The sequence below is a fragment of the Apiospora aurea genome (assembly GCF_038362705.1).
Source record: "Apiospora aurea strain CBS 24483 chromosome Unknown utg000001l_segment0_segment0, whole genome shotgun sequence".
In the NCBI taxonomy this organism is placed as follows: domain Eukaryota; kingdom Fungi; phylum Ascomycota; class Sordariomycetes; order Amphisphaeriales; family Apiosporaceae; genus Apiospora; species Apiospora aurea.
In genome coordinates this window covers 4,506,699-4,741,489 of record NW_027117388.1, presented here as the reverse complement: position 1 = coordinate 4,741,489, position 234,791 = coordinate 4,506,699, and the positions used below count along the sequence as shown (strand labels likewise).

Here is a 234,791-nt window from a genome sequence, read left to right as displayed (position 1 = left end):
TTATAGTTATAAAAGTATTACGTATTAAAGTTTAATTATATTAAAATTAAATTAAGGTGCGTCGCTAAGTAATATACGTCGCGTAGTGATAAACCACGTTATACCTTTTATATTAAATAAGAATCGAAAGAAGGTTATAAGTTTATAATTAGTAAAGATAGTTAATACTGGGTTTATATAGTAAAAAAATCGGCGGTATTTCTTAATAAATTTTACGATACCGAATAATTCCCTTTTATAGGTCTTATACTTTTATTAAGTCTTAAAAAATAGGAAGGAATTATATAAGATCGGGCGGGGGACTTTTTTTATAATTTATTCGAGAAAGTATCCGGTGGTTTATCTTAATATATTAACGTATATCCGGGTAGGTTAGGTCGGATTATACCTATATATATTAATAACGAACGAGTACTTTTTCCTTAAAACGTTAAAAGCTAGGGCTTTTACGAGTCCCTACTACTATTTAACGTTTTCGGTTAAGCGGGTAAGGGGCCGGGGAAAACTCAGCATAATTCTTAATAAACCTCTTAGTAAGCCTTATAGCGCCTAGGAACGAGCGTACTCTAATAATATCTTTAAGGATTAGCTATTCTTTTAACCGTTTCGACCGGGTTTAAATAATATACGTATAATTTTATATTTTATAAATAACTCTAAGTGCCTCTAGTTCTTTTATACCTATCTCGTATTTCCTAAAGAATAGTTTTAAAAGGGACTACGAAATTTTTAAAAGGAAGTTATTTTTAATAAAGTCTATTAATTTATCGACCGTCTTTCCCCGGGTAATAAAATTATTAATATATATTAGCAAGCGTTATATTAAGTCCGGGCTATTTTTAAGTGGTGCTAGGAAAGAAGATTCGGGGAATAGTTTAAGTATAAGTCCGAAGGTAATGTTTATTATTTCATAGGAGTGTCCTGCGGACTGGGTTCCTTGGGGTATTCGAGTCGATTACAGTTAGGGAAAACTAGGAATTTTAAAAGCTAGGATATATTTATAGTTAGGATATACCGAGATTGCCTAGTATCTATATTTAAAATTAAATTTCGTAAACGCTCCGATTTACGGGCGGGAGAGCTAATTATAGATATTTGCTAATAGGGGAAAGTTTATTCTAAGAAGGTCTTTTTTAACCTTTTTATAGTTAATAGTTATCCTTAGTTTTTTATTATATATTATTTAAGAGGTCTTATCTTCCCGGTCCTTTAATATTAAAACGGGCTATATATTCTAATCCGATATTCCTTCGTTTACCGTTAATATAGGCTCGTATATTCTATATTATATTATTTTAGTCGTGATTTTATTTAGTTAATACTTTTAAGGATTTATTTAGTATTTCCTCTTAAATTTATTCTATAACTTAACTTTAAGACGTAACCGAACCTTATGAACGTAAAGGTCGATAAGGGTGTGTATGTCCGCGATATATATTATATCGTAGTCCCGGTATATATACTATATTCGTATATACCTTATACGTTTATATTTCGAAATGAGGGGACCTAGCCTCGGATTAAACTTAAGGAACTAGGAAACCACTTTTTATCGGATATTTTTTCCTGGTTTATTATAGTACGCCGGGTAACACGGCGGTTTATTAAGAATTAATGGTTTATATACGAGGAGGAGTTTTATATATATTATTTTTATCTCGTTAAGAGTTCCCTTTTTCGCTAGTTATAATCTAGTTAAGTTTTAAAGCTTTAAGTGAAATAATTCTCGATAAAGAGTATATTATCTTATAGGCTTCTTTATTAAATAATATAGCTATAAGTTTAAGTGTATAAGTAAACGTTTAATTATAAATTAGCTAAATAGATCCGGGATTATTATTTATAGATACTAACCTAGTATTTATAATGACCGTATTAAGAGTTATGCCCCTTACGAAAGTGTTAGGATTATTATTCTTACTTTCTTAATTATTCCTTATTATAACCGTTATGCTTAACTAAGACGTTAAGAATAGCCTAGGAGATTTAAGATTTCTAGCCTCGTTTTTTAATTGCTTAGAGATATATTTTTTATAGTTATATCGAGGATTATAACCTGCTTAAATAGTTTAGGACCGATTACTTATTTTTTTAATTATTTATTAATATATTTTCTATAACTATATTAAGAGTTAACGCTTATTTAAATAGTTTAGGACCGATTATCTATTCTTCCCGATTATTTATTAGTGTATTTTCCTTAACCGTATTAAGAGTTAACGCCTTCCTTATATCTTCTTAACGAAAAGGCTTTAACTATAGTAATTTTATGATTTACCGAGGTCTCCCGGGGTAATTTAATTTTCCGACTCGTTGTTTAACTTTTTATCGGATTTATCTTTATTAGATTTATTATTAGAGCTAGGTTTATATTTTAAGTGCTCCGGATTTAAGATTCTTAGAACGAGAGATAGCTTATAATTTAAGTTTAATATTATAGGTGGTTCGCGGATAATAGTTTAGTGCTAATCTTCTTCCTTGTTTTTAATAATTATATAGTTCTCTCGAATAAAAAATTAAGTATTAACGTCGTAGAGTTATAATAAGCTAAATAGAAGGAGAGTGGTATCCTTTCCTTTTAGAGGCTAAACGAGGGCTTATATAGTTCTCTTAATTTATTCTATATCGACGTTGAAAATTATAAATTTAGTAATAATATCTATTCTTTTTAAAGAGTTTATTATCCCGAGTCCCTTAAATAGATTAATATTACGTAGGGGTTATTTATATATTTCGATTTAATTAATTAAGGATAAGGCGATGATGTTTACCTCGTTTCCTTAATTAATATATTTACTATCCTATTCTAATATAATAGTAATTATCTCTTTATTTTTTTAAAATGTTACGATTAGGGATAAGCGGAAGGTCTTTCTATATATAGAGTAAAGGATTTCTATGCCCTCCGTTATTCTCCTTTATTTCCGTATAGCTTTTTTAGACTAATAAGTAATAAGGTATTAAAAGTTTCTAGTAAAGTTTAGATTAATTTAAGAGAGTTACTTAAGCGTTAAGCTAATATTTACGCCTTTTAAAAGATTACTATAATTAAACGGGCTTTATTAGTTCCGGGACTTAATAGGATTTAAAGGTTTAAGTGGTGTATTCGTAGTCCTGGATTTTCTAGGTTTCTTACTTTTAAGAGCCTTCTCCTTCCCTTTATTTTAGTTCTATACGTCCTCTTGGTTTTTATTTAATAATAAGGATATAAGAATAATACCTTTATCGCCTATCTTTCGCTTTTTCTTAGTGTGTTAATCTAGGAGGTTAAATATATATAATTTTATTATTAATATCTTAGCCTTAAGTTCCTTAGTTATAAATATATCTAAGTTTTATAAGTTTAAGCAGTTTATTAATGCGCTATATAAGGAGACGTTAATAACGGGTTCGTCTTTTATAGTAAATTTATAATAGAGCTGGGCTAATTTAGATATAATTTTTAATTCTAAGAGATAGGGGTTAGATTTATATTTCCGGGCTAGTGCTATTATTACTTAGAAATATAATTATTTTTATTATTATAACTATTTTACCTTAGGGGTATCGTATATTGTAATATTATAACCTAGCTTATTATAACGAAAGTATACTCTTTATCCTTTCTCTATAATTTTATTTCTATTAATATATAAGTTTTTAAATATAATACGATTAGGGATCTTAAGCTTTTTAGTGGGGAAGTTAGCGTTCGTTATAGGCTATATAGTTTTTTTAAGTTATTAATTTATTTTTAATTTCCCGGGTATTCTTTAATAATATATTCCTCGGTTTTATATTAAAAGTAGACTATCCTAGACCGTTTTTATCCTTAAGTCGAAGGGGTTAAAAAAGTATAAGTGTTAATATTATATTATTAAGCGTTATTTAAAGAGGATAAAAAAACGAGTAAAGGGTTTATATATAGTTTTAAGAGAATTAAAGATTATATAATTAATATTAAGAACTTATTTATTATATATATTAATTATATAGGAATTAATAGGTTATTTATAGTTTAAGTTAATATATTTATTAAAAGTGTCCTATTCTCGGTTAAAACGAAAAGTGGGCATTAGCGTAGTTTAAGAAGTTTAAGGGAGGGCTTACGTTAAAAACTGCTTAATTATACGATATATTGTTTTTTTTAAGGCTTACTCGATAAGGTTTATATAGTATCGTTTTGCTTTTAATTTAGTTACTTTATCCTTATCCTTTAAAATATATTAGGTTTCTTAAATAATCTCGTAGTATCTGCTAAGGGTATTAGCTAGCCTTACTCTCTAGCCGACGGTAGCTTCCTTAAGTTTATATTCTCGAAGTCTATTAATAAATTTAGAGATTATTCCTTTAAAGAGGGTTACCTCGGTTAAAGATATTCCCTTAAAGTTTTTAAGGCGATCTTATACTTTTACCTTTTTAAGAGCGTTTAAGATTTAAGAATAGTATTAAGTTAAGGGTTTATTCTATTTTTACTTAAACTAAGTTAAGTTTTTATCCCGAGTAATCTTAACGTTTATATAGCGTGCCGGGAATTTATCAGTAAGGGTTTATTTAATAAATTCTAGATTTTTTTAAGTAGCTATTAATTTAGTAGCTTTATTTAAAGTAGCTTAAATTCTTTATTTTAAATTTAAGAAAGTTACCGCCTTTTTCGAGTATTATATATTAATTACCCGGATGACTTAGCTAGCGAAAAGCTTTAATAGTTCGTGTTCGGTTAATTTAAACTATTAATGTAATTTGTTTAACTATTTTATAGTAAACTCGTTTCCCTTAAAGATAAAGACGAGACTAAGGTTAGGAAACTTCTTAATTTTTAAACCTATAGTGGAAAAATTATTAAAGGGTTTAAGAAGTGAAAAGTTTTAGGGTTAATAGTTTTCCTAAGGGGGTTTTATTAATTAAAGATAAGTTTTAATTTAATAAAAATAAATTAAGGAGAATAGATTTAAGTTAAAACGTAAAGCTAACGATTTTAATACTATCGAGGCTAAGCTTTAAGGAATAAAGCTAATTAATTATAAAATTTTAAATTATTTAATTAAAATGGGCACTACGCGATTCCGGGTTATAAAAGTTTTTTAAATAGATTAGTATAGTTTTCTTAAAAAGAACTTCCGGATTCCTAATAAAGATCGATTAGAATAATATTTACGTAAACTTAAGAATAAGCGATGTTTAAAGGAACGGGAGGAAGAAGTTAAACTAAGCGATCGTTAATAGTTTAATAGATTTAATACGGGGCTAATTATAATAAACGTAGTAAGCGAGTTATTTATAAAAGGGTTAAGGAAAGTATAATTTACCCCGTTAATTAATATCGTTATTTCTCTTTTTATTTAACTTTTATATACGTTAATTCGCTTATTAATGTCACTTAAAAGAGGAAATTCCGAGGTTATTTTAAGAAGGAATGTTTTTAAAGTCTTTAATATTATCGAGCTATAAAAAAGAGCGAGGGGCCCCTTTTTAGAGTTATTAAACGCTTTAAACTTTTTAATAACGTAAATAAGGGTAATAATAATCGTATTAAAGATATTATTAATAGTTTTATTTAACGGCTATAATTATACGCTTAGTAATTAATAATTATTCTCCGAAATAAACAAGAAACGAATGTATAATAATAATAAATATATACCGAGTGTACGGTTCGGCTACTTTTAAATTAAAACGGAATCCTAGTCTCGCGTTAATTTAACGCTTAAAGTATATATACCTTTATAATTTAAATCGGGTCGCTTTTCCCTTAGCTTCTTAAAATATATATTCGTTTTTCTCGTACTAATAATGCGAAGGGTTTAATCGGCCTTATACTAAGCATTAAATAAAGATATATACGTTAATTAATAGAAATTAAAATGATATAAAAACCACGGAGAGAGTGCGTTTATCACGCCTAAAACTAAAGCAGTTATAGGGGCCCATATCCCCTAAGGGAGAGGGGGTGGGGGCTCCCAATCAGGTCCTCCTGCTCCAGCATCTTACGGGTTTGAGTTTGATTCGTTTGTTTCTACGTATTCTGGGCCAGAACGGCATCTTACGTTCCGTGCCCAGCTGGCACTCAACTCGACCATGACGTTCTGGGGCTTTCGACGATACCCCTGCCGTTGGCCAGGCAGAACGGCGGCCACCATTCCAAATCCCTTTCGCAAACCTACAATTGAACATCCCCATTGAACGTGATGAGGACGCGACAGAGAGCAAATCCCAGCTAATCGAGCCAAATCCTTCAGAGCCGCCAGCACACCTTCTGCGACGCACGCTCTATGATCGTAAACATATCCATGCATAAACGAAAGGAAGGCAACGCTTGCTCGCTCGCTCATTCAGCAGGTGGCCATTCAAAACAACCTGGGAACGCAACTCCACGCCGTTCAGCAGACGGCCCGGCCCGGGTTCAATCACCCTCGTCATCAGACAGCCAATGTTTGCTAACGCTTGAAGGGTCTGCAATGCGAACTTCGTGGCAGCCATTTCCGGGTTTCGATGTACCGCAATGCACCACAACGGCTTTTTCAGGCGCGTAAGACAGTTCGCTTCCATCCGTACTGGTCTCGTACTCGTCTGGGGCCATGAAGTAATCCTTGGGGGCATCATCGACACTGCTATGACCAACCGAGGTTTGGTCGATTGATGTGTCATCAACTGCGGCTTCTTCGACCGGGACCGGGGATTGTGAGTGGATATCGAGGTGTCCCGGCTGCTTCGAGTCACCCATCCACACGACTTCGATGATCGATAAAGCCGAGTGCAGCGGTGTGGTGACCGATTGGAGCCTGAAGCGCGGATCGGCCTTGGCAAAGAGCGACGCCCAGTCGTCGTATGTGCGTTCCTTGGCGTTTGCACACGATTGCATATGCGTATCGCATGCTCTATTATGAAGGTTAGCTAAGTACCTAGTACCAGCACCTTGACACGTGTGTGGACTTACCGTGCAAATTGCTCCTGGACGTGATCACATGCTTTTGGGGCCGCCAAGCAGCGTTCGTTGAAGATGAGGCGCGCGCCGGGCTTGAGGGCCGGGATCTGGTTGCGAAGGATCATCTCGGCATAGCTGTCGGGCCAGTCGTGCAGCACGCACCGCCATACGTAGACGTCGGCGTCCTTGACGACCTGTTCGGTGAAGAAGCTATATGACTGGAAACTCAGACGGCCGCTGTATTCAGGAGGGACGGCCTTCTCGCCCTGGGCCGCCACCTCGGGCAGGTCCTCAATGATGGCTGTCTCAATGCCGGGGTATTTATCGAGCATAGCCTTGCCCAAATCGCCCATGCCACCTCCGACGTCCACGACGACCTTGGGGCAGTTGCTTTCCCACCCGAGATTGTCGACGGTATACGGTGGCTCCATGCCGGGCACTTTCATGCTCCATGCAATGGCCTTGGCGAACCTCTCCATACGTGCAGGCTGATCGCTGACGATACCGAAGAGGTCTTTCTCACCATTGCCATTGTGCGCAAGGGAAAACGGGCTTTTGGTGGGGTCGTCGCAGGCCGGGTACTTCTCCATGCTCTCGGCCATCTTCAGGGCAGCTGGTGCAATCTCCTCCGTGGCCATGCCAAGCCAGTCATGGAGAGTTGTTGTGGCTAGAGCTAGTGAGGCCGCATTATGTTGAATGAGGCCTGCTGGAGTCTCGTGGAAGATACGGAGCGATATCGCGGCACGTACCCGCCGACGCGTTGACGACTCGCTTACTCCACAACGGGAGGCGAGGTCGGCATATGAGATGGCTTCGCCGAGGGGTACATGCTTTGCGATTTCGAACTTGTATAACGCGTGTAGGGTGGCAGTGTGTGCAGGCTAAAGGTTATGGTTTAGCATGGAAATCCTAAACAAGTGAAGAGGATGTGAGGTGCGAGTGGTCTGGAGAGCAAGGCGACCTCTACTTGACATCCGTCGGATGCTTACCATGAGGAATGACAGGAAGAAGACATGGCCGGCAGGGCCAATGATCAGAGCGCGGAGCTCGTCCAGGGCTTCTAGGAGCTTGACACGGCTCGTTTCGACGACGGGGGTGAACGGGCCGCTGAAGTGGTCGGCGCCAACGTCGAAGGAGGGCTGAGGGATGCCTTCATCATCGTATGCATCGTATATGCGGTTCGTACACGACGAGATGACATGAGCAAGCTCGGGGAGCGAACGGCTCGACGCCATGACTGGAGCGAGGAGAGGCAGTATTTGGTGTAGTTGTAGCAGGCGTTCGGCGGATACACAATCGTGTGGCGTTCGGGGCAGAGGCGAAAAAAGAAGGGCAAGGGACAAGAGGAAACCACACAGGCAAGCGGCAAACCGATTTATGGGGAGCACTCAGGTAAGTAGTGACAAAGTCCTACGAGTTCGTGTGCCATGTGGCATTTTGGACCCCGATGTTGAAAGGTGTTGCACTCGTGTTCGGCAGGTGCCTTCCTTCGGTTTGCCCTCGTCGACCGCACTCAGTCGTCGTCACTAAGCTGAAACCGGTCAGCTGATTTTTTTTCCCTTCTCTATTCAATATTTGCCTCTGCCCTCCTCCTCGCATCGTTGCCCAACTCGGGTTCCTGGCGATAGGGCTTGCATTTATACCCTCCACAAGGAGGAGGCTGCATCGAATGGTTAGGATGGGCAAAGTCGGCTCCGCGAGTGCTCCGCTTGACCACCATGCAGACATATCACACTTATCTCTTCAGAGACACATATAACAAAACGCACATAGACGTCCAACAAGCAGGAAATGCAGTTGCCTGCCTATAAGCCCTACCTACTTCCTTGGCAGGGCCCGGGGGCTGCCGCATTAGCTGCCATCTATATATACATGTACATACATGAACGAACGCCAATCCTTTTGGGGGTGTACCTAGGCACTATCCACTACACCGGTTCGCAATGATGATTGCAGGTTTGCTACGCCCAATCCTTCGGCGTTTCCATGCCTGGGCCGCCTCATTGGCCGCTAGCGGGGGTTGGTGGCGTTCCGCGCTACCGTAATCACGTATATGTCAGGAAATCCTGTCATCCATGGTAGGTAAGCTGAAACTTGGGGTTGTCTCGGTCTTTTCTCTAGGTATCTAGGTAGGTAGGTAGGTAGGTAGGTAGGTAGGTAGGTAGGTAGGTACGGCTGGCTTACCACCACCCTGTCACCTCCCCATCACGTCAGCAATTGGTCAGGCCCGCCTCACGTGGAGGAGACGGTCCCGTGTGGGAGGTCTAGCGGGCGGGGACCCCCCCCCCCAAATACCATCAATCAAAATCCCCATTGGGAAAGAAGGAGGGAGGGAAGAAAAGGGACGGCTCGACAATTGGGATGCCATGAATGTGTCGGAAGAGGGTCCCGGGCGGCCGTCCATCTCATCAACCCACGCCGATTACCGACCCATGCGACGGAAAGTAGTGGGAGAGTGGGGAATAAAAGAAGGGATGTAATCACACCTTCTGGAAAAGAGCTCCGGGATCACCAACTGATGCGCGGTCCTGGCCTGCAAGTGGTGGCCGATCGATAAGCGAAGGATCTTGTGCGACCCCGCGAAGCGACATACGACAAAATTCCGCTGCTGTTACTTTTTCTTCTTCTTCGCAATAACAGGTAAACAGGCTGCCACTGCGCGCCACACGCGACAATATTTCATGCACGACTGCGACATATGCCTTCTCTGCAGGCGGGAGGGCTTGACACTCTGCATCGATGATGGCTCCGATGCTGCATGTCGTCAACGCCATGCAAGGAATACTCCATATGTGACGGCTAAGGATTGTGACTTGTCAATTGGAATGACAGCCTTGGAAGTCTCGCGGTTCATGATGATCTATAAAGCTGGAAAGTCGCCGTGCCTGAATCATCACAGCTCCTTGTTCATCGAGGACGCCCTTTCCGATACATGCGGATTCCTGACCTTACCGTATGATTTGGGCCCCGAGACGTCACCGAAAGCCTCCCCGCGGAAGCTGGCCGTGAATGCACTGGTTCTAGATTTCAAATCGATCTTGGGGGTCGTGTTGCACGATGACGCGGGGCACCAAGCCCCGACAGGGCTGAATCGTTGTGTGACTCCATCTTGTTTTCGTCTTCGCCGTATGCAAAGCATCACAAAAATGGCCAAGGTGGGCATCATGAATACCACCCTACGCTGCACTACGATTTCTGCTTTCACACCGCTCCTATATAATGGACACTCAGTTCGAATATTGCCTGAGGGACGGCCTCCGGTTGGACCACCCAGTCAAAACCTTGATTAGCATCGCATTGCATGAACAATCTCAGCTGGTGTGCAGCATCGGATCATGAAAATTGAGATCGCTGTGCCTTTCCGACAACTACCCCTGTGATCACGGGAGACCGCATGCATATTTGTTTCGGGTCCCTACAGCGTCACAGTCGCACCCCCCTGAGATACAGATCTTTGGCAGGAACAAAACCAAGGAACACTTCATATTGACCTCGCATTCTGGTAATTGACTAAACCAAAGCCCAACTCCAAATTAATTCCCCCCCAAAACCAGCCATAGACCATCAACATAATATGTAGTTGCTTTACCCCCGGAGCTGAAAAATCAAAGTCGGGAGGAGAGACGCAGCTCGCCCGGCGCGTGATAGTCAGGCACCTTCATTTCCAACGCCTCCCCTGAGTAGCCGAGGTCTTCAGCCACGAGCATGGCGCACTTTTCGCCAATGAGAAGAGCGGTCGAGTACCTGCAATATCGTAGAGTCAGCAAGATGTATCTATATCTACATGTGACAAATATAAGTAATTGACGAGAGGGGAAGGAATGGCGTACGTGTTGCATCCGACATTGTCGGGGCAGATACTGAGGTCGGCCACCTTCAGGCCCTTGACGTCGTGCACATTGAGGCGCTCGTCTAGCACTCCGTGCTTGACGATGCTGTTTCCCTCCTTCGGGGCCATGGAGCACGTCTGCAAGTGGAAAAACACAGTTAGCCATACTACTACCCCTGAATGCGCTTTGCGATGATACTTACTCCCAGGCTGTGCCAAGTTGACTCGACATGACGCTTGACCCACTCCTCGACGGCCTTGATATCCTCGCTGCTATACTTGAGCTCATCGCGAACATGCGCCTTGTTGCTGTTCAAAATGTCCTTCTCCGGCCGCTTCTCCGCCTCCGGCAGGTAATTGCTCCAGCTGCCGTGCTGCAGTCCGGCGCTGAGATTGCCCGGAAGCGCGTAGCGCCGCGTCACATCCAGATCCATGTCGTGCGTGCGCGCGGGGCTGTCGTACCGGAAGAAGGGGTGCATGTTCTGGACCTCGCCCGCGTACGCGTCCATGCGCCGCGCCGTCTCGCGCGACTTGATGTAGCCCCAGACCATAGGTGCCATGTCGCGCTCGTCGTTCATGAAGCCCGTGTCGAAGTCGGGGGAGGCGTAGGGGTCGGCGGATTTGATGTGGGTGGAGCCGCGGGAGAAGGGGTACTCGAGGAAGTGGAACATCTATAAATTGCGCGCATTTTATAGTTAGTATGACCCTTTATCGACAAGATGGTTGTATCAATGAAAGGCAAAGGGGGAAACGTAGGAGTGCGTTTGTATTCGTTGGGCTGATTTGTCATGGCCCGGCATCTAATCGACGTCGGATCATGAACCGGCCCCTCGACCCCTTGGGCCCGCTAGAAACACCAACGGTTTATCGTGCAAATTTCAGGTTTGAGCGTGACCCAAGGGAGGCATTGTATATGCCGAGATGATCTTACCGTGAAGAAGTTGCCAGGAGGCCTGTGGCGATGGTTAGTATTATTTTCCAGCCATATGAGGATTAAAGCAAACCTACATGAGCATATGGTCGCCGAACCAACCAGCAATGACCGAATAGTGCATGACCGGCTTGTCAGGCTTGTTCTTGAAGTAAGACTCCCACCCATCTTTGAAGTGGGGCGTCGGCCATGATGACATCTCCTTGAGCTCCTCCTTTGTCGGTCGAATCTTGACCCCGGCGTCGATGCCGTTGGTGGCCAGAGGGCCGGTCCCCTTTAGGGCCCACTCGTCGTAAACTCCTAGATTGGGCGTTAGTACGACGGACATGATAACTTATTTCTTGAAGCTTGGGTTTGGGCTTCAGTTGGGCTGGGTTAAGTCTCAAGTTTCGACGTACTCTTCTGCACCTCGGGTACGCCCCGGACGAAATCATCGAAGCTCTCGACTTCGGGTTTGGCGCGGAAGACGGAGAAGGTCAGGTAGTGGTCTTGGAAGTTAAGACCGACACCTGGAAGGTTAACCTTGGGTTCGACACCGGCGGCTTTGAGCTTCTTGGGGTCACCTAGTAATCACTGTAAGCTCACAGCAAGAAATATTGCTACTTTCGAGGCTCACCAATGCCGGATCTCTGGAGGATCAATGGCGATGAGAGGGTACCTCCTGATACCACGATCTGTTTGCGCGCCCTGAAGGTCCGGGTCTTCAACTGGTTCGGTGCCAGGGGCTTGGTTGGACTGCAATTTGTTTGGTCCTGTGAGCTGAGAAAGAAATTGGCAATGGAAAGTACTTACACCGTCTGGACAGCGACTGCGCGGCCATTCTCGATGATGACCTTGTCGACTTTGGTGTTACATGCCAAGTAAAGGTTCGAGTGGACCGCCCTGGTCGAATGGACGTAGGCGTGGGCGCTATCGCTTCGTCGACCAGTCTATATGCCCGTTAGGTAGGCACAGATATTTCCGTTTCTCGTGGCTTTTGATACTTACGTCGCGGTTGATCCACTTCAACCAATGCTCAGCGCCGTGGCCGGTTGATAGATCTTGCAGGTCGTCCACGGTAGGAATGTCTTGAGACTCGGCTGCCCGGAGGAAGTCGTCCTTGATGGGATAGGTGCTACCAATAGTTGGCTGAGATTCCTCAGGACTGCGTGTCAGAGTTGTGTTGACTTACTAGTTCCCAAATGATACCTTGATGGGCCCCTCGAAGCCGTGGACATCCCTATGTCTGTCGGTCAGCTTTGCCTCATGAGGAACTAGTGGGTTTGGAGTTACTGACTTGTTATGAGATGCGCGCTGGTAAGTCTCGTGCTTCTTCATGAGCGGGAGCAGATCCTTCGTCTTCCATCCCTCTGCTTGGAAGTCGTCATAGTCGGAGGCCGACGCGCGTGTGTACATCTGCCAGTTGTGAGATAATATTCATCGCATGGTGTGGAGGGAACTTACCAAGAAGTTGATCGACGATCCACCTCCAAGGATGTGCGCGCAAGGAACGACGGCCTTGCGTCCGGCGAGCCATGGTGATGGTCGGGACTCGTAGAACGACGCCGTCTTCGAGTCCAGCTTCATGTTCTTGGGATAGATGCCTGGTCGGTACACCCATGGGTTGTTCAGGTTGCTTTCCCCGGCCTCGATCAGGAGAACCTTGAGGTTGTGGTCCAGATTAGCCAGCCTAGCAGGTCAGTATCTCAAGAAGCAAGATACGTTGCTCAATGGGGGCGGTTACCTTCCGGCCACCACACAACCACAACTGCCTCCGCCGCACACGATAATATCAAACTCTTCGGGAAGCGTGCCCATCTTCGTGACCAATATGCTGATGGGTTTGGGGGTAGTTGTATAAAGGAGTACAGGTGATAGTGTACGACGCGACGTTGAGATTGGGTACAATGAAAACCAGGTGTCCTCATGTGGTGCAAAGGTGCGCGGTGCGGTCTATATATGTGGTGAGTAGGCCGACTGGTACATGACCCAAACCTTTGCGTCCTATGTGCAAAGAAACAGTACCCCGCGTAGTAGCGCAGAGATCAACACACTCAGCATCATGCGTAACCCACGTTACTCTTTCTCCGCACTTCGGGGCTTCACCCAGTCACAGCCATGGTCTGTTACCTCGTGATCTGGCAGAAGTACTGGAGCCGGCTTGCGCATGGTGGTACTGGCCTCACCTCGAGGGAGGGCACCAATAGGGTAACAGCACATAGGCGAAGTCGTGGAAGAAGACGCATGGTCTCCTCGCGTCGAGATATATCAGGTTAGCCGGCGCCAATGAGAGGGGTGGTGGAAAAGACCATTCGAGATGCCGGCATGCGCGGGGTGTGTACTGCTAGGACCGTCTCCCAATCATCGTCGGCTTGTCCGGGTACGGGACTGTGGAAACCAAAGCCGGACTCAGGCAGGCGATGATGCAGACTAATCATCATCCACACGACACATGGCGCCATTTGCGGCTGGCGATCTCGGTACCGTAACTCTAATGGATATCTGTGATGGAAGAAGATGTGCTGACGGCTTGGTGAGCCTGATAAAAGAAGCAAGGTCATGTACTTAAGTAATGTACCTACCAGGAAGACACCACCTCGACCAAAACGAATGCAGCACGATAAGAAGACACAACGGCGCCCAGCAACCCCAACTTCCAAGACAATCTGCTAGCGGGAATCCTGGACGATGTTGGCCCAGGGTCTCCACAATCTTGCGTCGTCCATGTTATACGACTGGACGGGAACCAGAGGCGTGTTGGCCGTGGTTCACACCATCCCCGACAGCGTTGCGCCTGTACTAGTGTATTGCGGGGGTGGAGTCCGCCATGCAGGCCGGTGAAAGGGCGACAAGGGGTCGACCGGATATCAGCATTGAACCGCAGCAAGGGGGAAAGCGACAAGGCAGAGTATGTCGTTTGGTCTGCGGCGAAATGAGGCCGCCCTTCAGCCTGCATTTTGACAGGCAAACAGGCATCAGCCGAGATGTCAGACAGAGATCGATGGCGGCGGGAACAGCGGTTGCTCTACCTATTCTCCGCAAACCAAGTTTCGCCGAGACTTGGTTCCCCCAGAAGTCATCTCCATCAGTCTAGGGCGCAGATCTTGGGCTGCATGGGAAAAGTTGGGGAAAAGCTGGGGCAACGCTATCATCGTGTCCCTTTGACTGGAACTTCCCGGGTCTCAAATGCCGAGTTGGCCTACGCGTCATGGACCCAACGCGCATCCTTTCACGAACCGTTCTCGTCATATTATATGCCGGATCTTCGCCAAAGGCCGGGGTTGGTTATCCATCCCCAGTTTGCAGGGGGTGGGAGAAAGAAGATCATGAAAAGCCAACCCGAAGCCAAGAGTAAGCAGCAGCAGTTAAGCCCGAACCAAACCCGAGCCAATGCCCAGCCTTCGCACACACCCACACTCTCGGGAATTTGGAGACCAAATCTTCGCCCGGATATTGTGCCAACAGCATGGATGTTTGTGAAACGGTCTGACGGGCCCCCGGCATCTCGCCAGGCTATTCGCGGTTGTTGATGTACGGCGTCTGCAGTTGGAGGGATAGATATACACTGCATAAACCGGAACCTATAAGGATGATGGCCGAATCCTCCGTCGTACTCCAGCCGGGACATAAAAATCACCGATGAAAGAGTGGGGGCAACGTTCAAAAATCGGGAGGGAAGGAGCAGAGTTGCAAACGAGATATCTGGTTTATTTACTGTGATGTCGTTTTATGTACATGAAAGAAGAAAAGGCCGCCCTGGAAGTCCAGAAGCACCTTCGTGGTGAAAAAGAAAGTAGGCATGCTTCCAGCCTGCCTGCGTATGCTGCAAAGTCTCCTTCGGGAGCATAACCGCTGCAATGAAACCCGATCGACCCCTGCCATGCAGGCTAACGACACTTTGACGCATGTACTTGTCGGGTAGAATCAAATGGCATGCAAGCGATGCGGTACCATCAGTGGTACCTGCTTAATTGAGGCCAGTAACGACATAGTTGTAGTTGCAGTAGCCAACAGACTCGGCTTTGACGTCGACGCTACCCTGTCCTTTCATGAGGATCTTGTTGTTGTTGGCAGTGTCGATGACTTCGAAGTACTGGGGCCCCGTGGCCAGGCCGGGCTCGCTGCCGTAGTTCAGACCGGGCTGCAGGGCGACCTTGCGGATCAGCTGGCCGCCGCTCCAGATCTGCAGACGCAGGTTCTCGAGGCCGTAGTCTGCCGCGACAACGGCCCAGTTGACGGCATCCTGGGCGGCGCCGGAGCCGCTGGGTCGGCCCTCGGGGTCCGACTGGCACGACGCGCCCTTCTTGATGGCGCGGTACCACATGGAGCCGACGAGCTGCTTGTTGATGGGCGGGCGCATGCCGCTGGCTTTGAGGCCGTTGTTGAAGGCGTAGATGAAGGACGTGAAGACGGGCTGCCAGGCCACATGACTGTAGTTGCCGTTGTTGGCGTACTCGTACATGGTATCGAAGATCCCTTCCATGCGCAGCGTGCCGATGTAATGTGACTCGCCGCCATCGTTCCAGGTGATGATTTCGACGTAGTCGGCGCGGTCGCCCATGTCGAGGATCTCCGTCATGCGCTGCGGCATGTTGACCTCGCCGGGCCGGTACCAGTGCTGACCGGTCCAGTGCTTGTACTGCAGTGTCGAGAGCGGCATCATGTAAGCCTTCTTCTTGGCGTGCGCGGCCTTGAGCACATTCTCGTCCTGCACTGACGATACGTTGGAGGGGGTGTTGCTGTTCCGGGGCCACGCCGTCTCCCAGCTGAAGACTCCGTCGACTGACTTGCCCCAGTCGTTCATCCAAGTGCTCGGGTTGTCGAAGTAGTTCGGGGTATCGTCGAAGTTGGGCACGAAGTAGAACTTGGTCTGACCGAAGGAGCCCAAGAAGCTGGCCCAGTAGTTGGCGTCGGTCCCCTGCGCGCTGAAGGTGCTCAGGAAGGGCAACTGGTTTGGCCCGGCCCGGTAGTATGCATCGTGCCCCGCATACTGCTTGAGCAGGTCGCTGTAATAATAAGCGTCCTCGTGCTGGGCGAGGTCCAAGCTGAAGAAGAGCTTGAACTGGTTGTCCTTGGCGGCTTTGAAGAGCTGGCTCGTGGCGTCGGTCGCCCAGTCGGCGGTGACATTGCCGATGTTTAGAGCGAAAGCGGCAATGCCCATATTTTTCGCATCGATGACATCTTGGACTGCGTGATTGGTATCAGCCCACAGTGTTTGGACCTAACGAGATTATCAGTTTCTGTCACAACAGAACGAGGGAGCCAACGACAGACCATATAATGAGCGAAAACATCACGGGCAGCAGCCAGGTGAACCAATGCGGCTACCGCAGGTACAAAGGCTCCCTTGCGCATGTTGGAAGTTGAATAGAAGGAAGTCGAAGAAGTGACAATTGCAAGAGTAGAGCAGTGGGCAAGTAAAGATCATGTTTGAGACGGAACATTGGCTACTATATACTCGACGATGGAGGTCGTTGCTGACAAGGAAATACGGGGCCAATACACAGCATAGTAAGCACAATGCCATGCATAGCGCGGCGGCCCGGACGGGATGCAGCGATCATCTGGTCGGTGCTTGGAGGAATGACTGTCAACTCGGCGTGAGTGGCGCGGAGCTCGGCCTCGAAGTGCATTAGCCTCAAGTTTCAGGGGTCAAGTTGTAATGAACCAGTAAGCCGCATGACCCGCTCACTTTGCTTTTGTGCCTTTGGGGGCTTTCTGTGGCAGGACGGCCCATTCTTGGACGATGAGCTCCGAATGGGAAATCGAAACAGGAAGGTGAACGTCAATGTTTGTTGGATTGAGTGCCTGGAATCATTCGGTTTGGGTCAGACGACTGACATGTGTTGTCCAATAGGCAGTCACGTTGCGTCTACTGGAAGTTGCCACTTAACGTGCTTACTACAGTATTACCTTCCGTATCTTATGACCTTCTAATTCTAAGTAATTTTCTGCACACTGCCAAAACTTGCACATCCATCTTTTCTGCTTTACCAAGGTTGTATGTGGCATCTTGTTTTAAGATAGACCGTAGCGGCGCCTGCTCTGCCCCGTTTGTAATCACTAGACCCATCTGTCTAGCCTAGTGATGACAATGGAGTGATATTTCATACAAGGTCAACGGTGTTCCTCCGAATACTCTCCTCCAAACTCGTCCAGCCATTCTTGCCCGTGCCACGAAGCAGTTCCTCCGCACGCTTGCGGAGCACGACATCACTTAGGTCTCTCTCGCCTTGAAAATCGGCGGGGAAGCTGCGGTCGGGATACATCTTGCGCAAAATGGCCAAGATTCCGTCGCCATTAACAGGCTCCGCAAAGGCAAAGATGCGTTCGGATACGACAGTCGGGTTGATAGTGGCGGCGACGTGGAGCAGCGCAACATCTTGGATATCAACAAAGTATTCTAACCCAAGAGGCTTACAATTAGCTTGCTTGCTTGCTTGCTCGTTGCCACACGAACGTTGATGTCAGACGCCCAGATGAGCTTCAGAGTAGCTGTGGTGTCCATGACTTACGTGCAGGCAGACCCGCCAACAGCGCAGGGTTCCCTCGGAAGAGTTCTGCCAGCATCCCAGACGTAGAAGGATGTCCCTGGTGAACTGGGTCCAAACTGGCGCCGAAGGTGATGTTTGGCAGCACTGCGTTCAGCACGAATCCAGGCTTCTTTTCGCGCATGAACTTCCAGGCTGCCTGTTCGCCAAGCGTCTTGCTAGCTGCGTAGACGAGGTACCCTCGCTCGGGCTCGTAAGGAGGATCACGGTACGCAATAGGCACGACCTCGTCATTCCAAGTGTCCGCAGTGACGGTGAGTGGTGTGTTGGGCTTGGGGATCAAGGCCGCGGCTGACGAGGAAGTCAGCACGAACCGCTTGACGCTGGGCTCGGAAGCCGCTGCCGTCAGCGCGTTGACGGTACTGGCAATAGTTCCCGGTATCACATTGTGAGGGTTCGGATCCATGCTGGGATTGGTGGCTGTGTGAATGGCCGCCGACACCCCTTTATAGCAGTATAAAAACGTGTTAGCCTTCCTCTTGCTTCTGGTATATCGCCGGGCATGCGGAGGGTTGCTTTATTGGGTACGCACCTTTGATGACTTGATCATATGCCCCATCTGCTTCTATGTCTGGGACCGTAACGAGCTCGAAGATGCCATGTCCATACTTGGTGTCAAATAGTTCACCAAGCCAAGCATGTTGAGAGGATCGCGGGTGGTCCCACGCACCCTATAGCCGGCACAGAGGAACGCATCGGCAATGTTGGATGCAATGAAGCCATTTACGCCAGTTACGAGGACTATTGAGCCTCTGGGGGGCTACAGTGTTATCGAATGAAGTCATGGCCAAAAGAGAGTTTAGGCACGTTTTGGAGACACCTGTATAGGGGTATGAGCAACCAGCAGAACGGGGCGATAAATATGATCGACACTCGACTGTCTCAATAGATGTGTGTACTTATATACGGCAGAGAAGCCCAGTTTGTAATCCATCTTGCTTCCGGACCCTTTCCTGGTAAACGAATCCCAACTTTTAATTGTAAGCCTGCTGAGAAATCCATTTGATCATGAGACGAGCGCCTGATTATACAGCAGCGATCCACTAAAACCTCACCAACTTTCCGTTTTCGTACTCCGAAACTCCGACTCCGTTTGAGCAATAGTTTCCGGTACATCCGCACAATATCACTTTAATGGCGAAAGCGCCGCCTCTTTCTCTCATTATTGGTCATCTTCTGCGGAAGCTGGCCAGTTATGGTTTTTGGACTGGTTGTTGTGGCACCTTCATGCGGGACTTCACTGCATCAAGACGTAAACGCGATGGCAATTCGAAGGGGGAACAACGGGAAACCACACGTGCTTGACAACCTAAACAAATCGCAATGGAACATCAAGAGACCGTTCATCCCTCGTTGTGCTCCTAGTTGTCTACCGGGGAAAAACCAAACCGTACGCCGCTCGCGTAAAACAGCATCGGTCATCGGTAAGAACGCACCGCGTTTGTATTCACATTAGGTACGTATGCTTACCTAAAGTACTGAAAGCAACTTCAAACAATCGGTCACGGACATGGTCTCATAAGCCTTGAACAGATCCATGTGAGCAGGTGCGACCTACTAGTACACACTTTATTTGAGTAGCCACGGCTAAAAGGCCTCTCACGTGATCTCGCGTAGCTTTGGCGATTTGGCGATACCAACCTCACTTCTTTGTTCATTGATCCCAACCACAATCATTACCACGACCTCAGTCCTCCTCCAACCGCCCTCGTGGCAATCAGATCGAAATGGCACGTCAAAAGAAGCCTGCGAGAAGCATCGCGAAGGCGGAAGAGCGCGCGTACAAGGGCGACAACGAGTCCCAGGATTCGCAACTCGTTATGCAAAACATGCATTCGCTATATGGCATTGGTCAGGTACGTCGATTGGTGGAGCTTGCCATGATCGGCTTCCAGGATTGCTGACAAGGATTTAGCTCAGTTCATCACCATTGCGCTCAACCGACCCCTTCAGTTCATACCAAGGTATGTTTGCTCATCCCTTCTTCAGGGCTTGTGGCCGTCCGTCCGATCCAGCTTTGCAAACATCTCAAGGAGTTTTATTACAGCGCTGACTGTCCAGCCGGTAAATCAGATCACTACCAGAGACCGGTAAGCTTGTCGTGCGCCCACATGTTTAGCGACCTTTGGCGGCTTGGCAGACCTCAACCCTGCCTAGCTTGCCAGCCTAACTCCAGGCAACGATGTCACTGATAATGGTCTTTTTTTTTTTTTTTTTGGGAGCAGACCACGCCCGCAGCGAACGCGTCCATCGTATCCACGTCGCGTCCCCAACCGCCACCACCAGTCACTCGTGCGACCGTGATTGCGACAGAGGCACCCCTTTCTTCCGAACGACGGCAATCCACCACAACAACCAATCAACGGCAATTCAGATCTGCGATTGGTTCCAATACTCTCGCAGATGATCATGCCTCACTACCGAAGCTGCGACCAACGCCGGCACTGAAGAAAACAATGGAGGACGGCAGTCAATCACCCACGCAGTCCAATGAGGGCCGGAGCTATGAACAATATCGAGAGATCCGAGGAGAAGCCTTTGCTTCTCAACTGAAGCCCGCAGATTCTGGCGATCGCTATGAATCACAACGATCCCGTCCCGACAGCGACCACGAGCATGCGACGCTACACGAAGACGAAACAGGCGCCGTGAATTTCGACTTGGGTCAATTTGGACCAGCCGCAGCCAGTCATGCGCACAACCTAAATGATGCCGAGACCGATTCCGGCTCTGATGACGAGGAACGCGATCGCTATTCTTCAGTTGCTCCCGTACCGCAGCCCCGCCGGAGCTCTGGTTTTCTGCCACCCCCATTCGTTCGCAACTCCTCCACCGGGATGCCACCTCCAGAGACGCCAGCACTAGCGACAAGACTCTACCACGCCGGCGGTACTACCGAGCCATTGATGCCAAGTTCGCAGCTTTTTGCCAATACCCAATTCACCTCGGCCATAAAGAAGGTCGCATCTCCAACGTCTTCAAGGCCCTCGCCAGAACTCAACCCAAACACCATCTCGCCGAATCCACAATTAATATCCTCTCCTCTGCGCGAACGTGGGCTCCGGACCTCCCAATTACAGGTCGAAACTTCCAGTCCATATGTCCCCCCACCGTCATCTGGACCCGTACCCACGACCCAAGACCCGTACGATGCTCCCCAGTCGCCCTATTCGAAGCCCCAGAGGATCAGATCTGTGCCAGAGCCTATTCGAGACTACATTCCCTCGCGGAGCTCGCCCGCTGAGTGTCAAACCTCGGTAGGGATTCTCGATGAGTTCGGTGCGGCAAATTCTGACTCTGATATGGATCAGGAGATACGAAAAAGACGTCAACGCCGAGCGAAGCGCAAGCAAGAAGAGGCCACACGGTCCCTCAAGGCTATTCCAATTTCTCGTACTGCTTCCAGGTCTGAGGAACTGATTGAGGTACCATCTACAAACCGAAGGAAACTCGGGTCGCGCTCAGCTGATCAGTTAACGTATGAGGATATCGGCGAGGCACACGAGACGGTCGCAGATTCTCAGGATGCCGCTACCAAGAATACGGAAGCCCCCAAAGATACGGCATCGCAGAAGAACGGAGCTCTGAACTCTGCAGCTCAAGAGACGGGTATTTCTTGTTCGGATATACCTCTGCTCCCAAGGGTGCAGCCTATCAACATACATGGCAGCCGAGACCTCATTCCAGAGACGAGCCCTGCTGGCACAGCGGCAGCCGAACCCAAGGGTCCTAGCCCACCTATATTATCCAACGTGCCAACCGAAGCCGCATCAACACCGCCGTTGCCTCCGCCGAAGAGACTCAAAAGATCCGAGGATGAAGAGACCGACGAGATTGTTATGAGCGACCCTGGTGACCAAACCAAACCTATGGGCTCTTCTCCAATACCCAGCACGGCGCCGCTTCCCTCCTCTCAGTCCTCTCAATCTTCGCGCCGTTCTGATCGGCTCCAGAACGTCGCAACCCCACAACCTGTCCTTTCGTCCAGTGCGCCGAACTTGGTCGATCCTGGTACGAGATCGTCGACGTTAACGACACTCAGTGCCACCCCGAATGTTTCGTCGAGTACAACTCCGAACACCGAAGATGAAGAAGGCGGCGAAGAGCCACCAAAAAACAATCCTTCATCGCCAGCCGCAGCCAAGGTTCAACGCCAGTCTCGGCCACGGTCGGCTATGAAGACTTACAGTCCAGCACGCCAACGTACCCAACGTGATCGTGCCAGAAAGGAGCCTAGCAGACTTGCTCGCCAATCATCGGTATCTACTGATGAGCTCGCTCGGCCCTCGCCATCGCCAGCCTCTATTGCTGGTCAGACACGGGGCTCGAGGTCGTTTAGGGCTGCCAAAGACGCAAGTCTACAATTCCCGTCTGGGATTTTCAGTGGTATGATTTTCGTGACGACAATCGGTTCATCCGACAACGACAAGAAGAAGAAGACCGAGGCCCAGAAGAGAGAAGAGGCCGAAAAGGAGGAGAAGAAGGAGAAGGTAGAAGCTCTGATACGAAAGGGCGGCGGTCACATCATGAATGCTGGATTCCATGACCTGTTTGAAGATCAATCATCCGTCGTTCCCGAAGCTTCGTCTAGGATATCAGGAAGTTGTCTTAGCCTGACTCAAGAAGCAGCCAATGCCGGATTCACTGCTTTGATCACAGACAACTGTTCGCGCAAGGCCAAGTATATGCAGGCTCTTGCACTGGGCTTGCCGTGTTTGTCCTGGAACTGGATATCAGCTTGCAATGCCAAGGGCTCTCTTGTGGACTGGCTGCCTTACATGCTGTGTGCTGGGCCGAGTACTGTCCTCGATGGCGCCTTCAAGTCACGCGATCTACCAGGGTACGAAGCATCTTCTGCGAAGCTATCCGAGACAATCAGTCAACGACCAAAGCTTCTTAGCGAGATGAGCGTTCTCCTCGTGGTCAAGAAGACCAAGACTCAGAAGCACGAAAAACGATGCACATTTTACGCCTTCCTTGCCCATGTTTTAGGGGCAAACCTTGAGCGTGTCAATACTCCCACGGAGGCCGGAGATCTGTTACGAGAAAGAGATGAAGCCGGAAGCCCATTCGACTGGGTTTATCCCGACGGCGATGACACCATATTCAGTGTGTTGACTAATGGCCCACCCACACAAGTCAGTAATACCAAGAAAAGAAAGAGACAGAGCACAACGAACAGCGGCTCCTTTGGAACGCCGCTTCGGAACATGCCTAGAATCCTCACAGATGAGCTGATCGTTCAGAGCCTGATCCTAGGACGGCTCGTCGAGGAAAGAGAGATGCAGTAGCTCTTGCATTTGACAAGGCGTCGGATGGTTGTACAGATATGAGGGTTACAGAGAAGACTTTACACGGTTGGCTGCTTGATTCGCCCGGCGTTGAGGATCATACTGCGAGATACTCCAGGCTTGATAGCGGCTCTATAATCTACTAGGAGTCGGCTTTGTAGGTTGCGATGAGACCGAGCTTGTACGAATGTATTACGCGACAGGGAAAAGAAGTATTACGAGTTATTTGCTACATAATGGAACCGATCACATGGAACATGGTTATCCCATTTCACAGTTGTTACCTATTGGCATGGCCTCTCCGGCGTTTCAGGGGTAAATGGACATGCTATTTACTGGAGAGGCGCTCTCGCTGATATCAGGTGTTGGAGGGACGGGTCGTTGTCGGTGTGGTTCACCGCACTTGCAGGCTTCAATGGCGTTGGTGACCGTGGGTGAGTGAGTAAAGGTAGTCATAAGTAGAGGGCTGTCTTGTATCGTTGTTCTCCTTGGAAGGGTCGGAGAAGGATGATGCTCCGTCTATCGTTTTCAATTTGGGAACGATGGCCCTTTTACTCAAGCTCTCTTTTGCCTCAGGTCTTTGCCGAGACTCTAGGACTTACTCTGAGCTACAGGAAGGGGTTCTCCATCTCCCTTGTGAAGCCTTTTGCGGCACTATTCTTTGCGCTCATAACAACCACCTGCATATGGAGTTACGGAAAGGCGTTCTCACATCTTACTGTCACAAAATACGAAGGTATCTTATAGCTTTGTGATGACCTTGGCTAATCCAGTGCATTAGGCAAGCACGCAGCCTGGTCCTCCAGTCAGCTCTATCAAGTTTCCACAGCATTACCCCCTTGGCCTCTTGGTCAGATATTGAGTTTACCCATATTGGTCCATTCGTGGAACTTATCCTTTCATCGCCAGCTCATCAGTCCAGGGATGTCTCAACGCAAACCTCGGGCGGTTCAAGATGAGAATTTCTAGTTAATTCAAACAACATCATATCCTGTATGGCCCTACATTCAGTACTCACACACTCTGTTCCATGTCAGGTCTAATTCTGTGTACGGTTATCAGTTGTTAAATTGCTTTCGAATCCTTTCTATAAGATGCAACCCCCTCTGGCTGACCCCCCCCCTCACTGACCCCTCCTAATTTCAAATGATTCTAGAGCCCCTAAGCAACAATAATAATATATAAAGGGGTTAAATCTTACTCGTTTCCTAATTAAAGTAGATTAATCTCTTCCTCTTTTTTTCCTCTTTTTACCACTATTAATATAACTAAAGAAGTATATATTACGTAAGCGGTTTAGGCCGTACTGGCCGGCGAAACCATTAACCGTGCGGCTAAAGACTATAACGTTAATAGGGGCACCCTTCGCAACCGAATTAAAGAGAACCCTAGTAAAAAAAGAAGTATAAGGCTTTATAATTATTCACCCCTGCCGAAGAGACCTTTTTAGTTAAATAGGCCCTTTTTTAAGCTAGCCTAAGTTACGCATTAACGTACCGGCTATTTCGTATATACGTTTAGCGTATCCTCTTTATAAAAAAGTCGATTACCTTATTAGTAAACGATAGGTGCACCGTTTTTTAAAACGTTATTCGGCCTTTAAGACTATACGTGTTAAAGTAATAAATTTCCGGCGTTTCGTATATATATTAAACGGGGCTATACGAAAATTTTTTAATCGATTTAATACTATTATTATTAATAGTATACCCCCTCGATTTAAATTTAACGCCGATAAAGTAAGAATTACGATAATAATAAGGAAAGGTATTATAATAATTAGACTTGCCGCTTATAAATCGTTAATACGTAATAACGTCGCTAACCGTGAGTAGGTAATTATTTTAAAGTATATTAGTATTTTTAGAAAGTTTCTACCTCTTTTAATTATTTTTAAAGGCTAATCGGTATAGTAATAGTAATTCCCTTAAGATAACGATAAGGTTAACTGCCCCTATAAAAACTAAGCTTTTAAAGCTTCCCCTAAAAAGTAAACTTTTAACCTTATTGCTTTAAAGTGGCTAAAAAAAATGTTTATCCCTTTTACTTAGCTTAATAACCCCGAGTAATAAAAGTTATTAATTTTAAACGACTATGGTAATTATATTAACGAGGACTTTATATTAACGACCTTAAAAGTTAAGGTCTAACTCTTTTATCTGCCACTATATAATAACTATATTCTCTAGCCTTTAAATATTAATTATTTTAGGGTGTTAAAAAGGAGGTTCTAAATAGAGCTCGATTTAGCGTACGCTATTATTAATAATAGCTACGTTAAGAAGGGAAACTTTCTTCGCGTTTAAGATAAAGCTCGAAAGGTTGCTTTTACCCCTAGTATTATTATTAGTGGTTAGTTAATATTAGGGCTTTGGCCGATTAATATAAATAAGCCGATAAATAATAGGCTTAAAAAAGCTGTTATATTTCGAACTATCGACGACGTTAATAAAGCCGAGGATACACGCCGGCCTATTTAAAAGGGGCTAGGGTAAGTAGTAATATTTAAAACTAGCCGGTAAGTTAAAGATTTAACGATAGCGGTGCTTAATAAAGAGGTGATATACTCTAATGCTATTAAAAGGTAGCTGTGAACGAAGTTCGGTAAGAGTATTAATAATTTAACGGCCCGGATCGGCCGGTTAAAGCAAGAAAAAGCCGGTCTAAAGGTAGATCTAGAGAAAACAAGAGTTTAAAAAAAGAGAAAGGTCGACGAGGACCCTAATAAAAGCTTTGTTTATATATTAAATATCAGGGAAGTTTAAAGGGATGTTCGGGAAGGTCGGCCAAAAAAAAGGCCGAAAAGGGGCGCCGGTAAGGTAGTGGAAATTAATGCAAATCGAGCTGGTAATAAGGGTGATTTTATTATAGTGCGCACGAGCCGAAACAGACCTTAAAATGCAGTATATGTTACTTAATTGACCTATCTATTAATGTTGTTGTTAATTTTTATATTTATTTTAGGGGGGTCAGTGAGAGGGGGGGTCAGCTAGAGGGGGTTGCATCTTACCACCAAAAGGCTATCTACTAACTTCAAGTGTTTCTTACTTTCCACTGTCCTCGTTGAAAAAGAAATAGGGGCAACTGGTTGAGATCCACCCATCTACGGCGCCACGGAAGGTGGCTAGGTGTTATAAGAAGATTGTTTTTGAATAGTTTGATTGTGAATCCAGCTTGGAGGTTATCTAAGGAAACACACATATCGGGACCCTGGCTCCCTGATAAGTTTTCGTAACTGGCCAGTTCTGTTCAGTGATGGATTCGTTTGCTATCATTGGCTTGTGACCATATCTTTTAATCCTTTAACCAAGCGTGTCCGTCACAATAATGGGCACGATATGCGAACATGAGGCTGTCACCAGTGGTCGTACATATATTGCTTAAAAACCAACCAAAGTGACAGTCATATTTCCCATGAAGACGATTCACTCTGTAAACGTGTCCTGAGAGACAGACATTTGTGCAAACTAGGTAAAGCACAGCCCTTAAAGACATAGACGGGGAAGGTATGGCTGCACGTAGTACTATAAACGAAGCCCCTGAGGAGTACTACTCCAGGATTAACCATCAATGACACCGTATTCGCGTCTTGTTTGATGAATACCATGCAGGTTACATACATTATTTGCTCTTCTTTTTACTTCTAGTATATTTGCAGTTCATCAGAGGCGAGTCTCCTTCCCAGCTTCTGTAGCATCAAAATGCGAGGCATTCTATTATACGAACACTTGGGGGCACGAGGGTGCCAGTTGCTCCCAGCCTTTCGCAACATCGCCACTAGTATACGGTAAGTCACCTTCGGGATGCTTTCTTTCCTACATATCCCACAGGTTTGCCACGCCGATCTATCGTGGAGCTGCCCGTATTCCCTCCGGAGGCATCCGGTTTCTCCCTGTGAGAGCGACAGTAACGTCGCGAGTCAAGCTACGACGATCACCAGTCCTTCCTACATCTACATGGACGACCAAGGAATTTTCCGAGTTGCCAGCACGTAACCTCGGGCTTAGTCATAATGACCGCACAGGCGGGTTTTTGTCGCGCTGAGGCCGGGAGCCGCAGGGAGACGCGCGGGTCTTTCTCCATTCGTCTCCGTCGTCACCATTTCTGCGGTGAGAGCGTGTCTCCTGAACCGCCAACGCATTCGTTCTCCTGAAGGAGTCAACACGTTCACAAATCAAGTAACAGGTTACAATACGTTTTTGACCGAGTGGAGGGTGTGAATCGAGTCCGAAAAGTTGGTTGACCCGCCTGGGATGCCAAGTTTCGCGTGCCTTGCAGCGTTGCACTTAGGCCAGGGACCGAGGTGCAAACGGACTGGCTAGGCTGGACAGTAATGCAGTTTCGCTCCGTGGATCATGGGAGCTAGTTGGTGGTTGATCGCTCGCTCGCTTGTTCTGCATTGCAGCAGTGCACTATCTCCAGCTTCTCCTCTAGTAGTAGCCCGTTCAATTGGCGCGCGTTGGTGAAACTCGAGGCGGCAGAGTTGTGCTTGGTGGCAGAGCTCCGGGCAGCCGAGGGAACATTGTTCCAGTTCGGTCGTCTAGGACGTCATCCCGCTCTTTAGTTTTTCGGGTGGGTTTCCTTGTCGCGACCTTGTCTACTACTAGTGTCTCTATAACATCGCGGTGTTATTAACATTGCGCCATTCGCAGCGGTATGCCAGCACAGTCAACACAGTACCCGAATTGGGTGGGGTGGTTCTTCGTCGGTGCGGTGGAGTAGGCGAAGCGGCGACCGATAAACAGGAATGGAATCGAAGGGGGAGAGAGAAAAGAGACATGGATGGATGACCGGATGACAGAGTGGAGAGGAGAGAGACGATGGCGAAGAGAGTGAAGAAGCGACTCGCGACCGCAAGACAAGACACGACAAGACACGACACGACGAGACGAGACGACGAGAAACGAGAGACGGGGAAAGTGGAAAGTTTCATTCTCCCTGTCATATCAATCAGTCAATCAATCCGATGCTGCTGTCCGTCCTGCTGCACGCACGGGGAGGAGGCAGCGGGCAGCACGTGGGCGAACCCCAGGCTATCAAGAGGGCAGACGGGCAGACAGGTAGACAAGGCAGCCTTGCATCAATTTCTCCTATTTGCCTGTCAATGAAAGGTTAGGAGATTGTGTGAGGATGGATCTGGCTGGCATTGGACGTTGAGCATGCCCGCAATCCCGTTCCATTTTACGGGAGGACCAGATCAATTGATCATCCCCAGCCCGCGCGATTCTTGCATGGGACGTACGATGTAAGCCAGTGCTCGAACGAGACGGATGCGGGGCAACCACCCACGGCCCCGTAGTAGTAGTAGTAGTAGTAGTAGGCCATGGGCACGCTCTCTCTCTCTCTCTCTCTCTCCCCTCCCTCTCTATCTCTGTCTCGGCCTTCTCACTAGAGTAAAGTGCAATCTCTCCGGTGCTACACACCCAACGGCCGCCATCGTGAAATATACCGCAAATGGGACCTTGAAGGATGTGCTCGTGCGGGAAGAAAAAGAGCCAAGAGGTTGATAAGTGCCCGGCTCTTTTTGACCCTGCCCGCCCGCGACAAGGCTGCATGCCAATAGTTCAATGTTCGCTAGCAGTCATGTACCTAAGCTACATAACATGGTTAGGGCATTACAGCAGCCACACTGCGGGCAGCAGGTTGTTATGGTAGCAGCAATACCACACTGGAAGCAAACCTTTTGACCGACCACCTGGCCATGGCGCTGGCCCCCGGTGAGAAAGAGGACGATGTGAGGGAGTGAGTGCATGGCAGCATGGTGCGCTGCAACCATTGTCTGACCACAACTCCAACTCTCCAGCGCTGATCTCTGGGCATCCGCGCGGGAGCAGGGCGTTTCAAGGGTGATATGTTGCGGTTATGCGCGTAAGCCCAGTCGGGGATAGTCACCCTGCCGCTACTGCTGCTGCCGATGCTGGGGCTACACACACACACACACACACACACACACACACACACACACACACGCACGCACGCACGCACATACGATAAGAGCATCTCCCCCGTCCGTCGTAAGGATACTTTGGATGGTACAGTAAGTACTTGCAGGTGTAGCAGAAAAACCTGGCGTGATGTTGGCGGAAAGTTGGAGTGGATGTCTGACATTTTTGCTGGGCCGTTTTGGGAGAAATAAGCTGTGGTCCGGCACCACCTTGCTCGGCAGGCGTGTGCCCAGCTACGTGGTAGGAGGCAAAAGAAACGACCCCCTAGTCAAGTACCGATTTTCACGCTAATGATACCAACTATGCTGTTTTTGGTGCGTTTTTTTGCCGATCGCTATCATACCCCTGATCGCACACACCTCATCGGCGCTGACCTCGTCGGCGCCCCCTTTTGATCGATTCCAGCTGTTTTTGGTGTTGTTTTTGGTGATGTTTCTGCCAATTAGCTACACCCACACACTTACACCTACACTTACCAACGCTCAACAACATAGTTCAACAACTCACGAAAGAGCATCGGCACCGTATTTATACCTTATTTCACGATGCTGAAGATTGGTTGATGGAACTGTTATCTACGATGCCGCAAGGGTGTCAGGATGTGATCAATGCTGATGGGTATCACACGAAATGGTGATGTATCTTCTAATTCCACAGATGTTATCAATGCGAACTGGTGTTTTTGATCGATACAGCTGGTGATGCTCCGAAAATGCCTTATTTTGGTGGTAAAATCGGCCAAATCGGATATGGTTAGTCTTGGTTGATCAAAGGGTGTGCACTGGCCAAGTACACGGTGGATAGGCACTTATTTACCCATCATACTATGTAGCCCAGGCTGCCAGCGCCGGCAGGTACTGTGTCATATGCGCCCCTCGATAAGTATTATATGCGTCCTCGTCATTAAACCATCCATCCAAAACCAAAGTTTGGTAACGGTTTTACTCGTGGTTCAAGCACAGGTTTTGAGGCCTGTAATGACGTGCGCAACACCAGCTGCAGACGACGACGACGACGACGACAACAACAACAACAACAACAACAACAACAAGGAGACTCGAAGGAAACAGGTTGTCAGACCGTCGACTGTAACGTACATGACATCGGATGAGACAATGCGACCAGCTCCTGTCTTGGGGCGGTATTCCCACTTGGTACGTGTAGGCCGGAAGAGGCATTGCATGAACATCCTGCAATGTCTTTCTCGACCATCCCAGCATGCATCAGTCGAGGGTGAGTGATGATGTTGTTTTCATGCAGTTGCGTTGATGGAGGTTGCTGACGGCTTATCTCAGTCAACCTACCTACCATCTATGTAGGTGTCTCTCCAATGGCTGTGCCGGCGGCTGGCAGGCTGGCGAACACGGATAATAGGCCTTCTAGGTTGAGGGCATCCACAAAAAAGCAGGTGCACTATGTACCCGGCCGTCCAATCGCAGGGCCAGGATCCGGATGCGGTAATGGATAAGCCACGAGGGGAGCTGAAAAGATGGCCGAATCCAACCAGATACCGATGAGCTTCCACAATCATTCTCCGCTTGGCTGCATTTTGCATGCATGCGGTGCTGCATGTATCGTGACCGGCAGGGTTGATTACTGAGGCGGTCTCGACTCCGGAGCCCCAGAAACCCGCACGCCCATCCGCCGTGCTGCTGCACTGCAAGCATCCCTCGACAGCACCTAGTCTAGGTAGGGTATGTAGTTGGGTAGGTAGCATCCATCCACCACGCCGGCGCCTCTCGACTATTGAAGTTTCCATGGCATGTCGGACGGTTCGCCTTCCTGTTCTATTTTCTCTCTCGGATTGCAATGAACGCGGGAATGAGTTCATCAGCCCAGTGTGGGTAGGGAGCTAATTAAGGGCCAGGGGCACATTGTTCATGGGCGCGGGCGCGGGGTCCGCTCTTGGCCCGGCCGAAGATGGCCATTCTCTGGCCTTTGCGCACAAGTCTCGACATCATACCTTGGCTCGTCGACCTGAAAAAAAGAAACACAAAAGCTAGCAGGACGTCACGACGTTTCACTCGGCCCCAGTCCCAGCTAGTTGTCAGCTAATGCCCGTCGTCCACATGCTCCGACCGCCATGGGCTGTGCATAGCAAAGGAGGAACGGACCTGTGCAAGCAATATACGTGACGGCGGCGTCTCTGAGTAAAGCCCGTCGCCGTGTTTCCTTTTGACTCGACGGGAGAACCAGCCAATGCATAGCCGAGTACCCGTATCATGTAAACATGAACAAAACCCACCAGCGAGGATTGGGGGGGGGTTAGCCTGCGCTACATCTCGCCTAGACTGCTAGACACTTGTAGACTGGCATGGCAGGCTGGTCGAGCTGGCTAGCAGGACAGATGTGCGTAAATTCAGCCAGCCAGGGTTTTCCGGTCGAGAGCTTGCTTGCATATCTGAGCCAGCCTGATAACGCGACGACGCCAGTGTCAGCATGAGTATGGATGTTTCGTCAAATCGGGATTCCCATCTTGACCACATTCCCATAGCTGCACTGTTTCTCTCGCGCTAACTGGCAAGTGGAGGCAGAGTAACCCAGGCCAGAGCAGTAAGTACCTACCTGGTATGTAAGTAGCACGCATTCGAAAGTAGTTGCCAAGTACTCCGTGTATCATCGTCTCGCCGCACACCCCGGTCCTCGAAGTCTATTCGCTTGCCATAGGTTTATCACATCACCACTCGACCAGAAGGCCCGCGAAAGGAAAAGGCAGTGAGTGATGCTCTGTGTCTTCGCCTCCTCTTCCTCCTCATCTTTTCCCGTCCCGCACGCTTCGGCAGGCGGCACCATTGATGAACCTCTTCGCATTCTCGGGCCCGGCTCTCTGACCTAAACGAGTTATCAGATCGGTGCTCGGGTCAGTTGGTTTTTGGTACAGGCAGACACGAGGTGGATACCTCTTGCGCAAAGGGAGAAACGGGCTGTAGAAAAAAAGGCTGAAGGCCAGTAGCCAGTCGCACCACGACCACTCGGCATCTCCGCCCAATACAGCCACAGCCACAGCCCATCCCACCGCCTCCGTCTCAACACATGCCTCATAAATTCGTATTCTCCACCACGGTGTGAGGTGAAACGCCCAGAGAGCGGGAAGAGGGAGGACTGAGGCCGCGGGCAAAGAGATCTACGTCAGATCCAGGGTCCTCCGTGCCTCGCCGTCAGCTAACCGTTCCCTGCTGAACCCTTCATTACTGTTGCTGGGGAGCTGGATTTGACCTCCGAGACGCGACCCAGCAGCACCCCGCTGCCAGCTTGCCAGTTTGCTGCAAAACGTCACGATAACATCGAGATTAACTATTTCGGATTGCCGAAGCTTGACTGTCGAACGACAATTACATCAGCCACACCATACTAGATCGAATGCCTTGATTGGCCCGACTGTGACGACCGGCGTCTGGTCTTTGTCAATCCTGTTTTCATTTTTTTTCTTCTGGCTTGCTTTGGGCGAGGCGTCTTACGCTTCATACAAACACAACACCTAAGCTTGAGGAAGATTGGCCGGCATGAACGGCACGCCGCACGACGGGAGCTTTTTGCCGTATCATACACAGATGCGCGCATACCTCAGATAGATAGAGATACATAGCTTATTCTGTCGGTGACCATCGGTATGCCTGCACTGTGACATTCTCGAATCCCCAAGCGGCTGCAGGGCGGAGGATCCTACAGAAAGAAAAGTTTCTGTCCGTGGGATACCCCAGCTCGGAATGGATTGTCGCCTAGACTCGTAGAGACCTGGACTGTGACTGGCCCGGGCTGTCTCACTGTCCGTTTTGGTAAGTGCTGCCATCCCGGCCCACGAATGGGGGATTTGGGGAGGCGAAGGTTTGCAGGAGGATCATTAGCAGCAACGCCGGCTGGAAGGCCTCCCAAGCTACCGGCGCAGTCCTTCACGCAGCGACTGGGCAGTCCTGCGGGCACTTGAGGATATTACCGGGGCCCATGTAGCTATTTTCCTCGTTGCTGGCTGGCTGGGAAAAAAAACCACTACTATTGTTGGAGACGAGCAGCTCGTTCCCCCACTCGAAAGAAGGCAAGAGAAAAAGCGAAGAAAAGCATCTTTGGCCACTAAGAGGGAATGTACCTCGAGCTAGGCCAGCAGCTAGAGCTAGCTGTACGAGGGAATTGATTGCAGTTCCAGTTCCAGTTCTGCGTCGATTCGACGCTTGTTGCCTCTTGGCCGCTCCCCACTCCGGCGCCTGTCAGCCCACTAACCGCTATCAATTCCAGGTCTCCGTGCCCATTTCATCGGCTGTATGTATCTCATCACACAACAGAGAGGGCGAGGAACGTGGGCTGCTGCTGGTGTTTGGTGGGTGCCCTCCGGCAGGGCTCTCCCCAGTATATCTTCTACTGGGAGGGCACTGTACTGTACGAATAGATACACCGAGCCCCGGTTCCAAGCCAATCCCAGCACCAAGACCAGGGCCAGGACCAGCCAGGAAGGACAAGGGCGACAAGCGCGACAAGGGCCCCATCAACTTGCCATGCAACGTTGATTTCCATCTTTCCTCCCTCTCAGCATGCGCTGTGTGTGCGCTGTGCGCTTGCTTTGGGCGTGGCATTGCATCCACCCACAAAGCAAAAGGCCCAAGTCAAATACAAGACATATCACCACCACCACCACCGGCTGACTTGCTGTTACTCGACTGTTTCCTCTCTCTCTTTACCTAACCTACACCTATCCCTCCTCCTCTGTACGCCGGCCTGTTTGCTGCTGCGACTCGTGATCAACCCAGCAGCATCGCCGTCGTCAATCACACCCATTGCGGCCCTGCCACCTCACACTCGCACACACACTAAGCCCAGTGAATAGTGCGAATCACCAATTCAATCGATTGACTGAGACCGGTCCACTGTTTCTAATTGTCCCGACCCGTCGACCAAACCATTGATCGTCCAGTACAAGTACACCACCGTACGTGCCAGCCAGGAGCAACTTTGTTGGTGGGCATTTCCGTCAGCCCAAGCCCAAGCTGCCCAGCCCAGCACCGCAAGACCATTTCCCATTTCGCGGGCCAATTTCCCATGCCTGCACTTTCCCCTCAACGGAGAGTACGAGACAAAAAGGATTTCTGAGCTGAGAGCGACCGACCTCGCAGCCCGCAGACGCTTCTACCAAATCCCTCGCAGGTCCCTTTTCCGGCGAGCCGCTCCTAGTGTACCAAATACCACCCGAGAGAGGGAGCGAGAGCGAGACAAGACACACGCCTTTGTTCTCGCCCGAGCACTTGCGCCAGCCGAGGGGCTAACCACATCCTTCCCAAACAATAAATATACACCCCCCTCGCACATTCCAATCCCCACGTCACTGCGATGTTAGGGGAGCGGAGGAGACCTCTGGACCCGTCTCCTCAAATCTACGGCCATTCTCGCACCAGAACAGTTTCTTCCTCTGTATTTCCACCCCAAATACAAGCTCCCACACCAATGCATCTACAACAACCACCGGCCGGCATGGGCCACAGCCGTCGCTCGCCCTCCGTCAACACCTTCAGCACCGTCTCTAGCAATCCCCCTCCTCCCGCTTTTCGCACCTCCCCCACGAGCGATCTGCCGCGTCGGAGCACCTCGTCTCGATCCGGCACCGGCCAGCCCACCAGCTACGTTACCCTCCTGCGCAAGCAAAAGGCCACCGTCTGGTGCGATCGCTCGCAGTACGAAGACCCCCGCCTGCAGGCCCAACAGCGCGCCGCCAAGCAGCGAGCGAACAAGGAAGTCACCAGCGTCATCAGCCATGGCCGCACCTCGACGGGCATGAGCAGCACCGCCAAGGTCGCTGCAAAGATCCGCCACCACGGCAAGCCCGGCGTCGTCGGCTACACCCCCCGAGAACAACTACATTGGCGTTGGCGGCGTGCCCATGCGTCTGAGTGCTACCGAGGTCGAGGGCGAGGACAGCGACGAAGAGGACCTGGCTGCACAGCGCTTGCATCACCGTAGGACGGGGAGCAGCGGTCGCAGCAGCACCAACAGCGGTCGTCGCGGTAATGCCGCCTATCGCTCTTCCAGCGGTATGGCGTCCCAGAGCGGCAGGAAATGGAGCCCCAGCGATACGCCGGAACGACCTGGCAGCTTAGCAGAGGAGCAGCCAGAATACCAGGTGGGCGATGATGCTATAGAACTGGGTCGTACCCAAAGCACACGCAGTGGTAGCAGTGCCGAGAAGGCCGATGCGCTACCTGAGCTCAAGGCGCCCAGCGCCGCCAAGCTGGCCAGCAACAGCCTACTAAACGCCGCCCTCACGAGAGAGAAGAGCGTTAAGAATCCCGAAGAACTGAGGAGACGCGGAAGCGTGGACGACCGAAAGATGACCCTCACCTCCGGTCGCTTGTACATTGCCAACCCCGATTAATGTTAATGTCGTCTTTTTTACTAACGTGCCCCTTCGTTCTGGGGGCATACCGATGAGGAAGAGGGGGATATATCACAACAGCATACACGGTCGTTTTGACATGGGAATTTTTCTTTTGAACAACAACTACGGAGTTCTGACTACAAAAAGCCCGCGCCTACCATGATACCAAGATGACGGTAGCGCGCCGAGGCTGGTTTGGAGGTTTTTCATCATTGCATTGCGAGGCGCACAACACGGTCGTTTCAATGGATTTTTCACACACGAAGGAGGAGAGGTAAACTGGTTAGGCGAAAGACCAGTGCCACACGGTCGCTGATGAGAGCATTCCGGGCTCGCTCGTTTTCTTTTGCCCGCCTCGGCCATGTACTACTTGGTACTGCTGGATCGATGGAGAGAGGTTTGCCAATGAGACAACAGACTCATGGTTGTAGGGATATGATGATGATGATGCTACAGGCGGCTGCTGGATAGCTGGTAGCGTCTTTAAACTATCAATCAAACTCGCGAGTCTTCTCTCGCGGTCTATCGCTCACACTTCTTCTTCTTCTTCTTTTTATCCAACCTTTGCCTTCAAATGTGACCATGTTCTTCATAATTCAGTATCAAGAATCTCTAATTGGTTTATTCAATTGCCAGTAATGACTACACAGCGCAGCGCCCACGCTTATTCGGCAAGCACTTTGCCTAGCTCCCGGTTTCCTCCTGTGTCCTGAGCTACTTATATACTGCCAATTTCATTGATGACGTCGAGCACAACGGGAGATCGGCAAGTATGGTCACAGCTAGCTAGAGAAGGAGAGGTTATTGAGACCTAGCCAATAAGGGGCTAGCTGACCAAGGCGACTGTTTACCTGAGCTTCGGTGTCACCAACTGTTCGAAGGATGCAGGGCCAAATGTGTTACTGCTACTGCCTGAATCCGTGACTGGTATCAGGGATATGCCCCCCGAGGCATGCTCGGTTTCTTTGCAGGCTTGGTTTTCCTCTTCTCCCATACTCCTCCCTTCTAGGTACTCTTAACGCCACACGTGCTTTTCGTGGTCGGGCCCTTTTGTGGCCGGTGTGGGAGGGAAGGATTCAGGAGAGAGAGGCTGGGACAAGAGGCTTGAAGTCATGCTTGATCTAAGGAGGTTCGCCCGATTCATACGGGTGGGGAGAAGGTAGATATGGCGACATGAGTCATGAAGAGACATATGCAGCTACTTTACAAGTATGTACCAGCCTGCTTTACCGTGCTTGACGGCCCTTGCCCTGACTCTCAATTGATGTACTTGGTTCGATAATAGCATGTTCCCTATTTAGGCATGGGTGACGGCTTGTCACTTGCTAATATGGCTATTTGCGCAGATCGATGACCGATATGGTTGGTTGGCCTGCTCAGGGGCGGCACAAGCGAACGAATAACGTGGCAATCGTGATCTGCGAGACTCCGAGTTGGATCGGGAGGCACTGACCTGGAGCGAAATCCTTGACTAAAGGCCGTTTCGCCGGATCTGGAAACTTCGGGGCAGTGATGACAAGCTTAACAGAGGCGCAGGTGACATGCCATGTGACACAGTTACGTTACTGGAAGTCCTCCCATGCGGCTGCACCAGGGAACAAAAAGAGCCAGTGGTGGAATGACCCTACGCCTTGCAGCATAGATGGCAGTTCCAGCGAAGGAGACCTGAAAAGGGCCTCCCTCTCCTTCTGGGATTCCATCATTGGCATGGGCTGCGGCAGAGGCTTTTGCTAGGGGGCTTTTCATGGATTTCCCGATCGGATCAGAGACGATCCTGTGGGCACCGAGTCAGACGAACGGACCTCGGCCCAACCACTAGAATACAACTAGAGATCTTTCGAAGCTTGCTGTTCGTTGTTTCTTCTTTCTTCTTTCGCTTAGCGACAAGCCCGGAAGGGGAAGGGGGGTGTTTGTCTAGTCATTGTCTCTCCAAGTAATTGAGCCAATCAGAAGAACTAGAAATGGCCGGCTTTATTTCTTTTTTTTCTTTCTTGCTTTCGACGACCTCCTTGCCCCTCTTTGTCTGGACCCCCACGTACGGCCCAGAACTCTGTTCTCCAAGATTAGAACCGGGCTTGTCTCAGAGTCGGAGAGCCCGGGAGGGAGAGGGAAGTGAGACGGGGCGGGATTTTAGGGTTTCCGTCTCTCATGCCATCTACAAGCCCGCGGATGGACCGTGTGGCGACCGCACCGACGACGCCACGCATTGTACTGTCGCTATGTAGCTCCCCTACTGCTACCATCATCGTCACTCCTAAGTTATAGTTCGGAGAGAGGCAGCATTGGTTCAACGGTTTCGTCCGAGCTTGATTTCATGATTGAAGACACCCAGCCACACGCAGAAGACTAACACCGGTTTATTCCTAATCTGACAGATTAGAAGCATCAAGCCTCGTGATTAAGGAGACAGGCAGGGGGCTGGTGGCTGGCGTTGATATGCAACTGGTGTCATAGTGTCATACATATGCATAATGAGAGTTCAATCAAATATATAGATGTAGGGTCAAGGAAGGTCACAGCACAGAACGTATTTACACGTGCGAATGCCTAGTCAGTGAGGTTCAATTAAAAGGGGTAGATAAATGACACAATGGGAATGTTGACTATGCCTTGATGTTTCAACTAGATTGTACATCTGCCCCTTGTGAACCTTGGCGATGGCCCCTTGGTCCCTCAGACTGCCCCTCTCGCCGAGAGTTACTGTGAAGCCCACTCACATTGGTGTTGCATTTTCTATGCTAGAGCTTGTATATCAATGGCTGACAACATGCACAACAGCTATGTGCTACATGTTAGGCTTATGTATCACTATTGATATGAAGAGGAGCTAACGCCCAACGATGAGGGTGTAGGGTAGAGATCAAATCCAGGTCAGTCATAGGGAGTATCCCTTACGACTGATACATCGACCATAACCGGAAGTCCTGAAAGAGCCATGATTCTGATACCCAGTTCTGGAGGCTGGGTTGGTGGGCATTTACCAATCCCTGACGGGTATTCTTTTCTTCTGCAGTTGTCGTCCAATGGCCAAGGAGATCATGTTTGGACAGAATATCGCCGAACTTGACGTCAACCCGGGTGATTGTGGCCGGTAGAGAGACAATGCCGGTATCATATTGCACGGGGAGCGTTAAGCCTGATATCCGGCAATGTCTTACAGCGAAACACGAGCTAATTGCCGACTGATGCATTCGCTGTTGTGAACCATCATTCCTGGCGTGTGACTGCTCTCGAAAGCAGCGCGAGGCAGCCGATAAGCGAGGGGCTGCATATCAGATTGCTACCGTGGGGGTTAGTCCTCCGACATTTCACCTTTGCCCAAGCAACCAGGCCGTTTCGGTCTGTATCCTGGACCACAGCCGTTTAGCTCTGGATCGAGCCCGATAAATCGTCGACCCAAAGAGTTTCTAGGATGACATGGTGTTCCGGAGCTAGAGCAGGTTGTCACACCCGGTTGCCTCCTGTCTTTCTCTTGTGTGGCCGAGGACGGCTCTGTAATATAGCCGGTTCCTACCTTTTGTTTCAATCTCTTGTTTTGTCGCGCCTATGTCTCCGAATCATATATACCATTTCAAGACCGTATGAGCCATGCATGAAAGCGAGGCACTGGAACCGCTCCGCAAGCCCGAACCCATCCCGCCCGAGGTTATGCGTCAGCATGACTACTCCGGTTCAACCCATGCCTTTCCGGGGCCGTACAATTCGGCATACTACGGACCAGCAGACGCCATCTCGCGTGCCGACTATGCAACCTTGTCTTCAGCCTCTCATGTTGGTGGCCAGCATCCACTACACGATGATAGCCACAGGAGCGTTTGCGGCATCAAACGATCGACATTCATCTTCTCCCTGGTATTGAGTTTCATCGTCATCGGTGCAGCCGTTGGCGGTGCCGCGGGAGGGTCCTTGGCAGTACAGTACGTGTGGTTTTCCCGAATTACAGACACCAATAGAAAAAGACACGAGACCGCCGGTTTGTTTTCCCTCTGGAGACTGACTTTTGAGCTTTTGTTCTTTCGGTTAGGAGGGCGTCCGCATGTCCTTCCAACAGCCCAGAAGCTTCCGGCGGCTCTGCGACATCGCCGTATCTCAGCATACCCACATCCGATGTTTCCGTTGCGCTCGACTGCCAAAAGCTCAACGGCAGCACCCAAGCCGTGGTCATCGGGGACGAAACCCGCTCATTCAAGCTGGCCTGCGGCCGGGACTACCACAGCCCCCAGTCCCAAGACCTCATGGGCCTGACATCGTATACCATGGAGGCTTGCTTACGCGCATGTGTGGCCTACAATCTCGCATGGAACTCGTCCGAGTGCGTGGCGGCCGTGTTCATTGCTGGTAAGTCCTGGCCCGTCTTCTGCTTGGGCCATGCACAGATATACCGACTAACCTGTGACCGCCTGCCCTTCCACTGTAGATGTCTCCTACGCCACCGACACGTATGGTGGAAACTGTTGGATCAAGAATGCAACCAAAGGCAGCGCAGAAGCGACGCAGCGCTATACCTCAGCCATACTCGAATAGTGGGCTATATGAGAATAAGGCCAACTTATCTTGGTAGAGCGCCGCAAGATAAATGTGATATTGAATACTAGCTAAGTGAGCTTTAAGAATTACCCCTGAACGGTGGAGCGCGCATGACATAAGTAATGTCACCTGTTTGCAATGCATTACAAGACACTTCAAGTGACGTCGCCTATAGCTATATCATTGTAACTTCTGACCAAAGACACAAATGAACCTGAGCCCTGACCGGAAACAATTTTTGCAGCCTCCAAAGCTAGCCCTTCTTCACAGCGATTTCAAAAGCATGAGCCGTATAGTTATTCGTCTGAGAAACGGGAATGATCACCGACCCGGACGAGTACTGGTACGTCTTGACCCCCTTGTAGGCGGGCGGGCCCGTGACGGCGAACGCGTTCGACCCCTGAAACTCCCAGGACTCGACGTCGACCGACCCGGACGCATCAGCGTAACCCGCGGCCGCGAGCCCCTCGACCTGCACCTTCCACTGCCCGGAGCGGACCTTGGGCCCTGCCAGCACGCGGACGCGGTCCTCGCCGAGCGTAGCGTAGGCGTCGAACCGACCATCCTCGGACCCCGTGGTACCGACGCGCACTCCTGTCATGTTGCGCGCGTAGTAGCGGTAGACGTGGTACCCGGGCGCGGCAGCGTAGTCGGACGCCCCGTAGTCGCGCGGGTTCCGGGACTTGGTCAGCAAGTTGGCGAACAGGTCGTGCAGCGTGGTGCCGCCCTGCCAGTTGCCCAGCAGGCCGATCCAGTCGAAGCGCTCGAGGCGGCTGATCCACCAGGCGTAGCCCGAGGGGATCATCTCGTTGAAGGCGGCGTACTCGTTGATGCTGACCTGGCGCTCGGGCAGGCCGTGCTGCCGCAGCAGCGCGCCGAGCGACTGATTCGTGTACTGCGGGTCGTTGTCCTGGGCGTTGAGGTCGCCCTCGAGGTGGTACGAGTACTGGTCCGGCACGGTCCCGGCGTCGGCGATGGCTTGGAGCCACGAGGTCCACCACTTGTTGCTGCTCATGGGGCGCCAGGCGAGACTTGGGCCCGTGATGGGGACGTTTGCGAAGCGGGAGTCGGCACTGGTTTGATGTTAGCACATTCAGAGATGGGGAATGGGGGACGAGTAAGGCTCACCGGAGGATCTTATGGGTTCGGATGTAGAGATCGATCCAACGCTGCGTGTCACGCTTCCAAAATACCCTAACTTGCGTTAGTGGATGGCTTAGGCGTGTTGGTGAGATACTCACTCTATGTCTGGCTCGTTCCTACAATGGACATCAGTCGGATTGCCACTCTCTTGTTGATCTTTCACTCACCAGATATCCCACACAAGCCCCTCGAGGGCGTTGTTTGAAGCCAGGTCCTCCATCAGGGCCTTCACGAAAGCCTCGTAGGGCTGCCAGTTTCCATTGTCACCCGGCCAGTAGCTCGACGAGTTCAACGAGTCGGTGCCCCAGATATCGTGCGGGTAGATGATACACTCGGCCCCGACTTTGCGCATGCTGCGGTAGTTGGACAGTGTCGACTGCAGTCGGCCTTGGTACTCCGTCCGGCCCCAATTCCAGCCCCTCTTCGGCGCGCCGTACTGCGCGCCGCCAGTGCGGCCCCATCGGAAGCCGATGTCTTCGTACCTAGTGCATTACTTTAGTCGATGTCCTTAGATGTGTGGATGACTGTGATCAAACACTTACCAGTGCTGGGCAACCTGGTCCTCATTGTCAGGAATGCCGTAGATAAAGCCCGAGGCCCAGTGCTTCGGACTACCCCTTGTAGCAGCGAGGTCTTCGACAGCTGTGTTAGAGTCTCGAGGCAGCACGCTTCCAGCGATGGCGCATGTGGCTAGCGTCGTCAATGAGAGAATGAGTTGCATGTTGGGCGAGGTTCAGGGGCCGGTATATAGAGGCGTGATGGTCAACACTTGGATGGCTAGACGATCTACTCGGTCAGCTCGGTCACACCTTTATATAACATGTACATCTTGCATGTGCATTTCCGTTTGTCGGTACCCTCTCTATGCCGACGCAATAAGAGGGGGTCTTATAAGGCTTGATGGTGGAGCGCAACGACATCTTCCGGAAGCATGCAGTAAACGTCGGAGAAAAGCACTGCAGGGTAGCATGATGTCACGCCAGGGGAGAGAACAGCCGCCACGGGGTACGATCCAGTGTAACATGAGGCATTGGCCCCCGGGCTGCAGAGACTCAGGATTGGCGGGATTCCCTGTCTCCGAACGGAAACGGTCTTGACCCCAGATTTCTTCCCCGCCGGAGCGGCAGCTCGTCGCTTAAAGCGGGCGTGTCTGTTAGCAGTATGCCAGTCCCGCCGGATGGTGACTTCACCGGAAGGCTGTTGCTATAGTATGGTGGTCACGTGTGCCAGTGCCAGTCGTAGGTATTCCTACATGCCCGTCGCTCAATGGCAAAGTACATGCATGCACATGAACCTATCGGGTAATATCGACGCTGAATGTTCTGTTCTTGCTAGAAGACTAGGTATCGAATTGGGGTTGGAAAAGGAACGTGGCACTGTTTCGTAACAACCAACGTGAGGGGTATATCAAAAAGACAGCCTCAAATGTGCCCTTGGAATCTGGCATTAACAGCAGGAGTCTAATGCCAAGTTATGTACATACATGTAGGTACAGGGGGATGCTCGACAGTAAGCACTGAAGTGTTTAGGCGTCACTTTGGGGCGCGTTAGTGGGGAATCTTGGTTTTGGCCCCCAAAGGTCGGGACCGGGTTTGGTGATCCAAACCCCGAGGTCAGATCTCTTATTCCCGAGCTTTTCTCGGCATTGCCCAGGACAACTTCAACCCCCCGAGATGTTGCCAATAATCTATAGATCTTCTTTCGCTCTAGTATCACCAAGTACTTCTCACTGCTGGCTAACTCGAGAGGCACCATGACCGACCCCGAAGTGCCGGAGATTGTTGAATGTCCTGCGCGCAGAACCCGCCGCCGCTCACCCAGTACGCCATGTTCTTATCCCCTTTTCCCTTTCAAGCAGTTTGGATCCAACCCATTTCGGAACACTGACTCGATACCGCACAGAGAGCTGCGAGCAATGTAGAAAAAGGAAGCTTCGATGCGACCGTGGGCTGCCGTGCCGGCCCTGCAAACGCTCGAGGGGTGCACTTCAATGCTCCTACTCTCCAAACACCACAAGAGATGCAGCATCGTCGTCCGAGGCTCCGCGACGGGCGTCCCAGTATGCGAGTAACTCGGAAGGCCAGGCGGACGTCGCCATTGTCTTGGATTCCCTGAAGTTCGGAAGAGAGCAATTTCATTCGGCGGGCTACCACCCGCCTGGCGCGGGAGACCAGGCCAAGAACAACAACGCCAACAACAGCTCTTCCGACTTGTTCCCGCGGCCGCAGATCCGCGTCGGGACGCTAGAGACCGACAAGACTCGCTTGTTCGGCCGGGCCCATTGGGTGCATGCACTTGCACAGGTAATGGACGCTCAATCACCATCCATCACTTCTTTCACTGCTGACGTTGCTCGTAGTTCAACCTTATAGAGAAGCTGCAGTTCCTGGGCCCGACTGCTCTAAACGGGCTACAAGAAGGGATGGCAAGTTTGTGTAGGGAAGTCGCGTCACGAAGGAGCTCCCTCAAGCACCATCGCACGTTAGAGCTGAATGAGCCACTACCCGGCCTGGCCGGTACCTTGCCGCCCAAGGCCACATGCGATCAGCTACTATCCAACTACTGGCGTTTCTTCGAGCCCATTTTCCGAGTCTTGCACAGGGACGCGTTCGATGAAGAGTATGATAGTTACTGGGCCGGGAGCACCAAGCCTAGCACAGGCTTCATATTGAAGCTTTCCATGGTGCTTGGCTTGGGTGCCGTGGTTCACCAAGACCTGGCGGAGTCCGGACGCATTCGCGGCCTCGCCAAGAGTTGGCTGTATGCCGTGCAGTGGTGGCTTATGGGCCCGATGGAGAAGACGGCACGGTGCCTCGATGGCGTGCAGACTTTCTGTCTGGCTGTGCTCCTCCGCCAAGCCAGCTCTTTGGGCGGTGCAACGTCGATATCGACAGACTCGATGATGAAGCTTGCCATGTCCATGGGCTTGCACCTGGACCCCGATGGCTTCTCGGTGTACGGCCCCTTTGAGCGAGAATTGCGGCGCCGAATCTGGCACACAGTCCTCGAGCTCACTGTCATGACTTCGCTGGATACCACTCTTCCGCTCCTGATCACACCGGACGATTATAACTGCCGCCCACCTCTAAACCTGAGTGACGCCAAGTTCGGGCCAAACTCGGAAGAAATGCCCCAGGCTCGTTCTTCTGTATCAGGATTCACCGACTCGTCAACCCAACTCCTGCTTCAGAAGTCACTCGTGCGTCGTCTGTATGCTGTGCGCAGGATGAACGGCATCCAGAAGCCGCTGTCTTACGAGGAAACCATCGAGCTGGGGAAGGAACTGAAAATGCAGTGTCGCGATATCGCATCGTTCTTTTACTCGAGGATGTCGGGCACTGAGGACTGCGATGATCGTGACGCCTGTGAGTTTCATCGAAAGTTCCTGGATAGCTACCTACGGCGGTACATCTTGTTTCTGCATCGACCATTCGGGATCCAGGCAAGGAAGGACCCCCGGTACCACCTCGCCAGGAAAACCTGCCTCGAGTGCTGCCAGATCGTCTCGTCTCATGCGGCCGGGCTGATTTTGCCCCAGAAGGTCACCGACGAGTTCTGTCTCATGGCAATCAGGGGAAGCGGCCTGTTCAAGGGACCGCTGAGCCAGGACGTCGTCATCCATCTGGGCCTCGAGGTCGTCACCCAGCTCGAGGAGGAAAGAGGCTTGCGGATACCGGGCGAACCGGCCACCCCGACTTCTTGTGCCGATCCTCTAATCCAGATGTCGCAGGCGGGCCGACAGCCCCTAATCGATACGCTCAGGCACATTCTCGGCCAGCTGCGCCAGATCATCGCGCTGGGACAGCCGAGCTGCAAGCGATATTTATTGCTGTCGGCCGCCATGGTCCACATCAAAGAGCTCGAGGCCGGTTCCTCAAATCCGCTTCCGGCAGCCCTGTCGCAGCTGACGGAGTGTCTTCAGGACTGCTCGGAGCTGCTTCGCTTGGCCTCGGCGGACTATTCCCAGCCAGTCACGGATTCCGACCCGGCGTGGTCAGACGAGGTCAGCCCAGATTGGTCGGACACCCTTGGGCTATTCGGGTTCGATTTCGATCTACTCGTAGGCTGAAAGCTCTCTTTCGGACTTTACACTCATCACCACTTTCTGACGCTTTCAGGATTGCAATATGGCCTCGGCCAATCTGTAGCCACAGATTGAACCCCGCCTACACGTATCGAGGACGGAAAGTATTGAACGAAGTATAACATTTGGTATCATATTGTGTTGTGCTAAAGAAGCAAATAAAATAAAAAGAAGAAAACTAATGCGCGCCTACAATGGCCGCCGTCGTTCCGGAACCTTGCCTCCGCCTCACCCGATCCCAGGCCCTGATGGCGGTGATGACGGCCATGACGGCCCAGCGCTCGCCGAGGGCACCGATCAGGCCGCTTCCGACGAACGAGAAGTAGAGCTCCTTCTTGGTGAGGTTGGTCCACTCGAAGTGGGCGACGGCCTCGTTGGTGGAGAGGCGGGCTAGCTGCCAGCCGGTGCGCATGCCGACGTGCTGCCACTCGAACTTCTCGCGCTGGCCCCCGACCTCAATGGTGAAGTCGTAGCTAGGGTAGGGGAAGTCGTCGCCCGAGGTGGTCACGTGCTCCTTGACAGTCTCGCCGCTGCTGTGGTCGCCGTCGTCGGGAGGGCCGGGCAGCTTGATGGTGGCGCTGTCGCCGCCGATCAGGGATCCGCGCTTGGCGGTTGCGAGGGGCGGGTCCGTCTCGTTGAGGCCACTGTGCAGCTCGACGTCCGGGCCCGTCCAGCCGGCGTGGAAGGAGACGGCGTACAGGGGCGGCTTGGTCTCGGTCTCGCCCAGCATGTAGTGGCGGCCCGTGGGGCTGATGCTGTAGACGACAAAGGAGGGGGGAAAGGGGTGCGGGGTTCCAGGGTGCTGCGGCTCTGGCGACGATGCGGGAGGGTATTCTTCTTGCCGCGGCGAGGACGGTGCCGTTCGCTCGGATGATTTCCTGAGGAGACCCATGTTGGTTTTGGTTTGCTTGCTTATCTGTTGCTGTGCTGCTTATCTTGGGTGACGAGTTTGAATATGGTCGGGCTGGATTTGGTCCACAGAACTACCCATCGCTGTTTTACTCGAGGAAAGTCGGCGACGCGCTTCTGAACTGCGTAGATGTAGATGCAAAGGCAAATGTAGTCGTGCGATGCAGCAGCCTCTGTTAATTTCGCGAACGTGTACTTATTAAAAGCAGAAACAGCAATGACTGCAGACTGCCCTTGGCCAATCCGACGTCAGGGTGCAGCGCGTAGGGAGGGTTTTGGTTGGTTCGTGTCCCCCCGTTCCTGTGTGGCACTTCAAAATGGCGATGATGCCCAGCGGGCCCCATAAACAGCCCAGATCAACAACCGATCATCATCAAATCTGAGAAAAATTTGACCAGAGTGCGCCCGGGAATGACTCGCAGGGGACCTATGAATACGACCGAGAATGCGCATCCGGGAGTGGGATCGCCTATCGCCAAGAATTATATCCGAATTCCATTTTCGTCCCCATTGTTCTTTGTCGCTATTTATATATTCTATATATATGTGTATATATATATTGCTGAAGGATTGGCAAAAACCGAGGAGAGGGTTTGCATCTGATGCCGAGCCGACGTAGAAGCCTTCTGGGCTTTCTCTCTGTTCTTGCTGGGAGGGCTTCTGCTGCTTCTGGCTAGCAAACCCCTCTGTAGGATAGCTCCACAGTCCGACTCGCTCCCAATGATCAATCTCAGGCATAACTACGAGTGCACTTACTAAGATCGCACTTGTACGTTGCTGCCCTACACCTACACCTACACCTACACTCTGGGCACGAGTCCAGTATATACTTACATAGCCAAAGATTCCCATAAGGGGAGCGACGTGGCAAGGCGTAAATGCCGCTTTCAGGAGTTTAGGAGGTCGACCCAGCGCCTGGCTGAAGCCCATTTTCAGCAGCCAACAAGCCTAACCGGCGGCCCCACTGGCCGAAATTGCAATTGGGCTCTGAACTCTGAACTAGCGGTGCAACGGTTCTTGTCCGGTGCGACTTCACGGCCGACACCCGTCCGAAGCATTTCGGGCCTTTCGCATCGTCACTGCTACCAGTTTCATCCTTTCCATCACCTCGTTTCCATTATGGTGTAACAGAATCTCCCTGGAACCTGTCTATCTACTGACAATCACTACCGCATTCTTGGAGATGGATATCAACGTTGACGACGTTTCGGTGGGTGGCATTCAGGCCAGGTCTGTAACCGGCTCCAACAGCACGCGTGCTCGTATTGTCGTCGGCCGCCTCCTGGTCTGGCTTTAGTCTACCGTCGGCATTCCCCTGGATCGACCATTTGTCGTCATCCTCTCCCGCGACGCCGATCTACTTTTCTTTGCATTGGCTGCTGCTGCTGCTTTCGTTATCACCCGACCAGCTCCTGTGTTCCCTGTGCTGCGAGATGGCGTGAGCGTCGACAAAAGCCCGTTCACACTCGCACTCGCACTCGCACACGAAGCTGTACGGGGTCTCGTCGCCTTTTTGACCGGTCGGCTCCGGCGTGGTGCAGGAAGGGCCGGCATGAAACATGCCGTTGTGCAGCCCGAGGTCGTCCTCGTCGTTTAGCTGGATCCCGTGTAGCGTGTAGCGTGTAGCGTGTAGCGTGTAGCGTGTAGCGTGTAGCGTGTAGCGTGCAGTGTGCAGCGTTACTTGCACAGCTCGAGGCGCGCCATCTTCTTGTGGAGTTCCTCGAGCGTGCTGTTGTGCTGGAGGTGCATGCTGCCGAGGCGCTCCCGGTACCGCTCGAGCTGCTGCATCTTCTCTTGGTGCAGCTTCTCCATGCTGATCCTGATGTTGGCGCGCTCGCGCTCGAGCCGCTTGAGCTCGGCCCGGGAATAGGCTTCCTGCTGTCAGAGGTATTCTTGTATCTCCTTGTCGCGGTCCACAATGGCGTCCTGCATACTCGACTTGTAGTCTTCTATCTCCTTGAGCACCTCGGTGTCGCTGCGGTCCATGTTGTCGAAGCCGGGTGTGTCGATCAGGTAGGATTGTCACGTAAGACCCAAAGACGCGACACCCGAAAGCCCTGCACCTGCTGCGTATACTACTGGATGTTGTGGCCGATGTTGACCTGCTCGTCGGTGCAGTACGAGATAAGTGCTTTTCCCCACGCCCATCATCCCCATGACGGCGATGAAGATGCCATCTCCTGTATCCCCCCTTCTTCGAAGAGCCCCTTCCTCCCGAACGAAGCGCCATAATTGTCGGTGGTGGCTTCGGGGTGTAATTATCAGGCTGGGGTTCTCGAACGCTGAAGGCCCAGGGACTTATCTTGATGTGAGGACAAAAGAGCACTTCGAGGTGTGACGCTCAAGCATCGACAAGTCAGACATGGTTGGGTAATAGGTGAGACAAGTCTTTTCGGACGGGCTCAATCTCTGCTTTAACAAAATATACTAGATAGGGAGTTGAGTACAGCTCTCAAGGACAGTATATTCATTATGTGTTTCACAAATTGGCTCTGATCCAGAAGAATTCAAAAATAGTTTTTATACCTCGAAGTGACTCCTGATGTCGACACCGACAAGTCGGTGACTTCCTGGCTTGGTCGGGATAGGCTGGACAATGGCCGGGGTAGGTCCACAGGCAACATTCACTGTTACTGTTTAATTTTCACTTCTTCTGATGAGTTACATGCACACCACGAGGACAATAATTTAGGATCTGCCCTACTTGCCATTGCCAGTAGTATTGAGTGATCAAGGGGTACCCTTGGTATCACCCCTTCGTCCCTATCATTGTTCAACCCAGCATGATAGAACTCTTTGTCATGACAACTTTGTAATGTGCGAGCAGAGGCTATGGTATTCATTCTCATTGTTAGCCGTTGTTGTACTTAACGATAGAAATATATATTCCGGGCGGATGCAGTAACTGGCGTCGATACTACCGTCCCTTAATAACGAACTGAACCATCAAGATCCCACATCTGATTTCATCCCCACCCATTGCAACAACGCATCATGGTCAACTACCTCGTATCCTCCCACCGACCGGACCTCACCAAAGCCGTCATCATCGGAACAGCAGCGGCCGAGAAAATAGTCGAACCTTACAAAGTCATCAAGTGGCAGATCGGAAGCAAGTATAAGTACTGGCACACCCTCGGAGAAGACAATAACAACAACGAAAGCAAAGATCTGGACCGACCCTGCTTCTGTGGGCAGTACTTCGTGCACTGGGCCTGCGAGCACTGGATCAAGCTGCCCGTTCGATGCGGGAAGAGTGTCTCCCCAACCACTGGTAACCCTGTGATCTGCAAACGGAGAGGCAAGGCCACCCAGGAGGTAGTTATGGATCATATATCCTGCGTCGAGGAGTGCGATGATTGCACGGCTTTCATTAAGGATGCTAATGAGGCCTTTGATGAACTCGAGAGGGAGGCCCGTTGCGTGAAGAGGGAGCCCTCGCCCAGTTGAGGTCTTCGCAAGCCACAGGTAAGTGAGCCAACTCTGCTGATAGCAGTGGCATAATCAGTTTAGAATAGGACCAAGCTCATGAGTAAAATGGCTTCTGTTGATGTAAGCTCGTAATCCTTTTGTGGTGAACTCAATATGATACAAGACCACTGGAAGCAACCACGACCTTTTGATCCGTGAAAGTACATATCGCCAAGAAACATCACCAATAATTATTGTCCTTTGATCATATGTGGCATCGTATCTGTATTCATTTGCTTTTACAAAGCATGGGGCATACTTGAAAGCATTGGAAACTCTTTGTTTATACCGAAAACATGAGATTGGCGACTTTACGTTGCCTCGAGAGTAATTATATGAGGTGGACTTTTACAACCAGTAATTCTGAGATGATTGCTTCTCTTGGCTTTAAGACTGTGGCAGGATGAGAGACCTGACGGAAACGGTGTCAAAGTGATAGTCACAATGCTTTCTGGAATTATTCTGTCGGTATGATCACCCTCTCATGACAATCATGACCTTGAGGTCCTATCCTGGTCTAGGAGACATAGGTAGGTATGCTGTCCGTCATTCTGAAGTTCATTCTAGCTACGCAAAACCCTGATAAGGGGGAGTACCAAGTTCTTCCAACAACTATGCATGCTTCCTTCGGAACCTGAAAGGACGAGCCCGAGCAGACCCATTGCTCGATGCAGTTCTAGTTGTCAAGGAGCTGGGGCTCGATGACGGAGATGGTTCGACTGGTGTGGCTGGTGGCGTAGCCATGATTCCTGGCTCCGTCGAGGATGCTGGACTTGCAGGCGTTGGTGATGAGGATGCCGGTGTCACTGGCTCCCCAGATGCTGAACTGGTGGTACCTGTGTTCTGTGGCGGTGCTGGTTTGCCCATGATTGATGCATAGTGAGCTGCGACACTGTCAGGGAACTTGATGAGGTCCTTCTCCTCCCACTGGACCGTCACTTGGTCGTGTTCGATCCATACGTCAGAGAGCGTCGTGTAGATGTCGGCCGTCGAGATGTTCGGGTCCAGCAGGAAGGGCATGGGTGTGGTGACAGACGATGTGCAGATCCACCGCGGATCAAGCTCAGCCGTCGAGAAGCCGCTGTTTCACAGGAGTGAGCATTTTATCACCGCAGCAAACTTGACGCGGGAGAGAATCAATGTACACACCTTTGGCAGCAGGCGCCAGCCCATCTTGTCTTATCGCCATCAACAAGTGATGTGGAGGAGACGATGCTCATCTGCTTCGGACACACGCCAGGACTGAATGTTGGATAGGTGTTTGTGTACTGCGGAGGATTGCACTTGGTGAAGGACGGATCAACCCAGCCGCTGCTGGGCGGGTTGATGCTGGTGCCGCCGATGGGCGTAGGCGATGCAATGAAGACGGCGAAGCGGTCGGCGCATCCTGGCGGTGGTGTAAAGACCGTCGTCAGAGCTGCCACGGCGTCGGTCGGGATGCCCGCCATGGTGGTTGGTGATGTTGTTGTCTGAGACGTGGTAGGTGGGTGAGGATACAAGTGTCATTGTTTTTTTAAAACCAGTACGATACACGAAGATGGGGGACATGCAACCTAGTTGACGCGTCCCCAGAAGTGTAGGTACGACTTTGCGGGTTTTTGGCAGGCGCCAACCAACATGAACGTCGCACTCCCTGTGGTGGCTGGGCAACGCGACTGCCTTTTTATCACACAAGTCGAGTGAAACATCGAGAGGCCGAAGCAGATCCCTTGATTCATCGTACACTGACTACTTACAGATTGATCAAAGCTCTTATTCACGGTGAAGTAGTTACAATTTGCCGCCTTCCCTTATGCGCGTGTAGGCATAGTGCCAACCTTCACGCTTCATGTCCTCTCGAACCTTGTAGTTCTCTTCACCAATCCTCAGGACATCCTTATCCAGTTCAACGATGTTCATGCCCTCGGCGCGACCCATCCGGCCGACCGAGCCCACATGCGGGAGAGCCAGTTGGCTGAGGCCGGCAAAGTTGGTCTGCTCCCCCTTTTCGGCTGGCCCCCCAGCGTTGACGAATATGACGGCGCACGTGTTCTCGAATGCGCGCGTGACGACCGCGCTGTTCAGGAACTCGGCCTCGCCATTGTTATTGAGGTTCCAGCCTTCATCGTTGACATCTTTCATGGTCCAGAACGACGGCACGCAGATGATCTCGGCGCCGTCCGAGACGAGCTCCCGGAAGGCCTCGGGAAATGCTAGATCCCAACAGGCGACCATGCCTACGCGGCCCAGTGGCGTGTCAAAAGCCCCGTGCGGCTCGTGCGCCGACGAGACCAGGTGGTGACGCTCGGGATGCCAGAGGTTCTTCTTCTGGTATCTCCCTACGACAGCGCCGTCGGAAGAGATGAAATAGGCCACGTTGAGCATGGACGGGCCCTCGCTCGACGTGCTTTTGTCGTCGCCGGCGTGGACTTCGACGATCGTGCCGGGCACGATGCAGATGCCGAGCTCCTTGGCCAGCGCCTGGTACTTGTCCAGGTACTGCATGGACTCTATGCACGACTGCCGGAACTGGGGGTTGTCGGGCACCCATGATGTCAAGTGGTACTCGGGCAGCACGGCCAAGTGACTGCCCTGCTTTGCCGCATCCTTGATGAAGGACGACGCCGCAGCGAAGTTCTCAGCGGGAGCGACGGGCTTTGCGAGACGTTAGCAATGCAATACGTTGGTAGACTCACTCAAGAAGCCTGGGTGACGTCAGATGGCCCCGAAGCTCCTGAACACCCCGAGCTTCCTCATGGATATCGCAGCCATACCTGGGGATGAAGCTGAATGAGAGCGACTTTATATACAGGTGCCATGATGAGGAAGGGACATGTATAAGAGATAAGATGAGATTGCACAAGTCTTGGCGTTCATATGTCAAGCCTCCGTCTCATTTGATATCCAATTGCCAGATGGCGCAATGAGGGGTCTCGATTGTGGAATGGTTGGTGGGGCACCGACACCCGACACGATGGGGGGAACGCGGGGTGCGGCCAGAATGCGGCTGGCCCGGCTCTCGGTACCGAGCAGCCGCGAAGGGGCTCTTATCCATCAATGCATGTACATGTCAATGGCATGAGAAAAACAAGGTGGTTCGCTGGACCATTCGACTCCCGCTCGGTTCTGGCATGGTCGCCATACGACCTGCCACGGCTTGCTATGTAGAGAATCGTAGACAAGGAAGTCATTTTCCTTCAGTAACAGGCAGGTCTCCGTACATACATGGGTTTCGCCTTCTCCCCTCCTCCAGACCGTTGAGAGACTAGCACAGGCTGGCAGGTCTACCTACCTACCGTTGCTGGAAACACCGAAGAAATGCCCTCCAGCGGGTGTTAAGTCGGCATGGCATTGTAATTTGTAAGGTGTATGCAATGCTGCATGTATCAACAGCGCAGGCGGGCGGCAGTCGGTGCATCAGATTATCTAGATCCGATGGACCCCTGGATTGATCCAGCATCCAGCGCCGAAAAAGTGCATTGGTCAGCGACGAAACTCGCAAAAGTCGCAAAACTGCCCCCGGGCCAGGCTCTTTTAGGTTAAGCTCCAATTGCGTGATTCCGGCCATGGGCATTTGCGACGGCGTTATTCAACCGTTGTCCACAAATAACTTTTCGAGCCTCGACGAAAGAATGGCATGTCATCCATTCACGGGGGACTGCGATGGCGCAATCGCCCTCGGTCGTAAAAAGAATGGCCGTCTTCGGCCGCGACTTACTTATGGGTAGGTTTCCTTGATCTGTTTTTCTTTCCTGCTGACTCCGTGACCTTGTCTTCTTCTCTCGCATCGATACTCGACCGTTTCAAGTATCGCAGTCACGGTTGCGCCTCACAAAAGTCCAAGACTTGCGCCCGTTTGAAGACCTGGCACTTCAGACGTTTTCCGGAAGTACACCTGCCGTGTTTCTATTCATTCGTTTCTCCTGTCGTTGATTTTTGTCCTTGCCTGAAAAAAAACAGTAGCCCTGCGAGTGAACTACACTTCCCCGGAAATCGCCAGCATGCAGTTGAAGCAGCAGGAGAGCGGTGCCTCTACCGACCGCCTCCCTACCAATGACAAGATGGACCAACGTAACGAGTTCAACAAGCAGTCCTCCAGCCTCCCCTTTGGCCAGCCTGTCGCCCTCTCCTCGATCTCGGGCCCCTACCTATGTGACCAGCCAGCTGCTCGTACAGCAGATCGCATACAAGCTCTCCGACAAGATCTTCTCCTACTCGCCCGAGACCTTCGACCTCGACGTCGCTGTCAAGAGCTGGAGCGAGAACAACGACCAGAACATCCATGGCTACAACACCAGCGTCGTGCCCCTCCAAACCCGTACCGGCGCCGGCGCATTTGCCCTTGGCTACATCTTCTCAAAGGATTTTGACTTGAGCAAGCGCCACATCCCCCAGACTCTGTTGGCGCCGTCCCTGAGTCTGCGCAACTTGCGCTCGTCTCTCGACCAGCTGGCTCTGCTGTATGGCGTTGCCAGCCCCTTCGTCGCCCACATTGCTGCTGCAGATTACTCCAGCAACAGCGGGCTTGTCCCCGAGTATGGGTCCGCAATGCAGTTGGCTGAGGAGCTTGGCCTTGGTCTGGTCTCCAGCTCTTCCGCATACGAGGCACAGCACATGTCGCTGTTTGCTACTTTGATGGCTAAGGTCATCCCTACACTTCACATCTACGACGGCGTCCGCACTTCCCGTGAGACCACCCGCGTCATCGACGTTCTGAGCGAGACCGGCGTTTCCACGATTTACAACGCCGTGGCGGCAGCAGCTGATGCCTTGAACCAACGCCTTGACTCGGCCGGCAAGGTTGTTGAGCTGCTTAACTCATTCAATGGCGAACTCGGTACCGACTACGAGCTTTTCGAATACAGCGGCCACAAGGAGGCCGAGACGGTTGTCGTTGTTTTCGGCAGCGTCGAGTCCCAGCTGGCCAAGCAGGTAGTCCAGGATCTCTCGGACAAGGGCTTCAAGATTGGCGCCGTGAGCGTCCGAGTCTACCGACCTTTTGTTGAAGAGGCATTCCTCAAGGTTCTTCCGGCTTCAGCCAGCGGTATCATCGTCCTTGGCCAGGTGCACGACGCGTCGGCTGTTTCCGATGCCTCCGTCCAGTCTACTCTTTACTCCGATGTCTTCACCTCTGTCTCTTTCACTGACAAGTGGGCATCCGCCCCTACTGTGATTGATGCCAAGTATGCCGCAGCGGACGCTTTCACGCCTTCTTCCTTCACTGCGTCCATCCTCAAGGCAATCGGCAAAGATGCGCCGGCCGAGAAGACGCAGCTTCCACAACTGCAGAGCGTTGCTCAGTACGTCTTCTGGGATGTGGATGACTCTGTCTCTCTGAACGCACCCATGGTTGTTGGCAACTTGCTCTCCCGGGATTCTAGCCATAACGTCTTTGTCAACGAGACTCATGACAACCTGCTTCAGGGAGGCGTTGTTCGAACCGATCTGAGGTCGTCTAAGAAGTCTATCGACGCCCCATACGCTATCGAAGAGGCTGATGTTGTCTTCGTTGGCGACGAGAAGCTGCTTAAGGAGGTTGCTACTTCTCAGACTGTCAAGTCTGGTGGCAAGCTAGTACTCAAGCTGCCGAACTTCAAGGACGAAGATGTCGAGAAGCGAGTCCCGGAGGCCGTTCGTAAGGATATCCAAGCTAGAGGCATAGAGCTTCATATCCTGGATTCGGCTCCTTCGACCGCTTTCGAGCATGACAAGAACTTCGCCAGACTGCTTGTAGACCTCGCTTTCCTCCGCGTGGCTCGACCTGATCTCAAGCCTGAGACCCTGCAGCAATTGGCTACCCAGGAGGGCAACAGCGTCGCTGTGCAGGAGTGTACTGACGCTCTGGACAAATGCCTCGTCAAGCTCGAGGTCCCCGAGACATGGGCCGAGACCAGCAGCGAGGCATCCGCTCCTCTTCCCGCTACTTCGAAATCCAGCAGCTTCGTTCCTTTCGAGAAGCAGGATGTGGAACAAGACATCCAAACCAGCACCTGGATTTCCGCTGCAAAGGGTCTCCTGTTTAAAGAGGCTTACGGAACCGAGATTAGCCTGCGACCTGAGCAGACGGTCAAGACTTACACCATCTCTGTCAAGGAGAACCGTAGACTGACTCCCTCGACATATGACCGCAACATTTTCCACATCGAGTTTGATCTGGGCGACTCTGGCCTTACCTACAAGATTGGCGAGGCACTCGGAATTCATGCCGATAACGACCCGGAATTGGTGCAGGAATTCATCGAATCATATGGTCTGAATGGCGACGAGCTTGTACAGGTCCCCGGGCGTGATGGCGACTTTATGGAGACCCGCACCGTGTTCCAGTCACTGATGCAGAACATCGACATCTTCGGAAAGCCACCCAAGCGGTTCTACGAATCTCTGGCCGAGTTTGCTAGCGATGAGATGGAGAAGAAGAAGTTGCAGGCACTTGGTTCTTCGGATGGCGCTGATGAGTTCAAGAAGCGCAACGAGGTCGACACCCTGACATATGCCGACATCTTGGAAGAGTTCCGCTCTGCCCGTCTCAGCTTCACCGACATGGTCCGCCTTGTTGGCCCTCTTAAGCGTCGTGAATACTCTATCGCCTCTGCACAGGCGGTCACCCCCAACGCGGTTGCACTCATGATCGTCGTGGTCAACTGGGTCGACACCAAGGGACGCGACCGATATGGCCAGGCGACCCGTTACTTGAGCCGCCTCCCGGCCGGCAGCACTATCACCGCATCTGTCAAGCCTTCTGTCATGAAGCTGCCTACTCGCGATGATGCGCCGCTTATCATGGCTGGTCTCGGTACTGGTCTGGCTCCCTTCCGCGCCTTTGTCCAGTACCGCGCCATGCAGAAGGCCCAGGGCAAGGAGATCGGTGAGATCCTCCTCTACCTCGGATCCCGTCACCAGCGTGAAGAGTACCTCTACGGTGAGGAGTGGGAGGCCTACGTCGATGCCGGCGTCATCACGCTCCTGGGTGCTGCTTTCTCGCGTGACCAACCGCAGAAGATCTACATCCAGGACAGGATGCGGCAAACCATCAACAACATTGTCAAGGCGTACATCACCAATGAGGGCTCGTTCTACCTCTGCGGCCCGACGTGGCCTGTGCCTGACGTGACCGAAGTCCTGCAGGAGGCGATTGAGACCGAGGCCCGCACCAGCGGCAAGAAGGTCGACTCGAAGAAGGAGATTGACAGGCTCAAGGAGGAGGGCCGTTACGTGCTGGAAGTTTACTAGACTTGATTTTTTTTTAAGCGAGCTATATCTAGACCGATCCATTTCCTCAAATACACCCGACTATTATTGAGCGCCCTTTGTCCGATAGCATCCCGGATAATTCGTCTTTCTGTGATTATGTCTTTGTTCGTCAGTTGCTCACATTAGCTTGGGACATTCTTTGACATTGCTCCCTCGTTCGAGCGGGTTCGAACCCTTGCAGTAACGGTCCTTTGTTGGAGGCAACTTGGGCCACTGAAGACTGCCTTGTTCCCGCATTCCTGCATTCCTGCAGCAGATTAGGAGAGGCACCGCGACAGTTGACATTTACTAAATTCAAATGTCGCATAGAGTTGCAGTGGATTTTGAATATGGCTCCAGGGAGAGGTGCCGCCAATCTTAAAGAAATCATCGCTCGTCTGTCGAGTGGCGAGGCAGTCAACGAGCGTAATAAAGCGACGGTTGATGACGGTGGGAGTGCTGGCGAGGTAGGTAGACACGAGAATACATGAGCATTTGGTGGACTTCCGGCGCAGGTTGACTGACATGTCGCAACAGCAAGCAGAGCCGGTCGACGATCCTCTTTCTCCGAAGAAACCACGGCAAAATACTACCATTGCCAATACCGGAAAAGACCCATTGGCAGGCGATGATGACATCCAAAGCAGTACAGGTCAATCCAAGCATTCTCAGGAGACAGTGGAGAAGGAAAAGGTGCCTTCTAATAAGGTACGTAAGGCGGTTCTTGGGACAGCAACAAGCCGAGTGGAGCACGACGAGGCAGTATCCCTGAACCTTTGCTCAGATATCAGAACAGAAACAAGAGGCGGTCCATTCCCCATCGCCGGTCAAATCGCAACAGAGAACTACCAAGAAGAAGGGCACAGCTCATCTACCCGGCGAGTCTTCGAGCTCCAAGGCTGCGCCTCCATCCATATCCCTCTCCCAAACTGGCAGATCAGCGAAGAACGGAGGAAACGACGGGAATGATGGCGATGCTGTCTCTTTATCGTCATCATCGTCCCCGAGGCGTCTGGGCCCCCGCAGCTGGATCGTCCGCTGCACCGAGATCAACGACCTCGCCGCCGCTGACCTCTCGCGCCTCTGCGCGCTCAAGGGCCAGGTCCGGGAGCTGCTCTCCCTGTCGAGCCAGCTCGTGCCCTCGACGCGCCGCTGGAGGAACCGGGTCTCGACGGCTCCGGCAGAGGCCGGCGAATACGACTTTGAGTACAATGAGAGGCTCCAGCGGCTGGCGGCCGAGCCCGACGTACTCGTCGACGAGCTGCGGATCCTGCAGAGGGCGCTCGGAACCACCCTGCCGGCGACGCGCCGCGTTTCGGTTTCGTTCGACTTGGATACCGCCGTCGCAAAGGCGACGAATACAGCAGGCGCGAGTGTGAACGGGAACGGGAATGGAAATTCTTCGAGTGCGGCCACCACGAGCACGAGCACGAGCACGAGCACGAGAAGCAGCATCAGCACGGGGACGTATGAGGAACTCGAAGGGCTGCGGACCCGGTGGGCGGCGCTCTCGAAGCGCGTTATTGCCTTGACATCGCACCTCGACAAGATCGTCAAGGCCGCGGCCGAGGCGTGTCGCAAGTCGCGCGCGCATCCCGGGAGGCCGGTCTTGGTGGCCAGGCTGAAGCAGCTGGTGGCCGAGGCGCAGCCGGGGACGATCTATAAGCCGTACGAGGAGGTGGGCCCCAGCCAGGTGATTGATGAGATGTATCCGCAGGGCCGGCCGGAGGCGGAGGTGATGTCAGACGATAGCTTGTGGGAGCAGCAGCAGCAGCAGAATGCGGCTGCATTGATCATGGCGGCGGCGGCGAAGGCACTCTGGGCAGTGCCTATGTGGACGGGTTTTCGGAGTGTGCGTCAGCAAGTGGCTTGGATCCCGCGCATGCTCTTCTTCTCCCCGGCGCTTGTGTATCTGAGGATATATCTGATTGCGCTACTGGTGGCGCTGCCGTTGTCGTTCTACTACTTTGAGGCGCCACCGGAAATATGGTAATGGATTCCAAACCCAGTTCAATCACTTCCAAGCTGGAGACGGTGACAATGATTTCACGACCTGTATGGACTTTGCGTGCAATACTGCCGCATCGTAGAGGGGCAATGACTTGCGTGCATATCGCGGAGAAGACAGACCGAGAGCTGTCCCGCAATCTCTATCTAGACTTCCGACAAAATGAGGCTCTCTACGCCATTTCTTCCAACTTCGACCAACATGGCGCGAGATTAGGGAATTCCCTTGACATACCGACCGACACTACACACACCGCGCTTATCTCTCTCGTCTGCCAGTTGCGGGGGTAGGCATCGCGACCGATCTGGCCAGGGTTGTTAACAGGTTGTTGCACCGCTAAAACGTGTTAGCGAATCCAGCAGCGCGAAGTAGCTTGGGCTGTCGCATTTCCCGATTGGCCGCGCCCGTTCCGATTCTCACCTCTCTCAGACACCCACGGGACGGCGCTTACTTCCTTATCTGCCTGGCTCACACACACCGTTTTCGCCCGATATGACCTTGCTGGAATGAACGAAGACGTCGCATGCTCTCTTGGTGTTGAGCCGTGCTGAGCGTTGCGCCACTGGTGCATTTGACTTTCTCGCTTTCTTCTCGCGCCTCGCTCCCAAGGCACTTACTTACTCATGGAGACACTGTCAGTCGGAGGCGCAGTTCTCCTGGGGCTTTTTGTGGCGTATGCAGTATGGTCGTACAATAGCACTGCGAGCAAAAGGGCATGTTTGCTTCTTCCCTGCCGGTCGACGAACACATGTCCACTCGAAGGATGCGGCTAACGTCTGGTCACCAGATACCTGGCGTCCATGGGATGGGCTATGGCCATGCGCCTTTCTTTGCGTCCTGGCGCGGTGCCTTCAAGTTCCTGCTGAGGCCGCGACACTACCTCTTGAAGGGCTACCAGAAATACAAACACAAATCTGGCTACTTCAAGATTGCCACGCTAAGGGAGGAGTACATACTCGTGTCGGACAAGGCCAAGATCTCCGAGGTGGGCGACATCAAGCAACTTGCTCGTCCCTTGTTTGTGCAGACACATGTACTGACCTTGTCCACCAAGTTGCTCGCAGCTCCTGCCGACGTACTCAGCTTTCTCGACATAAGTGCGGATGTATGTTGCCAAACCCCTCTACGTCACGGATGCCACCCCCTGATCATGCATCTAGGAGATCCAGTCGAAATGGACTTTGGGAAATACCTCACCGTGGCATCTGGGTCTCATATCTGGCAAACTTACCCAGAATCTCGGGACCCTGACCCCTGGTCTTGTCAAGGAGATCAACGTTGCTCTCGACAAGTATATAGGATCCCCACGAGGTGATTTGCTACCCGCACACGGTCTCTTCGTCCTCAGCATGCTAAACTCTGTAACAGACTTCAGCCCTATCGCGCTTCACAGTGTGATGCATAAAGTCGTCGCCCAAGCCGTCAGTTATGCTTTTGTCGGGCATCCGTTGTGTAAGTGGTATATGTCCCTAGCCCAAACTGCACTCTCCTCATTTTGTTATCGCAGGCAGGGACGAAGTATATCTAGGCAACGTACGAGCTTTCACCAGGGCCGTTCATATTTCAGCCGAGTTGATCAGACCATTTCCTGATTCCTGGAAATCGTATGTGCCCCCCCCATAGCCCCCTTTTCCAGTGTACAGGACATGAATATTATGTCTATATGTGGAATGCATCTTCATCTCATGAAGTCGCTCCGTACGAAGACTCACCACTTGCCAGCTACCTGATCCGTCTCACAACTGCATGGAGACGACGGAAGTTTGCCGAGGAGGTGATGCACGGCGCCGTCCTCGCAAGACTCCGCAAGATTTACAAAACAAAGGAGGCCAAGCCAGTGGATCTCCTCCAATGGCTGGCGGAGACTGCACCCAGTCGTGAACGGAATGTTACAACAACCGTGGAGCGGATCATGGGAATGAACCTGGCAGCTATGCAGGGCACAAGCTCTGTAAGAATTGTTCCGCATCCATGACGGATGGGGAGGAGACAATGCAAATCACTAACTGAAGCTACGAGATTTAGATCTTGCCTGGCGCTGTGGTACAGCTTGCTCTTGCGCCAGATTTGTATACACCAACACTCCGGCAGGAGATCCTAACGCATCGTGAAAACGGCATCACGACGCACAAAACGGTGCTCAATGCAACCAAACTTGACAGCTTTATAAGAGAGGCTAGCAGGATGAATCCTACATCTATGAGTTTGTGCCCCCTTTTTCCGCCAACCTGCCGTTGGTCCATCCTCTCCCCGGCTAATGGCGTTTGGCTCTGCTACTATTTCCCACTAACCGCTTCATGGGAACAGTCGGCCTTATGCGTCTTGCTCGAAAGGACTTTCGCTTCCGGGATGGCACAACTATCCCTAAAGGCACTCGCATGGGCGTCCCGACTGTGGCCATCCACCAGGATGCAACTTTCTACCCCAAACCTGACTTCTTTGATGGATTTCGGTTCAGCAAGCTGCTCGAGGAAGACCCCAACGACAATTCAAAGTATGGAGCTGCCAGTACCGGATTGGAATATCTTACCTTTGGACATGGGAAGCATGTCTGGTATGTTCACAAATTTCCTTCCAGCGCAGATTTCCAGCCATCGTATAGTACCCTGAAGCCATGGCTGTCAGTGGGCTATTGCACCCAGTCACTAACAAGTTCTTGGGCAGCCCTGGCCGTTTCTTCGCCACGGATCTCATGAAACTTATTCTGGCCGTTCTCATAATGCGATATGACATCAAGCTGCCGCCGACGGCGAAGCCCCACAAGCGATATTTCGGTATGCACGAGATACCTAATTCCAATCTGCGCGTCTTGGTCAAGGCTACTGGCAACCGATGATCACTTTGAAGAATTCTATCTCAGCACGAAGCGTGGGGCGTTGTGGCAATCATGGGGTTTCAAAGACATGGAAAGCCCTCCTTCCTGGCCAAATCCTTCAGGGGCGATTAGTTGGCCTTTGGTGTTGACAAATTCATTCAAGGTGGCTTCAGCCTTTAATACTTGCGGAGGATTGCAATCCGACTTGCATACACCGGTGTGGGCAATGACGAGCTATCCCCTTAATGGCGACAACGCTGCCCTTGGTATGCTATCAGAAGTACTTATCGCAAGTAATCGATTGGCCTAATCGTTTATTGATTAGGTGGTACTTAGTCGCCATTATTATAAGTATTATACTGCTAGTTGAATAAACATTATACTACGGCACTGATTATTCCCTAGGTAATCACAGGACGACACGATATGGCGGGGGCAGCGTTGTCGCCATCAAGGGGATAAATGTGCAAATTCCTATAAGTCAACCCCGAAGTCCGATGTACTATTCAGGGGTACGTTACCCAAAGCACCAGTCTTCGACACTTGGTCGGAGCTCCAACCAAAGAGCATATTCAGATTGGTTCGTACAGCCTGATGTAATTACGCAAAAGTGCGTTCCCGTTGTTTTCTGAGGCCGCTTTTGAATTTGGATCCCACAGTTCGGCTATTGGAAAACTGGCCGGAGTTAATCACCCCGGGCCGGTGATACGGAATCTGGAGGATGCATACCTCGGCTTAAAATTAAGCCAGCTAACCGGCCCTAAGTAAGGTCCGAGAGATGTCCCCGAGACCGAGAGATTCTCTGCAGAATACCACGGATTACAAATTCGACCGACTCCCCCTGAAAGCATGATGCCATAGGGTGGGACTGGGACGGACTTTGCTGGCGCCGAGTCCGTAGGGCTGCTTCAGTAGCGGACTCGTGGTAGTCACAGGGGACTGCGTATTTAACAGAGCCGTTGACCTTACCTGTCCCATATAAAGGGAGCCTCGCTGTTGAGTCTTGATCTTCCACAATCCAGTCTCCGTCAAAGTTGACCAACAGGTAACAATGACCTCATCCCCCCATTCGTAAACACCCTACACACACACATATACACCAGCACAGCGCCGTCCCAACACGCCATGCGTGTCTTCGTCACAGGCTCCACCGGCTTCGTCGGCACCGCCGTCGTCAACGAGCTCCTAGCAGCCAACCACACCGTCGTCGGCCTCACGCGCAGCGACGCCGGCGTGGCCCAACTCCAAGCCCACCCCCGCGCCGAGGACGGATCCGTCGAGGCCGTGTGTGGGACCCTCGAGGACCTGGACCTGCTCCGGCACACCGCGGCCCGCTGCGACGCCGTGCTGCACCTGGCCTACAACCACGACGACTTCTCCAAGTACGCCGAAGCGTGCGCGACGGACCGCGCCGCCATCGCCGCCATGGCCTCGGCCCTCGAGGGCACCGACAAGCCGCTCGTCGTCACGTCGGGCACCGGCCTGCTGACGGAGGGCGCCGGCCCGGTCGGCAGCGTCGTGGGCACCGAGGACGACGAGCCCGACGCCGCGCACCCCTGGTCCGTCCTGCGCGGCCAGGCCGAGAAGCTGTGCAAGGACCTCGCCGACAACAAGGACAAGAGCAAGGCGGTGCGCGCCATGGTGGTCCGCCTCCCGCCCACCACGCACGGCCCCGGCTCCTCGGGCTTCATGGCCGTGCTGGTGGCCACGGCGCTGCGCCAGGGCGCCGCCGCCTACGTGGGCGATGGACAGAACGCCTGGTGCGCGTGCCACCGTGACGACGCCGCCCGGCTGTACCGGCTGGCCATGGAGAAGGGGCGCGCAGGGGCCGTCTACCACGCCGTGGCCGAGGAAGCCGTGCCTCTCAAGGACCTCGCGGCCGCCATTGGGACCCGGTTGGACCTGCCTGTCGTCAGCATTAGGCCCGACGAGGTGCAGGACCACTTCGGCTGGTTCGCCTTTGCTGCGGCCGACAAGAGGGCCTCGAGCCACAAGACGAAGAGGGAGCTGGCATGGAACCCGACAGGCCCAACAGTGGTTGACAACACCGGCGTCATTGTTGACTCCATCAAGGCGCACGGTGCTCGTTTCTGAAGCATATGGCTATCTAGGCCAAGAACATTGAGCCACGGCAGTGCAAAGGATATCAGTCGTAAGGGTGTTATTAAAGAACCTGGACTTCTCGAGAAACTTACCACCCAATATGGATTCATTCACGGCGAAGGGCAAATCGTTTAGATTCGTTAAATCGTCGTTATCACATTTTCTCTACCAGTATTAATACGGATCCGTGAGATCTGTGCACCCGTAATGCTCCGCGTAAACTTCTCAGCGCATGTCCACGCGTGCCCTTTAGTCCTGCCCAGGTCCTTTATATATAGGAACAAGAGGAGTTACCAGATATCGGCGTCATATCCCGAATCGCCTCGAGTAGCGTCTCGACCAGCGGACCTCTAGTCTCGCTGCTGTCGCGAGGCCGCTCCTTCACGTACGGCCTCCAAGATGAGATCCTTTGCAATCTCACAACCCTCGCGAGATCCATTGATCTCGATAGCCTCATCACGAGCCTGGTCACGGGGAACCGTGATCTTGCACCCGCTCTGTTTGCGGATGGCATTGACCTTGGAACCACCTTGGCCAATAACGTAACGGTAAGTAGAAGGATCAGGGAGAACGAGGTAACCAGTGGCCGTGTTCTTCTGGGCTTGCTCCAGGGCCGTTGCGATCAGCTTCTTCACACGCTCCACATTCTCCGGGTTGCCCCGGAGCACCCAAGGAATCTCGCCTTCTTCGGTAGAGGCGGTGTCAACAATGTTCCACGAGTGAGCCTCGGCAGCCTGCTCTGGATCATCAGTGATCAACGGGGTAGGGCCATTGGTGGCCCGGGCACTCGAGGCCTTGGCCTTGGGCGGTGTCGGCTGGCCTGCATGGTCCACGGTAACCTTGTGGTCGTTGCGTAGTTTGCGGAAGAAGGCACCATTATCTGAGATAGCGTTGTGGTATTTGCGGGGAACCTGAACGGTCTCGCCCTCCTGCTCCTTGATCGAGGAGAGGATATGCTCCTTGGCCTTCTCGACATCGTCAGGCTTGCCGACGATCTTGACGCCGGTCTGTCCGCTACCCTGTCGTGGGATATCAATCGAGACCTTGAACTCGGACTCGATCTTGCGCTTCGCCTCGCCACCGCGTCCAATCAGAGTTCGGTGCTTCTCAACAGGCACGTCAACTACTTCAGAGACCTGGCTTGCTCGTTCCGAAACCATGGCCTCGATGCTAGCAACGATCTTGTCCACAATATCAGTACGGCCCTCAACCTTGATCGAATTGCCATCGGCATCCTGCTTGGGGAACTGGATTGTCCTGGCTTGCAGACGCCTGTCGTCGGGTCCACCAGCCTTGACGATAATGTCGCGTAGCGTAGAACCTAAAATCATATCAGTATTTAGAAACAAGGAGCGCCGCAAGAATGGACATGTTAATACTCACCGCCAGGTCCGATCAGGATCTTGTGCCATTGCCTGTCGACGTCGATGGTCTTGGTGACGGTGTCGTCGAAAATCGCCCGCTTCTCTTCGAGTAGCTTCTTGGCTGCTGCAACTTGTGACTTGGTGCCCTTGATCTGAATATCGACAAGAGTGTTCTCATCTTCATTACGCTCGTTGGGGATGTCGATCTTGGCACCCGTAGCTGAACGCAGTTCATCCATGGCAGAACCGCCCGAGCCAATCAGGGATGGCAATTGTTTCTGTTGGACAGTAACCGTGTCGATGAACGAGTTGTTCTTCAAGAACTGGTAGAGCTCCCACACTTCATCACGTGCGGAATCCGCACCCTTCTTGGGCCCTCGAATAACAACCTCATCGGCACCTTGTTGGCGCTTTGGCTTGCCAGAATCGCTAGCAGCCTCAGCAGCCTCATCGTCGTCGCCATCCCTACCGGCGCGCGCAGTCCGGGGGAAGTTGATATGAACATTGTAGCGGGTCTGAAGACGGCCGATTTGGCTGCCTTGGGCGCCAATCAATTCACGGTGGAACTTTGGCTCGACCTTGAGAGTGTGGGTGGTCTCATCGGCCCAGGTGCGGGCCAATGAGTTGATGTGCGACTTGGCACGCTCGGCCTTGGCCTTGGGTCCCTTCAGCTCAACCTCGCCGTTTTGGACCTGGATATCCACGTCAAACTTCTCGCGCAACTCATTGATGTGGCTACCGCCCTTTCCAATCAGATGGTTCGCGAACTTCTGAGGGAAGTCGAACTTCATAGTGAAACCACGCTCCTTTTCGTCCTCCTTCTCCTGCTCGACGAAAGCTCGAGACTTGGAGGCGAGCGAGTCGACCGCCGATGTGGGTCCTCGCATAGTGACTGTGGTGCCCCTCACACTCACACGGACAGGAATGTCACCGGCGCTACGGACTGTGGCGTCCTGCTCCTTCTTGATGTACTTGCGAAGCTTCTCATGGAACTTGGTCGGTACCTCGAGGGTCTCAGCCTTGAGTTGTTCTTGCTTACCAATGAGGTCGAGGATGTGCTTGCGAGCTTCCTGGAGTCCTTGCTGGAAGGTTTTCAGTTCTTGAGCACTGGGTGCCTTCTGAGGTACTTGGTAAGGCTCGGACCCAGTCTCTCCTTCGTAAACCAGGAGCACGGGGAAGGTGGATTCGCCAGGTTCTGGCACAACGAGGTGGACACCATAGTCTGACTGAACCTTGGGCTTGATATCGCTTCGCAGGTAAGCGTGGAAGAACGGATCAACAGGGACAGTGGCCAACCTCGAGGGAGGGAGGCCGCTGACGATCGAGGATACTTCCTTCTGCGCCTTAATGATGTTCTTGGCGTCGCGGGCAAAGAGTTCCCAAGGCGAGGTCACACCATCAATGAAAGGGGTAGTAACATGAATCTTGTGGAGCTTCTCGATACGCTCAATCTCCTTGCGTTGTCGGAGATAACGGGAGACGTCTCGAGAGTATGTGGATGCCCCACCAGCGGCATGCTTGTGAGAACGGCTAACATCCATAGGCGAAGAGCTGATGCTCATGGCGAGATCCATAGCCTTTTCCAGACCACGGGTGACAGCATCCTGGTCCAGTCCGATGACGGTCACAGCCTCAGCACTATCGTCGGTGGGCAGCAGGATAACACAGTTGGTCTCAGCGAAGAAGTCGTCCATAGGAATGCCACGATCGCCAATGATGAATTGGTGGCGAGTCCGAGCAATATCAACCTGATCCATCTGTAGCTGGTTCTGAAGCTCCTGGGCGCGACGTTCGATGGCTGCGCGGGCAGCGGCTACAGCAGCACGGTCTCCGGCAAGCTGGATGTGGTTATCGTTGTTTGCCGGCGCGAACAAGGGGCGGTCGCCGGCGCTAGGGATGGCGGGGATAGGATGGGTCCAGGGCTGGTGGGACGGAATACGGATCTGTACATTGTGATCCGACTCGAGTGCTTCCCGGCTGCTGTTGTTTGCGCCCGCAATGAAGGGGTAAAATTCGGCAGGAATCGACTTGAGCTTGGTGCTGACATTGGAAGAACGTTCGCCGGTGATTCTGTTGATGGCATCGCGAGCAGCGGCAGCAGTGATGGTGTTGCCTTCCACGAGCACGTCAACCATAGCATCATCATCGTCGTCATCGGCCGCATCGTCGGCCTTGGGCATCTGTATCCTGGCGCCAGTCCTCTCTTGAATTGACTTGATGGTGGAGCCCTGCTTTCCAATGACATGAGCCCTAGTCGAGCGGGGGATGGGGACCTTGATCGTCTGCCTGGTGCCGATCTGCTGAACCAGGTCCCGGATGGCTTGCTGAGCCTTGTCCTGGGGACCGGTAGCATCGATACGCAGGCGGCCATTGCCAACATTCGAGGTGGTCAAAACAGCGCGGGATTTGCGGTTGATGTCCTTTACGACGTCGGGGATAGGGCGCTTGAGCTGGTTGCGGGGCAGAATGAACTGAGGCTCGATGGTGACAGTCTCAACGTGGCGTCCGGGAATGGACATGTTCGGGACGTTGCCAACAGGAGTAGCGACACCAGAAGCAGGCGTGGAGGCACGGGGCGTGCCGTTGGCCGGGGTCGAGCCGTTGGACTTGCCGCCCTTGGCGCTCCAGATGGGTGCGATGTTGACGGGGGCCTTGCCCTTGGGGGCACCGAGCTCGGGGAAGGCCTCGATGGACTGGGTGTCGATGGACGAGGCGGTCTTGGACGGGACGGAGGGAAGGTCATCGTCAGGTGCATCCTCAACAGTTACATGGTGGAGAGGGTTTTCGGCGTGCTGTTGGAGCAGACGCTCGGCAGCCGAGGTCGAAGCCTCACCATTCATGTCAGAAGTAGCCATTTCTTATAAGAGCTGTACCGGAACCGAGGGGGGTCGATCGACCGAGAAAGTAGCGAACAATGGGCCGGGCAGGCAAAACGAGGTAGATGGAACTCTGGAAACGGGGTCGTGGTCAGCTTTGGGCAATTAAGTAAGAATTTCGAGATTGGTGTGATAGCTAACAGCCAGAGCTGCCACAAAAGAAGGTTTGGCTGTAGCTCAGGGCTAAGACAGTGTAGCACCGCAATGCCCAGCCGGTGACAGGCCACGAGAAAAAAAAAGACCAACAGTCACACCAGCACAGCATCACACCAACCGCTGCAGTCGCAGACACACCCGTAGATGTCACAGTGTGCACACAGGCTTGGGAGCCTGCTGGTAGGTACACTAGCCAAGTGCTCCAGGTGGAGGTTGATCCGAGCATGGAGCACAAGCACCCAAGAGGGCTTTTTGGGGGGCGGGACTGGTGCTGACTTACAGTATATAACCAAGTAAATGAAGTAGAGATCCCAATGCTCGATGCACCACGGGGGGCCAATGGTGTCGAGAATGGGAGTGAGAGGAGAGATAAATCCGAGTAGAAGAGGTCTACGTGTAGGAGAGTAGGAGTAGAGACAGGTCTGTAGGGGTAGGGGGAAAGGAGCTGGAGGTTAGGTAACGTAAAGCACGTGTGGTGGGGGGAGAGCCTTAGTGGAAAAATTAATCAGTCAATTTTGAATCCAATTGAGAGCCTGCTCAGCCGGTAAGTTTGAAGTAGGAGTAGGTACAGTGAATGCAATTCGCCTGATGCAGTGGCAGTGACCCAAGGTCACCGGTACCTGCTCTGCTGTCAAGAGCCAATCGAGGACATCTGGACTGTTGGAACTGGACCTATTCCGCTTTGATACAGCAACACACGGCACGACAACGGACGACAGACTTCAGCTTAACGTACGTCGTACAGACCTTCCCTGTACGAGTTGAACCGCAAGCTAAAACGCACCTACGGTTTCGTTTTCTAGAAATTCCGTATTGTCTACTGACATCCAGATACATGACTTCTCGACTCGACCACAGCAAAAAAGAAAGAAAAAACCAGGGCCGCTGATGCCCTCTTGGAGATTTTGTTGGGGTGTTTTGTAGGTAGTCTGTCAACATCCCATTGTCTTTTTTTATGGCACCGGGGGAGGGAGGAATCCACATACAATAGGGGACAGCTAGACAGCTTTCTGTCAATTCGATGCAGGTGTCCTTTTCGGCCGCTCTCTCCCTCCAAATCCAGTCTGGATACAACCAGGGTCCTTTGCCCGCTAAACCACAACCGGCCCAAGTCTGAAGGTCCCCAGAGCTAATAAGGTCAGGAGCCCAGAACAAAAAAGAAGCCCGCCGCCAGCAAGTGCAGCAGTGTGTGCGCGCTGTCCGCCATAAGTCCAAGCTTCTTCGACCAGACTCGAGAACGCGCTGGATGGATTCGTTCGTTCATTCGCCCACTGTAACTTCGGAGATAACGTTTTTGCGTCCCACCCCGAATATCAAGCTCTCGTCCACGATGCGAATTGGCTCTGCTCAACCTCAGCAGCTCATCGGGACGACTTCATCAGCGCCGCCATAATCGGCGGATTCTCCAAATCCACGCCATAACACCATTATGCACACTGGCCCATCTCTAATGTGTAGAAAGGGTTACAGAGTGTTTTATTCGTGCTCGAGAGACCGGGCTAGCGAGAATACCGGGTCTTCTGCTACTCCGACCAGGCAAGTCCGAGAAAACTTTACCAGTGCCAGTGATGCGCCGTCATGAAATCTCATGGAGACAACTAGTTTGGGTGTGAGCTCTGTGCGGACTAGTAGGAGTATAGCACACATAGCCTGGACAGAGAAGGGCATGTTTTCGGGGAGTGCACACTCACCTCGTGAGAGTTCCAATGCCTCTGGTGTTGTCCCTGTCCGACTATCTGCTAGAGTCTGTTGCAGGCAACCATGATCTCAAAGCACCAGAGATGATGTTGTTGAGTTGGATCTCCTCCCATCAAAGTTGTCTCTTCTGGGTACTTATAAGGATGTGCTTTTGAGAGATGTTCTTCCGACCATCGTGACTACACAGCGGTGTGGACCCGAGGGCCAAAATACGGATAGCTGGAGATATAATGAACGTCCATTTCGAGATACTGATATCGTAGCATATACATTGTTCTCAGATGCACAAATATGCCCAAAGGGATCGGCGAGGAGAATATAATCAATTCTAGGTTGACTCACTTCAAGTATCAAGCATCAAGTCGCCAGTCAAGAAATAGCTAACTTGTCTCGTATCGTGGGTGGGCTTTCTCGGGATTCAGATCACATAAGCTAACGGGAACATCAGCAGTAGCGAGTAGGCTGCCTACCACGAGTCTCGCGGCTAGAGCGTATCCTGTCAAACAAGCGTACCTGCATAAGTCCCCAATCTAGAAGCCCTCCTATCGAGAAGGGGCCCTAGCTATGTCGGCAGGTAGGGCCTATCCCCATGTCACGCTCGCTAAGATGTTGTTCGTAAATCGATATGTAAGCATATGACAAGAAGCTATGTATGCATATATGATGAGTGAAATATGGCTTTTATGGAGATATGTTGTGCGGTAACATTACCCAACTGGCCAGGCAACTTCAGAAAATGCATGCTGCGCCGCCAAGAGCATGGCCGCATTACTTAATGGCTGAGACAAGACCCGGACTATCGCCGGGTCCGTGTCTCTCGGGAATCCTGGGCCTGATATTCAACATGCATGCAATATTTACTGTAGGTGGCTGCCCCAAGAACAGATACGCTGGCACAGAAGAAAACATACAGCAAGCATGCTGCCCGAACGGTAGGAAGCGTCATCCTAACAGGTTGCCACACGTGTACTGCTCGTACGTAGAGCGGCCGAGCGCCCCCATCTGGCCAGTGGAATCCCGATACAGAGCCCGGCGACTATACACACGCTTCTCGGCTATCTACAGATCTCCCATCCTTGCACCCGAGCTTATTCCCATAGTACCCTCGGGAACGTACGACATCGAACGGTCGAACCATAACATCCAACTCCCCTATCAAATGTTGTTGACACTGACAAGCCATGTAAGCTTAAATCCGTAGCAGATCGTTTCCCAAGACGCGTGTGGGCTTTCACAGACTCGCCCGCGTTGTCAGTCGCCCGGAGACCCGCAATCGAATGAGTCTTGTCCATACCTCGGAGAAATAGGACTGGGAAGGGGGAAGAGGATGCTTGTGAAAGGCCATTGTGGGACTCTCGGCCTGCCCCGTGGTTCTTGTTGAGTACATGGCCATGGTAATGACGTGGGAACGGATTTCCGGCGGTAATGCCCCTTTCCTGGAAGACTTCAGCACGAGGAGCGCATCGAGCATGGCAGGCGTCAAGCGATTGCAATTCAGCAAGTGACGCAAATATAAAATGTCGGTCCCACTGTTTTGATGTTTGCTTTTAAGGCTTGATCCATGCTCTCGGGATTTTGCAAAACATGGCTGGCTACCAGGGGCCAGCTCGAAATCCGGGAACAAATTGGTTGACAGATATTCCAATCGAAACAGCTCAATCGGGTCGAGATTATGATGATGAGTGGCCGCGAACTCTTTGGGCTGTGGAAATGACGGTAACTACATATGAATATCCATCTGGGTGACACCCATGGGAACATTGCGTACGCGCCGATACCACTTCGGCTCCGATGCTCACAGAGACTACTAAGAAGAGTCAGTGGCGTCACATTGAACACGTAACCTGAGGCACCTTGCACCGGGACCGAGTCTTTGGTCAAAATAGAGATCGGTCACCGAAAGTAGTCTCGCGTGCATAATACGTTGCAACTGAACGCTGCGTTTTCACCAGCCATCGCGATCTTTGAGTCATGGAGCCGCAGTTTCTGGCAAAGATGGCTGGAGAAGTGACCGTGGCGGCCGGACCCTAGGAGCCCCGTGTTGGGTGGTATCCCCCACGAGTTTGCTTTTTTCTTCGAAAATCTCTCCCGTTTGAACAGCTCAACAAGTTTGGAAAGAAATCATCCCACATCGATAATCCAAGTCGCATGGAATTTCAGGAAGTTCGACACGCCTGGCTTACCGGGTAACCCCTGTTTGCGCTCTTGTACAGTGGCATTTTTGTTGGACGCAGCCGACAAAACCGCAGCGACGTGCCCGCCGCCGGCGCCATGGGTTCCGCGATGCACCCGCCCAGGTCCGAACGATTCTCAGCGGCAGGGGGGAAGCCGATGACCCATTCTGCCTTATCGCGTGCAAAGGAGTGGTTGTTGTACCTCTGGCGTCTTCGCCGGGCGGCTGGCAGGACGTACCGGATGCGAGCTACCGGGTGCCTAAGAAATCAAATGCCAACCGTCCGTCGCTGGACTGGGCGGAGCAGAGCAAGCAATGCATCTGACCTATCAAAATGGGCCGAACCAGGTCCCGCGCTACGTGCGACTGGGACTGTCGTGGATTTCAGGGTCTTTTCTTGATCTTCTGGCATTCGTCCATCAATACATAGCACTGACCGGGTGTTTGTCAAGCCATTGCAAGTGGTTAGAGGGTCCCACAAGACTACCTACTTACTTACCTACAGTACTGCTGAACGCTGCTTGCAACTAACGTGACCAATCCCTTGGAAGGGGGCGGAGTAAACGTTAATACAAACTGTTTCGGGCAATCCCCCCGTACATGTTTTCTGGTACACGACCAATGATGAATCCTCACCACTCGCTTGGCTACACTTCTGGCTACACAACCGTTAGGCTGCATCCACGAGCCTGATATAGCAGCATTACGGTTGTTGTTTGCTAGCAGTCGGGCACGATGAGGTAGCCAGGTCCCAAAGGTCCCTAGTTCTGGTCGACGCGCCAGACCACCACCTCGATAGTCGGTGTCATCATCGACCCTCTTCGACACGCCAGTGAATGAGATGAGTGGCCGTTGCTTTTTGGCTGCGCATGGGCAAAGCCAAAACAAGACTAAGGATGGAAGAAGAAGACAGAGAGCGAGAGACCAGAAGAGCAGTGAAGAGGGAGAAAAGAAACGTGTAATATTATGACGGTGGGGGGTTTCGCTTCTTCAGGCTGCACCAAACGCCAGAAGCAAAGTAATTCCCGACCCGAAAACTCAGCCGTACATATTGGGACATACTGGGAATGGTCCCTTGCATACCTCACTGCATAGCTTGAAAGTCTACCTAGGTAGACGCCGACGTTTTCGGACGCCCAACGAGCCGGCCAGACGCCCGGCTAAGCACAGGTGCCCCCTCCCCCCCCAGAATCGGGAAGGGATGGTATGCAGCACTTACCATTCAACGTGCCGCATTAACCAACATGCCGGTGGTAGACAGACTGACCTCGTTTCCGCCTGTGAAACAAACGACGTAAAAGAAGGAGCTGAAGACCTCATAGGTAGTCAGTCGGTAGGGTCAAACAACCTTGTTGCGCAAGGCCTGAGCAACGCCCCCACACAGCCAAGGCCATGGCCCAGCCTACTATCAAGCTCTCCCGCGAACAGGAAAACAAGACAACCTCTGACGAGGGGGACGTCATCGCATAATGAAGCATCGTTGCTAGTGCCCACGGAACACGAGCGAACCTGGCTGGCGTGGCTTCGGCATACCCTCTTTGCCTCATGGGGACACTGTCGGCACCCTCCCCCCCAATATCCCCAAAATCATTAGCCCCGGGACACTGGGACTGGTACGGTACATTGCGCAGGCTCGAAATCCCAGGGGTGCCTGACGAGAATCTCGTTACGAGATAACCTCCATTGTGTAGATTTGGTGGAGAATTGGGCCATCGGGATTCTGGATATATTCTTCCAACTTGGTCCAAGTAAACAACGTAGAACATAGCTACAGTTCGTGGTTGGTATAGTAAAAAAAACAAAAAAACATGGAGATGTATCCGTAGATGTAGATGTTTTTGAAGCCTGCGACATGAGAGAATGGAGAGCAGTATCAAGAGAGCCCCTTCATCTGGTCTCAAATTCCCACGCCCCTGCCAATCATCGGCACAGCGGGCGCAAAGACACGCATCCGACTGATCACAGCGAGCGCTGTTCGTATTGTTGTTGATATTATATTATTATTGCAGTAGGTACACTGTCCGTGCAGGTGTGTGGCATGGGCGGGCGGATGTTTAATAAGTCTGCTAAGCCAGCTAGCAGCGACGGTTGTGTCAGTGGATAGTGGTCTGTCGATCGGTTATGTGCTAGCTATAGCATGTACCGTGAGGTGCCCCGAAGAGGAAGAGGGAGGAGGCTCTGGTGAGCGCCGCCAACTCAAACGGTAGTACCGTACCTACAATACCGTACATACACTAGAAACCGCTTTGAACCATCTAAAGAAAAGAAATGAGACGTAATATCTAACAAATCGTTTTAGAATGCCGGGCTTGTGATGTTTACACACTTCACAAGTCCCTCTCCGCTACCCATGACGCCCCTTGGCAAGGCAGCGGTTTTGCCCGTCCCACATGGACTGACTGCACACTGTGCAGGGCGTTTAGGTCATTGATGTGTGTGTGTGTGTGTAGGTACTTAGGTAGGTAGGTATGCTCACGCGATCACCACCCAGGTAAGTAGGGTACATGGTCGGGCTTACAATGGAACCTGGGCGAAGGTGACGACGTGGGTAATATCGAGAGAATGGCAGCTTTTTGAGTGCAGATGTGGTGTGTGAATGTCTCTCAGATATCTCTCTCCCAGTTACCGTCACCGTTGGCTTGGCTTGGCAGGCCATCTTGCCGGGGCTGCCCCTCTTTCATGCTCAAACTCGCACCCATCAGATTGATCCTAACCTTGAACCTTGAGCAGGCAAGTAGCTAAAGGTAAAGGGGGGAAAGATTCCAAGGTCGCTCCCGTCAACCGCCCACCACCTTCCACCCACCCCCTTGAAGCCCACATCCACATCCACATCCACATGCATCCGCCCACCACCAGACACCAGATCTTGAAATTGATGTGCGACCAGGGATGGGCAGCTATGGAAAGGTGCTGCTGCAGTTCGCGAGCAATTGGGCAGGATTGATTGACAGTGCCATTGGCCTCCAGGCCAGTGTCGTTACCAATGGGCGGCAGTGGAGGAAATGCACGGATGGATGGCAAGCATTAGAAGAAGAGATACATGGATAAACCGAGAAACACGTACAGGACGGGATGTATAGACCTGGTGGACTTGACACCTAGATAGAGGAACCAGAAGACGAAGCCGGGAGAGTAGCGCAGAGCAGTGCAGAGAGAGAGCATGGACGAGGAGAGAGAAGACACGACACAACACAACACGACGGAGAGAGCAATCAAACCAAACAACCTCTCCGGTTTTCCCCCATCTCTTCGCTCCCCTTCCCTTTGCATTTACTCAATTAGCTAACGCAACTCGCACACGCTCACTCCTCCACTCAACCAGACTCACATTCATTCGTATCGGTCGAGTCCCATTTTCGATGCATTGGAAGCAAATTAGAATTGCGGCCCCAAGATTTTAGGAGGCTCCTTAGACTCAACTGTAACAGCAGCACCCGAACGTACTTACTTACATTGGCTACCTGCCCTACCACCTGCCTGCTGCTACCTACTGTACACCTGTTTTGCTTTGCTTGCCTCTAGCCTTCTTTTCGTCGACCCAGAGAGTGAGAGGAGGAAAGAGCAAGAAAGAAAAAAAAAGCCAATTGCTAGGTACTTGTTGTTGTTTTTTTAGCCGTCGAGACCGGACTCAAAACGAGAGACGTCCCCCCCCCAACCTTGATTCCTTCTGCAACCAGTCCCGTTCCGAGCGAGTCCCATCTATTATTCATCCACCCTCCCGATCCATCAGAAAGTAGGGTAGCAGCGACAACGAGCAGAAGGAAAAAAAAGAACCCAGGAGAGAGGGACAGAGGAAAAAGCCGAGAGAGGGAGACAGGCTTCAGAGGAGGGACGAAATAAAAAACGACAAAAACAGCTAGCCCCGGGTTACAAGTCAAGGACCAGTCCCAACTACAGATTGGTTTCTTTTCTTCTGACACCCCTCGCGCACCCCTCCCCATAACTACCTTACTACGACAGTACAGTACCTGCGGTTAGAGTCTAAGGTTCCATAGACGCCAATACTGCACTGTACCATCGAACCGGCTCACACATCTCGTTTTGTTTGGCCTGCGTCTAGGTCGACCCTCTCTTACTCCCCTTTCGTTTCTTGTGTTCCAGCGATGGAGAGTCAGAGTAGCTCGAATTCCAAACAACGACGTAAACTCACGAAACCTCCTCCCAAGTATCAGCCGAACACCTCCCATCCCCAGCACCAACATCATTACTCGAATTCCATAGCCTCGGGCTTTGCCACGACCACCACCATCATCGCCTCGGATGGTCGCTCACTAGGGAGCAGTCAACGGAGCTCCAGCAGTCTAAGGCGAACTCCCAGTGCTCCTCCCCCAAGATCAACGCCCACCATCAAGGCCTCTGCAGCATTTGGCTCTGCGCTGTCCAACGGCGCTCGCAGTAGCGGCTCGCAACGCTCCAACAATCCCTCGCCCGTCTTGGCCAACGGCGAATTCCTTCCTTCGACTTTTTCGCCCTCGCATAAGCCCGCCGCCTACGATTGGCAAGGCTCACCCAGCAGCAGCAGCTACAACAACAACATCAACGGCAACGGCAGCAACCATCCCCGTCTTCAACAGCAGCAGCACGACAAAACTGGTGGCAAGCGTCACAGCGGCCTGGGGTATTTTCCCGCGACTTCATCTGCTGCCGCAACCGCGGCCGCGCATATCTTGAGCCCGTCAAACTCGAGCAATCATCACAGCAGCAATTACCTGGGTTTCCTAGACGGCCGATCGCACAAGTCGTCCAAGGCGTCAAAACACAAGCGTTTGTCGGATCCGCACCTCCAGCCCCTCAGCTCTAAAACATCCGAGGAACTCGTAGGCGCGCCTTTCGACGGCACATCGATTCTGAATCATCTCGAGTCCACGAAGACGTCGCCGTTGCCATCGTTCGGGTCCAACTCATCAAGTCGTCGTCCTCCGCCTCCCCCACTCATTCACGCGCAGACCAGCCCCGACCCGCGGCACGCCAGCCCGCAACTTCGCCATTCGACCAGTTTCTCACGCGACTCGCCCATGGCCATGTCGCTGTCTGAAAAAGCCCAACAGGGCCCCCGCATCGGCGAGAGCCAATTGACAGGGCCCAAGCGATATTCAGACGAGACGAAAGAGCCGAAACCCGGCGTCTTGAGGAAAAAGTCTGGCTTCTCGGGCCTCATGAGTACGCTGGTGGGGTCACCCAAGAAGCCTGTCATCTCAGCGCCAGAGAATCCCGTTCACGTCACACATGTCGGATACGACAGCTCGTCGGGCCAATTCACGGTGCGTGTTCTCCTCAGTTGCAGCTATTCCCGTTCGGTGTCCCTTCCATTTTTCATTTGTCTAAGCACAGTCTTGTACTATTACACCTTGTCAACGTGGCCGGCTGATGTTACTTCGCACTGCTGTTGTTTCACATCTCTTCGTCCGAAGCCATCTTTTCATTTGTTACCCGAAATGCGTTATGTGCACCATGCTGCGCTGCCCCCTGCGCCCCTCTCCACGAATATACGAGAAAGAAACGAGTTACTCATCCAATTGCAGGGTCTCCCAAAAGAATGGCAGCGTCTCATCAACGAAAGTGGCATTCCCGAGAATGCGCAGAGAGAGAACCCGCAGATGATTGCGAACCTTGTGACTTTTTACAAGGAGACGTCGGAGAGGCCCCATGAGGACCAGGTTCTTGAGAAGTTCCACGATGTGCGAGCTCCAGAACTGCGACGTTCGGGTGGCATGTCTCCCGGTATATATGCAACGAACACTGCCGGTATGTCACCTTTGATCAGTCCACCAGCCAGTCCGAGATTCCCAGTCGTAACAAATGAAGGCACCTTTGAAAACCCCCGAGCGCCGCCGCCCGTCCCCGGCAGGGGCCCCGGCCCCTTGCCCGCCAAGGATATCAACATGATGCCCAGTCGACCTGCACCGAGGCCGCCTGTTCCGCTGTCAACGAGAAACACACCGCATGCGCTTGTGCACCCAGCGAAGGACTCCGGAATTGGCATGGCGCAGAGCGCTGATGAGCTTCCTTCATCTGCCTACACCCCCAGAAGGACAATGTCCCCATGCTCCCCGAAGAGATGCGCTCGCGATCGAGATCGAATTCGCATGCCAACGGCAGTTCGCCGTACACGTCTAGCTCAACACAGCCCTCGCCGGCGCAGCAACAAGCGTATCAACAGCAATTAATGGAACAGCAACAGAGGCAAGCCCTGGCCCAAGCCCAAGCGGCAGCCATGAAGGGCCAGGTTGGCCGCTCCATGAGCCATAAGCAGCCTCAGGGCTCAAGCGTGCCGCCGAGTCCTCAGACCCAATTTGGCAGACCGCCCGATTCCAACGGCGCGGCTTCCAAGCCTCAGCAGCCACAGCAGCACCAGCAGCCCGGTGCGAATCCTCAGGCACGTCCCCGTCAACGTGCGCGCCAAAGCAACACGATAGATATTGCCGCGGCACTGAAGCGAATCTGCTCTGAAGGCGACCCTCGGGAGATTTACCGTAACTTCACCAAGATTGGACAGGGTGCTTCCGGAGGCGTATACACTGGTAACACACGAAACTCGAATCAATTGGTGGCTATCAAGCAGATGAATCTGGAACAGCAGCCTAAGAAGGATCTGATCATTAACGAAATCCTGGTCATGAAGGATAGCTCCCATCCTAACATTGTCAACTTCATTGACAGTTACCTGTGCGGTGGAGAGCTGTGGGTCATCATGGAGTACATGGAGGGTGGCAGTCTGACAGACGTTGTCACTTTCAACATCATGACCGAAGGTCAAATTGCCTCGGTGTGCCGCGAGACGCTGAGAGGTCTGCAGCACTTGCACTCTAAGGGGGTAATTCACCGTGATATCAAATCCGACAACATCTTGCTCTCATTGGAAGGCTGCATCAAGCTCAGTAAGTGAAGCCCCTAGCGATATCGAGTCTGATATGCAAGTACACAGTTACCAGTGACTAACGTATCGAACAGCCGACTTTGGGTTCTGTGCTCAGATCAACGAGGCGCATAACAAGCGGACTACCATGGTCGGCACACCATACTGGATGGCGCCTGAAGTCGTGACTAGGAAAGAGTACGGTAGAAAGGTGGATATCTGGTCGCTTGGAATCATGGCCATCGAGATGATCGAAGGAGAGCCACCATACTTGACCGAATCACCCCTTCGTGCCCTTTGGCTGATCGCGACCAACGGAACGCCGGAGATCAAGGACGAGCAAAGTCTGTCTCCAGTGTTCAGGGACTTCCTCTACTTCGCCCTCAAGGTGGATCCCGAGAAGAGAGCCAGCGCACACGACTTGTTACGGGTATGTCAACCTGATTCGCCGTTTTGAATACGAAGGCTAATGTTTCTTTGCAGCATGAATTCATGAAGACGTGTGTCGACCTGGCCTCGTTATCTCCTCTGGTGCGAGCTGCGAGAGAAGCCCGCCAGCAGGAGAAGAGCCGTAAGGGTTAAACGAGACGGATCTCGTCACTTCACGATTACAAAGCATCAACTAGCATCCGATTTGGAATGTTTAGTATCATAGCGACTGTTGCGATTTCTTTTTCAGATACTCCCGATTCGAAACATCCACTCCGCATCATTAACATTATCATTACCATGTGTTATAGAGATAGGGCATGAAGGGGGCGGCTCATCTTGTCAGGATTAAGGGATAGGAGGTTGTGGGTGGTGGCATTTTGGGCTCGGTTTGGGGGACATAAGGAGGGTATCGCGCCCACCATGATGTTCCTTTTCCGCGAGCATATACGTCGCAATGACGTCGAAGCTACATACGAGCCTTCTTGGATACATGACGCCGAGAAACCCCAGGATATTGGTTCCCGAAGCAAGCTGTTTGTTCTTTGCTCATGGCTGCCCTTATATGAAATGATCATGAAATATAACACACAACACGGGAGCATGATTGGCGGGGAGACGAGACGAGACGAGACAAGGAGTCGAAAGAAAGAGCGCAGGGGCGGGGAAGGGCATGCGAGGATTACCTTCACAAGTACTTTTTCACGATTGATCGGTCTGACCTATCCAACAAAGTGTACATAACACGAAAGCTTCAAAGCAAAATGGAACGACACGAGAGGATTTGCCCTACGGTTGGCAAGTAACCAGATTACCAACTTCACAATGCAAATATTGAATGAACATTGGCGGCTTCTTGCTGTGCGGGTGGACTTCTGGTTTGTATTACCAATATCAGGGGCTGTCAAACAGTGAATAATTATCTCAGTCGGTTTAGGGCTGGTCCTCGAAGACTTACTTTGCCAACGTTCGTTGGCAATGGCTGGCATCTTTGCGTTGCCGGAAGATCCATGATAAACTTTTGAATGTCTGGTTTTCATAAACATGTGGGCAACTGTGTCTATCCCAGTCTGGTAGAAGCGATATCAGGGGATCGGCATCTCTCTATTTCTATCTACCTCTCCGAGACACCCACGTCTCAGGGTGGAAGAAACGGCAACATACGCAAACCGCGCCATCCCGTCTCTCTATGCTGGGTATCGATGCATAGGAGAAGCCCCAATCTCGCAGGCTATCTACCACTTCTTGTTTATGTTCGGACTGGGCGTTCCCAGATCCATCCAGACCCTCCTCTAATTTACAGGCGGTTTGACGTCTACGCCATCCAGTCACCCATGGCTAGCTTTGTGCGAAGTACAGGCTGCGCGGGATGCTCGAAAGGATATAGTAACCAAGCCAATCATCAAAAAACAGGCAAGGAAAATAATAGGACAAAAAGGAAAACCCGATGCGCATTATGCCAACTGACGTTCCTCCGTGCCGCTTAATGCCCAGCTCCAATCGTTCCTTCCTCGGGCTGCGAGCTACCGGTATCACGCCCAGGAAGCGTGATGCGATGAAACTCAAATCATGTATGTATGAGTTTGAGAAGAAGAGGATGCGGTTTGTTGTGGCATTGCGATCAATACTACTCGCCAAATTGTGAGATGCATCCCCCATCCCAGCAAACGTGTGTCTTGCTCTAGTGCTGAAGCGGGCATGCGTGTCTTGCCAAGGCGTAGTTGGGGGGAGACATGTGCGTGCAGGACCGGTGAGGGTGAGGGCTGTTACCGATTCGCCGGGGGCTGTGTGCGTGCCCAAGCGCACATGGATGTGTCGTGTACGAGTGGCAGACGTAAAACAGCTGCAAAGCGCCGCTAATTGGGAGAGTAGGGGGTGAGGGGGGATACATCTAACGTCCCAACTTCCGGTTGACGTTGGTTCCATATAATCTTTGACACTACACAACCTGGCAAAACGGCATTGGTTCCCTGAGAGAGAATGCTGTGTTTTGTTTAGTAGCAAGTGTAGCCACCGTCAATGATGACATTGGAGCCAGTCATGAAGGCCGACGCGTCCGAGCCAAGGAAGACCGCAAGGCCGTTGAGGTCGTCAACAGCACCTAGACGGTTCTGGGGCGTCAGGCTGCACCAAATCTTCTTCTGAGCCTCGAGAGCCGGTACACGGTTCAGGGCCGTATCCATGTAACCAGGGGAGATGCAGTTGACGCGGATGCCGTACTTGGCCCACTCAGCTGCGAGCGACTTGCCGAGCTGGATTACGCCAGCCTTGGACGCGTTGTAGCAAGACTGCTCCTGCGGGTAGTTGACAATGGAACCCGACATGGATGCGACGAGCACAATGGAACCGGGCTTGTTGGCTTTCTTCATGGCTTTGCCAACGGCCTGAGCCATTTGGAAGGAGCCTGTCAGATTGATGTCGATCAGACGGCGGAACATGGCCGGGTCGTAGTCCTCGGCCTTGATGTTGGAGTCGGCAATACCGGCCGAGTTGATCAGCACATCGGGGGCGCCATACCGCTCGGTGACGGCGTCGACGGCGGCGTTGATAGCCTTGTCCTGACGGACGTCTACCTTGTAGAATATGACTTCAAGGCCAGTTTTGCCATGCAGCTCGGCAGCCGAGGCGTCACCAAGTTCCTGGTTGGCATCGAAAATGACCAACGTTTTCGCACCAGCCTCGGCACAGGCCCGAGCCATGTAGTTACCAAGACCGCGAGCACCACTGGAATCAAGGAGATCGAACGAGTCAGCATTGCGACCAGGAATCGGATGGAACGCCTTGGGAATTCCAAGTGGGCTAAGAAAACAGCGGCTTACCCAGTGACAATAACAAGTTTACCCATAAGGGACATCTTCTGCATGGTCGGAGGCATCGTGCTGTAGACCTGATTGGTCAGAGGAGTCACACTTTCATCCTCAGCACCTGTCTCGATTGGGCTGGGCTGTGCGGACTCTCTGGAAACTGGAATGGAGTAATGATCTGATGTGGTACTGGCTTGGCCCTTCGCGTCGGGGGAATAGTGAGAGACAGGAATTTCGGTCTCCTGAACGTCGTCGCTGCGGCTGCACCGGCTTGCTGAGCTCGTGAATGCTCGAGCAGCAATAGGAATAGCTCGGGATCGGGGAGCAGAGACGAAGGGGGCGGCCGCTCGAGTCAAGCGGAAGGCGTTTCGGGAGGCCATTGTTGCAGTATAGATATTTCTAGGTCGTTTATAAGTTGGGAATAAGAGGACAGGGTCAAGACCAAGCTCGGATTCTATGGCGAAACAAAAGTTATATCTCTATGGATCGAAGACAGTCGGAGGAGAAGCGACGGCGATTGCGTTGCCTTTTCTACTTGAGTTGGCCTATAAGCGCTAGGAAACACCCCCGGAAAACAGTGGGTTCGCAGACGACAGCTTCGAATCTGGGGTGAATGGGTCGATGTAGATCAAAGGCGGACTAGGAGCGTCAGTCATGGGCGGAGTAGGGGTAAAAAAGAGGGTAGCTTGAGATAACGCGATGGATGGAGCCTTCTATGTCTTCCTATTCCTATTGTGGATAGCAAGGACTACAAGCACCAACCAATCCTTTGGTGATGGGTTGCAGGATTTATACCGCAACGGAAGAGAAGAGAGGATTGGGAAGCCAAATGGGTCTGTCTGCTCACCCGTTTCGCAGCAGTCTCGGGGACGAAGCGGTGAATACCCGGTAGCAGCAGCTTCAAGTTGTGTTGCGGCTGGGTTCTGGGACCAAAACTGGGTCACGAATCGACTCCGGTTTGGTTATGGGGCAGAATGTTCGATCTGTTGTCGGAGACTTTTGTTTGAGGCGTCAGTGGACTTTGAAAGGGCGATCCGTAATTCACTGTCAGCCTGTTGTCCGTTTCTTATTATTAGAGTATGGGGGTTGCCCAGAAAGCTGGGGGCCCAGAGTTGGTCGTGTTTAGACAGGCAGGGTAGCAGACACGTTCACGATAGCTGTGCGGACTTATGCAGTAAGATGTGAGATCGGGTGTCCGTAGAAGAAGCTTGGAGCAGGACGGGAGCAAAAATTTCCAGATTAGCGGCTCCAAGGGTCCTTTTCTATCCTCCTTGCAACCTGGAGTCAGGAGAGGCTTCGAGGTGCGAGTTTCTGATGAGCAGAAGCTCGCTCGCTTCGGCTGCGAGGCTCTAGACCTTCGACACTGCATCGATGACCTCCGAGCTAGGGCAACCTCTAGCTGAAGCAAACGTCGATTCCAATGCCAATATCCATCGATGGGGAGAGCTGGCAGGTAGCGAATGGCCTATTCGGGCTCGCCAACTCGTATCACAGCGCATATGCAAGACGACGTCTGGGTGGCGGAAAGCTATGCAAACCTTTCTTGGGATTCATGGCAGCCCGTCATCGGGTCCGTCACAGCGCTCGTAGCTGCAATGGGCCATTTAGCGAGCCAGTCGATTATTGGGGACGCCAGTCTGTGCCCGGATTTCCAGAGCCCCTTTGCTGCTAACTTCGCCTGAGGATAAGGCGGCGATCCCCTGACATGAAAGAGCTGCCAAGGTGGTAGCGCAGCAATAGCGTTCTTCGGCAGCCATCGGCAACCATGGCCCGGTGGTAGTGAGCCCCCATTAGAACCAGAACCCCCCATGCCGGGATCATGAAAAGCGCGGTACGTGGCCGTAGAGAGTGGGGGGAGGGGGGTGAAGCAGCAGGTAGGCGTAGAAGTAATTTTGTCTGTCTGTTCTCAAGATCTGGAGTTTGGGACACTGTTTCACGTAGTCTTTCCTTAGGCTCTGATTGTGCCATGCCGACATCGCCTCCTCTCATGAGAGCCATAGTGTTACAGTATGCTTTGATACCATTATCTGGGCTGCAACTGGTAAGCTGTTCGTTTGCGGAGCGGCCCCGACATATACCTGCACATTTTGAGACTCCTGTCTGTGTGTTGGCCTCGTCAATGTGTATGCATGCATGCAGGTGATAAACAATCGACAATCTAGGGCGGTGAAGATGACGGAAGGCAGATACCAGAGACCAATCAATTGCAGTTGTTGAGCTCACGGCCGGATTCCGTCAAAGGATATAATAAGCCAGAATCGCATAAGCTAGGTAGGTAGGCATCGGACTGCAGATGGCATCGTCATTTTGTGGGGGGGGCCTCAACTAGAGGCTTGCAGCAGATGCGAGCTGTCATACAGGACAGCCCGGGGATTTCGCACTTGGAAGGAGGAGAATGCTTGGATACATTGATGTAGGATGGAGGGGTGGAGGGATTGATTGCGTCGCTTCCACCGTTTCCTTGTTCTCTTTTTCACGTCTTCAACGTACCTGACCGTCGCCGTTAGAAACCACTCGGGGCTGTTTGTGTTTGCCCGTCACCTAAGGTGACCAGGGTCATTCCGTACGAGAAATGAAATTGCCATGGTGGTCATGTGGAATGAGGAATTGGGCCGCAGCAGCCTATCGATGGCCCCCTCTGCATACCTTTTCTCCCTTGAGTCGGTGCATTTGGAGATTCGGGGAAGCCAGCAGCCGCCACGCCCCGTTCCAGCTCTTCCGATGTATGCAGCCGCACACTCAACAGATGCGCCCCCGCGTGGGATTAAATCGAATATTTTTCTAATTATTGAAACGCACAGGCGTCAAAACGAATGGAACGACACGAAACGACGTGAATGCGAAAATAGAACAGGCCAGGGTTTGTTCAGGAGATGCGAACATCATACACAGGTGGCATGCTTTCCCATGCTGTCTCCCGTTCATCCATCCACGTAGGCTTGCAATAACCCGGCTTGCCTCCCCACAGAACGGCACACCGATCAGAAAACACCCCAGCCCTCGGGCAGACCAGACCTCTGACCAGCCATCAGCCGGGCTTTGGTTTGATTACTCACGGGGACGTGCAGAAGCCAAGATGGCCGATATGAAGAATTCTTCCGACATCAGAACACTTCCTCCATGCCATCTGCCCACCTGCCCATCCGCCCATCAGTTGGATTTTTCGAGTCAGGAGCTACCCCTGTTGAGCAGCTGAAAGAAACTACTACTTTAGCAAGCTGGCCCAAGCTTCTTTTCCTATCGTGGTTAGATCCAATGGATCTTTTTCGCCTTCCCGCCTGCCTGCCTTTTTTTCCTGGGGTTCCGGGTTGGATCGTGGGTCATGGGTCGTGAAATTGCATGTTCCCCACAAGCTGTGTCTTGCTGTCTCGAATGTCTGCCCAGCCTTGACGCTCTACGGGGAACAGCTTCCGGTGACATCAGCCTTTTATTGTAGGCAGGCGTGAAACAAAACCAACGGTGAGCGAAACGGTGGAATCCCGCGTCTTCCTTCAACAGTTTTGACTTTGAACACGTGCAAGGACAATGCACCTCTATCCACCAGATCTGGACGTTATCTTGCTAAGCTTTGTACCTACTTGAGCAACGTGTCAACTGATTAGCATGACTCCCTAGACATATGAGGGTCTCGCACTTCATGATTGGTATTCTCACTCTCTACACGGTCCTTTTATCAGATGCGAATGTGTACTTATAATCACCTCGAAATCGAAAGGTCCAAGGTATGTGCAGCTAGTTTTGAGGAGTGCCAAGGTACCTTCATGCCAGTGTAGGAAAGCAAACAGTTGCGTATATAGAAAGGAGGTCCGATGTAACAATCGTGCCCGAGTCTTTCGGTCGGGTGGGGGTGGCCTCTTCTCTTCCGTGAGCACTCTTGAGAAAAATAGACCTATATGATGACGGGAGAAAGCTCTAGCCGCGCACAGGGGTTTCTTTCCCATGTAAGAACAAAGTGCTCAACGGCCACGTTACGACGGGGATTCTTTCCAGTTTGGGGGCCATCATTCGCCCCTGTTTGCTCCGCCTAGCAAAATTTCGAGCAAAACATCCTACATATACTTCGACATGATCTCCTTGACTCTGTCCAGGGGCAAAGCCTCCATAGTGCGGCCTTGGTTTCCCGTCATGGTTTCCGCCATGCACAGCACGTTGTAGATGGCCTCCTCGGTGGCCTCTGCCGCCGCCTCGAACAGGCCGTTGATCGAGTGGTCGTCCACCACCTCAATATTGTGAACCTGTGGCTGGAAAGGATCAAACGCCTTGCGGGTCGAGCTGATGGATTGCACCGCCAGCTCGTTCCCGGTAGAAAAGGCCAGGAAGATGTCGCCCGACGGGTTATGGCCTTTGCCGCCGACGCGCGCGAGCCCAACCGTGGCCCGCTTGGCGAGGCGCTGCAGCTGAACGGGGTTCAGCGGCGCGTCCGTGGCCAGGATGGCGATGATGCTCCCGTCCTTGCGGTTCTTCTCCGAAACCAGGTCCTCCTGCGCCGCCTTGAGCGCCGCGTCGGCCTCGGCCCGCCGGGCGGCCTCCTCGGCTAGGATGCGGCCCACGGGCGCGCCGGCGAGGCGGAAGTCCTTCTGCTTGCCGTAGTTGGCCTGCACGAGCGCGCCGACGGTATACGTCTTGGGCTCCCCCTTGGCGTCGACTCCCGGGACCACGCGGCTGCTGCTGCCGGTCCCGCCCTTGAAGTAGTGGCAGATCATGCCGCAGCCGCCGCCGACGTTGCCCTCGCGGACCCGGTCGCTGGACACGTTCTCTAGGCCGTGCACGATGTGCTCGGACTTGACGACGAAGCGGGTCAGGTTGTTCAGGTAGCCGTCATACGTCTCGGCGACGACCGGCAGCAGGAACCAGTCGACCGAGCCGTCTCGGCTGCCCAGCTTCTTCAAGGTATATTCGTAGATGCCCTGGTATGCGGCGCCGACGGCGAAGGAGTTGGTGATGATGATGGGCGAGTGCAGCAGCCCGGTCTCGTTGATCCAGTGGCTGCCCGTCATCTCGCCCGAGCCGTTGAAGCTGAAGATGCCGCTGTAGCAGGCCTTCTTGAACCACTCGTCGCGAGGGAGGATGGAGGTCACGCCGGTATTGACGCTGCCATCCTCGGAGAAGATCTCCTGGGTGTGCACCTTGACGCCTGGCACGTCGGTCAAGGAGTTCAGAGGGCCGGGCTTCCAGCTGCCCAAATCCAACTCAGGGAGAAGGTCCCTGAGGCGCATTCGAGAACCTTTGCTGTTACTCTTGGAGGCGGACATGTTGCAGATTGACGATATGGGAGTATTATCTAATTCAGGGACAGCCCAGAGATGGACAGTTTGGCAGTTTACACAGGGGATAGATTAGGACAGTCAATCGAGCATGGTGATGGTCTTATATTGAAACAAGTCTACCCTAGACATGAACAGTTCAACTGGCTCTTCATTGTGACTGCCGACGCGTGTTAGCAGAAAAGTCGCTTTGAAGTTGCTTTCGTCTGACAATGGTTCGAGACAGTCGAGGCGTGAGTCACCCCGAGATTCCATCCACGCCGAAGCTCCACTCACCATTCCTGGGGTTCATCCCGAGATATAACTCCGAGATTTCACTCCGAACTTCACCTATCTCCTGGCATCTCCTGGGTCAACGTACGCCAATAACGTAAGTTCTCACCTCCGACAGGGGGGACGACCTGGCTTACGAACGCCCCAGTTGCGCAACTAGAGCGGGGTAACGAATGAAGACAATTACCCCTCTATCACGAACAATCTTATCCCAGAACAGTTTGGGGATGTTCTATACACGGCAAGTAGGTTTGGACCAGGGCAAGGAAAACCAGAAAGGCTTGAGATGAACATGGCTCCTACCCGAACAATAACAAGCAGCGTAACTTGGATCCTCACTCCCGAGTATAAGTCGAAGAAACCAGCCTCGAGCTTCCAGGGAACAGTAGGTGTGCCCAGTAGGCAGAGGCTGGTTTGGGAAAGCCGACAGCGAACCGAGACCTCTCCACACGCTAACCTTTAGCCCGTACTTCCCCACAATCTGCCCCAACTAGAAGCGGATGACGATGCCGCTCGGCAATGGCGCCTTCACTTTCCCGTGTCACTGGAGCATCTCGTGCAACTTGTTTAAGAGCCGAGGCGCTATTTCTCATAGGCGACGTAAACACTTCGTTTCGCTGAAAGAGCATTACGAATACCGCGGATAGAACAGTCTCGAAATGGTCGCCGCTGTCAGAATAGCACCCAATGTAAGTGATAACTTCTCCAGCCAAGGCACGAAGACTGCGGTATGTCGTAGCTGACAACGAGCCAAACTGCAAGGCCGCGACGAGGGCAGTCAGTCTGCTCCGGGCTGTGCAGTATACTCACCCGCCCAACTGCCCTTGCCACTCGAACCCGGGACATCACCACCACCAGGCCAGGTCCCAGGTAGACAGGTATGCCCAGCGGACATCCAGGCGGGGGTACGCGTCGCCGGTGGACCAGAAGGAGTACGCCTTCGAGATGGCCGCGTCCTCTATACGCTTCGGGCCCGGGGTGACCAAGGAGGTCGGCATGGACTTCAAGAACATGGGCGCGAAACGCGTCTGCGTCGTCACCGACTCCACCGTCCGCCGCTTGACGGCCATGAAGCAGGTCCAGGAGGCGCTCACCAAGGAAGGGGTTGAATTTGAGGTCTTTGACAAAGTGAGGGTCGAGCCCAAGGATAGCTCGTGAGTTCATTTCTAAAGGTAAAACACCTGTCATCAAACTCGGCTCACAGTTGTACCAGCATCAAAGAAGCAATCAAGTTCGCGAAGCCGTATGCACCTGACGCCTTCTTGGCCGTGGGTGGTGGGTCGGTCATTGACACAGCGAAGCTTATGAACCTGTATACCGAATACCCGGATGCCGACTTCTTGGACTTCGTCAACGCTCCCCTGGGCAATGGGCGTCCCATCGAAAGGGCGCTCAAGCCTCTCATCGCCGTCCCGACCACCGCAGGTACCGGTTCGGAGACGACCGGCACGGCCATCTTCGATCTCGTCGCGAAGCGGGCGAAGACGGGCATCGCGCACAGGAACCTGAAGCCGACGCTCGGCATCTGCGATCCGCTCAACACCAGGACCATGCCGGCCGCCGTCAAGGCGAGCTCCGGTCTGGACGTGCTATGCCATGCCCTGGAGTCGTGGACGGCGATCCCGTACAACCAGAGGACGCCGCGCCCGCTCAACCCCATCATGCGGCCGGCGTACCAGGGCGCCAATCCCATCAGCGATATATTCTCCCTGAGTGCTCTGAGAAGCACGGCCAAGTACCTACCCCGTTCAGTCAAGGACCCCGAGGACTTCGAGGCTCAGAGTGAGATGCTGCTTGCTGCCAGCCTGGCTGGCGTAGGGTTCGGTAATTCTGGTGTGCACTTATGTCACGGTCAGTATTTGCATGTCTAAAAGAAAAATGCGCCATGTTAGCTGATAACTTCTCCAGGCATGTCCTACCCTATTTCGGGCCAAAACCCGGGCTATAAACACAGTGGCTACGAGGTCGATTCCCCCATCATCCCCCACGGCGTTTCCGTGGCCGTGTCGGCTCCCGCCGTCTTCCGCTTCACGGGCCCCTCGAACCCCGAGCGACATCTGGCCGCTGCCGAGGCGTTTGGTGTGGATGTCTCCAACGTCAGGCGCGAAGACGCCGGTGCGGTTTTGGCCGAAGCCATCCAGGAGTTCCTTGTGAAGCTGGGAGACCAGCCTCGGGGTCTCAAGGATCTGGGCTTTGGCAGTGAGCACGTTGATGCTCTGGTGGAGGGTACGATTCCGCAGGCGCGTGTGCTCATGCTCGCCCCTGGTCTGCGGACCGAGTTGGAGGCGGAGAAGGAACAGCTGAGAAACCTGTTTGAGGATGCCATGACCTATTAACTTATCGCGAGCGAGAGAATGCATGGACTGGTTTGTAGCGACGCAAAAGATCAATTTATTACGAATACACTTCCATTCGTAAAGAACCCTTTTTGTTTTCCTTATCGATTTCCTTCGTCTGTCACTAATGATGCATCGGACAGCACACACACTCGTACTTCATCCACTATGGCTACTCGATAGGAGCATAAAAGCTAAACTTGCGGTCCGGGTCATACTTCGCCTTGAGCTCCCTAAGCCTCGCGAGTCTCCAATCCTCATACCCGTAGTAGTTCTCCAGCGTCTCCAAGCCCAAACCGTAGTTGACGTAGGTGTAGAGATCGGGCGAACCGCCGCCCTCGAAGAGCGTGCGCCGGATCTTCAGACCCGCCTCGATGGCGATCTGATCCATATCCATACCACCCGTGGCGTCCTCGGCCGCCGCATTGGGTTTGACCCGAAAGCTCGCGGACAGCAGGAGGTTATTGAACCGGTCCGGGTACGCCGTATTGTCCGCAGGGACCGCCTGGACCGCCCGCACCGAGTACCCTTCGTTCAACATAGTGGCGCCGCTCAGAGCCGGGTACGCCCCCGATACCTCGTCGAATATGGTGTACGCGGCACGGTGGGCCGTGAGGTTGTAACCCCGGACGTCGATCGGGAACCGCAGCACGTGGTCGCCGTTCTCGAGACACGATACCGCGCCTCGGTCCATGCCCATCAGCACGACGATTCCCGGGTACGCGGTCGTGTTGAAGGTTGTCGTGGCTGGCCCCAGGGCTTCCATCTTGGACGTGTAGGGCGACGCTCGTTCGGGCGTGCCCTCGTAGACGATCCACGTGGCGAGAACGGCCTGTCCGTATCGCCAAGGTTAGGGAAACATTCACTTTCAGGAAAACACACATACTAGGGGAAGAAAAAGAAGAAGAGGTGACCCACGTGGATTGGATCGATCTCAGGCACGCGCATAAAGGTCACCCAATGCCTCAGCTCGACCGGCTGCGCCCCGTCCGCGACGAAGGAATCCAGAAGTCCGAAGAGCGCCTCAAGTTTATCTTGCGTGAACGTGTACTTGCCGATCACCCACGTGTTGCCGTCGGGCACGTCTTATATCTTGTACTTGACCGAGGTCACGATGCCGAAGTTGTGGCCGGCGCCGCGCAGGCCCCAGAACAGATCCGCGTGAGAGTCCTCTGAAACCACGATGCGCGAGCCGTCGCCGAGGACCAGGTTGGCTTCGACGATCTGGTCGAGGCCCAAGCCGTAGCGGCCTTGGTTCCAACCGTGCCCGCCGCCCAGCCCGGGGCCGAGGAGGGGATGTGCACTCGCAGATACCGGTAACTGACCAAAAGCATGTCAGCTAATGATACCCCTTCATATGGCCAAGTATCATAGGCGAACGACCCAGTCGATTCAACAGACCTGTCCATTTCCCATGGGCCCAAAGAGCTTCCGTGACCTCGACGGTGAGAGCACCGCCGCCAATTAGTGCCGTCCGGCCATCTTCTAGCACTTGCACCGAGCTGAGAGCACGTAGGTTGATGTTGATGCCACAGCGCAGTCGACCCAGTGAGATAGTTGCTCCGTGTTGGCCTGAAGTTGCCAAGAAAGGGAGCTGGTGTGCGTTCGCTACTTGAACCTATGGTTTCGCACACCGTTGGTCAAAGTACACCCAGCTTGCATAAGAAGGGAGTTCACTGACGACATTGTCAACATCGCCTTCTGTGGCTACATCAACAGTAACCGCAAAATCGGGCGCCCCGTAAGCAGAAAACCGGGTGGTGGCATTGGCGAACTCGTCAGTACCGGGAAAGTTGATGGAGGCCCCAGGAGACAGTACTGGGCCGAGAGCTCTCGCAAAGTCGGAGAACTTCTGTGATTGGCACTTATCTAAAGCTTTCACAGGAATGAAGCCGAAAGCCGAGAGGAAAAGCATATAGGCCTGCATCATGGATCAGCTTTTGCACACACGAGATACCGGGAAGAGTCTGCACAGGCATTCACGAGCTATAGTGGAAGCCACCTTTTTTATAAGCTGCGAGTATATATCGCATTTGCCTACTGTTGAAAGACGACATATCCTGTTAGGACTTGCAGGTGTTGGTCGCATGATCTTTCCGCGTCCTCCATGAGTTAGTTAGCCTATAGAATCCCTTCCGCTAACATGATTGTATGCACGATCGGGTCCTGAGGCCATGGCAATACATTGAACTAATGCATTCGTCTGCTTGATAGAAGCGACTGAACCAATGAAGTCTATGCCTGGGGCCTAAAGCTACAGTAGCTTCGGCGTTGCAGCTGAACCAGCGATGCCTCCTTGCTGCGATGTAACCAAACCGCATCAGCCACTCGCTGTAGCCATGCTCTATTTATCTAGGTCCTCAGTAACAGCAATCTGCTGATTCGTGATAAACATTATGCTAGTAGTATAAACAATTATGAATCGATAATAGTACGGCATAAAACGGTGGAGGCAGCGCTGTCGCCATTAAGGGGAGTGGGTTACGCAAGGGGTAAGAAGCCATGCCAGCAGCCCCTGTCGTTGCTCCTGTACAAGCTTCCCCGCACGCATCTAATGCATTACTTCGCCGGCGTATGGGGATGCTGTCCCTCCGAAACGATTTCTCGGATCCGAAGGACCGGTGGCGGCAGCGAGGCCAAACCCACAACGGCCCGGTCCGGCAGCAATCATCCATGGTGGGTGGGGAGGTAGCGAAAGAGACTGCAGCGGCGTTTGGTCGGCACGATAGCAACCGGCTTTTCCGGAATACCAGGCAGGGTATTGTAGGCAACGATGGTGGGGATTCCTTCGTCTGTCGCCGCAAGTGGACACTGCTCTTATGAGTATGTGGATTCTAGGGCCGCTGCCTAATCAGTAGCTTCTTTCCTTTGAGTATTGACTTTTCATTCTTACTTATCCATGGATCTAAAAAGAAGCTCGATTCTCTTGCCAGACGTGATATCGATTCATTCCCATCACGATATCTCTCAATCGAACAAATATGGCGCTGAGCCGCATCGAGCAACTGCCACCGGAACTAAAGCAGTTGGTCCTGTCCTACGCCACGGATTGGCCGTCCCTCCGATCCGCTGTCCTGTCATGCCCGGCATTCTATGCGGCTTTCAAGAGTGCCGAGCAATGGATCGCCACCCGCTTCGTGAAGAACCTCATCGACATCGAAGTCCTTCCCGAGGCCTACCTCGCACAAGGCCTGCGGAACCTGACAATGTTGTGGCCGTACCCGGAAGCGGCGAACACCATCGAGACCTGGCTGGCCGTCGAGCTGCGCAAGAAGCGGCGCGTAACGGACGAGAAGCTCACGGTGCGGGACGCCATCGCCATGAGCCGGCTGCACCATGCCGTCGAGAGCTTCGTCGACGAATACATCAGATACTGCACGCCCCTGGCCCGCGGGTCTACCGTCCTGCAGCCGGCCACCACCCTAGCAGAGAAGCCGCTTACCAGGGCGGAAAGAAGTAGGATGTCACGAGCCTTCTATTTGCTGGAGATGTTTTCCCGCCTCCATCGCTGCGGCGCACCCTGTGCCCAACAAGGGTTCAAATTTCCCGTGGACATACCCGTCACGCATCCCTTCTTTGCGGCGCTGCCGCCCTGGGAGAAGGAGCAGTTACGGTGCATTAACTGGTGCCTCAAAGCCTTCTATGAGAGGGAGTGCGTGCAGCCCCTTTTCCCGCAACAGACCTATTTCGGCAACACGTGGGATATGACCCAGGAGAAGAAGGACCTCTGGTACGCGATAAAAGACCGAGACCCGATTCGGCTGGGACTCGAGGCCCTGCACGAGGCGAGCATCTCCACGGGCTCGGCGCACAGAGAAGAAATAATGCGCCAAGGCCGGACGGCGTACGAGCTGCGGCGAGAGGACTTCCCGCCCCAGTTGGACAGAATCCTGGATAATTTAGAGCGGATCCCGGAATGGGACATGCCCGGGAAGCCGGACGGGCTCGAGGTGCACGTGCGCGGGGCATCGCTGCGCGGCGAGGATGCCGACCCGGGGCCGCGGGCGGTCTGGACCTGGGTGAACGAGGGCACCGGCTGGGGACGCTACGACCCCCAACTCCGAGGCTCGCTTGGCGATCGTCAGCGTGAGACGATCCAGGCGGTCCGGTGGACAGGGCTCGTGTTCTGGGATCATTCTCGGCTCGAGGCGGCCGGAGTGTTCAGCCGAGATTCAAGGTCCTGGGTGACGTCGGCTGCGAGTTTGATCGATCTTGGTAGAAGGACGGGGGAATCATAACCCTCATCCAAAACCGGCATAATTGTATCGCTTCATTTTGTTGCTGAGGAGGCATGTCTGAAATGACATGACCTTCTCTTCGTCTCACACAATGATGTTTCGCTTATATTCACAGGGCCAAGACGGCCAACCTATTTACAGTAAAGAATAATATGTAGTTACCCCCGCATCTTCCCCGCTACGTCAACTTGCTGAAGAAGGAGAAGATCTCGCCCGGCACGTACGACTTAGCGCCGCTCTCTGGGCCGTGGTCGACGGCGCCCGGGTAGTGACCGCCGTCGAAAGCGATCCAAGTGACGGGAAACCCGGCCTTGCACCCCGCGTACTCGGTCTTGGTGTGGACGCCGCTGCCCTGGCTGGGCTCGGGCGGGTTCATTTGCGTGCAGCCGTTGTTCTTGACGAAGCGGTCGCGCAGGGAGCGGCCCCCGGCGATGTTGAGGGTGCCGTCGCTGATGCCGTGGATGCCGAGGTACGCGATGGGGTCGTTGCCGCCGTCGCAGCCGCTGAGCTGCCCGCCGGACATGACGGCGACGCCGCGGAACGTCTTGGCGCGGCTGCAGGCGATGGAGTAGCTCATGGAGCCGCCGTACGAGAAGCCGATGGAGTAGAGCTGCTTATCGTCGACGCACAAGTCGCGCTTGAGCGACGAGACCATGGCGTCCACAAAGGCGAGGTCCTCGCCGCCCGAGTTGCCCCAGCCGTTGTTGAGGCCCTGCGGCGCCACCAGAATCGCGCTCTCGTTGGCCGTCCGCTGCATGCCGTAGTAGGACCAGAGCTCCCGGTCCGTGCCGCCGCTCGAGACGTCCTGCATGGTCCCGCCCACCCAGTGGAAGGCGAAGATGAGCTTGTACTGCCGGCTGCTGTCGTAGTTGTTGGGAACGCGCAGAATGTACTGCCGGTTCTTGCCGTTGACGTTGACGGACTTGGTCCCCGACGAGATGGCGTTCTTGCCGCATCCCGCGGACCGGGCAACAAGGCTGGTCGAGGATGGGTCTTCTATGAAGGTCATAACAAGATTTCGAGTTAGTTTCATGCGTTCTAATGACCAAGGCAAAGCCGGGAGCAAGAAGGAGATGACATACCGAGGGCTGTGAACTGTGGCAGGCCCAAGACCGCCGAGGCACCGAATGCGAGGAGAGCTCCCAAAGAGATCTTCATGATCACTGGTGACGAAATGGCTTATAGGATATGCAGGTTTGTTTCAATAAAAGAGTGGAATTGCTTAGGGAACAAAATGTTTGCATGCTCATCTGGGGAGGATGTATTGCCGTTATATAGCACATCGGCACCCTCCCCATCGAACAGACCACTGCCGGCGATTTCAGATTAATGAACCCCAAGGCCCGTACAGCATTAGCAGCCGATGTTGTCGACAGGAAGGCGAAATGCGATTTTCCCACTAATCACGGCTAGATCGTAAGTTGTTTTGGGAAGTCCTGGCGGGAAACGTCACATCGCCATGGAACCGTTGAAACGGCGTGTGGCAGCTCGGTATGGTCTGAATGGCCGGCTCCATATTAACCCCTGGCTCTGCACGCCCTGCCCGCCCTGGAGCGAGGTCCTTTAATGCGCCGGAACTGCGCGTCCAGGGGCACACCCAGCAAGGCCAGCCAACCGAGTGCAACGCCCCGAATAGGAAAGACTGCTGCTCAATGCCGTGCCCAAAGTGGACGGGGAGGGCTAGCTTGCCCACACATCATGCTCATGCCCTTGATGCCCCCCCGGCTTAGCAGTTCATCTCAACAGCAGCGCGGCCCCGACTCCGCAAGCGACAAACGTTCTCCAAGATGCGGAAGGAGACAACACGGCACGGGTCCAGCGATGACTGCCTCCATTTGCACCGGTTAATACTGAAATTCAGAGAACTGCGCTTGACTGGCGGGATTATACGAGCGAATCATGCCAGGTCCGAGCCCCTGTGCTACGATCAGCAGTATGGGGTGAGTCGATCAGTGGAGTCCAATGCATTGGTAGCGATTCACGGGTCAACCCAAACTATAATTGAGAAACGTGCTATTGCTAAGGCGTCAATCATATCCATTCCATTAGACCACAATCATCCTTAATTAACCGTACCCATCCAGCAAGGAAACAGAGCTGGGAGGAAACTCGGACTGAAACAACCAGACTTTTCCTGATGATGATTCGACTTGTGCGCTTTTACAGCATCTGGATCAGGCTCAGAAGCTTGAACCAGCACTCAAACATGCCGATAATAAGCCATTCATAAACCACCTAATAAGGCGGCTGTTGCTGGTTGTATGACTGGTTGTAGTCATTTCGTTGGTACGAGTCAGAGCCCTGGTGATGCGAGCCACCAGACTCATAACCACCTTGAGAGGGGTAGGACTGAGGTGGCGGCGGGTACGACGGCGGCGGCGGCGGGTATGACTGCGAAGGAGGACCAGAACCGTAGGTGTTATGCTGCGAGGGAGGTGGCGGGTACTGGTGTTCCTGAGGGCCACTGGTATACTGGCCTTGGCCTGGCTGGTACCCTCCACCTGAACCCTGGGGTCGGTAATCGTGGGTTGGAGGTGGGTTGGATGGTTGGTAACCCTGGCCTGGCGGCGGGTAATCATGCTGTGGCGGCTGGTAATCGTGCTGCGGTGGCTTGTAATCGTGCTGTGGCGGCTGATAATCATGGCTTGGTGGTTGTTGGCCTTGACTGGGAGCCGGGGGCATTCCACTCTCATGAGGGTTGTGCAATTTTCCTTTATCGGGAGCTCCGACACTGACGCCCTCGTTTCCAATGTCGTCGGGCACAGTGATGCGGACATCGGGCAAGAAACGCTGGACCTTCTCCTCCACCTTGTTCTGGACGAACACCCAGCTCGACCGCTCGAACTTGCGATGGCCTCCGTTCACAATGTCCAGGATCTTCTCTCTCAGGGTCTCTTGCACCTTACGCACGAGACGACGGATGCTTTCGACCAGCTTCGTCTTGATATCATCTCCAAGTCCCCGGTCTCCAACTCCACGGGAAGCGTTCGCCTGCGAATCGAGTGAAGAATCGAAAGGATTTCCACCCAAGATCTTCTCGAGAGGCCCTTGGAACTGGTCAGGGAGAGCTTCGAAGAGACTCTTTTCGATAGTTCCGAGAATCTTGCGGAACTCGATTCTCACTTCACGATGGACCTGCGCTATGCCTGTGCTCAGCTTGTCGCTGATCATCTTGGAGAAGCCACCTCCGCTGCCTCCACTATCTTCGCCATCGCGAGGGAGATCTCGCGACGTTTCGTCGGACTGCTTCTTGTGGCCGAACAAGCCGGCCACGCCTTTGACAAGGCTCTTGATTTCGTCCTTGGCGCCATCACCCAAGTCACGGGACGATGTGTTGCCGCGAAGCCATTTCTTGATGTGATCCAGCGCTATTCTCGTAAACTGCTCCGCAATGGGAGCATGCTGTTGCCGCAGGATAGCGCTGACCTTCTCCTTAATCTCCGGGCTAATCATACGGGCCTTTTCTTCGGGGTTGCGGGAGCTGTCTTTGACCGCATTGCTCAGAACGCCCAGGAAGCCGTCCAAGGCAACCGGCTGCCCACCGGACTCGCGGCGGGCATGCTCTGATACCGCGCCAATGGCCGCAGAAAGGAAGCCCCTTGCGCCTTCACTGAAGGAGTCATCATGGCCACCGCCTCTTGAGGGAGTAGGCTCGTTGGACCCTCCTTCGGTCAGGTTGAGGATCTGCTGCAGGTCACCCTGAACATCGTTGGTGATTTGGGAGAAAGAACGAGTAAGGGACTGGATCTCGTTGGCAAATGGCAAGGAACCGATGCCATACGAGTCAGGCGGCGCGCCATCCAGCGACCTTGAGTCGGAGTGCTTCTCTCCCGACTTGTCGAAAAGCGAACGAAAGGCTTCAATCACCTTGTCTTCGAGACTGTCGACGGTCTTCTGCTGGAAGACGTCGAGCTCGGTGGAGATGAGCGGCTGGATCTGGGGAGCGAGCCCGTCGACGTATTTGTCGATGTGCTGCATGACGACATCGGGGATGCCATGCTTGCTCTTGCCGAGGTCAGACTCGGACATTTCTGCTTTGGGATAGCGTAGAAGGCGAAAATAGTCTAGATGGAGGTGGGAGAGGGATTGCGGGAGAGACTGTCTACTTCCAGGAATAGATGCACCCTTGTATGAATGAAATGAACAGCAGAAGGGAGGTTGGGTGGTTTATTTACTGCCTTGCTCCCGGGGAGACCCGCGGGGACGATGCGTAAGACGTGCCCCGCATATCGTTTACATAATGATGCATGGCGCAGCACTAAGTGGCAGGTTTGTTTCAGTTGCATTGCACGTCACTCAGCTTGGAAGTGACTTGGAAGTGACTTGGCAGAGTCGCCTTGGCCCGCCTGACGCGACAGCCTCGTCGAGTCACATCTCAGGTCTGAATGGGCATCAAGGCATGCGTGATATAGTACACAGGTAAGTCGGTCAATGGTGACAGCTCTGAAATCAGGCCCTGAGCTTCTGTGGCCGGCCAAAGCTTAACGGCCAATTAGCAGGCAACGTGGGTGCTTATCGCCGTGGCCCACTGCCTTAATCGCGTGCTGGCGGGGTAATCGGCATGCATGCGTTAGGCAGGTATGTACTTAGCGACCCGACATGTGCTTGGTGCATGGTGGGTTGGTGAATCGAATCCAGATCCCTTTGACTGTAGCCAAAGAAAAACCGCAGACTCCCTGATCCTCAGTTTTTCTCAGTGTTTCTTTGGATAGATACTTGCCCCTGGAAACGTCAACATGTCGTCTTTGCCCGAGACCTTCGACCGTGAGTTTGCGCTATTCCCACCATTCCAATCCGGCGGAGGCACGCCCGAGGCCCTGAAGAAAAAAATAGCAGCTACCCCGCCAAAAACCTACATCCTATTCTTGAAGCTCAAAATAGGCCTCAGTCAGTCAACTAACGGCGCTTTTTCCTTGATGCTGTCTTAGGTCCCGTCCACATCGCCGTCATTGGCGGTACCGGCCTCTACAAGATCGATGGCTACACCCCGATCGCCCAGGTGAACCCCGACACGCCCTGGGGCAAGCCTTCCGCCCCCATCCTCATCCTCGAGCACAATGGCGTCCCCGTCGCATTCCTCGCCCGCCATGGCGCACACCACCAGTTTGCGCCCCACGAGGTTCCCGCCCGCGCCAACATCGCCGCCCTTCGACACATCGGCGTGCGCTGCGTGATCGCCTTCTCCGCCGTCGGCTCGCTGCAAGAGGAGATCAAGCCCATGGACTTTGTGGTCCCCGATCAGATCATCGACCGCACCAAGGGCATCCGGCCGTTCACCTTCTTCGAGGGTGGCCTGGTCGGCCATGTCCCCTTTGGCGATCCTTTCGACTCCAAGATTGTCGATATCGTCAAGGGCTGCGCTGCCAGCATGAAGGGCGACGGCGTGAAGCTACACGAGAAGGGAACTATCATCTGCATGGGTAGGTTCAAGGCGTACATATCGTTGACGAGCACAATAGCTAATCATTTCCGATGCAGAGGGTCCCCAGTTCTCGACCCGCGCCGAGTCCAACATGTACCGCTCTTGGGGCGGATCCGTCATCAACATGTCGGCACTTCCCGAAGCCAAGCTCGCCCGGGAGGCCGAGATGGCCTACCAGATGATCTGCATGGCTACCGACTACGACTGCTGGCACAGCACCGAGGATGTCGACGTGTCCATGGTCATGCACTACATGTCGACCAACGGCCAGAACGCCCGCCATCTCGTTGGTGCCGTTCTCGACCAGCTGTGCAAGCAGGACAACAGCGACCTGGTGCAGGCTAAGCATTGGGAGGGTCAAAGCAAGGGCGCCGTCTCTTTCATGACCAAGCCCGAGGGCCGAAACCCAGAGGCGCTCAAGAAGGTCCAGTACCTCTTCCCCGGATTCTTAGAAGATAACTAGATGGTGGAAGTGAGCATATAGATACAGGAGTGCGCTTCCAGGGTGATGTTGTTCCTGGACGAATTGAAATACTGTAAAACCCTCATCTGATATATTCAACTTTTGCTAACTGTGCGCCCATGGATTGAGCTAGTATTCAGTCTGATCAGTCGTGGCTTCTATGCTCAATTGTCTTACATGGGCAAACAAACTAGGAAGTTGGCTAAGAACGCAGATGATATAGTTGTGAGTTCAGAATACCATGTTTTAACTTTCGGGATTTAGATTTTATAAACTAGTTGGATGTTCATCTCAAATATTGGGGTTGAGGTTGAAGAAAAGGGGTGAGCAAAGCCCCTTAAGCGATAGACACAAGAAGATCAGGAGAAATCAAGGGAACTCCTCTCAACGATCATCACCAAATATAGCAACATATCTATCGGGTCAAGGTGATGGCTTCCAAGGGGACTCAATCTCTCGTATTCGCGAAAAGCGACACAGTTAAGGGATGCTGCAGATCGTCAACTCCGTAAGGCTGGCAGTACAATCCACTATTGCGTTGCGTAGTAAGGCAGCATATGTGACTACCTGAATGCGGAAGGTGTACAGAGTAAGCAGCCTGCATCTCCCCTGAGACTCGATATCCGAGCTTGGTCTATAAGCTGACCCCTGAGACTTCGCTCGGTTTGTGCCTGCCCTTATTGGTCCACCCTCCCAGAACCTGTCAGCCACAGTGTCACAATCATACACTTTGTTATGTCATGTCTAGGGGCGCTGACACATTCGCGAAGGCAATAGTGGGCCACTAAGAATAGACAGTGGAAAAGAAGGCTTGGGCGCCAATATACATATGTTACCGGACTATATATACTCGGAGTTCTTCCTGCTTGGTTTTGGCAGGCCCCAGCCCATTCTCAAGTCACAAACCAAACACCACTGTACCAAAATGCACTCTAGATTCTTCCTCTCGGCTATTGGGGCCTTGGCTCTGCAGTCCATTCAGGGGCTTGCAGCGCCAGGCTCTCATCCTAAGCAGCAGTTCCGGGCAACAGCCATCGATACGTCAACCCTAAACGGCAAGTTCTTTGTCGGCTACCAGGCATGGTTTCGAAAGCCGGGCGAGGACAACGGGAATTCTCATTGGACGACGTGTGTCTTCTGTTTGGTGCTCATCTGTCATAGCATGGGAAGACAAGTAAACTGACATATATACGTCACAGGGACCGACCTAGCCCCGAGGTTGGTCATGGTAAGTAGTGGTGTGTTTTTGTCCGTTGCGATAACCCATCGTTAACTCAGACGCATCTAGTTGGCGTGGATACGATTCCAGATGTCACTGGATACCCTCAAGAATGCCTGTTTGATACGCCATTCATCAAACCTGATGGCAGTGCGGCACAATTCTACACCAATGACTGCGAGGGTGTCGTAGACCTCCACTTCAAGATGATGGCGGACCACGGCATCAGCGGTGCCTTTCTTCAGCGCTTCTATGGCTATATAAACGAAGCGAATGGCGGGTGGGAGAAGGTACTGTCTACGTTTCCCATTACGCCTGTGGCAGGGTAGTCTGACAGACCGTTGAATCTAACTCATACCGTTTAAAGATCCTGAGGTTTTCCAAGACGGCAGCCGAGAAGTACGGCCGCGGATTCGTCATCGAGTACGACCTCAACGGCGCCAAGACAACCTCGAGCAACATCACCGCGACCTACCTCGCCGATCTCGACGCCCTGTCCGACATCGTCTCCTCGTCGGCCTACATGCGCCACAACGGCAAGCCCGTCATCGAGATCTGGGGCATGGGCATCGTGACCTCCGTGACCGCCGCCGACGGCATCGCCATCGTGACGGCGCTGAAGCGGGCGGGGTACTACGTCATCCTGGGCGTGCAGCAGGCGTGGCACGCGGAGCTGGTCGAGAACCAGACAGGCTACGGCGACGTCTTCAAGCTGGCCGACATGCTGCAGCCGTGGACGGTGGGCTCGTACGACAACGCCAACTACCAAGACTTCCACGATGGGCGGCAAGCGGTCGAGGACAAGAACGCCCTTGCCGAGCTGGGGATCGACAGCAGTATTGTTGTCTGGCCCGGCGGCGACAACCATAACTCCAACCCCAGCTCGCCCTTCGACCCGGACTCGCGCGCGCACGGCGACTTCTATCGCAAGCAGCTCGTGGGAGCGGTTGACCTGAAGCCCACGTTCATCTTCGGTGCCATGTTTGACGAGAATAACGAGGGCACGGCCATCTATCCCATCCTCCACAATAAGGATTTGCCGACCAACCAGCAGTTCCTTGGTCTCGATAATGATATGGCGGCGGACGCTTATTTGACCATGGCTGGAGATGCAGCGGATAAAATCGCCGCTGCTTGGGCATGAGGCAAGGCCTCGACTTCTTTCATAATGAACACTGCATATGAGACTTTCAGCCCTGTTCTCAACTAGCGGTGGTTATTGGAGGCTATATAAGTGGCCGAGAGGGCGGAGGGGAAATGAGAGAATAAAGAGGGGGGAGATGAGAAGATTGCCCGGAGAGCAAGTTGAACCCACTGTCCTTTAAGTATATTATAAGAATATTACATCCAACTTATGGAGTCCTCAAAGATTCTCAGACAGGCTGTCACATATATATGCATGATGGGCTTGACTATGGTAAGTGTATACTGAAAGTATATGATGTGGACCCGGTAACTATAGAGGTTCGAACTAGCCTACGCAAAGCTTTCCCGGCTTCGTCGATATTCATCCGTCGTAACCACAACCTTCTCCCGCACCTCTCCCATATCCCGCCCATGTACTGTGTCCACATCCCCGAACAACTCGGCAATCTCCTCCAAGGACTTGCCTTTCGTTTCTGGGTATGCGAGGAAGAACACCAGTGCACAGAGAGCATTGGTGAGGACAAACATGATCTATGACTAGTGTCAGTTACAGCTACAACCGATAATCAAGACATGATGTTGTGGCGGCTTACGTAATATTTCCAGCCAACAGCAGCCAGGGCAATGGGGGAGCACTGGGTGATGATGAGACTTATCGAGTAGTGAATGACTTGCACGATAGCATTCGCTTTTGCTCGAAGCTCGGTGGTGAAGACCTCGGGACTAGTCAGACGGGAGTTAGTAGAGCTGCAGTCATACCCGTGTAAGGAAATAGTAAAAGGGCCGAATGGGTCAACGTACGGGATGATCCAAGTCATTGGTCCCAGCAGGGCCGAATAGTTGGCCGAAACCGCAAAGATGCAAGCGATCAGCCCGCGCTGAGCGGCAGCATTCGTGGGCATGCCTGGTTGAGCAGGAAAGACGGCGGCGATGACGGTGATGATGAGGAAGCATAGTGACAGCAGAGCAGAGCTAGACACCAGAATCGTCTTGCGAGGCACGCGATCCACAAAGAACAGCGAGGCTATGCAAGCTATCGGACCAACAGTGCCGTAGAGACCACTGATGAGCAGTTGCTGGCTCTCGTCGTACTGGAGAGTGGCGTAGATGGCAGTCTGGAAGTATTGCACGAAGGAGATGCCGGCCAGCATGGCAGCTGCCCACACAAAAGACCCGACGAACAGGCGCCTCCTGAAAGCCGGCGTCTTGAGGAGATCTCCCCAAGAAAATTGATGCTGCGTTCTGATCTCTTCGGCGATATTGACCTGTATCATGATAAACTCGGATCGGCACCACTGGTCGTCTCCGGCACGGCCACAGTGATAGTTCCGGAACGCGATCTCGGCCTCTTCGGTCCGGCCCTTCAGCAACAGCCATCTTGGAGACTCACTCAGAAACAGAACCCCGGCCGCGAGAAGAAGAGCAGGGATCCCTTGAATGGCAAAGCCGAGTCTCCACTGGTTGGGGTCATTCCACTTGCCTTCGCCAACGCCGGTCCAGAGGGCAATGAAAAACCCCCATGCGACCATCATCTGGTTCACTGCAGTGAGCCTAGCACGCTCGTGGGTCTACACGCAGTGATGTCGTCAGTCTTTCAGTCGCTTCGGGCTCTCATGTTTCCGGGGGCAACTCAAATACTTTTGCGATCTCCGCCGCATATACGGGGGCAACACCCGTGATGGTCCCCACGGCGAATCCCACCAGAAGTCGGCCGAGAACGAGCATGGCAACGTGTGCTGCGCCAGCCATGATAGCCGCCCCAATAACCCCCCCAGATGCATCCAAAGAGGATGGCCTTGCGTCTTCCGAAGCGGTCACTAGTAAGACCAACACAAGCGCTGCCAAGCCAAGCTCCTGCCTGATAAATGGAGACGATAGCACCTCGCAATGAGGGATCCGGATTGCCAAAATATTCGTTGAAAGACCTCAACGCAAGACTGGGCGTGATAATTCCCGAGTCACTAGAGGGACATATACGTGAGTTCGATGCTCGGGCATGACGTGCGGCGCAGGGATTGACCTACTAGCCGTACAGGAAGCCACCTATTCCGAGGAATATGGAGGTGAGAAACGTCTTGCTGAAAGCCTTATGCGTTGCCATGTTGCCCGGTTACTTTCCGGTTACTTCCCGATGTCTGAAAATTCTTCGTCATAAGGACCGGATAAACCATACGCTCAGGATTTTCGAGATAAACAAGGAGCCATGATGAGAGGAGAGCGAAAAGGATCAGATCCTATGCCTCGGCGCCCCCGCACTCTGCAGGGGGTGAATATACGGGTCTCGGCTAGAACCCCGTGGGGAAGTAGACATGGATCTGCGAGAATCGCAAGCGCCCGGCATGACCCACAGGGCGATGGAGGCGCTCGAGTCCCGCGCGTACTCGGAGCCGAGTCCCCAGAGTACCGCAATTCCAGTCGTGTATATGGGTCTCTCTTTGAGCAACGTCAGGGCGGCGATGTAGCTGAGTCCGCCCGAGTACATGCCGCAGCCGCCGACGATCTGGCCAACAATCAGGGCCCTCATATTGGGCGTGGCGCCATAGACGGCGGTGCAAGGGAATCGTGGGGGTAGATAAGGGAACGATAGCGAGCATGTGCGTGTCATGCGTCGGATTGGCCTCAGTATACTTTTAAAAATAGACGAAAGCCTCTTCAACAATCTCCCATCTTGGTGGACTAGAAGTACTTTTCTGGTAGAAGCAGAGGAGTTAGGTCACTACTTACTGGTAATCTATCCGGGTGGCTTGAGATATGTTCGTAAAAGATTGCAGCAGCCTTGGGACTCTGAACTAAGCCCCTATTTCCACCTTCTGATGCGGATGGGGAACCTCGACCTAATACAAACGTGGACATTCGTCACTTCTTGAGCGGTGAGTCCAATCGGCACTCTACCTTCCACCTCGCGTGCCAGATTGGGAAGGGAAGTCTGGGGACGAAGTGCCGGCCGCTCTGCGTATCTGCAGAAAGACCAGTATATAGGCTATATTACCCCGGATTCCGTAAAACCCCCGAGCGAACCAGACACGCGACTCCAGTATATTTACGTAGATTGGTCTCCCGTCATGTGTAAGATGACTGCATCCCTCCGACCAGGTTTCCATAGCACAGTATGCTGTATACAGCGAAAGCAGCCAGTACTTGGCACGGTTCCTCCCAACCCGACCGTTTCCGGCACTTATGTGGCTGCTGTAAGACTGCCCTGCATTGGACCGTGTCGTGTACATATAAAGACACAGTCCGCCAGATAAGGCTCTGAACTTTGCGGGGCTTGTTTCTCGGTCATTCGTCTTTGAACTGTTTGGCCGGATACCAAAACGCCTATAAGAATCATGAAGCTCAGTCTCACCACCACCTTGGCCTTTGGCCTCTCGGCCCAAGCCCACTGCATCTTCCAGGTAGGGAGTAGCCCCTTGAAGCTGCTCAGACAGCTTGCCCCTTTCCCCTCTTTCAACAGGTCCCCCGTCTAACCCCCATAGTCGTATAACCGTAGTTTGGTATATGTACCTAATACTGACTAACCACCCTTTCCTTCACAACCGCAGAAACTCTCCGTCAACGGAAAAGACCAAGGCTCCCTCGTCGGCCTCCGCGCCCCACGCGACAACAACCCCGTCTACGACGTGACCAGCAACGACATCATCTGCCAAAAGCCGGGCAGCACCTCGACGCAGGTAATCAGCGTCGCGGCCGGCGACAAGCTGGGCGCCTGGTTCCAGCACGTCATCGGCGGCGCCCAGTTTCAGGGCGACCCGGACAACCCGATCGCGAAGTCGCACAAGGGCCCCGTGACGGCCTGGCTGGCCAAAGTGGCCGACGGCGCCGCGGGCACGGCGCAGAAGACGGGCCTGGAGTGGTTCAAGGTCTGGGAGGACACGTTCGACACGGGGAGCCGCAAGTGGGGAGTCGACAACCTCATCAGCAAGAACGGCTGGGTCGAGTTCACCCTGCCGACGTGCGTGGCGCCGGGCGACTACCTGCTGCGCGTCGAGGTGCTGGCCCTACACTCGGCCAAGACCCGCATGGGCGCCCAGTTCTACACGTCGTGCGCCAATCTGCGTGTCTCCGGCTCGGGCTCCTTCACGCCCTCCACAACCGTCAGCTTCCCGGGGGCCTATCGGCAGGGCGACCCGAGCATCCTCGTCAACATCTACGGCCCCATGGGCCAGCCCGACAACGGCGGCAAGGCCTACAACGCGCCTGGCAACATCCCCGTCATCCAATGCTAAGCAAAAAGTCTGGCGTAGTTGCGACGATCCCTCGCAGGCTCGGGCAACGCAACTCAGAAGCTGGTCAAGTTTTAACAAGTACGCCGCAGGAGCAAGGGGCAGTTTACTTGGCAGTATTAGAATTAGTCGCATGGATGCAGGTGCATACCTATATCAAATATATCGGGAAATGGCCAAGTACTTTCCACTTTGCTGATGTGATCCTGTGTATTTCGTGTCTGCTGTGGTACGTAATATGACATCAATATGATTGATTACTACGGGAATCTAGACAGTGACCCGTCATGTCTATCGCCGCCCCAACGCCGTGCCAAACTTTGTACGTATATGGTGTTAAAAGATAATTCTCCCATGAACCACCTGAGGCTTTTTGCGCGCTTTTGCCTAGTCCAGTTCCACATCGGCCAAGGCTTGGGTGATGAATCCATCATCGGCTGGTGGTGTGCGATTTGCTGCGACCGTCTCGGGCTCGGGCGTGTCCGGTGCTGACTCTTTCGGGTCCACGCTCGCCCAATCAGTGTCCTCTTCGCCCTCGCTTCGGCTTCCTTCGCTGTCCGTCTCTGGCGGGGTCTGCATCCCACCCAATCCGCGGGCTCCCATGTTTCGCTTCATCATGCACATCTCGACCGAGATTCCTGGGCCGAAGGCGCATCCCACCACGTAATCCCGCACCCGGCCGCCAGGGGCTAGCGCATCCATTTCTTTGCTCCGTAGCCGATCCAGGACACTGAAGATGGTCGCCGAACTCGAGTTTCCGTGGTTCATATACGTGTCGTACGAGGCGCGCATGTGCTCTGGTGTCAGAGATATGGCCTTCTCGGCTCCCGTCAGGATGGTGGCGCCGCCCGGGTGCATGGCCCAGTCGAAGTCGGCGGGGATTTGGTACTCCTTGGGTAGGCCAGGGACGTCCGCCATGAGCTCAGCAAATGTCGGCGCCAAAGAATCGGCCGCTATTTGTGGTACGCGCGGCGACAAGACCACCTTCCAACCCACTGGGTCAACGTCGAAGCCCAAGTCGTCCTCCGTGTCTGCAATAATCTTGTGCTCCCAGCCCAAGAGGCTAAAGACCGGATCTGCCTTTTGTTCGCCGATCCCATTGCTGAGAACGACCGCGCTGCCGCAGTCGGAGAACAAGCAGACCCCTATCCTCGTTTCTTGAAGTTCGTTGATGCTGTTCAGCTCGCTGCGGACCATGGTCGTGCTCACTTCCAGAGCGACGCACAGGATGCGAGCAGGTTTCCGTCGCATCGTATGTCCCAGCGCCAAGCCTCCGGCCGTGCGCAAAGCTGCGAGGCCGCCGCTGCAGCCCACGCCGTGGAGGAGAACCTTCTCCACCTGGTGGCGTATGCCGAGTCCCTTTGCGACGAAGTGGTCGAAGCCAGGGTTCGCGCTGTCCGTACACGTCGTCGCAACGACATGGGTGATCTCGGACAGGTCGATCCGAGCTTCGGCTATAGCTTTCCTGGACGCCTCAATGGCCAACGGGACGCCATCCGACATGAAAGTCTCATGTAGTTCGCGAATCGAAGGAGCTTCGGGCTTGTTGACAATGGGATGGTCCGAGGTACCAATTGAGGATCGCGATTCGATGCCGGTAAACCGATTGATCGAGAGGACCTTCTTCATGCTATACACCATGGCCTGTTAGTCTTCAATCTGGCGTGTCGTGCCGCGACCCCTTGGGCCAAGGTTTGAACTTACGCCGCCGAATCAGGATAGTAGCCCTCGGCCAGCTTCTGTACTTCTTCTGGCTTGAGGCCATACGGGGGATACTGGCTGCCGACACCCGCAATGGACAGGCCCAATTCGCCAAAAGAGTTGTCGGTGGTTGCCATGGCGTCAAGGTTTCGAGCCGAACCCGAAACTTTCCAAGCTTCCACGAATGAGCTCCGTTCTTTTGGGGCACACGAGCTCTACTTCTCTTTCTCGAGCGATAGTCGTCGTCGGCGTCGCGCAGCTCAGCTGGGCATTCGCAGAAGCTCGTAAGAAGTATATGCTTGACTGGCAAGAACAGGGAATACGCAGACCGCAACCAATTGGCGCAATAAACCGGTCTGGCGAAAACAAGAGAACGGATTTGTACAGCAGGACAACAATGATACGTCCTGCAAGAAAGTGTTGGGGGCGGGTGGGAAGACGACGAGCGACGTAACGAAGGTGACGCTTGGCGGGCAGGCGCGCTTTGCTTTGCTTTGCTTTGGGATTGGGATTGGGATTGGGATTGGAATTGGGATTGAGATTGGTCTAAGCCTACTTATTACCGGAAGGGGAGGACGAGAGAATGCGATGACGGTGCTGGACCTAGGTTGAACGGGGAGAAGAGGCGATAAGACATGGCTCTGTCTGGGTCAAGATGCATGGCATGCATATGCTACAAGTACATACATCCATACTTACTTACAGCACACATACATATACACGCCTACAGGAAATCGAGAAGCACCTGGCACTTGTGTGTTAGCGTAACAGGCTGGGGGTGAGGACCATGAGGGAGAAGCAGAAGCAAGTCAATACGTAACCGGTGCCAGGAGCTGCCGGGGCTGTGACACGTAGCCGCGGTTGGGCCAGTTTCATCCTGGAAGTGATGGAAAGATATTCCATCATATCAACGTGACGTTGATGGCGGCCCCGTGTTGCAACCGGGCACAAAAAGGATGCAACCCCTCTCTGCCCCTCTATGCATAAGTATGTACTGACATGCGGTCAATTGACCTCTTCTGTTCTGGACGCGCAGCCGAGAAATCATACAATATTTGCGCCGGCCGGCGATCCAGCGAGGGGCCACGATGGGTGCACAGGGCGCGTAACAAACCGCCGCTACTTTATTTGCACTGGCGCATTGAATGGAGGGGTGCCTGGGTGCCTGGCAGCCCATGGAGGGGCGTGCCCCGGGGTACCTGTGCCGTGCGCTCGGTGCTGAACCACCTAAAGAGTCCTGGATCGGTGGGCCCCTGCTGTCCTTAAAGCACAGCATTTGTGCATTTTGAGCCCCGGGCAGCCTGCACTGTTCGAAGTGGCCCCTGGTAAGCCTGGTGCACCCAATCTGCTTGACCCGATTGCCACTTATTGAAATGCGGAAGCGACCGATACTGACAATTTGACATGTGACTCGGATTCATGAGAAATCCAGAGCTATCGAGGAAAGAAAGACTCCGCCGCTCGAGGTCGTCTGTCAGTTCCTGCATGTTACCCGCCCGGAAGTGGCTCTCCAAAGATTCGTTCGGCATTGTCAAGCTAACGAGGCAAGGAGGGAGGCCCCGACCGAAACTGCCGCTAATGATTCATCATCATCATCATCATACAACAACATCGCTCGCTTTCGCTTAAACCCGACGGCTATTATGGCTGTCACGACTATCGAAGCCGTAAGCCGACTTGCACCAATCAAAACACTGGAAACATGCGTCTTGCTAACACACATCTTGCAGACCAGGTCATGATAGAGAGACAGGAAGGAGAACGCAGCATCTAGACAGGCATACCAATCATACGAATGAACTATTCGATACGTGCTTGTACACACAAGTACTATGCTCTGATCGCTTGCCGGAGAAGGCACTTGACTCACTACGTTACATGCGTGCCATTGCTGACTCGGCTTCTCAAACACCATTCGCCGCCCTCTTCCGAAGATTTACGGTCTTGTCGTCGTTCTGGTCACCATCGCAATCTGCCTACTTACGGCGCCACCATCTTGTTGTCCTGCGTAGCCGCGTTGGGCTGCACGTCGCCCACGAATTCCGTCTTCTTGAGCGCGTTCAGGTGGTCCTCCTCGGCGTCGAGGTGGCGGAAGCAGAACCAGAACGCAATGCCGCCGACGACCGAGATGGCGGCTGTCGTCACGTAGTTCCACACCAGCAGCGGGTCGGCCGTCATGGGCACAAAGGCCTGGCCCAGCGCGGCCGAGATGGCTGACATGAACAGGTTGACCGACATGACAAGCGACTTCATGTTCTCGGGCGCCTTGCTGAACGCGTACTCCATCGACGTCACGTTGGTGAAGATCTCGGCCAGCCCCACCAGCACGTAGGGGAGTGACTGCGTCCACACGTTCAGATCGATGGCGCCGCCGCAGTCGGTCGCGTACTGGCCGCACGGGTGTCGCGTGTAGATGACGTGCTGCATCACCGCCGCCGCGATCATGGCGAACATGGCGAAGAAGAAGCCCGTTGTCATTCGCCGGATCGGCGTGAAGTTGAACCCGATCTTGCGGAAGAGCGGGTAGAGGCCGTGGTCCAGGAGCGGGATCATGATGATGATGCTCAGCGGGTTCAGGTTCTGGATGACATCGTTGGGCGCACCGTTCAGCCTCATGGAGCCCGCTTGCGCCGTCAGGTTGTTGCTCATCTGGTTGTATGCAAGGAAGAAGATGGGCAGGAACAGGAAGACGCGGCAAGCCAGAAGGCCACGGCGTACTTCATCAACCCAGGCGTCGTCGTAAGTCATCCATGTCGGGCGCTGGTCCACTGGCACGTTGCTGGGCTTGGCCGCATCCCAGTTGATCTTGAAGATGGATGCTGACTTCTTGGCCGCGAAGATTGACATCCTGAGGAACTTGCTCAGCACCGACCCGGTAGGGGGCGTAAGATGGTAATGTTTCTTGTTGGTGTAGAGAACCAACGGCGCGAACAAGAAGAGGATGGTAGGCAGGAAGAAAGCCAACCAAAAACTGTGGTACTTCTCCACAAAGACCATGGACACCTGACCGACGACAGCGCCGATGTTGATGGCGAAGTAGAACCATAGGAAGATTCTCGAGTTGGTCACGGCCGGGTCAACAATAACTCGCTTTCCATTTCGAACTTCGACTCTCATGTGGACGTCCTGGTTCTGTTCTGCCAGCAAAGGGGAGATGTTGGCCTTGAAGAGACCAGTGCCACAGCAAAGGGTGAACAGTCCAAGGAAGAAGGGTGCGAAGGCTGCTTCGCCGGCGTCGAGCACCGCAGGTGCTGCCCCGACGGTCAGGAGCACGTGTGCCAACATACCAACGCCGATAGCAATGTGGATGACCTTGTATCGGCCATATTTCGCGTCAGCCAGCCAGGCACTAATGTTTGTTAGTTTTCATGGTTCGTACTGCTCAATACAAGTTGTAGAGGGAAGGGCAGAAAGAGAGATATTTACTTACCCAAACAAGGGCATCAGATACGCCCAGAATTGGTTAACAAGACTAATGGCCTGGCTAGCCTTCATTCCCATACCCAAGGCGCCAGGGAGGTATTCATCCTCGTCCACGCCCGGGACCAGTGCACCGGTGCGACTTCCTGGCGGGCGCGCATTCCTCACGAAGTTTGCATACAGGACATACGAGCCATAGTAGCTGAAGCGTTCGCAGAGCTCGGCGAAGGCGATGGTGTATATGCTCCAGTTGATCTTGCCCGAGACGCGGCGGAGAGTGTGTAGTTCCTCCTCGGTAGGCGTCTCGGACGAGTCGAAGCCCTCCGAGGTAGAGCTGTTCTCTGCGACAAGCGGGGCTTCCTTCTCGGTGCCCTGGAAGGTGGCGGTGGGCACGGCGGACTTGGCCAGGATGTCGTCCTGCAGAGCTGGTGCAGCGGCCATTCTCAACTCTTTATCAGCCTGGAGTTTCCAGGCGTGGCTGTGAGTCTAACTTGGTGTGAGCCGAGGCGTAACAAGAGTGGACAGCGTTACGGAGAGAGGGTGTAGGTTCGAGCTTCGACGTGGGAAAAGCAGCGACCACATGCGAGAAGATATACACGACTCTGGCCCCGGCCCAGCACCTCTGTATTTCTATCTCGCCACCACGAGAGATAACAAATGGTCTGGGCCAATCCGGACATCCTAGACCCTGTCATCTCTATCATTTGGAGAAGGTCCAAGACCTGTCGTCTTCCGTTCGAAGCATGCCAAACGGCCGAACATTCGGTGCAGCATGGATACCCGGCTGCTTCGTCCGCCCCAGCAGGAGCCAACAGCTCGGAAGCTTGACCGATATGGGCAGGTGGCAATGCTCTTGGGCTCCTTGGAAATTGGCCACTGGGCTCTCTAGACTCTTCGACTTGGCTTGGTCCGGCTGGCAACCTTTAGCCTGGACTCTTCCTTGTATCAACCAGCCGCACGTTGTGGTAGGTTAAACTCCCGGGCCACAGGTGTTTTTGCAATTTCTCGGCATCGATTGCCCAGCCTTGCCGAGACCCGTATCAGTCGAGGTTTTCTGGGAACAAGGTTGGCCGTATTGGCTCGGCGCCGAGCCTGGGCGCAATGTCGCCGTCCTATGAGCGGGGCTGCCGAGATTCTTGGCCGCCCCCTACTTGTACCTTCTGGAAAGAAAACACTTGGCCCTGCGATTGGAGTCTTGGGACATTCCTGAAGGGGAGAAACTCATTTTGTTATGGGATGTGCTGTGGCACGATGAACCCTGCCAGAGTGGCAACGACGAAAGACATCATCAGTATCATTGCTTTTACTTGCTTGCCATTGATCACACGAGCCATCCACTGCGACATGTGACGAACAGGTTTCCCCAGAACCCAATACTTGAAGCCGCGAACTAAAAGTCGCTTCCTAGTTGTGTACACACAAGACCAATTAGGACGGTCCCTTCGTTCTGTTTGGGGTGGGCGGGCCCCTTATCAGCAAAACGATGCAGGCACCGACGTTGTACTCGGGCGGGCCGAGTCTATGACAGCTGAAGTCGCTGCCGACAACCTAGGAAACGCAGCCCTCTAGTCATCCTGGCTACAGTCTTTGCCACAGACATTCTTCCACTTCCTTATACACATCTTCAGAGACCTGGTCAACCTTTCGGACTCCTTCTTAATGCCGTATTTCTTACAAGGTAGGTGATCATCCATAAAACCAGTAATAGTCTATTGAACCAAGTGACACCACCGCAGTGTTAGCAGGAGTTCCCTTATACCTTTGCTGCAACTTTTGCCCAGGAGCTTTCCTCTGAAATTCTTGAGGTTCGTCCAGGTCGGGCCGGGCGACTTGATTGATTGATGAATACATCACTGGGGTTTCTTACCTTGCCGACCCCCCTGACATCAGTCAGCGCCGATATCACCGCGCCACCGGCCTCTGGGAACATTTCCCGCCGGGTAGCAACTTCCGCGGCCTTGTGAGACATTATGTTGAAGAGCCGATGGTGCGCATCCGTGAACCCGCCGTAGGCCTCCAAGACGGCGCCCCCCTGCGCGCCGCAGTGGTTGGGCGAGCCGCCCAGCCTGGCTGCGAACTCGGTGGCTTGCTTAACGGCAGACGCAATGGTATCTACGCAGACCTAACAAACAGGGCGTGGGAGACGAGATGGTTAAAGCCTCGAGCAAGGGGGCAATATTGATGGAACGGGACTGTGCCCAGCGGAATACGTACGTTCAGCGGTCCTTCGCCTTTCTCGAAGGACCTGCAATCGTCCATCTGGATTTTGCGTGCTTCACCTTGAAGTTCTGTAGCGGCGTTCCTGAAAGCGTCGAGTGTCGTGATCAGCCCGTCCGCCGTTACGGCAGCCTGCGCTGTGGCCAGGAAGACCGCGAAACTGCTGAGGAACCGCATTATGACTTTGGATATCCGGGACAAAAAGGGGCGGGGTAGGGACGAATGGAAAGACCGAAGAGCAGTCACGCTAATCAATCGAAGGCTTCAAGGATGGACAACTGAACCCCTTGCTATTTGTACCGTATCTGGCCATATACAACATGCACTACGGATAGTCGGCGACCCTTCTGGCATGAGTGACCAACAGACAGTCACGAGACGGAAGCTACATAGTCTGGGCTAAAATCGCCTACAATCCAGCAAGGTTAATACAAAGGTCACCTAGGATACTTAGCATTCATCAGGCCGGTATGTAGCTTAAGCCAATGCGAACAAGGTAGGTAACCTAGAGTATTGACTGAAGACTAAACTGGTATATTTTGTTTCCACCAGGTCAGGAAGAGAACATACTTCAGGTGGTTGTATGTTTTTGCGTCCCCAGCTCCGTGGTTCCCTTCCTGGCTGCAATAATTGAACAGAGTGGCCTGTGACCGCCGTCTGCAGATGTCACGGTGGCAGTATTGTAAATGCTCTCAGGGCGAGGTTGCAACATATACTCCTCGCGCCTGGACTAAGCAACTCTGTTGCTTCGACTAAGTAGGTAGCCAACCATTGGGACTGGGCTCTTTCAAGCCGGCGTTTGCGTCGCAGTATGGTATGAGCTTACCCAGGACAATAGCGTAAAGACGCAGTTGGGGTGAGTTTGACTTTATCACGATACTTTGGTTTGTCTATCGTCGGTCCTTGGCTGTGAGGCTACCAAGACTGCTCTTGTGGATGGTATTCATCGTCGGCACTAATGGGGGCCGTCAGGGCAGATCGACTATGCAGAGTTCGGGTCGATGCGCAGACACATCGATGACGGAGCCATCGATGCCGCGGCCGCTGGCTTCGTGTCCGGCCTCCGGGATGGCTTCTGGCGGGAAGAGCCACCAGCCAGCCACTGTGTCCACCCCCCTATCAGGAACCGTGTTGGTCGGGGGTTGCCTGCGATACCCACTCCATTTCCACGGCTCACTTAGGAGCTTCCAGAGGGACCTCCGATCGACCAACTCGAAATTCTGCTTCGACATACTACCGCCCACCATGAGACGGATGTCGACCGGCGTGGCCCTCTGCACGCCGAATGACTTGACCAGAGACTCCCAGTAGGACTTGTGGTACCCCGAGTCGATGCGTCCACGGCAGATGTGCCTCAGGTCCGGGTCGATATCTCTGGGGTCTGTCGCGAGCCGGTTGAACGGCTTGCTTCCCGAATAGAGGGGGACGGAGCGGTTGTAGTGAAAGTCCGGCGCAGGGCTGGGTTCCCCTCGTACTTGGTTCACGCGGGCTCCGGCGTACACGGTGAGTTCGAACCACATGGATGCCAGACTTTCGAGGGTCTCGGCAAAGGCCGTCTTCCCCGGTCCGCGAATGACCTCCTCGGTGTAGTTGTCCCAGTCGATGTGCAAGGCCAGATGTCTGACGCCGACGCCCTTGCAGTCGTGTGCCCTGACATCGTGCACGAAATCCACCAGCAGCTGGAGGGCGGAGAAGTACTGGATGTGCAAGATGTCGAACTCCGGGTTGTAGAGGAAGGTGGTGTCCGGCTTGGGAAAGGGAAAAATGGAGCCCTGGGTGGGATACAGGTAGCAGGGGACCTTGACGCGGTAGAAGCGGCATGCCACGTCTCTCGCCTCGTGGTTCACAAAGAACAGCTCGGACGGGGCGAGGTACTTGGAGGCGCAGATGCGGTACGTGTCGCCGCTGACTACGTTGCCCAGGCCGTTGTAAGTGGTGTAAGGAGCGGTTCCGTCCCCGGTCTCGCCGCTTCCGCCGTTGGGTGACGAGAGGCTCAAGCGGACCTGGATAATGCGGTGACGCTCGAGGAAACTCTGGAATATCTTGACCCGGATCTCCGGAGGGAGGCGCGGGAAGAGCACAAAGGCCGTCCCGGGCTCGTCCGGGCGAGAATGTCCGTATCTATCATTGAAGATACGCTTAGTGAACTCGGATCTCATCTTGGGCTGGATGAAGGGCATATATATGAAAGTCATGCACAAGATAGGTGTAGTGCCCAGACACGCCGCACGATGCAGACCCAGCCCTCGAACGGTGCGGAGTGCTCGATTCCCAAAGGCAATGGCTTGTGGTGGCTTGCAGGGTTTTGCGCATCCCTGGGGTCAAGAACGCCTCCAGGGATTGGGAAATACTGGATGGAGGGTATGCGACGCCCTATTTGGAGCTGGGCAGATATCGAATCTGATCTGACGGGAATCAATGAATCAGAATGACTGGACTGGGTATGCTTGTGTGAAGTGTCACCAAAATTCAAGATGGGCCGTCTTGAGCCCCTGATGTTCAGACGGAATTCTTACAGGGTAGCTCCGGGCGCACTTGGTCGTTTCCAGCCCAAAAAGTGCCTACCCTGTACCTATCCGATTACCCTGTATCCACCCCCACCACTGATTGACCGACCCATCCATCACTGTAACCTTGATTGACGGATGGATTCCATATTGCGTACATCAACCTCTTGACCGTCGCTCGACCACATTCCTCCTCTACGACCCCTTCATCTAGCATCTACCTAGCAGGACAACATCCGAAAACAGGACGCCATCTCCCCCGCCCTCTTTCCGCCCTCTTCACGCCCCATCGAGAACCGCGACCGACGGGGACAAAAATGTCGACCCCCGCCGCCGCCGCATCAGGCGCCGCGCCCACCACCTTCGACTTCCCGCGCGAATACCACTTCCCGCCCTTCTTCACGCGGCAAACCAACGTGAACACGCACCGCGCCCAGCTCGAAAAATGGTCCTCCCTGGTCCTGGCCTACTGCGCGCACCACAAGCTGTACAAGCTGTCGCTCTCGGCCTCGGCCGCAAGCAACAACAACAACAACAACAATGACGAGTCCCCTAGCGGCGGCGCCGAGGACCTGTTCCACAACCGGAAGCTGAACCGACGCCTCAGCACCGCCGACGCCCGCGAGGTCCTCGAGTTCATGCGCAAGGAGGGGCGCGCCGAGTTCGTCGGCGGCGGCGACGGTAGCAGCAGCGGCCGCGAGGGCGGCGGAGGCGCCGTCGCCTGGATCTACTGGAAGACGCCCGAGGAGTGGGCCAAGGAGATCGAGAGCTGGGTCGACGAGACAGCCCAGAAGGGCACCGTCCTGACCCTCTACGAGCTGACCCAGGGCGAGGACACGCGAGGCAGCAGTGAGTACCCCAACCACCCCACCTCTTTGCCCAAGACTCGGTTGCGTCCGACTAGAACAACTAATACTATACAGCCTTCCACGGTCTGGACCCCGACTTGCTACAGAAAGCACTTCAAGTGCTCGTCAAGCGTGGCAAGGCACAGATATTCGGACAAGAAGATTCGCAAGGTGTGAAGTTCTTCTGATAGCATCTAAGGTCGCCGTAATTGCGTCTCTTCGTGATTCATGTGTACAAGGCTATGTATACGTATGCTACATTGAAAGCGTGACACACAGGCAAGTCCGGCACAAATTGTGTCCAAGCAGACAGTCCTCTCCTTCGCCATACTCCATGCTCAGCAAACTACTTGGGTATTGGATATAATGTGCTCAGCACCTAACTGTTGAAGAAGTTGGCAACAAGATATTTCTTGTCGAAGCTGAGCTCTTGCTTCATGACGACATCCAGCAGCCAGTCCGAGGCCACTACCCTGGGCTCCATGTTGCCTTGCCGGGCCATGTCTTCGAACTTCTTCCACAGCTTCTTCTCCTCGGGGTTGGCCGTGCTCAGAAGATAGACGGGATCTGGACCCTCGGGATCTTCGTCAGGGCTGGTCGGTTTGATGGTGGTCCCGCTTCGAGGCCCATAGACCAAGAACTGGGCCCCGTTGGCCTCGGCTATAACTTTGTAGCTTTCGGTCCCGTTCTTGATCGAGGCCGTGCAATAGATGGGAAGACCTCGAAGGAGCCTGCCCTTGTTCGCGGCAGCTCTCGCCACCGACGTCTGCAGCTTGAGGCCCATCTTTTGCTCATTCTCCTTGTCCTTGAGGAGATAATCCGTCGGTGGTGGCACTTCACCGGTATCCAGGCACGTCTCGATCCAGCTCGATGACACTACGGTGGCGCCCCTGGACAGGTTGCGGAGGAACTTGACAGTCCGCACCAGTTGAGGGGCGACCAGATAGTCACATACGTTTCCATCGCTCACTACTGAAATTCCCATTTCGCGTAGTTTGCGCTGTGCAGGTAGATCAGTACAAGTCCATATAGAGTGGGTCCGGTCATACTCACACGATCCGCATCTTCTTTATGTTTGTCGTTGACCCATCTCTTGAATCCCGTAAGAATTACCCTTGCTTCGATCTGTTTCAGAGCCGGCTTCGATTTCTTCGATGCGCGCTTCGTGGCAGCTGCCACCTCTTCCTCTTGGTCCGAAGTTGACGCAAGGCTGGAGGCACTCCTGCGATTCAGGTGGTTCTTCTCGATCAGATCCGCTGCTCGCTTGCCACCCCAAGGCTGGCCGTCTTTGGGTATACGTTTCTTCTCCTTTTCGTACAGGGCAATATCATCAACCAAGCCGGATAACCTGCTACGAGCTTTGTCTTTGGCGCTACGGCTTGACGAAGAGACTGTGGACGGAGTCTCATTCTCCTTTCCAGCGCGCACATGACGTTGTTCGCGGGCAGGAGTCGCGAAGGTTGTAGCTCGCCTTTTAGCTGGCCGCGGGCCACCAGATTCCTGTACTGATGGGTCGGCAATCATTTCATCGTCCTGCATAACATCAAAATCCTTTCGAGTAGGTTGTCCAGCAGCATCGGCGGAACCGTCGGCATCCGCTTCGTCCTCGGCCACATCCAAAGTTTTCCGCTTGCGCTTAGATGCGGAAGATGGCTTTTTAGGCCTGCCGCCTGGATAATACAGAGCCTGAAGCTTGTCTACATCAAACATTGTTTGGCCGATGACCTCACCGAGATTCGTGCGTTGGGGGAAATGGGTGTATTTGCTGACAGTGAGGCTCTGCATGTCGCATTTCGCGTAACTCTCTTCGATCCACAGGTGGTTGGCCATTGAGATGTTCCAATCGCGTGCAGCGTCACACTTTTCACTGTTTGACCGCGCGGTAATCAGATGAGTGTTATCGGCTTTCATCGTCTTCGTGTAAGTTGCGCCACAAGCTGTAATCAGATTCTCGAGGTAGATACGCGCCTCGCCTCCGTAGTTGGACACGGCAATCCTCAAGTCCTTAAATCCGGGAATGCCATTTCTGGGGATAGGGTAATGAAGGAGACGATGAGTCGGAGTCGTCCATGCGTTGTGGGTTATAAGATGATAGAGCCAAGACAAGTTGCCAATATGTTTGCCAGCGTGCGCTGCTTGAACGTAGTCATCTCCGTCTCGGTAATGGCAAATGAACCAATCGCAGTCATCGACATGGTCCGTCAGTTCGCCTCCACCATCACTGATCAGCTCCTTGACAATATCCTTTAAGCGCGTGCTGATGCTGAGATCCGACGAGAGCATGATCTTCTTCTCATGGAAGATGGTGAGCTTCGGCCGAGCCTCTGCCTCTGAGTTAGCTGGTATTGGAATGAAGTCTGGCCTGGCGGAAGTCGCACCTTGAAGATGCTGGCTGGAAGGGATTGGGATGTTGCCGCCAGGGTGTGCGCGCAAGATGTCGGGGTCGGGTAAGAGGTAGGGAGCATCGTCGATTCTTTTCCCGAGTTTGAAACAGTCGTCGAACCAATGGGGCAGGACAATCTTGCACTTGAGGCCCTTCTCTCGTGCCATCTGGCACTTCGGATGATCCATAGACAGGGCGCATATGTGTGTGACAAGCTTGGTCAGGTTGCTGGACTCGGTACCGCCCATGGCCATGGAGGCACCAATGATGGATTCCTTGTCGGACTCGGGGATGTCGGCGCAAGAAAGCACGACATCTGAAAAGATCATCCTGGGGTCGGGGGAGTGAGGCCGTGGTTGGGCCTGCTTGTTCTTGCGCAGCGAGGCCTGTATCCAGGTGGACTTGATGACGGGTATCATCATCGATGTGGCCTCCGTGTACTGGGGGAAGTTGATAGTGTTGGAGATAATGTGCGTCACGGCCGCCAAGGGAAGCGAGCCGTCGCGCTTCGGTTCGATCACTTCGGCGCCATATTTGGTGACATTTTGGGCCAGCTAGGTGGGCGATGTCAGTCAGCGGGCGTCCTGGCTACGCGAAAGTTACGCGCGGGCATTTACCTCTTGAATGAGAGTTGCGCTGAGCTCTTTGCTTTCGACAAAGGTGAAGACGCAGAGGTCAAACAGCTTTGGAGCTTTTTCGCCGCCCTGATCGGCCATGTTGAATGTAGAGAAGCCAAGGCCACCTTGACCAATGCCAATGGCTTTTCTTTTACAGGTGCAATCTAGAGGGGGGCGAAGGTTTGGTGTATAACGAGAGTGTCGGCCGTAGCTACATATGATCGGGCCAGTTTGTGTTGTGCTGCGGGCAGTATGCAATAGCCACAAATCAGGGAAAACGAAGGAAAAGGTTGCAGGCGAATGGGGTTGAGGTTCAGATGATTGTTACGATCGATTCTGGCGAGGTGGGCTAGGGAGGGCGGCGAGCAAGAAAAGACGCGATTCCGGGGGCACTTTACCTTTGCAGGGAAGTCGAAGGCAACCGCGACGCGACTTTTAGTGCATTTCTGTCGCCCGTTCACATGACATTCTGGCCCCGGGTATTTTGAGAGTACCTTCAGTTCCAACTTAGCTGCCTATCAGAACCCCGCTTTGAAGCATGGCATTGGCCCATTCTCTTGGTACCTCGATACTATGCAGTATACGTACAATACACATACATGTATGCAATACCAGCAGGTAGCGTTTCAATTGAGGCATAATGTTCCGACCATCGAACCGACCATCGAATAGACAGATATGGAGTCGACGTAAACACATTTGACGGATGAAGGTCATAAACCTCCGTCGGAGGACTGATCGATCAGGAGTGGCCCGGGATATGACTCAATCTTTGTACGGTATCAAAGAGAGTCTATGCGGCCTTTAGGAGTGTCACATTTTGTTAGGGATTGGCCAGCGCAAAGCCGGCATATATACGTGACCTCCAATAAGTGGCGGAATCCAAGCCATTCACAGCCAGACAGATAACAGCTCAGGCCTTCGTAGTTTCCACCATATATATACTGTTAGAACGGAAATCACCACAGGGTTCCATTATATCATACTAACGTATACTATACTATGTCCCCTTACATATGCACACGTGTATAAGAACAGCAAGCGTTGGATTAAGAATGACCCTGCCGTATCATAGCAAGTCATTTCATATCCTGGCCTCGTCATGTGATCGCAGGGACACAGAAGCGGGAAAGTAACGCAGTGATATTCCGTGCCGCCATTTATGGCAAGTCTCCTGATAGTTGAAAATGGTATAAACCTCAAACGGATCCAGTTGGTCACCGCAAAAGCCAAACCTCGAGCCTGGGTATCTCGTCTGTCCACTGAAAGAATCCTGTATCCAATCATCATGGCGTATAGCCATACACACAAGTCCGTCATAATACCAACCGCCACGCCAATCAAATCCGGTACGAGAAGAAGAAGAACGTATCACGCAAAACAGCAAACCCATCATCAACGTACTGAAAAACTATGCTTTCCGCCAGGGCTGCGCATAGTCAGCACCCTCCTGCCGCCAGGGGCCCTCCTCGACGCGCCAAGCCGCTGCGGTCCGCTTGCTCCCTCCCCCGAGCGGTTTTCCGTTGACAGTAACCTTAGCCGGGTCGACATTGGCGCCGAGCGGCAGGCTGACCTCGCCCTGCGTGCCCTCGGGGACGGCGTACTCGACCTTGATAGCGCCATCATCCTCGCGGGACCAGGAGGCGGAGTAGCGGCCGCGCTTGGTCACGAAGCCGCCCTCGGCGTACGAGAGGTCGCCGACCTGGGGCGCCAGGCGCCAGGCCGAGCCGCCGCGGCCCGTGACACTGAGGCCCAGGATGTGCTCGGTGAGGGCCGTGACGGGTCCTGTGGCCCAGCCGTGCGAGTGCGACGTGTACGAGAAGTCGTTCTGGTAGCCCGCGTTCCAGCGGTAGCCAAACGTGCCGTTGGTCAGGTACCCCTCGATCATGGTACTCTGGGTGCCTAGGGGGTTGTTCAGGTACCAACCCCAGCTGGTGCGAATCAGGTCGAGCGCGCGCTGCGTCTGACCCGCGAGCAGGTGAGCTTGGATCTCAAAGGAGGAGATGAAGGGTGACACCTCGCCGGGCAGCTCCTCACACTCGGCGCCAATGGGGGTCCATTTGCCTTTCAGGTAGTTGGAGATTCCGCTCGCTTCATTCGAGGAGGCATTGACAACACCGAAAAGGACGGCCAGAGAGTTTCCATCCTGGGGGTGGATGTTCTTACGGTCGGCCGAGTCGAAGAAGGCGCCAGCACTCGAGTCCCAATTGCTCTTGGAGGTCATGGATTTAATGTCGGCAGCTTGGTTCAACCAACCATCTCCAAGACCGTTTGCATCGCCGGCCCATTCGGCGAGGGTAGCGCCGGTAATCAGAGTGTGGTAGAAGAGAGCTTGGATGGAAGTGAGGGTGCCGTCGGCCCCAAAGCGGCCCCAATCAGCGTCCACTGATGCGGAATAAAGCAGACCGGAGCTGTCGACATGTTGTTGAGCCCACTTCATGGCCGCCTTGTAACCGTCCCAATGTTGCAGCAGAAAGTCGGTGTCACCCGAGAAGAAGACATAGTTGTATGTTCCGAGCATGGTCCATCTGCAGGGCGGTTGTTAGCATGGCTACACAAAGCGTGCGCGGTTGCCTCACAAGTGATACGTTGTACTGCCTGTCGCGCGAAGAGGCTTGCCCGAAAAAGGCAATTCTCCCGTCGACGAGTCCTGCCACAACGGTTAGTGAGGCTATCCACGTGGTGATCTGTCTCGGCAGGTTGCACCGACCTGTAACTCATACAGCGACTGCAGCGCGTTTCTGGTACTCCTGGAAATTGCACGCATTAGTGTATGGAAAAGCAATATTCCGTGTTGGACAGCAAACATACTCTATATCGCCAGTGCTGTAAAAGGCCGCTGGAACTGCAACTCCCATGTCACCGGGCCAGACGGTGCGGTCTCTCTTGGCCCCATCTGTGAGGATGGTGTTCCCGGGACCGAGCAGGCCGCTCTCGAGCCAGGTCCCATTCGAAGGCGCCGGCCACGTTCGACCAGTTGCAGGGTGGATAGAATTTGTCTGCAGTGTATAGGCACCGCTGTACCAGATCTTGTTGAGGAGGTCGTCGCTGCTGTGGAAGTATCCTTGGTAGGCGCGCAGGTTAGCCCACGTTGGCTGGAAGGCGAGTTCGACGGATACATTGTGGATCTTGACGTTCATGTCCGCTGTTGCGAAGACGGTCATGTACCTGAAGCCACCTCGAAGGTTTTCGTCGGGCATCACATAGGAGAAGTCCCCGGTTCCCCTATTGTCGGAATAGATGGCGATGTCAGGATTATCGTAGTCGCCCGTGGAGGAATCCGATGTTGGCCCTATCCAGTTCCTGGCCTCAGAGAAGGCCAGGCCAATAGTACCGCCAGCCGGAGTGGATGAAACAGTATAGTCGATGGTGACAACCCCTCCGACTTCAAACCCAAAGTCGAAGACAATTGCTTTTCTGTCTTTATCCAAAGTTGCCTGAGATGGGAAGGTGCTGATCTGGTTACCATCAGTGCCAAGGAGAACAGAAGGGGCCACTGTGCGCGACGAGGGCGCGAAGATGTTGGATTCCCAGGTTCCGGGAAAGGCAGCCGTCGAGATACTGCTGCATTGGGTATGCCTCCAGCAAGTCTGGGCATAGCCTGGTCGTGCACCAATGACGAGCAGCCAAGGGAAGAGGGTGGCGACGGAGGACAGGGAAAGACGGGCCATGATGGGCATCCAAGTCGGCCGGGGAGGACCAAAAAATACGGCAACACAAAACCCAACAGGAACGATCCGCGGAGGAGATGGGCAGGAGAACGAAGGCCCCGGGTGCTGAATGTCTCATACCTTTTATAGATTATACATAGGAATTGCTTTTATTGTGTTGCTGTGGGGGATCTGTGGGCATCACTGGCAGCACTCTGCGGCACGGCGGCATCGTCTGCAGGCCGTGTATCCGGTGACGGCGAGGGAGATACCCACCCGACTTCTAATTCACACCCCCCAATTAGACACTGCTTGACCCCCTTGTCTCACCCGCGAATCGGCGTGGCCTGGCCATATGGCTTCCGTGGATGGGCATGTGGTGGATCACACCGATATTCTGAGGCTCCTTCCGGTTTTCCGCACCCCCGGACTGTCACGAAGCCAAAACGAAAGAGAAGACAGACTGCTGGAGGGGGTGGCCACATAGGAACGGTTACTCGGTCCACACGGATCCGATGCAATCGACCGCTTTATTCCTGCAGGAGACACTGGAGAATGCTCGTCATATCGACGATGTTACCTAGAAAGGAAGAAAGAAAGAAAGAAAAGACTCGTGTAGGACTTATCGTGCAAGCCACGCTACTGCATGTTGGTGGGCAAAGATATCGGAGGCCGTGGAAGGCGGCCAGGTCGATGATACAGGGACGACAACAGAGCCAGGCTACTACGGCCGGATCTGCAGTTCTCGAGGTTCGCAGCATTGCGGCACAAGCAAAAGGGGACATGGTCAGACTGAAGAGGAAAGTAGGTTAGCAAATGGATCAGTCGACATGGACTGACACGCCCGCCTGTTCCCTACCGACATATTCGACCAGCGATCAGGAGGCAGATGCGCCAGATCTCGTCGGAAAATTGGACGAAAATAGGGGAGAACAGCAGAGGAAAAACATAAGCATCCCGGCTTACGGGGACCGTTTCTTAGCGCGGACCTAAACTCGGCACGAGTCGTCCCCCGCAGATGCCACTGCCAACGGCGGTCACGAAGCCAGTCTTGGCCTCCCCTATCCGGCAGGTGTATACCGCTTGGTCTGTCATGACCTGCCGGCGTAACCCAAACATTCTCGGGGCGAGCTCGGTTCTCTAACGCCAGGTCATGGGACTGCAGCAACATGCTGGATGTGACCCGGATCCAAGGAGACCTAAGCAGGCTGGCAAGCAGGCAAGTAAGCAAGCAAGCGAGCAAGCAAACAGGCGAGCAAGCTGGTGGTAGCAGTCCTCCTCCCTCTGCACCTCCAGCTTGGATCCGCTCGAGTTCGTCGTTGCACAAGCGTATTACTGGCCAGGGGGGGGATTATGCATGACCGGTAACGCAGAGAGAGTTAGCGCGCATCTGCAATTGCCGCAACACCGTCATGCCTGCAAAAAAGAGTAGTTCTCACCTAGCCTGGGGATTGAATGTAAGCGGATAGGTTCTAATAGGCTCGGCGCACGATGGTGGCGCCAACGTCGGACCAGCACGCGACGTGATGGCTTTGACCGCCGAGGGGGGGACTGCTAAGGCGAGGAAAAGTCCTGAACGTGATAGAGGGGGGATACATGCATGTCGTCATTTCACAAGACCGACTTTGTGGACGCAGTGTAACGTGTAACATATGAAGAACGTGTATTGTTAACCCTCACTACTTACTCAACTGGCCTGCCTCATGAGAAAGAGGGTCTTTCATATCTTCCCAAACTTACTTGCTTGTTGCATTCGATGACTGTAGGGCTAATGCTCGAGGCGGGGAAACAGCGTACCATCAGAGCACGTGAACTGCCGACAGCCTCTTCCAACCCGGATGGAGGAGGGAATAACCTACATGGATGCAGGAGTTCGCGAGATGGCAGACGTCTGTCTAGCTGTCTAGGGGGGGATGGGTCGCATGCAGGCATACAGGAGGCCCGAGACTTGTTTGCCAGCCACATAAAAATTTGCAATACGTCGCCCTCAAGAGGCGGCTGCGAGAACACCTCAAATATCATGTTTGTCATTTGCGACGATGATGCAGCACCCGGAGTGCAGACGGCAGCGCATTCAGGCGAGGAGGCCTGGCTGGGCAAACAGTGCACATGTGTGAGGACGATGGGAGAGACCAGCAATACCTGGTTCACTAAGTACCTAGTGATATAGCATTTGTCAGAATCTAACAACACCACCGCCTGCTGCGGAAGTCTGCCTCTGGGCTTCAACCAGTCATGTCTTACAAATCGCAGAAAAGCGCTGGTCGAGGGAAACCGGGCATTTCGGATTTACCTGATTGCAACAACAAAGTCAAAAACACATCTGTGATATGGTTTCTTCGACCACTTGAAGAACGAGGTGACACATCATGCTCAGGAAGCATCGATACGCAAACAAGAGATGCCTTTTTTTTTTTTTTTTTTTTAGCCGAGACAGGGGAGGGAGTGGGAGATCCTTTACGTGTATATAGTTACTTGTTTGGCTACATGATGTATGGACATGACGCTGCCAGGATCCCTACTAAAGGTCCCGGGATTGTCTTTCTGTAAAGATTACCTAATTAACGTTGCACGACTAGTTTGAGTTCAAAGCGTGGTTGTTGCCCTTTCTTTTTCAACTTTTCGTTTGTCTCCCTTGTCTTGCCATAGGGTGTGTTAGGACTGGGACTGGGACTGGGACCTGGGACCAGGCGGCCCATCGATGCCAGATGCAAGTAAGTGGAAGCAAGGGTCTCTTGCTCTCCCACCCCCCTCTTTCTATTCTCTCGATTGCGCTGCCGCGCATGTATGTTGTTTCCCCCGATGACGAGAAGACCCAAAGTTCTGGGAGCCTGGGTCTTTGCTCATGCAGAATGATGCACCATCACGGTGTCCCGATTGGGCCCTTGCTTTGACAGCTATAAGTATTGCGCCATGATCTCGTTTCGGCGATGCCATCACATCCCATGAATTGGAAATGGGCAAAGCCACGCATGCGGTCTCAGCTGCTTGATGCAAGCGGGGGGCCTTTGATACCATATCTGGAATCGATGCATTTCCCCCTTCTTCCCTTCCGAGCTGTATAAGTACACCCGATCCGTGGCCCGACCGCCGTGGGCACCGTGGGCACCGTGGGCTGGAATATACCGACAATGAGCACACGTGACAATCCCAGGGGTGCGATCGGAGAGCCATCCATAGGTCGATTGCGTACCTAAAAGCTGTGGGCATGATACCACTGCAGTTTGCAGTACCAAAACAGCAAGAGCTGGGTCTGTCGGCGGCAAGCGGGCTTCGGATTTGATTTGCTCTCGAATGCTCTTGAAAGACTGCTGCTGGCCATGCGCCGCCGCTAAACGAAATTGGCCAGAAACCCGGCTTGAATGTGCCTAACCTTCGGTCGGATTTAGGTCTGCCCGGTGCTTGTAGCCAAAGGCCAGTACGTTGAAGACAGCATGAACGAGTGGCATGGATCAATTGGGCACATTGAAGACAAGGCCTGTAGGTAGCTGTAGGTTATGCACACACATACATGCACGTACGTACGTCCGACTGGGTTGTACGTACTTGCTTCATTGCAGTGCTGTAAGTAGGCTAGATGATTGCCCGTCAAAGCGGCCCATTTGCATGTCAGACGGACGGATTAACCCTAATGTCACATTACATACAGTAAGTACATTGGAGATACAGATTTACCTACAGTTGGCATGATCCAGCGCATGGATGGACCCCCCTTAGGGGCCTCAGGTGGGCCAGGCTAGGCTGGAAAGAAGACCGATGAGCAAAGTTGAGTGAGTGGACTGCTGCAAAGCTACAGGCCCATTTGCTGTGTAAGTGCATTGAGTGAGTGTGTATACATGCATACCTAGTGCATTGCTTGCTTATTCTTTTATGGCTGTTAGTTAGCAGCAGATAGCAGATGCGATGCGTGTGTGCGTATTGGGTTGGCTTCCCGTACTTACTAAGGTTACTTTTACTGTCTGCTGTAAGTATGTACCTACCTACCTAACCTACCTACTAAGTAAAGACGGCAATGTTGAGTGAATGCTCGGCCTGTACGGCTACGATTTTATGCCTAACCGCCGCTACTAGCTGTCCACCACCGTTTCTGTTGCTTCCGTTTATCCATTCGACCCCCGTTCAATCAATCCGATTGATCTTCCTTTCGTTCACCCGTCGCCCTTCTCTCTTGGTCTAGTCCGCTTCACCAGACGACTGGCAACTCGACTCGAGCTGAAACCGAACAAATCAAAAAGAGCACCACCCCAGGCCACAGCCCGATCGAGCGGCAGGGGGGACAAGAGACGATTCCACAATCCACGAACCTGCCTGGTCCCATACGCCACCATCACCGCCATCCTTACCACGGCCCTGCAAACACTGGCACGTCGTGTTCTCGAAACTGACCACTCCTGGCGACTCCCTCCTGCCTCCTCGGCGAAACCCCCCTTTTATCATTATTGCCACGGTCGGGCCTGTCGGAGCAAGGTGTTATTGGGGCATATTCTCGGGCTCACGCGAAACCGCTTGTTGGCTTAGCGCTACGGCTTTCTTTGGATCCCTGCCTGCCCTGCCGCCCGCCTGCTGCCAACCCCGTTTCTTACTTTGTATCTATCTATCTTCGCACAACACCAACACACACACACACGCCGCTCCAGAGTCCCAGTACAGCCACCAGACATACCATTGCATATCGCCCGCCGATCTGTGCCGCCGACGGCCACTTGTGACCCTCATGATAGTTGCGCGGGCCCCTCGACTTTGTGCCTCGCGCCGCCGAACAACGATATAAGGGGACAAGACAGCCTGGGCCGGGCCTCACCAGAGGCCTCACTGCAAATACTAGATGATGGTGAGTGCGACGAATCTGCACTTGTGTGCTACTCCAAGGCTGCCATCTCTTCCTTTTCTGTTACACATACATGCGTATTCTTGGCAAGGAACGATAGCCCTCTCACCATCTAGCTTTTGGGCATCCTTCTCAAGCAGATGGTGCTAAGCGCGGCAAGACTGCGTGCTTCCATAGCTGTACCTGTGAATGCTGACCCCAGATTCCTTCCTACAGACCTCCTCTAGGCCTCGCGACGCTGGTGGCAGCTTCTCGAGTCGTCGCGGCCATACCAATCAGCTGTCCATCTCCGATCCAAGTCATCACATCACAGAAACGATAGGTACCCTCTACGGCGACGACGATGATTACTCGCAAGGCGATCGGCCCATGAGCTTTATTGCCTCTCCGTATGGCGGTGAGCAGATCATGAGGCATGAACCTCCTTCTCCCGAGGAGCACCGACTTAAACTCGTGCGCTCGATATCCGACAAGACCGGTGGCATGTCGGATTCTTCCCCGCCGAGCGTGAATGGCAATCATATCAATAAATCTCAAAACGCTCCGGGACGTCGGCCCAGCCAGAGGAATGGGACTCACGAGAACAGCCCTTCATCTCCATCCTCGCCGTTGTCGCCAACTTTACGTGACATGCGGGACGAGGGGTCGCAATTTCCTCTCGGAACTATGAACGACCCCAATGACATCGCGCTGGAGCTCAGCAACCTACAGGCGCTGCGGCGCATGTCTATGGACGTTTCCAACAGCCAAGATCCCGATCTGTTGCCCTTCCAGAACATGTCTCTGATGTCTGTTGCGCCCCAGGGTGATGACGACGAAGCCGATCCCTCGCGACTTTTGTGGGTTCCTGCTGGAGTTCATCCAGAACTAGCGCCTACGGAATTCAAGAACTTCCTGGAGAAGCGAGTCCAATCAATAAAAAGAAGATCCGGCGACTCGATGCTCTCGGTCGACGGTCTGGACAGGAGTGACTCGGGAGGGCTCAGGCGGCAGAAGTCCATGCTTTCCAGGCAGATAGATAATCGTGGAGGCCGGGGTGCTGATGGATATGTAGACGGTGCGGAGAGATTGGAAAGGAAGAGCTCGACTGCTGGCCAGGCCGCAGCCGAGTTGAGTTTGGATGAACTGATGAACGACCCATCGAGGGCAGTGCAAAAGCTGGCACTACAAGAAGGCAACAGTGACGGTTCCTCGGAAGATAAGCCTATCTTGCCGGCGGTTCCTGGCACAGGTCTTCGACGTTCGACTCGAACCACATATCGAAAGGGCGGCAGTCTTAAAGACCGGCATGGAGGATCAGTCAGTCGTCCTTCGTTCTCCAAGCGTATTGCGGCGCGACAATCGGAAGAAGGCGGCAGTGATATGACCAATCCGCCCATCGAGGCGCCACCAGGATACGGCCTGAATCGCGTACAATCCGAACCCATTGCCGAGAATTATTCGCGCCCGAACCGATCTGTACGGAGGCAACAGCCTTTCAGCCGCGAACAGCCAACCGAAGCGTACGGGGATTACCAAGGACACCAGGAGTCGACACCATCGAGACCTACGGAATTCGGTCGCCGTGCATCGGATGAACGCCCCCAGTCGTCCGCCTCTACTCCGCAAATGTCTGAAACATCTGTGATTGAAGAAGAGCCAACAGATTCTCAACTTGCAGACCAACACTCCAGACCCTTCCCTGCACGGTCATCCTCACAGTCGAACATCGTCCAGCCCTCACAAGTCGTTTCTCCAGTGCCCGATGAACCGCCAGCCCGGTCAAGCAGGAGACCTAATTACAGCCAGCAAATACAGCAGCAACAGCAGCAGCAAGCTCCTCAACAACCACCGCAGCAACAATACCAACAGGCACCTCAACAGCCGCCTCAACAGCCGCAACGCCAAACGTCTATATCCCAGCAACCTGCCCGCGACCATCAGAGACTCCCAAGTCAGACGCTCAACGACATTGCACAGAACCCTGCGCCTCTACCAGGCCCTAACTCCGGCCGGACTGACAGTCTGACTTTTATTCCTACATTGCCTGCCGAGGAGAAGAAACCAGAGAAAAAGAGCAAAAAGGAGTCGCTCAGTAAGCCTACAGGTTGGAAATGGTTCAAGAGTGGCGACGATAAAGACAAGAAGAAGAAAGAAGAGGAGGAATCGAAAAAGTCTAAGGCGAAGGCTATCGTTGAAAAGGCGCAAGACAACGTACGACTGGATGTATTGCAGACGTCGATCGACAATGTCAAGCAAAAGGGGAGGGAAAGCCTCCTCCTGGATCGAGAGAACGTGGACAGCAAGCTGGAAGAGGAACGAAGAAAGGAGAGTAGCCGGAAATCTGGCGATGCCAAGAAGGAGAAGGATGGTATATTTGCCAACTTCTTTGGTGGAAAGAAGAAGGGCGACCGGGACTCGGGTGGCAAGAAGTCCCACGCTCGGCCTCAATCTCCGGAGCCGGCACCGTATAAGCCTATGGTCCCTGATGTTGACTACCATTGGACCAGATTTCCCATCCTGGAAGAGCGAGCGATATACCGCATGGCACATATCAAGTTGGCCAACCCACGGCGCGCGCTGCACAGCCAAGTACTACTGAGCAACTTTATGTACGCATACCTCGCTAAAGTCCAGGCTATGCATCCACAGATCCAGGTGCCCATCTCGCCGCAGCAAAAGAGGCTTCAAGAGGAAGAGCGAAAGCGGCGTGAACAAGAGCAGCGAGAGCAGGAATACTTGGAGCAACAGCAGGCCCAGGAAAGCATGGACCGCTACAATTTTGAATACCACAGGGGGGTGAGTTGATCCCACAGATGCAGCTGCAATACAAAACCCTTCCTCTTGTCCCTTACTAACGGACAAATGCGCAGTCTGATTCGCAGTATGGGGACGATCAACAACATTATGACGATGGAGGCGTCCATGACTCCGGCGACTATCCTGAGGACGCCGAGATTTATGATTATGACCACGGTGGTGCCAAGGATCAGAACGGTGGAGGTGGTCATCAAAGGGGCTATAGCAATGAGGACCGCCGCCGCCAGCAACAACAACAACAGAATGAGCGAGATGACGACATGTGGTAGTCCAACGTGTGTTACAGCTTGTCCGAAAGACGTCTCAAGTCATCTGCGAGGCTCCGCCGAGCCAGGACTCGCGTGGGCAAACGCGTGCGCGTCGTAGTATCGAGAACCCACTCCTCCCGACGAAGCCGCAGCTCTAGAACCCACGACGAACACGATCGGTGCAGTTCCACTGACCGAGGGAAAAGCGACATACGAGCCCGGCCGGGCGGAGTGGCCAACAGCAGCGCCGCGGACCCGACGGAGGAATATGAGCCGCCCCGTCTGGCGGAGATTCCCGTATAGAAACGAGCCAGGGCGGAAACAACGCCGATGGGCATTGTCCTGTTGATGCTTCTACGCCATTGCATATATTTGGAGTTAATTGGTGACGGATTTTGATCCTCCATGGGAGTTCCCTCCCATCGCCACTGGGATCTTTGACACGGGGTTTTGTTCTTTTTTACCGTGCCGGGAACGAAGCATCACACACATCACATCAGCGAGGAGTGAGGGTTTTCTTTTTTGTCTCCTCAGAAAACGCCGTCATCTATCGTTTCTGGGCGGGCTAAATCTTTTCGTCTTTTTACCACTTTCCTCTCTTTCTCGTTTTCCGGCCGAAAGAGTGAGACGAGCATATGTTGAAAGGGGAGATGCTGCAGGTGGTTAGCCACGAAGTAGGGGGCCTCGGGCAGAGGAAGAACGAGTACTACTGTCTCGACTGGACTGCATCAAACCGTAAGGAGTTGGAATAAATAAGGGAAAGGGGAAATAAATATGTGGAGGTGTCTGGGCCGGAAAGGGGGAGGGAGGAAACCGAAGTCTCTCATCAAAATACATAAATGTATGATAACACATAACTTATAGAATTGTTGCGAGGACAAACAAAAACTCCTCGAATGGAGGACAGAAGACAACAAAGTTCTAGGCCATCTGTCTATGACCTCTTCTCGGCTGTAAGCGAAATGACACAATCGACGATAAGATTCACCTAAGCAGAAGCCACAGTTATGCATAAAACATATCTCCAATATCTGGTCGGACGCGTGCTTGCATACGGTATGGATTAGTATCTGATGGTGCCCCCGTTTCACGAGCTGGGCAACAGGTAACATCCTTTGCGGTCCCAGAAAATTACTCAGCAAGGATGGTGAAGATCAGCAGTCTCCATAGATGAATCGACCCAAGGATCTCTCCTATCTCGACCGCCCTCTCTATTCTTAGAAACCATCAATCTCGCCGGCCAGGTGCTTAAGGGCGATCATGTATGGGTCATCAATTACATCCAATACTCTGGACACTTATCTATCGCAGTTGAATATTTACGAGAATGCGAGCAATATCCGGAAGGGGACAGGCATCATGGTCTGAATCATACATATATTACAAGGGCCACTCGGCCACTCGGGAAGCCAATCCCCACTCCAGAAAGGGGGCGAAGAATTAACACTTTGGCAAACAAAAAGCCGAAGAGTGATCCAAGTCAAGCCTGGCCCATGGTCTGAGATTCTTTTTTTAAGCGTATTTCGTATCAGAGCAAAGTAATAAGTGTACCTCAATTGCCCTCTTCATGTCAGGGTTGGCAGTACCTATCGTGCAAAAGCAACCCGTCTCCTCTCATTCAAGACTTTCCACAAGCCATCCCACTCCATTCTCCCTCGAACTCCTCGGTGATGAAGATATGTGATTAGTGGGGAGGAAGTGACAGGTTTGGGGCGGAAGAAAGGCCCGCGAAGGCCAAATGGTTTGTGGTACAGGGAAGAAAAGCGTCGTATCATGTCTAGCAGCAGGTGAAAAGACCTGTCTGCGTCGTATCCGTGTCCACCATTCAACGGAAAGTGGCCATGACCCTCCAACAAAGGGAGAACCCCTTCCCCGGTCTGGCCGACTCTTTTTTTATGAACCCTCTACGCCAGTTGAACGACAGAAGATGATTTTCATGCGAGAACCGAGTTGTACAAGTGGATTAAGCGTAATATGAGAATGCGTGGGTGGCAACCTGGCTACTTCAAGCATCCGCCGGAGTTGCGGAAACCGGAGCAGGTGATGCGCTGCCGCCGTCGCCCTTGGCGCCGCCACGGCCACCACGTCCTCCACGGCCGCCGCGGTCACCTCGTCCACCTCGGCTTCCACCCCGTCCACGTCCTCCACGACCGCTCTCAGGACCGCTCTCTCCGCCACTAGCGGTTCCGCGCTCAGTGGCGCTTTGGTAGCCACTGCGGTTCGAGTTGGTGCCTCCTCTGCTGCTGCTGCCCCAGGTACCAGCTCCACCGCGGTTGGCGAAAGTCTTGCTCTCCCGAGGCTGGAAGATCTTAACAAGGGGCTTGGATCGGTCCTCGGTCTGGCGGACCTTGTAGTCGTCCGGGAGGCTTGCATAGGCCTGATCACGGTCTTCCATGGTTGGGAAGTGTGCCACCTTGTTTTGAGATGAGGCGCCCCACTTGTCAATCTTGGTGATCTTGCCCTTGTGCTCATCGGTGAAAATATCACGGGCCTGCTCATCCGACTGGACATTCATAATGAAGAGTCCAATGATTTCAGAAGCGGCCCCACCCCGAGGAGCAGGAGAAGGTGCCGAATCAGGACCAGTAGTCGTGCCATTCGTAGGCTTCTCATTCTCCTTGGTTGCGGAGGCAGGTGCGGGAGACGGAGCAGATGGCTTGGGAGTGGCAGGCTTCGGCTGCAATGGCGTAGCATTGGCCGATTTGGGCTGGGTTGCGGATGGTGCTCGCTGGGGGCCGGTAGGTGGCATGTTCGCAGCAGGCGCTCCACTGGCCATGGGCGCAGGCGAAGGCGAGCTCGTGGCAGGCATATTGGGCTGTTGCTTGGCACCACGGTGAGAGAAGTTGAAGCCCTGCGCTCTCATCTCGGTGCCGATGCGGCCGTCCTGAATCTCCAGTACCAACCAGCCGAAGGCAGCATCCGCCAGGTTGAAGTTCCACATATTCTTGAAGGCGCTTTCGTCCACCTGTCCGAGGGCAGCAGAACCACCAACAGGACCGCCGAACGGGTTACCACCAGCTGCAGTAGTGGGCATCTTCTCGACGAGGTTGAGAGCGTTTCGCAGTAGGTTCTGTTGAGCCTCATTTTGCTGGATGGCGGGCTCCACCTCGCTCTTCACCGTCTCCCAAACGTCGTTGAACGAGGCCTTGGAGGCAGCGAGCTTGCCGCGGTAGTGATCCAGCGTGGGGTTGACACTGAACTCGTTATAAGAGCTTCCGTATCGGAAATGGAGACCAGCGGAGATAGAGAAGTCGGCCTTTAAGCTCACAGAGAGCTGGTTCAGTATACCTTCTCGGGCCGGCGAGGCGTGCGTGATGAATACGCGGGTCTCCGTGGGGTCGTAAACGCGGTTAGCAGTATCAACAAGCTCTCCCATCTGGAGAAGTGTCGTCCACATGGTACCCTGGCCACCGGCAATTGTAGTTCGGCCCTCACCGTTGTCGAAGAGCTTGTGCATGACAACAGCACCACCCAAACCGAGAAGTCGAAGCTTGACACCACCAATCTCGAGCAGCATGGAACGAGCTTCATCGATAATGTGCAGGTTGTTGACTTTGTATTCGCCGGATCGGAACTTCTCCAGGACGCGTACATCCTCGCACGCACCCCATACGGTATAGACAGGCACGTCGAGCTTGACCTGGCCACTGATGAACAGCGAAAGCTCGGACAGAGGCAGGTCCTGGGATGCGAAGCGCTGTTTCACGGGACCGGGGCCGCCCTGGCCAATGGCCTTCTTGACATGCTCGGATATCAGTGGAGAGTACTGCGCAACATGCTTCAGTGTCCTATTGCCACACGGTCAGATATTGTTTCCCAAAAATGTATGCATTGATTCCAGCTCACTTGTCAGCGATTCGTTCCAGTGAGGTGTCATCGTAGAAACCGAAGTCTCCCGTGTGGATGATGTGGTCTGCTCGAGCTTGCTTGGCGAGATCGTTCAGTGATCTGAGATTACCTATGCATCGCAGAGTCGTCAGTACCATGCCCCATGCACATTGGATTCGCTTGCGGGGAAATCCAACTTACCTCGCACATCGGCTATGCAGAGAACTCGGATAGGACCAGTCTGGATAACGCGACCTTGGTTCGGCAGCAGCGGGGTTGCGCCGGGCGCAGGCTGAAGGTTGGGGTGGCTGCCAGGGGCGCCGTTGGGCATGTAGCCTTGGTTATAAGGCTGGCGCGGTTGCTGGAGGTGAGGGTCAGTCATGGGGGGTGCCCATCTCGAGTCTGATGTCGCTGTACATGCCCCGTCGGTACTGGGCAGGCTGAACGGGTTGAGCGGGATAGTAGCCTTGCTGCGGTACCGCCATCGGGGGTGCTACGGGAGGAAATCCCATCTGGTGGGGAGGGGGGCCAGTAGAAGCCATGATGCTTGCTTGCTTGCTTGCTTGCTTGCTTGCTTGCTTGCTTGCTTGCTTGCTTGCTTGGGAGATACTTGGTTGGGTTGCGGTTGGAGATGGAGGGGGATCGTGAGTTGCACAACCCAACTTATTTGTGGATCAAGACAAGACGCGACAGGCGAAGGAGAGAGTGAGTGCTTTGGAAGCTTGGTAAGAATGAGAGCTTTCCCATCAGACTTCTGATGCAGTGGTGTATCAAATGCGCAAAGAGAATCCGGTCGGGGAGTGACATACAGCCATGGATCAGTAGGTTTGGTTGGTTTTCGAGTGGAATAGAAGTGGCGAGCGGAGAGGGAGGAACGATGGTTCTCGAGGTGGCCGAGACAATGAGGGTTGGTCGGCAGCGGGAGATGGACAATCGTTCGGCGCGTGAGGTGAGGTTGTTGTGACTTGGTGGTCGAGGGAGGAAATTCGCCGGTTCGGCCAGGTGTGGCGGCTTTGCTTCTTTTTCTCGGCTGCAGTGCGTCCTCCCACAATTCGGACAGGCAGTGTGTCTGTCTGTCTGTCGGTATCAGTGACGGCCGTACGGACGTGCGTTGCAACTTCAGCCCCGAGCCCAGAGGGTGCAACTGATAGGAAGAAGTACAGAAGTATGTATGTGATTCCTGGGTATCAAAACGAAAGAACAAATACGAATGGCAAGGGGGGGATGGATGCGTGATGCGCAAGTGAGGGATTGGCCTGCAGTGAGGGAGGTGATGGGAAGGTTGCGGCTCTACGACAACAAAGATGGATCTCCCTAAAATAAATTTAGAGTACCGGTAGACAGGCAGAGGGAAGGCTGCGATGGGTTTTGGGACATGGTACGGTAGGTAGTTGGTTCAATGGTAAGAGGGACGAGTACACACGGTGCTACCTTGGGAATGTGCTCGTGCTCGTGCTCGTGCTCCAGTGCTCCAGTGCTTGCTGTACTGTATGTGTTCCAGTTTTGTTGCTGAGCTGTGCTAATAAGATGTATGTATGACTGTTGTAACTAACTTGTCCACCAGCTACAGGACCGATGGATGGATTTGATGGAGAGCTCTCCATTCAAACTTCCAGGCACAGGCACAGGCACAGGTCGTCGTGCCATCCTCTCACTCGCTACTTACCTCCTACGACCCTACGGGAAGTGCCTAGGTACTAATAAGGACACGCAAGCCAGTCGTCCAGCTTCCAGCTGTCTTCTCCCTCCCCCCAAGTAAAAGTCAATTTTTGGCAGCCTGGCGCCGCTGTCACCCCCAGGTACATAGGCCGAACACGCTAAACCGTACGCGGACGCCTTTTCGTGCAAAGAGGGAAAGCGTCACGAGGCTGCAACAGTCCATTCTACAGAAGCTGGATCAATTGATTGATTGATTGATTCATGAATGAATGAATGAATTCATCGAGCCAGTTGGTTGACCTTGACTTTTTGCTGTGCTGATCTGGAACATTGGTTAACAGCTACCAGACAAGCATAACGTCAGAAGAGCTCCAATCGAGTTGCCCCGGCTGCGACAAGGGTGCAATTGCTTAATTGGAGTTGGTCCGTTTCAATTATTGATACAATTCGTTTGCCAGTACTTGGCTGCCGGCACTGTGCAGCCATTTCTAGTAGCCGTATATGCCACGTTTCTAATGATACAAGTACGCCATGCGGATATCCTCCAAGTCATTACGATCAGGACTTCAAAGGCTTCATGCCCTTATGTATAGCCGCAACACCCCCGGTAAGATTCTCGTAGCCGTCCCCTCCGACAACAAAACCAGCATCGACAATCATATCCCTGAACGCTTCTTGGGTAGGGAATCGCTCGATGCTCTCCACCAAGTACTGATAGCTGTCGCGATCGCCGGCAACCAACTGTCCGATCATCGGGATGCCGCTGAAGCTCCACCTCTTGTAGGCCGCGTTCAGCAACGGGTTGCCGACCTTACTGAACTCAAGACAGGCAAAGACGCCGCCCGGCTTCAAGACACGGTAGGCTTCCCGCAGAGCGGCGGGTATGTTGGAGAAGTTGCGAATGCCGAATGCGACAGTGTAAAGATCTATCGAGGAGTCCGCAATGGTGTCCGGGAGCGCGGTGGCGTCCGCGGGGAGAAAAGAGAGGGCTGTTTGTTGCGATGCAGGGAGAGCTTCGGACCGGGACTTGCCCACAGAAAGCATAGAGGTGTTGATGTCAGATATCGTGACGTGTACGTCCGGGTTCGAGTTGAGAACGTGAGCATTGTGCAGCATGCGGAAGGCGATATCGCCAGTGCCTCCCGCAATGTCCAGGATTCGTTGCGGTTTCGGTGGGTTTGAGGAAGAAGCGCCCGGGTTCAGAGAAGAAACAAAATGGCCCCTTTTGCCATGTTAGTCTACCAGAGGTCGGGGGCAGCAATGTAGCCAGTATGCGCCTAGACTCACTTCCATATGCGATGCCAGCCGAAAGACATCAGATCATTCATGCGGTCGTAGGACTCGGCAACACTGTGGAAGACGCCAGCGACTCGTTCCGTCTTTTCCTTCTCGGAGACGCCATCCTCAAAGCCGAAATGGGTCGTCTTGGTTCTATCGGAGGGAGAGGGTGCAGGGTATCGGGATGGGAGGGTGGTGCTGAAGGGCCGTGTGCAACGGCAGTAAATAGAATCAGATGTTCGCAATGTGCGTACAGAGGCTCGCAGGCCTGATCGGGCGGCCATGCTGACTGTCTGCGCCTTGGGATTTAAGCAACGGAGAAGACGACAGTCACGGAAGCTCGAGCGAGGAGGATCCTGTCGAGGGAGATCACGTTAGCCTGTGGTTCGAGATCGACCTGCCCGACTAGCATTTTTTTCTGGGGTCGGACAGCGGGCGCTAAGGTTGCCAAGCCCGGGCCGCCGATGACTCGGTGGGAACGTCAAAGCCGTGTCTCCAGCCTTGAGCATCCATCCTTTCATCACCATTGACCTGGCTCGGACTTGTGTCGACTGTAATATTGGGATCCGACCACGGCGGGGTGAATACACATGTTGCCACTTACCTCAACCTTCAGTTTCATTTGTTGTGGTTTGCTCTTCGTCTTGTTTTCTTCTCCGTGCTAGCCGTGCCTCGAACATCTTGGTACTGAAGACAGTCACGATGTAACCGCCCTTCCAGATGGCAATGCTGATCAACAGGACAATGAACAGTATGATCAGTCCGATTGATGCCGCAGGGCTGATAAGCGCCATGGCTGTATCGTGAGACGCTGTAACGATTAACAGGGTTGATCTGGGTCAATGGGGTTTGTGGTAACTCTGATGGCGGTGACCGTTAGATTGCTTGTGCAGATGTGTTATCAGATCCAATTCGGTGACGGGGGCTCTGCAGACAATCAACAGTTTTCATGCTTATTTCGGATGGTTGATTCTTGTCTTGATCGTCCAAAGTTGCGCGTACTGAAAGGCCTCGGGTGGTTGCAACTTTCCCAGTGAGATTGTACTGGGTGGAATTGTGGGATTCTCGCGTCTTTTTGTGTGTATTGTTGTTGTCAGTCGAGTCAATTTGGTTCTAGGATGTTCTCATAAAGCATTAAAGCTTGGCTTGATATCCGCTGCCTGTTTCTCAGACTTTGCTTGGGCAGCTCCAACTCATCCTCACAGGCAAGATAAAACAACCAAAACATTGCTCCTAGGCAACCAGATAGCTTATGCCACACATCGTGGTTCTCTGTTCTACGCGTACTTGAGTAACACTCCAGAATCCATACACTGTCCTCGTCCTAGCCTAACCACTATTGGCACATCATCCATTGCTCGAACTGTTCTCGCCCTTTGTACCATGATAGCTAGCGATTATCTCAATGCCTGGCCTTTCCCTCGATGCCACTGTGAACTGGCACGACAACGTCGTGATTCTCGTCTTCATACTTCTCACCCTCGCGCTCCTCCTCTCCACCGTCTTCGGCTTCATCATCCGCATCCGCTTCTTCTTCCTCTTCCTCATCATCTGCATCATCCGCACCATCCCCATCGCCCTCGCTGTCGCTCACTGGATCTCTCCCAAGCGTGATTCCTTTTACTATGGCCTTGGCCCACACACAAGTGGTTTCGGTGGCCCAGCTCTTGGCAGCGTTCTCAAGGTTCAGGTAGAACTTTATCTGCAGCTCTGCGTCTTTCATCATTTCCCCCAAGCTGGCAAAAGTTGTTCCATGCGTGCGTCATAAACTTTCTTCAACTGGGTAGTCTCGTACTCCTTGAGGTGAATCCAATACAGTTCGTTCTTGCCCTCGTTATCCAAATGATGACCACCGTCATACTTGCTGGATAACTCTCGGTCTTCCTCCGTCTCGTCGGCATATTCGTCCCGGAGAGGTTTTTGCTTTCTCTTTCGATTCTTATGGATAAATACCGGCGGTCGGGTTATAACCCAGGAAGGCAGAGCACAAACGCATTCCCAGTCGACAATGCCTGTGATGTTTCCTTGCTCGTCTACCATGATATTCATCTCGGAAAGATCATGGTGGTAGATTGCCGTCCGCTCTTGGTCGTATGTCGGGCAAGGGGGAATATCTTGGGAAGGGCACACATCAGTTGCTGTGCTGCCTCCAAACCGGCCATAGCTAGCTCTTTGTCTTCATCGTCCTCTGCATGTTCGATTTCCTCCAGTTTCTGCAAACAGATTATCTGAAGGTGACTGTCCAGCCAATCGTGACTCGATCGAAACGGGCCTCGAGGTACGTCGTAGTCATAGCAGTTGCCTTGAACGAATGGGAAGGTAACAATTCGGCCGGGGATATCAAACGTCTTCTCGGTCCCAAGAGTGCCGATTCCTCGAAGGGTCGGGCTACGGCCAATGGAATGAAACTGGAACAGCTGTGCCTGCATTTCAGCCACACGTCGAACCAGCGTGGTCTTCTGATCCATGGAAAACTTGCGCCATCGATAACGTAGAGACTGCCCGGGTATGAACTCCATGAGAATCCACTCGAACCCAATTTTGCTGCTTCTTGTGTCGTCAAAGGCAATGACCTCAGGCACTGGAATTGTCGTGTTCTCTCGGATGAAACGCAGCGTGCTGACTTCACCTCGCGTCTTGAAGATTGGATCGACAGGCAGCGACACTCGCATGACGTACTTGCCCTTCACGCTGTCGACAGTGTAGACTCTGTTGAAGGCGCCAGCCGCAAGAAAGGCGACAGCACAGGTATCTTCTCCTTGGCCGTTCATGTTACTGAAGGACAGCCCCAATTGCTCACAGCAAACCTCCCGAACAACATCAAGCGAAGGTTCACGCTGCCATTTCGGCACGAGCCCGAATACGGCTGGGGTCCAACCAAGACCAGGACGTCGTGAGGGATGCTGTGACGACATGATCGAGGGTTGAGAATGGACAATTGAGGATGCAATAGAACTGGGAGTGTTTGATAATAGAGTGCTGTTTTATGTTGGCTCAGCTTAGGTTGTGTTGTGTTGTGTTGATGCAGGGGAGGTTAAGGCCTACCTGGGAAAGGATGGAAGGGGAATTCTGAGAATGGCTTCTCAACTTTCCAGTCATCAGTCGGCCAATATGTTCAACCAGAGGGGTTTATTCTCGTACCACCTTTTGGCAAGAGCTCTGGTGTTGTAGTTGCACGGCTATGGAGGAAGGCGGGCAGTGGGTTCTGGCGGTTGTGAGTCGAGGGATTGAAGGAAGGAACAGAGGACCGAGAAGAGCCGTATGGCGTACTAATAGGTGGGGAGGAAGACAATTGGACATGTGAATACAAGAAGGTCAGGCACATAGACGTTTCTCAGACTGTTCTCACATTTCCTACACGAGAACAATCGGGACGACCTCCAACCGTACCCTCTTATCAATGGTAGGAACAGAGGAACACCGACCTTGGGAAAGTAGTTCGCGATAGACCTGGCAATAGAAGAGTTGCTTATGGATTAGTAGCTCGGGGGTCTGTAAAAACGCCAACCAGTTATCGTGAACTATAGGTGAGCTCCTGGTGCAGGATAGATATGGGGATCTATTCAATATGCAGTCGCTTGCATTCACTCTAGCCTAGCAGAACAGTACAGATAAATCCTACCACATTCTCTCTCGTCTTGCCTGCCCATCTCTACACAACCTGAAGAGATCTCTCTAGACTGCGTCGGCCTCACCATCACCACCGTCGCCGTCTTCACCACCCTCAACAGGAGCGTTACCACCAGAATCAGCACCAACTACCAAGACGCCTGCATCGACAGATCTCAACCCACAACCACCAAGATGAACTGGAAGAAGCTCATCAACAAATTCATCGATGACATTCCCGATGAGAAACTCCAAGGCTTCAGATCGGCCCCTGGGCTTGTCTGGCGTGATGCCAATTTCCGGCTTAATATGCAGGAGTAAGTCCTCACCCCGAACGAGAAGCGAAGCTGCTGGATTCCCTTCGTCTTAAACCGAGTTAGAATCTCGCCCTACTTAACTTCGGTTTGGTCCCTGTTCCTGTTAAACTGAAATCTGGGTTGGCCGGGCTTAACTTCCATTCTCTTTATCTTTTTGTTCAACTAGAACACTAACTATTTCGCAGTTGACGGCTGCCGGAGAGCACAACCTTCAGATCCAGATCAACAACGCAACCAGTGTCACCACCCTCAAGACCCTGGCCCCCAACACGATCGCCGGACCAGTCTTCGTGGCACAGTCCTCTGTCTCAACGTCTGCGATGGAGGGCTCCGCTGCCAAGTCGAAGGCCAGTGGACAGAAAGCCAAGGGAGAGAGCGCCGATGAACAGACTGCCACCAACCAGAAGAACGGCAAGCCCACCGGCGGAAAACAGGCTGCCGATCAGAAGGATGTTCAGAACTCCAACGCCAACGGCGGAAAGCCAGACGATGATTCCAAGGCCGCCACACCGGACCCAGAGGCCATTCGGAAGGCATTCAAGGCGACCCTTAAGCCGCTCGATGAGATTGTGGGCCCGGGAAAGCAGGGAAAGCAGGACAAGAAGGCCAAGAAGGGTAAGAAACGAGGAAATGGCGGATCGTTGTGACTAGACTACCAGGGTGAGATGGTTGTTGATTGGAGTCCTTGGCGTTCATCACTCGATGGCCAAGTTGGATCCCAACATATCATTTCCGGTGACCAGAACAGTTAGTTTTCTCAGGCTCTCGGTATATATACATAGGTGCAATGCGTTGAACCAACACCTTCGTGTGTACGTCGGCAAATAATTGCATTGATACGTGTATTCGCAAGAGGATGCATGTGTTGCATGTGCTGCTTCCTTGCATATTCGCATTAGTGCTTTGTACATGAATATGCAGTTAGCCGCCACTGCTAGGTTAAATTGGAATTGCTGTTTTAGGCCATTCATGGAGTCATTGCCCTCTGACGCGCTCCAGGTTCGCGCAACCTTGGACCTTGGACCTTGGAACGCGCTGGCTGCAGTGACACAGTGACACAGACCCACTTCTCCACCACACCCCGGGCCTCTCATTCAAGGGCTCATCAACTCTAATCAGCTCTAATGTTGGGCTAGAACGCATTCCATTGTCGACGACTTCGTAGCATCCTGTACCTGTCCTGGGATTTGCCAAAGCCCCTTCTTGGACGTCATCGGTTTCTGGCTTTTGCATCACCACCGCCCAGTCGCTTTTCTTGGAGGAAGAAGTTGTTCGTTCACAGAAGCGATGCCGGTACAGACTCGCGCTGGCGCTGGTGGGGGCCACCAGTCCGCCGCCGTCGCCGAACCTCCAGCGCCCAAGACGTATAAATCCAAGCCAGCCGCCCCGAAGCAGCAGCACTTCTCACACCGCCGCAGGCATATCAAGACGTATGGGCACGACAGGCCTTCCAAGTTTAAGAGCCCTGGACAAGGCACTCTCACCCAGATGGACTTTGTCACACCGTCGCCCGCAGATGTCCATCTCATCGATGACGATGAGAATGACAACGAGGACCAAGAAGAGATTGAGCTGCAGCAGATCCAGGCCAACAAGTCCAAGGCCAAGTCTAGTCGCACCAACAGGCGCAGAACCACGGGAGACGAGGAGGAACCCGAGAAGGCCAGGGGGTCAAAGAGACGCAGAACCATGGGTGACACGCCTAGCGTCAGCGTATCGAGCAGCTTCCATACTCAGACCCTCACTCAGTTCCTCTCATCTAAGAAGGAGGGGGAGATAGAACGAGACTTGAGAATCGAGGACTCGGAGGCAGAGACAGATCTGGGTCTAATCGAGGAAACCCCCACGCGAGACGTGAGAACCCGGGACGCTCTGGAGACTCCTTCTGGAACAGAGGCAAGAGTGCCATCTAAAGGCTCTCAATTGTTGCGGGAAACCCCAAAAGAGACACCATCAAACCAGAGGTCGCGACTATTAGAGATACCATCATCACAATCTCCAGCGACGCCTATGCTTCTGCGATACAGTCCTGCCAAGGAACCTTCACCCTTGAAGGCACGGTCCTCCAACATTGGAACCCAGATCTCAACTCCTAAGGGCATACGGAAGACGCCTAGGACGTTGGCCGTGCAGGACACCTACAGCACAACCCATAGTTCTCCCACCACGCCAACTCCCAAGGTACGGGATCCTCATTCAAGCGGGGCCAAGCGACTTCGCTTTGAGTTGCCTGAGAATAAAGAGAACATCACGCCTGGCCGCACCAAGCCAAAATCACCGAAGACCATCTTTGAGAAGGCGTCCAACCGCCAGCCTCTGCGGGAGATCCCTGACTCTGACGAGGAAGATCCGGACGCGACTGAGAGCGAGGAGGAGGAGGAGAAAGAGGAGGAGGAGAAAGAGGAGGAGGAGAAAGAGGAGGAGGAGAAAGAGGAGGAGGAGAAAGAGGAGGAGGAGAAAGAGGAGGAGGATGTGAGTGTCGCAGGAAGGCGGAACGATGAAAGCGCAATACTTGGGAATAGCGACATTGTTTCCATTGCGGAGGATAACTCGGTTGAGAACTATGATGTCAGTGCTGAAACGCAGGCTATAATGATCACTTCCGATGATCGGCCAAGCGACGAGGAGGAAGAAGAAGAGGAAACCACTGTGTCGGAACCCAGAGATAAAGCAGGTACTGCTCTAGAAGGTAGCAAAGGGGATGCACAACTCGAGGATGAAGAACTTACCCCTGTGGCAAGACCCAGTCGACGCCTGCAATCTTCGCCCAACAAGCTGGTTGCAGAGGAGCCGACTCCCGACACCCCAACGCAGGCCTATACGCAAGCTTGCACGCAAGGCCTCGAGAGCCAGCGCGTGCCCCTGTCGACCATCCAGGCCACTGGTCCTATATCCGATCGGTCCGACATCATCGTCTCCATCTACGGCGAACACGTCAAGCGCATGGTCGAGCGTACTAAGACCCACGAGTTCCGCTCCTGGAAGATGCCCGAGTCTGTCCATCGCGTCTGGGTATACATCACGAAGCCCGCGAGCGAGCTGCGCTACATGTTCCTCATGGGACCCCCCAAGACGCGGGGCGAGATCGACGACGACGGGATCGGCAATGCCGAGTTCAACGCAGGAAAGAAGAAGGCGGTCACCTACGCCTACGAAGCCCTCCAGATCTACGAGCTGAATAACCCGGTGTCGCTCGAGACCATGAAGCAATACGGCTGGCCCACCGCGCCGCAGAAGTATGCCTATGTTCCTCCCGCCATTGTCGGCCAGCTGACGGCCAACCTGCGATGCGCTTTGTTTGATGAAGAGGAGGAGGACATCGAGCAAAGCTTGATCCGCAGCAGTCCTGTCCGCAGCAGCCCTAACGTGACTGTGTCTCAAGAGATAGCCGAGCAAATCCGGAGTGATATAAGCCATTCAACGCAGTTGGCCTCAGATCCGCCCGAGATCATTCCCGCCAGCCCGACACCTCGCAAGAGAGCAGCACCGCGAGACAACTACTCCAGGAACAACATGGGCGATGACGACGATAATGACGACAACGTCTTCGTGAGACCTGTTATGCCTCGATCCCTCTCTGGTGCTCTGGCAGCCGCAGCCGCAGGGCAAGAAAGCCAGCGGAACAACCGAGGGAGCTACGTGCGGGCTTCGCAAGCCACCACGGTGAGCCAGGTCTCGACGTCCAGCCCTGTGCCGTCGCCCGAGAAAGTAGCCCCGCTCCCGCCTGCTCACTACTCGGCGGTGCCGTCCAGCAGCGCTCCTGTAGGAAGCAGTAGCCCACCCAACGGCCGCTCGCATCGCCATTCGCTGCGGTCGTCGCAGTTGCCGACCAAGAGTCAGATGTTGCCGGATAGTTTGATAAACCAGCAAATCGAGGGGCCGCCGTCCATAATATGGGACTCGGCGGACGACTCGGAGTAAAACTTTACGTCCTGCACTCTTCCTTCCTTTTCACCCCTTTCCTTGTACTGCAACTACTTACGCTCTATGGTCAGATTGTTCTTTCTGAAACCCTTCGAGGTGGCTTAGGAGAATAAGAATGTGTCGACGGATGTTTTCATGAGGAGAAGGGAACGGGGTTCGTAAAGAGGAATCTGCCACAGGCGGATAATGATGGTGTTTACATTTATATAGAGCAGCAGCGAGTTCACGGTGTTCATTGATTCATTGATTGCTAGGATAGCAGTAGGATATAATGACGATTTTCTTGCTTGGGTTTTGATCAAGTATCTCTCTCTCTAGACTACCTCGCCCGTCCATCATCCTGTCACATAGGAGCTCTGGATTTCATGTGCAAAACAATGTAACATCAAGTCGTTGACATTTCAAGATTGTATTAATTATTCTTTTCTCTCATGCAGACTGCACTGCACGTAACAGTACCTAAACAGTGCATATCATGCCAAAGTAGCGCTCCAATCCAAGAGCACGTACACACACATGCACGCATGCATCCCCATCCTTGGTAAAAACCTTTCCCACTATAACTTGGGCTCACCATTCTTCTTCTCCTTCTGCTTGTCCCCATTCCTTTGCGGCGGCGGCCCAACACGTCTCAAGAACTCCTCGCTCATGGTCGCCTTCTCGAGGAACGGCCGTCGGGTCCACTCGAGGTACTCGGCCTGCTCCTCGCGCCAGCGAACCATCTCGCGGCCGATCCAGCGGGCGGCGTGGTCGGCGCACTGGTCGGGAACCTCCATGGGGAACAAGTGGCCCATCCCCTCCATGACGATCTCGGCGACGCGACCCGCGGCGGCGCCGCCGCTGCCGTTGACGCCAGTGCCCGTAACGGCCATCTTGTGGCGGCGCTTGTCGGGCGTGCTCAGGTCGCTGGTGCCACCGAAGACCCAGAGGATGCTGGGGCGGAGCTCGGGCAGGCGACGCAGGATGTTGGCGCCCTCGGCGCGGTAAAAGGGAAAAGGGACGCGGGCGTCGAAGTCCTCGTGAGCCGCGGCGTCGAACTCGGGGATCTTGGAGAGGTCCACTCCAGAGCCGTCGTGTTTGTAGTAAGGGTACAGGGGGCGGAAGAAGGTGAAGAGCTCCTGGTGGCGGTTGGTCACCAGGGTGACCTGGCCCTCGACCTTGTCCCCCTCGGCGGTGGCGGGCAGCGTGGCCGTCGGCATGGGCCGCAAGCCGTGCTGGACCCAGGCTTCGAACACGCGCGGGTCCCAGGCCTTGTAGAAGGGACTGCGGCTGAAGGACTCGGCGGCGGCCTCGCGCGAGGGCCAGGCTTCGCGGCGGAAGGCCGAGCCGCGCGCTGGAGTGATGCCGGGGCCTTTGGTCTGGAAGGTGAAGCGGGTGATGGTGGGATCGAAGGCGACCAGAGTGGTGATAAGGCGAGGATGGAGCAGGGACAGGTGGACCAATATGTTGGCGCCGAAGGAGTGACCGAGGCCGATGATGGGGCGGGGCATATCGGCGCGGAAGACGTTGATCATGTGCAGCAGGTCGCGGGCATGGTCATTCCAGCTGGGATCGTCGCCCATGGTGTGCTCATTGAGGATGCCGCTGTAGCCCTGGTTGGAGATGTCGGCAATCCATATGCTGCGGATTCGGAAGCCGTTTGATTTGGCAGATCCGTACAGCTCGGCCCAGAGGGCCTCGTAGAGTTCCTTGGGAAAGCCGTTGGCATGCGTGCCTATGATGGTGACATCGCCAGGTTGTGGATCAGGGTTGTCCTTGGGGGTGTACTGCTTGATGGCGAGGTAGAGGACATCGTCTTGGGAATGGGCAGTGGCTCGAGGGTATTCCCGAACGTGCTGCGAGGGTATAGTGTGTTCCTTGACGTGGTAGGGGAACGTCATGTTGGACGTCTGGGTCGTACCACACCATGTACTAGAAGAAGGTACTTAATATATTCTCTACGTCTATTCGCATGAGATTGCCAGCGCCGTGGTTTGGTTGTTGGGCTATTCAGCACACACAAAAGGGCATAAGCCGTCGAGGGACTGAGCTGCTATGCAAAGACAGGCGCCTCCGCCCTTGACGCCGTTGCCGCTTTCGTGTTGCTGCTGCTCGTGGCACCTGCGCAGCCAAGCACGGAACAGAGCGAGCTGATTGCTGTTTGACCAGCGCGTATGGTCGTTCGGGTTACGCCAGGGCCTCGGCAGATCAGGAAATGCCGGCCTCTTTGCAAACGACGAGCTGGGGGTGGGTTAAGTTAGGTAGGTACAGGTCCAGGTACAGGCTACAACAGCCAGCCTACAGCAGCTAAAACCCACTGTCGTTTTAGCCGTTGCTGGCAGCCGATGAGCCTCGGCAAAAGTGGACTCGAGCGTGCACCGACTGGCTGCTGCAACACCTTGTGATTGATTGATACGCTCACTACGTAATGTAGATGTAGATAGCTATAGGTAGGTAGGCTGCCAACGTGGTATAACGTACTCATGACATTGGCTTGATTTCATCAGTCTATCTACTCCCCTCGAGCTGCAACTGCAACTTCCTCTATGACTGCAAAACAAAAGCAAAGCAAATGCTCCAGAGGGCAACGCCAAGGCGGCCTTCGGAAATCAGACCCCCCAAACTGCACGCCGTTGCCCCTTCTGAGGGCGACCATGTAACAAATGGGCTTCCAGACGCCTGACAACCGGCCATGCAGTGAAAATGCTTCCCCTATAAAGCTTCAATCTCTTGGAAACCCCTTCGTTGCCATTCCTGATCCTTGCCGCAGAATGGGAACCATTTCCCCCGGGCAGCAACCCAGGCAACAGCCCCCTTCCTGGCCGCTTTTAGAGGATCCGCAATCCCCTCCAACTAATAACCTATTCGCAAAATACATCAAATGAATCGCTGAGAGCCTCTGCACGCTCTTCGCCGTATTCCTGCTGCTGCAGAACCCCTCCCTCATTTATGACAGATGGAAGGCGCCCTGGCCCTCACGGATGGCCGTAAACAGCTGCCGTTTCATCCTCTCAATCGTCGTGTAGTCGGGTAGCTTGAGATAGTTGACGCACGTCATCACACTCGGCAGGTAGTCATCGGATGTGTATGGTGTCTCACTGGGCTTGCACACCACCGTGAACATGGGCGTCAAACTCTTGAATCCTGCTAACAAGTCAGTAAACAATACCGGCCTCGTGTTCGCGTCTGGTCATGCACTTACCTCCAATCGGCAACTTGGGACTGCCAGTGGTAAACTGGAGGAAGTCCCGTCGCTGAGGGGCCGTGAGCTCGCTCATCGTCTGGAGAAGATTCTTGACGCTTCGGCTGTCCATGTTGAAGCCATGATCCGCCTTGATGGAATCCATGAGAGCTACAGGCAGTCCGATTAGCAACATGTCACCGGTAAATACACAAGGACGCGTCCACTTACTTTCAAGAGACCAGTCTTCCTCGACACGACCAAACAAAGTTACCAGCTCATCCGGCGTGAAGGCTCGCAAAGCCGAGTAGGGGAAGACCTGGGCAAAGCCGGCACGGAATGCATCCACCTGGCGCTTAACTCCACTTCCAAGAGTCATGTCGATCACCTTATCTAGATAGGATTCAACATTGTAGATGGTGACGGGTGTATGGGCTCCGCCGGCCTTCAGCTCGATCTCGGGGTATCCAGGGAGGGTGAAGTCGAGGGCCAGGTCCTCGAGTCTGCTGTGGTCGATGACAATCTGCTCTGTATCGGCCACCTTCTGCGCCGCCGTGCGAGTCGGGTCTTCGTCTATAGCTTTCTTGGCCAAGGCAAACTTCTTGATGAGCTTAAGAGAATTGGCTAGGCCAGGGTCCACAATCTTGACGGCACCGAGCGACGGCTTGACGCCAGCACCTTCGTCCCCAATGCGGAAGAAGATGGGGTTGAAGTTCAGGTCGATAATGCGAGAATCAATCATGGAACGGGCAACGAATTTGCCAAGCATTTTGAACAGCTGCAGAATGCGCTCAGTATTCGCGGATGAGTCTTCATCCGCCAACGGTCGTGGGAACAGACCGTGAGGGCCCGATACAAACTCGTCAGATTCGTTCGAGTCCGCTTCTCGCCACAGCTTGAGCTTCCTCTTGGAAAATTCCTTGGAGACGGTGGAATAGAACTCAAGTGTGGGACCCAAGCCAGTACCAACCTCTTCAAAGTACTCGACCTCGAGGATACTCTGAGACGCTCCGTACAGCTCCATGACTTTCAAAGCCGACTCGAGAATCTTGGATCTCGAGATACGCACTTTCTGCCGTTGGAGACGACCCAAGAATGGGCGCTCATCTCTACTGTTTCTGCGATTAGTCTCCTCCTGCTGGGCATTCTGCCATCGGCTCATAGACCGAGCGTAGCCAAACGAGGTAGACTGTAGGAACAGATGGCGGGTCTCAAAGGGGAAGAGGAATGGGTAAAGCCGGGCCAAGTCCTCGCTCCAACTGGGAAGGCAGTTGCTAGCTACAATAAGCGGCTCCTCCAGCTGGCGATTGAGCTTGGCAGTCAACTTTGTGTTGACAAACTGGGAAAGGGGTTCGACGTTGAGCTTGAGCGCGTTCTTATTCTCAACTAGGATGTCATCAATGTTGGCATTGAGATCATGAAGAATCTTGAGAAGCCGCAGAATGGACGCGGTGGTGGGATGCTTAGCCAGCGATGTTGGCGTACCGTTCGCATCGACGGAACCTTCCGACGCCGGTGGGAAGCCAATGGATTCCGCAGGCGGCGGCCCGGGGACTCGACGGAACTTGATAGAGTGCACAGCAGACCACACACTACGGCTAAGATGCTCATCGGCTGGCGCCGCAGTGTGGACAGCTCGATAAATGGTGGTGTCGTTGGGAATCACCCTAGAGTCAAGACTGAATTCGATGTGCCAGTCTTGAGGGACCGACTGGATAGCTGCAGCATAAGAGAGGGGCCGGGAAGACGACGGGGCTGGAGCTGGCGCAGATGCCGGTGTTGGTGTAGGCGTACTTTGTTGCGACAAGTTGGAAGGAGCCTGGGTAGCACTACGGCTTGGGATTTTGCCGAGTCCACTCTGAGGAGTCGGAACCCGTGTGCCGTCTTCTTTCCTTGCCGTGACCTTACCGCCAGCAGCAACCTCAAGATTAACGGCTGAGGGATCGTGGGCTGGAGGTTCTTCCATATCTTCGTCTAACTGGCCAACGATAGCATCTAGAGCACTACTGTCGCCAATGTCACCGTCGTCATCATCATCGCTCATCTGCTTTTCGTCCGCACATTCCAGGGCATTCTGCAGATCCTCGTCTTCCTCGGGGGGTGTGGAGGTGCTACTGGAGATTCTGCGGCTGGTGCTGCTTGTCGGCGAGAAGACCTCCGCAAACTAGTCTTCTCCCGGCCTGAGCTTGCAAGCTGATTGGGTGTCATGGGTGACTCCTGTTGGCCATATGTCCGGGACTTGGGCTTCTTGGAGGGTCTGGAGCTGGAAGACGACGCTTGACCAGGAACAGGGGGTGGAGGAATAGGACTGCTCGAGTACCCGAAACGTTCCGCAAGTCTGTCCGCGGGGAATCCGGCGTGCCCTGCCATAGCGGCCAACGCCCTGCTCAGCTCGTTGCGTGGACGCGAGCCCCTGGGACGGTCGTGCAGACTGATACGAGGCCGCAAGTAATCATCGAGGGCCTTGAAGGTAGCAATAGCGTGGATTGACACCATGATGCTGCGGTATGATCGGGGGATGTCGCTGTTGTCGTCGGCGACCAGCTTCAGCCGTATCTGCTTCGCAAGCATCGACGCAGCGCTACTGCGGTTCCCATCAAATGTATTCTGGTGGACAGTAAGAACTTCAAAGTGTTCTGAGCGACTAAGTAGATCCTGAAGCTTATGTGTCATAACACTGAAGGGGGTCGAAGGCGAGTCGGCAGATGCTGTCTTCGGCTTAGATTTTACAGACCGGCCCATGAAGACTTCCAGGAACGCGGCTCTAGCAGCATTGGCAAGTGTTTCATCGGGGTTACTGAAGACCTCTTCTAGGACACGGACCAGTCCAGACGCCAAAAGCTCTGCGCTTGTAACGCTCTCCAAGACATCAGCATCAAAATATGATGCAAGCTTTTCGAACAGCGCAATGCCATTTTCAGGGGCCAGGTTCTTTGATGTACGCAACAAATAGAAACCCTCAATATCAGAAGCCAAGCTCTGGAGATCGCTGAGGATCTTGATGGCCTTCTTCTTCATTGCCTTGCCTTGCTTTTCGGACTCATGACTCTCTAGGAACTTCTTGGCCACTTCAGCAATTCTGGTCTTCATGGAGGGGAGATCTGCAAGGAAGAGTCTCGGAGGCCCATCGACAGACATAGTAGACCCGTCCGAACTAGGAGATGCGGAGATGTCGTCTTCGTCGTGATGATCATGTTCATTATCCTCGTCATCATCGTCCTCATCCTCATCTTCATCTTCATCGTGGTCATCCTCGTCGTCCTCGTTGTCCTCGGAGTCGTTGCGGATTGAAACCCGATCATCACCACCCTCGGTTGACACGATGCTTGGCTCTACTACGGTCTCAGCCGTGGTCGGGCCCTCAGTCTTCTGTTCCGGGGCGTCGTGGTCCTCGGCCAGCTTGGCAATTTCATTGATGACACCTTCGCGATAGATTTGGTACCGATAGATATCGTTGAGGCGTGTCAGGAGTAGTTCTGTGGTCTGGATTGCCGACATGACCAGCGAGGGGTGGTCTTGCTGGGACAGAATGGCGGCCAGGAACGAGGCGTAAGGAACGGATTTCAAAGCGTCCACCAGTATGTCTTTGTCTAGATTAGAGAGCATCTTCACTTGGGCAGTAAGGACCTTCTGCCGGACGCTCAAGTTGACCGTGCTTGAGAAGGCATCCGTGAGAGTGGGAAACAAAATGAGCGCAAAACGTCGAACCTGGTCCTTGCAGTTCTCAAGTAGCTCGAGGCGCTTATCGTTGGATGACTTCTTCCGTGATCCAGACACTGATGATGGTGTCATGGGATCATTGCCGTCAAGTAGACCGTGGGTTTGCGAGCCCGAATCGTTCCACTTTGCGCCGGGAAGCAACTCGCAGACGACGTTAAGAGTCTCGATGATTTGCTCTCGGGGCCGGTGGATTAGAGCTTGCATAATTACCACACTGTCTAGTTTTGACGCCACATCTTCCGTCTCGCTTGGAGGAGACACACCGGTCAAGATCTGATAGAGTGTCTCGACAACGTTCAGCTTGAAGAGCTCGGCCGAAAGTCTTGGGCTAGCTCGAGCTGTTATGGCCAAGACGCGGAGAAATTGGGTGTGGATGTTGGCACTGATGAGGTTGGTGGTGCCCGGGACCAGTAGGCGGAGGATGGCCTTGAGAAGATCGACGCTGACGAGTTCTTCCAGCTTTCCCGAGTGATACTTGAAGCTCTCAATGATACGCGTGACGCACAGAGAGGCCTGTTCAACGACTCGCTGGTCGCTGCTAGCCAACACGTTGAGTAGAATAGGCATAACATCCTTGATTACGGGGAACGAGTCTTCCGGGATGTTTCTGCAGCAATTGGCAGCCGTGGTCACAGCGGTCCGCTGCGTGCTGGTTGCGAAGAAGTCTAGGTATGAAAGACACGCAGTCAAGCCGCCTTCGCGGACAATGCTGGTTGGGTAATCGACAGAAATCTTCTCCAGAGTACTTAGGGCCTGCTCGGCGAGGTCGATGAATTGGATCTCTAGGAGTTTCTGGCACAAAACAGGGACGGCGCCGCCATACACGACGTTGGCAGTACTAGCAGGTAAGGCCTCCATTAAATTCGCCAGGCATCTGCAGGCGAGAAGCATCATATCGGGATTCTCTTCGCCAGTGATTTCGTTGGGCTGCATCAGGACCACCAACTCCTTTACGAACGAATCAGGAGAAAAATGGCCTGCCAGGTTATCCTCGTTGGAAACCAGCAGTATCTCGGACAGCTCCTGCAGGGCTATCATCTGCATAGATGGGTCCTCTTTCATCCGCAAGTTGCTCAAGAGCTCCCTTAATCGCGACGGCATGCCTGACATCATACCTGTCAAAGCCCTGAGAGTGCTGCCCAAGCTAGAGCCGGGCGGGCCGCCAAATCCACCGAACGGGTCGTCGTCGTCGTCGTCGTAATGGCGATGCGGGTCGTCATCATCATCGTCCTCGTTCTCGTCACTATCATCCTCGGGGTCGTGCGCGGGAGGCAGAGGCGGAGGCGGAGGTCCGTGGTCTTTTTCCTGATCGTCGGTGCCCGTCATAGGAGTGTCCTCGTCTGGAGGGGGGTACTTGGTTGCCTGACGTTCTCTTGGAGCGGCGGCTCGAACTCGAGGCTGCTGGCACAGGGTCTACTCAATGTACTCAGTTAGTATCCAAAGGCAAGATAGCTTCCCAGTGTCACAATCGGTCTGACCTTGAGCGGGCTGAGCGCCACGCTTATTGCGACTAGATTTCCTACTGGAAGATGACGATGCTGGTGCTGGAGGTCTGCTACCTGGCAGAGCCTGTGTAGGAGAGGTTCTACAAACACATGTCAGTTCACGGTATGATGCCTGAGATAGTGGCCATTAGGTGTTGCCTACTCATCTGGGCTCGACATTGTTGCTGCCGCTTTTCCTTTTCTTTTTCGGCTTGGGCCACTAGAGGCCTGGGCGTTCTGGGGCTCGGGTGCTGTTTGGCCTTGAGCTTGCGGCGGCCCTTGGGTTTTTTGCCGCTTAGACTTTCTGGTAGGTGGTTGTCCAGTCTCAGAGGGAGATGTCTCGGTAGGTGCTTCCTTTCTTTTATTGCGCGGCACAGATGCAGAAGAGGTGCGGGTGGAAGAAGATACAGGCTGGCCTGCAGGCGAGGGTCCAGATGAGGCCACACCAGAAGACTGCTCTCCGGGAGAATTTGCCTGGCCAAGTGCAGCTTCGCGGCGTGCAGAAGACCTAGTTTGTCTGGAAGACATGAGTATGTGATCTCTTGATGGTTTTTCGTGGGTATGATGGGGTGGGAGGGACGAATGAGCGAGGGGAGGGGAGCGTGGCAGGATATCAACCCAGGGTCAAAAGAAAGTAAGTGCGACGCTGGGGATAAGCTGTGTGTGGCAGATGCAGACAAGCGAGGTGCGCCAATGGAAAGCAGCTCGAGGTTGGGGATTGTTCCTCGGTCTCAAAAGAAGTCTGAATTCTGGGGCAGGTCGATTGAAATGGCTGCCTTCATTCAGAACTTTCACGAACGATTGCGAAGGGCCAGATACCATGCACCACAGCAACGCCAGATTGGTTGTTGCTGTGCAGCAGCAGCAGCAGCAGCAGCAGCAGCAGCAGCAGCTTTCTCTGAGTGAATGGATGGGGTGCCAATGTAGCTTGCACCCTATCCACTAACTTCTACCCCTCGTACCCCTCGTGATGGTAGGTACATGTACTGAACGCACACACAAAAAAAAAGACAATGGGGGGGGCATTGGTGAAATCCACTCGTGCTCAAGGTCGAAGGTGAAGACCGAGTGTACAAAGGTTTGGGAGTTGCGACCCAATACACACAAAGAACAAGGCGAGTGATAGGATGTATGGTGGTGGTTTTGGCGGTTTGATTGAAAGCTGAGCTGAACTGAGCTGAATTCCAGGTTGCTGGCCGGGGCCCCTCCCAAAGTCAGGCAGGCAGGTGGCAGGTGATTTTGTAGTGGCAATGGCAATCGTAATGGCACCTCACCACAGCTCGCTCACACTGCCGGGAGAAGGCTGAAGCAGCAAGCAGACAAAAGTGGCACGAATCGCTAGGGAGGGTGCAACGGGCTGAGATGCGGGCAATGAATTGGGAATGAGTGCTTGGCCTCTGCTTGGTAACCACTGGTTTAATCTCTTGCGGGAAACGAATGAGGGAGAAGCGTTCCGGCGCCGGGTATCTTGGGTCAATTTGAGCTGTGCTCGACCGACAAAGTCACACAAGGAACGGGGTGGATAGAGTGATGCGACGAGTGTGCAAATGATGTGGACGTAGGTGGTGTTGGTAATGATGGAAGGCTTATACAGGTTCTGTCCAGGAGGGAGTCATATCATCAAGGGATGGGTCGTACCTTGGCGATGTAGAAGCAGTTGCAGGAGCAGTAGCAGGAGCAGGAGCAGGAGCAGGTACTGACGTCGTGGCAAGTACGCTGGATCTCACGTTGGAATTAGGTGTTTGCGGCGGTCTCGCTCTGGTATCAGCAGCAGCGGCAAAGGCAGAAGCAGAAGGAAGTCGCGACGAGCTATCGTTATCGACTGCCGATCTCTGGCGCTCTTTCCCAGCAGCTGATCTTCGGGATGCCATGGATTACGCCATGAAGGCCGTCGTCTTGTAAGTGTCGATTCGAAACTCCTTTTTCCCAAGGCTGGCTAAGTACTGTGGTCTCGCGGGTCGGTTTCGAGTCTCGCCGCTACGGCACGGCCTGGTGTCGGGGGTCGTCGTCGTTTTGTCCTCGAGCCGGTGAGGATACAGAAAGGTCACTAGATACGGTCCCAACGTAGGGTAGGGTAGGGTAGGACAATTCGGTCAATATGGAGATGGCTCGGATGTCTCTTCGTATGTCTCCAGGCTGTCGGTCGATGTCGGATTCGCGTGCAGAGCAGCCGATGGGACTACCAGGCTGCCGGTGTAGTCGGTGATGTTTGATGGATTATCTCCTGTTGGGGGAGGAAGATGGAGGATTGGGACGGAACCAATGTTTTGAGTTCTTCGATGTGGTGGTTTTGACGCACTTGGTAGCAGTTAAACACTGGATCAGTCATCAGCCCGTCTGCGGAGAGCTCCTGGCCTTAACCCTGGACTTGGCTTGAACGGCTGTGTCGTCTGTGGACACGCTTCTTGGGCTGGGACGGACAGTGCTGGGTCCGAACTGGAGACGCTGGAGACGCTGGAGTCGCTGGAGTCGCTGGAGTTGCTGGACCCAGAGCGCTGTAATTGGCACGCGCCCGGGCTGGGTTATCGCAGGGATTCCCAGTAAGTACGCAGGAGGGGCCGCCCGCACCGGAAACATGCAACTAGGATGACCCAACTGGTGTGAGGGTGTGTGTGTGTTGTACATCACTCTCACCTCACCCAATTGGACGGCTTGAACTATGTATGTCGACCAAAACCACCACTGCAGTCCGTCGTCCAACACACATTAAACATCCAGCCAGATAGCGGAACCGGGACCTGCACGGGGGCCGATGCACTAGCGACGGCACTACTATAAGATTGAAGTACACGTCCTTCAACCAGTTGCGTATGTATATGAGGGTATTCGAGTCTATACATATAGGTACACGTATGCAAGTACGGACGGAATGGCCAGGTGCGCAATACGGGCAACGCGTAGACTCTCCGTGTGTTTGAGGCATACATGAAGCGCCGACGTCCTCCAAAACAAGTTGCGAAAGTATGTTCGTCGTGCTGTTGGCATCCAAATGCAGAGTGCGAGTAGTGAGTGAGTGTCTGTTCTTTTGTTTTGTTTTTTCTGTCTTTTTTTTTCCTTCTTTTTTCTTTTTTTCCCCTGGGTCTGAGAGCTTCTGTGTAGTGAGTGGTAGTGAGGTTGGGACCCTGACGTGGTCCCATTAATCGTATTAAGTCGGAACACCGCATGACATGTTGATATGAACCTTACTGGCTAGATACGTCAAGGTGAATGGCTCTCAACTGTCCAAGGTTTCGTTTCGTGTACTAGGTAAGGGCCGTAAGGGACCTAGGTAGGCAGGTAGGTAGGTGGTGAAATATGCCATCTCAACACCCCAGTCGATTGGTATTCTGACGTTTGCTATGCCAATTCCTGATTGGCCTGTTTATAGCACAGACGTGGCATACCGGCAACCACATGTGTGATGGGACCGTTAAAAACACGGGGCAGGCAGCCTTCTCATGTTTCCGTTTTGGAACCACTTTGTTGCTAAAATGCATGGCGAGAAGCACCGAGATGTTTGCAAATAAAACAAACGCGTGAGAGTAAATTGGACAAGCCATGTCTATCTACTCACGTTCTACATTTCTATGCATCTAGGCTGCCTCGTCCTCCCTCGTATTCGCTCAGGTCATACTCGTCTGGGTATTTGTCTAAGTGTTGGCGCAGCTCCAGCATCTGTGCCTTGAGATCGGGCGTGAGCTCCTCGTATATGTCCTCGAACATGGCCCGAATCGGCGGCTTCTTCTCCTTCTCGGCCACGGAGAAGGCCTTCAAGACCTTCCGGCGCGTGCCATCTCGGGCCTCCTTTTCCTTGGCCTCGTCCCAGATCCCTTTGGCTTCCATGTACTTACGTAGTCGGGCGATCGGGTTATCTCTGCGCTTCCAGTCTTCCACCTCGACTCTCGCGCGGTAAGCGAAAGAGTCATCCGACGTGCTGTGATGGCTCACTCGGTAGCTCATGGCCTCGATAAGCACGGGTTTGCCGCCATCTTGGAGGGCCATCTCCCGCGCCTTCTTCGTCACCTCGCGCACGGCCCAGATATCGTTCCCGTCTACCCGAATAGTGTCAATACCATAGCCAATGCCTCGGCTAGCGATGCCGTCACCCCGGTACTGCTCTAGAGTTGGTGTTGAAATCGCATAGCCATTGTTACGGCAGATGAAAATAACCGGGCAGGCCCGGGTTGCTGCGATGTTGAGTGCTGCGTGGAAATCACCCTCGCTAGCCGCTCCTTCGCCGAAGTAGACAGCTACGACTCGGGGCGGCAAAGATGGGTCGTTGATACGTTGCATCTTGAGTGCGTAGGCGGCCCCGGATGCATGGGGGATCTGTGTAGCCAAGGGAGACGAGATTGTGTGCTGTCAAAGCGTCAGCGGCCAAACGAAACACTGCACGTGGGCTGGAGACTTACTATGTTCAGCTCGCTGCTCCCATAATGCACTGGCATGTTCCTTCCCTTGCCGGGGTCCTTTTTGTTGGCGAACAGTTGGTTCATGAAGTCGCTCAACTCAAACCCCCGTTGCGCAAACACGCCTTGCTCCCGGTACTGGCAGAAGATCACATCCTCTGGGCTCAGGGCAGAAGCCGACCCTACACTCAGCGCCTCTTCGCCAGCTGATACCATATAAAAGCTCAGGCGGCCTTGGCGCTGGGCATCGAACATGATGACGTCCATGATGGATATCAATAACATCTTGTGGTATAACTTGACCACCTCTTCGTCGGCAAGGTCTGCCTTGAATGACGGGTCCACAACCTTGCCATCCTGGTCGACAACGCGGTACGTCGGCAGCGCCGGGCTCTCGTCGGATAGTGCGAAGTTCAATTGGTTGGTGAATGCACTCTTTACGGCGCCGGGGAAGGAAACGTGTGAGGCGCCGGGGCGCTGTGAGATGCTACTCGAGTAGCGGGCTGGGGGTTGCGGAGCCGTGGGCCTGGCAGCAATGGCAGTGGCAGCAGCGGCAGTGGGCCCGTACGGTGCTTTGCCGGCGACTCTCCGTAGAGACGCTTTGGGGAGTAACCGCGAGTGCATCGTGGGCATAGACGAATGCTAGGGACTGCCAGTCGAGACGGAATCGAAGTTTATTACAAGAGAGGACTGCCCATGGAATCTGCTGAATTCCCGGGCTTGTTGTTCGGGAATCCCAAGAGGCGCCCAGGGCGAATCAATCAATGGTTCGTTCGGCTTAGGGTAGGCCCAGAATTGCATACCCCGACGTCCCTTGAGCCGACGAAAAGCAGCCCCGGGGGTAGCCGAGCTCCAAGGATGTGTGTCCCGCACGTTCAGTGGTCAAGAGCTGGCTGCTTTGCTCTGGATACATGTATTGACAAGCTTCAAGGCAAGGCTTATAATAAAAACGTCCTATGTAACCTATTTAGCAATGTGAGTACATGCATGGTCGCGGCATGTCACCCATCGATACCTACATATAGTATCATTCTGCGGGCTTCTGGGCAATCACGCCAGAAACATCGCAGGTCACAACATCTTGTTTTCGGGCTGTTGTCTTCTGCTGCTTGTCCCGATCCGATATTCGAACCCTAGAACCGACTCTGCCTGTCTGCGAAGTGCCCACTGGCCTTCTACTCCGTAGGTAGGCTTCCTACAGTATCTCCTGCCTAATGCGGCAACGAATATGGGTGTTATGTGGGGGTGGTAAGCAGCATCTTCAAATGTGCCGCATGGTTATCTGCAGGTCTCGCGCCGTGCATAGAAGGTAGATATGGATACGTCAAGTTGGCCCGGAATGACGAGAGGAGGTATATAAGCCTCCAATGGCCCTCGCCAAGGCCAGAAATGGACTTTGATCTCGGGATACCCGGCTGCCCGCAACCTAAGACAAGATGAAGATATCTCTGGCCTACTGCATCGCTTCCCTGGCGTCTCAGGTCATCGGCCGCTATGCACAACTAGGGCCCCGAGATTCGGGTCGTCCCTCGCTGCAATACACCCCGAACTACTTTGAACAGCGCATAGATCACTTCCACGGCGATTGTAAGGCCACTCGCCACACCAATGCCACTTTCAAGCAGCGATACTATGTAGACTCCTCGTACTATAAGCCAGGTAAGAGTCCCTGAAGGGGCGTGATTATGTGAGTATGGCGATGCTGACTATTTGCATACAGGAGGACCTGTCTTTCTCTACATTGGCGGGGAGACGAGCGGAACAAATCGGCTCTCCAACTTGCGGACGGGTATCATCCAGATCCTTATGGAAGCAACCAATGGCCTTGGCGTTATCCTCGAGAATCGATACTACGGCCAAAGTTATCCCTACAACAGCTCGACCACTGACAATCTGGTATTCCTAACGACCCATCAGACTATTGCAGACAATGCGAATTTTGCCCAGCACGCCAAGTTTCCGGGTGTCGACGCTGATCTGACAGCCCCCGGGACGCCCTGGATCCTGTACGGCGGAAGCTTGGCAGGAGCACAAACCGCATTCTCCATCAAGGAATACGGCGACATCCTCTATGGCGGCATAGCGTCAAGCGCCCCCGTAACTTCTTCGGTCGGCTATGCGGCATGGTATGACCCCATCCAGAAATATGCGCCCCAGGACTGCATCACCCGGATCACCCGGATCATCGACAGCTTCGACCGCCTTGTCTCGACCGGAAACGCGGCGGCGATCCGGGAGTTCAAGGCGCTGTTCGGCCTCGAGGCCCTGACGGACCACCGCGACTTCGCCACCACCATCGCGTACCCCATCGGCAACCCGGGCTTCTACCCGACCAACACCTGGCAGGAGCTCAACTGGAACGCGAGCTACGGCTCGAGCGATTTCTTCAATTTCTGCGACAGCCTCACCTCGGTGGATGCGCCCGAGAGCATCGCTCAGGTCGATTACGCGCTCGCCAACTACACGGGCGGCGCCCCCTGGGCCGGGCTCGGCGGCTATGCTGACTACGTCAAGCGGGTGGTACTTCCGCTGTGTGCCAGCGGCGACTACAACAGTAAGGACTGCTTCGGGACGCAGGACGCGGCGGCCTGGGCGCGCGCCGCTAACTCGGCCGAGCGCTCGTACCTGTACACCAGTTGCACCGAGCAAGGGGCCTACATCGATGCGCCCAAGGAGGGTCCCTCGCTGCTCTCGCGCGTCGTCGACACGAGCTACGAGCAGCAGTGGTGCCGGTGGGCCTTTCCCGACGGCAAGTTCAACAAGATCCCGACGGAGCCGGACTTAAGCATTTATGATCACTACGGCGGTTTCAACATCAGCACGGACCGTCTGGCGTTCATCGACGGTGACCAGGACGTTTGGAATGACTTGTGCTACCATTCGAACTTCGCGCCGCCGCGCACCGAGTCGACTGACTTGCATCCACAGTATCTGATAACGGGGGCAGGTCACCATTGGGATAGTAGCGGCATCTTGGATGTGGATGCTGAGCCGCAGTTCATCCGAGAAGCACACAGGTGGGAGATTCGTACGGTGAAGAGGTGGCTCAACGGGTTCGAGCAGTGGAAAACCTCGAAATCCGGCGCTGTGTAAAGTGCTATTGTGCATCAATAGCGCAATGAGTGGCTGGCTCACTCTACTAGGTGCCTCAGTGTTGGACTAGAGCCAAGCATTTTGCACATTTATTTAATGCCATGTAGAGTCACTTATACGGGACAGAAGACAGAAAACTCATTGGGCGGTTCAGAATGGATTGATTGTGTTCTAAACTAGAACCATTTGATGTCTTGATTTTAGATTTTTGCATTTCCATTCCATGCCCATCCCCCTCAGGAGGTAGCCCTCCGGTGCCAACCTCGACTGAGAAACCCCTTTCTATCATATCCGACACGAGCCCGTAAACCATTACCGAGCTCGTGTGAAGACAAAACAACGCCCCTTATTTGCGTGCCCCCTTTTCCCGGATTTGCCATTGACATGAAAAAAGAAAACTGAAAGACGGCCGTTACCATGGAATTAAACAATCGTATCGTATAAATAAGTACGCACTAGGTGTGGAAGGTCTCAGTCGGAAGGATTAATCTACGCTTCGGCACCCTCGTCGGCGGCAGCATCCTTGCCGGCCTCTGCATCCTTAGCGGCGTCCTTGCCGGCATCGGCACCGGCAGCAGCATCCTTGCCGGCAGCGGCGTCGGCGTTCTTAGCAGCATCGGCCTCCTTCTTGGCAGCGTCCTCCTGGGCCTTCTTAGCAGCTTCGGCGTCCTTCTGGGCGGCCTTGTCAGCCTCCTTCTGAGCAGCCTTCGCGGCGTCGGCCTCCTTCTTGGCGTCCTTCTCGGCTTGCTTTTCAGCATCCTTGGCGGCCTTGTCAGCTTCCTTCTGGGCGTCCTTGGCAGCCTTGTCGGTATCCTTGGCGGCACCGGCACCGGCCTTGTCCTTGGCAGCACCGCCGTTCAGGCCCTCGAGAAGCTGAGCAAGACCGCCAGCGCCCCCGGCAGCACCTCCGGCAGCACCACCAGCCTTGCCAGCACCACCAGCGCCGCCAGTCAGGCCTCCGAGAAGCTGGCCGAGGCCGCCGGCGCCAGCACCACCCTGCTGGGCACCACCAGCAGCACCACCAGTCAAGCCTCCAAGAAGTTGACCAAGTCCACCAGCGCCACCGGCAGCACCCCCGGCAGCACCTCCGGCAGCGCCACCAGCCTTACCGCCACCGAGAAGATCACCGAGCAGACCCTCGAGGCCGCCGGCGCCAGCACCACCGGCGCCCTTGCCCTTGCCGGCGTTGGCAGTTCCGTTTCCGGCGGCGGCCCCAGCAGCAGCGCCCTTGGCCTTCTTGCCGGCCTTCTTGCCCGCTGCGGGGGGGCGGTGCCATTGGCAGCCGCGGCGCCCTGGTCGAGGGCAGCCCCCTTGCCAGCCTTGGCGGCCTTGCCCTTCTTCTTCTCGCCCTCACCCTTGCCAGCAGCAGGGGCAGCAGGAGCTGTTCCGTTGGTAGCAGCGGCCTGAGACACATCGGATGTTAGCATACAGATCAACAGGGGTCGGATGACCCGGGGTAACACTTACACCATCGGCGGCGGCAGCAGCATCCTTGTCCTTCTTGCGTCTCGCCAGCTCGGGCGACGACCGCACGTGCATAGCCTCAAAAGGAGCGCGGGCAGCGATCACATCACCGGGCCGCTCGACGGCAGGCAGCGAGGCAACCATGGAGGCAGAGGCTGCCAGGAGCAACAGGGCTGATCCGAAGTTCTTCATCTTGGCGGGTTACGATTGTGTATGTGTATAAAAGAATACGGGGAAAATAGTCGAATCCGAGGGAAGGAATGTAATGAGGCTCGGTGTGTGAAAGAAAGTGGATAGCGAGCACAGCTAGTGGTCCGTATGTCAGTATAAATCATCTCTCAATAGGAGTAGTCCCCATAGAACATAGAGCAGTCTATAGGGAAGGAGCGACACTAACCTCTAAGAAAGAAAGTATAAAAGGGAGTTCAAGAAGGGAAAGCAAATCTATGCTTGGATGGATGAGAATGGAATGAGGAGGGAAAGACTGGTTACAACGGGTACGGGATGGCGAGATTTAAATAGAGGGAGGACGACTTGGAGATAGTGCTTGAAGGCCATGGATGTTCAAGCTCGAGTAGCCACGAACAGGGGCAGGGGGCGGCCATCCCAACCCCAGAGACATGTCCCATTGCCAAGCCATGGGTTGGATCATCCCGATTTTCAGATCGGCTAGGAGATGCGCCAAGCTAGCGAGAATGACGAGGCTTCATGTTCCCAAACAAACACTAAAGCCGGGAGCGAGCAGCCCAGGACCGCCAGGAGTATTCCACGATCCAAAAAGCCGTCACCAACGTAGCACGGAAAGCAAGTGTTACGCCGTAGGAGGCTTTGGGTGGTGTTGCCCCCACCAGAGGGACCAAACATTTTGACCCAAGGCGCGTATTTCCAGGGAGCTTTGAAACGCATGGAGATGGGCGACGAGAATGGCTGTGAAGGAGATCATACTACTACAACGGTAGTCAATGCTCGTTCGCGCACATCTTCCCAGAAGGGCAATGGCTGCCCGAAGGCTGAGCTGTGAGTAACGGGATCAACAAACCGTTTAACGATAGGGCAAAGGGCCGTTGGGCTACTCGAGGCTACTGCTCCCCGGCCAGGATAGTTTCAGTTGCCAAGACTTCCGGCTCCCGCAGACGTTTAATCTAGACCCTGGCAAGCTGGCCCGGCTCCTACATAGACTCCTAGGCCCCTCTTGAACGGGCCCCTAGGCGGACAAGGATAGTCAAACGGTAGATCAAACACCGCGTGTTCAATGTCAAACATTTCCCAATCGAGGTTACTCTGCGACTGGCAACAGCTCAGGATGCTGTGAGTTCTGCGTTTCTGTGTTGTAACGGCGTAACGGTTGGGGTTTTTTTTTCGTCCCCCTTGGCAGCACCGTAACTCGTGTAGCTGAAGTCACAATCCTCTTGGCGGCAAGCTGTGAGGCTGCACACACCGGGCGTGTCACTGGAGCCGCAATCTCGGACGCATTGACGTCCGGTCTGAGGCCTGCCTATCTTCCTACCCTAGGACGGTGGCTTGATGCTCTTGTTCTTCAAGCAAGCGCGAGCCACCACAGGCTGGCGGGCAGTCTGAAACGAAGTTGGATGTTCCGCTCCAACTGCGCGCATCCAAACACCATCCTTCGAGAAGCTCGGTGAGCCGGCAATGAAGTGAGATCGGAGAGGAAAACGCAGCAGCAGCAGGCATGTCGCATGAATTACAAACGACGAACGAGTGGCTGTAGCAGCGGTGGTTTTCATTCTGGAGTGACCCGCACGAAGGAGGTTTCTTTTTCTGAATTGCCGGTGCCGAGGGCAAGCCTAGCGTTTTGCAGCTCAAGTTCTGTTCCATCCGATAATTAAGCTACTGGGCACATCCACTTGGCTGGAAAGATGGAAGGGTCCAGATTGCCTGGGCTCATGGGTTCATGGGCTCGTGGGCTCGTGGGCTCCTGACTGGGTAGTGTACAGTAAATCACGTCGTCAGCCCATGGCCTCTTTTACTTTACTATGTTACTTAACTGGACTTTACTTGCTACTCCCGGTCGCCATTCCAAACGGCACCCGGGAGCTGGATCCAGCGGCGCTTGCGAGAAACGTGAAGCCCTGCCAGCATGATAAACACGCCCGCCTAATGTTACAGAACGGCTCAGCTGCGCAGGGAGATGCCCGGCTTGAAAGTCGCCACAGAAAAACACGGAACGTGATGCCCAACATCAGACTATATTGGCGATCCAAAGATGGGAAGAGGAAAGCAGAGACGAGCTTTTCCCCCCCTTCTTTTTTCCTTCAATCGCGTCCGAGGTTACTTGATCGGATCGGATCGACGGAAGTGTAACCTACCTCTTCCGCCTTGACATGCAAGGGCATTCCTGACCACGCGGCTAGTCGACCGGAGCAGACTGGATTGTTCTGCTTGACCACCCTGCACTCCCTCCTACCAACATACTACATGTGTTCTGACATGATGGCAGCAACACCCTGTATGGAATTTACTTACGTACTGCAAGCACCGGTGGGTGGTGATGGGTAGAAGCCACATGGATAGACCTCCACCGGCATCAGTGCAGAACGAGCGCCTCAACAGCTGGCCAGGTCCTTAATCGGGCAGGAATCATAAGATGCCATCAGTGGTTTTTCAGCGGTCTTCAGTGGTGTTAGCTAATCCATCCCACCTGATTGGCCCTCGGCCTACCTTGGCGCTGATCCGGCTAGCTGCGGCCGGGGGCAGAACCTCGGTTTGGTGGGTTTTGGGTGGAATTCTCCAATTGATGTCATTTGGACGCTCCCGACAGCGGCCTGTAAATCCTCTTTTTTTCCATGTGCTATTCACTACTTGTACTTGTTTGCCCTTGGACCTCTGAGCAATTGGCAGAGCGCCCCTCAGCATCCGGCTAGTCAAGCTTCCTGTCGGTCCATGGCGCAAACTCGAAGATAGTTGTCCGAGTCAGATCCTTCTATCTTCCCACCGAGAGTGGCTGCTGTTTCATCCCACGACACAGGAGTCCAGACGCCTACACAATCCGAGGGCCGCTGAGCGACGACGGCATGAGATTTTGATCAATTCGCCACATCAGGAAACTCTGCGCCCGTAGTTGTGAACACGAAAATGTCCGCGCCTGTCCACCTCCGAACCCTCGAGCGCCGTAGCGCCTTGCCCGTCAGATCCCGTCTGGCTGCGCAAGCATGTAAAGCTTCGAGCGCGGCGGCCATCTCACGGCCGTGGAACCAGCGCACCATGCCGGCACTGGCCCGAATCCCGGGTCGCTTGATCCAGGCCCGCGCGTTCACCACGACACGGATAGACCGCCGTGCCGATGTCGTCGACGAAAGCTTCGACCCCAAATCGGTAGATCGTGAGAGTGACGAGGTCGATGTTTGTATCGTAGGAGGAGGTAGGTCAAATGCAAGCCTCGCTGCTTCGCCGCCCCAATTCTACAACTCCTTTGCTGTTCTCGCGTGCTGACCATGCATAATCGTGATCCAGGCCCCGCTGGACTAAGCGCTGCTATCCGACTGAAGCAACGAGCGAACGAGGCTGGCAACGAGGACTTCCGCGTGCTACTGCTGGAGAAGGCCGGCGAGATCGGTGCCCACATCCTGTCAGGGGCCGTAATTCAGCCAAGCGGCGTGGAGGCTTTGTTCCCGGACTGGCTCGACGAGGCCAACGAGAACCGTTTCGAACATGCGACCCCGGCAACCGGAGATAAAATGCGCTTTTTGACGAAGGGCATGGCCCTTCCCGTGCCTATACCACCACAAATGCACAACCACGGCAACTATATCGTGAGTCTGAACCAGTTCACGAAGTGGCTGGGCGAGCGGGCCGAAGAAGTTGGTGTGGAGGTTTATCCTGGCTTTGCGGCATCCGAGGTGCTGTACAAAGCAGACGGCTCTGTACAAGGTGTGGCAACCAACGACTTGGGAATTGGTCGCGATGGAAAACCCAAGGACAGTTTCGAAAGAGGCATGGAATTCCACGCAAAGGTCACCATGTTTGGCGAGGGATGCCACGGCAACCTGTCTAAACAAGTCATCAAGAAGTTCGACCTCAGGAGCGACAGCCAGCACCAAACTTACGGCCTTGGAATCAAGGAGGTTTGGGAGGTACAACCTGAGAAATTCCAAAAGGGGCAAGTCATCCATTCCATGGGTTACCCTCTGCCTTCAGATACGTATGGCGGCGGCTGGATGTACCACTTTGGTGACAACCTTGTGAGCGTTGGGCTCGTGGTAGCCTTGGACTACTCAAACCCCTGGCTTTCACCCTACGGAGAGTTTCAAAAGATGAAGAAGCACCCGCTCTACAGGAACACGCTTGAGGGCGGCAAATGCATATCGTATGGCGCCAGGGCCCTAATCGAGGGCGGGTTCCAGTCCATACCCAAGGTTGCCTTCCCAGGTGGTGCCTTAATAGGGGGACTCTGCCGGCTTCGTGAATGTGCCCAAGGTGAAGGGCACACACAATGCCATGCAGTCGGGCATTCTGGCGGCCGAGGCTGCCTGGAACGCCTTGAAAAGCGAAAGCCAGGAGTCGGTATTCTTGTATGACTACGAGGACTCGTTGCGGAAATCCAGCATCTGGAAGGAGCTCAAGGAAGTCCGCAACATGAGGCCCTCCTTCCACGGCCCGCTTGGCATGTACGGAGGCCTCATGTACTCTGGTCTGGAGGCTTTCATATTGAAGGGACGCGTGCCTTGGACCTTCAAGCACAAGACGACGGACCACGGTGCAACGAAGACTGCAGACAAATGCCCCAAGATCGAATACGAGAAGCCCGATGGCAAGATCACATTTGACATCCTGACGAGTGTATCTCGTACAGGAACGAACCACGAGGAGGACCAGCCTGTCCATCTACAAGTGAAAGACTGGGATGCCCACACGATGGAGACTTTCCCGGGGTATAAGGGTCTCGAGAACCGATTTTGCCCTGCTGGCGTGTATGAGTACGTAGAGGATGCGTCCAAGCCTCTGGGTGTGAGGTTCCAGATCAACTCACAAAAGTAAGTATACTCCAGCCTGCCATATTATTGCCATGAACACCCGATCATGATGGATGAAATCCAGGCTAACGATTAGTAACAGCTGCATTCACTGCAAGACATGCGATATCAAGGCACCTCACCAAGATATCAACTGGGCCGTTCCTCAGGGCGGTGAAGGACCAAAGTACTACATGACCTAAGTAATAACACAGGAGTCCCTTAACCAAAAAAGCAGAATGGATACCCACGATGTGAACATCCAAGGGTGGTTCGGCGCTGGAGTAATAGCAACAATGGCTTGCCAGCAAACGGGATAGCAGACAGAGCCAATAAGCTATATCCATGGCCATGTTATATGTACATAGAGTTTTGTAAAACCAAATGCCACGTAGTTAACGTTGCCTGCCATACTTCCTACTCAGCTGTTGGCTACTACAACATACGGTCGTGTCGGTCCGAAAATGGCCTCGGACGTAGGTCTGCCAATCAAACGCGTATTTGGGAGAGCCGAATTTACAATATTGCTCATCGAAAATTGTTGGCATTGCTTGCACGTTGTCGCTTTCACTTGGTGTCGAAACGAATACAGGTGGGAGGTATTTCCCAACAAGGCAAAGGGCGCCGCAAGTGCTTACCTCCTAACATCGTCTCCTTGCTCGAACGTCATCCACCTACCCAGTGTGCTAGGAGCCATGTAAGTTCGGCGACATTGAACTGCGACTCTTGCCTATTTGGTTCGGTTTCGCTTTCAGCATGTTCGCCCTCATCGACGTGAGCCCATGAAGCCCAGCGGGAACGGGCCCATGCCAGGTACCTAAGTAGCTTCAATGTTGTCATCCAGGTCCTCAGTCTCAGCGGAGCATAAATGTGCTCTAGAGCTTATACTTTTTGTGGCTTGCCCGGTGTGAATCATAGCGTAGGTGACCATATGTTTGCCACGGATGATGTTGCGCAGGTTAGCTCTGACAGTTTCCACCCTAGCCTTACGGGGCTGGGAAGGCGTGAAAGATAATAGAAGGGGGGTCGGTGGTTGAAAGCCACTCAGGCCTGTGAGAGCAACGTATCGAGTAGCCTGACCGTGCTGGTCAACCATGGAAGGAGAGAGAAAGGCCAGGAAAAGGGGGTTTATGGGCATGGAAGGAAGTCGTAAAACATGCTGGGGGGTACTTGCCTACATCTATCCCCGTACTCAAGATAAAAATGGTGTGATGCCCAGCAAAAGGAGAAAAGAAGAAGCGGACGTTGACTCGGGTTAACGAAGAATAGAACAACCAATGGGCAGGCATACCGAGCAATACCCATCAAGGTACAGGAGCCACATGTAGTTCCTGTCATCGTATCACGCATTATGAAAGCCAAGAGACGACTGGCGGGTGGACAAGCTCAATATGGCAATGCCATGCAGAGAGGCTTTGTGGCCTTCCTGCAGGAACGAACAGCTAGGGCGAGTGGCATGACTTATAGTTCGTGATCTGGTCGCAGAATGTCGACCAAGCTCAAGCTGACCATTGTGATGAGTTTTGTGTGTGTTGTCCGAGTATGTGAGCAATACCCAGAGTATTGAAGAAGGAAAAGTACGCGATGGCGTTCATCAGGTCCCGTACACCCAGCTCAGCCATCCGTCTGGCTAAGGGAGCAGTCGGTTCTATGCCAGAAGCAGACGCGTGCAATTTGTTGTTGCAGATATAGGTATAATTTGTCACAGTATCGGTTGATCATGGTCAGCATGCATTGTTGCCGCAATGCGGGTTTCAACGCAATATTATCTCGAGGCAATTGTGCACTGGGGATATCCTAGTGAGCGAGCCGCTTAACCGGCTACCAACCAAGATCTTGTCTTGACGTGATCCAAGACAGTTGCGATTCATACCAGACAGCAGCGAGAGAAAGACTGCCTGTGACTCTGTGGTTGCTGGAATCATCAGCTGCTTGCCGCCCTGGCTAATCCCGGCCAGCGCATGGCAATGCGCCCACATCCCGCAACTTTTGCTCGGCCCGGGGCAGCGGCCGGGAACACCATCCAAGGCAAGGATCCACCCCGAAGCGGTCAAAGGAGACGAGAATCGGCGCCTCGTGGATGGATCTGTGTTGGGCAATCCCACCAGGTTTCCTCTTACAGTAGCCGGTATTGCCGAACTCACCGCTTCCGGCCTATCCCAGTCCAGTGAAAAAGGGCAGGCAGGAGCAATGCCATGCGATGCAGTATCAATCTTCAAGCCAGAAAGAAACATGGTGACTCTTGTCTGGGAAATTGCATACTTACATGGTAATGTAGATGGTGTTCAGGCTCTACGACAAACAGTCCAAAGACAATCAATCCAAGAGAAATGCCGATTATTGAAAGTATAAAACCAATAATCGAGAAGAAGACGGCCATGGTCAACTGAGCCACCACCCGGAAAATAAAGCACAGGCCTGCCTACTATAATGCAGCGCCCAATGTACGGTCGCGAAAGACGGAGATATGTAGGCCAACCAACCTGGGTAATAGCCCCAATGCACGCCTTGATTTGTTGAATGGCGCAATGGATAATCAGTCACATGAGTAATCAGCAATTGACTTGCCAGCTTAGCCAGCTAGTCAGCCTGCCAACCAGGGGGGGTAAAAGCACGTCTTCCCTTATCGCTGTACAGTGCAATACACTGGCTACTTCAGAGTACTTCCGACCTTCGTGCCGCTTTCTTGCATGGCGACTTGCACTTGCATGGTCAGCCTGCTTGCATTGATATGAAAAGAACGGCGCTTGCTAGGGGGTCAGAGCACCAGTCCTATCGCGACGGATTCTTTTTTGTCAGACCAACACGAGAACACCAACATTTTCAGCCCTCGTCAACCCAGACCAGACACGCGTCGTCATAGTCACCACTTCCAGAAATCACGATCATCTTCCAATGCGTGCTCTAGTCCGGGCGACACTTTTTTTTCGTCGTCTTTTTTTTCGCCTCTGGCTTTCCCGAGTTTTCTTGGTCGTCGCGCATTTTCACACACGTTTAGGGATCAACACTTGTATGCTGCCTTATTCGTCTCGTCGCAGGAAGACGAGTCATAGATGCGCAAATAGGCTGGGTGGGAGACGACATACAGTTTGCTGGTTGTTGGCTGTCCATCGGCTGTGTGCGTACGAATGAGTCATAAAAAGGGAGCGCGACGATGAATGGCTAGATAAGAGGGATGAAATGAGGGCTGGGCGCGGCTGGGGGCCGGCAAGGGAAAAAGAATTTGTCGCAGGGGTCAAGGGAAATGAGTGTGTCGGGATCATCGCTTCTCACACACTGCGCATACCGGCAAATGATGAAACCATAAAAAGACACTGGCTTTTTTAAGGTCTCCACTGGCGAGTCGCGTCGGCGATGGCAGGCTCCAAGGCCGATGGCTTCCTTTCTGGCTTCTCCATTGAAACAGGCTCCCCACCTTGGTGTTCCCTCCAGCTGCGCAGTGAGTGGTGATTGACAGCTGGCTCCACGGCTTTGATTTGAAAAGACGAGCAAAACCGGTGTAAGTGGACTCGGAGGGCTCCAGTTCGCGCGTCATCTAGACAAGAGCGCGGAAGAGGACACATTTTCATTCTTGGGCAAATACAGACCTTGTCACATTGCAATCATGCGTTCGGCTGCTTTGCGTTTGGGACGACCGCAAGCAGAAGCAACTCTCCCACCGCAGGCAGTCAGCGACCGCAATGCGCATGTAACTGTAACCCCCGAGAGGCCGAAATGGGACTTTCCAGGGAAAGAACAAACGATAATGAGACCTGATCGTCCTACATGTTTTACTGAGCCAGATGTGACCGGCCCCCAGCGGACCATGCACTCTTGGAAACTCTCGACAAGATGCGATGCGATGAAGATTACAAAATGAAAGGGAGGGAGGAAAGACCCCCAGAGCGGATATGATGATGATGATGATGCACCCGGCTTCCACCCTCCGTCGCACTGGCAACGGATGGGTGATTGAAGCGACTTGCGACAAACAACATGTCGTAGGCATTTGCTTCGAAACAGTCCGTCATGACGGATTGCACATGAAGCACTGCGACATTGACGACAATAAGAGGATGAGAAGTGGGCGAGGGTCAGGCTGTTTCAAAAGATTGCAGGCGATGAGGGTGGGTGCTTGTTGTGCCAGGTTGTAACCTGTAGTGGTTGGGGTCGAGGCCCCCAGTGCCCCCCTTGGCGCCACTGCCCCCCTGGCTCTGCAATCGCTTTGCGATCGGGCGAGCCTGGGCCCCAGTGCGAGATGAATCGTGCTTGAACCGTGTGTTGTCTGCGACCGACCGTCCACTTCGACCGTAACTGGCCGTTTCCGCTTGCCACTTCATTCCTGCCCCGTCGTTTCTTCATGGTGCATGTGACCTGGCGAATGAATTGGAGCAAAACGAAGGTCGTCGCATCAATAGCTTGCCTGCCCTGCAAACTTTTGCGGTCTGACTGGACTATTGGCGAGCGACAAAGAATGAGCGAATGCATTGTTGGGCTTGACGATTTGTCGAATACTGGCTGGGGCCATTCAGGAGCGTGTAGGTATGTGGAAGATGTTGACTTGTGTTGACTTGACGTTGGATGTGTGTTCGCGTGTCGGGTTTTGCGAGGGAGAGACGAGCCAAACGATGGCTGGACGGCAAAGGCATGGGCGGCTGGGATGGAAGTGTGAGGAAAGAATCGCAGGGCAAAGAGCAAAGGGGAGGAAGAAAAGAGACTTGAAGGAACCAGGAGCTACGAAGGTGTAAAGTGCAGGAGGAAAAAAAGATCAAATCAGGGGCGGATGACAAGGTATGATTGGCCGCGGCGGATTTAGTGCGTCCACTAAGATGGCAGGAAGAAGTAGCGAATTGTGGACTCCCGCCACACGGGGGGCGTCCATGGGAGTCGCTGCCTTAAAAGTCAGTGCGCTTGCTTAGAGGCACTAGGAGGAAGGCCTGCCTGGCAAAAATTATAAGAAGCCCAGCCATCCCCCCAATTTCAACTGTTTCGAAAGTCTTGCGCGGAATCTCCGACCGACCCCAGCCTTACGTATTTGCCAGCTGACTGTCTGCCAATTACGTCTGGCCGACCCACCCCATCCATCATCCATCCTCACCCAAAACCCATCTCCCGATCCACTTTTTCCCTCACCTCACCTTACCTCATCATCGCTCGACCTTTTTTAGCCTTTTTTCATCACACCTTGTCTTGGCACCGAGATCCCTCACGGCGGAAGGACCAAGACCTGGGAAATCGGGCATTCAGAAAAGGAAAAACGATCCCACCATCATACCTCCTGCTGCTTCCTGTCGCCCAGGACAGAACCAAGGCCGTCGCATTCCTTAATTGGTTTTTGCTTCCCACCTGCATCCGGACCGAACCTTTCGGCGAAACAATCCGCCCACCAACAAAGCCTTCCTTTCTCCGTCGCGCTTTCTCCAAAACCGTCGCAAACCCTCTTTGTTGCCAGCCGCCGACATAAAAGGTCTCGACCTCTCTCTTCAAACCCCGCGACCGTTTTCTCTACCAGCACTCCCTCCCCACTACCCACTACCGCGCAAGATTCGGTGCAGAGTAGTCCCAGAACCGTCGCTGAAGACGAGAGCGTAGAGCAGACAAGAATTGAGGAAGAGAAACACGAGCGCCACTTGGTATTACCACCAACGTCGCCTCATTCCACCATATCTACCTAGCGCGTCGCAGAGGAAGATCGAATCGCTGCCCGCCGTCATTGTCGCGTCGCATCGCATCAAACCGAGCCCCGACATCGACAGCCCGCTATTTTCGCATCCGAATTTGCGCGCTTTACTGTCTGTTCCCAGAGGTCTCGTTCGCGACCCAACAGACAACCCATAAATCCATATCGTGTGTGTGTGCCATCTCTGGTTCCTTGATCGCAAGCATCATCGGCCAGATACAATCGAGCCTTTACCAGTTCAGGCCTAAGAAGCTTGGGGAGACATTTACTTGTTTATCTCCGTTGCGCCAATTGGTAAGGCTCTTCCTCTATTGTCTTCCTCCATATTATTTGCCCGTGACCATCGTTCCCCATTATCGTAGAAAAGCCGAGTCGCTCTTGGCACCATTTCTCGTTCTTTTGAGCGTTGACTGGGCTACCTCAAATTCGGCGGCTTTATCGCCACGTCACCTTTTCCTCATTTCCCTCTGCCCGCCTGTTTTTTTCATTCACCCACCACACCAAGTCGCCAGAACAGCCTTGGCAGTTGCTCACTCACCAAACTGGCTTGTTCCGCAACGTGCGGCGCTGGCTCACATTATCCTTATTTTCGCAAACCAATTTTTTCTTGTTCTAACGTCGTTTCAGGTCTTTCCTACCAAAGGCTAGATTCTGCAGTTCTGTGGAATACAGGCGAACAAGGCATCATGGCTTCTTCTGCTGCCCCGCAGCCGGATTTCAGCACCCTCGGGTCGCACCCCTCCACTGCCGCGCAAGCTCGAGCCTTCACCAGCTCCGGCTCGCTCAGCATGCCTGGGGGCGTTCTTCAGGAGCTCACTCCACCTACCGGCGAAGCCGAGAAGAGAATGGCCAATGGCCAGCCGGCCGGCAATGGGGTGACTCCCGCCACGCCCGCGGCCACACCTGCTGCCACCACCCAAGGTGGCAGTGGTTTGACTCCTACATTGCAGTATGTATTATTACCTCACACGGTTTGTCCTTGAATGAACTGTGTGCTCACTCTGCATCATCAAGGAACATCGTCGCCACGGTCAATCTCGATTGCCGTCTGGACCTCAAGACGATTGCCCTGCATGCGCGTAACGCCGAGTACAACCCAAAGGTAAACACTACCCCATCGGTTGCGAAGCTTGATCTACGTTGCTGACCAGTTCAAAGCGTTTCGCCGCTGTTATCATGCGTATTCGCGAACCGAAGACGACCGCCCTGATCTTTGCCTCCGGTAAGATGGTCGTCACTGGTGCCAAGTCAGAGGATGACTCCAAGCTTGCCTCGCGCAAGTATGCCCGCATCATTCAGAAGCTCGGATTCAACGCCAAGTTCACCGACTTCAAGATCCAGAATATTGTTGGCAGTTGCGATATCAAGTTCCCAATCCGCCTCGAGGGTCTTGCTTCGCGCCATCACAACTTCAGTTCTTACGAACCTGAATTGTTCCCTGGTCTCATCTACCGTATGATCAAGCCGAAGATTGTGTTGTTGATCTTCGTGAGCGGAAAGATCGTTCTCACTGGTGCCAAAGTCCGCGAAGAAATCTACCAGGCGTTCGAAATGATATACCCTGTGCTTCAAGGTGGGTCGCACCTCTTCGCGTCATCTGAACTTACATTCACTAACTTCCTCCAGATTTCCGCAAGGTCTGAGAGACTTGTGCTACCACTTACACACACCACACCGTCCACCCCTACTTTGTTCTTGGTTGTACGATACATTATGATTTCATGATTCTCCTTCTGCACACCACTCAGCTGTGCTTGACGACTGACGGCTTGCCGTCGCGGAGGCTCAGTATGAGGTTATTGTACCATTGATATTTTCTTCGCAAATTGCATTGCACCGGCGTTATGACACAAGGAAAGGGCCAGCATTGGCGTGGGCCAGGTTGATTTAGGACCAAAAAGGAGATGACTGGGGGCCTGGTCAGATGGATACACATAGATTGCACATGGCATTCTCTCGACGACATGTGCGCTGGTCGAGGATGTGCCGTCTTAATTCAACAGTCGGTGAGAAAGAGCGTTATAAATGGAGGGAGGCTCAATCTCCAGGAACGAGGATGATGATGCTACGTCCGTGATGAACATGATAGTCATCGGGGAGTAGTACGAAGTGGAAGCAGGAGACAGGCACGGATATAAATGTCCAGATGGTGAACTGGCTGGAATGCCACATTCGCATCATGGTCTGTCCAGTTCAGCGAATGGATTATGCTTTCTCTTGCACTCGAGGCACCTGAAGCTGTTCATGCCTGAAGCTAAGCACAACGATAACAGTCGTGCGTGGCTGCCTACTTTGGTAGTAAATACATCACCACTTCTGATCAACCGGTTTTCACTATGAGTTGCCTTCTAAGTATTATGTGAATTTGTCTTGTGTAAAAGTCATTATAGTCCAAATGCTCGAACACCGCACGATTGGATGCCCTTATTCATTGGATGGTACTAGAACACTGGCACTGTGCGATTCCATCAGGTGGTAATCGAACACTTGGTTGTTTGCCATTTGCATCATGAGGAACGTAGGTAGTTTGTCACAATGCTATACTACTAAACCTGGAGTCGAGTAGGGGGGACAGAATAACTGTACTGTTAGGGCCTCGGACTGACCGGCCAAGGCGGCTAATATTGAGGGTATTGCACGGTGCAATACTAAATACCATTCCTTTGCGATATGGATGTAGAACAAAATCTATAAGGTACATTTTATTATATCCGAGGGCCGTTCTTCCTTAGCTCTGTTTGTAGTATAAGCCCAGCCTGTCCGCCACGACTTCCATCCTCGGTTACAATAGACCGCTCAACATCGGTGACCTCCTTCCAGGCCCATTTGTCCTTCAGGATAGGCGTACATTTGCCCATGATGCTATCGGCAATATGTTCGCCCAGCACCGGCAGAAACTTGAAGCCGTGGCCGCTGCCGCCCGTCGCCAGAAACAGCCCACTCCAGTAGGGATGATAGGCGACCAGGAAGTCGCCCGTGGGCGTGTCGGTGTACCAGCACACGCGGTTTGCCGTAAAGGGCCGATCTGCCACCGACGGCCAGGGCACCATGGCCCGAAGCCCCTTCCGCAGAGCGCGCTCACCGCTGGCGGGCATCCAGAGGGTTGGGTCGTCCAGATGCGTCAGGGGCTGAGAGACGGAGATCTCGGGGAAGAACTGTTCTTGGTCGTTGAAGGCACTTATGCTTGTGGGCTTGGGCACCGTGAGGCAAGACGTTACCTTTTTCGGATTCTGGTAGCCATAGCCGTGAAGGCCGACCTTGAGAACGTTGTTCGAGGGCGGGATGAGGAAGGTGCCGCTCGTCAAGTTCATGAGCACGGGTGCCTGACCGAGCCTCGCCTGCTCTTCGGGCGTGATGTCCATGTAGCCCAGTACCTGGCCCGTCGCCACGGCCTGCCCGCGAAGGTCTACCAGGCTGGGCGTCCATGCGCCGGCGGCTACCACGACCAACTCGGCCCTCATGGACTGCCCGTTCATCAGTTTCGCGCCCACGACCTTCCGTTGGCCCGCGTCGATCTCGAGCTTATCGACGGTGCCCCTCACGAACTTCACGCGGCCCGTCCCCTCCACCCTCTCGTACAGCCATGCCATGGCCCTCTCGGCGTTGGCCCAGCCCGACCCGCGGTTCAAATACCCCCAGTCCCCGAGCTCGGCGCCTGTCGTGGTCGCCTTCGCGATGGCTGCGCGGTTGTCGAGCAGCTGCACCCAGTCACCGTCGTCGCCCCGGCCCGCCTGCCGCGCGTGCGCCAGCGCGTTGGCGTAGGCGTCGCGCGCGAACCCCATGCCCGACTTGACCTCAAGCCCGCGCGCGTTGCGGACCCGCGGTGGCTCGTCGTCGGCCACGAGGACGAAGCCCGTCTCGGTGTAGCGGCCCTCGCCGCCGATGCTGTCGGGGCCCGGCTGGCGCCACGCATACTGGGCGGCCGACGCCAGTGCCGCGTATGCCGGGTCCGCGTAGTCGGCGCGGATGATCCGGGACGAGTCTATGCTGGAGGCGTCGCGGGCGGGGAAGACCGGGTTCTCAGGGAAGGAAGGGGCGGAGCCGCCTGCACGATCCAGGACGGTGATCTGAGTGGACTGCCACTCGGGACGCCTGGTGAGGGCGTAGGCCGTCGACAAGCCGAACACACCGCTTCCTATAATGAGGAGGGTGGATGGGGCCGTGAAGGAGGGGGAGGCAGAGGAGGAAGTGTCGTGTGCCATGACGAATTTGCCTTATCGGAGAACCGAGGTCTTGGTGGTTGGAGAGAAAGATGGATGTGCTTCTTCTATATGAGTTGAAGCGTCGGACCCAGCAGTGGCGACAAGCCAGACGACATATACTGGACGTAATGACTAGTGTACTCAACAATGCATACTAACTGGCTGCGCCGGGGCAACTGGAGATTTATATAGAGAGCAAGTACTGGGTAGTAAAGAATTCATAGTCCGATAGGAGAAGCCTAAAGTAGTGGTATTGGCTCCAATTGCGCCATGGACGTTATCGGCCCCCTGAGGAGCTCCATCTGGAGGGGCGGGACTGCAAGGACTGGCGGCCATGGTCGGTAAAGAGAGACCAAAGCGGTATGGAAGCAGAAGCGCGAGTGCATGAGAATGGGAGGGCGCAGAGGATTGGGTCTTTGACAACTAGTCAGTTGTGGGGATCAATAGAGGATCTCTTCGATATCGGAAGTCGCATCTCTCACCTCACCACCCGGACGTCCAATCGGATCGGCCGAGTTTTCTTTCCTTCGCTGTCGCTTGTTCGGTTGTCGGGCTCGATGCTGCATGACTGGGTGGGGGAGTGCTTCGGGAGCTGAGAAACAGACACCCAACCAACGACAGCCTCGTCTTGTCTTGTCTTGTCTTGTCTTGTGTCTTGCATTCCGCTGCTTGGGACATTGATTGCTACTGCCTTCCCATTCCCTGTGCAGTGGGGATCCATACCTACCTACCTACCTGGTATTATGCCTGCCCAACGCCAACGCCTCGGCCTACGTGCATCCCACCCACCTCGACTTTGCCGCAGCTGATTGGCTGGTCCATCAATTGATGTTGACTGTCTGAATGCGACGCGAGCCTCCTCCATCAAGGCTGACATCATTCCATACGCTGCATCTCGTCGATTTCTCTCGTGTCATCCGCCCTCTTCTTTGACAGTTCGTATCCGAAGTCACGGGCGCCTTTTGGCTCTGGCCGGAAGCCGATCTCGGCTGCGAACATGCGCATGCGATAAGATCCGCGGTAATCTTCGCTCGAAAACTCTCCGGCCACGCAATACCCACTCCAACTGCATACCATCGTTTCCCGCCTTCAGCCATGTCCGCCTCCAAGAAGCTCGACGACTTCCCCGACGTCGAAGCTAAGCTGCAAAAGGCACACAAGCAGTCCGCCTTCGAGAAAGAAAAGGCAGAACGAGAAGCGAAACGCAAACGCGAAGCCGCCGAGACCGCCGCCGTCTACGAAAGCTTTGTCAAGAGTTTCGATCACGATAACGACGATGACGACGATGACGAGATTAGCGCTCTAGCTCGCGGCACCGGTCCTGGACGGGGGTCCAGAGGCGCTGGATTTGCTGCCGCCGGAGGTGCTGTAGGCAGACGGCACTTTGGCGCCGCTGGCAATGTCGGAACACCACTTAAGAGCGGACCAGGTAGCTTGGGACCACCGCCTGGGAGCTATGGGCGTAAGAGAGGCTTTGACGGCGGCTTTCAGCGAGACCTCGGGCGACATGGCGACGATGGCCGCGGCAGGCTGGCCTTCCACGGCGAGGAGCGTGAACGAGAAAGGGATAGAGACCGGAGCTACGATGCGCCAGGGAAAGGCATATCCAAAGCCTTTGGCACAGGCAGTGACGACGAAGCAGATGGGCGAGCTGCTGACAGAGCCGAGGAGCGCGCCGTCGCAAAACCTACATTGCGGCTGGCCAACTTACCTCCGGGTACATCTCCTGCTGTCATCAAGGCCTTGATCCCTCCAAATCTCACGGTGGAAAATGTCAAGATACTTCCGCAGGCTGCCCCTGTCGCCAACGAGCGCAAGTCCATGGCGGCCATCATCATACTCTCCCAGGAAACACCGGCTACCGACATGGACTCCGCCGTATCCTCTCTGCAGAATCGCTACTTGGGCTACGGTTTCTACCTTTCTCTGCACCGCCATCTCTCTTCCGCCGTGGCGACCACAAATCTCGCCCCATCCTCGTCTCTCCTCACAACCACGTCTTCTAATTCGTCCCAACCCTTCGGCGCGAAACCTGCTCCGCAACCAGCCAATGATCCACCACATTCGCACCAATTCCATCGAGGATTTGCGCCTCCTCCATCTTACGGTCCTGGCGGAGGGGCAATGAATCGGTCGAACCTGCTGCATGTTCCAGTGCAAGCGCCACGCGACATCAAGCAACTCCAGCTCATCCACAAAACTATAGAGTCTGTCCTTGAGCATGGTCCCGAGTTCGAGGCTCTTCTTATGTCACGGCCCGACGTGCAGCGAGAAGAGAAATGGGCCTGGCTGTGGGACGCACGTAGTGCAGGCGGTGTCTGGTACCGCTGGAGGCTATGGGAGGTTATCACGGGCTCACAGACATACAGTAATAATAAAACTCGAGGTGGGGGCAAAACGTCGGGGAAATACCTGCCATTGTTCGAAAGCAGTCATGCGTGGAAAGCGCCTGATAAACCATTAGCCTTCGAGTATACAACAACGATTGACGAGTTCGTATCGGATCCGGAGTACGATTCCTCGGACGATGACTACGCAGACGAGTGCACCAATAACCGTGTGGGCGACTTTGGAGCTGGTGCTGGGACAGGGGACGAAGGGACCACCTACCTCAATCCGCTTGACAAGGCCAAGCTTGTTCACCTGTTGGCCAGGCTTCCGACCACGCTCAGTCGGATACGGAAGGGCGATATTGCCCGCATCACGACTTTCGCAATCACCCATGCCAGCCGCGGCGCCGACGAGATTGTTGACCTGATCGTTTCTAATGTGCAGAAGCCTTTGGCGCTGACTTCCGCGAATCCTGATTTCAAGCAGCAACAGCTGAATGCCAAGTCTGAGGTGGACGACGAGGCTGCCCATGCTGCGACCGATGAGTCGGCATATATCAGCAACACCAAAACCACTACAAACAGCAGTGAGCAAGTTGACACGAGTGGCGCCAGTCTTGTGGCTCTCTACGTCGTGAGCGATATTCTCTCGTCATCGGCGACGAGCGGGGTGCGCCACAGCTGGCGATTCCGGCAGCTCTTCGAGACCGCACTACATGGGCGACATATTTTTGAGCATCTGGGTCTCATGGCTGAGCGACTTGGGTGGGGTCGCCTGCGCTCAGACAAGTGGAAGCGCAGCGTGGGGCTGGTTCTTAGCCTGTGGGAGGGGTGGTGCGTATTTCCCGCCGAGGCTCAGGAGCTTTTTACAAAAGGGTTTGAGAATCCGCCAAGTCTGAGCAAAAAGGACGGGGAAAATGAGAAGAGCGGTGGTGCTGCTGCTGCCGCCACGGAGGCTGGGGCTCGTATAGGGGTCGGGGACAAGAAGACGACAGGAAAGTGGAAGCCTGTGGAAGCTAGAGTGTCGGGTACAGAAGGCTTCAAGCCTGTGTCGCTGGATGCCGACAAAGGCGTATATGACCCAGCAGGTGGAAGCATGGAGCTCGACGACCTGGATGGCGAGGCCATGGCAGAGGATGACGACGAGGGAGCACTAATGGATTCAGACATCGATGGCCTGCCGATGACGGATGACGAAGTTGAAGATAGTGGCGAACCTATGGTCGATGTTGAGCCCACGCCGCCACCAACAACAGCATCTCAGCCAGTGGAGGCCGCGGAGGAAGGTCAGCCGCCCCCAAAGCCAGAGTTATCAGGGGTTCCTATTGGGGCAACCACGACGGGTGATCGGCAGCCTCGAAGACGGCTTAGGGCAGTAGACATGTTTGCGGATTCTGACGCGTCAGATAGTTGAAGAGATAGGACCATGTCAAAGACTGGGCTTGGGCTATACATGCTGCAAGGAATCAACACGTGCCCTTCGATGCCAGGATCCAATGCGAGATCTGGTCCAAGATTCAGTAATTTGATGGCTAGCAACGCAAAGCCTCAAAGCCTATGACTGCCCAGAACACGAACGAGTATTGGACAAGTTGCTGAGCTAATTCCCTGGAATACCCGAATAGGCAAAGGTCTGCGTCTCTTTTTATCTTGAGAGAGGCACTCACTAAAGATTTACGGACCTCGGAAAGTCTAAACTAGCCCAGCTGGTGCTAGTCGTGGGTAAGGTGAAGTATCAATGGGTCTTGTGCCTGCCTGACAACCGCCTTGGCCCCGGTTGGTCTCACAGTCAGCCCAGGTCAGGGTGAAGGGTAGTAGGTGCAAATATGGGTTGAGCATATTATGTACATTCGCTGGACGCCGGGCTCGAGACACCTCAGGCACCAAGCCGAGAGTGTCAATTGAAGTCTTTCCACCACTTGGTATTCCGACAGGTACCTACTTTGGGGAGACTCTTCGCCGCCGCCAGCAAGTGAAGGGAATAGGACTCCGTTCTTGTGGGCTTGGCGCGCCTTCCCCGCTCCGCCCAAAGCAGGGAGGGAACCGCAAGAATTTGTGAAATCCTCCTCCCACACATGTAGGATCTGCTAGACTCCGGAAGAGCCTGGCCGTGGACCAGTCGAATGATGCCCGCCCTGCCCCGTGCAAGCTGCAGAGGGTTGGCTGACCGCCTCGCAGCCAGAGCCCCAAAGCCTTTGCGGAGAACACCGAGTTGGATCGATGTTTGATAGAAGCTTCTCCTCTCTCGAGGCACCTGCTTAGGCCAGAGCCTCGGTCGATACTTTGCAGTTGGTCCACCTTGCCGAGCAGCAGACACATGCTGCCTCCACTCGCAGCCCAAGAGGCGTACCCATTCCCTGTCTGCAGGTACCATCCACGGCGGCCCCTCAACAAAATGTTTGCTTCCAGAACGACCACGATGGCCAAAGGTCTCATGACCAAACCGTGTCAACCCCGCCAGTACCTTCCCTGTTCGCTTCCCGCCGTTTGGGCGGGGGCTCACATTTGCTTGGGCCTCCTCTCCGCTGTAGAGCAGGCAGCAGTACGGCCTGGCTTCTTGAGTGAGGCACGAGTTGTGGAGGCGCAGCTTGGGGGCCGTACGAAGTCGTATCGCGATCCTCAACAAGGTTTCTCCTAGGTAGTCACATCTGGTTTGCCAAGCGGCGTTGATGCCGGAATGCCTTCCCTCCAGCCAATGCTCATTGACTCTTAGTCGAAGTTGATCGTGAAGGATAATGCGGATCTTCTTTCCATAGAATCAAACCACCCTCCAGTTCAGACAAGAACCCTTCTGGTTGTCTTTCTCCTCTCGCACCAGAGCTAAGCATCCTGTGACGTCGCAATATGGGATGAACAGGGAAACATTTAGACGAAGCCACGTCGAACGTGCACTAACCCGTCTGCCCATATTTAGCTATTTGGCTTCTAAGCTACGAGGTTGCGCCGACACGAACGGGGGATGCCGTCGTTAGTAGTACACGATATTTGTGCGACGGGCTGCCAACACGGCATCTTTGTATCGTCGCACGCGCTTCCGCCAAGACCGAATCTGAAGATTGACTACTGGCCGGGGGACAGGGAACAGGGCTCTTTGGCATGTATGAGAGACATCTGCAGGGACCAGTTTACCTTTCTTTGTACCTAGACGAAGTAGATAGTAAGTACCTACATGTATGTACATGTAGCTAGGTAGACGGACGGCAAAGGGAACTCGATTAAGACTGGTCGTGCCAGTATCCAAGCGCACCTCCCACCCAGAGCCGCTCTTCTATTCACCGTAATAAGCGCGTGTAGACGCACGCGCTCAGATGTTGATCGTTTCCAGTGCCAATGCTGTTCCAAACAGGGCATGGTGGCCACTTTCTGGGCTTTGCTTACCCTTCGCAGCCTGGCGGATCGATCGTCTGCCAGCATCTAGTCGGGGTTGGCCTTGGCAGCGCCCGATCACTGTCCGTTTCAAGACAGTGAAGGTCATCGTTTCATCAACCCAACTTTACTCTCGATTGCCGGGCAAAATTCGGCGGAGGCTTGCTAATTAGACACGAATGCAGCTGAAGCCCTCACAACTGAAGGCGAACCGCCTGCGAAAGCGGTTTTACCGCCTCCTGCACTGGCTGGGAGCCGGTCCTGACTGTCTGGTAGAAGGACATTTGCATTTTAGCTTAGCTTGCATGTGGTGTAACTGCCGCTACGTTATGTTGAGCCGTCCAACCTTGCTCGGTAGGTGGGTGGCGCCTGAGTGTTGAGAGGTTTTATTGATTGCCGAGCAATGTGTATCTGCTGCCATCTCTTGACCAGCGCTGCCACTATCTGGGCAGGCCGACGAGAGTTGAGAGTTGCTAGTCAACGAGGTGGCTTGATTTTACTGTTGGGCTATATTTATGCATACATATGTGTACATACAGTACGTGTGCAGAAAGGTTAGCCTCCCCTCCACTGTTGCCCGAAAAGTCAAATACTAGTCGGAAAATCTATGCCTACTCAAGCTCAAGTTTTGATTTTATCGACGACAAGCTGGCTTAGAGTATACGATAAAAGGTATAAATCCTTTCGGCTAACCTTTGACTTTCGGAAAACAGTGGAGGGGAGACTAACCTTTCTGCACACGTACTGTAGCTGCCAATCCCTGGCACTTGAGGCCTTGCTATGTACATAGCCCATCGCGCAGCAGGAAACCATGCACCATTTATTTGTATGTGGTGTTGGTGTTCTTTGTTGGATTTCGCGGCGAAGCCCCCCTCTTCTCCTCGGCACGGAACCGAAGATGTCGATGCATAATGCCACTCCCTACATGTACATGCATACCTACTTACAACTTCATGTCACCCCCTCACGAAGAAGCCTGTGCTGGGTAGGCCGTCGACCACCCGGCTTCGCAGCTTCACCTTGGCCTCTCACGGGGGTGTTGGCCAATGAAAACGTGCTCGCTTTTGTTCATGGCTACTTGGAAGCTCACGTTCACTCGAAAGTGACCACGGACATTGGGACCCAGGGGCCTAAACAGCAACCCCACTACAGCACACACCAGACGACGGAAAACACACTTCTTCCATCACTCACTCCATCGACCTCCCGCCTGCCTCGTTAGAACTTTACTTCGTCCCCTCCTTGCAGCTGAGGCCTGACGGAAGGAAAGCGAGCAGTCTGGTCCTCCCCCAAAGCGCGACCTGAAGAAGACCGGAAGAACAGGGAGGCCCCGCAAGGTGCTGAAATGACGTCCAGTGCACAATACCTAAGGCAATTGAAGTAGTGAGTGTGGTACATACCTACCGACGAACTTACCTACCTACTGTAGCTGGGGGGCGAGGGAACATTTGAAGTGCTGCTTGATCCATCTTACCTAACCTCGCCTCGCCTCAGACGTAGCCAACCCATTTCACGTGTGTAGCCGGGTACTTCTATCTACATGTGCCGCATCGCATCTGCGTCCATACGATACATACCATTGGATACCACCCTTGGGACCTTGGAACCTTAGCGGGCAGGCAAGGCAGGCAAGGCAGGTAGCTCGAGCTACATCCTACAGAGCACTGCCGCGCCGCTACCTAGCACTCGACACTCGACACTCGTTACATACCAAAAACGAGAACAACAATATTTAATCGAGGGCCAAGGTCAACCACCCAGCCAGGCGCCATCACCCGCCATTATCGCGAAGCTAAACCTGGTGCAAACCATTATACCTTCCAGCAAGCTACTTGTCGACCCAGGAAAAGCCAAGAGGATACTTGCGTGCGCCTCCCCTCCCTTTAGTTGGTCTTTTTTTTCCTGCTTTGGCCAACCCCGATGAACGGCGCGCACAACCGGCTGGACCTCGAATCCCGAACGAACTGAACTGAATGACCTTTGGGGCGTGCCTGCTTCCATTCCCATACCTGCCTGCACACTTACACAATCAGCAACTGCGCATCAAAGGTATGTGTATATATATATATATATCCCCTGACGCCGCTCTTTACCCTAACCCAGCCAGCACTCATTCTTCTTATGGCAGCGCCATTTCAGCATTTATTTTGAGACCATCCGTTACCATACAAACCCACCAACCCTCTCACTTTGTCGCACCAACTGGTCCCTCATATTGAAGAGCTTCACTTACCAGTTCATCAATCTCATATCTGGCAGGCCGCAGCCGCCGCTGACTCATTGGTCACCGGCAGCAGTTCTGTGTATCGACATCGTCGCAGGTGTAAGCAGCTGCGGTTCCCCTCTTACTCGAGACATCCCGGTATATGCAAAGTGTCTGACTCGGAAACGTTGTCGATAGCTGGCATACACCGCGCTTACTTTTGTATTCGCTACGCGTGGTCGGACACCCTTTTTGGATCAAATATCCCAAACATCCCAACGTCTACTGCAGTGCGACTGTGTGGGCAGCCCCTGAGTGGCACGTACAACTTTCCTGCTTGTCCAGAACCCGGCGACCTAGTACATACACACTACATTTTGGACTCCGTCGACACAAAGCTGGCCAAGATGCCGATAATACATGGGATCAAAATGGCTTGGTCAGTATTGGAAAAATTCCCTACATACTGTTATTTCCGTGTCTCGCATATCCCTCCCGCATTTGCGAATGGTCTCTCCTAGCTGTCCATGCTCCGAGTAACCGGAACCGACCGGTAGGGCCATGTTGTAGACAGGTAGCTCACCACAAACATTTTGGCTTTCGTTCCCTTAGATTTCTCCCTATCGGCAGGATAGGCTACATACCGTCTTCGTTCTGGGGCTGACTTGTCGCTGATCTCTAGTGAGGCTTGCATTCGGGGCCATCGGTCTACCAAATGCCCACACATGGGCGATCGCCCCATGGTACAAGTCCGCAAGCCCGGGCGGCCATTGGCCAATTGCCCCGGGCACCTCCCCGGGCAGCACTGCGAGTGTCGGCAGACAGTGGTTGCTGCTATCCCGCGGTCGACGCATTGCGGAGAATGCAGAGATCACACATCGACTACAGGAAGCACTCGGGCGCCTGCTCCCAAGTCGGAGCATCCGGTAAAACCAGGTTCTTCGCCAACAAGATCCTCGTTCCGTGTCAACAAGACGGGTGCAAGACCATCTTCGCGCAAACCGTCTCATGTTGCCGAGGCGATCGGTCGGCTCGAACGGATGGACCCTGCCAATTACAACATCGTCAACACCGGCTTTCCAAACGGTCACATCCCGACTGAACATGGCCCGATGAGCTTCGAGGCCAATCAAGCATTCCAGCCTCCCATGACGGGTGATGTCGATCCGTCGATCGACTCCGTGTACCCGACCCCTTTGAGCTATCCATTGCCAATGATCCCGCCGTCAATCCATAACGGCAACATTGGGATAAATCCCCCTACGTCCTTTATGAATGGCGGTCTCGCAGTAGGTCATGGCTTTGTAGCACCAGAGGGAGGCACTGGCTACCGGCCCGAAGCGTCCAGTGTGGTTTTCGCTCCAGCCCCCGATGATGGATCTACGTCTCTCGAAGCCATACCGCCAGCCCCCAAAGCAGCTGTTGCGCACCGGAAGCACTGGCAACGAACAGTGCGGAGCCAAACGATTACAACCCAACCACTGACGTCAGTATTGGCGTGCAAATGGCACAGCCGCCGCCAACCACAGCCCATCCGAATGATGCACTTTATCAACCCCCTCACATGATTATCCCATGCCTTATGTAACCCCGAACAACCCATATACTTGGACACAATGGCAGCAACAGCAGATGCAGATGGAACTCTTTGGGTACCAACCAGCTCAAGGTGCCAATTCCCAGGGTGGGCTTACCTACACCGGTTGCACTTGTGGCTCAATGTGTGAATGCCTCTATTGCGCGGATCATCCATTTAACTTGGCCACACGTACCCGCATCGTTGCTCTATTTAATGCTTCGCAACAGGACAATGAGGTCCCGAGCTCAGCTATGCCGCACGGTGCTTCACCCAATGGCACCACGACTTCGACGCCAGAAGTGGTAGAAACAGGATCATATGTGGCTAGCAGTCAGGAAGGATCGCCAACCCCCAACGAAGGAAAATGGCTCCTGATAGAAATCCCATGCGATGGGGATGAAACAAAGTGCATGTGCGGGGAGTCCTGTACATGCGAGGGGTGCGCGACTCATCCCCCGAAGGCCACGCAGAACCCACCGCCGGAGTAAATCAACGGCAATTGCAAGTGAACCCTAAGCTTCGAGGTTCTATCACAAGCAAGTGCAAGAGCAAGCAAGGACGTTCAGGACAGTAAATATTGTTTATAATTGGAGGAGGCGGTCATCACTTGAGGAGCTGAGGAGTCGAGGAAACTGGGGGAAGTTGAGGGAAGGTTGAGAAGATATTTAGCTTAGACTGTGCTGACCCCTTTGACGAAGATAGCACCATGGTTCACAATAAACAAACACATTAATGTAACCCCTATTCGTGTCACCACTCCAGCCAGCAGGCTAGATTGCTGTGAATCGTTTGCGCAAGTAGCCGTGGTGATGGGGCGACGTTGCTTGAGTATTTTGCTTTGGCTGCTGTTGTTAATACCAGGTACCTACCTAAAGTAGGTATTGATGTGTATCAATGTCAGACCAAAACTGAATATTAAAAATAGAAACATTACCTAGAGCTTGCTTCAATGTTCTGTTCGGAGGTAGCTTCGACTGGATCCCGCCGGCTCCACTGTATCTAAAGCCATGGACAATCAACCACGGAATTCCATTGCCATTCAACAAACAGGCTGGTGAGCATCACATCACATGAACTTGCACCTAATTAAATCATGACGGACCGAGACTCTCGCTGGCGCGCCCCTGAAGATAGCGCGTCTCGCGACCGACACGGGCGCCCAAGATCGGAGAAGCGCAAGCGCACTATTTCGAGGTCGCCCAGTCGCGAGGTTCAACGGAGACGTGCCGATGATACGAAGGAGAGGCGCTCATACCACGCGCACACCGACACCCGAAACAGAGAAGCGCAGTCCCCAGCCGCTTCCGGGCGACACCACCACCACCATCATCATCACCATCGATCCTCCCATCGCCACCATAAGCAGCGAACCTCATCGACTCGTGCCTCACGCGTCGCCCCGACCGAGCTGCCCTACTCGTCGCGACCTCTCTCCAAGGCCGATTACGACACCTTTCTGCCCTTGCTCGCGCGGTATCTCGACATACAAAAGGGCAAGGACATACACGAACTGGACGAGCGTGAGGTCCGAGGGCGGTGGAAGAGCTTCGTCGGCAAGTGGAATGAGGGATCTCTGGCGAATGGCTGGTACGACCCCGAATACTTTCAGGAAGTCCGCCAAACCGAGACACCATACGTGGCTGTGCGTTCTGTGAAGCAAGATCCAGAGGCAGAGGCAGCAGCCGCCTCGCGCGACATTAGACAACAGTCCCTAAGCCCCGAACCAGGCCCGGGACCCCGATCAAACGGCAGCGAGGACGAAGACGAAGACGAAGACGAAGACGACGATGACTACGGGCCTAGGATGCCCGATAAGACAAGAAGAACCACCACCACTGGCCGGGCCGGGCCAGGCATCCCGAACCTGCAGGACCTGGACCTACGACGCGAGCAGGCGGAGGAGGACAAAACGGAGCAGATTGCGCAGCTGCGCCTGCAGCGCAAGGCCGACCGAGCGGAGCAGAAAGCGCGGCTCGAGGAGCTGGTGCCGCGGGCCGAGGCCGGGACGCGCGAGCGGCAGCTCGAGAAGAAGCGCGAGGTCAACGAGAAGCTCAAGTCGTTCCGCGAGCGATCGCCCGGCGGCACCGCCGAGGTCGTCGACGATAGAGAGCTCATGGGCGGCGGCGACAGCGTGGCCGAGTACAAGCAGGCCAAGGCGGCGGCGGAGCGGCGGAAGACGGAGAGGGAGCTCCGCCGCGAGGAGATCGAGAGGGCGCGCGCCGCGGAGCGGGAGGAGAAGCTGCGCGAGTATCGCGAGCGGGAAGAAGACACCATGGCCGTGTTCAAGGAGATTGCGCGGCAGAGATTCGGGTAGTGAGAGAATCGTGGATGGTCAAATGCATTGCGATGATGCCATGTCTTCCCTGGCTTTCATGGTCTTCTCCCATACCACTGTACAAACATCCTCCAGGAGGGAGATGCTGCTAGCCCGGGATCTCATGATTATAACATGTCCACAGATCAATGCCTTCACCTACCTAGGTACGGACTTTACTTGGTATACGAGCAGCAGCGCCACAGTGCGGCGCCAACATGAAAAACTGTGCAGCACACGGGCAGTAGCTATAGGCCAAGCCCCACCAAAAAGTTGACAAGCTAAGGGCCAAATTTATTCGTGATATTGAGCAATTAACCTTAGGTTACGGTCTCAGCACTGCCGCTGCGGGGTGAAAACCAACGCAACCCCGCCAAACCCGTCGCGAACAGCACTTGCGCAGTTTGCTACATCACCTGCTGCCACTCCGACATCTCGCCATGGAGCTGGAGGAAGACCTGGATCAGACCAACCTCTTTGAGGAACCGGCCGACTTCGCCCCGCCCAAGCCCCCGACCAAGCAGATCTTCAAGCTCGAGTCGGGCAAGGAGATCACCATCCATCTGGTGGGCTACAACCTCTACGAGGGCCACTACCTATGGAACGGCAGCCGCTTCGTTTCGCAATGGATCGAGACCCATGTGCCTCTCGTCCAGGGCAAGTCGGTCCTGGAGATCGGCGCCGGCGGCGGTCTGCCGAGTCTGGTGGCGGCGCATCTAGGCGCGCGCAAGACCGTCGTCACCGACTACCCGGACCAGGACCTGATCGTCAACATCGACAAGAACATTGACGAGGCGAAGGAGCTGCTGCCTACACCGACCCGCGACTACATCGTGGCCGCCGGCTACAAGTGGGCCGACGATCCGGCACCTCTGCTGGCGCACATCAACAAGGCCGGCACTGACCAGACGGAGAAGTTCGACATCCTCATCCTGGCCGACCTCCTGTTCAAGCACCCGCAGCACAAGAACATGGTCAAGACGATCCAGATGACCATGAGCCGCCGCCGCGAAAGCCGGGCCTGGGTCTTCTTCACCAGCTACCGGCCCTGGCTGAAGGAGAAGGACCTCGCCTTTTTCGACCTGGCCCGCGAGCAAGGCTTCGACGTCGAGAAGGTCTTCGAGGCGCGCATGGACAAGCCCATGTTTGAGAACGATCCCGGCGATCTCGAGGTGCAGAAGACCTGCACCGGGTGGGAGATTCGGTGGCCGGAGGACCAGTGCGAGGCGTGAATGGCAACCTACTCAAGTAGACAGCCGAGGAGCTCTCATACGCCTCGCCGGAACCCCGCCAGCTATGTCGTCTATTCATCGCTGACGTCCAGCGCATACGAAGCCGGCCCTGGCCTTCGGGACGAGCGAGATCTGGACGTGTGACGGACGTCGGCAGAATCGCCGCTTGGCGCTTCCGGTCAAGAGAAGGCCAAGACATGGTCCCGAGCCAGCGACGCCGTTACGGGCGGACATTGCGCATCGCATCAAGTCGAGCCAATCACATAGATAGATACGGAATTGGGGATCGAGTTGCGTGGGGGATGGCAACACCACTGTCAGCTGCACTGCACGCTGCTACCTCGCGTCGTATGGCTCAAGCCGGTTAGCCTGTGGAGGCTGTGCCCTGCATGTCCTAGGTTCATTGCATCGTCAGCCAGAAACCCAACCAGCAAAGCAACCAAAAAAAGGCCCAGCCTCTCTGGGCGTTTCCTCGGGCTTCCTAGCTCCCAGCATCCCTTGCGTTCCTGTGCTTCCATGACAAAAGTTGCCCTGCTCATGTTCGTGCCGTGCCATCCGAGTCTGCTATGTCTTGGGGCAGCCCCCAGGTGTGTCCCCTCGGGCCAAATGCTATTCGATACTCTGCTGGGCTGTGTCTGTCATTGCCAACGGCAAGTGGGGATGGAGAATGCTGTCAGCTCAACTCTGAGGCCGTTGTACCAAAGTAAAATGTGACATGCTTCTTCTTTCCTGTCCTGATCGATCTACACGCCGAATCTGCAACAGCTCAACACAGCCTCGCCAACTCCTCTCGTATCATTCGTCCTTGCTTTTTCCCCCCTCCCCCTCTCCCTCTCTCTTTCCTTCACTCCCACGCTCTTGCTCACAGCCTGCATGCGCTGTGAGAGCAGGCTCCCTCTTGACAAAACGTCTGCCACTTGATCCTGTCATCCGGGATTTTCTTCCCTCTTGCTCGTCTCTTCTCATCTTACCGGGGGTCACGAAAAGACGGTTCTGCCCAGAATCTCACGCTATATGCCCCAAAATCCCCTCGTCGGCCTAGCAGACCAGACTCCTCGCGTTCTTTATGATGGCAAAATGGGGGGTCTCTTCATGGCTGGTCCTGGTTCGAGGACTGCAGATCCTCGGCGTCTTGGGCTCGGCCCTATGCAATGGCTTCCTGCTCGTCCATATCCATGTTAACAAGCTGGGGCTCTCGCCAGCAATGTCGGCGCTCGAGATCATGGTTCGTTCCACACATCGTCTGGTTACTTGTCTCCTTCCAGACCAGGGTATCCAAAACGCTGTACATGCTTACTGACTAAACTCAACTCGGATAAGACCTGTAGTATACTCATATACACTGCCATTGTGCTACTGGTCCAGCACACGGGGAAGCGAAGACTACGCGCCAGGACTTCGACTATCGTCCCATTTGTGGTGGGTGATGTCCTCTTTACGGGCTTGATGCTGGGAATCATCACGGTTCTGGCTCGAACAGGTGTGCCGTCCAACTGCGCCGGGCTAACGAGATCTGACTGTAAGACTGCCCCGAAACATTTTTCTCTTCTCAATGTGCTACTTGTGTCAGCTGTATCACGGGTGACAAAACTATACCAGAGCCACTAGTAACCTCAAACTTATAGATAAAGATGATGATGCGTCGTATGATCCGCCAGATGGCTACAAAACGATTCGTTTCGGCGATGGCACAGCGGACAACAAGGGAGTGTTGGACAAGTACTGCGCCTTGGAGCGTGCCTATTACTTCATAAGTGTGGCCATGGTGTAAGTCGCCCGTTCACCCGCAGTGTAGAGAACTGCGTTTAACATGCTACCCGTCAGCTTCTCATACATGGTCACGGTCACCTTGTCGATATTGCGCATATGCGAAGGAATGTACACACGGAATAACGTGGTGGATGAGCGACTAACCACGGCAACTGAACTGTACCGTCTCAAGACAAATCGGTCCAAAATCCGCGGCATGTCGACAACAAGCCAGACGCGATCGCCGCCCATGTCGCCCATGTCGCCCATGTCGCCCCTGCGCCAAGGTGTGACGTCCTCGGCGTCGTTCCCGAACGGGCCCTCGTCCCAGAGCCAGGAGCGGCGGCAGACTCTCCAGCACCAGATGCCTTCTCCACCGCAGCAGCACTCGCTAACGACATCAGCAATCACGGTGGCGGCCGATCCAGCCCGCGAGGGGCTCCTGATCGACGACGGCCAGGGCGCGGACCACGAGGCCGAGGCCGAGGCGGCCATGGTCACGGACGGCTACCGGCCGCGGGGTGGTGCGCATTCGCACTCGCATTCAGATTCGCAGGGGAGCATGCCGGCGCTGCCGCCGTACACGCCCGGCGAGTCGTCGCGTTTCATGGTCGGGCACGGGAATGAGAGCAATGAGATGCGCCTGAGCGACTATGTCAAGGGAGAGACCAGGGCGCAAAGAGAAAAGGACCACGGCGGTGTGCAATAATGGGATGTGTATGGGAACAGTGTTGGGTGCGGCGTTCTTCAAGGCGAAAGAGTGTGTAGGTTACACGTTGCATATATCCGGCGAAGGGCGTTTGCGTTTTTGCTTGCACCTAAGTAGTCTGTCCTCAGAGTACAGTGTTACATTACATGGAAATATGACGCAAATGGAGTTGAAACAATGCCGGCGTTGTAGGTATTGTGGTCCTATAGTCGAATAAGGAAGCAGCTTCACGAAAGATCTCCAACTGCAACCCCGCATCACGTCGCACCTATCACTAGCACAACTGTCCAACCGTCTCTGTTCTCTGTCCAACTGCCTCCCACCGACCACTCTGCTGGCCCGGAGCTGTTACCGATACACACTACGCCAACATCATGGCTTCGTCTCCCTCCCTCACCCCATCCGCACCCGCCTCCGCACTCCGCGAGCAACTCCATCGGGACGGCTTCGTCATCATCCGCAAGATCCTCTCTCCTGCCGAGCTGGATCCTCTCCGCGCGGCTGCAGCCCGAACCACGGCCCTCGCGCGCGCCGGCAACTGGCCGCACATCCGCACCGTGGGGAAGCAGTTCCCGCCCTGGCCCTCGAAGCCGGACCCGGCCACGGGTGGTATCTGGGGCGTCCAGCACCTGCTGCACCCAGACCTGCCGGACTCCAACGTGTTCGCGCAGAGCTATTTCGGTGATGCGGTCCTGCACATTGTGAAAGCGCTGCTCTCCTCGCCAGAAGGCGGCCGAGGCGAGTGCCAGGACGACGACCTCGTCATGGAACTTTACAACATGCTCGTACGGCCCGACGCCCCCTTCGAGCTGCGCTGGCACCGCGACGACGTGCCCTGGACCGCAACGGCGGAGGAGGAGCTGGCCCGGCTCGAAGCCGCGGAGCACGCCCACGCGCAGTGGAACCTGGCGCTGTGCGACGGCGACGCGAGCCTCGTCGTGGTGCGGGGGTCGCACCGGCGTGCGCGGACCGAGGCCGAGCGCGCCGCGGGGCCGTACCAGACCCTCCTGGACGAGCAGAACGGCGACGACCAGCTCACGGTCCGGCTCGACGCGGGCGACGCCGTCTTCTACGACAACAACATCGTGCACCGCGGCGTCTACGACTGCAAGCAGGAGCGCCTGAGCCTGCACGGCACCGTGGGCCACCGGGCCGGCAGCGCGGCGCGGGCCCGCAACGTGTTGCAGCACGGCGTCGGGGCGTGGGTGGATCGGTACGACTTCGACGGCGGCGGTCTGGGAGGAGACGACGACCGGGTCAGGCAGAGGGCCGAGGGGATGAGGGAACGGCTCGTGCAGTTGGGGCGGGCGAGTGGCGACGTCGGCTTCTCATTGGACGGTTGAGATGCTTTGTTAGATTCGTGTCTTATCCAGGGACAAGATCGGAGAGCACCGTGTCTATGTACGCGTGTGGGTGGAAGACACGGCAATCCATAGGCGGGTCAAAGGGGCAAATGCCACGCAAATAGGCCTTCCATAGCGTGTCTTGATCCTGCTGAGAACTTTACCCCCTTTCCCCCGGGTATTCGGAGCAGCTGTGTCGGCGGATAAAGTTGGCCACAGAGATTCAGCCCCTATTTGGCACAAGCAAAAATGAATAGCGGGAGTGGATGTATGTCTAAAATATCAAAATGATGGATTTATGTATAAATGCGTATTATGCCAGGTGTTTATGTACATGATAATAATCTTGGTTTGGAATCATCCATGTATATACCCTGCCCTGAATGCTATGCCCGTTCCTAAATATGCAACCGCCTTCCGCCCTGGATATGATGTTGAATCCTGTGCTGTAAATTACTGCACTACCCACTCCTGTAAACGGCAATGTTGGCCGGGTACACATTGACGTTGTCCTGCCACTTAGCAATGCTGCGGCCATCACGATCTAGCATGCTCAACGAGCCGATGGTGTTGAGATTGTAGATGTTGATGTTGCGGGATGCGCCCTCGATGGAGACGATGCGAGACTGGCAGTTTTCGCCCCCTCGATGGTCGAGCACGTGGTCGAGTAGGAGCTGAAGAAGGAGTAGTGCCCGGCGCCGTAGATCATCATGTCGGCCGAGTCGAGCACGCGCAGGCCCCACGAGGCGGCGCAGTTGCCACCGACGCCCGCGCACGAGCTGTCGAAGTCCGGGTCGCGCAGGGACGTGTTGACACTGAAGGGGACCATGGCATTGGGCGTGGGCTGGAAGTAGGGGGTCTCGGTCTGCAGCTCGCTGGCAAAGATGTTCTTGGTGTTGGAGAACTGGTAGTTGTACAGGACGTGGTGCTCGACAGCGGTGCCCAAGAGCCAGAAGCGGCCCTCGGCCGACTCGATGTAGAGGCCTCGGCCGGCGTAGATGGTGATCTGTGTGTTGGCGTTGTCGTCGATGTCGTGGTCGGCGACCCACTGCCACGTGTTCTCCATGTAGAGACCGGACGACTGTTTGGTGGCGTGCATCGACATGTACGCGGCTACGCACTGCTGGACAACGGCGCTGGAGCCCGGGTTCTTCAGGCACTGGGCAACCTGCAGCTGAGAGCCGGCGAATCCTCCGATCCTGGTGTGGACATCCCACATACCGCTAGGCGTGCCGGTCGAAGCAAGGTTGTACTCGAACAAGATAGCGCCGGGCTGAGAACCCTGAGTGCCGACCACAAAGTCCGAGAGCTCGACCACACCAGCCTGGCCTGATGTAGCGCCAATCTTGATGACAGGCTGAGGATTGTTCATGTTGGACCAGTATCCACCAGCGGCCATCAGCACAGGGTAGCCTTCACCGACGATCTTGGCACCGGGTGGGATGGTGATAGGCGAGGTCAGGCGGTAGAGACCATAGTCAATGAAAACGACCTTGCCGGCCGATGTAGCACTGTCGATTGCACTTTGAATAGCCGCAGTCTGGACAAAAGGTTAGTCTTTTAAGCCCGAGCATAACGAGGCTTGGCAACTCACATCGTCCGCGGCAGCATCACCTTTGGCGCCAGCACCCCGTACGCTAACAAAGGAAGACGCAGGCAGTGACTCGTATTGGGGCTTCGAGCGTGTGTAGTACTTGCTGCCGTCCAAGAGGGCAGAGGGGCGGTTGTTGGGCGCAATAGCCCCAATTTGATTGGTCGGGCCGTCGGGGGTGTAGCGGTGGCCTTGACTCCAGGCCGTGATGGTTGTAGAAGCGCTAGAACCGGACAGCACAGTGCCGCTAGGCCCAGCGACAGCCACGGGCACATTCTGCAGGACAACATTCTCGAGGACGACGGTGCCGGCGGTAGCTGGCTGCGAGTTTGGAGACCAAGCCGTGACGATGCCGACAGGGGTGTTGACAATCGTACTGTCAATCACCGTCATTGAGCCGACCTGCTGTTTGCCGTCGCTGTTGGCTGACACGTCAATGCCCTTCCCACAGTTGTTAATGCTGAGGTTTATATAGGTCCAACCCCAGTCCCACAGTTGGATGATGGCTGTTCCGCAATCATTGAATACCAGATTCCTGTTCACCTGTCAGCATTCCGTGGTAGTCAAGCGTAGACCGGCGTTTGAGGTACCTCATGGTATACTGTTGATTACCCATGGAAGCACCAGTAGCGCCTCCGTTGAACGTCAGATCCGACATGAAACCTCCGGAGCCTGCACGGCGCATCTCGTTAGCACATGTCATCCAGAGAGCGAAGGGGAACTGTGATGCTTCATACCACTCTCGATAAACAGACCAACGTGGACAACGCCATTTCCCTTGGGCATGTTGAAGACAATGTTTTGGAGGCTGGTTGCTTGCGATGTAGGCCAGTGCATACCCGTCGCAGCAGTACCCGGGGCGATGGCCGTGGTATCGAGGACGAAGTTCCTGACTTGGCGGTAAAAGACATTGGTCGTGACCCAGTTAGGGTTCTCACTCCAGTAAGGATTGCCGTCGATGAGACCGAAGCCTTGGAAGTTGGCAGTGGCTTTCAAGGTCGGGGGAGAGCTGGCGTCTCCGTACATCTGGGTAAAGTAGTAGGGGATGATGGACGATGAGATGAGGTATGTTCCGGCAGGGAAGTAGAGAACAACCGGAGTCATGGTTGTCGATGCCTGTTTGGGGTCAGTTTCTGTCTGCTTCGGTATCCTCTGGGCAGCCGTTGCTGGTCACTCACACATCCTCGTCCACATCTGTTGCCAGGAGTGGTAATGGCATTGTTGATTGCGGCAGTGTCATCCGTCACGCCATCGCCTACCACCAAGGTTAGCAGCCATAACCGGCAAAGCTACAGCTGTTACACACGAACCTTTGGCCCCGTAGTCTTTCACATTGCGGAAAACAGGTGAGTTTGGACCGGCATATGGCGCAAGGCCCTGATCTATAGAGGCACGTGTTAGCTATCGTTCCGTCGGGTACAGATTGGGCAAGACCAACGTGGGATATCTGCCAACCAGAAAGATTGGACAGTAACGGCAAGGCTGACGATAGCCAGGAGGAAGCTGTGGAGCTGCATCTTGGCGTGATGGTGCCTGTCTATAGGAACATGCCGGATGCCAGTGACAGAGTGACAGATCTGAGTCGAGGGACTCCATGTCTTATACGTCGTTGGGCAAGACGGACCGGGCCAGGGAGGTTAAGCAAGTAAGAGCACGTTGCTGAGTAGCTAGCCACGCTAGCCACGGCCTTTCCCACGACAGCAAACGAAATGAGACATGGGATCGCGCAGGCGTAAAGTTCAGCCACGGTCTACGAATAGGGAGCGGTACCAAACTACCAACCCGCAGAGCAGGGAACAGGATCGAGACAGTCCATACTTCAGTCGGGCTGACCCACGCTTGCGATCATCTGAGGAGGGCCCGACGGTGCCGGCATCTCTCCCATGACCAGCTTTCGCAGCTGTTCGATCATGAGCTCTCTCAGCCGTAGGGTCCATTGGGAGCAGACGCTAAGGTAAGTTCCGTGGTGAGCCCCTAGACGACGAGCGAGGCAAGGGGGAGGGCCATGGTATATGTGCGTGATCGTATAGCTAAGCAACGTTACCCGCGCAGCGGCGGCGGGTGGGGGATGTCGGCAGCTAAAGTTGAGGTTCAAGCGGCGCCCCTTTGTGCAGTATACCCGAGGAGCGGTGATAGGCTCTCTTTCATAGCCATCATCAACCGGGCTACTTCGGTCCCCACTGGTGACACTGGTCTCATGAGATTGGGCTGGGCAACGGAGATGGGCCGATTCGCATGTGCCGCCGACGGGGAGCCGGGACGCGGTAGAGATGGCCTTCAATAAACCGTCCATGGCTCCTCATGTCAGACAACCATCTCAGACGAACCCATAGCCTATGCCGTTGCGGCCCAACTTGAGTCTAGACCTGGACTTGGAAAACCCGGGGCGCGCTATGCAAACGAGTTGCGGGACTGCATCAAATGGGTCTGGTCTTTTGGATCTGGGCTGGACTGACTGCCGGATGTGGGGCCTCAACGTCTCAACTCTCACCTGTAGTTTATTAGTTCTAGGTACTTACTTGGCTACCTACGACTTTACGAATGACTAGTAGCATGGACGCGCTAGATCGATGGAAACCGACAGGCTAACCTACCTACTTACTTACTACGCACTTACTTACATACCTCTTACAGTACACCTGACCATGGGACGCCCTCGTTGCATGCAACTAACATTGAGTATAGTCATGCACCCCGTCATGTTGCTGCCCATCTACCATGTGCTGCATCTTCATGGTCAACTTCTCCCGTCCGCATGAGCGCGTCTGCTGGGTGAATGTAACACAATGCAGCACAATACAACACCACCCCGCCCACGGCACTTTCGGCTCGGTTCTCGAGTGGGAAGGTCGATGGACCGGAAATTGGGCCATCTATGATCTAGGTCACCCATCCCTGCCCCAAAACAGTTCAAAACAGTAGGCGGTGATTCTCATCCGGTCTCTTGCGCAACTTGGTACCGAACATATACGCGGACATGCCCGAACGGCTTCGAGTTCGATCCTGTCTATTCCGGCACGGCCATCCATTCACTCATTCAGGGGCCTCGAGATTACATATAGACGCATATTCCCCTGGCTTGCGTGATGTGATGGCTTGAGCTTCTGGAGTTGTAGCGCCTACCAGACCCGCCGTAAAAGCTACGCGTATCTGGCATCCGATCTTACTAGGCGATTGGAAACGTGGAATGCCCCATAAGACGAACCTCGAAAGGGACTTATTTATTCTTCCTCTTCCTCCTCTTCTTTTTTCTCTCGCTTTCTTCTTCTTCTTCTTTTCTTTTTAGCAGTAGATGTGATCCGAAACTTGGTCGCTACAACCTGCAGCGGTGACGTTGCTATTTTCTCATGCGGCAAGTGGGTGGAGATGGGATGTTTTCGCAGCGTCGATGCACCACGTCCCATAGTCTTTTCTTATATCAGCGCGTGCTGGGTCTCAGCCCAGCATTACTTACCCCAACTCCCCGCAGTTCCATAGTCGGGACATTTCCTCTTTCCCGCCTCATGGCGTCTGTACTCGAGCATGCCGCTACTCACATATGCGTAGTAATCTGCAAGACATGTTGATGAGCTTGTGCGTCCTCCAAATGCGTCACGTCCGCATCTGCCGTTTCGGGCACGGCCTTGGCGCTGGTGCTGTCCGCTTCCTCTTTGGTTAACCAGCTGTCGCCAACCGCACAGACACTCTCACCATATACAGCATGACTAGGCTGAGGAGGAAGGTAAAGATGGCCCGATCCACAGACGTGCCTCGGGTCACCGTCCAATTGCCACGGGGCCTGCTCGAGGTCGCTTTGTTGGAGAGCTGGCCATTCCCCCGCCTCTATTGCCTGGTGCAGGGATCCATGATCTTCTGGGAGAGAGGATCGGCGTTCGTCTGACCAAAAGGCGGCTGTCTTGCGCGTTAGGCTGGATGGCGAATGGCCGCGAACCATCATCTCGTGCCATCACTTAAGCAACCCAAGCAATCATTCGCTCTTCGGGGTGTGGCATGTGGAAGAGCTGCAAGACAGGTAGACATATCAAACGGGGTACAGCGAGTATACCTACTTGAGCTAGCCATCTGGTTTCCTCTATTCTTTGGTTGAAAACCAGCATGCGCGCCGAACCGCTACCCGGTTTGATAGGTCGGCTCGGGTCCTTTTTAAAGGTTGGCCGTGCGCCCAATGGTAAACTATGTTGAAGGCAGCGGCCTGGGTATTGGCAACACACGGCAATGATTGACGTCAACTTCTGGCGCAGTATCACCATCAAGTATATACATGTATGCATATACCGCTATTGAGACGGAGATGGCCTGTTCAGGGGTACCCCCTCACCATAGATTCCTTAATATAGGAGCATTGAATATGTGGTAACCGAGACCAACATCACCGTGCGACGTCCATCACTGGGATACAACAACTTTGGGCGAGTGCCCCGGCTTGGTCCCGACCGATACTGACATCGAGCTCCATCTTCCCTTAGATTCCTGCACTTGTGTAAGACATGTACATACTTGTACACAGCGGACGATGACTCTTTTTTTTCTTCGATACACAACAGGCAGTCTGTCCCCGTGCCCCCCGCCCTCCATATCCGCCCAAGCCCCCAAACCCACCACCAACCTTGCACCCCCACATTGCCCCGGACCCCTCAGCAAGCAGCTTCTCCAATGCGGAGATGGTGCAGATGCCAACCAACTATCCGGGGTTCAGCGCCCTCTCTTTTCCCTCCCCTCCATGACTATCTTCGGTTTCTTCTTTTTCTCCTGCACGTGTGGATAGCGACAGTAGCGATTGAAGGGGGAAAAGAGAGAGGGTGGACGTCCTCAAGAGAAGAGGAAGAGGGGATGGAACAGGACAGGAGGAGCGTGAGATGAACAATCGATCCGGCCTTTGTAGGATGCTGCATAGGATTGATTGATAGGACGATTTCCAACATTGATCGTCAAATCAAGTTCAACAGGTTCCTTTTCCCATCCCCAACTTTTTCTTTTCTTCTTTCCTACATTACATAAGTCTCCAGGGCCAAGGCTACCTTAGGTAGGTATGTACCTCTTACCCTTGACCATAACATCAATTTGATTGACCGTTTAGGTGCCGAGCCCAGAGCTAACTGCCTCAAGCTCACTCAGGCGCGCCCGCCTGGCTGACTGTTCGTCTTTGGGGGGGGGCAGCCGGAGTGTGTTCAGACTCAAAAGTGTTTCCCATCTCCGCACTCTCTCCTCACGCACCATCCTTGGATTTAGCCAACCCCCGAATTCATTAATACCCGTGACACCTCTCCTATCACCACCACCACCGCTGCTGCCGCTGCTGCCGTTGCTTCTATCTGCGGTGCAAACCTCCAGCTCGTGATATCCGAGGCCGAGAGCCTAGTTCTTTGCGCACAACGGCGCGACAAAACCAGTCCGTGAAGCCCGTTTCCTGGGGAGAGACGGGGTACAGCGTCTTGCTCCCTTGTCTCAGCCATTGACCATTCCATCCATCCATCCGCCCACATTGGGGAGCTATCAACTATCGTGTGTAGCCGTTGCAGATCGATCAGATATTCGACATCCGCTGCGGGCTCCTCCACAATACCTCTCCACCTAATCTATATTCTCGAGCCCATACCTTCCCTTCCCGCCCTCGGCGGAACCATCGTCCTTTAAGCGCTCATATCACCGTCACAGTCCCGTCTCCTGGTCCTCTCGGGTCTGGTTCTAGATGTCGAGTCTCGACCTCAGATCATCTAAATTGTTTGATTGTCCCTTGTTGTTGCTATCCGTCGATGCATTCATCCAACAGCCTGCCACCCCGTAAGAGGCTTCCTTCTTCCGGTGCACCAACAACAACACACGTTTGTTGTTGACCCAACTCCCAAAGTCCCACCCCCCAACTTCCTCCCCTCCCCACTTCTTGTGCTTGGGTGACTGCCTGCCCACGTACTGCGTCGCCTCGCTACCTACCAAGTACAGACCCTCTGATTCACGCGCTTGTTCTACACTACCGTCATGCAGTCAACCCAGTCGGTAGAGACGGCTACCATTTCTGGTAATGCCGACGATATTGCGGAGGGCAAGCAGCAGAAGCCCAAGACCCTGCCGTGCAAGTACTGCAGCAAGCGATTCAGGTAAGCCCAGCCAGGGCAAGGAAGGCAAGGAAGGCAAGGAGCACATCCGACCCTCGTCATTCTCCCTCCGTCTGTAATAAACCGTGCCTGCACTTGGCTGACATTTGGCTCGCATCTACCTTAGGCGTGTGGAACACGTCCAGAGACATGAGCGTACACACACAAAAGAGAAGCCCTTTGCATGTGGCTGGGCTCGTTGTGGGAAGACATTTGGACGCCGGTTAGTATTGGCCCTTTTTGTTTGTGCTTCCCATGCTTCCCCCACGACGTCTTGGCCTTGTAGCTTGTTCATATCCCCAACCAAAGCCCACGCTACGTTGATGAATCACTCACTCTGCGCCGCCACGCTCACTTTTTTTTTTTTTTTTTTTTTTTTTTTCGCAATAAGCATACTCATACTTCCCCTGTCAAGTCCCTACCCTATAGCTGTTATACACATAACCACCTGTACCTGTACCCACGTACACACGCACACTCTGAGCCATCACAGAAGGCAACCCGTGCGCGATCTGGCGGGAAACATGCTTACATGGATATCAGAGATCTACTTGTCCGTCACGAGAAGCTCGTTCACCTGAACGAGGGCACAAATAAAGATGGCGTCCGGCCGCGGAAGCCCTCTTTTGCCGGTGCCGTCGATCAACAGCAAATGCCACCCGAGAAACACGTCGCCAATGACATGATGAGCATACCTCGTGCTCATACTCAGCAGTACCACTCGGAGTCACTCGCGTCTGTGTCTGTGCCAACACTTGCCCCAGACCCACGACAACCAGGCAGAGCTGCTGCGTGTAATCTTGACCTATTGTCTGATGCCGCGACCCAAATCGCTTCAGCGAATGAGGTCAACCCAATTCCACCGATGATGGGGGACATGGGGCAAACGCCCAACGGCATTTCTCGGATCAAGCCGTATGATGATGGTATAGCCTATGGTGACCGGGGAAGGCAATCACAGGACGCTGCTGCCGCCGTTATCCCCGTTGGCTTCCCTGGCCAAGGGACGTCTTCGGCTTATGAGGACTACAACCTGTTCTTGGATGATTTCGCAACCTCTTCACATTTCCTACCTCAAGCCTTCGAGACGGATCAAAGCCCTAGCATGTGGCCGCGACATCCTACAGACTTGCAGCGAGGGGCTTCCAAACCGGCTTCACAGTTCCCTTCGCGTTTCCCATCTCTACAGCCTGATATTCGAGACGCATCCGATGCAGGGGGCAGAGGTCATGAGGACTCCATGAGGGCGCCCCCGTTAAGGGTATCTGCCATGGACCACACTGTGCTGAAAAGTCGTCTGGAGGAGTTCTCTCCTATACTTCCGAACGACTTCATTTTCCCTTCTCGCCATACTCTTACAAGGTTCCTCGAAGGATATGTTAGCGGGTTTCATGATCATCTTCCAATCCTCCATCTACCAACCATCAGTGTGGTCGACCTGTCACCGGAACTTCTTCTGGCAATACTGGCAGTTGGTGCGCAGTACAGGTTCGAGAATCATCGCGGCAATGCGCTGTGGTATGCCGCAAAGGCTGTGGCTATGGAACAGATTCGGCGAAGACATAGCCATGAGGTCCATGGTTTGCTTCCTACACCTGCTGCCTATAGCCCGCATTCAACGCGGCCATCACCAAGCCACGGGTTTCGGCATTCGTTTAGCTCCGTTCAGCAGGAAAGATCAATGACACAGGAAACTCACAGGGAACCATAGTAAGAACCCTTCCCTCGGATTCTGTTTCTGATATTCGCTTCGTTAGGCTAACTATGGCTGGACCTAGTTCGCCCAACACTCCACAATCGCGAATGGAGACCATACAGGCACTCCTTTTGCTCTTTGCTGTCGGACTTTGGGGAGCAAAGGTTATCCTGCACGAAGCGCTTTCGTTGCAAAGTCTATTGGCCTTGCTTGTTCGCGAGGAAGGCTTCATGGCGAATTCAACACAAACCGCTGACTGGGAAGCATGGGTTCGAATCGAAGGAGCCAACCGGACCAAGCTAATCGTATACTGCTTTTTCAACCTCTGCAGTATTGCATATAATATGCCGCCTTTACTGCTCACTTCCGAGCTGAACATCTTCCTTCCGCATTCCTCAAAACTATGGCGAGCCGAGTCGGCCTGGCAGTGGCAGGAAGCGCGCCACGCATTCTCCAGTATGGACATTTCTCTCCAAGATGCATTCTCTCGCCTCTTTAGCCGTCCTCCACAAGGTCCTGCGTTGTATATGTCAGCCCTTGGGAACTACGGATTGATCCATGCCGTGTTACAGCACATCTTCCTCTTGAAGCAAACATGCTTCTCGTCTGTGCCTTCTTTTGAGGCGCCACGTGGGTTGCGACCAGATGACGTCGAGGAGGTTGCTCAAGCACTGCGAATGTGGCAAATGAGCTTCGAGCAGCACCAATCGCGTGCTGCAGAGATGAACCCGCAAAATGGCAACGAATCCTTTGCAGGAGGCCCCGTCACATACAACTCCACCGCGCTCTGGCGTTTGGCCTCCATCCGTCTGTATACCGATTTGAGTCCTAGTAGGACTTTGGAAACACGCGAGGCTGGCCAGATTGCTGCCGCATTCCATGATGCGCCTTATCTCAATCGGAGCGTACGGCTCAACAGAGCCGTTCTCCAAGCGATTCACGCTTTGTCCATGCTGGTCAAGCTTGGAGTTAACTATGTAGCGAGGAGAAAGTCCACCGAGTGGAGCATACAGCACTCTTGTGAGCATTAGCAGGCCTTCGTCGATTACTCATGCTGACAGTTCGATAGTCTGTAACCTTGAATGTGCTATATTGCTGTCGAAATGGTTGATGACGCTGGCATCGATTGGACCAAGCGACGCTCCTGCTTCACCAGAAGAACGTAACCTTTTGGAAATGCTACGACGGATGTTAGATGAGACCGAGTTCGCCGTGCCTATTGATCCTTCCCTATCAGGAAGTGCGTCTGGCCATCCACCACACGTTGATTATACGGCCAATGACAGTACAAAGCTGAGGCAACTTGCCGCAGCTGTTACCAGGCTCTGGGCGGAGACTTTCAAGGGAAATCATATGTTTGATATTGTGAAGGTCATTGGCAACGGATTGGAAGGATATGCTGATCTTCTGGAGAAGCCGCGTGATAGAACACCAGTAGGAAGACTGCCTCCTAACGGCGGCCTGGGATGAGAACCCTCACGTCATTGCTCACCAGGAATATGCCTTGCCACCTCATCCTCACATTCCCATTGTCTCAGACGGGATGGAGGATGGGTACAGAAAGCAAGGCCAATGGCATGGTTTGGAACAATGACCTGCGGGCTCCTTATGTCAGAGTCGGTTTCGAGTCGAGTATAGGGATATGCACCATAACTTTCCGGGTCTGCCACGCAAGACGTACTCCGTTGCATGGGATAAAAGTCGAAGTACCGGAGAAACGCTCCCGCCGTCGAGGGAGGGGTTTGGAAACGCCTTGAGTCGGTGCTGGGGCTAGCCTAGAGGTCGCCACCTACGTCGACGAAGCACATTGGTATGGACACCGGTCATCTCGGAGAAGGGCGTGAACAAAGTTTAGGGCTATTTGGAACTTGGTCATCTCGCCGCCCGAAGGGACTATGCAAATACACGATACATATATTATCTTTGAGGTGACTGCCACTTAAGATAGCACAAAGCCCCCCTCCTCCATCTTGGCTCTTCCTAAATTACACTACGCGGTTTGGGTAAATGTCCGTTGGGTCTACTAATCGTACAAGTGTATTGCCATAATCGAAACTGCCATTGTTAAAAACCAAGTTGCAACAACAACACAACCGCTCATTCGTCATCCCCTCCTGCATTGTTTTCATCAGTATCGGAATCCGAGTCATCGCCAGGGTCTGGCATAACGACTCGATTCAAAAACGTGACCTAAACAACACCTGGATTAGTTGGCGTGCAATCTGGATACATTGGACATTGTACTTTTTGCTACATACATATTCGACCATAGGCTCAATGATGGCCATGATCTTGTCTTGTGCAGCAGACGAGGTGAAGTCCGAGTCTTGAAGCTTGGTTCCGACGGTGAAGTTGCGCAGCTTCAGAAGTTCGATATCTCGGTGGTCCGGATGGAAACCCTGTCCCGCCCGTGTCAGCACTGGGAGGGGATGGGGAATAGGAACATAGGGGGCTGGCTGGGTGGTCGGATGTCCTCTTGCGTCTCTTTGCTTACCTGGGGCCTCGTCTTCAGGGCATTTTCCTTATTGGCAGCCGTGAAGGCGGCGATGATGGACTTGTCGTCGCCTTCCTTGGCCTTGGGCAAGAATGTGCGGCGGAAGTGCGGGTTGGCGAGGACGCGTCGGATCCGGTGCGGCCGCTCGTCGATGCTGGCGCGGAGCTTGGCGATGGCGTCCTTGTCGGGATGCCACAGCCCGCCGCCCACGAAGCAATGACCGCCGGGCTCGCAGTGTACGTAGTAGCAGGCATAGGGGCCTTTGCGGCCGGTTCGCGACCTGTTGCGGCGTCCCTGGCATCAGCTTTGGCTCCTTTGGCTGATGGCTATATACGGAAGTAGAAGACGAGTGGGTGGAAGGTGATGCTTACCATGCGGCAGAGTAGTGAGGCTACGATTTGAAGAGGGGAGAAATTGGTCAGTCAACATGCCACACACCTCGAAGCAACGGGGGAGCGAGGAAGAAGTCACCTTGTAGGGTGTCGGGTCTTTGGAAAACCGGATATCTCGGTATATCCTGAAGACGACGTCCTTGAGAGGAAGTTCGGGGATCGTCTCATCGGCCTTGGTGATCTTCTCGGTGAGCGTCTCGACGAACGAGTCCCAATCCTTCAACGACCTGCGAAACTCGGGGTCCCGGGCTTCCAGGGAAGAGCAACAGTTAGCCACAAGCACGAACGGTGACAATGAGCACGATTTGGAAGCTGTCTTACCTTTCAGCCAAGACCGCTTATTGTTAGCCTTGAGATCCTTGAGAAAGACCAGGGTGTTGGGGTGGATACGGGTGTCTTCGTACTCGATGCCGCCAGTATCCCGTAACTGTGGAAGTGGCTCGAAGGTGACCCTGTTCCCCTCGTCGAACTCGTCATCGTCATCGTCATCGGAAGCCTCGCCGTGCCCAGAAGCAGCGGCAGCGGCAGCCGCCTTGGATCGGCCCTTGGGAGTGGCTCTGGGCGTTGCGGCTTTGGAAGGCCTGCCTCTTTTCCTGGGCGGGCCCGCATCCGAATCATCTTCCTCCTTGGCCTGCTTTGAAGCCTTGGGACCTTGCCCCGGCGGGCGCCCTCGGCCTCGTTTCTTCGGCGGAGGGGGTTTAGCCTCATCAGACTCATCGTCGTCGTCAACTTCCTCCTCTTGGTCATCATTCTCCCCTGAAGGAGGATTACTTTCCCCCTTATAAGGGGCTTCGTCGGACTCATCATGCTCGTTGTCCTGATGCAGTTCCGGTTGGGCACGCTTCTTGGTGTTCTTGGCCGGTTTGCGCGTCGCAACATTCCCATCCGACTCATCTACGTCATCCTCAAAGTAGTTGCTCTTCTTGCCGGTTGAGCTAACGCGGGCAGAGCGCCGGCGGCTCGTAGCAGCAGCCTGGGAAGTTGAATGAACATTTTCTCGCTTCTTGGGTGGCATCGTTTCTCTATATAAAATCCAAAGCTGTCTATAAAGTGTGAAGAGAACTCCAGATGTGTTGTTTTGGCAAGTGTCCCAGCAAGTAAAAGCACCTACCTACCTTGGGAAAAGTAACCTTAGCTGACGTCAATGCATAAAGTCGGGCGATAGTCCAGGCAACGCGGCACCCGATCGCGACTGTTAGTGGCCACTGGCGCCAGATCACGTGAACGTCGAGACAAGGGTGGTTTAGGCAGACAGCCCTTTAGGCAGGCACCCCTTTAGGCAGACACCCCGGGGTCAATGGATATCGAGAAGTGGGCATTGCCATTTGCCAGTAAACATAAACATAGTATATAATAAATGGAACACCTAACAAGTCGTCAACAGAATGTATTAATTTCTATTTCCATAGACACTCAACTTGACGTCCAATTTAGTCCATTGCGTGGTCTGTCTCTCTGCTATTCGAGACCGCATCATGTCCGCCAGAAGTCCGTGGAGCAGGAAGGTCGTTGCGCATTGCAACTGCTGCAGCTCCTCGCCGGGCCCTCCTAAGCTCAGTCTTGATACGAATTACCTGCTGCAGTCCTGTCCTCTACCAGCCCAGCCGGCACAGAAGCAGGCGGCCGAGACAAGACCAGACGCTCGTGCGGCAACTCGAAGCAACATCACCCCTCAAGGACTCCTTGGTACCCTACCCCCTGAGCTCCTCAAGCAGATCCTCGAACCGCTTTTGCTACAAGGGCTCTTCTCTTCCGCAGGCTGCGCCACCCAGCTCTTCTATGGCCGGCGCGCCAACAAGCACATTCAAATCGTGCATCAGATGATCCCGCTTCCGCAGCGCAATCAAAAGACTGACATCCCGGCCACGACGTCCCCCGGCGCCACGGGACTAAGCCTCGCCCAAACGAGCCGCTTTTGGCGGGATTACATCTACAGCAGGCTCTACGGGCAGAACAACGCCTTCGTCTTCAACATAGGCATCAATACGCACGAGGTCCTCCTCGGCTCCCTCGACTACCGGCTATGGCAATCATGGGTGCGGGCGCTGGCGCCCCCATCCAGCAGCGGCGACGAGACGCCGGCGCCCTTCGGCCCGCTGACGGGCCACGCTCTCAAGTGGCTCAGCGACATGACGCTCGTCATTGCGTGTCCGGTGTCGCACGGCGCGCGCGAGGTGGCGCGGCTCCAGGCTGAGGTACGCCGGACCGTCGAGATGCTGCGCCGGTGCGAGCGCCTCTACTCGCTGCAGCTGTGCCTGCAGGTCTGTGAGCGCGCCGACAAGCGCTACGACACCCTTGAAATCAGCCTGCTGGACGCCAGTTTGGTGCCCGAGGAAGAAATCGAGAGCGATCGCGTTCATGACGGCGGTAGGCGGCGCATGAAGGTCCACATCCGCGACCCCGTTGTACAGGAACCGACCCGCATAAACAAGCTGCAGAAGGTCTTGGAGCCGCTGCTCGAACTCGAGGGTGTGGCACGCAAGGTCGACATCTATGGGTTGATGACGAGGGAGTTCCATGAGAAGCTTTCTCGGGCTCTGACTATTGGGGGCGGTAGCAGTCTGGGTCCAGAGAAATTGATCTCGGCACAAGGTGAGAGAATCGCGACTGGAAGAAACACTCTGCGACATGGCCATATCCCTCAATCCATAGCCGCTGCGTGGCCTGAAGATCGTTAGAAACTTATTTTTGGCTATTATTTTTACAATTTCATGAGACGTTGCCCTTACGCCTGTTTTAGGGCGCGTTGGCCTGCGTTGACGAGCTCGGCGGCAAATCCTCGTCCCTTGTCCCCCATTCGCTTTCCTGGGGGCCCAGCGTCAGTTCGAGCAGCCCGCCATGATAGAAGAAGTCATGCGTGATCCAGTTCTTCGTGTACGGCTTTCCGTTGAGCCTGGCTTCCTGGATGTAGATGGCCTCGTACGACGGGTCGAATCCAATGTTCCGAATGGTAGCCGGCTTCCCCGACGGCGTTTGCAAACGAACCTCACGGAAAAGTGGTGGCGTGAGCAGGTAGACATCTTGCCCGGCGACTGGGAAGAATCCCATGAAAGCAAAAGTGGTAAAGGCGCCCATGGCGCAGTCGTCGTTGCCAGGGATGCCGTTGATGCTGCTGTTGAATTGCCCCGGGATATATTGGTGTAGCCAATACGAGCTGAGGCCAGGCCTACCACCGTAGTGGAACTGATATGTTGGTAGAAAAGCTAGAGGGCGAGCTACATGTCAGTAGAATGCTCAACAAGAATGTGTGGCCGGTTCTCAGGTGGGATATGGGTCTTACACTGCTCGTTACCCATATAGATGATGCCGGAGGAATGAAAATAGCTCAGCCTGTTGATAAATGCCTCTTTTCCACCCAGCGTGACGATGAGCGACGCCATATCCTGCGGCACGTAGAAGGTATACAGCCAGGGGCTGCCCTCGTACGTATCGTACACGGTGTCGAAGTAGCACTTGTGCATCTCGTAGACGGGGCTGCACAGGCGCATGTTCTGGTACTGGAACGCTCCGTTACGGGACCTCGGCTGCATGAACCCCTTGAACTCGCTTCCGACCACGCCCCGCCCCCCGTCCGTGTACTGGTCCTCGGCATCCGGGTCGAACACGTTTTCCCAATTCTTGCTGCGCTCGAGGTACTTGCGCTCGTCGTCCTTCTTGCCCAGTCCCCGCGCCATCAGCGCAATCGTGAAGTCCTCGTATGCGTACTCGACGGTCCTCGACACCGTTCGGGTCTGAGGACCCGTATGATTTTTGTCGTCATCGTCGTTGGGGATGAAGCCGTAAGCCTTCCAGGCCTCCAGGTTTCCCCTCCCTTCACTCGTCCAGTCATCCGGCTCGACCTCAGCATCGGAAATGACCGCCTCGTATCCCAAGTCCCAATCAATGCCGTCGTGCAGTTTCTTCAAGAAAGCGTCGGCCAACACCACGTCGCCGTTGGAACCTCCCTGGGTGTACCCCTTGGCGAAGCTCATTCTGCAATCCGGGAGTTTCCCCTCATGCTTATATATATCGATCAGGGCTCGCACCATACGTGTCTGCTCCTTGGGGTCCACAAGGGTGAGCAGAGTGTGCTGGGCTCTGAATGAGTCCCAGATGCAGTAAAAGGAGTCACTTAGAGGCAGTTTAGCGATGACGACGAGCCAGATAGAGGGCTGGAAGGGCGTAGAAGACGCGTAGTCCTTGGTGAAGGCGACTTACAAATACGGCTCGCTTGAGTTCCACAACGGATTCTCGCCCGTGTAGTCCTGGGGCGATAAAAGCGCACGGTACAAGCCTGACCAGAAGGTCGTCAAAAGATCATTGTTCACACCAACTTTGTCGACTTGGATGACAGAAAGCTTCTCGCACCACGCTTGCTCGCTGGCCAGGACGACCGAGTCGAAGTCAAAATCTGGTATTTCCCTCTCGCCGTTCTGACAAGCTTGTGCCACGGACATGAAAGAAAGACCAACCCTTGCTAGGAACTGGCTTCCCAGGGGGCGATCAAACTGTACAAAGCCGCCAACGGAGCCTGCGGGCATTGTAGAGCCGGTACTACTTCCTCTGCCCATTCCCTTGACTGTTTCATTGGCTTTGGTATTGACGAAGGTGCCAGTTTTGCGAACCCCTGCCCCTTTGAAGTCGGCACAAAAGTAGGCAGAGTACTGGCCACGCCCGAATGAGGGACTAAATTTGCCGCTGCCGGTCATACGCCCGGTCTCTGGGTCTACTTGGATATCACCGCCGCGGCGAGTCCACCCTAGATCAGTCAATTCCAGTAGCAGCACCGGGCTGTTAGGCACCACTATGCCCGTTGGCAGCAGTATGTCCTCTTGGTCAGGGATGTTGAATCTGAACAAGGTAGTGTGCGTAGCAGCGGTCATTTCGTACCCTACCGAATTGTTCAGTGCTATAGAAAAGTACCCCGGCCGCGCAACGGTCGTGTTCTCGATTCTCTCCGTAGCTCTTGCAGCCCCTGGGTAGTTACACTCCAGGTAGCTGCCATCTGGGCAGCCGGCATGGACAAACAGCGGAAAGTTGCCGAGCGAAGGTGACTGTGTTGGAGTCAGTATATATATAGGCTATTCCCAGAAGGCTCAGAGTAGACTTACACCACCAGTCCCTAGATTCCAAATCAGTACCCACGTATAATAATAGTCTTTGCAGTTTTACTTACCCGAATCGTGCAAATGCGAAAAGCCCGTGACTTTGGAAGAATCCGACACGAATCCCGCAGCAATCTCGCCCCAATTGTCAACATCGGCAACAGCCTTTGCCATACCTGAGAAACCTGTCAATATCCCTGTTGCTTGTATCAAGAGTACGGTGGACTTGAGGTCCTTACCGTATGGCAGGGTTGCCCCTGGAAAAACATGGCCTGGCAAAGTGTTAGTACATAGGACTCGATACAGCACATCGTCGGCTGCTCTGAGTTCATGCTTCTTCATGACTGACCTCCATTGACGGTTCCAATAAGCGGGTCGACATATCTTAAAATGCCGCCGACGCTGCCGTTGCCGGTTAGGGTAGTAGCTCCGATTTCAAGCCCTCCAGCTGCCATGACCGAGTTGAGCAATCGACGAGGCGGGTTGAAGCTCTCAATGGGGAGAAGTGCCCATATAAAGAAGGCCAAGGTAGCAGTGACGAGGACGCGCCTCCTCCGGGGGAAGCCGCTCGTCAGAAAGGGCGCCATGGTCGTCGTTCGTTTGTGCAATGGAAGGTTCAATTGTCTAAAGTAACACACAGATGCCTGGGTAGCGAGAATTGTGCTCTGGTGCTACGGGTGACGCCTTTGCGGATCGTAGAACCCCCACATTGACAGTCCGCCAAGGTGTTTCTTACAATATATATATATATATATATATACACACCGAGGTGTGTGTGTATTCGGAAATCGTGATATGCCAGCAGCAGCAGCAGCAAGCAAGCAAGCAAGCAGGTAAGGGAGCAGGCGACGCGCTAATGAGATTGCCAGGTGAGCGCGGTCAGCTACCGAATCCGTCAATTAACAGGATCCAAAATAGGCCATTCTCTCGATGCGAGAGAGGGAGAAGAGGCAGAAGCGCAGCACATAAGGCAGGAAGGAGTATTGTAAGAAATATCTCGAGGTAGGTATATCCAGGCCCGGGTGGTCATCATGTTCGGCCCTGCAGCAGCACTCATGGTGCAAGGAATTGCAAGGCGCCCCTGTGTGGGTACTTACTTCCGTTTTCCAGGGATTGGAGAGTGCGGCCTCTGATCCACCCAGCACCCCAACCAACACCCAAGCATCCAGGTTGCGACAGTTGGACAGGTATTCTGGGGCCATCGAAACACCGATACGAAACACGAGAGGGTGCTGGAAACAGCTCTACCCACCACGCCCACCGAGTGGATTCCCCAAATCGGGAAAGTGTGTATAAGTAGGTATGCATGTACATAAACTGCATACATGTCAGATCCCGTGTCGATGACTGGCCGATTGATCGAGAGCGCATTTGGCAGAAGTGAAGGGTAAAGGGCCCAAAAGGAGCTTGATCTTCCGCCTCGCTAGAAGGGCAAACGTGCATGCCATTAGCCGTGTTGTGCTGTACGTTACCCAGTTTGCCAGTCTCACCGGCTCCCTCGCATTGGACTCGTTCATGCCCATCACGGGTAAAAGCACCTAGGAATTGGCTGTCGCGACTATCAAAAATAGGTCTAATTAGAATAGACATGGGCGTTACTATATATATATATATATTATACTGCTTCATACTGCTTGAGGCTATCTAGTTTAGACCGGCTTCTGCTTACCTGCTCCCCATTATTGGAAGCTCGTGCGGAGCAGCTCTGGCTTCCTCTCCTTCAGCTTCAGCAGCAACTCCCCAAACAAGCCGTTGGCCCACGAGAACCATTGGCGGGTATAGTCGTGCGCATCGAACGTGTTGATGGATTCATGGATCAGTCCGAGGCCGTCGGTAGACGACACTAGCGTGCGCAGGCCTTGCACAATCTCCTCGTCGTCGTCCGAGCTGAGAAGTGTGACGATGACCGACATTGGCCACGCCTTGCCGGGTCCTTGGTGCGGTCCCCCAACACTGTGACCCCCCTCGCACCGTTAGACGAGACACACAATCCTTTTTTTTTTCTTCTTCTTTCTTCAGGAGGTTACAAAAGGTATGGTGAAACTTACCCACTGATGACTGGCCCGTGCATGAAGTAAGGGTCCGACTTGCTCAGGGCAAACCGCCGAGTGTTTTGGTAGGTCGTGTCGCTCGCGTTGATATAATCAATAATGGGCGCGCTTAGCAGGCTCGGCACGTTGGCATCGTCCATCATGTTCATCGAGCCGAAGCCGTCCACCTCGAACGCGTAGACGTCTCCGAAGCCCTCGAGGCTGGTCTTGCCGTGCTTTTCAATCCCGGCACGCACGCTGGCCGCCAGGTCGTTCATCTGCTTGGACAGCGCGCCGTCCAGCTTGGCCATGATCTCTGCACAGCGTCCGAGGTAGCTCGAGAACATCATGTTCGCCGGGATGAACAGCTGGTAGATGGTCGAGTCGTCCGAGGGCCGGAACGCGCTGCGCACGAGGCCGGTCCCAGCCTGGACGGGCGAGCCGGCCCCATCGTTCATCAGCGTCTCGGAGGCGCGCGTCGTGGTGCGCTGGAACTTGTAGGGCGACGCGTTGACGCGCCCGTCGTCGGCATACGTCCCCACGCGGAGTCCCTCGGTGACGTTGACGAGGGTCCGTATGGCATTCACCCATTGGTACTTGCCGAAAAAGTCCAGGTCCTGCGTCTTCTCAAAGTAGTCGCTCGACAGCTGGAGGAACGCCGATAGGCTATCCAACTCGTATTTACACTCGAAGACGGACGCCGCATCGTATGGCGGCACCACTTGGTCCGTCTTCGCAGCGCCGTTGTCTTCAGGGGCTAGTCTGGATTCTACCGGGGCTTGGAAGGCATTGCAGTACGGACTTGTCAGGATGTATCGCGACTGCAAATTGATGGCGCCTCGGTATAGAGAAGCCAGGGACGCCGTGGAGCTGTTGGCCTGGAGAAGTGACTTGTAGCTGCGCAGTTGATTCGCGCTATCACGCAACCACATGGCAGTGATATCACCCGTCACGATAAATGTGAGCTGCCGAGTTGTCAGTCGGGTAGCATTGTAGGTGTCTTCCGCCAATGGCACACTTCGTCATACCTCCTCGCTCGAGTTCCCGCGTGCGAACCCCTTCCAAGAAACGGTCGTATCAAGCGTGTTGGGGAAGGTGTTCTCAAAGAGTCGGAAGAGGTCCGGATCCGTGACTGTTGACCTCATATCTTTAATGGCCTGCTCGACCTCGGAAAGCTTATACGTCCTGCATTCCGGCGCCGGCCTCATGTAGGATAGTGCATACTTGCCGGACGATGCGGGACTATGCGTCTGGGTCGAGTAGTCCACATACGCCGGACATTGCGCCAGCGCTCCGCATAGAATCCCGGCAAAAAGAGCGAGCGACAGCGAGGACCGGAACATTGTGTGTTTGAAGATGGAGGCGAGAACGCGAGCTTGGCTTCTCCAGCGTCTGGAAAGAGTCGCAATTATAGATGTGTTTGTGTTTCGCCAGCCAGCTTAACTTTTTGCCGCGCACGTTCTCTTAAAGGGGCTAGAAGTATACGTCCGGTAACGGCCCCTTTTTTATATATTAGCCGAAAATTTAATAGTGTGTTTACTCGACCTTTTTAAATAAAAAAGAAAAACTGTTAGTTAATATTATTTCGTTTTTTTATTAATTAATTAATTATATCGACGAATTTTAATTAAATAGTTTAACCGATTTTAAAGCTATTAATTTAATTTCTTAAGGGCTTTATAAAGCTTTATACTATAGCGCACTTTAAGAAAAGGCCTTTAATAGCCTTATTAATTAAAATAGGGCAGGGCGTATAAGAGATAACTTAAGCGCTATTTAATTTTTCTTTATTTATTTAAATAAAGAAATTATCTTAATAAGGCTAAACTTTTTCCTTTTTTCCCTATTTTTTTAGTTTTTTATAATAAAGTAATAATTTATAATTTTACCTTTTAAATTATTATAATTATAATATTATCGAAAGAAATTAAACTTATTAAGCTTTAAAAGGCCCTACGAATACCTTACCTTTTTAAAAAATAAAATTAAACTTAATTTCAATTAAATAAAGTAATTAATTAAAATAGCCGCCGGCTTAAAAAAGCGCGATATACGCGTAAAATAAGCTTATAAATTAATACATTTTAATATTAATAATATTAACGTTTCTTTCGCGAATTTAAAGAAGCGTATTATATAAAACTCCCTATTAATTAAACGCGCGTTCTTCGTTTATTCTAGCGTAAACCCGATAAATATAAGTAATTTATTAAATAATAAGGTCTTAAATTCAGTGCTATAAAATATTATATTCCTCTAGGTATTTTTCCTTCGGCTACGCTCGGTAAAGCTATTTTACCTTATTTTTATTCGTAGTCCGAGCTCTATTAAATCTAGGTGGTCTATGTATATGTGTAGCTAATCCACTTAGTTACTGTATTAACTACCTCTATTATTTAATACACCCCCTTAGCGATAGCTAGCGCCGACGAAGTTAGTGATAATTATTACTAGACTAGACCTTCCTTTCTTCCTTTAATCGATTAAGGTTCCAGGCTAATTTTATCCTATTAGCCTTCGCTTTCCTTATCTTTCTTTTTATTATTAACCCTGTTAACTCGTTCCTTTTATCTATTATTAACCGATAGCTAGTCGTCCTTTTAATTTATTTAAAGGGACCTGTTTAATCGAACCTGTATTAATTTTAAATATTAATAGACTTTTCCTTTTACCACTTTTTTAATCGTTATTTTTATTCTTTTATTAATTAATAATTAAATCGCGTTATCCACTAATTTATTTTTCCTTTACCTATTTCTTTTCTTAATAACCTTTTTTACTATTATTAATAATATACTTTTTAACTTTTAACTTTTCGTTTCTAGTAAGCTTCTTTTACTCTTTTTATTATCTATTATTACCTACCGTTCATTAATTATTTCTAGACCTGCGCGTTTTTATTATTTCCTCCTCTTATAATTCGATTTTATAGTTTATTATTATTTTTAACACTTTTAAATCGCATTATCCGTTATTATATTTATCGTTAAGGTAATCCCGAATTTACCTTTTCCTTACGCCTCTTACTTAATCGATATAGCCGATCCGCTCTTTATCGATTAAAGTATTAATTACTAGGCCGATAATAGTAAATTCTTCAGGTTAATAAGTAATATTTTAAGTGTAATTAACTTTTTTTTAAGAAATCCTCCCTGCTTTTAATACGTCGATCGTGGCTTAGTTTATTTTAAAGTTTATATCCTCTTTCTTCGTCGCTTCCTACTTACTTTTTAACTTTAACCTTTAAATCTTAGTAAAAATAAACGCTCGTACTACTAATCTCGCTAAAACTTTCGCTACTTATAATTCTATAAATAATAAGAACAGAGCCTATTTTTTTAATAACCGTATTCGTCGCTATAAAACTAATATTAAAACCGAAAAACTAATTTATACCCCCGACCTTACTCGTTAATCTATTCGTACTCTACGATCCGTTTATCGATCTACTCTTACCTCGTTTAAATTAATTAGCTTAATTCGTACTTTAAATTTTAAAAGGTAAATATTTCTTTATATTTTTTTAACCTATTTAATTATTTATTTATAATATATTTAAACTTATTATTATTAACCGTCGCTCGACCTTTAATATTACCTAGTTTTCGGCCGCCTTATTTAGTACCACGTTTATTTTTAAACCCTCGTTTACCGATATTTTTACCGCCTTAAAAAAATAAATTATCGTTACCTGTAAAACTAATAAGGAAGCTTACCGTATTAATTAATTTCGCCGGGAAACTATTACGTTACGCCGTTTTTCTTATAATTTTAAAATTAACCGTATTTAGTTATAACGCTAACGTTTTATTACGGAGTAAATTTAAAATAAATATTTCGCTTCGATCGACCGTTTTTTTTCGCTTAACTTAAATTTATTAGTAAGCGGTTATTATCCGTAATAAAAATAAGTTTAAAAATAATTTTAAAAATTAATAAAATAATATTACTAATAATAACAATAAATCCGCTAACAATTTTAAAAAGGATTTTAATAACGAGTAAAAGTTAATATTTTCGTTCGGTTAATTTAATTTCTTTAAATTAAGTGATTTTTTTACGTTTTCCGGTAACTAACATTAATTTATAATCCCTCGGTTTTTTTATACATTTAAAATTTCAGAGTTCTAATCGATTAATAATACTTATAAAGTGCTCGCTTAAAGGCTAAAATTTAAAATTACTTATACTAAGGGTATAATTATTATCCGTTTTTTTAATACCCGTTTTATTAAAATACTGTTTATTTCCTATACTTAGTTTTAATTCGCCAATTACGTATTCAGCTATTTAAATACCTCGGCCTCCGATTTTAATTTTTCTTAATATTCTTTATACTTAATTACTTATAAAAGGCTTAATGTTTAATATATAGGAAAAGCTTAGTAAATCTGTCCGCGGGTATTATTACCGTTAATTCTTAATCTACTCGTACCGCTTTTCGTTAAACTTTTTATTTTAATTAATATAAATAGATATTTATATATTGAAACTTAGTTTAAAGCTTAATTACCCTTTAAATTAAAAGTTTAATAGTAGTGTTATTATCGTACCGAATTTTTAAAAGGCTACTTAGTTTAATATTTAAGGTATAAAATAGTCGTACTATATATATAATCTCTTTTATTACTTAGCTAATCGTTAATAATTCCGCCTTTACCGTTAAAGTAATTACGATATTTATTTATTAGCTTTTTACGAAATCGGCTTTTTAAATAACGTAAAGAGGTACCCTTAAGAACTCTTTTTATTTAAATTATTAGTAAATAATATATCCGAATAACTAATAAAACTTTTAATATTAAGCTTTAACCGTTGAAATATAAAGCTTAATGTCGCCGTTTTTTTAAAGTAATAGATTACGTTATTCGCGTATTTTTCGTGTTTTTTAAGGGGTTATAGTTAATTCGTTTTAATTTCGAAATTACGAACGCTATATTAAGTTATATCGAAATAACTACGAAAAACAATAACCTTACTTTTTCTTAGAATCTTTTTTTTACTCGGCCCCTAGTATATACGTTATATTTATATTTATTTTAATGTCCGGAAATATCGGGATCCTTAATAATTTTTTTAAGTCCGGTAAACCGTAATCCGTTATAAGCTTATTAATATACGCTTTTTAAGAAAGTTAAAGTTTTTTAAGCGCCCGGTCCTTTATTATATTAATTTTTAAAAACTATTTAATGAGGTTTAGCTTTATAAGGTTAATTTTTTACTTTATAATTTCGATATATTTAATTACTTTTTCTCGCTTTTTTTTAAAAAAAAACGAGAATAATATCGTTAACGTAGAAAAATATAATAACTTTACTTTTCGTTATTACGTATAACTTTTATAGAATCGTAATAAACTTATTTTTTTTAAATACCGTAGTAATTAGCTTTTATTATAGAAATAAGGAGCGTTTTAAACTATAAAATATTTTTCGTAATCGGTACGTTATTCAGTAATTATAATTAAATACTTTTAGAAAAGTTTTTATATATAACGTGGTTTACCACTACGCGACGCATATCACTTAGCGACGCACCTTTTTCACTTTTCGACCCTTTTATATAAATTAATTTAATTACAACGTTTAAAATTAATTAAAACTACTCGCTGTTTAATTCCTCGCTTAATTTTATATCTTTTTTACATATTCGCGCATTATAACCTGTCTCGCCGTAAATACTATAACGTGGTTTACCACTACGCGACGTATATTACTTAGCGACGCACCTTAATTTAATTCTAATATAATTAAACTTTAACGCGTAATACTTCTATAACTATAATGCCTAATTAATCTTAAAAAGATCGGATAGTTTTAATAATTTAAGCGATACGAAACGGACCGAATTAAATAAATTAAAAAGTAATAATAAAAGTTTATAATATACCCGAATTAATTTTACGCTATCGAATTTACGGCCGAACTTTAAAACGCGAAATCCGACCGAAACGACGTAAAATAAATTTAATTAAAAAAAAATACTTCGTAAATATATAATTAATCTAAATATTTAAGGGATGCCTCTCGATTTCGCTAGTATAAAAAATATAGCTAATTTTTTTACCGCGTTACGCGGCGGCGACCGCGTCGATAAATACTGGGTTAAGCGTTTTATTAACCGTAACCCGGATTTAAAAACTAAAATAAATCGTCGGTACGATTATTAAAAGGTTTTTTACGAAGATTTTAAAGTTATTTTTATTTAATTTACGCTGATCGTGAATATAAAGGCGAAATACGGGATTATTAACGAAAATATTTAAAATTTCGACGAAACCGGCTTTATAATAGGTATAATCGGGTTAATATTTATCGTAATACGCGCCGAGCGGCGTAAAAAAGCGAAATCGGTTCAGCTTAATAATCGGGAATAAGTAACGGCGATTAAATATATTAATTTATAAAGCTAGTATATTCCGCCGTTTTTAATCGTTTAAAGTTAATATTACTTTGCGAATTAGTCCCGCGAAACCGATTTACTAGGCGATTAAATAATTAAGCCGACTTTTAATAATTAGATTAATAACGAAACAGGCTTAAATTAAATTAAGTATTTCGATAAACATACTAAATCGTAAACGAAAAATCGTTACCGCTTTTTAATTCTCGACGGCCACGAGAGCTATATTTCGGCCGAATTCGAAATATATTATTAAGATAACGATATTATTATTATTAATATATTTCCTTACTTATCGTATTTACTTTAACTTTTCGATATAATATTTTATTCGTTTTTAAAGCGTACTTATTCGAAAAAATCGAGCTATTTATTAAGGCTTTTATAAATTATATTACTAAGCTCGAATTTTTTATCGCTTTTAAAGCTACGTATTTTACTGTTTTTACGGAAACTAATATTAAATTTAAATTCAGCGTATTTAGTTTAATACCTTATAACCTTAACGAGGTAATTAATAAGTTAAATATATGTCTCCGGATATTTATACTTAACCTATTTCGTTTAAGGACGGCTAGTACCTACGACCTTTAAACGCCGTTTAACCCTTAATAAATAATTAAGTACTCTATTTATATTAAAAAAAGGGTATTTACCTATTAAAAAAGCTTTCCGACGTCGATTTTAAATACGATAAATTAAATAGCGAAAAGTATAATTAAAATAACTTATAAAATAACCCTTATACGCGATAAAATATATATATTAAAAGAAGCTAATTTAGCACTTTCTAAGCGCCGAAAAACTAAAAAATCGCGAGTTTAGCTTAAAAAAGCCCTTATTATTAAAAAATCTTAGCAGCTATAGGACGAAAAGGTAAAAAAAAAGCGTTCAACGCTTAATAAAAATAAAAATAGGGGTTTATCGAAACGGAGGGCGACCGGTGGAAGGCGTTGTAATATTTGCGGCGAAATAGGTTATAATGCGCGAGTATGTAAAAAAGATATAAAATTAAGCGAGGAATCGAATAACGAGTAGTTTTAATTAATTTTAAGCGTTATAATTAAATTAATTTATATAAAAGGGTCGAGAAATAGAAAAGGTGCGTCGCTAAGTGATATGCGTCGCGTAGTGATAAACCACGTTAACGCTTTTTACCGGTCGCTTTTCGCTTTAATAAACCCTTATTTTTACTTTTATCGGGCGCTAAACGCTTCTTTTTTACCTTTTTATTTTATAGCTACTAAAATTCCTTAATAATAAAGGCTTTTTTAAATTAAACTCGCGACTTTTTAACTTTTCGACGCTTAAAAAGTGCTAAATTAGCCTCTTTTAATATATATATTTTATCGCGTATAAAGGTTATTTTATAAGCTATTTTAATTATACCTTTCACTATTTAGTTTATCGTATTTAAAATCGGCGTTAAAAAGCTTCTTTAATAGGTAAACACCCTTTTTTTAATATAAGTAAAATGCTTAATTATTTATTAAGGGTTAAATAGCGTTTAAGGGTCGTAAATACTAGCTGTCCTTAGACAGGATAAGTTAAGTGTAAGCGTCTAGAAACGCATATTCAGCTTACTAATTACCTCGTTAAGGTTATAAGGTATTAAACTAAATACGTTAAATCTAGATTTAATATTAGTTTCCGTAAAAACAGTAAAATACGCGGCTTTAAAAGTAATAAAAAACTTAAACTTAGTAATATAGTTTATAAAAGCCTTAATAAATAGCTCGATTTCTTTCGAATAAACACGCTTTAAAGGCGAATAAAGTACTATATCGAAAAATTAAAATAAATACGATAAATAAGAAAATATATTAATAATAATAATATCGTTATTTTAATAATATACCTCGAATTCGGCCGAAATATAGCTCTCGTAGCCGTCGAGAATTAAGAGGCGGTAACGACTTTTCGTTTACGATTTAATATGTTTATCGAAATATTTAATTTAATTTAAGCCTGTTTCGTTATTAATTTAATTATTAAAAATCGGCCTAATTATTTAATTACTCGGTAAATTAGTTTCGCGGAATTAATTCACGAAATAATATTAACTTTAAACGATTAAAAACGGCAGAATATACTAGCCCTACGAATTAATATATTTAATCGCCGTTACCTATTCCCGATTATTAAATTAAACCGATTTCGCTTTTCTACGCCGCTTAGCGCGTATTATAACGAGTATTAACCCGATTATATTTATTATAAAGCCGGTTTCGTCGAAATTCTAAATATCTTCGTTAATAATCCCGTATTTCGCTTTTATATTTACAATTAACGTAAACTAAGCAGAAATAACTTTAAAATTTTCGTAAAAAGCCCTCTAATAATCGTACCGACGATTTATTTTAGTTTTTAAGTCCGGATTACGGTTAATAAAACGCTTAACTTAATACTTATCGATATAGTCGCCGCCGCGCGACGCGGTAAAAAAATTAACTATATTTTTTATACTAACGAAATCGGGAAGTATCCCTTAAATATTTAAATTAATTATATATTTACGAAATACCTCTTTTTTAATTAAATTTATTTTATATCGTTTCGATCGGATTTCACGTTTTAAAATTCGGCTATAAATTCGATAACGTAAAATTAATTCGGGTATATTATAAGCTTTTATTATTACTCTTTAATTTATTTAATTCGATTCGTTTCGTATCGCTTAAATTATTAAAACTATCCGATTTTTTTAAGATTAATTAAACATTATAATTATAAAAGTATTACGCGTTAAAGTTTAATTATATTAAAATTAAATTAAAGTGCGTCGCTAAATAATATACGTCGTGTAGTGATAAACCACGTTACCTCTTTATTTAATAATATATATACGAAAGCGTTAATTATATTAAATTAAATCGTATTTAAATCTCCTTTAATTATTAACGCTATTAGAGTTTTAAACGAGCTGCTTATTAGCGTCGTTATTTTCGTTTTTTCGGTAGTGATTTCTTATTCGTTTTTTAAAATAATTAGTCGAGCTTTATATTTAATTAAGAATTTATCCTTGTTTATTTTATAAATAAATACTTATTTATACCTTAGGATTTAAGCTCTTTCCGAGATATCCTCTTTTTTTAATCTTTATTTACGATATTATTTATAGTACTTTTTTAAGTGCGTTTTAATCGCTTTAAGGAATTAATTTCTTATATTATATGTAAGCAGGAGTTTATATAAGGCCGGAGGAGGGGCTAGCTTATTTTTATATCTTTGTATACGCCGTTTAAGTTTAAAAACGCTATTTATTATACGCTTTAATTAGTAAATCTTTTCTATATCTACTCGTGGGCTAGCTTTTAACCGGGGGCTAAGTCTTTTAATATAAAAGATACTATTTATATCGTATATAACCTTAAAAGTATTACTTCTATTTTAGCGTATAGCGTTTCCTTTTATACTTTTTTAGCTCGATTTCTTATTAGCTTATAAAGGTATTTTTTACAGTACGGTAAACTAGTTACCGATCCTCCCGCCTTTTTATTTACTATATCTCCTACCCTTTTATTTTCGTAGGGATCTCTCTTAGTATTAATATAAAAATAGTTATATATATAAATAAGGCCTAATATACTAAAAGCATTTTAAATCTTTTCCTTAAGATTTATTTTTAAGGGAACCGTTAAATAAGTAGTAGCGCTATTTAAATTTTTAAATAACTCGTTATTAACCTATTTATTTTCGGTTGCTACCCGATTTTCTATTAAAGTTTAAACCCCTAGGGTTTTTCTACCGATAAAAAACCTTTTTTTAACGGGGTAAACCCGAGTGAGGTATATAAAAAATCTTTTTTTTCTATTTTTCGCTTAAAAATTAGCTTATTTTTTAAAATTCTATCCGGGATTTCAGTATTATCTATAAAGTTTTTACTTTTTCCGTTAATAGGATTAATAAGGATTTAGTTTATAAATAATAAACTTATTTTTCGTTAAATATTATATTTTATACTACTATTATAGTACGTTTTTACGGTATTTAGATTCACTAGACGTTCATTAATTCGTATTTAACTAAATACCCTAAACTAACTTTTGAATTTAGCTTTTACCGTTTAAATATTATTTATTCTTAATAATCTTCGGTTAAAAAATAAGTTCGATAGTTATATACTTTTAAATATTTATTAAACGGGCGGATCGAACTTAAAATATTATCCCTCCGATAAATATATATATTTATTTCCGCCTAAAGGGTTATTTACCCCCCTAATTTTAATATTTCGCTTAGGTATTTTATTATAAAAATATACTATAGCCTAGAGTATTTTCGACTATAGCGTATATAAAAGCTTAGTTTTTAACCTTATCGTTTTAGCCTTAATAAATAGTACCTTTATTATTCGTTCGGCTACGCTATTTAAATCGTGGGTATAAAGGGAACTTATTTCGATAGTAATTTTCTTTCGTTATACTAGCTTTTACGCTATATTTAATTTTAAAAACTTTCCGTTTAACTTAATTTTATCGACGTATAATCGGTACCGTACTTTTAAAAATTAAACCGCTTTATTTAAGTTTTTAACGATGTTTTTAATTCCCGCGTTTTTCGCTACGTATATTAATACGTATAACGTAGCCTCGTATATTACGATTATAACTTTTCGGAAACCGAATATATTATCCGTTATATTTACCTAATTTATATAAACTTTTTTAAAAAGTACTATATATCGATAATTTTAACTTCTCTTAAAAACTATCTTTTTTATTTTTAAAAAACGTAATTAGCGTAATTTTTAATCGGCGGCGTACGGGATATCGGTTTCGCGCTTTTTATACAGTCCTTTAAATAATTAATAGTTTCGAAGTTATAATACCTTAGCCTTTTATACTATAAATTCTTTAACGTAGCCGTAAATTCTTTAAACTTAACGTTTTATCGCTATAGTGCCATCGTTAAACTTTTAGGCTTAATCGGCGTATACTTTTTTTTAATACCCGCTACCTATATTTTATTATTAATGTATAAATAATTATTCGCCCCGAAATACTCTTTTTACTATCTTTTTTTTAATTAAAATATCTTTCTCGGTATCTTAAAAATACCCTTCCTTTTTTAAATAATCCTACGATATAATATTTATATTAAAGTTTTTATAGTATATAATTTTTTTAACTTAAAAGGTATAATTACCCGCTTATTTTTTAATAATAGGGTTACCGTACCCTATCTTTAAATCCGGTATTTTAAGTCTCCGATTATTAGGTAGTCGGTTAGTTCCGCCTGGCGGAAGTTTCGAAACTTCGTATAATTATAAAAAACGTAAAAGGAGAACCCTAAATTTAAAATAGCTGCTTTTTTTAAAGCATAGTTACCGAGTACGTACGATACTATAATAAGAGCAGAAGGAACGGGGCGCTTATGTACCGGTTCCGGCTCTACTCCGCCGCCTTATATATATAAAAACCTAGGCCCTTTAGAAATATAAAAGGATAAGCGTTAGCTTTATTTTTTTACCACCCCTTACCTATTATTACCACCTAGATTCGTACACCTTTCATAATTTTAACGATTTTATAATAATTTACTTAGTAACGATATCGACCTCGAAAAAAAAAAATAAAGCCCTTATAAAGCGCGCCCTTTTCGACTTAAACCCGGGTAAAAAAAACCTCGGGGACGCCCCGAATTTATTACAAAAAAAGATCCCTTTAAGCTTATAAACGACGTTATAGTTAAAGCCTCGAGCACTACGGGACTAAAAAAGTTTCCTTCCGAATCTTCTCGGACACGTTTACGAAAAGAAATAAAACAGTTTATAACGAGCCGTACTTCGTTTAAATAACGTTTTAAAAAACTTAATAATTAACGACCACGTTTTAATTACGCGGGGAATAATAAAAACCTTTTTTCGCTTTTATTACCTTTAAATAGCGGCAGCGATACCTTTTCGGTACCCGATAAGCGCGATTAAAGCTTAAATTACTTTAACGATAACGCGAAGGGGGCCTTATCGATTAACGACTTAGACATAGAACTTAGTAAGCCTATTAAATTTCGTTACGAGCAGTTAAGCTTAATTTTTACACGAGCGTAGTAAAAGGGCTAAATTAAAGAATTAGGGATAATTTACGAGGCGGCACTAAAACTATATCGACGCTCGCGTACGCGCATCTTATACGCCCGTAATTAAATAACGTTAAAAATAAAACAATAGTTCTAGCTTAAAATAAAAATTTTCATAAAAAACCAGGCGAAACAGTTATAAAATAACTAAAAAACCTTCCGGACTTAAACGAAATTAATAATTTAAAACCCCGTTAACGAAAACGTTATAATTAGTTTATAATTAAAAAAAGCTTATTAGCTTTTACGTTAAAATCCGAGGTAGTTTTATAAATATTTATTGTCCTTAAAAAGCTAAATATATTTACGCTCCGATAAAAAACGTACACATTATTTTTTCGAAAAACTCTTTTTATCCTTACGTTAAAATATTATAAGTTACTACGATAACCTCTCGAATTAGCGTAATAACATAATTAACCTTATAAAACGACGATAGGAAATCCTTTCCGTTTTTATAAAAAACGAAAAACCCTATAGCTAAACCAGGCTAACCTTAAGGAAACGGTCTCGAAACGAGGAAAACGCCACCGAGTTTAAAAAAAAAGCCTTAAATAACGTAAAATAAACCCTTTTAAAACTCGGTAAAATATTATTACCCTACCGTTTTACCCGGGTAATATATAACCCTTATTTAATAATACTACGAATCGTTTTAATTTAAACTAAATTACTTATTATCAATACGAGAAAAAAAGTTATTACGTTAATAAGTATATAGCCCCGGATATAGCGTTAATATAGTATATATCGGGAAATAGCCGCAGGTTTTAAACGAAAAAGTACCCTCCCTAACCACTAGTCTAATCGTAAAGGTATTTAAAACCTTGCGAACCCTTATTATAATTATTACCCTATTATCGCGCTTTACCCCGGTTTATATATTTATTAATTTAAATACTTATTTAAAAATAAATATAGTTAGTTATACTTTCGTCGAAAAAACTAAATTACCTCGAGCTCTATTCCGCGTAATATTAATTATATCGATTAATAAATTATATATCCTTACGTATAATATTTATTAAGTAAAGTTTAATATTATTAATTTCCGAAAAGCAACTTAAAAAGTTTACCGGTTTTACGTTACGATTAACCGGGACCCCCGATATACCGGCGCCCCCATTTTTTTATTTTATAAAGCTATATAAATATTACGAATAATATTTAATACGGAATTAAACCGCTAATAATTCTCTATTAATATAACGCGGGTTTAACTCTTTACACTTTAAGTATTTTATCGCGCTTATAAAAGCCGAGCTTAATACTACGCCGTGGTATCTTTAAAAAAAGATATATAGAAAAAAAAAACGCTAAAAATCGCTAGTCGTTCTTTCGACGCGCCTTTTTCGTAATGCCTTAACGAACTTACTATTTTTTTAATACGAAAAAGTGCGATATCTTCCCGTTTAATCGATTAATAAATTATATTATCGATTTTAAACCGGGCACGGAACCCCTTTATAAACTTATTTACCCGTTATCGTACTCCGAATTAAAGGCCCTACGCGAATAGCTAAATAAAATAAAAAAAAAGGGAAAATCCGCGAGTCTTAAAGCTTAACCGGGGCCCCTATCCTTTTCGTTCTTAAAAAGACGAGACGCTACGGTTATACGTGAACTATAAAAGCTTTAATAAAATCACGATTAAGAATCGTTATACTTTACCCCTTATTTCGGAAATATTAAACAGAATCTCGCAATTAAAATTTTTTTTAAAATCGATTTAAAAGATACGTATTACCGTATTCGTATTAAATTAAGGGATAAATAAAAAACCGCGTTCCGTATTTAATACGGCCACTACGAGTTCTTAATAATAGCTATAGGCTTTATTAACGCCTTAATTACGTTTCAATACTATATTTCGTAGTACCTCGGGGAATTAATCGACACGTGCTATATAGTATACTTAAATAATATTTTAATTTATTTTACCGATAAAAAAACCCACGAAAAACACGTACGATAAATCGTTAAAAAACTAATACAAGTAAACTTATACGCTAAGCGCGCTAAATACTAATTTTTTTAAAGCTCGCTCGAATTCTTAAAGTATCGAACCTTTATAAAAAAAATATCGATAAACTCGTTACGAGTAAATACTATTCGAAAATAACTTATATTAAACTCCGTTTATAACCTATAAATCTTTTTAAACTTTTACAACTTTTACCGGCGATTTATAAAAAAATATTCGGGAATCGCTACCCTTTTAATAAAACTCCTAAAAAAGCGTAACCCTAAAAAGAACGAAAGTTTATTCCCGCTAAATAACGCCGCGGAGTAAACCTTTAAATACTTAAAATAGTCCTTTTAATTAGCTCTATTACTAGCCTATTTTAACCCCGAAAAGCCGGTAAAGCTCGAAATAAACGCCTCTCGGTTCGTAATAGCCGGAACCTTTTCTTAAAAAAGTAACGGAAAACTTTGGCACCCGATCTCCTTTTTCTCCAAAAAATTTTCGGGGCTAAAATTAAACTATAGAACCTTAAATTAAAAAATATTAGCGATCGTTTCGTACTTTAAACACTAGAGATATTATTTAAAAAGGGTAAAGCACGCTATTAAAGTATTATCGGATTATAAGAACTTATAAAACTTTATAAAAAACGAAAAATTAAATAATCGTTAAGCACGATAATATATATATTTAATTCCTTTTAATTTTACGATTATATACCGGCCGAGAAAAAATAACCCGGTTAATAGTTTATCGAAACGACTTAATTATATCGCCGATATAGAAAACAATTTAATATTATTATCGACGTTAAAACGAAAATTAATAGTGAATATTATACTTTTAAGAGATAAATTACGGGTATTAGTTTAAACGATATATAGAACGCGAAATACTGGGGAACGTATAATTTTATCGTAAGTAATATCCCGGCGAAAAATAAAAGGGTTTGTTTAAAAAAAAACCTTTTAATAAACTAGATTAGTATAAATTTAAAAATTTTCATTATACGAGCTTAAAAACGGAACGAAGCTTATTAAAAAAGTAAAACGTAATCCGCGGCCGAAATTAGTTCGAACCGCGATTAATCGATTATAAAAAAAAAGCTTAGTATACTTTAAAAAAAAAGCTTACGTATTAAAATAAACAGCGTTACGGGCGTAGCTATTATAGGTTTATTATAACGACCCGCTTAATAATTATTTCGAACGCGACCGAATAATATAGTTTTTAAAAAAGAAATTTTATTAGCCCGAATTACGAAGCGACGTAACGGAATACATAAAAAACTGTTCGGTATACCTCGGCTCGAAAACGAAACATTATCGATTTTACGGTAAGCTCGCGTCGTTACCGTAACTAAATCGCTTTAAAAAAGTATAGTATAAACTTTATTACCGGCTTACCGAAATCCTTTTATTATAAAAAAGCTATTAACGTTATCCTTATAATAATAAACTAATATATTAAACTATCCTTTTTTTCCTAGTAATAACTTTTATTAACGCCGTAAAACTAGCTTAACTCTTTTATAAAAAAATAAAGTGCTAGTTTAAAAGCTTAAAAAGACTATTCTCGAACCGGGGAGCTATTTTTATTAACGCCTTTTAATCCGAGTTAAACTACAAAAATAAGGTAAAACTAAAGTATTCGATAACGTTTCACCTATAAACCGACGAATAAATAAAGCGTATAAACTAGGTTATTAAAACTTATTTATACTATTACGCAGCGGAATAATTAAAATTATAATCGAACTTATTATACACTGCTTTTTTCGTAATTAACTTAGCCGTTAACTTATCGATAAGCCTCTCTCTTTTCGAGGTAATTTACGGTTACCAGCTAGATTTCCGAATATTTATCGAAAACGACTTTTTTTTAAAAGGGCCCCTACGGTAAAAAACCGGTTATTAAAACTATAAGAATTACGGGCGGGAATAAAAGAGAGATAACGAAAAGCGACCGAAGGATAAGCGAAGTATTATAACTTTTACTATAAGCCGTTAATTTTAAGCGTAAGTTAAATAATAAGCTTATTTATTAAAAACCTAAAGGTTTAAAACCGGAAACTAGCCCTTAAGTTCGTCGAACCTTTTAAGGTTTTAAAGCGTATCGGAACCTTTATTTATTAACTAGCCCTGCCCGAGAAGTATACCCGGCTTTATAACGTTTTCTTTATTTAACTGTTAAAGCTATAGACGGCGAGGGCCGATAAAGCGCTCTCGATGCCGAAACTAGAGGTTAACGAAAAGTAGGAGATAAAAAAATACGAGATAAAATAAAATAGGAAGACTAGATATACTACCTGGTAAAGTAGAAAAGCTGGCCGTCCGAATATAACTAGTAAAAACCGGCTGAAAACTTAAAAAACGCGCCGGCGAAAGTCGCGTAATACGAAAAAAGGGCACACATTAATTAATTAATTACGAAAAAAAAAACAAGCTTAAAAAAAGTTATAATAAAAAACCGAAACGACTTAAAAACTTTAATAAGTTATTAATTAATAATTATAAAAATACGGCCGAAACCGGGCCCCGGTAAAAATCGAACTTATTCGCTTAAACGGTAATTATATTTACGCCTTTTTAATAGGCTATAAAGTCTCGTATTACGCCGATTAAACTATATATTTAATAAAAAAAACGCGGCCGAAATAAAAACGAAACTTTCGTTTAAAAAACTAAACTTACGGGTCCTAAACGATTTTTAAGATAATCGGCCTATTTATTAACGACGTTATCGTTAATACGGGTAAAAAAGGCGACGATACGTTTCCGAGTAAAGCTAAAAGTTATATATTAAATAACGAAGCTACGGTCGCGAGGTAATAAACGAAATTAAATAAAAGCTTCGATAATTATAAACTCGTCGATAATTTAAAAAAACGTTAACGAAACTATATAATATAAAAAAAAAAATCCTTAGATTTACGGCGTTAAGGGCGCTAGGTTAAAAACATTTACATAAAATATCTTCGCGGGCGAGGCACTTTTAACGGTAATCGATTAAGCCTTTTTTATTTAGGATAAATTCGTTAAGCACCCGCGGTAACTATAAAGAAAATAGCCGAGAGTTTTTATTTATTTTAACGGTTTTTTTCGAGCCGCTAATGCTAAATTCGGCTTTATAAACTTTAATTATACAGGTAAAAATAATAATAAAACGGCAAAGAATACTGCCCGCCTCGTAACGAAGGGTTAAAAAAAACGTACTTATCGACGTTATTTACCTTTTAAAAGTATTCGGTTAAGCTTAAAAAAATAGTGCCGACGATATTAAAATCGTTTATAAAAACGCTAGGAACTTATTATAAAACGTTAACGAAATACTATTAATATCGAAGAAATTACGTATATTTACGGCCTTATAAATTTTATTACCATTAATATAGCCGAGCTTCGAATATATTTAATTATATAATAAAGAGCGCGGGTTATTAAAAACGTAGCTAAACTCCGGTAACTCGCCTTTAAAAGGTTTATAGTTAACCGTTTAAAACGAAACGTATAGGTAGTAGGCCTAATCGGCCGCGGTAGTAATAAAAACGCCGTTATAGCTGCTTAATAGATTAATTCGGTGACGAGCGGCAGTTATAATAGGTAGAAAGGTATTAAAGGGATTACGATAAGGTAATAAACGTAAAAGTATTAAAATACGAAAAAGAAACCGTAATATTAATAATTATAAAAAAAAGTTATAATCGACGTTATAAAAAAAATATTAAGCGTAGGTTTAATAATCTTATAAGTTTATTTATATTCCGAAAAACACCTTAAATATAAACGCCTCGGCGCCCGCGCCCCTTATTTATTTTTTATTTACCTCTCACTTTTACCTTATTACTCTATAATTTACCACGAAACTCTTTATTAATTAAACTTTCGTTAAAATAAACGAACCGCGTAAATAAAGCCGCTTACGTAGTCGGAACGCCTGCTTAAAAAGGGGAATAATTATAATAAAAGGAAAAAAAACGGGGCGCTTACGTACCGGTTCCGGTTCTACTCCGCCGCCTTATATATATAGAAACTTAGGCCCCTTAGAAATATAAAAGGATAAACGTTAACTTTATCCTTTTATTACCCCTTACCCATCGTTACCACCTAAATTCGTGCACCTTTCATAAATACGTTAATTATTATCCCGTTTATTATACTACTACTTTTATTTTTAATATTCTCTTCGTACCGTTAACCTTTAATTTAACCGTTAACGGTTTTTATTACCTCTATTCTTTTTAAAGCCCTCATTTTTTATATTAGTATTAAACTCCCTTTTTTTATTTAAATGTATACTTTTATTTTTAAAAACCCCGAAAATTAATTAATACGACGAGGGAAAGTATTTACTTTTATATGTAAAACACTTTTTTTTTCGAGTACGGCTTTTATTTCCGCTTTTATAGCTCGGGCCTTATTTTTTATATTTTCGCGGTTCGTCGTTTCGTCCTCGTCGGCTTTCGAATCGTGTATCGAAAGTTACTCGAGTCGATAAGGTTTTTTTATTAGTTTTATTAATTATTAGGGAATTTTTAACTCGCGTAACTATTTCTTAAAAAGTTATATTTTCCCTTTTTATATTTTTTTAAATTAAAAGCTAATTAAATATCGGAAGTTTTTTAATAATAATTCGGGTAGTTTCGTTAAGCTAAGCTTTTCCTATAACTATTAAAAAATTTTAGGCTTTAACTTTAATTATTACGTTTTCCTATCGGGTAACCTATAATTTTAACTCGGTTATAATATAAGGGCTTACTTTAACTACCGCCTAGTAATTATCGATAATCTTTTTTTAGACTTCTCGGACCGATAGTTTATTAAAGTTACTTAGCTTTTTTAGTCGTTAAGCTAAAATGTCGATTTTTAAATATAACTCCGCTTTAAATTTATTTATAATAAAAACTAGGTTCTCGGCGGTTTTTTTTAGCTTTTTTTATTTATATTTATATTATTTTAAAAATATATTATAATAGTTTATCCGTATCTAATAGTTTTTTCGAGTAAAGTTTCTCTAGGTTTCGATTTATTATCGCTTAGCTTCGGTTTTCGATTTTAAGCGAGTAATTCTCTTTAAAGTATCGGTATTTAATAAAAGCTCGGCTAGGAATACTAGGACTATTAGTTTCGGGGTTATTTAGAGAACGTTTTTAAGGGGTTAATTAAAAT

At 51.8% G+C, this 234,791-nt stretch overlaps 67 protein-coding genes across 67 annotated transcripts; 30 read left to right on the top strand and 37 right to left on the bottom strand.

Moving 5' to 3' along the window:
* Positions 1 to 6,382: 6,382 nt before the first annotated feature.
* On the bottom strand, positions 6,383 to 8,139 carry PG986_001452 (uncharacterized protein; the record flags this gene model as incomplete). The annotated part of the gene is made up of 3 exons (XM_066837674.1): positions 6,383 to 6,857; positions 6,917 to 7,785; positions 7,894 to 8,139. 3 exons carry the CDS (start codon positions 8,137 to 8,139, stop codon positions 6,383 to 6,385), a joined length of 1,590 nt encoding a protein of 529 aa, XP_066706567.1.
* Positions 8,140 to 10,509: 2,370 nt separating this feature from the next.
* PG986_001451 (alcohol oxidase) lies at positions 10,510 to 13,461 on the bottom strand (the record flags this gene model as incomplete). The annotated part of the gene is made up of 12 exons (XM_066837673.1): positions 10,510 to 10,648; positions 10,735 to 10,871; positions 10,937 to 11,404; positions 11,665 to 11,686; positions 11,742 to 11,964; positions 12,063 to 12,227; positions 12,281 to 12,399; positions 12,457 to 12,593; positions 12,652 to 12,808; positions 12,836 to 13,059; positions 13,108 to 13,333; positions 13,388 to 13,461. The coding sequence occupies 12 exons, from the start codon at positions 13,459 to 13,461 to the stop codon at positions 10,510 to 10,512; spliced, it is 2,091 nt and encodes a 696-aa protein (XP_066706566.1).
* Positions 13,462 to 15,610: 2,149 nt separating this feature from the next.
* On the bottom strand, positions 15,611 to 16,998 carry PG986_001450 (uncharacterized protein; the record flags this gene model as incomplete). Its single annotated transcript, XM_066837672.1, has 2 exons — positions 15,611 to 16,864; positions 16,918 to 16,998. 2 exons carry the CDS (start codon positions 16,996 to 16,998, stop codon positions 15,611 to 15,613), a joined length of 1,335 nt encoding a protein of 444 aa, XP_066706565.1.
* A 752-nt stretch (positions 16,999 to 17,750) lies between these two features.
* Positions 17,751 to 18,600, bottom strand: PG986_001449 (uncharacterized protein; the record flags this gene model as incomplete). Its single annotated transcript, XM_066837671.1, has 2 exons — positions 17,751 to 18,046; positions 18,159 to 18,600. The coding sequence occupies 2 exons, from the start codon at positions 18,598 to 18,600 to the stop codon at positions 17,751 to 17,753; spliced, it is 738 nt and encodes a 245-aa protein (XP_066706564.1).
* Positions 18,601 to 19,921: 1,321 nt separating this feature from the next.
* On the top strand, positions 19,922 to 23,485 carry PG986_001448 (uncharacterized protein; the record flags this gene model as incomplete). The annotated part of the gene is made up of 3 exons (XM_066837670.1): positions 19,922 to 20,050; positions 20,110 to 20,158; positions 20,433 to 23,485. 3 exons carry the CDS (start codon positions 19,922 to 19,924, stop codon positions 23,483 to 23,485), a joined length of 3,231 nt encoding a protein of 1,076 aa, XP_066706563.1.
* Positions 23,486 to 34,860: 11,375 nt separating this feature from the next.
* On the top strand, positions 34,861 to 35,785 carry PG986_001447 (uncharacterized protein; the record flags this gene model as incomplete). Its single annotated transcript, XM_066837669.1, has 2 exons — positions 34,861 to 35,241; positions 35,264 to 35,785. The coding sequence occupies 2 exons, from the start codon at positions 34,861 to 34,863 to the stop codon at positions 35,783 to 35,785; spliced, it is 903 nt and encodes a 300-aa protein (XP_066706562.1).
* A 3,591-nt stretch (positions 35,786 to 39,376) lies between these two features.
* Positions 39,377 to 40,312, top strand: PG986_001446 (uncharacterized protein; the record flags this gene model as incomplete). The annotated part of the gene is made up of 3 exons (XM_066837668.1): positions 39,377 to 39,705; positions 39,813 to 40,126; positions 40,206 to 40,312. 3 exons carry the CDS (start codon positions 39,377 to 39,379, stop codon positions 40,310 to 40,312), a joined length of 750 nt encoding a protein of 249 aa, XP_066706561.1.
* Positions 40,313 to 40,568: 256 nt separating this feature from the next.
* PG986_001445 (uncharacterized protein) lies at positions 40,569 to 42,179 on the bottom strand (the record flags this gene model as incomplete). The annotated part of the gene is made up of 5 exons (XM_066837667.1): positions 40,569 to 41,388; positions 41,444 to 41,509; positions 41,557 to 41,574; positions 41,626 to 41,940; positions 42,001 to 42,179. 5 exons carry the CDS (start codon positions 42,177 to 42,179, stop codon positions 40,569 to 40,571), a joined length of 1,398 nt encoding a protein of 465 aa, XP_066706560.1.
* A 1,032-nt stretch (positions 42,180 to 43,211) lies between these two features.
* Positions 43,212 to 45,527, top strand: PG986_001444 (C6 zinc finger domain protein; the record flags this gene model as incomplete). The annotated part of the gene is made up of 3 exons (XM_066837666.1): positions 43,212 to 43,278; positions 43,361 to 43,761; positions 43,818 to 45,527. The coding sequence occupies 3 exons, from the start codon at positions 43,212 to 43,214 to the stop codon at positions 45,525 to 45,527; spliced, it is 2,178 nt and encodes a 725-aa protein (XP_066706559.1).
* A 193-nt stretch (positions 45,528 to 45,720) lies between these two features.
* Positions 45,721 to 46,434, bottom strand: PG986_001443 (ATP synthase alpha chain precursor; the record flags this gene model as incomplete). The annotated part of the gene is made up of 1 exon (XM_066837665.1): positions 45,721 to 46,434. The coding sequence occupies one exon, from the start codon at positions 46,432 to 46,434 to the stop codon at positions 45,721 to 45,723; it is 714 nt and encodes a 237-aa protein (XP_066706558.1).
* Positions 46,435 to 47,808: 1,374 nt separating this feature from the next.
* On the bottom strand, positions 47,809 to 48,437 carry PG986_001442 (uncharacterized protein; the record flags this gene model as incomplete). Its single annotated transcript, XM_066837664.1, has 3 exons — positions 47,809 to 48,048; positions 48,133 to 48,326; positions 48,386 to 48,437. The coding sequence occupies 3 exons, from the start codon at positions 48,435 to 48,437 to the stop codon at positions 47,809 to 47,811; spliced, it is 486 nt and encodes a 161-aa protein (XP_066706557.1).
* A 1,008-nt stretch (positions 48,438 to 49,445) lies between these two features.
* PG986_001441 (uncharacterized protein) lies at positions 49,446 to 49,901 on the top strand (the record flags this gene model as incomplete). The annotated part of the gene is made up of 1 exon (XM_066837663.1): positions 49,446 to 49,901. One exon carries the CDS (start codon positions 49,446 to 49,448, stop codon positions 49,899 to 49,901), a length of 456 nt encoding a protein of 151 aa, XP_066706556.1.
* Positions 49,902 to 50,534: 633 nt separating this feature from the next.
* On the bottom strand, positions 50,535 to 51,370 carry PG986_001440 (uncharacterized protein; the record flags this gene model as incomplete). The annotated part of the gene is made up of 2 exons (XM_066837662.1): positions 50,535 to 51,003; positions 51,072 to 51,370. The coding sequence occupies 2 exons, from the start codon at positions 51,368 to 51,370 to the stop codon at positions 50,535 to 50,537; spliced, it is 768 nt and encodes a 255-aa protein (XP_066706555.1).
* Positions 51,371 to 51,692: 322 nt separating this feature from the next.
* Positions 51,693 to 52,720, bottom strand: PG986_001439 (carbon-nitrogen hydrolase; the record flags this gene model as incomplete). The annotated part of the gene is made up of 2 exons (XM_066837661.1): positions 51,693 to 52,556; positions 52,676 to 52,720. 2 exons carry the CDS (start codon positions 52,718 to 52,720, stop codon positions 51,693 to 51,695), a joined length of 909 nt encoding a protein of 302 aa, XP_066706554.1.
* Positions 52,721 to 53,902: 1,182 nt separating this feature from the next.
* On the top strand, positions 53,903 to 57,131 carry PG986_001438 (sulfite reductase flavoprotein component; the record flags this gene model as incomplete). Its single annotated transcript, XM_066837660.1, has 2 exons — positions 53,903 to 53,972; positions 54,001 to 57,131. 2 exons carry the CDS (start codon positions 53,903 to 53,905, stop codon positions 57,129 to 57,131), a joined length of 3,201 nt encoding a protein of 1,066 aa, XP_066706553.1.
* A 350-nt stretch (positions 57,132 to 57,481) lies between these two features.
* PG986_001437 (uncharacterized protein) lies at positions 57,482 to 59,124 on the top strand (the record flags this gene model as incomplete). Its single annotated transcript, XM_066837659.1, has 3 exons — positions 57,482 to 57,598; positions 57,669 to 57,839; positions 57,916 to 59,124. 3 exons carry the CDS (start codon positions 57,482 to 57,484, stop codon positions 59,122 to 59,124), a joined length of 1,497 nt encoding a protein of 498 aa, XP_066706552.1.
* Positions 59,125 to 59,854: 730 nt separating this feature from the next.
* Positions 59,855 to 61,975, top strand: PG986_001436 (cytochrome P450; the record flags this gene model as incomplete). The annotated part of the gene is made up of 7 exons (XM_066837658.1): positions 59,855 to 60,244; positions 60,300 to 60,591; positions 60,647 to 60,743; positions 60,862 to 61,090; positions 61,165 to 61,342; positions 61,447 to 61,693; positions 61,804 to 61,975. The coding sequence occupies 7 exons, from the start codon at positions 59,855 to 59,857 to the stop codon at positions 61,973 to 61,975; spliced, it is 1,605 nt and encodes a 534-aa protein (XP_066706551.1).
* A 1,104-nt stretch (positions 61,976 to 63,079) lies between these two features.
* Positions 63,080 to 64,048, top strand: PG986_001435 (oxidoreductase; the record flags this gene model as incomplete). Its single annotated transcript, XM_066837657.1, has 1 exon — positions 63,080 to 64,048. One exon carries the CDS (start codon positions 63,080 to 63,082, stop codon positions 64,046 to 64,048), a length of 969 nt encoding a protein of 322 aa, XP_066706550.1.
* A 359-nt stretch (positions 64,049 to 64,407) lies between these two features.
* PG986_001434 (uncharacterized protein) lies at positions 64,408 to 68,276 on the bottom strand (the record flags this gene model as incomplete). The annotated part of the gene is made up of 2 exons (XM_066837656.1): positions 64,408 to 65,378; positions 65,441 to 68,276. 2 exons carry the CDS (start codon positions 68,274 to 68,276, stop codon positions 64,408 to 64,410), a joined length of 3,807 nt encoding a protein of 1,268 aa, XP_066706549.1.
* An 8,151-nt stretch (positions 68,277 to 76,427) lies between these two features.
* Positions 76,428 to 79,762, top strand: PG986_001433 (uncharacterized protein; the record flags this gene model as incomplete). The annotated part of the gene is made up of 5 exons (XM_066837655.1): positions 76,428 to 77,585; positions 77,847 to 78,422; positions 78,506 to 79,202; positions 79,276 to 79,610; positions 79,664 to 79,762. 5 exons carry the CDS (start codon positions 76,428 to 76,430, stop codon positions 79,760 to 79,762), a joined length of 2,865 nt encoding a protein of 954 aa, XP_066706548.1.
* Positions 79,763 to 81,603: 1,841 nt separating this feature from the next.
* On the bottom strand, positions 81,604 to 82,793 carry PG986_001432 (NADP-dependent mannitol dehydrogenase; the record flags this gene model as incomplete). Its single annotated transcript, XM_066837654.1, has 2 exons — positions 81,604 to 82,333; positions 82,429 to 82,793. 2 exons carry the CDS (start codon positions 82,791 to 82,793, stop codon positions 81,604 to 81,606), a joined length of 1,095 nt encoding a protein of 364 aa, XP_066706547.1.
* A 3,669-nt stretch (positions 82,794 to 86,462) lies between these two features.
* PG986_001431 (uncharacterized protein) lies at positions 86,463 to 87,665 on the bottom strand (the record flags this gene model as incomplete). The annotated part of the gene is made up of 1 exon (XM_066837653.1): positions 86,463 to 87,665. The coding sequence occupies one exon, from the start codon at positions 87,663 to 87,665 to the stop codon at positions 86,463 to 86,465; it is 1,203 nt and encodes a 400-aa protein (XP_066706546.1).
* Positions 87,666 to 88,609: 944 nt separating this feature from the next.
* PG986_001430 (iron-containing alcohol dehydrogenase-domain containing protein) lies at positions 88,610 to 90,286 on the top strand (the record flags this gene model as incomplete). The annotated part of the gene is made up of 4 exons (XM_066837652.1): positions 88,610 to 88,639; positions 88,713 to 89,104; positions 89,155 to 89,801; positions 89,859 to 90,286. The coding sequence occupies 4 exons, from the start codon at positions 88,610 to 88,612 to the stop codon at positions 90,284 to 90,286; spliced, it is 1,497 nt and encodes a 498-aa protein (XP_066706545.1).
* A 172-nt stretch (positions 90,287 to 90,458) lies between these two features.
* Positions 90,459 to 92,213, bottom strand: PG986_001429 (uncharacterized protein; the record flags this gene model as incomplete). The annotated part of the gene is made up of 4 exons (XM_066837651.1): positions 90,459 to 91,118; positions 91,205 to 91,336; positions 91,400 to 91,606; positions 91,968 to 92,213. 4 exons carry the CDS (start codon positions 92,211 to 92,213, stop codon positions 90,459 to 90,461), a joined length of 1,245 nt encoding a protein of 414 aa, XP_066706544.1.
* A 1,054-nt stretch (positions 92,214 to 93,267) lies between these two features.
* Positions 93,268 to 94,524, top strand: PG986_001428 (uncharacterized protein; the record flags this gene model as incomplete). The annotated part of the gene is made up of 1 exon (XM_066837650.1): positions 93,268 to 94,524. One exon carries the CDS (start codon positions 93,268 to 93,270, stop codon positions 94,522 to 94,524), a length of 1,257 nt encoding a protein of 418 aa, XP_066706543.1.
* Positions 94,525 to 94,702: 178 nt separating this feature from the next.
* PG986_001427 (esterase) lies at positions 94,703 to 95,533 on the bottom strand (the record flags this gene model as incomplete). The annotated part of the gene is made up of 1 exon (XM_066837649.1): positions 94,703 to 95,533. One exon carries the CDS (start codon positions 95,531 to 95,533, stop codon positions 94,703 to 94,705), a length of 831 nt encoding a protein of 276 aa, XP_066706542.1.
* A 1,226-nt stretch (positions 95,534 to 96,759) lies between these two features.
* On the bottom strand, positions 96,760 to 98,553 carry PG986_001426 (uncharacterized protein; the record flags this gene model as incomplete). The annotated part of the gene is made up of 1 exon (XM_066837648.1): positions 96,760 to 98,553. The coding sequence occupies one exon, from the start codon at positions 98,551 to 98,553 to the stop codon at positions 96,760 to 96,762; it is 1,794 nt and encodes a 597-aa protein (XP_066706541.1).
* Positions 98,554 to 99,260: 707 nt separating this feature from the next.
* PG986_001425 (phosphorylase family protein) lies at positions 99,261 to 100,409 on the top strand (the record flags this gene model as incomplete). Its single annotated transcript, XM_066837647.1, has 3 exons — positions 99,261 to 99,288; positions 99,453 to 99,944; positions 100,003 to 100,409. The coding sequence occupies 3 exons, from the start codon at positions 99,261 to 99,263 to the stop codon at positions 100,407 to 100,409; spliced, it is 927 nt and encodes a 308-aa protein (XP_066706540.1).
* A 925-nt stretch (positions 100,410 to 101,334) lies between these two features.
* PG986_001424 (uncharacterized protein) lies at positions 101,335 to 102,772 on the top strand (the record flags this gene model as incomplete). The annotated part of the gene is made up of 4 exons (XM_066837646.1): positions 101,335 to 101,537; positions 101,609 to 101,637; positions 101,698 to 101,918; positions 101,996 to 102,772. The coding sequence occupies 4 exons, from the start codon at positions 101,335 to 101,337 to the stop codon at positions 102,770 to 102,772; spliced, it is 1,230 nt and encodes a 409-aa protein (XP_066706539.1).
* A 332-nt stretch (positions 102,773 to 103,104) lies between these two features.
* Positions 103,105 to 104,875, bottom strand: PG986_001423 (uncharacterized protein; the record flags this gene model as incomplete). The annotated part of the gene is made up of 6 exons (XM_066837645.1): positions 103,105 to 103,305; positions 103,368 to 103,497; positions 103,576 to 104,342; positions 104,413 to 104,510; positions 104,542 to 104,735; positions 104,799 to 104,875. 6 exons carry the CDS (start codon positions 104,873 to 104,875, stop codon positions 103,105 to 103,107), a joined length of 1,467 nt encoding a protein of 488 aa, XP_066706538.1.
* A 126-nt stretch (positions 104,876 to 105,001) lies between these two features.
* PG986_001422 (uncharacterized protein) lies at positions 105,002 to 105,298 on the bottom strand (the record flags this gene model as incomplete). Its single annotated transcript, XM_066837644.1, has 1 exon — positions 105,002 to 105,298. One exon carries the CDS (start codon positions 105,296 to 105,298, stop codon positions 105,002 to 105,004), a length of 297 nt encoding a protein of 98 aa, XP_066706537.1.
* An 805-nt stretch (positions 105,299 to 106,103) lies between these two features.
* Positions 106,104 to 107,000, top strand: PG986_001421 (endo-beta-1-4-glucanase D; the record flags this gene model as incomplete). Its single annotated transcript, XM_066837643.1, has 2 exons — positions 106,104 to 106,169; positions 106,317 to 107,000. The coding sequence occupies 2 exons, from the start codon at positions 106,104 to 106,106 to the stop codon at positions 106,998 to 107,000; spliced, it is 750 nt and encodes a 249-aa protein (XP_066706536.1).
* A 384-nt stretch (positions 107,001 to 107,384) lies between these two features.
* On the bottom strand, positions 107,385 to 108,835 carry PG986_001420 (thiolase-like protein; the record flags this gene model as incomplete). The annotated part of the gene is made up of 2 exons (XM_066837642.1): positions 107,385 to 108,627; positions 108,702 to 108,835. The coding sequence occupies 2 exons, from the start codon at positions 108,833 to 108,835 to the stop codon at positions 107,385 to 107,387; spliced, it is 1,377 nt and encodes a 458-aa protein (XP_066706535.1).
* A 1,843-nt stretch (positions 108,836 to 110,678) lies between these two features.
* On the bottom strand, positions 110,679 to 112,559 carry PG986_001419 (POT family-domain-containing protein; the record flags this gene model as incomplete). Its single annotated transcript, XM_066837641.1, has 2 exons — positions 110,679 to 112,047; positions 112,129 to 112,559. The coding sequence occupies 2 exons, from the start codon at positions 112,557 to 112,559 to the stop codon at positions 110,679 to 110,681; spliced, it is 1,800 nt and encodes a 599-aa protein (XP_066706534.1).
* A 1,312-nt stretch (positions 112,560 to 113,871) lies between these two features.
* On the bottom strand, positions 113,872 to 114,512 carry PG986_001418 (uncharacterized protein; the record flags this gene model as incomplete). The annotated part of the gene is made up of 3 exons (XM_066837640.1): positions 113,872 to 113,877; positions 113,986 to 114,240; positions 114,333 to 114,512. The coding sequence occupies 3 exons, from the start codon at positions 114,510 to 114,512 to the stop codon at positions 113,872 to 113,874; spliced, it is 441 nt and encodes a 146-aa protein (XP_066706533.1).
* A 791-nt stretch (positions 114,513 to 115,303) lies between these two features.
* Positions 115,304 to 116,494, bottom strand: PG986_001417 (uncharacterized protein; the record flags this gene model as incomplete). Its single annotated transcript, XM_066837639.1, has 1 exon — positions 115,304 to 116,494. The coding sequence occupies one exon, from the start codon at positions 116,492 to 116,494 to the stop codon at positions 115,304 to 115,306; it is 1,191 nt and encodes a 396-aa protein (XP_066706532.1).
* Positions 116,495 to 117,159: 665 nt separating this feature from the next.
* On the top strand, positions 117,160 to 117,878 carry PG986_001416 (uncharacterized protein; the record flags this gene model as incomplete). The annotated part of the gene is made up of 2 exons (XM_066837638.1): positions 117,160 to 117,691; positions 117,766 to 117,878. 2 exons carry the CDS (start codon positions 117,160 to 117,162, stop codon positions 117,876 to 117,878), a joined length of 645 nt encoding a protein of 214 aa, XP_066706531.1.
* Positions 117,879 to 118,069: 191 nt separating this feature from the next.
* PG986_001415 (uncharacterized protein) lies at positions 118,070 to 120,789 on the bottom strand (the record flags this gene model as incomplete). Its single annotated transcript, XM_066837637.1, has 3 exons — positions 118,070 to 118,690; positions 118,744 to 120,627; positions 120,691 to 120,789. 3 exons carry the CDS (start codon positions 120,787 to 120,789, stop codon positions 118,070 to 118,072), a joined length of 2,604 nt encoding a protein of 867 aa, XP_066706530.1.
* Positions 120,790 to 122,101: 1,312 nt separating this feature from the next.
* On the bottom strand, positions 122,102 to 124,361 carry PG986_001414 (uncharacterized protein; the record flags this gene model as incomplete). Its single annotated transcript, XM_066837636.1, has 4 exons — positions 122,102 to 123,218; positions 123,270 to 123,340; positions 123,401 to 123,440; positions 123,502 to 124,361. 4 exons carry the CDS (start codon positions 124,359 to 124,361, stop codon positions 122,102 to 122,104), a joined length of 2,088 nt encoding a protein of 695 aa, XP_066706529.1.
* Positions 124,362 to 129,020: 4,659 nt separating this feature from the next.
* PG986_001413 (uncharacterized protein) lies at positions 129,021 to 132,236 on the top strand (the record flags this gene model as incomplete). Its single annotated transcript, XM_066837635.1, has 3 exons — positions 129,021 to 129,171; positions 129,385 to 131,946; positions 132,021 to 132,236. The coding sequence occupies exons 1-3, from the start codon at positions 129,166 to 129,168 to the stop codon at positions 132,234 to 132,236; spliced, it is 2,784 nt and encodes a 927-aa protein (XP_066706528.1). The 5' UTR covers positions 129,021 to 129,165.
* Positions 132,237 to 134,220: 1,984 nt separating this feature from the next.
* On the bottom strand, positions 134,221 to 136,425 carry PG986_001412 (uncharacterized protein; the record flags this gene model as incomplete). The annotated part of the gene is made up of 3 exons (XM_066837634.1): positions 134,221 to 136,003; positions 136,062 to 136,173; positions 136,245 to 136,425. The coding sequence occupies 3 exons, from the start codon at positions 136,423 to 136,425 to the stop codon at positions 134,221 to 134,223; spliced, it is 2,076 nt and encodes a 691-aa protein (XP_066706527.1).
* A 1,835-nt stretch (positions 136,426 to 138,260) lies between these two features.
* On the bottom strand, positions 138,261 to 139,264 carry PG986_001411 (ubiquinone/menaquinone; the record flags this gene model as incomplete). Its single annotated transcript, XM_066837633.1, has 2 exons — positions 138,261 to 138,924; positions 138,990 to 139,264. The coding sequence occupies 2 exons, from the start codon at positions 139,262 to 139,264 to the stop codon at positions 138,261 to 138,263; spliced, it is 939 nt and encodes a 312-aa protein (XP_066706526.1).
* Positions 139,265 to 140,382: 1,118 nt separating this feature from the next.
* On the bottom strand, positions 140,383 to 141,895 carry PG986_001410 (uncharacterized protein; the record flags this gene model as incomplete). The annotated part of the gene is made up of 3 exons (XM_066837632.1): positions 140,383 to 140,716; positions 140,776 to 141,094; positions 141,136 to 141,895. 3 exons carry the CDS (start codon positions 141,893 to 141,895, stop codon positions 140,383 to 140,385), a joined length of 1,413 nt encoding a protein of 470 aa, XP_066706525.1.
* An 889-nt stretch (positions 141,896 to 142,784) lies between these two features.
* PG986_001409 (uncharacterized protein) lies at positions 142,785 to 143,553 on the top strand (the record flags this gene model as incomplete). The annotated part of the gene is made up of 2 exons (XM_066837631.1): positions 142,785 to 142,906; positions 143,073 to 143,553. 2 exons carry the CDS (start codon positions 142,785 to 142,787, stop codon positions 143,551 to 143,553), a joined length of 603 nt encoding a protein of 200 aa, XP_066706524.1.
* Positions 143,554 to 144,193: 640 nt separating this feature from the next.
* Positions 144,194 to 146,827, top strand: PG986_001408 (uncharacterized protein; the record flags this gene model as incomplete). Its single annotated transcript, XM_066837630.1, has 1 exon — positions 144,194 to 146,827. The coding sequence occupies one exon, from the start codon at positions 144,194 to 144,196 to the stop codon at positions 146,825 to 146,827; it is 2,634 nt and encodes an 877-aa protein (XP_066706523.1).
* A 560-nt stretch (positions 146,828 to 147,387) lies between these two features.
* On the bottom strand, positions 147,388 to 148,710 carry PG986_001407 (alpha/beta-hydrolase; the record flags this gene model as incomplete). Its single annotated transcript, XM_066837629.1, has 1 exon — positions 147,388 to 148,710. The coding sequence occupies one exon, from the start codon at positions 148,708 to 148,710 to the stop codon at positions 147,388 to 147,390; it is 1,323 nt and encodes a 440-aa protein (XP_066706522.1).
* A 1,046-nt stretch (positions 148,711 to 149,756) lies between these two features.
* On the bottom strand, positions 149,757 to 155,036 carry PG986_001406 (HECT-domain-containing protein; the record flags this gene model as incomplete). Its single annotated transcript, XM_066837628.1, has 4 exons — positions 149,757 to 149,953; positions 150,012 to 150,161; positions 150,222 to 152,104; positions 152,146 to 155,036. 4 exons carry the CDS (start codon positions 155,034 to 155,036, stop codon positions 149,757 to 149,759), a joined length of 5,121 nt encoding a protein of 1,706 aa, XP_066706521.1.
* A 3,722-nt stretch (positions 155,037 to 158,758) lies between these two features.
* On the bottom strand, positions 158,759 to 160,206 carry PG986_001405 (uncharacterized protein; the record flags this gene model as incomplete). Its single annotated transcript, XM_066837627.1, has 2 exons — positions 158,759 to 159,532; positions 159,586 to 160,206. The coding sequence occupies 2 exons, from the start codon at positions 160,204 to 160,206 to the stop codon at positions 158,759 to 158,761; spliced, it is 1,395 nt and encodes a 464-aa protein (XP_066706520.1).
* An 812-nt stretch (positions 160,207 to 161,018) lies between these two features.
* On the top strand, positions 161,019 to 162,675 carry PG986_001404 (extracelular serine carboxypeptidase-like protein; the record flags this gene model as incomplete). The annotated part of the gene is made up of 2 exons (XM_066837626.1): positions 161,019 to 161,241; positions 161,303 to 162,675. 2 exons carry the CDS (start codon positions 161,019 to 161,021, stop codon positions 162,673 to 162,675), a joined length of 1,596 nt encoding a protein of 531 aa, XP_066706519.1.
* Positions 162,676 to 163,164: 489 nt separating this feature from the next.
* PG986_001403 (uncharacterized protein) lies at positions 163,165 to 164,331 on the bottom strand (the record flags this gene model as incomplete). Its single annotated transcript, XM_066837625.1, has 3 exons — positions 163,165 to 163,967; positions 164,030 to 164,078; positions 164,143 to 164,331. 3 exons carry the CDS (start codon positions 164,329 to 164,331, stop codon positions 163,165 to 163,167), a joined length of 1,041 nt encoding a protein of 346 aa, XP_066706518.1.
* A 2,901-nt stretch (positions 164,332 to 167,232) lies between these two features.
* PG986_001402 (uncharacterized protein) lies at positions 167,233 to 169,312 on the top strand (the record flags this gene model as incomplete). Its single annotated transcript, XM_066837624.1, has 4 exons — positions 167,233 to 167,518; positions 167,611 to 168,512; positions 168,541 to 169,130; positions 169,213 to 169,312. 4 exons carry the CDS (start codon positions 167,233 to 167,235, stop codon positions 169,310 to 169,312), a joined length of 1,878 nt encoding a protein of 625 aa, XP_066706517.1.
* A 6,142-nt stretch (positions 169,313 to 175,454) lies between these two features.
* On the top strand, positions 175,455 to 176,411 carry PG986_001401 (putative transcription initiation factor TFIID; the record flags this gene model as incomplete). Its single annotated transcript, XM_066837623.1, has 4 exons — positions 175,455 to 175,717; positions 175,783 to 175,870; positions 175,927 to 176,341; positions 176,395 to 176,411. The coding sequence occupies 4 exons, from the start codon at positions 175,455 to 175,457 to the stop codon at positions 176,409 to 176,411; spliced, it is 783 nt and encodes a 260-aa protein (XP_066706516.1).
* Positions 176,412 to 177,473: 1,062 nt separating this feature from the next.
* On the bottom strand, positions 177,474 to 178,970 carry PG986_001400 (uncharacterized protein; the record flags this gene model as incomplete). Its single annotated transcript, XM_066837622.1, has 1 exon — positions 177,474 to 178,970. One exon carries the CDS (start codon positions 178,968 to 178,970, stop codon positions 177,474 to 177,476), a length of 1,497 nt encoding a protein of 498 aa, XP_066706515.1.
* A 1,095-nt stretch (positions 178,971 to 180,065) lies between these two features.
* Positions 180,066 to 182,714, top strand: PG986_001399 (uncharacterized protein; the record flags this gene model as incomplete). The annotated part of the gene is made up of 1 exon (XM_066837621.1): positions 180,066 to 182,714. One exon carries the CDS (start codon positions 180,066 to 180,068, stop codon positions 182,712 to 182,714), a length of 2,649 nt encoding a protein of 882 aa, XP_066706514.1.
* A 4,880-nt stretch (positions 182,715 to 187,594) lies between these two features.
* Positions 187,595 to 188,437, top strand: PG986_001398 (uncharacterized protein; the record flags this gene model as incomplete). The annotated part of the gene is made up of 1 exon (XM_066837620.1): positions 187,595 to 188,437. One exon carries the CDS (start codon positions 187,595 to 187,597, stop codon positions 188,435 to 188,437), a length of 843 nt encoding a protein of 280 aa, XP_066706513.1.
* A 1,104-nt stretch (positions 188,438 to 189,541) lies between these two features.
* On the top strand, positions 189,542 to 190,762 carry PG986_001397 (grisea protein; the record flags this gene model as incomplete). The annotated part of the gene is made up of 1 exon (XM_066837619.1): positions 189,542 to 190,762. The coding sequence occupies one exon, from the start codon at positions 189,542 to 189,544 to the stop codon at positions 190,760 to 190,762; it is 1,221 nt and encodes a 406-aa protein (XP_066706512.1).
* Positions 190,763 to 191,202: 440 nt separating this feature from the next.
* On the top strand, positions 191,203 to 191,994 carry PG986_001396 (uncharacterized protein; the record flags this gene model as incomplete). The annotated part of the gene is made up of 1 exon (XM_066837618.1): positions 191,203 to 191,994. The coding sequence occupies one exon, from the start codon at positions 191,203 to 191,205 to the stop codon at positions 191,992 to 191,994; it is 792 nt and encodes a 263-aa protein (XP_066706511.1).
* A 1,069-nt stretch (positions 191,995 to 193,063) lies between these two features.
* PG986_001395 (uncharacterized protein) lies at positions 193,064 to 194,452 on the top strand (the record flags this gene model as incomplete). The annotated part of the gene is made up of 4 exons (XM_066837617.1): positions 193,064 to 193,219; positions 193,315 to 193,559; positions 193,603 to 193,761; positions 193,819 to 194,452. The coding sequence occupies 4 exons, from the start codon at positions 193,064 to 193,066 to the stop codon at positions 194,450 to 194,452; spliced, it is 1,194 nt and encodes a 397-aa protein (XP_066706510.1).
* A 374-nt stretch (positions 194,453 to 194,826) lies between these two features.
* Positions 194,827 to 195,795, top strand: PG986_001394 (uncharacterized protein; the record flags this gene model as incomplete). The annotated part of the gene is made up of 1 exon (XM_066837616.1): positions 194,827 to 195,795. One exon carries the CDS (start codon positions 194,827 to 194,829, stop codon positions 195,793 to 195,795), a length of 969 nt encoding a protein of 322 aa, XP_066706509.1.
* A 461-nt stretch (positions 195,796 to 196,256) lies between these two features.
* PG986_001393 (glucan 1-3-beta-glucosidase) lies at positions 196,257 to 198,903 on the bottom strand (the record flags this gene model as incomplete). The annotated part of the gene is made up of 8 exons (XM_066837615.1): positions 196,257 to 196,469; positions 196,526 to 197,335; positions 197,390 to 197,921; positions 197,977 to 198,058; positions 198,124 to 198,502; positions 198,565 to 198,641; positions 198,697 to 198,768; positions 198,825 to 198,903. The coding sequence occupies 8 exons, from the start codon at positions 198,901 to 198,903 to the stop codon at positions 196,257 to 196,259; spliced, it is 2,244 nt and encodes a 747-aa protein (XP_066706508.1).
* Positions 198,904 to 199,205: 302 nt separating this feature from the next.
* On the bottom strand, positions 199,206 to 199,679 carry PG986_001392 (uncharacterized protein; the record flags this gene model as incomplete). Its single annotated transcript, XM_066837614.1, has 1 exon — positions 199,206 to 199,679. One exon carries the CDS (start codon positions 199,677 to 199,679, stop codon positions 199,206 to 199,208), a length of 474 nt encoding a protein of 157 aa, XP_066706507.1.
* A 1,239-nt stretch (positions 199,680 to 200,918) lies between these two features.
* PG986_001391 (uncharacterized protein) lies at positions 200,919 to 201,323 on the bottom strand (the record flags this gene model as incomplete). The annotated part of the gene is made up of 1 exon (XM_066837613.1): positions 200,919 to 201,323. The coding sequence occupies one exon, from the start codon at positions 201,321 to 201,323 to the stop codon at positions 200,919 to 200,921; it is 405 nt and encodes a 134-aa protein (XP_066706506.1).
* Positions 201,324 to 203,362: 2,039 nt separating this feature from the next.
* Positions 203,363 to 206,644, top strand: PG986_001390 (uncharacterized protein; the record flags this gene model as incomplete). The annotated part of the gene is made up of 5 exons (XM_066837612.1): positions 203,363 to 203,481; positions 203,606 to 203,701; positions 203,908 to 205,188; positions 205,257 to 206,194; positions 206,244 to 206,644. 5 exons carry the CDS (start codon positions 203,363 to 203,365, stop codon positions 206,642 to 206,644), a joined length of 2,835 nt encoding a protein of 944 aa, XP_066706505.1.
* A 627-nt stretch (positions 206,645 to 207,271) lies between these two features.
* On the bottom strand, positions 207,272 to 209,075 carry PG986_001389 (uncharacterized protein; the record flags this gene model as incomplete). Its single annotated transcript, XM_066837611.1, has 6 exons — positions 207,272 to 207,364; positions 207,433 to 207,573; positions 207,669 to 207,948; positions 208,040 to 208,059; positions 208,140 to 208,309; positions 208,382 to 209,075. The coding sequence occupies 6 exons, from the start codon at positions 209,073 to 209,075 to the stop codon at positions 207,272 to 207,274; spliced, it is 1,398 nt and encodes a 465-aa protein (XP_066706504.1).
* A 460-nt stretch (positions 209,076 to 209,535) lies between these two features.
* On the top strand, positions 209,536 to 210,738 carry PG986_001388 (uncharacterized protein; the record flags this gene model as incomplete). The annotated part of the gene is made up of 1 exon (XM_066837610.1): positions 209,536 to 210,738. The coding sequence occupies one exon, from the start codon at positions 209,536 to 209,538 to the stop codon at positions 210,736 to 210,738; it is 1,203 nt and encodes a 400-aa protein (XP_066706503.1).
* Positions 210,739 to 210,796: 58 nt separating this feature from the next.
* PG986_001387 (glycosyl hydrolase family 92) lies at positions 210,797 to 213,731 on the bottom strand (the record flags this gene model as incomplete). Its single annotated transcript, XM_066837609.1, is given in 6 exon segments — positions 210,797 to 211,263; positions 211,341 to 212,170; positions 212,258 to 213,093; positions 213,151 to 213,197; positions 213,216 to 213,401; positions 213,494 to 213,731. 6 exon segments carry the CDS (start codon positions 213,729 to 213,731, stop codon positions 210,797 to 210,799), a joined length of 2,604 nt encoding a protein of 867 aa, XP_066706502.1.
* A 1,092-nt stretch (positions 213,732 to 214,823) lies between these two features.
* PG986_001386 (uncharacterized protein) lies at positions 214,824 to 216,517 on the bottom strand (the record flags this gene model as incomplete). The annotated part of the gene is made up of 3 exons (XM_066837608.1): positions 214,824 to 215,097; positions 215,193 to 216,139; positions 216,203 to 216,517. The coding sequence occupies 3 exons, from the start codon at positions 216,515 to 216,517 to the stop codon at positions 214,824 to 214,826; spliced, it is 1,536 nt and encodes a 511-aa protein (XP_066706501.1).
* Between the last annotated feature and the right edge of the window lie 18,274 nt (positions 216,518 to 234,791).